Raw genomic sequence first — 257747 nt, forward strand, 5'->3', positions numbered from 1 at the left:
CGGGATGCGCCAAGTCGTGAACTGCGTGGAACACTTCCTTGCGAAATGTGGCCGGAATGTATGGCCGAGGTCCCTTTTCCGAGTCTTCGCAGCAGAGCGAGAGGTTTGAGCCGAAGATGGGCAACTCCCGAAATTTGTATTTGGGGTTGGACTTGAGGCTCTGGAGTGCTGCGTCATCCTCCTGCGCCTTGGCAATAGCCGAGAAATCGAGTGAGGCGGGGATGTTAACCTCGGAGACACGAGACAAAGCGTCAGCAACTATGTTGTCCTTGCCGGACACGTGCTGGATGTCTGACGTGAACTGGCTTATGAAGCTCAGGTGTCGAAGCTGACGAGGGGACGCTTTGTGGGGCTTTTGTTTCAAAGCAAACGTGAGAGGCTTATGGTCCGTGAACACTGTGAACGGCCTGCCTTCTAGGGAGAAACGGAAGTATTTGATGGACAGGTATGCGGCGAGCAGTTCGCGATCGTAGGTACTGTAGTTCCGTTGAGCGGGATTCAACTGTTTCGAGAAGAAGCTCAACGGCTGCCAAACTTGATCCACCTTTTGGTGAAGGGCAGCACCTACTGCGATGTCAGAGGCATCAACAAAAACGGCTAGGGGTGCATCTTGCTGAGGAAATGCCAAAAGTGAAGCATCAGCCAGTTGCTGTCGGGATTTATTGAACGCGCGGACAGCCTCTTCAGACCACACGATCTCTCGTGTGTCTTTTGTTTTGGGGCCAGACAAGTACGCGTTCAAAATGGACTGGTGATGGGCGGCCTTGGGCAGGAAACGACGGTAAAAGTTTAGCATGCCCAAGAACCTCCTCAACTCCCTCACTGTTTTTGGACGCGGGAAGCTTGTGATTGCTTGCACCTTGTCTGGGTCGGGCTGTATTCCTTCAGAGGAAATGGAGTGGCCGAGGAATCTCACCTGTTGTTGAAGGAATTTGCATTTCTCAACGTTTAGGACTAAACCGGCCTCAAGGAGACGTTGAAAAATGCACTCGAGATGGGCTAAGTGCTCAGACTCAGTGGAAGAAGCGACCAAAACATCATCCAGATAGACGAAACAGAAATCGAGGTTTCGCAGGACTGAGTGAATGAACCTTTGAAAGGTTTGCGCCGCATTGCACAATCCGAAAGTCATTCGGGTGAACTCGAAGAGTCCAAAGGGTGTGCATATTGCCGTCTTTGGAATGTCTTCAGGAGCTACTGGGATTTGGTGGTATGCCTTGGCTAAGTCCAAGGTCGAAAAGATGCGGCAATTCGCGAGGTGATGCGCAAAGTCGTGGATGAGTGGAATCGGATATCGGTCAGGAACAGTCTGTGCGTTTAGCCTTCTGTAATCCCCACAGGGACGCCATTCGCCATTTGGCTTAGGGACCATATGTAAAGGGGAAGACCAACAGCTGTTTGAGGGCCTGCAGATACCCTGTTGAACAAGTTGTTCAAATTCTTTCCGCGCGATAGCCAGTTTCTGGGGTGGTAGAGGACGCACCTTTGAGAAAATCGGGGAACCAGTAGTATTTATGTGGTGCTGCACATTGTGCTTCACTGGTTTCGAGAGACTACACTCGGTAGTAATCTGGCTGAACTTTTGGAGGAGTGTCCGAACACGAGAGTCGGTGATGTCTTCCAAAAGAACGGAAAGGTTATTGTCAGCGTGAGATACCATTTGGCCCGACGAATTTAGGTTGGTTGTGGGGTCTATAAGGGACTTATTTTGCAAGTCCACCAGCAACCCATAGTGACACAAGAAGTCTGCGCCTAATATGGGGAAGCTGACATCCGCCAGGATGAAACGCCACGGAAACGTCCTACGCAAGCCAAGACTCACGTCCACTTGCCTGTACCCGTAAGTATTGATGCGGGAGGAATTTGCTGCCGCCAGTTTGAGGGGTTGTGGATATAGTCGATGATGCCGGGGTACGGGAAGAACCGAAACCTCCGCACCCGTGTCGACGAGGTAGTTGCGCCTGCTGAGGGGGTCGAAAATAGTTAGGCGACGTGGCGCTGCGCTCTGGGTGGCCGTCGCCAAGACCCCCCGCGGACCTAGTTTTTTGCGGTAGGCGCGAATTTGCAAGGTAGCGTACATCTTGTCGCTTTATCTCCGAAGTTACGATGATACCAGCAAATACCTTGGTCCGCAGGCTGTCTTGACGACCTGCTACCCGAACGCCCTTTTCGTGTGGCAGACCGTGAGCGAGCTCGCGACCTGGCACTCGAACGCTGAGCGTCCAACGTCGCCCGCATCTCGGCCACGCTGGCCGTTAAAGCCGCTATCTCGCGCCGTAAGTCGCTCACCTCATCCGACTGTGGTTGAACGGCCGCTATGGTTGGGCGAACGTACACCTTCTGTACCTGGTCGGCCGTCGCTGCTAGTTCCTCCAAGGAACCGGAGACGCAGGCTAGGATCGCCTGGGTGCCCTCCGGGAGCCGACGCAGCCAGAGCGACTTGATCAGATCGTCGCCGATCTTGCTCCCACCCAATTGCCTCATTTCACGAAGCAATTGGCTGGGAGTTCGATCACCCAACGTTAAACCCGCCAGCAAGTGGTCTAATTTTGCCGACTCGCTTGCCGACAGGCGCCTGATCAACTCGCTCTTGAGCTGCGAGTACGATGCCGACTTCACTACGTCGGACACCAGAAGTATGGACTCCTCGTCCAGGCCGACCACCGCGTAGTTGAAGCGGGTCGCGTCCGATGTGATGCCGGACATTTGGAACTGCTTGCGACGATCCGTCTTCGGTCGCGGTCCTTGCCTTTCGTTCTCCTCGTCCTTCGCTCAGCAACAAGAAGATTTCATGGACTCCCCGCCGACATTGTGCTGGATATCAGAGCAGGGTTAAGTGACTCCAGCATACTGTATTTGCTCAGGGACGCAGTTTCGAAACTGCGGCCGACTCCACCTTTCCGACACACGACGCTATAGGTCGACACCCCCAGGGATCTCGATACATGTTCTCAGATCCTCATTAGGGTGGACGTTCCTCGGAGGCGTTGCACCCACTATACGAGTGCCCCTTTAAAGTTCTGGAGCGACAAAGTGCACTCCTTCAAGCTTGACGTTCGGGGCCGGCCCAAATGGGTCTCATTGCAAAGGCTGAAGGCCTTTGCCGAACCGGGCAATACTCTGCTTGACCCGAGCGGTTTTAGTTGGGAGCGGAGTAATGTGGCTGCAGCCTGGCGCAAACAGAATTCTTGAAGTTGTTCCTCCCAGAAACGTTTTTTTGGACTAACGAGAAATCCTTGACAACTGCTGTTCGCTTTGCACTTGTGCGTAAGTTATTTTTGGTTACATTCCGAAGTTATATTGCATTGCATTGACTAGACTGGAATAGAGGCTTCTAAAATATCATGCAGATTAGTCGGTGCTGTAAAGCCCAGGAGACTTCCGTCCATTTTGAAGTATGCATGTCTTTTCCGGTGTACGTGACTGAATTTTACTAACAGCAGAAAACTATTGGCTTAGATTCAAAGGCTCATTTGTCCAAATATTACTGGAGCAGCAAGTACTATGCCAAGCGCTGCATTCAAAGCTATACTAAATTAATCCTCCATTCATTTGGAGCCGAAGTAAAGAGACCTAATCATCTGGAAATCCCTTGGCAAAAGTCGGGTGGCAATGATGTTTGCCAATCATATGGTTTCCGGATTTGTCTTTGAGAAGGCATATTTTGGCTTAATCACCAAAAGAGAAGAATGATTGACAAATGGCCATGAGTCTTTTGGAACTACAGACCCATGGAAAGACGGGTCGGGTTTAGGGGTGTCCTTGGAAAATCCTGAACTTTTATGGTCTGTTGAAAAAATGACGACCATATTCCAGACAGAGATAGATGCCATTTTATTGGCATCAGAAGAATGTTTGCCATGTAAATGGTGGATATCTACCATCCGAAACTGTTCCAGTAATAAATAGGTGTTGAAAATTCGCCAACCGAAAGAGACATTCCTGATGTATAATAGATGCCAGGGCGCTTGAAAATCATTGGTAATAAGGACACACAATGGTGAGACCAGATTCAACATTTGGTATCCAGCCATTGCCATTGCCGTCAGGGTGAGGCCTGAAACTTTTTGTATGGCTACTTCCTATTACCACGTTGAAAAAATTGGGTTCATGCTTCCAATTTCTTCTAATCATGGGTTGAAAGTCCTGGGGGTTTAACGTGAGTACCTGCCGTGTAGGCATAATCCCACGGTCCTTTTCGGACACGGATTGACTTTGGGACCATAATCAGAGCCCTGCCATGCAAGCACAGCGGTCCTGGTTTATACTGAGTGCAGGCTCAGCATTCATTTATTTATTTATTTATTTAATTAACGGACAACAAACAGATAGAATTCCAATTAATTATTGTCCTCAGGAGGAGGAGGAGAAAATAAAAAACTTATCCTACGTTTAAAATTACTTAAAGTAGGGAAGTTAAAAGGACCAAGCTGTTTTGCATTATAATTACGGCAAAGCCTGGGAATCGGGGAATGAAAATAGACTTCGAGCTCCGCGAAGGGCACGTTGAAAATATCTGCGTTACGTGTGTCATAAGACGCAGAACGGCAGGTGATCTCGTCAGCGGCGGAGCAGTCCATCAGACCCGAGAAAAGTTTAAAGAATGTGCTTAGATCCAGATAGGATCTACGCTGTTGTAGGAAGGGAAGGTTTAGAAAACGGAGGCGGGAGGGATAATCCACACGAGGGAAGCTTTTCTTAAAGAAAAGGGAACTGGTGAATTTACGTTGCACATTTTCAAGGGCAAGACAATCACAGTTACGGGAGGGTGACCAGATCACGGAGCAATACTCAAGGGTATTCCTTACGAGGGAATTGAAGAGAGCTAAGGAGGGTTGGATGGAGTCAAAATCAGAGGAGGAGCGAAGAATAAAGCCTGACAATTTTGCTGCTCGATTGATGACATCGATGCAATGGGTGTCAAAGCGGAGCTTATTGTCGAAAGTGACTCCGAGGTCTTGAGTGGAATTTAAGCAGGATAAGGAATGTCCGTCAAGCGAGTAGGAGAAAGAAGTGGGTGAGGATTTTAGGGAGTAGCACATAGAGTGACACTTTCTGACGTTTAGCGCTAAACCATTGGTCGAGCACCAACGAACCAGAATGTCCAGGTTATTCTGAAGGGAAACACAGTCTATAGGCGACGATATAGCGGAAAACAGCTTAAGGCCGTCTGCATAGAGCAAACAGGGACAAGTAAGGAGGGGAGGAAGGTCGTTAATAAAGAATAAAAATAGCAAAGGACCCAGAATAAACCCCTGTGGGACGCCAGAAGAGGGGGAGAAGGAGCGGGAAGTACAGCCGTCAAAAGAGACGCGGCAGGATCGGTTGGAAAGGTAAGAGGCAAGCCATAAAACAAGTGGTATGGGAACGTTTAGGGACGAGAGTTTGGATAGAAGTATCTTGTGATCTACAGTGTCGAAGGCTTTCGCGAAGTCAGTGTAAATGGTATGCACTTCTTGCCGTGAGTTTAGACATTTGGCGACAAAGTTGGTAAAGTCAAGCAGGTTGGAGGCAGTGGACCTACGTTTAACGAAGCCGTGCTGTTCTTTCACTATGTGGCCAAAGTGGGCGAACAACCAGTCGCTGACATATCTTTCCAGGATTTTGGAACAGAAGGAGAGGAGGGAAATGGGACGGTAATTCTCGGCAAGCGAACGATCGCCACTTTTGTGAATGGGGATAATGAGAGCCTCTTTCCACAAGCTGGGAAAATGATTCTCTTCAAGGCTTTTGTTGAAAATAACAGATAGGGGAAGGGAGATGGACTTACCAGTTTTAAGCAAAAAGAGGTTTGGAAAACCATCGTGGCCAGGTCCGACCTTGGCATCAAGTTCGCCAATGAGGTATTCGACAAGGATAGGGGTAAGTAGGGGAATGGTAGGCGATGCGTGGCAGGCTACATCTACTATCGGGAGGGATTCGGAGGAAGGGGGAGGAACATAGACTGACGAAAAGTAGTGGCAGAGTAAATCACAAGATTGTTGGGGGGAGTTAGCTGAGAAGCCAGAGAATTTAATGGACGGAGGGGATAACTGGGCAGGGCAGCGGGAGTTGCGAATGTGGGACCAGAAAGGTTTCAAATTTCCGCGCTTTAATGAGTCTTCCACGCTGGACAAATATTCGTGTCTGGACTTACGTATTAAAGATTTGACAGAGGAACGAAGGGATTTGAAAAAAACTAAGTCAGCAACGTTTCTAGAAGACAGGAACTTCTTTCTCGCAGTCTGTTTTTGACGTAGTTTTTTGTGAATTTCAGTGGTGAACCAGACGGGGTAAGAGCGTAAGCACTTAGGAGAGGAGGGAACGTAACAAGGAAGAAGATCCGATAAAATGGTATAGAAAGTGTTGAGTGCTTGGTCACATGTAAATGGAGAGAGCAGGGGGTCCCAGTTGATTGACGCCAGGGCTGAGTTCAGACCTTCGAAGTTCGCCTTACGAAAGTTGAACTTGGTAGGCTTGCGAGCGACAGGAGAGTGGAGTCGGGATATCTGAACATCGAACTCGAGAGCAGGATGATGGGCGTCAGGGGCAACGTAAGACGGAGCATGAAGGGATTGGAAAAGATAACGTACAGGAAGGTTAGAGAGGACAAGGTCAAGAGTACGATCTAAGTGATTTCTAGAGAGGTTAAATTGGAGGGCCCCACAGGTGTACATGAAAGTGGATAGAGGAAGGGAAGGGTGGGTCGAGTTATTAGGGAGGGAGGGAAGGCCAGGAGTAACGGGCCAGGAGAGCATAGGAAGATTAAAGTCACCACAGAGGATGAAAGGAAGTGAGGGAAACAAAACGGTTAGGGCCTCTGATAATCTGTCGAAGAAATCCTCGTACAGAGAAGGCGGACTTAGGCAGGGAAAATGTACACACGATATGATAAAGGGACATACGTTTGGCGGAAGGACACGTATGGTAACGGAATCGTAGGAGGAGGAGGAGGAGGAAAAGATGATTTCGACACGGAGAGGGGACTTAACAGCTATTAGGGCACCTCCGCCAGTTGTCTTGCCAAGCGCAACGCAGTCTCTGTCACAACGAAAGACAGAGTAACCTTCGAGGAGCTCAGAATCTAAAATCCTGTCATCCAGCCAGGTTTCAGAAATGCAGATGACATGATGTTGGAATGCTAAGGCAGACAGTTTGAATTCCGACAGCTTGGTCCTTAGACCCCTTACATTTTGATAAAATAGCGTATAGTTATTGGAATCATTTAAGTTCGGCGAGGCAGGCGGCCGGCCGGAAATTTTCGCGAATCTTAGACCTCTGATAAGGCTTAACGAAGACCCCCTGTGGCCAAAAGCAGGATTGGACGATAGCATCGAAGTCATGGGGATATGTCACTTTGAAGGAAGCTATCACTCGGTCAGGAGAGCCATCCTTCGTCAGCTTCACACAGGAAAGAGGTGACAAAGTTGAGTTGCTTTTGCTTCTGATATAGGCCAGAATTTCGTCGGGCGTAGTGGAGTACGCTAGCCTTGACACGAACAGCTGTTTCGGTGGCGAGGCGACGTTCAATTGGGGGCCGCTCGGACGACATGAGGTCGGAAGGGCCTGCGGTTCAGCGGTGGCGGGCGTCGATGATACACAGGAGGAAGCGTGCGGTGGTGCTAATGTAGCGACTGTATTATAAACGTCAGAACTTCGCAGCGCATCCGATGTTGCGTAGGGAACTTGTCCCTCGGATGGAGGATTTTTCAGTAGGCTAGCGGACGTCATCGGGTTGATACCATCTTTTATGGACACACTGGAATAGAGCGAGGCAGATGGAGGCAGAGAATTAGAATTAGACGACCGGGGCGACTTAGGTATGGCGCCAGTTTTGTTGGCGGCAGTCGCCGGCGAGGTATGAGCAGAGCCAGTCAGCGGCATCTCAGGAACTGAGACTACGCTGGTGCTCGATAAAGCAGCAGCTTGCGGAGGCAGAATTGTCGGCGATTTTGAAACTGCAAGTTGAATCGACGACAAAGTCGCCGTGTGTTGATGCAGCAGCTGAATTGCATCCGATAGCGTGGTACCGCAGCAGGCGTTACAACGATAGGTAACGTTAGGGGAAAATTTAGCCCGAATGTCTATAACCGCAGAGGGAATACCCAAGCACTTGGCGTAGAAGGTCGCACCACAGTACCCATCGCAGTCTGCGTGAGCACCTGCCGTGAAGGTATAATCCCGCAGTCCTGTTCGGACACGGATTGATTTTGGGACCACAATCAGAGCCCCGCCATGCAAGCACAGCGGTTACACTGAGTGCAGGCTCAGCATTCATACCAGTGGATGCGAGGCCTGTCTAACACCTCTGCCGCAACTAAGGGGTACGGCACCCAAGTTGTACAGCGCAACTCCACGCTTGAGCTCTGAGGAGCTCTGCCTGCGATGTAGGCATAACCACAACCACCATGAAACTCCCACTAGGGGGCCAACCGCAAATAACCGGGTCGAGAATATATCCTCCAGGAATTCTCCTAGAGCATATGCTCTCAGAGGGCCGTCCTGGTTCCCATGGTACCAGATAACCTCTGGTAAGGTTTCGTGGCCGAAGCCACTTCAGATGAGTCCCTTGCAGACTCGGGTCTGATCGCCCTCCTCGAGTACGTGGGTCTAATCATGGGTTGGTTGGAATGAACTGAAAATTTGCTGAACACTCAAAATTAAATTTTATTTTACTTAGTTTTTCTACAGATTAAACGAACAGTGGGGCCATTTTCTGGTTGCAGAAAAAAAACTGTACTATCAGCCACAAGCTTGGCAGTTTTCGGTGATAAAGGTTCAACCGTGAACTCGGAAAATAGACTTACCATCGCTGCTTTCATTTGCATTAGAGCAAGCTTTGCACCTTAAAAACGAACAAATTATTATTTTAATTTTAGGTGGAGGAGTAGATTTACCAATGCAATTTCTCGGCCCAATACCAAAAGGCAAGAAGGTATACGGTCGAATGAAGCCCCGTTTTTCTTCACTGAATCTCTCAGGGTAGAACCTCTCGGGATCAGGAAAATAGTTTGGATCTCGATGGAAGGCAGCAATCGGTATGCATATTGTTTCGCCTGGTTCGAGGTTCACCGAATGCCCGGTGGTTTTGTCATAGAGGGTGTATGGTTTTGTACATATCCTGTCGAGAATGTGTTCTACTGACCACTTTCGAAGTGCTTCATAGATGATCATATCTAGATAGTCCATTTCCCTGAGGGTATCGTAAGATATTGACTTATCACTAACTCTCCCACTGATTGTATCGATTTCCTTAAGTAGTTTGGCTTGAACTCCAGGATTATTTGCAATTTCCAGAACAGCGCCAGTCGCTACAACGGAGGACTTTATCAGACCATCCATTAAGATGATCATGCATTGCACTACTATTTCATCATCGGTCAACGAATCACTTTGATTTGATCTTTCGCCTCCTTCCGATTTATCATTATCCTCTCCCTCCATTAGTATATGAACAATATCAAAATGCCTTATGTCATTTTTCCGCCGATAATCTATGATTTCCTTGATAAGGGATTTGAAATATGTGATGAAGTCATTGCTAATTAAAGGTACTTTCAGGAACTGCAAGTAAAAGTTAAATTAAAACTTACAGAAGGAGGCAATTTTCAAACTCACCCTCATGATTCCTGGGAAATTTCCATATAAAAAGTGAATAACGTTTTTTGTTTTTAAAAATCATTTTTTATTTTTAACAAATAGGTAACAATAGTATATGGATTGGAAAAATGAACAATAAAAAACAATCTTTTAAAATAACAAAAATAACTTAAATCTAATGGCCATTGTGGGCTCTCAAAATTTTTGAATAACGATTTACAGACAGAGAAGAGAAACAGTAAGAAATGAAAATCTAATTTTACAATAAGTTGTCGGGAAATGGTCAAAAACCCGACAGAATTCACTTGGCCTTAGTGGCAAATAAAGAAATATAAAAGTAATAATAAAAGTAATAAAAAATACTTTTAACTTAAATTATTGTTCTTAAAACTATCATAATTATATATTTTATATTACACATTTTTTCTTTTTTTTAAAATAACATCCATACAAAAAAAAAAAAAACAAACAAAAAACAAAACAAAGAATAATAACGTATGTATTTATAAGCTACAACTGGAAACAAAATCAACACCCGTTCAATGTATACATATTTACAAAGCCCCACCAAGAAACAAATGGCAGGACTGAGCACGGCCACCGCTAACCGGCATCCCGCAGCCACCAGTACCAAGATTTCTCTTTTTCATCCCGCTTAATGTCAATTGCTCTCGCTCTGGAGTATCTCCAGTCGAATCCCGGAGCCCCCACTGTCAAATTCGGGGGGTATTCTATCCTTTTGTCCGTGGCCCGCCTATGTATATGATACATAACCGGATCACCGGCAGAATCAAGAATTAGACCATTCCTGTCAAGATACACGAACGCTTCGGGAGGAATGAAGCCTGTCGTGAGAGTTTTCTCGAAATACCCATCATTTGGGTAGAACGGCTGCGAAACCCAAGGGTTTTCACCATGCGAAGCAGATCGCACTATATGATTCCGAATCAATCTGACGATAACTGTATCGATTCTTGGCACAGCAGCAGCTGCATACATCACTTCATTAGTTACATAGTGCTCATAGTTTGACGAAGCAGTCCTATTAAGCCCCGTGCAAGCACGCAGACATTTCCGTTCAAAGATCCTTATTTTCTCCATTTGGCTAGCACTCAAATTAAACCAGATAGCACACCCGTAGGTAAGCACCGGTCTAACCAAAGTAAGATAGCAAATAATCTTAACCTTCCGGCTAAGATGTGGAGCATAAAAGAGTCTTCGAAGAGACATGAATGCCTTGCGAGCGCTTTCTAGCGCGACTTTAACGTGCTCGTTAAATTGGAGACGCTCGTCAAGACGCACACCCAGGTATCTAACGCACTTCTTATGAGGAATGCGCTCTGAACTATCCTCGTTCGCGACAATGTGGAAATCTCTCCAATTCCTTTTCAAGTTCCTACTGGCATACGCCAAGGAATTTCGAAACAGAATCGTTTCACACTTTTGCGCATTGATTTTCATCCGCCAACTGTTCGTGAAGAACTTAATATCATTGAACATCTTCTGAAGTTCAACTTGCACCTCAGTTACCTTCTTGTGCGCCGTGTAGGCTATCAGATCGTCAGCAAAGGCAACCAACGACCTTTTAGGAGATTTATTAAAATCGAAAGAATTGAGCAATTCGCCGGCAAATACCGCAAAAAGTGTAGGCGCAGTCACTGTCCCTTGCTGTAATCCATTCAGAACATGAAATTCTCTGTTAGTAGTGAGATTTCCGTCCGTAATAACAAAGCACTTGCCATACAGCATACTACACATCATCGCTACGAGGTGACTGGGAAACTCATTCTTCAGGAGCCTGAAAATCAGTCCATCCAACCAGACGGTATCAAAGGCTTTCTCCATGTCTATAAGGCAAGCGCCTACGCACTCACCATTGTTAATCCGCCAGCAAATATCAGACGTTACCTTCGTTATTGCATGTATTGTCGAATGTCCAGATCGAAATCCGAATTGCGCGTTCGGCAATAATTCCTTCTTCTTGATATGCCCGTTCAAGGCTTTCAATACCAAAACCTCAAACACCTTGCTGATGTTAGGCAGCAAACTGATTGGGCGGTAGCTTTGAGGGCTGGATGAATCCTTCCCTCTCTTTAAAATCGGGAATACTCGGGCTTTCTTCCATTGTCCTGGAAAGAAGGAATTGTTCAGTAAATTATTGAACAAAATGCAATAATTACGAATGGCAATATCTGGTAAATGCCTGAGGACCACGTTGGGAATGCCATCCATACCGGATGATCTCTTATTGTTCACTCTTCTGAATATGGAAGTTAACTCAACACATGAGACAAAGTAATCAAGCAGATTATCACTCGGTATGAGATCAGCCTGCAACGCAGAGCTAAATTGGAGAACTGTGGTGCCGTTCAGGCTATATTTGAAATTGTGGACATCTCGTTCTACAATTTCCGAAAGTTGCGTTGGCTCTAAGTCCGTTCTGGGCCGATGCACCGATTCAAAGTGCTCCCCTATAAGTTCGAGTTTCAGAGCATCATCCATCACGATGTAATTGCCTTGCGCATCAGCAGTTACACTATTCGTGTCTATACCTGAGTCAATAAGGTGTTGTATCTCGCTGCCACCGACTTTAATTCTCGGCACAGTTATTCGTGACTTCTTCCGGAATAACGTATTTATCTTAGTAAACATGGAATCTGGATCGCTTGGTGAAATACCCTTTAACTTCTCCCGCCACTGGGAGTTCACTTCATTTACGTAATGTTGACGGATAAGATCCCGCGCGATCTTTAGAAGTGATTTGAACTCAACCAATATGGGATGATGATAGTCCCCATATCTCCGATAGATTTTGTTGACGCGAGTGAGCAGAAGGCTTTTCACTTTTTTCAACCGTTTTATGGCTGCAGTTTCATATCCTTCCATATTATTGCGAGGTTTAATTTTAGGGACGACTTGTTCAATTGTTTCCAGCGTTAAGTTCTCCAGCTTGAGAAGATACTGAAGTATTTCCTCGTTGCTCAAGTTCCTGTCACCTGGTGCAATTGTACTATCGTTTTCCCCATCAAGAGGTGGGCATTCCTCTCGATATCCCCGAATAAACCTCTCTTGGAATTTCTTCCAATTTGTTTGTTTAAAGTTCAGCCTGTGGACACCACTGTCCATCGGCAGAAGGCGAACTCTTCGTCCATCAAACAGAACTTCAATAAGAATAGCGTTATGATCGCTATCGTAAGGAAGAGTCTGTAGTTTCCGTTGAGGATTCCTAAAATTAAAGTTCAAGCGCGCGTCAGCAATGCACAAATCCAGATAGGAATTTGCCCTGGGCCAGGTTGGACTCTCTGACCCATATAATTCGCATTTATACTCTATCTGGTATTGCTCTATCCAAGATTTGAGGAATACCCCTCTGGGATTGTTTGTGGCGTTTAGCCACGAGGTATGCTTAGCATTCAAGTCGCCAGCTATAATATAGTAATTATGCAGCCTATTCAGTTCGAGTATCGTAAACAGAGAATGGAATTCCTCCCTGAACTTGGCTCGGTTGTTTCCCACTGCATAGACTGACAGAATGTATAAATTCCCTCCTCTAGGCAGTGAAAAAAGAATACATGAGACTTCGATACACTCAAAGGTTTCAAATTCAGGCCTATTAATATGCCTGAAACGATAATGGCGACCCACAAGTATTCCGGTACCACCTCCCCCATCACAATTTCGTCTATCGTTCCTCACGAATTCAAAATCCTTGAATGTTATCGAATGCCTCGGATTGAGGTGGGTTTCTGAAATCAAGACTATGTCAGGCTGTTGTCTGGCAGCGAAATCAAGGAGCTCCGCTCTTCGATGGATTCCTACGATGGAATTCACATTAATCGCGATGATCCGGAGACCATCCAGTGGTACCGCTGTGACTGCAGACCTAGCAGCGGGCATGCTGTTTGTGTAAATATTCTGTTATGCTATTTATTTTTGTATTGTGTACGTGTAGCGTATGCTGCATGTTTTCACACATGGTTAGTATTTTATTGAGGATAGTGTTCATCCCGCCACTTGCATCTTGTTGGGGCTTCTTAGCTCCCCCCTGTCGAACTACTTCTGCAAATGGGATCCCCGAGACGATTGGTGCCGAAGGGACGGTACCATCCAACGCCGCTGACACCTTCGTTTTTTGGGCCGATCTCGGTGCTTGCTGCCTTGTGACCTTAACATTGCGGTATGCAGGACATCCACGGTACGAAGCCGGATGCCCTCCGCTTCCGCAGTTAACACAGAAAGTTTTTTCCCTGCCATCTGCTTCAGTCAGCGAACATTCAGCTGCGGTATGGTCTTTCCCGCACTTTACACATCGTAAGGTCATTTGACAGTTCACTGCCGAGTGACCATAGCGCTGGCATCTTCGACACTGGACTATTTCGCCCCTTAGCAGGCGCTCAAAACGAATGGCCTGGTAATTAAGCGACCTGATGCCGATCAGATCGCTTCCCCGGCTCTCCGGGCTTATCTGCACGAGGAAGTGCGGCAGGATTTGTTTTTCCAAAACGGACCTCCTCGTACTAAACCGTGACACTGAGAGGAACTTAACCTCAGTTCCCGTCTCCCGGAGCATTTTGAGCACCTCGTCGGGCTCTTCCTCCGCATCCAAGCCTTTCAGAAGGAAGGTTTGCACCTTCTCTTCCTTTGGAGTGTAAGTGAAGTGAGGAGCCTTCACTCGCTCGAGGATCTCCCGTGCTTTTTTATAATCTGCAATTTTATTGCATTTGACTTGGGCTCTCTCGGCCCCCGTCTTTTTAATAACAAAATTTGAGAGCCCCGCGCTCCTATTAAGTAGAGTGGCTAAATCTCTACCACCTAATTTATAAACATTAATGGGGGGCACCCTTTCCCCCTTTTCTTTATTTCGGGTGCTAATTGTATCCCCAGTCGGACCATTTTTTAAATTTTCACTCGTACTTGCATTATTTTTTAAATTTTCACTGGTACTTGCATTATTTTTAACATTATTTAACATTTTTTCTTGAGTTTTGTTTTTTTTCTTTAATTTTTTGGAAACATAGACCAAAAACTCACCCAATTTTCCATCTTCACTATTGCAACTTGCCTGGTTAGCATCCTCTTCTGGGACATTTCCCTCGCCATCGTTGTCGCCGACTCTCGTATCGTCTGCTTTACTGCTTTCTATGTCCTCCATACGGACAGATTCGCCATCGAGAACTTGTTCGCCCTCAAGGCAGCCCGGTTCTTCCATGATTGCAAAAGTAGTCGAAGATAGCTTAACCTTTTTTCTGGCTACCTTTGGAGACGGCGGGCCCGCCTCCCCAGCCATTAGCTGCTCTGTCAACTTTTCATTTTTTTTTATCAATGTTGTCATTTGCTTTTTGAAATCTTCGAGCGTCTTCGCCAGCTCGCCATTTCTCCTTTCAAGATTGGCTATCTTCACTTTGGCTATTTTCAAGTCTGGATCCTCCTCGTTGCGGACTCCACGACCGATCCGAGTGCCCCTAGACCTTATGGTGGGGGGCCGGTCTGGTCCGCCACCCGCCGGCGGCTCACCGCTCATTCCCGCCAAGCCAAAAAAAACGAATGTTTTCTCAAAACTTTTTAAGGAAAAGTAACTTAGATAATAACTCAAATGTAAATTAGTTTCGATTAAGTTTTAAATTATGTATTATTAATTAAGTAATATAAATATCTTTTTATATTCTTGATAAAAGTTAATTTAATTTCAATTTTAAATTATTTTTATTAATAATATCAATTTGTAGACACGTCCGTTCTCTACAAATGTCAGCCTACTATTTCAAGTGAATAACGTAAAGCATAGGATTTATATCTATTGCTCCAAGAATTTGGTTGAAAAACATATTCTCCTTGAATGAAACAGAATTCGGCCTCATTCCAAACGTGGTGGCTGCTAATGCATCTATGAAGAACCGCGCAAAAAAAATTAAAGATATTGATTTCAATGATTGAGCTAGATTCAGTCTCGTTTTTCAGATTGTATATAGCTAACAGGGAGCACTCTTCGATCAGATAAAACATAAAACGTAGATTCTCTGATCGGAAGCATGGCAGCAGTTTAGTCCTTAAACTTTTCCATTTGTTATCCTTGGGCATGGCAAAAGTCAGATCCTGGATTGTAGTGCTGTTGAACATATCACCATGGTTCATGAAGTGATCAAAGTCGGTGACAGTGATTTGTCGTATGAGTGATGGGTCGCTTACTACTAGTATAGGATTTCGATGTTCGTATATCCCAAAGTAACTACACCATTAAGAAAAATTTAGTGAATATACTACAACTTTTTTAATAAACACTATCTAATATCTGATAATTAACAACAATCACCTTTTATGCTTATACTTTTCATACTGCTTCATTACAACCCCGAAATGACTGTCGGCGCGCAGATACAGATTCTTAAAAGTTCCAAAGAACGGCAATGGCTTGTCATGATCAATTCCCCGTTTGAGAAAGTGATCATGTTTCGCAACAGCCCACCTATATAGACCGTAACAAGCAACTAAAAGGACCACAAACCAGTTAGGAACGAAACATTTAAATAAATACATTTCACGTGTAACGTCGCTCCATCACTTGGCTCAAAAATCTAACTTCGACTGAAACTTATCACTCACTTATCTTAGCTATTTGATAAGGTTTGTTTTGGTAGTACTTGCCAATCATCTGGCATATCTGCGGGTTACCTTCGGCTACTAAGCTAAAGTCGGTTCACAAATGACACTATCAAGTATATTCCACTATCAATAAATTAATGGAAACAGTTCGGAGGAGGAAAGTGATGTGATGTGATGAAAGACAATAATGCTGTTCGCGAGAAGCAATGTTGAAGTTTGCGGACCCAGTATATATAAAAATTTATTCCTAAGTGCGTTGGCCTTCCACGAGAATCCAGATATATCAGGCGAATTTGTAAAGTCTCAATAAGAAACGTGCCAAGTTAGAAACGCAAGAACAAAATAAGATACGGCTTTCAAAAGATTTATCACTTTCCGCCTATCATCCCACTACCTAGACCCCCCCACCTATACATCATTCGAAAGGTCTAATTCTCCTCTACACTAGTGATCACGAATTAAACTCCTTTTCTCGAAATTCTCATTATTAAGCGAGATACGGACGTTTAAAGTTTTTCAAAAGATTCCGCCACTTTACGCCCATCTTCCCACCATCATCATCAACGGCGCAACAACCGGTATCCGGTCTAGGCCTGCCTTAATAAGGAACTCCAGACATCCCCGTTTTGCGCCGAGGTCCACCAATTCGATATCCTTAAAAGCTGTCTGGCGTCCTGACCCACGCCATCGCTCCATCTTAGGCAGGGTCTGCCTCGTCTTCTTTTTCTACCATAGATATTGCCCTTATAGACTTTCCGGGTGGGATCATCCTCATCCATACGGATTAAGTGACCCGCCCACCGTAACTTATTGAGCCGGATTTTATCCACATCCGGACGGTCATGGTATCGCTCATAGATTTTGTCATTGTGTAGGCTACGGAATCGTCCATCCTCATGTAGGGGGCCAAAAATTCTTCGGAGGATTCTTCTCTCGAACGCGGCCAAGAGTTCGCAATTTTTCTTGCTAAGAACCCAAGTTTCCGAGGAATACATGAGGACTGGCAAGATCATAGTCTTGTACAGTAAGAGCTTTGACCCTATGGTGGGACGTTTCGAGCGGAACAGTCTTTGTAAGCTGAAATAGGCTCTGTTGGCTGACAACAACCGTGCGCGGATTTCACCATCGTAGTTGTTATCGGTTGTGATTTTCGACCCTAGATAGGAGAAATTGTCAACGGTCTCAAAGTTGTATTCTCCTATCCTTATTCTTCTTTGTTTTTGTGTTTGACCAGTGCGGTTTGATGTTGTTGGTTGATTCGTCTTCGGTGCTGACGTTGCCACCATATATTTTGTCTTGCCTTCATTGATGTGCAGCCCAAGATCTCTGGCCAATTACCGCCTGCTCGATCTGGATGAAGGCAGTTTGTACATCTCGGGTGGTTCTTCCCATGATGTCGATATCGTCAGCATAGGCCAGTAGTTGGGTGGACTTGAAGAGGATCGTACCTCTTGTATTTACCTCGACATCACCGCTCACTTTCTCGAGGGCCAGGTTAAAGAGGACGCATGATAGGCCCTTGTCATAGACCGTTGTTGATGTCGAATGGTCTTGAGAGTGATCCTGCTGCTTTTATCTGGCCTCGCACATTGGTCAGGGTCAGCCTAGTCAGTCTTATTAATTTCGTCGGGATACCGAATTCTCTCATGGCCCTGTAAAGTTTTACCCTGGCTATGCTATCATAGGCGGCTTTAGAGTCGATGAACAGATGGTGCAACTGTTGTCCATATTCCAACAGTTTTTCCATCGCTTGCCGCACAGAGAAAATCTGATCTGTCGCTGATTTGCCTGAAGTGAAGCCTCTTTGGTATGGGCCAATGATGTTCTGAGCGTATGGGGCTATCCGGCCTAGCAAGATAGTGGAGAATATCTTATAGATGGTACTCAGCAACGTGATACCTCTATAATTGCTGCACTGTGTGATATCTCCCTTTTTATGTATGAGACAGATAATGCCTCGTTGCCAATCGTCAGGCATTGATTCGCTGTCCCATACCTTTAGCACAGGTTGATGAACCACTTGGTGTAACTGGTCGCCTCCATATTTAACCAATTCGGCTGTAATTCCATCGGCTCCTGGCGACTTATGGTTTTTTCGCCGATGAATTGCACGGGCTGTTTCTCCTAAACTTGGTGGTGGCAGTATTTGTCCGTCGTCTTCAGTTGGCGGAACCTCCAACTCGCCGATGTTCTGGTTGTTCAGTAGCTCATCAAAGTACTCAACCCATCGCTCTAATAATCCCATTCTGTCGGAAATCAGATTTCCTCTTTGTCTCGGCAGGATAAGCATCGAGGTGTATAAGGTTTCATCCTGCTGACTTGTTGGTAAAACTTCCGCGCCTAGTGCGGTTGCTCCCTGTACTTTTCTAGTTCACAGACTTGTTGGTTCTCCCAGGCTTCCTTTTTCCGTCTGCGAAGTCGCTTCTCCGCTCGACGAAGTTCGTGATAAGTCTCTGCGCGTGCCCGCGTTCTTTGAGAATGCAACATTACTCGGTATGCGGCATTCTTCCGTTCCGTTGCTAGCTTACATTCATCGTCAAACCAGCCATTCCGACTCCTTTTGCGGCTGGGGCCAAGTATGTTTGTGGCCGTATCCATGATAACGTTCTTCAGGTGATTGTGAAGATCATTTGTTGATGCTTCATCTCCAGGTCCTCTGTTGACTGCGGTTATTGCGGCATCCATTTCCCTCTTATAGGTGTCGCGGAGGGTTGTGTTGTGGATGGCTTCAGTGTTCACTCTCACCTGATTGTCAGAGGGGATTCTAGGTGGTATTGTTATTCGAGCTCGGAGCACCATGCCAACGAGATAGTGATCCGAGTCTATATTGGCCCCCCTATATGTTCTGACATTCATCAAGGCTGAGAGGTGGCGGCGTTCGATCAACACGTGGTTAATTTGGTTGAAAGTGGTCCCGTCTGGAGAGGCCCACGTATGTTTGTGGACCGCTTTCCGCGCAAACCAGGTACTTCCAACAACCATTTCGTGTGACCCTGCTAATTGAATAGTCCGCAGTCCGTTATCATTTGTTTTTTCGTGTAAGCTATGGGAGCCAATGTATCGCCTGAATACGTGCTCCTTCCCTACTTGGCTGTTAAAATCCCCAAGTATGATTTTGATATCATATCTGGGACAGGCTTCGAGGGTTCGTTCTACTGCCTCGTAGAAGGTATCCTTCTCCGACTCTGCAGTCTCCTCTGTAGGGGCGTGAACGTTTATGAGGCTTATATTTCTAAACTTGCCTTGCAAGCGCAGAGTGCATAGCCGTTCGCTTATGTTTTCAAAGCCGATAACAGTAGGTTTCATTTTTTGGCTGACTAAGAAACCTACTCCGAGCATGTGATTTACTGGATGACCGCTATAATATATGGTGTAGTGGCTCTTCTCCAGGAAACCGGTCCCTGTCCATCGCATCTCTTGCAACGCTGTTATATCAGTCCTATATTGGGACAGGGTATCGGCTAGCTGCTCGTCAGCTTCATCTCTGTACAGGGAGCGCACGTTCCATGAGAAAACGCGCAAATCGTTATTCCGTGTTCGTTGCCGGGTCCGTCGTTTTAAAATCCGTCCTGTCCGAGGCTCCTGTTGTGGCTTCGTAACAAGTTGTTTTCCGTGTAAGGTTGTCAGCCCTACCCAACCCCCAACCTGGAGGACCAGTTGGTACAATTTGTCCCATTTTTAGGCGCGGGAGACTCGCCTTCATCCTTCTCAGTCTGCAGCTTTTCGTCAAGAAAGAGCTCCCAGCGGTCACCACGTGGAGGTGGAGATAGGGTTTGGTAGTAGAGCTGTTGGTGTTGGTTCAGCAGGCATTTCCCAGGTTTTATGCTCCATCGTGGGTACCAATCCACGTTTCACCCTGGGACCTATACTACCCTTTGACCACCTTTGACCTTCCCACCACCTGGACCTAAAAAGGAGCTTAATTTGTGATTCACTACTGTTGGTAGAGGTTCTGAGCTTCAAAATGGTGTATAGGTTGGGGGGTCTGGGTGCCGAAAATTTTCTGAAATTTCGACGAATCTTGGGAAAAACTTTAAACGCTCATATCTCCCTTAATATTGCTAAATCCTACCTGATCTCTCTTGGTGACAGGCCCCGCGACAGGTCGACCAAGAAAATGCATACAATGCCGTTACAAACATGCCGATCGGATTGAGTCAGAAGCCTTGGAGAAATGCTAGGGCGTCCACCTCAGTTGAAGCGGCAGGACGGGCCCCGGTCCTGTCGAGAAATGGGCAAGGATTCTTGACGCATGGATGGCGTCAGGACGTAAGCAAGTTAGTCTGCACACAACGAACAAAACAAATACGTGTCTGCACGCTAAATGTTGGTACCCTAACTGGAAAGACGGAGGAACTCGCAAGAGCCCTTCGGAAAAGGCGCATTGATATATGCGCTCTGCAAGAAACCCGATGGTGCCAAAAGCTGCGACATTGAACGCGAACGCGGTAAAAATGGTTACAAACTTCTCTATTTTGGTAACGCACACACTGAATATGGTGTTGGCATTGCCATCTCAGAGGGTTTCCGTGATGCCATTAAAGAAGTCGAACGATTTGATGATCGGCTGATGAAGCTCACCATTATATCAGCTGATGGCACTATTCACTTCTTTACCGCATATGCACCACAGACAGGTCGACCTGATGCCGAGAAAGATGCCTTCTGGCAACTTCTCGATGAAAAGACTTGTCACGTGCCTACTGATCATCATTGCCGACGACCTTAGTGGTCATGTGGGTGAAAAGGCAGACGGTAACAGGTGCCATGGGTGAAAGGGGTTCGGAGCGCGCAATGAGGGTGGCGAGCGTATAATCGATTTTGCGGACACCCATGACCTTGTACTTATGAATACATGGTTCATCAAAGGATTGTCTAATCTTCCTATATTTTATAGTGGGAACAGTAAAACGCAAATCGACTATATTCTCATAAGACGCCAATATTTTACCACTGTCACTGATTGCAAAGTCGTTCCCTATGAGACCATCGTACCTCAACATTGGCCGTTGATTGCCGTCCTGCGAATCAAGCCACCGATAAAACAGCGTGAGGAACGCACTGGCCCGCGGCGCATTACATGGTGGCGATTTAGTGAGAAGAAAGAAGAAACGGTCTCACTCATACGATCGCCGACCACTGCGAATGTGGAAGAATCATGGAACCAAATGAAAGACACGATCCACAAAGCAGCCTCTGCAATCCTCCGGGTCACCAAGTCGGGTAAGCGGTACATCAACCGAGATACTTGGCTTTGGAATGATGATGTTGAAATGAAGGTCTGTGAAAAGAAACGCCTCTACCACAAATTTCTCGACGATAAAACACCTACTAATTGGCAAATTTATAAGAATGCCAACAGGGAAGCAAAGAAAGCGGTCGCTGTCACCCGAGCGAACCATTTAAAAAATCTTTACGATAAACTGGACACTCGGGATGGCGAGAGAGATCTGTATCGACTTGCTAAAAGCCGTGATGACCGCACACAGGATATCGAACACTTCTGTTGTGTTAATGACAAGAACGGTACTTTGCTTACCAACCGTCGAGCCGCAACGGATAGATGGCGAGAATACTTCGAGCAGATTTCAACTGAAGAATTTACTCATCCTCCACTTCCACAATCATTGCCGACATTTGGAGCAGTTCCACCAGTCAGCGCAACTGAAGTCGAGGAGGCAATAAAACAAATGAAATCGGGGGAAGCAACAGGACCTGACGACATCGCATCTGAGCTCTGGAAAGCGAAGAGCTGGGACCCAATACTGTGGCTCAGTGAATTTTTTAACCGGTTTATTCAGAAGGAAGAATACCATCTGACTGGCAAGAAAGTATCACTGCTCCAATATCGAAAAAGAAAGGTAGCCCAGCAGAATGTTCAAATTACCGTCCGAGCCGGTTACTTTCCCATACCATGAAGATTTTTGAACGCATTCTTGACAACCGTATTCGCGAAATCGTTGAAATAACCATGAATCAAGCCGGATTTGTCAAGAACTGCGGAACTACTGACGCAATGCACGCTGCACGGTGACTCATGGAGAAACACCGTGAGAAGCATCGCCCTCTTTACATTGCCTTTCTGGATCTAGAGAAAGCGTTTGACCGTGTACCACACGAACTCATCTGGTATGCTTTACGACAACGCCCTTTCACCACTCCTCTCTGTTGTTGTTATGGACACCGTCACACGGGATATCCAACGTCCAGCGCCCTACACACTGCTTTATGCAGATGTTGTTTTCTTAGCATCTGATAGCAAAAAAGATTCCGAGCAACATGTTCAAAAATGGAATGATCGCCTCATGCAACACGGTCTCAGATTGAATTTAAACAGTGATCTGCCCAGAACTGAGCGATTTAAATACCTCGGGTCAACGCTATCAGGCAATGGAGAACTGCGTTATGAAATTGCTTCACGCATTAACGCAACCTGGATGAAGTGGCGTTCCACAACTGGTGTTCTTTGTGATCGACGTATAAACGATATCTAAAATTTACCGCAATGTCGTCCATCCAGTCGCTCTCTATGGTTCCGAGTGTTGGCCGACTATAAAAGAGAATAAACGGCGCCTTGCGGTAATGGAGACGAAGATGCTACGTTGGACTAGTGGCGTTACATGTTTAGATCCCATCTGAAATGAGGATATCCGCGATCGTCATGGGGTTGCATCGATCGTGGAAAAGTTGCGAGAGAGGCGTCTTCGATGGTATGGTCACGCAGTTCGTGCCAACGAGAATTCACTTGCCAAGATTGGTCTGAAGTCGATGGTAAACGACCCAAAGGCAGACCTAATCAACGGTGGCTTGATACGCTAGATGGGGATTTGAAAGCCTTGTGATTGCACCCAGATCCATTGCGCCAAATGGCGAAACCGATCACGACGAGCCGACTCCGCTTGTGAACGGAACAAAGGCTGAATAAAAAGAAGAATATTGAGAATTTCGCAAAAAGGAGCTTAATTTGTGATCACTACTGTTGATAGAGGTTCTGGGTTTCAAAATGGTATATAGGTTGGGGGGTGTGGGTGCCGGAAATTTTCCGAAATTTCGACGAATCTTGGGAAAAACTTTAAACGCTTATATCTCCCTTAATATTGACAATTAAGAATAGACGACCCATCCGTGAAGCCAATGAAAAGTCGTAACTGCTTCATAAATCACAGATTTGGCAGCATACCTGTGCTTCCGAAGACATATGAAAAGCCCACTGAGCCCCCGAACGAATCACAGGGCCATAGGGAGTAGAAAATTATACAATTCTATTCCTTCTAGGGCATAGATCGGATAGCGAACTACCGGAGAATGATGCACTCTGACATTGAGGAAAACCTGCAAGCACTAATGGAGCTAAGTAAACCTTCACCATGCAAAAGCTACATCTGCAGTAATTGCAAGGGCCAGTTCGAAGGATAAAATTGGAATCCTAGGTGTATCGGGGGCACATTCGTCGTCTGCAGAGAGGAAGCACGCAGATAGTCAGGGATTCTTCTGAAAAAAAATCAAGAGCTTGCATCATTTTCAAACGGAATTTAAAATCTGTATGTTTTTCAGAGTTTCTGGTTGCAGATTTTGTAGCTGTTCAAGTCTCACTGGAAACCGGGGACTAACTCGATAGGTAGTCGTAATTAGTCGTTAGACAGGTGAACATATACTCTTCTCCTCAAACACCATGAGATCTGGAGAAGCAGCGACACCAATCGAAGAAGTACCTTCTTGAATTCATCCTTAGCAATAAGTTATAAATACATAATGTAGGGAACACGCCAACATTCGTCACCAGCACCAGAAAAGGGGTATTTTGTCTTTTTTTTGGGGGGCGGGAGAATACGTACTTTGAGTCATCTGGGACTCCATCGAAGTTTAGGCAATCGGGTGAGATATCCAGTTTAAACCTGTATAGGTACTGGCAATATCCTCCAAGCCACGTAAGAAACTGGGTAAGATTATAATAAATCTCACCGCGCTGGCTTTCCAACCACTCCTTGATGGCAGGGATGAGCCTGTGTGTCCATCGACCCTTTCCGCATCATCCATGCCAGGGCCACACTTGCCGTGGATGCTTTGTCGCAAGCATACTGCACGTGCTGCTTAAGACTGAGTTTCCCGTCAATCATCACTACCAAGTATTTGATTGAACTTTTACAAGTGATGATCCGACAGGCTTTGAAGTGATGGTATGATTCCTAATTTGAATAATAACTTACATAATTTCTTTTGCGTCGGTGATGAGGACTGCCTCCGGTTTTTTTGTTCCGCATGCGTCAGACCAGAACTCCCTAACCAAACCTGAACACCACTGATCGCTCGCATGAGTATAACTCAGCATCTTCGAGATCCTTTGCAACTACAAACAGTGCCATATCGTCACCGTAACCCACCACAGTGGCTTCATCTGGAATCGGAAGATTAAGAACATCGTTGTACATAATGTTCCACAACAGTGGGCCCTGTACGGAGCCCTGTGAGACACCTGCAGAGACAACGTACTTCTGGGGTACATCACCGATGTCATATCAGACCCTACGTTCTTGTAAATAGCTTCCCCACGGTGTCTAAAACACATATAGGTCTGTAGAAGGTTGGTTCACCTGGATATTTACCGGCCTTAGGCAGAAGTACAAACCCTCTTCTTGCTCAGTGACAGGCCAGTTCAGTAGTCCACCAGTAGTTTGGTCTTCGACTGGGGAATGAGCGCCTCCTAGGCACGGACGCATCACTCGCTTTGGCGATGCATTAGACCACATGGACAGCTCTTTCCACAGAGGCGACTGCTTTATTAGGTTGGTCTAGCCACACTTCTATGAAGCCAAAGTGAAGCAAGCCAACCAACATGAAGCAGCTTAGAAGAATCTTGTGTATCTTTTTCTTACAGGAGACTTATATCCATAGCAGCAGGTGTACATGCACTGTTCAACGCAATTCAAAGAAATTGACTAGCCAATTGGAGCTGTGAATTCGCCGCAATTTTTGAAACTTCCAAAAAGACATTGGGGGTGCCTACGCTGCTTATGGATCTGAAAGTCAACGCACTATTGGCCTTCTTCTGCGATGGATATGATTTTGCATAAGAAGCAGTTCTCTAACTATCGATCAGCTAAGAACCAGTGGGTTTCTTCTCGGTGAAACTTAGTCGGACAGAACTCAAATACGGAGTAGACTGCCGCAAACTACGGGCTAGACACATGTTATAGAACACTTTCTTCATATGGTTGAAACAAGGAAGTTAATTTTCCTTATGGATCCCAAACAGGCGCTTTTTCATAAAGAGAGAACCAAAATCACCACATCATCGCTATCTACAGAGATTATATTGGACAGCTTACCACAGATATCCAGGACCCTTCCGGTCGCTGATGCTTTATCGAGGATTAAGTGGTTTATCAATATTTCTCAAGACCATTCGACATCAACAACGGTCTACGACAAGGGGATGCGCTATCATGCGTCCTCTTTAACCTGGCCCTCGAGAAAGTGATCCGTGATGCCGAGGTAAATGCAAGAGGTACGATCCTCTTCAAGTCCACCCAACTACTGGCCTATGCTGACGATATCGACATCATGGGAAGAACCACCCGAGACGTACAAACTGCCTTCGTCCAGATCGAGCAGGCGGCGCGAGATCTTGGGCTGCACATCAATGAAGGCAAGACAAAATATATGGTGGCAACGTCAGCACCGAAGACGAATCAACCAACAACATCAAACCGTACTGGTCAAACACAAACACGAAGAAGAATAAGGATAGGAGAATACAACTTTGAGACCGTTGTCAATTTCTCCTATCTAGGGTCGAAAATCACAACCGATAACAGCTACGATGATGAAATCCGTGCACGGTTGTTGTCAGCCAACAGAGCCTATTTCAGCTTACAAAGACTGTTCCGCTCGAAACGTCTCATCATAGGGTCAAAGCTCTTACTGTATAAGACAATGATCTTGCCAGTCCTCATGTATTCCTCGGAGACTTGGGTTCTTAGCAAGAAAAATTGCGAACTCTTGGTCGCGTTCGAGAGAAGAATCCTCCGAATAATTTTTGGCCCCCTACATGAGGATGGACGATTCCGTAGCCTACACAATGACGAAATCTATGAGCGATACCATGACCGTCCGGTTGTGGATAAAATCCGGCTCAATAGGTTACGGTGGGCGGATCACTTAATCCGTATGGATGAGGATGATCCCACCCGGAAAGTCTATAAGGGCAATATCTATGGTAGAAAAAGAAGACGAGGAAGATCCTGCCTAAGATGGAGCGATGGCGATCAGGACGCCAGACAGCTTTTAGGGATATCGAATTGGTGGACCTCGGCGCAAAACCAGGATGTCTGGAGTTCCTTATTAAGGCAGGCCTAGACCGGATACCGGTTGTTGCGCCGTTGATGATGATGATGATCAATATTTCGAAAGCGATCGCTAACCTTTTTGTTTCTTTTAGGACTATGCCTCGTGATGCATGTAATTAAATGCATTTCTAACGTTAATTTCTGGCTACAGTGAAATGTTCTGCGTGCGAATGCAGCGATGTTGTGGATTCTGATGGGGTTTGTTTTTGTAATGAGGTCGATTCGGGGCGGTACGCCTCGGTACAGAACTCGAGGCAGCTTTCCAATGAAATGAAAAGATAGTTTTTCGGTTAGTTGCAACTTTATTGTTTTTATTTGCAGATATCAGATTGTAAGTACTGCCGGAGAGAGCAATTGGCTCTCGAAATGTTGATATCTGCAAATGAAAACAATGGAGTTGTCCCTAATCAAAAAACAATCTTTGAAACACGGGGCAACCAAAAAATATTCAAGTTCAGCATTTGTTGTTGTCGAAGCAAGCTAGAAATTTTGGTTTTAAGGTTTAGGCCGGCGAGACATTGAGTATTTGAGAAGGTGTATCGGCGAGTCAAGGGGCTGGAGGAGTTGGTTTAGGGTCGCTGTTGGAGAAATATCGTCTTTTTGTGAGTTAGGAATTAGAAGAGAAGGGAAAAACAACTGAAGAGGGAGAAGGATTTTGATTTTAAATTTGCTCGTAACGGTTGGGTGAGAAGTCCGGATAATGAATCTTCAACGTTGGAAAATTTGCCATTCGTGGTGTATTTGAGGTTTCTCACCTGAATTTCGAGGAAAGTTGGAAACGCGCCATTTTTGGGTGACATTGAGTTTCACGATGAACGGAAGCAGGGTCTTGATGCATCTAAGCGGTGGATCGGAAAGCGGTTTTGAAGCAGAAAGTGTGGATGTTTCCCGGCGTCTTACGGTATTGGAGACGAAGATGTTTCGTTGGACTAATGGTGTGACACCTTTTGATCACATCCGAAATGAGGATATGCGCGATCGTTATGGGCTTGCACCGATCGTGGTCATACAATTCGCGCTAACGAGAATTTACTTGCCAAGATTGGTCTGAACATCGAAGTCGATGGTAAGTGACTAAAAGGCAGGCCGAAACAACGGTGGCTTGATATGCTCGAGATTGCATCCAGAACAGGCATTTAATAGAGCCAAATGGCGAGACCGATAACGATGGGCTGACTCCGCTTGTGAACGGGACTCAGGCTGAAGAAAACAAAAATTGCCAGGAAGTTATAGACGATGAAATTAGCATATCATTTGGAGGCCTGTTCTCAATCGAACGAGGTATTGAGGTATATTCGGAGCAACGTCGATGAAAGACCCCTCTAACTTAAGGACTTCAGTTCATTGTCAAATATGTTAAAGGGGCATGCGCCAATCTTATACCAAGCCAGGTTATGAACCGCAAAGGGTATGCTTCATGGATATCTGGGACAGGAGAAGCATTGATTTAGGATGTGATCCGCCGTTGATCTTTGATTGCGGCTCTAGGGTCCGGAGTCTTACGGCATCGGGCGGGCAATCGAGCCGTTATTTTTTTTTGTTTCATCTCCTAGCTTTCGATTGCGTATTATCTTCCTGTAGGTTCGTGCGTTTGTTTGGTTTTCTGGTTCCGCTGCGGACCCATCAATTGGTTTAACGACATCTCAAGTTTTGAAAGATGAAACATGACAGGCTGGAGTTTTCAAAAGATCTCCCCTCCCCCTTCCACTTTGTCGCGCCTGAATAGCAGAGAGGCGTGCAAGCAGGTGTCGACGGAATATAACAGTGCCCTTAAAGGAGCTTAATTTGTGATCACTGCTGTTGGTAGAGGTTCTGAGCTTCAAAATGGTATATAGGTTGGGGGGTCTGGGTGCCGGAAATTTTCCGAAATATCGACGAATCTTCGGAAAAACTTTAAACGTTTATATCTCCCTTAATATTGAGAATTTCGCAAAAAGGAGTTTAATTTGTGATCACTACTGCTGGTAGAGGTTTTGAGCTTCAAAATGGTATATAGGGAGGGAGCTTAATTTGTGATCTAGTGATCACAGTTAAGGTCCTTTTCACGAAATTCTCAATATTAAGCGAGATACGGCGTTTAAAGTTTTTCAAAAGATTCTGCCACTTTACGCCCATTTTCCTGCCACCTAGACCCCCCAACCTATACATCATTCGAAAGTCCTAAGCGAAATATGGGCATTTAGGCTTTTTCAGAAGGTTCCTGGTCTTTGTGGCCGTTTTATCATCTCCATGATCACCCACTCCGTATGCCACAATGTCAATAAACACATGAACAAAACCCTATAAAATATAATATTTAAACGATTCACGTCGTTTGTAAAGGTTGTGCCTAGTGTATTCTGCTGCGCTCTGCTGTGTTTGGTGTTGCATTGCAGAATGATAGTTGGCGTGCTAGATAGCTAGTTACCGCTCTAGAACGTTCTTGAAAACTTTGAGAAGTTTTAGTGTTTCAATTTGAACCTATAAATAATTCTTGAAATTTCGGGGCTTTTTGGTGAACATGATTCAATCAATTCTATCGGTTTTGTGGTTCCAGTGGTCGCTGCTTTTTGGTGTGGGACTTTTGGCTTCTTATAGATGGTTGACCGCGACTTATGACTTCTTCAAAGAGAAGGGTGTTCCGTACGATAATCCTGTGATTTTCTTCGGTAATATGAAGTCGAGGATTTTCCGTCAGGAATCTATGTTTGATTTGTTCAAACGGTTTTATATGAAATATAAAGATTACAAGTGAGTTACATTTCTAGACTAATATTTGGTGATTATGTAGAAAAGGTTTGAAAAGTACGGACGAATCGGTCGATTTGGGTCAAGTTGGACGAATTTGAATCACGTGCACAAATTTGCGGTCAAACCAGTAACCAATTTTATGTTTATAGTGGAAAGCCTCCTCTTTTTCGGTGTCTTTCCGTTGAGCCTTCTTCATTGGTATCGTAGCCCCTCCTCCGCGGTCGAGTTGCCTCCGAACATCTCCACTCAAAAGCCATTGCTGGAGTTCCGCTGGCTCTGCATTTCTGATCCAGCGACTCTACGCAATTATTTACAGAATACCGAGACTCTGATCCTCTCTCGCTCCCGCGCGCCTTGCAGACAATATTCGCAGCCTCCTCAGCAGGTCATGAACCGGAATACAGAACCCAGACTCTCTGACAGGGTTCCTGTTGCCGAAGACGTTCCACTTCCCGTCACTGCTCTACACTCTGACAATCGACAGCAATCCCGACCGAATGTTAGCTACTTTCAAAGTCACTTTTCCTTAAAAATTTGACTTACTCATCAATTCTTCTTTCTGGCCTAAGAAGATAAGGTATCAGCATTGGGCACCAATTCACGAGAGAGTTTCAGGACAGCCCGCCTGCTTCGACAATCAATGTAACTGACACCGTGTTTTCTGTCTCACTGTTCTATCAACATGTCAATGGTTTACGAACCAAGACCCGTCTACTCCTCCGTGTCTCCGAACCCAACTCCCCACCCTGTGCTTGCTCACCAGTACGAAGTACTATTCGACAATTTGTCGGAAGTCCTTATTGTCTGTATTTACTTGTATTTTGAGAAGGTGCCTGGGGCTGACCAGTACCACCCCCTTGCAGCAGACTTTTGCTTTGGCTAGAGGGCCCCCGCTCCGTTTCAGAAGGCCCTTTTGGTGGTCAAACGACTTCTCAAATAAGATTCAGATCTCTTATGATTTGGGAGGAACCTGTGACAGGGCCCTTATGGCGGCTGCCTGTGATAGGTTGGCCGATGGCCTTAAATCTAGCGGTTTTCTGGTCCTGGCGTTGGATACTTCCTTCAGGTGTGATGGTGCGGCATGGTCCAGACGGGACCCAGGTCTCACGCTTTAGCAGCTGAACTTTGTGCTGTCCTTCAGGCCATCAAGGTTGCTTTCATGATGGGAGGGGGGATCAAACTCACTCCAAACTTGTAAATTACTCAAACGAACTTCGCGACCACACTACCTAGTGGGCTAAATACATGCCCTGGCTTCTGACCCCCCCCCCCCCCCTCCCGTTTTAAGTTACTGAAAATTCTCTGGTGCCTGGCTCATGTGGGGCACCGATTAAATGAACTTGCCCATGTAGAAGCTCGCAAGTCTCTAAGTTCGTATTCCAGCAGATTGGTCGAAAACTCCTCTGTTGATGTTCTGAAGGACAGGAACATTCATACAAAGAGTGTGAGGATGTCTTTTTGGCAACATCACGAGTGAAAGTGCAATTTTTCGCCAACATTCAAGCAACTTTACCTATAATTAAACCGAAGGCCACCGGTATACTTACAACTTGTAATGAACTATAGTGAATTAGGGTGGTCAAATTACCATCATGAGTGGTCGAAGACGACCTAGAGTGAAGAGCTTTCCCAAAATCTAAAAGAAATTGGCTAAGTGACCGTGAAGGTCTACTCGCAAATACTCATGCTCCATCAAAGTGCTCGGTTGACATGTTCTTGCATGCTTCTGTGCTAGTCAGGCTCGGGAATGTGGGGGTCCTTTGAGCGCTTCGATGGATGGATGGATCTAAAAATAATTCAACGAACAAGGGAATTTAAGCTAAACCTAGAAAATAAAAAAAACGGCTTGACCGCAGGCATGAAGCCGTTAGTCTCCGGACCCGAGTGCCGTGATCGAGGGGGAGAAATCCACGACGGATCACAGCCACAATCATTGTTTCTCCGATTTTCAATGAGACGTGACCCCTAAGGTTCCCCCCTTCCTTGACATCATCCAGCCACTATTTTGGAGGATGTCCCTGTATGTATATCAGTTTGCGGCGCCAAGGATAAGGAGAAAAGAAGGAAGTGCGACTAATGATACAGTCCAGCCATCACTCCTTCGCGAACAGCATTTCTTTGAAATTGTACATCAATACGCAAAAATCGAAAAGAAAATCAACAAAAACACTTGGGGTCGAAGTTAGCATAACGTCTCTTCTACACCGAATGCAAAGCTCCTCTCAAACTACGAGTAATTTCCACAAGTGCCTACCCTCCCCGTCACACAATCTCAAGCGAGACCGACGCTGGAAAGAAACTCAATACTGTTAATGGCCTTTTTTTGGTTGCGATTCAAATTTTCCACTCGACCCCTTTTCATCACGCTCGGTTACTAACTTCGAAAGTTTTCAGGCTACAAAATCCACCAACAATCCGAAGAAACTGCACTGACTACACTGAATCATGGAAAATTCCTCCGAGGTTCAATCTCCTCAAACAAAATTTTGCTTATTGAAAAAGGGAAAATCGTGGAAAACTAAAAGCAATCATCCCGTTGATGTGAATCCGTTGCGGAAAAACTCGCGCTTTCCTTTTCCCCATGACACCCTCAGGAATCCGAGATTCTCAACTTCACAAAGGATAATGACCCAACCGCCTCCCAGCGATCCGAAACAAAACCTCCTTTTACAGTAACTTAGCGGGTTCAATGCGTCCGGATAATTTTCACCGAATCCCCGAATCTTTCACTTCTGCGTGAAGTTATCTTACAATAAAATCTCGTGATATCGATCCACCTCGGTGCAAAATCCTTCTCCTAAGTTTGTTGCGCAAAAACAGAACTATCACTCATTTTCAAGACGATCCAAATATCAACCAAAAATAATTGCCCCTGCACACTAGCCGTCTTTCGATCAGCCGGTCCCACTAAATTTGGCCTTGAACTTCTCCAGTTCATGTTGCGAGCAACATGCGCAGCAGCGTTGATAGATGCGGCAGATGTGATACTTGTCAAGTTAGAGAAACTACTATTGGTGCAAGTAGTATACCAGCGCCGGGTAAAGTGTAGATGGTATAACAAGTTTTTTAAACTTCAGCAAATTCTGTTGAGTAGGGATCCTTAAATGATTCATCATTATCATCAACGACGCAACAACCGGTATCCTTGCCTTAATAAGAAAATCCAGACACCCTGGTTTCGCCCCGAAGTCCACCAATTCGGTTTTCCTAAAAGCTGTCTGGCGTCCTGACATATGCCATCACTCCATCTCAGGCGGGGTCTGCCTCGTCCTCTTTTTTCTACCATAGATATTGCCTTATAGACTTTTCGGGCTGGATTATTCTCATCCATACGAATTAAGTGACCTTTCCTTCAAGTGTGTTAGAGCACTTCATTAGAGATCGTAGCGGTACGGAAATCAGTTGGAAATCAGATTTTCCTCTTGGTCTCAGCAGGATGAGCATCGAGGTGTGTAAGGCTTTATCCTGCTGACTTGTTGGTAAAACTTCCGCGCCTGGTGCGGTTGCTCCCTGTACTTTTCGAGTTCACATAACTGTTGATTCTCCCAGGCTTCAGGTGATTGTGAAGATCATTTGTTGATGCTTCATCTCCAGGATCTCTGTTGACTGCGGTTATTGCGGTATCCATTTCCCTCTTATAGGTGATGCGGAGGGCTGTGTTGTGGATGGCTTTAGTGTTAACTCTCACTTGATTGTCAGAGGAGATTCTGGGTGGTGTTGTTATTCGAGCTCGGAGCACCGTGCCAATGAGATAGCGATCTGAGTCTATATTGACCTCCCTATATATTTTGACATTTATCAAGGCTGAGAGGTGGCGGCGTTCGATCAATACGTGGTCAATTTGGTTGAAAGAGGTCCCGTCTTGACAAACCCATGTTTGTTTGTGGACCGCTTTTCGCGCAAACCAGGTACTTCCAACAACCACTTCGTGTGACCCTGCTAATTGAATAATCCTTAGTCCGTTGACATTTGTATTTGGATGTAAGCTATTAGAGCAAATGTATCGCTTGAATACAGGCTTCGTCCCTACTTGGCTGTTAACATCCCCAAGTATGATTTTGATATCATATCTGGGACAGGCTTGGAGGGTTCGTTCTACTGCCTCGTGGAAGGTATCCTTCTCCAACTCTGCAGCCTGCTCTGTAGGGGCGTAAACTTATATTGCTGAATTTGCCTCGGAAGCGCAGAGTGCATAGCCGCTCGCTTATGTTTTTAGAGCCGATAACAGCAGGTTTAATTTTTTTGGCTGACTAAGAAACCCACTATTCGCTATAATATATGGTGTTGCGACTCTTCTCCAGGAAACCGGTCTCTGTCCAAAGCATCTTCTGCAATGCTGTTACGTCAGCTTTATATTTTGATAGGGTGTCAGCTAGCTGCTTGGCAGCTTCTTCTCTGTATAGAGAGCGCAAATCGTTTTTGCTTTGTCTTTGTGTTATCCGTCCAGTCCGAGGCTCCCCAATCTGGAGGACCAGTTGGTACAATTTGTCCCGTTTTTAGGCATGGGAGACTCGCTTTCATCCTTCTCCGTCTGCAGGTTTTCATTAAGAAAGAACTCCCAGCGGTCACCACGTGGAGATGGAGATAGGGTTTGGTAGTAGAGCTGCTGGTATTGGTTCAGCAGGCGTTTCTCAGGTTTTATGCTCCATCGTGAGTACCAATCCACGTTTTGCCCTGGGACCTATATTTTCCTTTGACCACCACGGATTTAGGAAAATCAAACATGACATTCTGATGGGTAGTAAAAAGAAAAATGTTTATTGTAAGTGGTTCCGTGAACGTTGTCTCTATCACGCCAATAAAACAGATGCGGCGACATGATGGTGAGTGACCCCATTGTTCAACCTAGAACTAAACTATCTTTTATTTCAGTGACCGAGTGGAGAAACTTTCTCCTAACATGAATGTATCCAATACGCTACCAATTCTGTCTCAAGAAAGGTATCGAAGCCCAGATCCTTCCTCCTGTCGTGTTGTTGATTTCTATAAGTTTATTTTGTGTTGCTTTAGGTTTGGTGAAGTGATTGCTTCCGTACCAGAAAAAGAGCACCATCACTATATTAAGAGTAACATGGGGACAGGTCACCTGTATGCTCGCGGTAACAATTTGGGTTCGCTGTTACCGAAGGAATCATATCTGCCCCCGCGAAAAGATCTTCAGAGTTCCTACAGTTTTCCCACCTACCCCTCGAGACGCTCCTCCTTTCACAATCGACCTTGGAACCAGCTATGTAGGAGTCTTTATTATTTTTTCTTCCTTGTAGCCAAACATTGGCGTAATTTCATAACAATATTCATTAATTCATGAATAAATTATGAATTGGCGAAATGTTAACATAGTTCAGCAGACGTCCATGATAGGATTTTACTAATTTCGAAAATCTACCCCCACTCCAGAAGTATATTCTGGCAAGTCGAATTTTTCTGCAAATACCAAGCATGCTTGTATGTAATAAGGCAATAAAAGTGGACAATGTTTACAAGTATTTACAAAAGATACTTGAAAGTGCACTAAACAATCATGACCGTATTTTAGTACTACCATTAAAAATCTATTTTACTATCTACATATGTATCTATTTGCATGCTAGAGACTTCTTACATTGTATTCTCAACTTTTGTTACATAATGTTATGTTACCACAATAGCATAATTATCGCACGTAGGAATCCATAGTACGTATCTTTATTAACCATAGATGTGTGGTGTAATAAGATTTAAGTATACACCAATTTGGGAAATGCCCCCATTAACTATTATTGGAAAGTTATCAGATTGGTGGTTGATTTAATTTGCAAATTGTATTTTATAAGTGCGTGGATCCTCGGATTTATTGTGCGTCATTATTTTTGTTGAAGAATGCGTACATGCTCCGATAAGATTAAGCGAATTCTATCTATGATACTTACGATATTGACTTCTAATGGAAGCAGTATTTTCCAACTGGTTCCACTTTCTCAAGACGCTCCGCAACTACCACCACCGCCAGGTCGTCTGCAAACCCAATCAACATTGTCGACATGCGAGGGCCAAAATGTTCCGCAGTGGTGGACCCAATACGAATCCTTGGAGAACACCTACTGTCACAAGATATTCGTTCGACCTGTCAGCAGTGTTGTACCAAAGAAGTCTCTCCGAGAGGTGGCTCACGACTATCTGAGGTATGTAACTAGGGATACCTTGTTTAGCTAAGGTGCCCTTAATCCAATCCCAGTTGATCAAGTAATAGGCGTTCCTGGCATCTAGCGTCACCACCATGCAGCACTTATCAACCAGAACAGGTTCTCCGGAAACCATACTGCCGCTCCGAGAGACCACCCGTTAACTCGACGAACGGAAACAGTCTACTGTATATCAACCTTTGCAACACCTTCTCCATAGTGCCTAAAAGACAGATAGGATGATATGATACCAGATCGTTTTCAGGGCGTCGATAACAGGACCAAGCTCAGCCTCTTTCACTAGATGGAAACACTCCTTTCACCATGCATGATTCAAATATGCTTATGAACCATGTAGGCCTGATTTTAGTGAAGTTTATTTTGGAATCTTTTCCAATCCCTAAACCTTACCATCCCCAGTTCTTTCACAGACAACTTGTAGTTTCTCTTTGGTCACCTCTGGATCGAGAAGACGTTCTGTTGGACCGTTGAATGAGGTCCACTTTCCTCCCTTTGTACAGAAAAAAATTCGATTGTTTTGAACAATATTCGCGGAAACATCACTTGATTTTTCTAATTCTGAATAATTTTGTTCATTACAACCTCGTAAGCAGCCCCCACGGGTTTGTTTGCTTCAAGACACAGCCGTCTGTAGCAATTCCGCTTACTTTCCATGTGGCTAAAATGCCGTATCCTTAAGGCAACTTTAAAGATCGCGGTATTCTTTCTCCACCTGCCTATGTTCTCGCTTCCTTCTTGGCCTTCAGCAAAGTCTCCTAGCTTCCAGACACGATGATCTAATCAGTGAGGTTTCCTGGTCCCACCAGTAGTTTGGTTTGCTTTTATGGTGGAACGCCGTCGCGGCTACGAAGAGTCGCACGCCTTAGTTACCCGCTTATATAGGTGACTCATCTTTTCCAGCGCCATTCCCTTCCCTTCTCCTCGAAACCTGTAATGGACCAGCTGGTATCTCGGTTTTTCCCCCTTTTTATCCTTCCTTCATTTCTGGTATCGAGAAAGATGGCCTGATGTTCATTGTGAGTGTAGTGTCCACTTGAAAGGCGGACACCAGAGCATCCCTCTCCACAATGAGATACTGAGGGAAGTCTGATCGACAATCGAACCTAACACTCTGTCTCAGAAAGTAAGCTAGTACAATGTGGAGCCCCGCAAACGTTTCAAGAAGGGTTGGTTAGTTTTGTTCATCACTTGGCTTCCCCAGTCCAATAATTTTAGTGCTGTGGGCTCCAGCGTCCAACACCAAGCTCTCTAACACAGATGAGGGGGGGGGGGGGTTAACACATGTCGACATGGACGTTGTTGACTATTGTCCCCTAACAAACTGGCTCCCGGGAATGCTACTGTTTCTTGTACGGCTTGCCTTCCCCACACCCATATCGTTGCGTTTCCAGATGAGTCAGCACTGCCGTAATTTGAATAAGATTTTCAAATTGCCGCTACGTCCATATTTAACTCTGAAGTTGGGCAGTTTTAGGCTGCTTCGCAACGGTAGAGGTTGATTTTTATCAATCTCATTTTGCCTTAGGATCCAGATCCCTGCTATATACTAGACACCTGCCACTCTCTCTTATCCTTTGTACAACATGCATTGTGGATAGTCAGTGCAATCTTCGATGAGGTAGCCCTCTTCTCCATGCTAACTGCACCTTTTTAACCTATCATGATGACTAGTGCATGCTACGGCAAAGAGTTAAAGGTACATTCTTACCACAGCGTAACAGCGCAAACATATCTAAAACTCATCGTCATCTTGACTACGTCGTGTTTGCGCAACGTCTTTGGATATTCGCGCATTATATCTGAGGGTTTGGCTGTCACTAAGTATACATCTTCTGCTGCGTTAAGCAGTGCCTCTTTAACAGTCGTTTCTTCTGGGACATCGGATCATCGAGCTTCCGGTGAAGGCTCACCTACTGACGCAGCTATTAATATCCACACACCAGATCTGCCATGACGATGGACGGATGGCCAAAGTGGCCGCAGAGGATAGCCAGCAGTTTAATGTGTTTTGTGTTTGTATTGTCTTACGTTTTGTGTTGTATGTAAAGTGGTAGCTGACTTGAGGGTTGGTTTCTTTACAGTTCTCTGCATGATGTACGACCCCTGCGGGTTGGAGTAATGTGATTAGCGAAATGGCCAACCATTTTCTTGAACCATCCTGGAAAACATAATGCTACTAAGGACCGTGTGCATGGAAACTTCTATTGGAGGAGGTAAAATCTTGAACGAAACCACATGGGGGTGAACGGAGCTAATCTGAGATTTTTCGCTCTCCATTATTCTCTCATCGCTGAAAAAAACATCAGCAATGCCTCGGAAAGGGATTGGCCTCACACCGAGGACCTTTGAATAAAACGCTTTCTGGAATGTAAACACGCTCCTCGACAACGATATCGAGGGTATCGAAGGTCCCCAGAATACTTAATTTCCCCAACTCAAGCGAGAATTCCAACGATATAAGTTGAACATTTATGGGCTTAAATGAGATGGTCAGACAGACTCTCGGGATCCAGTATTCCCCTCCTTTTTCCGGAAATCTGCTTTCGTACTCTAGAAAGCCGAATGGTCGCAAACGCGAATTCGGTGTGGGATTGTTTTTGATGACTTCCGGAAAAGGCGCTCTCTTGGACTGGGAACAGATTCACGGTTAAGGAGCATCACAATTGTACAGTGCAATGCAACAACGTAGGCTCGAATATAGAGAAAAGGACGCTTTCTAGGAGCATTTACACACAGCTCAGGAGAGACTTCCTAAAGGTGACACTGGGACCGCGACGGGTGATCTGATGCCAAGATGGGCTCTAATAACACCTTGCATGTGGTGGGAAAGTGCGGGTCTTCTCGACCATAACGACAATAAGAAGTTCGTGGATTTCTGCAACTTCGACCGCCTCGCCATTGGTACCGCATTGTCTGAGCGCAGAACTTGTCAGAAGGTCAGTTGGGTTTCGACTGACCAACACCTTATGAGCAATAAGGCTAACCACTTTGCGATCAATAGTAGATTTAGGGGTTGCTTGCGGAAATGCGTAGTCAGAGGCTTCTCCTCTCACATCGGCCCCGAAAGAGATCACCATCTGACGGCCGCTTCCCTCCGCTTGCGTATTGCGTCTGCCACTTCTCATAAAGTTGAAGAGTTGCGACCCCGCCAAATTCAACATCGACCGCTTGTATGATCCAGCTGTCGCTTGACAGTGAAAGTGCTATCTTCTCGATAGAACGGCAGACACAGCTTTTAACCCGCCTGAGAATTGGGCTGCTATCCAAAATGCTCTTTTCTCGGATCGTCGTCCACATTCCGAAGAGGCGTCAAAGATCTGGCTGACTGCGGAATCGTGGAGTTCTTACGATGACCGGAAAAAATTGAAGAGTCCATTAACCGCTGCAAGTGATGGCGGGGGAACGCACTCGAACTTCCATACCGTGCCAATTCCCGGGAAGTCCAGCGTAGTATGCGCTGTGGTAAAAGGGAATTTATTGTTGCGTCAATCAAGAAAGTGGAAAATGCGACAGAACACAACGATTTCAGAAGTGTGCACGTACATGTGGTCGCGAACCTTTCGATGAGCCTATGAAAGGCGCTAACGATCAACTCCTTATCCACAATGACGAACAGCTGAAGGGGTGGAAAGAACACTTCACCACGGTTCTTAATCGTAACACATCCGGTGGAGTCCCTCCTCTTTTGGTTGAAATAGCTAGTCACCGTTACATGCGGATACCGACTATTCCTCTTAAAAGAAGTGAAATCATGTTGACTATTGACGCACTCAAACAGAATAAAGCCGCTGGGCTTAACGGCCTCTCGGGAGAGTTATTTAGGGCTGCACCTGTAGCTTCTGCAGATCTGCTACTTCCACTCATACGGAAATCTTGGAAATCACTCAGATAGCGATGACGATCGTCGAGAATCCAAATAAGGGCACCCATTTTGAATGCGACAATTGGAGGGGTATAAGCGTGCTCCTTGCCATCGCAAAGATAATAACCAAAATAATCCTGGAACGTATCAATTGACAAGGAGCAAGCCGGTTTCTACTCCGAATCCTTCTGCATTGACCACATTAACACCCTTCAGATCACTTTGGAGCAGTGCGCAGAATTTAGATCTTCGCTTTACCTGCTCTTCATCGATTTTGAAAAGGCTTTCGGTAACGTGAATCGATGGTCTCTTTGGGGTGCTTTACGCAGTAGGGGCACTCCGAAGAAACTAATAGCTACTACCAGAGCGACATTTGATGGCGTAAAATGTCACAGTGTTGTATAGGGCAAAATAAAGTCGAAAACGGAGTCTGCAGGGTTGCATCTTTTCATCGATATTATTTCTTTATGTTATCGGTGATGTTCTTCATGCTGCCTTTTCCGAAAGAAGTCGAGTTATTTGATGGAGAATGACATCCTTCCTTAAACACCTCGACTACACTCAGGATATCTGCTTACTATTTCACCGCGTCATGGACCTTGGTCAGATGGCTCCGCATATAGAAAGAGAAGTAAATAGGGTTGGACTGAAGATAAACACCAACAAAACAAAGGTTCTCAGTCTGATCGGTTATCGCACACTGCCTATCTGCATTAAAAGGCGAAGATGGCAGCGGATAAGTCACACACTATGAAGGAGCGACAATTGCATTGATGGCTACGTTATACAGTGGAACCCACTCTCCAAAGATGGCTGACAAGTGAGTTGTCCCACGGGGCTCTTGCGGCAGAACAGTAGAGGAAAAGTGGGGAGAGCTGAAGTGCATTTGATTGGACCGGGTGCAATGACGTGTAGGTGACGTTGACGCGCTATACCCCACCAAGGGGATTCCTTCTTCCAACGAAATGGGGATTCTGCCATTCAATTTAACCTCATGCGTAGCAGTCTTAATTTAAAGCTTTTAAATTGCGTTTTGGAGAATGGCAGAGGAACATCTTACTGCAAACTCTACATACGCTCTTCGATTATCTAATTTAATTATAGATACAAACATTTGACGACTCAACTCCTCAACCGAACCGCAATGTTTTTGTTTTTTTGGTTAATACACGGTGGTGTTAAAAAATCTTACAAAGACACATCCATTTCAGCTCTGTCGTGTGAACGTCAAAGCTGGCATGGATATAGTGTGGGATTCGCACCCACTAAAAAAGCACCCCCACCTCTCTACTGCCCTTACCCCACGGGACCACCATTTAGGCATTACTTCGCGGGGCGGGCTTGCCTTCCGTAGGCCTTCATGTTCCAACTCTGTAGTCTTCCGCTTCTTTGCTTCCTTCACCAGGTCCATTCTGTCCTTAGGGTACAGTCTCTCCATTTCTTTGCGCTCTTAATATAATAATCGTTGGCGCAACAATCCATATTGGATCTAGGCCTTGAAGTGTGTTAGAGCACTTCAGTCAAGACCGTAACGGTACACTACAGTATACTGTAGGAGGCAATGTGGTCAGCATTGCGCTCGCCCGAGATTATTACCCTGATTTGACGCAGGAACTCATTCACAGCTGAGTCGACTGGTATCCGACGTCAAATCACGATGCAAATTCCACTGTCACCAGCGAGATTTGAACCGCGACCTTCCGCACGACAGCTTTGTGCTCTAACCACTCAGCTATCCGGACACTTTGCGCTCTTCTTGCGTGTAATTCTCTTCGGAGCTGGGTCTGTATCCACACAATTGTATGGATGACCTTTGCCTCCGACCTTAGCATTTCCTGGATTAAGTATTGGGGGCTCACGACGAGTCCCGGGGCCTCGCTCAGGTTCCTTCTCTCCTCCCGGAATCTCGGGAAATCAAACAACACATGCTCCGGGTCCTCTGTAACAGTTCGGGGAATCATTCACACCGATACGATGCAGGTACGTTTGGTAGCAACCACGGTGTCCAGTGAGAAACTGCGTGAGGTGATAGTTAACCCCCCCGTGTCGTTCGTCAAGCCATCCCCTAATATCAGGAATAAGCTTGTACGTCCATCGATTCTTCGACGACTCGTCCCACTGTCATTGCCAGAGTCTATGTGATTCTTCTCTTGCCGTTCACCGGTGATCCGATTCCGTTCCTGATGGACCCGCCTGCCTCCGTTCATACAGGCATCGCATCTCTCTCGGTAACAGGTCAGTAGGGACCATCCCTATGATTACGAACACCGCATCATCCGAACTAGTTCGAAATGCGCTGCATACCCTCAGTGCAATCAGACGATAGGCAGAATTTATCTTCCTCTAGTTCTGTAAGATATTCAAAGCCTCCGCCCACACAGGCGACGCGTACAACAATTTGGACCGCACGACCCTGGTTATCAGCAGCCTGCTACACTGTTTTGGCCCATCTCCGTTCGGCATCATCCTGGCAAGGGCCGTGGTGGCCTTTGCAGCTTTTTCACAGGCGTACGATATATGCCTTTTGAAACTCAGCTTGGCATCGAGAGTCATGCCAAAGTATTTGACGGTCGGCTTTGCCAACTTGCAGACTGATCGTATTTCTTTGCCGGCGATTTGTAATGCGGATTACCTCCGTCTTTTCCTCCGCCAGGCTCAGTCCGGCCCCCTCAAGCCGGGACCTTACAGTCTGACCCTGAACAATGTGCGAGACCAGATAAAAGTAGCAGGATCATTCTCGAGGCCATTCAACACCAACAACGGTCTAAGACAAGGGGATGCTTTTCCCTGGAGAAAGTGATACGAGAGGCACTAACCTTATCAAGTCCACCCAACTATTGCATAGGACTAGAATCTTGCCAGTCTTCATGTATTTCTCGAAGACCTGGGTTCTTAGCAAAAAAATTGCGAACTCTTGGTCGCGTTCGAGAGAAGAATTTTTGGCCCCCTACATGAGGATGAACGATTCCGTAGCCTACATAACGACGAAATCTATGAGCGATACCACGACCGTCTGGTTGTGGATAAAATCCCGCTCAACAGATTGCGGTGGGCGGGTCAACTAATCAGTATGGATGGGGATGATGAGAGATGAGAAAAACAAAACGAGAGAGACCCTGCCTGAGATGGAGCGATGGCGTAGGTCAGGACGACAGATAGCTTTTAGGGATTTCGAGTTGGTGGACCTCCTGGCGTATGGAGTTCCTCAGTAAGGCAGGCCTAGACCGGATACTGGGCCCTTGATGATGATTTATTAACCTCCTCTCTTCCTCCTCCATTCAGATACAAAAGTATCTCTTCCCGCTCGATAGGTCCAGCAACCTAAAGGATCACTAAAAACTACTTACAATTACTTCTCCTTTTCTTACAGCTACTACGGTTTCTTTGATGTACGTAATCCAAACATGATGATATGCAATCGGGACCTAATAAAACAAATTGCGGTCAAGGACTTCGATTACTTCGTCAATCATCGAACCATTCTCGATGCTCAGGCTGAACCATTGTTCGGGAATTCTCTGTTTTTCTTGCAAGATCAGAAGTGGAGAGATATGCGAGCTACTTTGAGTCCTGCGTTTACTGGGAGTAAGATGCGTTTGATGTTCCAAATGGTGAATGAATGCGGGCACAAAGCCAGTAAATACTTGAGGACTCAAGCAGACTCAAAAGGGCCAATAGAAATGGATTTGATGGATTTCTTCACACGTTTCACTAATGATGTGATTGCAATCTGTGCATTTGGAGTTGAAATAAATTCACTAACGGAAAAGGATAATCATTTCTACAACATGTCTAGGAAAGCAACTAACTTCACGGGACTGACCGCATTAAAATTTTTCCTGTTTTCCAATTTTCCGCGACTGATGAGGGTGAATCTTTTTGTTTATTATTGCTTCATTTACAGGAGTGACAGCTCTTTATTTTCAGTTGCTCAGAATAAGATTGTTTGACGAAAGTTATGCAAACACTTTTAGCAGTTTGGTTTTGGATACAATGGAGGAGAGAATCACGAAAGGAACCCTTCGGCCCGACATGATTAATCTTCTTCTTGAGGCTCGGAAAGGTACCGTGCAAGTGGCTGATCTGGGCACTATGGACTCAAATGAGGGATTTGCAACTGTGGAAGAAGCGAAGGTGGGTCAAAAGGCGGTCAGTCGTCATTGGACAGACGACGACTTGGTATCACAATGTTTCCTGTTCTTCATTGCTGGTTTTCTACCATCGTCCATTTTAATGTGCTTCTGCGCTCACGAGGTAATGGAAAATCCTGACGTCCAGAAGAAGTTGATTGAAGAAATCGACCACGTACGTGAGGAACTCGGTGATAATCCTTTAACGTATGATGTCCTTCAAAAGATGAAATACATGGACATGGTTATGAGTGAAACACTAAGGAAGTGGCCACCGACAATGGCGATTGATCGTGTCTGTAGCAAACCCTACGTTCTCAGAAATAAAGATGGTGATGGGGTTAAACTTAACAGGGGAGACATTGTATCTATTCCCATAGTTGGACTACATCACAATCCTGACTACTTCCCAGAACCAGATAAATTCATACCAGAAAGATTCAGCGATGAAAACAGAAATAATATAAAACCGTTGACATATCTACCGTTCGGAATTGGACCAAGGGGTTGCATTGGTAAGTAGTTACTTTTGTCGGTATATGATCCCATGAAGTTCCAGATATTATATATCGTCTTCTTGTAAACTTATTTCAGGTTCCAGGTTCGCTCTGATGGAGAGTAAGGCAATCCTCTTCCATTTGCTGTCGCAATTCACATTTGAAGCTTCACCAAAAACTCGTGTCCCCTTGGAAGCTGCTAAATCAGAGTTCCATCTTCTACCCGAAGGGGGTTCCTGGATGAATTTGAAACCTAGAAGCTAATTTATGGTATTATCTTAGGTTCTGAAGTTTCGCGGAAACTATTAATGCGGTTTTACTTTAGAAATTAAGTAACACGTCCTTTGTTAGTAGAATACTTAGAAAGACTTTGGGGATACAAGTCCTAATCCTGCTTGTTATTAAGTAAATAAAACTCTAGAGGCAAACTCAAAGATTACCTTCATTAATAATGGCTACAACTACGTTTGTCCTGTACGAAGGATGGCGATAAAGAGGGGAAGACAAACTCCTCGCGAAATACACCAAAATTCCAAAAACGCCTCAGATACACAGTTACCGACGAGCGTCTCTTGACAATCTCGGTAAACCCCAGTAGAGAAAACCTCTCGCAGCGATGCTCAGCGAACAGGTTGTCAATTATAGTCAGCTGCGTCGAGTTCTTGCCGCTCCTCCTCCGAGTTTACACACCTGGTTAGGCCATTTTTGCAATCTAGGCTGGAAACCAGCGAGCAGTGTTTGAGGGACACCCAGCAACAATACTGACAACTTTGGGACCAAATTGATAATCCAAGCTAATCAGACTACAGAATATTCTTCACCATAGAGGCGGAAGGCTCAGACCAAAATGAGCGAAATACATCATGGACTTAACAACTACAGCTTCGAGCTAAGCTTCTTTGTGAACCGTGAAACCATCGCGGTGGCCAACACTTCCAGCCTTACACTGAAGCTACCCAAGATGTCGCTGACCAAATTTGAAGACAACTATCTGCATTCCACACAGTTGTACGATATTTTCACGGAGTCGGTTTACAATCAACCCAACGCCAAAAAGTTAGTATGTCTTTTAGAGATCTCCGAAGCCGCCTACACTACTACACTATCAGTTGAACGATAATTAGGGACCGTTATAATAATTTGAAGCTGTGCCGTCATTGGCAGGCACTTATCACAAGCCACCATTGTAACCGAGACTGCAGCATCTATCAAGGAACTGCACGACAACACACTCAAAAATGAGCTCCTCATTTTACAACCGTGGAGGCAGAAAAGGATGACGCAGTTCTTCAGAGCCTCAGGATGAACTCCAAATACGCACTTAGGTAGCTTTCTATCTTCGGTTCGTCATCTAGTATATACTGCGATACTTCAGATAACGGAACAAGACCGATTTCTTCAAGGGAGTATTTCATGCCGTTCACTATCTAACACACCCAGGCAGCCGGAAAACGAATAGGATAGACATTGCAAAATATTTCCGGCTATTCATCGCATGCCAGAAATGCAAAACTCCATGTGAGGAAAAAGGTAGGCGTGTTCCGTGGTCTACCAAACATTTCTGCTCAGTCTGGTGCCGAGACCCTATGTTGAGAGTGTATTCTACTCTTTAGTATGCCGGCAATCATAATTACCGACCAGACAATGCAGTTCGACTCCTCCCTTTTTCTCGAAGTTAAGCAGACTCTTCGGCTTCAAATGCCACCGGATAAAAGCATATTACCTGCAGTCCCTTGGGATGCTGAAAACATGACGCAGGACGTTAAAATCCTGCCACTCATCCGATTTGACTTCCGGACAGCTAATCGCGACGAATTTACTGCAAGTCGTGCGGAGCTGATATACGGGGGCAACCTAAGACTCCCTAGCAACCCTATACTCGACAATAGGTCGAGCCTCAACATCTCGGGTTGTTGCGTCTGCTCAAGGACGTAAATTACTCTCGCTTATTCCCCATAGTATCCAAAAGACACATAGATCCGCGGAAGGATACCTAATCTGAACATCTACCATACTTAGCTACCAGCTACTCCCACTTGATGATGCAGGAAATATCCCCTCGGGCATGCACCCTTGGAACTACTCACAAATATATCCAGGCTGGATTTCATCAAATGTAATGTGTTCAGTACGCTGTCCATACCCAGAACTTGGTTGTCGCGTATTCTGCTGTAGATCCTCTGAATCTTGTCTGTGATTACTGCAGGAGTTATCGTCACATTCTGAGACTTCTAAGACGTGTTCGGGCCTCTTTCTTGGTGGGGGAATAGCCCCTGGATAATTTTTAATAATAGAATAAGGCGCGTAATTTCCAAAGTCGTCCGACCACAATTCTCCCGCAGCTTCCTTACATCGTTCCTTTTTGCTTCGCTGAATAACCTGCCTGCGATTTTCGTGGGCTTCCTCATATGCATGCTCTTTTTGCACCTGATCTATTCTACTTACCGCCCTCTGAGCCATTCGTTTGGCCCGGTGTCAGGCTAATCCTAGGTTGGCCAGTTCAAAATTGTCCCAGCAGTTGGCTTTTCTATTAGGGAGTGTACATCTCCTCATCTCTTTCATGCGTCACCTGTTTTGGCGATGCCTTGTGTCCCACGGAGAGCCTTTTCCGTGGGCCGCCTGAATTAATAGATTTGTCTAGTCATAATGAGAGAAACGCGACTACGACTGGTTTGTCAGTGGTACTATTACCAAATACTTTCAGAAGATGGAAGAAGATAGCTTGGCAAAAGGAGAGGAGACTGTAGGTAAAATTTTACTTGTCAGTATCTTCTTGTCCACCTCTACCATGGAAAGCGGAAGAAAGAAAGAAAAGCGGGTGATGTGAAGGAAACTGCAGGCTGGACGGCTTTAACCTGGGAAGCAACATACAATGGGAAGTACTACGAAAGAAAGCGATGTTTCTTGGAAGTGAGGATATGGGCACCACTAGTTATGGGAGTATTCACAGAAATCGAACGCATAGAAGCGGAGCTTTTTGAAGAAGGTTCAGACAATTTGGAAAACTAACGAGATCTACACTGGACCTAGCAGACTCTTCAGTTTAAGGCAGCTTTTTACCACATAGCAGGATCTTCAACGATGAGAAAATGTCAAGACCGAGAGCCTGTGTCCTGATATCAAATATATTAGAAACAACCATGCTGAAATAATTTTGTACCCAGGACCTAACTGTCGTCATCTCCTCATAGTTGCCTCTGTGTACCATTTCTATCATTCTCTGCATTCCCGGCCAACCGAAGACTTAAGGGGTTTGATAACGTAGTGTTGTCAAGTTGTCATGACCTCTTAGGAGGTTGTGGTGAAAACGGTCAACATATTTGTTGGGAAAATTGTAAGCCTACACAATGACGAAATCTATGAGCGATACCATGACCGTCCGGTTGTGGATAGAATCCGGCTCAATAGGTTACGGTGGGCGGGTCACTTAATCCGTATGGATGAGGATGATCCCACCCGGAAAGTCTATAAGGGCAATATCTATGGTAGAAAAAGAAGACGAGGCAGACCCTGCCAAAGATGGAGCTATGGCGTAGGTCAGGACGCCAGACAGCTTTGAGGGATATCGAATTGGTGGACCTCGGCGCAAAACCGGGATGTCTGGAGTTCCTTATTAAGGCAGGCCTAGACTGGATACCGGTTGTTGCGCCGTTGATGATGATGATGATGAAAGTTGTGAATGCAGGAGAGAAACGATATTGCTTCATCACTTCAGCTGTGAAAGTGCCTCAACGGCTGTACAGCTAAGGAGAAATAAAGTAACTGAATTTACACTTCTAAAATGTTAGAGGTGATTACAGACTGGCGAGTGATAGATGAAATCTCGTTGTCAGACCACAGTCACTTGAAATTTAGTCCGACTATCGAAGATGAACAGAAAAACATAGAATCCTGGAAAAATGAATTGGGTTACGTTCTAGGAGCTCCTCAGCAACAAAATGCAGCTTTTTTTCCTTTGGTGATGGAAGATCAATTGGAAACGGATAATCAAACATTTCTAGCTTGTCGTATTACCCAAGGCAAACACAGTAAAATGGTTCCCTGGTGAAACCGAGAAAATCAAAATTCAATAATCAACCAGACGACTTCAGAACCGGCTTCCAAAAGCAGTAAGAATGAACACTGATTAAATCGCAGCGTGAATATAAGATGCTCCTTAAACGCCCTTAATGATTTTCCAGTAGGACATACGGTTAAGAACTGGAAGGCGACAGAGAGATTTCAACGCTATGCAGAATCAGACGGCCAAGTTGGGCTCTCCTACTTTTTTATCCATAAACGTGGAAAAACTAGGACAAACTTTCTCATTCTTAAAAGTGGAGGGTAGAATGCGTGCTGGGATATACTGAAGCCTTTTGGATCGATGGTTCGAAAACAGAAAAGAGCCCTCGAGCAGGAGTCTGTCTTCCGAATGAAATCTTTTTTTTTACCGGCTGTGAATATGTCAAATATCAAATTTCTAGTGCTGATGAATCACAAAGGGGGAAAATTCCGTTAGACTTGCTGTCCAGTACAATGAATTACTACGATCTGAGTGCGCAGGGGTTATGCTTCTCCCAACCTGAATCGGTACAGATACTTCTACTAACCATCGTATTTTGACAGAGATCATATCAGGGAGTACCTAATTTCCCCGTGTAGTCGCTGAATCCATTGCTTAACACGATGCTGAATCTTCTCCAGTGATTCTCTCCCCCATTTCTGCCAGATTTAGGTGTCGTATATCGTTTTCATGTAGACTCCCTTTTCTTCTCTCATACAGGCATCCTCCGATTGCTCCCACAGGCAAAAGCTTCCTACAACATCAATGTTGCTTAAAATAGTGTTTCTAAGGATCGGGTAGGTGAATGCGTTTACGCTCAGAGTTTTGGACAACCGCAACAGTACACCACGAACCACCAACCGTCAAACCAGAGCATTCCTGTTACGAACAGGAGGGAAGAGGAGGAAGGGAACTGTTAGTTCAAGGAAACCGATGCCATCCGGCCCCCACCGGTCAAGTTCTATCTTCTTTGAAACAAACGGAACCCGAACGTACTGTCCAGCATGGCACTACCAGTCAGCACTCCTAAGCATCTCCCCGACAATGTTAACTAGAGAGTGCTCGTCAGTGTTTAAATAAAGTTGCTAACTAAACTCCTAACAACATCCTTAAAAGAAGGCGGCATCGACATTGTCCAAAACCCCATTGGAAACCCACAGTCAGAAGATTATTCCTTCCCAATTTTGTGCAGGTAAGACTAAAAACTTCCGTGCTCACTTAAGAGCTGCGTGAGGAAATAGACAATCTCAATATGCTTTCAATTCAGTAGCATATTGAACGGTTTATAACCGAGTCCCCGTTTTCCTCGTCGGTTAAGTCCTGTCAGCAGCGAAGTTGGCTTCTGTTTATCGCACTGCGGGGTCTCCTTCTGGTTGATTTGCACTCTGTCGTTGGGCTATATGCCACCTTAGGTCGTTTAGATGTTGCATCTGTGACACTTCTTCCGGAGCTCGGCGAATTCCACCGTCCACCAATGCATGGAAGATTTGCCACGCTTTGATGATGTTTTCATGTTCATAACTGAATGTACGACAGTGTCAGCTACAGGGTCACCACCCGCAGGAGCGTCCGCCAGCACGGCTCCACCTGCTCTAAGAGCTTCAATAAATCTTCTGACATTCGACTTCGCTACCCGACATTCTACGCGCATGACGAGCTCCAAGCTAGGGCACATCGAGAGGTTGTGTCAATTGGACGCAATATATGGTCGCTTGCCGAGAAGTCTTCCAGAATTTCCCACCCTTCCATTAACGCCACCAGTACTTCCGATGCAAAGTTACGTCGGATATTCTTCTCCTCAGCCTCCACTTTGGTGTCTAGAATGGAATCTGGAATGTTTCCAGAATTCGTTTCTCTCTCGAGTTTGTGTGAGGCGTGAACCCATTCAAGTGGTCTGGCAAACATGATCCGTCCCTCCGTGCCCCCCCCCCCCCCCGAATTTTCCGTTAACATAATAAGCAGAGCTGGCGATCTAGTCAACCTTCGTACCCCCAACTTTTCTTTAGTGCTCCATTATTCGAGTGGACTTTAACTTTAGGCAGAGGCTTTTCTGTCGGCGCTGCCTGGGTGGATTACTGGGGCTTCCGGATCGAGATTACTGGGGTTGCTGGACCGAGGTTTTTATTGTGGGTATCCCGATATCTCGTTGGGTATTTCAGCCCTTTCTGCCTCCTTTGCTGTGCGCTGCATCCGGTGCCGTATTTTCCTATTCCTCCATTCCGACCTCCTCAATTTTATAATTTTTTGTCTTCATAAAAGTTTTACCAGCGCATTGTGCGTAAGGAAGCGAAATAGTCAGTAACGGATGTATCGTCGAGAACAAAGCCCCTACCTGAGTTCCCTGAGGCTTAGCTGATCCTAGATCTCACGTGCGAATCAGCGCTCTCTCGAGGCTTCAATGTACACTTTACCCAACCAGGGACTCCTGATGTATGCCGCAACTATCACCTTGGCAGGGTTAGGCTCATACTACTCCATCGAAGTCGGCAAAGAGTTGTCAACGGCTCTGAGCTCGCACTCTGTTCCCGCGTGTATCGGTCATTAGCAGTTTGCTATACCCCGCGAAACTTTCTCGACGATACCTCCTAGCAGATATAATGACAGCTAAGGGCTCAGAACTATTTCCTCGGCATCTCGGGGATGCTACTTCCTGTATGGTAAACGACTCATTAAGGATCGCTGAAGACTCCTGAGCCTAAAATAGTGAAGAGCAAACTACTTCGACTACAAGCAATCTCTGGTTGTAGCTTGGGCCTCCAGTGTTAAGCATTATCCGTGCAATCGATAGACTGGCATTCGCTGCTTTCTCGCAAGCATAATTCAGGAATGCCTCGAAATTAGTCTCAATCATCACCTCTGGTACTTGATAACCGTCCTTAAAGTGATGGTTTGGCTATCAACTCGAATAGTAATCGTGTTTCTTCTTTTTTGGTTGATAATCAAGACGGCGCCCGCCTTTTATTCTGCTAGGTGAAGCTTAATCCATTCCAGGTACGTTTTTTATGGAAATGTTGGCTTCATTAGGGCACACTTCAATATCCTCTGGTCGTTTCTCACAGCCAAAACTTTGACGAAACCGATTATCATAGCTTCCTTGGGCATGGTGTGGAGATCACTCCACAAGAGAAAATCTGGGATACTCCTGCCGTGACAGTGAAGACGAATTTCGCTCCTTTTCGCTATATTTTTAATACTAACAATATCGGTATTCACCTGGCCATACTACCTAAAATGTTTTCCGAGCAAATACTCACTCGTCAGGAGCAGGAAATTATCGAAGACCTTGTCGTCAGGCAGATGTGCAAGGGATGGCCTTCGAAACTTGTGTTCACCGGGATACGCTTTCGATCAGGTCTTATACCAGTGGACTGTTCCTAAATTGCCAGGCTGGGAAGGGACAGAACTGTCAAAATGTGCTGGGAATGATATACCAGGAGCACACATGGTGGTAATTTTACTCCCAAAAGTAGCGACAATAGAGGCGGAAGATCTGATGGGCCTCCTAATCGCTCAGAATGAGGATCTCCATATGCGATTATGGAGAGTCTTCAGAACCAAGGTAGAGGGAAAGGGTGAATCCCTCCCGATTGGGGTAGATGACCGATCCCCGGAGGCAACCAAACGTCGTAGTTGCCATATCCCTATCCTAATCCCTAACTATCGATTGGCAACATACCCATGCATGTGCACAAAGAAACGCCGAGGAAAGAAACTTCGGAGGAGACACCGGGTAAAAAGCATACCGAGGTGCTCGAAGAAGTCTCGAAAGCCATTAAGGTGGAAAGGACTAAATCAACCAGGGAAGTAGACCCGCTGCCCAGTAAAGAGCAGAAGATGGACGACCTAGGCCTAGAATTTTTGGGCTCAAGGGGGACAGCGACGCGCAGGAAAGCGCCATGTCGGAGGAGGAGGGCGATACTCCGACAGTGGAGAAGAGCTCCAAACAATAACGGAGCCAATGGCCAGCACTAGGATAGCCCAGATAAACCTCCATCATGCGAAAGCTGCATCTGCGGTAATTGCAAGAGCAAGTTCCAAGGAGAACTTTGGGTGTACCGGGGGCAGATTCGCGGTCTGCAGGTAATTTGGGACCGCTCTTGCGAAAAACCAAGAGCTTTCAGAGTTCCTGATTGGGGACTTCGTGGCTATTCAAGTCTCATTGAAAGCCGGGAGGAACACTCGAGAGGCAGTCGTGGCATCGGGATACTTCCCAGGAGACGAAATCCGGGTTCCATCGGAACTACTCGCGAAACTGGTGAAGTACTGTGAGAAGAGGGCGTTATCACTTCTCCTCGGCTGTGATGCAAACACCCATCACGAAGTCTGGGGAAGCAGCAATACCAATCGAAGAGGTGAGTACTTCTTGAATTTTTTCTTAGCAATAAGTTAGAAATATATAACTTATGGAACACTCGAACGTCTGTGACTAGCACTAGACAGGAGGTACTAGACATAACCCTAGGAAATACTCTAATGAACGGGATGGTCAGGAATTGAAGAGTGTCGGAGGAGCCTTCTATGTCTGATCACAGAATAATCAGATTCGACATCGAGGGTAACTCCAAAATAAAAAGAATAATAAGGAATACCAGGACAACGGATTGGGAATCCTATGCAACGCACTTCAGCTACAACATTGCCCACCTTCAAGGGGGTGCTGACATCAGGAGCGAACTGGAACCAGAAACAGTGGTAGAAAACCTCAACACAGTCGTCATTGCCGTTTATGAGGCCAGCTGCCGGCTAAGACAGTTAAGTCATCAAAGGTTGTACTATTGTGGAACAGGAACCAGGCCAGATTAAGGTATAAAAATACACTGACTGCGTATAGCAACACGATCAGGGAAGCAAAACGGAATAGCTTCAGGGAATTCTGTGAAGGGATCGAACAGATCACAGAAGCAACTAGGCTTTACAAAGCTGTAGCCAAAGACGGGCAATATCCTCTGTCTGTGTTAAGAAGGAAGATGGAATATTTACCGAGAATAAGGAGGACAGGGTACACCTGCCTCTCAGAACTCATTTCCCGGGGTCCTACCCTATGGTGGCAGGCAACAACATTCTGCCTGACATCCCAACAATGAATAAAAGGAGAAGAAAGGACAACTGGAAACTAGCAAAAGAGGTATGCCCAGAAGTTAGGCTAAGGTGGGCAGTGGGAACTTTTAAACCACTAAAATCACCCGGAGTAGATGACATTTTCCCAGCACTAATCCAGAAAGGGTTACGAATCATCTTAGAGTCCCTTCTGAGGGTGGTAAGAGGGAGCATAGCACTGAGATATATACCAAGGGCATGGAGACGGGCAAAAGTGGTGTTTATTGGGAAAGCGGGTAAAAAGGATCCTTTTCACCCTAAATCTTTCAGACCAATTTGCCTAACATCGCTCCTACTCATAACGGTGGAGAAGGTCTTAGACAAATATATCAGAACTAACATTCTAAAGCGTAACTCCCTACATAAGTGTCAACATGCTTATCGGGCAGGACGGTCAAATGAAACTGCTCTGCATCAGCTTGCGGATATACTAAGGGATGCCATAGAAACAAAAGAAATAGCGCTCTCTGGGTTTTTGGATATCGAAGGAGCATTCCTCAACACATCGCACACAGAGATAATAGATTCCCTAAGCCGCAAGGGAGTGGGGAACACCCTGGCGTTCTGGATGGGGAAAATGTTAGAAAGAAGGCAAATAGAAGTACCGACAGGTACAAATTCTATTGTGATGAACACTATTCAAGGTTTTCCAAAGGGCGGGGTACTATCGCCGCTTAGGTGGAGTATGGTAGTGTACGAACTCCTGGACGTGCTAACAAATACTGGAATACAGGTCCATGGTTACCCGGACGACATTGTTTTAATCTGTAGGGGCAAATATGAAGATACCCTATGTGATAGAATCCAAATTGGATTACCAGTGTCTGATGCAGGAGGGTGGGACTGCGGATCAATCCAGCCAGAACCACAATAGTACCACTCACTAGGAGACGTAAGCTTCATCACCTGAAAGCCATAAGGTTACATGAGATGTAGGTGAAACGAGAAACAGAGATCAAATAATTGGGAATCACGCTAGACCAAAAATTACTCTGGAAGACACATGTCGGAAGCACCTGTTGGAAAGCCACGAGGGCTCTGATGACTTGTACGTCCATAACAGGAAAAAATGGGGTTGCAGCCCGAAGATACTACTTTCGATATGCACTGCAATAGTAAGGCTAATAATTACCTATGGAGCGGTAATCTAGAAAGAACCGAACTCAGCACACAAGCCAGGGAATTATACAAACTCTAAAGACTAGTTTGCGTGTATATCAATGGGGCAATGAGAACATGCCCAACGGCATCCTTGGAGGTCCTTCTGGCAGTAATCCCTCTCCATCTGCACATACAGATGCAGACAATCGGGCCATAGAAGGAACCACGAAGATCCTCGTGAATGGCTTCACTATAGCAAAAATAGGCGGAATATCTATTTACAGCTGTTATGCGGCTCCAAGCCTTACGACAGAGGAGTTCCATTCTTTGGTAGAGAGGCTAGCAACAGACGCACAAAACCATAGTCATAAGATAGTGGCTGGAGATTTCAACGCATGGGCTGAAGAATGGGGCAGCCGAGAAACGAACGCAAGAGGACAAATATTACTCGAAGCTCTTTCTCGTCTGAATCTTGTAGTGGCTAACACTGGATGCGTGAACACTTTCCGTAAGAGAGAAATGGGGTCCGTGATAGATGTCACTTTTGTAAGCAATGTTTTAGCTAAGGATCCGCAGTGGTATGTCAGTGACACCAGGCCATCATTTTTTAAATCAGACATGGTAAACGAATGAAATGGTCTCGGACGAGAGCTGAAAGGTGGGCAGCTAATAGGTTTGACGAGGAGATTTTCGGAGAGGTTCTGCAGCAAAATACAGCTTTGCAGATTGGCGAGAAGTTGCGAGGAGCATGTGACGCATCCATGCCAAGGTATGTTGTATCACAGAAGCGAGTTCCGAACTTTTGGTGGAATTCTGAAATCGGAGAATGCCGCAAGGCCTGCCTCAAGGCCAGAAGGCGTAGTCAGCGAAATAGAAACCAATCTGGACACGAGCAATTACATGAAGAATATAAAAACGCTCGGAAGGAACTACATGTGGCCATCATGAAAAGTAAAAGCGAACACTTTAAGCGACTGTGTAATGGAGCTGACACGAACCCCTGGGGTGGCGCCTATAAAACCGTAATATCGAAAGTTAAAGGCAAACGCCCCCTACCGATCTCTTCCCCTACTCTGCTTGATGAAATAGTAACGGATCTTTTCCCACAGAATGTGAGTACCGCTAAACTTCCCACTGTCGATATAGACACCGCCGAAGTTCCCATGGTAAGCGAAAAGGAGGTCCTCGAAGCTGCGATAAAATTGTGGGAAATAAAGCACCTGGCTTGGATAGCATCCCCAATAAAGCTCTGAAGGCAGCAGTCAAAATAGCTCCAAATATGTTTGCCGAGGCGTTCACCACATGCCTTAAAGAAGGAGTATTTCCTACACAATGGAAGAAGCAGAAATTAATTCTAGTCCCCAAGCCAAACAAACCTTTGGGTGAAGCTTCGTCCTACAGGCCGATATGCCTTCTAAATAATACTGGCAAACTATTCGAACGAGTAATCTATAGCAGATTAATTCGAATTGCCGAAAAGGATGGCGGTTTCTCCGAAGATCAGTTCGGTTTTCGAAAGGGGAGGTCTACAACGGATGCACTTGTCCTAGTAGCTAACACAGCTAAGACCGCACTTGACGAGGGGAAATGTTGTGCAGTGATTACATTTGATGTGAAGAATGCCTTCAATTCCGCTAGAAGGAGCAAGATACTTGAGTCCCTAATTAACTTAGGCGTGGCGAAGTACCTGTTGCGTATTGTTGCCGACTTCCTAATCGATAGGATTCTGTGCTGCGAATCAGATGAAGGAATGAAATCCTACCAAACGACATGCGGAGTTCCACAAGGGTCTGTCTTAGGGCCACTCTTGTGGATTATTATGTATAACGGGGTACTGACCCTAGACCTTCCTACTGGTGTGGCCTCCGCTGGTGTGGCGTCGATATTGGTGTAACGGTTGTTGCACGCCTTCTCGAGGAAGCCGATGAGATTAAAGCAGTCTATGAGATTAAATTCTGGTTAGAGAATGCTGGTCTACAGCTCGCAGAGCGGAGAAAGTGCGCTTCCATGAAGATCAAAGTTGGAACGCAAACAATTTATTCCAAGCCTGCACTTAAGTACTTAGGTGTAATGATTGACCAGAGGTTGAATTTTAGATTGCATGTGGAGGGTGCAGCAACCAAGGCATATAACATCGGAGCGCTGGTTGCGAGAATGCTACCAAATATAGGTGGCCCAAGGCCGAGCCATCGACTCCTTATTTCAAGGGTGGTCAGTTCGATCCTACTGTATGCAGCCCCAAATATAATAAATAAGAAAAAGATTGGAGCTGCATATCGCATAAGTGTACTCCGAACATGTTGCGCTTACAGAACAATTTCCAATGAAGCAGCTTGCGTAATAACAGGAATGATCCCGATTGAGATTCTGGCGAAAGAAATACAACGACTTTACGATCGAACGTACCTCACCGGAGAATCTCCTGCCCGTCGGCGACAGTTCGCACGAACTGAAACTGTCGCGGAATGGCAAGAGAAGTGGGACGAGTCAGAAAAAGGCCGTTGGACTCACAAAATCATATGGGATATCCGGAAATGGATCGAGCGACCTCACGCCGAAGTGGGTTTCGACCTAACTCAATTCTTGAGTGGACACGGAGGCTATCGAGCATATCTGTATCGATTTGGGCGTGATGATTCGCCATATTGCCCACAGTGTGCAAACATTCCACAGGACGTAGAATACGTCTTTTTTCACTGCCCCAGATTCGAAACCCAAAGGGCTTCATTAGAAGCTTCAATCGGGGAGCACTTTACACCCGAAAATATCATGGAGCTTATGGTGAAAGCCAAGGGGATATGGACCGAAGTTGAAAAGTGATTACAGCCATCGGAAAGAAGCTTAGGCAGGAGGAAGTCATCCGAAAGAATGAACGGGAGAGGAACACGAATGTTGACATGAGCGCAGAATAAATTCTGATCCAGCCCCGCGACGTAATACCAAATGGGAGTCCCGCGGGGAGAGTGGAAGGAGAAGGAGATGGTTTTAGTGGGTAAGAGTCCCACATAACCGTGTGGCAGGCGCCTGCGGTAGCTTTTGAAGCTTTCCACCTTCTATCGGAAAAAAAAAGATGCAGGCAAGGAGGGCAATATTCAGGATGGCCGGGAGTATCAGTGAGGCGGGGAGCTGCCAAAACCGATAAGAAGTTTGAAACACGTTGGAGTAACAAGGCAAACTGGGAGAGTCTGGCTGCGGCATACGGCTTAAACCAACAACTGATCGCTTGGTACACTGACGGATCCCTCACAGCAGAGGGAGCTAGTGCCGGTGTCATTTGTCCAAGGAAAATGTACTTAGAGCCAATGGGTAGGTACACTAGCATATTCCGGGAGGAAATATTCGCCATAGACAAATGTGCCTCCTTTAATCTGCAAAGGAACTATAGGGAGCAGAACATTGCTTTTCTTACCGATTGCCAAGCAGCGATCAAGGCGCTTAGGTCCAACCAGGTGAACTCTAAACTGGTATGGGAATGCCTTGAGAGACTAAATACACTTGGCTTGTCCAACAAGGTCTGGATACTCTGGGTTCCAGGTCATGCTAGGTTGAAAGGCAACGAGGCAGTGGACGAACTAGCCAAGAAAGGAGCAAGAATGCCTTTACATGGACCAGAGCCCTTCTATAGAATCAGAAACGGTTTCATGGCTATGACATTAAGAAATGAAAAGAAACGGTTGAAGGGGGTTTTTGGGGGGATACGAGCCCAACACCAGCACAAAGGATTGCTTAAACCTCATCAAAAAGAACCTCCGAATCATAGTGGGAATTCTTACTGGTCACTGTCGGCTAAACTATCATTCTAAGGAAGCTAGAGATATCTCTGCGGACACTATCTTCAGGTTTTGTGCAGAGTGTGAGGAAACCTCTATACACGTCCTGGGACAGTGTCCGACACTTGCGCCATACATACCAGATACAAAGTTGGAAGATCTGGAAGTAGGGAATATACTAAAGTTCCTGACGGTTATAGGCTTGCTTGAGATACTTTTTTTTTTTTGTGCGTACACGGAGGTGGAAAATCTTAGAAAGATACGTCCGCCGCAGCGCCGCCGCCCGAACGGCGGAACTACAGCGGGCGCGTGTGGAATTCACATCCACTAAAAACCACCTCCGGTCTCTCCAGCCCCAGCCCCGCGGGACCACCATTGAGGTATTACTTTGGGGGGGATAGGTTTGCTCTTAGGCACTCATCCTTCTCCTATTTGCAGCTTTCCTCCTTCTTTGTTCCTTCAGCAACTCCTCCTGCATTTGGATGATTGCGGAGCCAACCGCAAGCCACTTCTCCTCGGACTCCAGCATCTCAGTAACCAAGCTCTCCGGGGTCCCGCTCCTGCCCAGCACCTGGTTTAAGCTCCTTCTCTCCATCGCAAATCGTGGGCAGTGAAACATCACATGCTCTGGATCCTCCGGTATGCCATCGGTCTCCCCATGTTTTCGCTCAAGCCACACCCTAATGTTGGGAATGAGCCTGTGCGTCCACCGACCTTTCGCAGACTCATCCCATCTGCGTTGCCAGAGATCAAGCGCCTCTGACCTTGCCGCATTTCTACGCTGTGCATGCCCCTCCATATGGCTTGCATTGTACAGGACACTCATTTCTTTGGCCAGAATGTCAACCGGGATCATGCCTGCCACCACCAATACTGCCTCATCTGATGTGGTTCTAAAAGCACTGCAAACCCTCAAAGCCATCCGCCGGTAAACCGAGTTCACCTGCTTCCGTCTCTGAGAGTTTGCAAGTGCCTCTGCCCACACAGGCGACGAGTAGAGCAGGATGGAGCGCACCACTCCGGCTAGCACCAACCTCCGGCAATGTTTCGACCCACCAATATTTGGCAACATTTTTGCAAGTGCCATGGTGGCACTGGCTGCCTTTTGGCATGCATACTCTAGGTGCTCCCTAAAACTCAATTTGGTATCAATTATTACCCCCAGGTATTTGATAGCCGGCTTTGATACGACCGTATGTCCACCGACCTCCACTTTTACAGTATTATTTTTCCTGCGTTTCGTTATCAAGACCGCTTCCGTTTTCGCGTCCGCCAAGGTCAGCCCGGCCTTTTCTAGCCAGGACTTTACCGCTCTCACTGTTTCCGTTGCGTAAACCTCCACATCTTTTGGGTGTTTTGCTGCAACAACCACAGCTAGGTCATCAGCAAAGCCGACAATCGTAGTCCCCTCTGGGACGGGAAGAGCAAGCACCCCATTATACATGATATTCCACAACAGGGGACCAAGTACCGATCCCTGTGGTACCCCGGCTGTGACAATGTACTCTTTGGGGCCCTCATCCGTCCCGTACCAGAAAGTCCTCTCTGAGAGGTAGTTTTCCACCAAATTCGCTAAGTATCCGGGGACACCTATGTCAGCCAACGCCCGTTTAATTCTATTCCAGTTGGCCGAGTTGAATGCGTTTTTGACATCCAACGCCACCACGGCACAGCAGCCCCCAGAAATCAGTGCACCTTTTGCCAGGTTTACCACCATGCCAATTGCGTCCACCGTAGAGTGGGCGCGTCGGAAACCAAACTGGCGTTCCGACAAACCATTGCTGGCTTCGACGATGGGCAGGAGTCTGTTGTAGATGACTCTCTCCATCATCTTCCCCATTGTATCCAACAGGCAGATAGGACGATACGCCGCTGGGTTTCCAGGTTGCTTGCCAGGCTTCGGAAGCAATACCAACTTTTGCTTTTGCCACTGGGCAGGGAATATTCCTTCTTTTAGGTACGCCTCGAAGGTGTTAGCGAAAAGGTCGGGCCTAGTTTTCACTGCCAGTTTCAAAGCTCGGTTGGGGATGCCATCCAAACCTGGGGCCTTGTTATCACCGAACCTACCACATATTTCCCGCAGCTCCTCCACAGTTACAGGCGGTATTATGCCGTCATTTGGCTGGACAAAAACTTGCCTTCCCCTATTTTCGTGGTGAGGGAACAGAGTGGTAACAATCTGTTTCAGGAGGCGCGGACAGGTCACCTGGGGTGATTTCCGCAGCCTTTTCATCACCACTCTGTAAGCCTCGCCCCAAGGGTTTATGTCGGCATGGTCGCACAGCTGTTTGAAGCAGTTCTTTTTGCTCCTCCGAATGGCTTCCTTTAGGCGGCCACGCAATTGCTTGTGTGCCTCCTCTCGACCGTCGCCACCGGGTTTTCCCCTGAGCCTCTGGCAAAGCCTCTTTGCCCGAAAACATGCGGCTCGCAAACTTGCGATTTCATTGTTCCACCAGTAGTTGGGTTGCCTACTGGGGAGCAATCGCCTTCTGGGCATAGTAGCATCGCATGCTTCCGTCACCCATCGAGTGATCTGGGTGGCTTTCTCTCCAGCCGTACCATTCAGGGATATGTCGGATTTGAGCACCGCGGAAAACGTGTCCCCCTCGAACACTTTCACTGTCCAGCCAAGCATACCACCCGGCATTTCGCGAAAACTCTTTTTCGAGCTCGATCCGCCCTTGATCTCTATGCAGATTGCCTGGTGGTCGCTGTGAGTATAGTCCTCACTGACATGCCAAGCGATTCTACTGGCTAAAGTGGCACTCACGTATGTCAGGTCCACTATAGACCCCAGGCCCCTTCCCCGGAAAGTGTACGAAGACCCAACATTCGCCAGTACCACGTCCAGCTCCGCGAATGCTTCGAGGAGAACACGTCCCCTCACATTAGTTATCCGGCTGCCCCATTCAAGAGCCCATGCATTGAAATCGTCTCCTATTATGATCGGCCAACGTCCTCTTGCATCCAAAACAAGAGCAGCAAGCATCCGCTCATACTCGACGAGTGTAGCGCTGGGTGGAGCATAGCAGCTGTAGATGTGGATGCCCTTCACCTTCGCTCTGATGAAGCCCTCCTCCGGGTGCTCCATTATTTCCTGGAAGGCTTGTTCTCCACAAGTCCACAGCGCTGCTTGGCCCGTTTGGTCTTTAATCCAAACGCTACCACCGCGGTTTCGGTATGGTTCACTTAGTATGGCCACATCGACGTTTTTCTCGCGGATGGTTTGCGCGAGTAGATCCTGCGCCGCCTCGCAGTGGTTGAGGTTGATTTGTATTAACCTCATCTGCGATTTGTGCTAAGGGCTCTCCTGTATTCCGGGCATCTGCTGCTGCCTGCAATGTGCCGATGGTCCACACCCTCCTTTCCTTTGCACAGTAGACAATTTGGGTCAGCTCCGCAGTCCTTGCTGATGTGGCCTTCCACTCCGCATCTCCTGCATTGCTTTGACCTATCATTTGGGTTAGTGCATGACTTCGCAATGTGACCAAAGCCAAGGCATCTAAAGCACCGTTTTAACGCCACCTGTTCCCTAAGGCGACAGATTACCCAGCCTATTCTCACTCTGCTAACAGTTTGAGTGCGTTCTCCACTGGTAGGCTGATGATGGCAGTTTGTGTTCCCCCATAGGCTTTCCTTAGCGTTTTCACCGCTGACTCTTGTAGTCCGGCAAGATCGAACTGTTTCTCCAACGCTTCGCGAACCTCCTCCTTCGTCGTGATTTCATCTATATCTTGGCAGATTATAAGTGATCTCCGGCCTGCTAGCTCTTATGTCGGCTTCCTGTCCTAAAGTCTTCCCGATTTGGCTCAAGAATTTGTCTGCGGTTACATCCTTGGATTTCTTAAGTTCCAACATAAGATCTGCCTTCTGGGACCGTCTAATGCGGCTGACGTTGTCTCCCAAATTGGTGAGTTCGGGGTCTGCCTTCACTTTCCTGAGAATGTCGGCGTATGACCCTTCGCCCCGTTTGGAAATGAAAATCACCTCCGGTCTAATCTTCCTCCGATAACTTTTTTTCCGCGGTTCTACCTTCCTCCAAGCTTCCGCATCCGCCTTTGAAGGTTCGATCCCTTTTCTCGAGGTAGCCACTGCAGTACTTTCCCTGGTAGCTTCAGACGTACTTTTCATGAACTCCGCCTTTTTGGGAGTTGAGTCTTTTTTTCTTTTCGGGGTTTGCTGGCCTGTTGAGTCATTCAGCTTCTCGCGCAGCCTCTTCCCCGGTTTCTCCCCTTTTGTGTTTTGAACCGGCGTTACTTGAGTTGCCTGGTTCACTTTTCCAATCGGCGACTTCCCTACTCGTTCATCCTGGGCCTTGCCGTACGTCAAACGGATGCCTCTTATCATGGCCCTTATATTTTGGTGAATGTTCCTGCGCTCCTTTATAAACTCACACAGCTCCATGATCTTTTTACCGAGGGCAGTAAAGGCAGCTCCAGACTGATCATTGCCCAAAACATCGCTCGGGTGAATCGGCGTCAGCGATTCTTCCTCATCGAAGACTCCCGCTATATGCTTCCCACTGGGGGTAGCGATCGTGGGGGCTTGTGCCCGTGTGGGAGGGGATCTGCGAAAAATCGAGCTCTTTCTGAACGGATCCATCACTGGAGCCAGTTCAAGTTCCTCCCGTACGCTTGTAACATTAGATGCCACAGTAGCCAAGGTTCCCACACTGCGGTCGTTGGATATCGACGGCCGGGAGCCCACTTGCTCACTCCCAAAAACCGCCGGCACTGGGTTTCCGAAGCCCTGCACTGTAACTTCATTCTTCTTCTGCTCCTCCATGTTTGGTTTTATTTCTGGGTATCCTTCCCATAGCCAATTTTTATCCACGGGCGGGCGTTTACTTCCCACCTACCCGGCCTGCGCATAAACACGCCCATACATGCACATCTCCGGATGCGTGCATGTGCATGGCCATGACACATTCGCCGAGCATTCCCTTATCCGCACGAAGGGACGCGCCTGATGGGAGATTTGGCAACTCCACACATGCTTGAGATACTATGATTATTAGTTACACTATACCCAGCAAAAGGGGCACAATAGTTCTTTAAGGACGCGGTGCGGCTTTCCCTTAACAGAATAATAGTAATAATCGGCATTTAAAGTTTTTCAAAAGATTCCTCCACTTTTTGGCCATCTTCCCACACCCCCAACACATATAGATTTTCAAGGTCGTTTTCTCTTCTAAACAAATGATCACGAATTTCGCTCCTTTCCTCCAAATTCTCAATCTTAAGAGAAATATCGGGATTAATTTAACTGTAGTGCGGGAATGCCTACGTAGATTGATTAACTTGCTGAGCACTTTATAGAGTATCTAAGACTACTACATGAGACGCCGTTTACGGAGATAACATATGTACAATAGGCACCTCGGATTGTGAAATGGTTATTGGGGGAGGTTATCTGTTGAAGCTTCCATATCTACGCGCTAGTACTCCACGATATCAATGAAGTTATAAACAAAAAGTATGAAATGTATCATAATATTTACTCGGATCGCGTCGACTATAAAAGATTGCGCCTCTGATATTGCTCTGTAGTGTTCGATGTACCATTACAGAATGGTTGACGTGCTCCATTGCTATAATAGTTAGAGCTTTAAGTCGCACTTGAAAAAAATTGAGAAGTTTCAGTGTTTTAGTTTAATTTCATAAATAGTTCTTGAATTTACGGATCCTTTTTGGTGACAATGATTCAATCAATTCTGTCGTTTTTGTGGTCCCAGTGGTCACTGCTTGTAGGCGTAGGACTTTTCGCTATCTACAAGTGGTTGACTGCGACTTATGACTTCTTCGAGAAGAAAAACGTTCCCTATGACAAGCCTGTGATTTTCTTCGGGAATATGAGGTCGATGGTTCTGCGTCAGGAGTCTATGTTTGATATGTTCAAACGATTCTATATGAAATACAAGGATGACAAGTGAGTTGAATTTTTAAGGAAGAATTTGGTGAAAATGATAAAAAGAGTTTGAAAGTTACGCAAAAATCCATAATCATTGTGAGGAAAGGGGAGCTGAATTTCCAGGAGAATCCTATATTATTGTGTATCTACAATTCATTGTTTAATTAGATTTTAATTGGCAATCTTGTCTGAGATAAACAAGTGCTTCTGAATTAATATATGTATAATTCCCAGTGACTATGGTCATGGACTTACATAGAGCAGAAGTCAATTAAATGTTTATGATCCATGCATATTAAACTAATGGAATCTATTACTGACAGAATTTGATCTAAGTTCGTAACTTGAGTACTGCGTGTGTATTTATCTTATGTAAGTTGAGTATCTAATGTCAGAGTCAGTTTTAGCGTGGTTGGAAGTAGCTGTAGGAAATTATTGCTACCCGAGTGGCCGTCAAGCTTACGTACGTTACAGACGATAGGAGGGAAGGAATCCCTATTGCAACTGAATAAATAGTAGATGTAATTAATTTCACATCAATACATCATTTTTTACCTAAGATAATTTACTTCTGAGCTTGAGATTTGAGATTCACTCCGAACCGAGGACTAGGTTTTCGATAAAGCGCCAGGTGGATGAGTTGCATATTTTGACAAAATGGAATTACTATCGCTCTAGTATCTTCTTTTTCTTCAGCCTTTGTCCCGTTCACAAGCGGGGTCGGCTCGTCGTGATCCGCTTCGCCATTTGGCTCTATCGAATGCCTGATCTGGGTGCAATCTCGCGGCTTTCAAATCCCCATCCAGCGTATCAAGCCACCGTTGCTTAGGTCTGCCTTTTGGTCGTTTACCATCGACTTCGATGTTCAGAGCAATCTTGGCAAGTGAATTCTCGTTTGCACGAATTGCGTGACCATACCATCGAAGACGCCTCTCTCGCAACTTTTCCACGATCGGTGCAACCCCATAACGATCGCAGATATCCTCATTTCGGATGTAATCTAAACGTGTGACGCCACTAGTCCAACGTAGCATCTTCATCTCCATTACCGCAAGACGCCGTTCATTGTCTTTTATGGTCGGCCAACACTCAGAACCATAGAGAGCGACTGAACGGACGACATTGCGGTAAATTTTAGATTTGGGACGTTCGTTGATACGTCGATCACAAAGGACACCAGTTGTGGAACGCCACTTCATCCAGGTTGCGTTAATGCGTGAAGCAATTTCATAACGCAGTTGTCCATTGCCTGATAGCGTTGACCCGAGGTATTTAAATCGCTCAGTTCTGGGCAGATCACTGCCGCTGACAGTGATTGTGCCTGTGTCATGAGGATCGGTCGTCAAAAATTTTTGTTTAAATTCAATTTGAGACCGTGTTGCATGAGGCGATCATTCCATTTTTGAACAAGTTGCTCAAGATCATTTTTGCTATCAGATGCTAGGAAAATATCATCTGCATAAAGCAGTGTATAGGGTGCTGGACGTTGGATATCCCGTGTGACGGTGTCCATTACAAGGACAAAGAGGAGTGGTGAGAGGGCACTTCCTTGATGAACACCAACAGAGACACGAAGCGGTTTTGATACGCCCGCCATACTTCGAACTTTACTTTTCGGATCGTGGTAGAGCAATTGAACCCAGCGCACGAGTTCTTCTGGCACGAAGTGTTGTCGTAAAGCATACCAGATGAGTTCGTGTGGTACACGGTCAAATGCTTTCTCTAGATCCAGAAAGGCAATGTAAAGAGGGCGATGCTTCTCACGGTGTTTCTCCATGAGTAACCGCGCAGCGTGTATTGCGTCAGTAGTTCCGCAGTTCTTGACAAATCCGGCTTGATTCACGGTTATTTCAACGATTTCGCGAATACGGTTGTCAAGAATGCGTTCAAAAATCTTCATGGTATGGGAATCTTGGTTAGTTTTTCCACTAGAAGAGCCCCCTTCAGCTCCAATCGTGGTAAAGTTATTTTTGCTCTCAGAGGCTTTACACCGGTCCTGACACACTAGAGGGTATTTATTATTCTGTTAGGGGAAGGTACACTACGTCCTTAAAGAATTTTCCCTTCTACTGATTATAGTACACCTATTGACTATAATATATTAAACAAGTCTATAACCGTCAGCAATTTTACTTCCAAGTTTTCTTCCAGATTACCTGGTACTCGAACGTGTTTCAAATTTCTTATCGAAGTGAAACCTCTTTGTCACGTTATCCCTTGGTATCAATAATCTGGGGTGTTTCCTAGAAAGAATATCAATCTTTCTTCGATTTAGGTAGCTCTCCGCCTCACTGATACTCTTGGCCATCCTGAAGATCGTCCTGCTTGCATATACAGATGAAGAGGATACACATGCAAAACGGTCTTCGCAGTTTATTTAATTCGCTGGCTTGTATGCTGAGTTTACTTCTTTCTGGCCAGCTTACCGTCCGACGGGTAATCATTGGCCTTACTATTGCAGTATATATCCAAAATAGTGTCTTTGGGGTGCAAACAAAACCTTATTAAAATCGGTTTACTGTCTGTCTGTCTGTCCGTCTGTCTGTCTGTGTGTCTTTTTTTTTTTCCCGATGGAAGGTGGAAAGCTTCAAAAGCTACCGCAGGCTCCTGCCACACGGTTATGTGGGACTCTTACCCACTAAAACCACCTCCTTCTCCTTCCACTCTCCCCGCGGGACTCCCATTTGGTATTACGTCGTGTTCCTCTCGCGTTCATTCTTTCGGATAACTTCCTCCTGCCTAAGCTTCTTTCCGATGGCTGTAATCACTTTTTCAACTTCGGTCCATATCCCCTTGGCTTTCACCATAAGCTCCATGATATTTTCGGGTGTAAAGTGCTCCCCGGTTGTAGCTTCTAATGTAGCCCTTTGGGTTTCGAATCTGGGGCAGTGAAAAAAGACGTGTTCTGCGTCCTCTGGAATGTTTGCACACTGTGGGCAATATGGCGAATCATCGCGCCCAAATCGATACAGATATGCTCGATAGCCTCCGTGTCCGCTCAAGAATTGAGTTAGGTCGAAACCTACTTTGCAGTGAGGTCGCTCGATCCATTTCCGGATATCCCATATGATTTTATGAGTCCAACGGCCTTTTTCTGACTCGTCCCACTTCTCTTGCCATTCCGCGACAGTTTCAGCTCGTGCGAACTGTCGCCGACGGGCAGGAGATTCTCCGGTGAGGTATGTTCGATCGTAAAGTCGTTGTATTCCTGCTATCACGCAAGCTGCTTCATTAGAAATTGTTCTGTAAGCGCAACATGTTCGGAGTACACTTATGCGATACGCAGCTCCAATTTTTTTTTTTATTTATTATATTTGCCAGTGCATCTGCCCATACTGGGGCTGCATACAGTAGGATCGAACTGACCACCCTTGAAATAAGGAGTCGACGGCTCGGCCTTGGGCCACCTATATTTGGTAGCATTCTCGCAACCAGCGCTCCGATGTTATATGCCTTGGTTGCTGCATCCTCCACATGCAACCTGAAATTCAACCTCTGGTCAATCATTACACCTAAGTACTTAAGTGCAGGCTTGGAATAAATTGTTTGCGTTCCAACTTTGATCTTCATGGAAGTGCACTTTCTCCACTCTGCGAGCTGTAGATCAGCATTCTCTAACCAGGATTTAATCTCATATACTGCTTCATTTGCATAGAGCTCGGCTTCCTCGAGAAGGCGTGCAACAACCGTCACACCAATATCGTCCGCGAAACCAATGGAGGCCACACCAGTAGGAAGGTCTAGGGTCAGTACCCCGTTATACATAATAATCCACAAGAGTGGCCCTAGGACAGACCCTTGCGGAACTCCGCATGTCGTTTGGTAGGATTTCATTCCTTCATCTGATTCGCAGCACAGAGTCCTATCGATTAGGAAGTCGGCAACAATACGCACCAGGTACTTCGCCACGCCTAAGTTAATTAGGGACTCAAGTATCTTGCTCAATTTAGCGGAATTGAAGGCATTCTTCACATCAAGTGTAATCACTGCACAACATTTGCCCTCGTCAAGTGCGGTCTTAGCTGTGTTTGCTACTAGGACAAGTGCATCCGTTGTAGACCTCCCCTTTCGAAAACCGAACTGATTTTCGGAGAGATAGCCATCCTTTTCGGCAATTCGAATTAATCTGTTATAGATTACTCGTTCGAATAGTTTGCCAGTATTATTTAGAAGGCATATCGGCCTGTAGGACGAAGCTTCACCCAAAGGTTTGTTTGGCTTGGGGACTAGAATTAATTTCTGCTTCTTCCATTGTGTAGGAAATACTCCTTCTTTAAGGCATGTGGTGAACGCCTCGGCAAACATATTTGGAGCTATTTTTACTGCTGCCTTCAGAGCTTTATTGGGGATGCTATCCAAGCCAGGTGATTTATTTCCAACAATTTTATCCGCAGCTTCGAGGACCTCCTTTTCGCTTACCGTGGGAACTTCCGCGGTGTCTATCTCGACAGTGGGAAGGTTAGTGGTACTCACATTCTGTGGGAAAAGATCCGTTACTATTTCATCAAGCAGAGTAGGGGAAGAGATCGATGGGGAGCGTTTGCCTTTAACTTCCGATATTACGGTTTTATAAGCGCCACCCCAGGGGTTCGTGTCAGCTTCATTACACAGTCGCTTAAAGTGTTCGCATTTACTTTTCATGATGGCCACATGTAGTTTCTTCCGAGCGTTTTTATATTCTTCATGTAATTGCTCGTATCCAGATCGGTTTCTATTTCGCTGGCTGCGCCTTCTGGCCTTGAGGCAGGCCTTGCGGCATTCTCCGATTTCAGAATTCCACCAAAAGTTCGGAACTCGCTTCTGTGATACAACATACCTTGGCATGGATGCGTCACATGCTCGTCGCAACTTCTCGCCAATCTGCAGAGCTTTATTTTCTGCGCTTCCTTCTAGCGCTGTATTTTGCTGCAAAACCTCTCCGAAAATCTCCTCGTCAAACCTATTAGCTGCCCACCTTTCAGCTCTCGTCCGAGACCGTTTCATTCGTTTTCCATGTCTGATTTCAAAAATGATGGCCTGGTGGTCGCTATGTGTATATTCGTCACTGACATACCACTGCAGATCCTTAGCTAAAACATCGCTAACAAAAGTGACATCTATCACGGACCCCATTTCTCTCTTACGGAAAGTGTTCACGCATCCAGTGTTAGCCACTACAAGATTCAGACGAGAAAGAGCTTCGAGTAATATTCGTCCTCTTGCGTCTGTCTGTCTGTCTGTCTGTCCGTCACACGCATTTTTCTCGGAGACGGTTATAGCGATTGACACCAAATTTGGTAGAAAGGTGGGAACTGTGAACGCTCACGCATATAGTGAGTTACATCCTCTGACGAAGAATTTAAGCGGGGGTCACCATACATGCAAAAGGGGGGTGTAAATTTTTTTTTCATCAAATATAGTCATGTGGGGTATCAAATTAAAGGTCTCGGTTAGTACTTTTCGAAGCCGGTATTAGTTTTGACTTTTGCTGAAAAGGTGGGGAGTGCGGGGGGTTGAAAGTGGTCATTTTTTTAACGAACCCATTCTCAGGAACTACCAAACCGAAAAATCTGAAAAAAATCAGGGGGCTGCCACTATATGGTGCCTAGACTCCGAAATACCCTCCATATCGATACCTGTTCAAATAAAGTTAATAATAGTATATTATAATACTATAATTTTTAGTAATTGACAGGAAAACCCCCCTTAAGTTCACCCTAGAATCACAAAATTGCAAAATTGCAGCAATGTAGGCTACAGTATAGATCATGATCCTGCCAAATTTGGTGAAAATCGCACTATTACTAACAAAGTTATACTAGGTCAAATCTGCGCTCCTCTCCAAATTCAAGACTATGAATGTCAATATCACTTGAAAGTGGCTTTTTTTCACATAATATATGCATAAAAATATGCATCTATTATGTGAAACATGCTAATCGGACAAATGCACGCCCAAATCTCCTTATAAACGAAATACACAAAACCTTTCATACCTGAAGCGTCTAACTTCCGGTTTCCCGACTTGTTTCCTGCTATGAACCTGTCATCAGAGCCCTCGTAGCATTCCGACAAGTACTTCCGACATGCTTCTTCCAGAGTAATTTTTGGTCTAGTGAAATTCCCAAATATTTCGTTTCATCTCCGTTTCATGTAACCTTATGGCTCTCAGGCGATCAAGCTTACGTTTCCTTGCGAATGGAAATATGGTATTTTTGGCTGGATTAATACGCAGGTCCACCTTTCTGAATCAGGCACTAATAACGCTTAGTGCAGCTTGGATTCAATCACCTGGACGCGTATTCCAGTATTCGTTAGCTCTTCCAGGGGTTCTACTACCATAATCCACATAAGCGGTGATAGTACCCCGCTCTGTGGACAACCTTGAGTGGTATTCGTGATAATGGAATTGGTTCCTGTCGGTACTTCTATTTGTGTACTTTCCAGCATTCTGCCCATCCAGAAAGCCAGGATAGTTCCCTCTGCCTTGCGGATCGAGGCATCTTGTATCTCTGTATGCCATGTGTTATCAAATGCTTTCTGGATACCCAAAAATGTTGTTGCCTTTCGTCGTAGATTAGGATCCCGAGAAATGAGTTCTGAGAAGGAGATGTATCCGGTCCTTCTCATTCTCGGTAAATGTACAGCCTTGTTGCTTCTGTGGATTGTTCGATCCCTTTACAGAATTTCCTGAATGTGTTCCGTTTTGCTTCCTTAATCGCGATGCAATACGCAGTCAGTGCATTTTTGTATCTGGACCAGTTTCAGTTTTGTTTTGCCCAGTTGAAGCGTTTTTGTACCTCTGTTCTTATTCTGACTTGGTCCTATTCCACCATAGTGCATCCCTTGATGACTTAGTATAGCCGGCCAACTGGCTTCATTCTTTTTATTTCGTCGAATCTGATTATTCCGTGATCCGACAGAGAGTGCTCATCTTAGACCCTCCACTTCCTAACCAACCCGTTCAACAGAGTATTCCTTCGAGTTATGTCTAGTACTCCTTTAGTGCAGGTCACGAATGTTGAAATGTTCCCTATGTTATGAATTTCTAAATTATTGCTGAGAATAACCTCAAGAAGATAATTACCTTTTTGATTGGCGTCGCTGCTTCCCCAGATTTCGTGATAGACGTTGGCATCGCAGCTGAGGCGAATTGGTAGCGCCGTCCTCTCATAGTACTTCATCAGTCTAACGACTAGCTCCGGTATGATCATCTCCTGTGAAGTAGTTCGTTGCCACGACTGCCTCTCGACTGCTCCCCCGGCTTTCAGTGAGACTTGGATAGTCATAAAGTCTTCGGTCGGGAACTCTGAAGGATATATATATTTTAAATTATGTTTAAGAATGATGCAAGTTTTTGGTTTTTCACAAAAGGAGTCCCAAATGACCTGCATGCTTCTTCCTCGCAGACCGCGAATCTGTCTCGGTACAGTTACGAATGTTATCCTTGCAACTTGCCCTTGCAATTACTACAGATGAATCTTTTGCATGGTGGTGGTTTACCTGGGCTATCTTTGTGCTGGCCATTGGCTCCCTAATTGTTGGACCTCTTCTTCACTGTCGTAGTATAACCCTCTTCGATATGGCGCTTTCCTTCACGTCCTCTGTCCACCCTAAGCCTTGGAAGATCTATGTCTAGGTCGTTCAGCTTCTCCTCTTCACTGGGCAGCAGTTCTACTTCCCTGCTTGATCCAGTCCTTTCCGCCTCTATAGCCACCGAGATTCCTTCCTATGTTTCCTCCAAAATATCTTTCCTCTACTTTTTCCTTTAGTTCATATGGCAACCTCGCCTTTTGATGGCCTTCTGGGATCGGTCATCCACCCCGATCGTGAGGATTTTACCTTTCTCCTCCACTTTGCTTCTGAAGACTCTCTATAATCGCATATGGAGATCCTCATTCTAAGGAATTAGGAGACCCATGCGATCCTCCGCATCAAGTCCTGCAGCTTTACGAAGAAGCAATGTCACTGTGAGTGTTCCTGATATATCATCGGCAGCACATGTCGACAGTTCTACTCCTTCCCAGCTTAACAATTTAGAGACTATTGTCCAAAGCTACATTGCAGTGTTTTCCGTCGTGCAGTCTATCAGAATGTCACCTGTTCGAAAGCGTATTCCGATGAAGACAAGCTTCGCAGTCAATGGCTTGCACATCTGCCTGTAAGTGAAACGTTTTTGACAGTATAGCCAATTGAATGCCCTTCACCGCACTAGCATATCTAACGACGGGCTTCCCGACTCCTGCCTTCACCCCTGATTTAGCCGCGATTTCTCCCCTCCTGAGTTCAGGTTTGCAGTTTTGGGAGCATTCCCTCCCGCTTTCTCGGATTCGATAAAGATGGTTTAGGTTTGCCCACAGTCTTCTTAATAGCCTCTTCTGGTATCAGGCTTTCCTTCGATAACGCAGGTACTTCTAATGTCTGATATATTGTTTGTCCCTGCTTTTTGAGCAATGATCTTTGTCCTCGTGGTATGACAATGTGGACCTTGACGCCACTGCTTGACGCCGCAACTTCTCCCTTGTCATAGTTCCTCGTACCACGGTAAGATCAAACTTACTCACTGAGGCCACGAGGTACCAATGGAAGTCCCTTCGAATAGAGTTAATTACCCACGGCTGCAAACTGTCTAACGAGCGCGGCTCGCGTGACACCCTGAATCGGGGAGATATTTTTCGACTCCCCAGTCTAGATCCGTAGCGTTTTGTTAATAGTAGGGTCACCTAGTTCAGAGTATGGCTATCACCACTCACTAATGGTCCTGGTAGACAAGAGGCTTGGCTCCTAGGGAAGCACATATAAACCTCACAGCGACTCAAATCCCCTCAGAGACGGACAGGTTGGTCCCAGGGAGTTATATTCTATCTGGAGTAAATGTTACCCCGTTGCGAGGGGTCAATAAGTGTACTGCTGGTAACATTTACTCCTCCTTGTATGTCCACTGTTTTAAGGCGGACGACAAGTCTGATGCGCGAGAGTATCCATGTAGCTTTTTTCTTTGGTTCTTTGAGTATTAAACCCCTCGCGGGAGCCGAATAGACTTCAAAATTGATAGTTCGGCTGCCAAGCGGATCTCGTTCAATAACTCGCGATCGTTGTCGCCCACTTACGGAGGATCTCATCTCATATACCAAATTACGATCTCCAATGATCCTGCTGCATTTTAGAATTGCAGAGTCCTTCAAAACTAAATCCCTCAATCCCAGCCCTCTACAAGTCTTGTATTTTGTTGTTAGTTCATTGAACTGCTTAGCCAAATTTGCTGCAGTTACTCGTATCTAATCTTTGTTAATATTCACAATACTTTTCCGACTATCCATTTATTTTATGCTTTCCATTCATTTACGGCTATAAATTTGTGCGCAATTAGATATTCCATCCTGAAGTGGTTTCAAGTGTGGCAGTACGAATGGAGCTTTACGCTGAAATTGTTTGAAAGTATCTGATTAAGCACCTAGTCGTTATCTTTTTGATTAAACGTTGCTTTTATCTTTGTCAGTGGAATTTCTGTATGTTTAGCCCCTTATCTTACACATTACAAACAATAATATTTTTCCCAAAATTTTTGCATTAGAAAAACAAAGGAAAAACGTAACATACTCAGTGACCCATTGGTAGATCTACGAATAGTACCTTTGTTTGGGTAATGTCTGAATTTCTTCATTCAGTACATCCGTTGCTGCCAATACTTATTTACTTTTAGTTCTTTTCAAAGAACTCCCGAGAAATTCACGGTCTCACTTAACTGCTAAGCTTAGGTTTGGCATTTACGGTGACCTTAAGGGCTCTGTTCGGTACGTCGTCCAGGCCCGGAGTTTTGTTGTCATCTATTCCGCTACAGATGCCCAACAGCTGCAGTGGTTACTGCGAGAATTGCCGTCATATTCACAGATCTCTGAAATGTGTCAGTCCCCCCTTTCGCTGGAGGAATAACCCCTGGATGATTTTTAACAAAAGAGTAAGGTACATGATCTGTCGGAATAATCGGCCTCTCAAACGTCCCATCAAAATTCGATTAGCTCCCTCACGGATTTACGTCCGCTTCATCCCCTCTTGCTTCGCTGGATGGCAAACATGTCCCTTTTGCCCCTGATCACTCCTACGTACTGCACTCTGAGCCGTTCGTCTGGCTCAGTGGCAATCGAAGACTGGCCAATTCACAATTTCACCAGTAGATGGGCCATTTACTGGAGAATGATCACCTCCTAGGCATGGAGGCGTCACATGCCTTGGCAATGAATTGTGTGTCATGGAGAGCCCTCTCACAGAGTAGGGCTGACAAAGGTCAAGTCTAGGATTGAGGAAGATCCCGCTTTGCGAAATGTGCCTATATCACCTTGATTGGCCAAAATTTAATCCAACTGGGTAAAAGCCTCTAGTAGACTTCGGCTTTTGCCCAACTCTCCCTGCCTCCCCACTCGAGGGCCCAAGCGTTAAAGTCACCGGCAATCTACTTTGTACTTCGTCCCATTGCATCGAGAATAAGATTGTCTAACATGTTTTCAAATTCAGATTATGTGAAACTGGGTGGGACGCAGCAGCGGTACATGTACGCACCGTTTATTTTCGCCCGCACGAAACCACTGGCCGACCTACTCATGGAACATTATATAGCTTGATGACCGCACGTCCATATCGCCGCTCCACCAGACAATCCATACGCCACCGTCACGGTTTGTGTAGGGTTCACTTATGATGGCAATTTCCATCTCAGAAGTCATAAATGGTCTGCTCAAGTAAGCCCTCAGATACCTTGCAATGAGAGAGATTTATTTCAATAAACCTCATTTTTTCATTGTAGTCAGTGCCAAAACCAAAACCGAAAGAACGAACAACATCGAATCGCACTGGTCAAACGGGAAGAATAAAGATAGGAGACTACAACTTTGAGATCGTTGAAAATTTCTCCAGTCTAGGGTCGAAAATCACAACCGATAGCAGATATGACGATGCATTCTGCGCACGGTTGTTGGCAGCCAACAGAGCCTATTTCAGCTTACAAAATTGTTTCGCTCGAAACGCTTTACCATAGGATCAAAGCTCTTACTGTACAAGACAATGATCTTGCCATGCATTAGGAAATGCATTCCTTGGAGACTTGGAGAAGACTCCCCTGAAGAATTTTTGGCATTCTACATGAAGATGGACGATTCCCTAGCCTACATAACGAGGAAATCTACGAGCATTATCACTGCCGTCTGGTTGTGTATAAAATTCGGCTCAACAGGTTGCGGTGGGTGGGTCACTTAATTCGTATGGATGAGGATGGTCCCACTCAAAAAGTCTATAAGGCCAATATCTATGGTAGAAAAATAAGACTAAGCAGACCCTTTCTGAGGTGGAGCAATGGCGTAGGTCAGGACAACAGACAGCATCTAAGGATATTGAATTGGTGGACCTAGGCACAAAACCGGAGTGTCTGGAGTTCCTTATTAAGGCAGGCCTAAACCGGATACCGGTTGTTGCGCCGTTGGTGATGATAATCAATTTGCTTGTGCAATACTTTCCCCAATTTTCAGATGCTCTTACTTACGTCGTTTCCGATGCTCATCACTCTGTGTAACATGTAAGCAAGCTCTCAACTTCTTGTACACCAATCTATCTAACCTTTTTCCCTCCGCCTCAGGAGCCTGCTCTCTTACCCATTCTGGTTCTCCACTGCGATCCATAAGAAGCTTCATCTGAAGCATGGTACATGGGAAAAATAAATAGTAAAAATCTTTCGGAAGTCATCTCTCTGATCTGACAGTCCAGGCAAAAGTATCTCGCTGTATCAAGACCGCATTAGTATACAGATACTTCAAACCCTTATAATGTCACATCCGCAGCATTCAAAATTTCCCAGCCTTCTCACTTTTTTATCAAGTTTCCAGTTTCCTCTGCTGACTCGCCTCAATCATCGTGCGACTTACTTTGTAACTCTCTCTCCTCTCCTCTATGTATGACTCCTTTCCTCCTTCTTCCTGCCTCCCCGGCTAAGTGCAGTATACCCAGCATCTTCCTTATCCGAGTACCTCATTGGCAATCTTATCATTTTATCGACCTGTAGGAAGAGGCTCTGATTATTCTTATGCACAAAAATGACAATAACCCTTATCGTTCTACTTTCTTCCCTCATTGCTAGTAACCAACTAGACCTAATTAATTTAGTCATTTACACGGATTTTTCTAAGGCTTTTGACTCTTTTAATCACATGGGACTTTTGTTCAACCTTGCCTTCCTTAACATTTCCCTGCCATTCATTGCCATGGCTCACCCATTACCTATTTAGCCGTTGCTGCAGCGTTCCTTCTGATAGCTGCTATCCCATCCCTTCCTTTCTCCTCTGATGTTCCAGAAGGTTCTATTTGGCGTCCATTTTTATTTCTAGTCCTCATTAACTATCTTCCCTTTCTTGGGCGAATCTTGTATTTGAGCACCATCCAAGACCCCGGCGTAGCCTGCGACGATAAGCTGCGCTGCCACAGACACTGCTACAGACTATTCCGTTCCTCCTCTGACTTTGACTCTGTCCAACCCTGTTTAACGCTTTCAAACTTGATACCTATCCGCTTTTACCAACTCATGTCTACATCATTTCAAAGCACTACTCTGGCTTCAAACAATATCAAATGAAAACAAGTCGGGAAACCGGAAGCTCTGCGCTTCAGGTATGAAAGGTTTTGTGTATTTCCTTTATAAAGAGATTTGAGTGTGCATTTGTCTCATTAGCATGTAGCACGTAAAATATGCATATATTATGTGAAAATTTCCACTTTCAAGTAATATTTACATTCATAGTCTTGAATTTGCAGAGAAGCGACAGTTTTGACCTAGTATAACTTTGTCAGTAATAGTGTGATTTTCACCAAATTTGGCAGGATCATGCTCTATACTGTAGCCTACATCGCTGCAAAATTTTGTGATTCTAGATTGAACTTAAGGGGGGTTTCCCTGTCAATTACAAAAAATTCTAGTAATGTAGTATTATTAACTTTATTTTAGCAGGTATCGGTATGGAGGGTATTTCGGAGCCTAGGCACCATATAGTGGCAGCCTCCTGATTTTTTTCAGATTTTTCGGTTGGGTAGTTTCTGAGAATGGGTTCGTTAAAAAATGACCACTTTCAACCCGCCGCACTCCCCACCTTTTCAACAAATGTCAAAACTAAGACCGGCTTCGAAAAGTACTAACCGAGACCCCACATGACTATATTTGATGAAAAAAAAATTTGCACCCCCCTTTTGCATGTATGGGGTCCCCCCCTTAAATTCGACGTGAAAGGATGTAACTCACTATATGCGTGAGCATTCACAGTTCCCACCTTTCTACCAAATTTGGTGCCAATCGCTATAACGGCCTCCGAGAAAAATGCATGTGACGGACAGACAGACAGACAGACAGACAGACAGACAGACGTTATGTTGTTATGCGGCTCCAAGCCTTACGACAGAGGAGTTCCATTCTTTGGTGGAGAGGCTAGCAACAGACGCACAAAACCATAGTCCTAAGATAGTGGCTGGAGATTTCAACGCATGGGCTGACGAATGGGGCAGCTGAGAAACGAACGCAAGAGGACGAATATTACTCGAAGCTCTTTCTCGTCTGAATCTTGTAGTGGCTAACACTGGATGCGTGAACATTTTTCGTAAGAGAGAAATGGGGTCCGTGATAGATGTCACTTTTGTTAGCGATGTTTCAGCTAAGGATCTGCAGTGGCATGTCAGTGACGAATATACACATAGCGACCACCAGGCCATCATTTTTGAAATCAGACATGGAAAACGAATGAAACGGTCTCGGACGAGAGCTGAAAGGTAGGCAGCTAATAGGTTTGACGAGGAGATTTTCGGAGAGGTTCTGCAGCAAAATACAGCGCTAGAAGGAAGCGCAGAAAATAAAGCTCTGCATATTGGCGAGAAGTTGCGACGAGCATGTGACACATCCATGCCAAGGTATGTTGTATCACAGAAGCGAGTTCCAAACTTTAGTGGAATTCTGAAATCGGAGAATGCCGCAAGGCCTGCCTCAAGGCCAGAAGGCGTAGTCAGCGAAATAGAAACCGATCTGGATACGAGCAATTACACGAAGAATATAAAAACGCTCGGAAGGAACTACATGTGGCCATCATGAAAAGTAAATCCGAACACTTTAAGCGACTGTGTAATGAAGCTGACACGAACCCCTGGGGTGGCGCTTATAAAACCGTAATATCGAAAGTTAAAGGCAAACGCTCCCCACCGATCTCTTCCCCTACTCTGCTTGATGAAATAGTAACGGATCTTTTCCCACAGAATGTGAGTACCGCTAACCTTCCCACTGTCGAGATAGACACCGCGGAAGTTCTCATGGTAAGCGAAAAGGAGGTCCTCGAAGCTGCGGATAAAATTGTTGGAAATAAATCACCTGGCTTGGATAGCAACCCCAACAAAGCTCTGAAGGCAGCAGTAAAAATAGCTCCAAATATGTTTGCCGAGGCGTTCACCAAATGCCTTAAAGAAGGAGTATTTTGCTACACAATGGAAGAAGCAGAAATTAATTCTAGTCCCGAAGCCAAACAAACCTTTGGCTGAAGCTTCGTCCTACAGGCCGATATGCCTTCTAAATAATACTGGCAAACTATTCGAACGAGTAATCTATAACAGATTAATTCGAATTGCCGAAAAGGATGGCTATCTCTCCGAAAATCAGTTCGGTTTTCGAAAGGGGAGATCTACAACGGATGCACTTGCCCTAGTAGCTTACACAGCTAAGACCGCAATTGACGAGGGCAAATGTTGTGCAGTGATTACACTTGATGTGAAGAATGCCTTCAATTCCGCTAGATGGAGTAAGATACTTGAGCCTGTAGCGACATGGTAATGACATGACAACATCAACATGGCAACGCCTTTCAACAGCTGATATGCTCAACAAAGTAACGTCACTATATGGATCGGCAAGGATATAAATTCGACGCCAGCCGACTCTTTTACGCATTCTTTCTCTCGACCTTCTCGGTGTTTGTAACTTAATTGTTTTTTCTCGAATTTGAATAAATGGGTAGAACCTAAAAACGTACTTTTTCATGTTTCTACAAGTCCCTAACTAACTTACGCGTGGCGAAGTACCTGGTGCGTATTGTTGCCGACTTCCTAATCGATAGGACTCTGTGCTGCGAATCAGATGAAGGAATGAAATCCTACCAAACGACATGCGGAGTTCCACAAGGGTCTGTTCTAGGGCCACTCTTGTGGATTATTATGTATAACGGGGTACTGACCCTAGACCTTCCTATTGGTGTGGCCTCCATTAGTTTCGCGGACGATATTGGTGTGACGGTTGTTGCACGCCTTCTCGAGGAAGCCGAGCTCCTGGTTAGAGAATGCTGGTCTACAGCTCGCAGAGCATAAGACGGAAGTAGTACTTATCACCAAGCGGAGAAAGTGCACTTCCATGAAGATCAAAGTTGGAACGCAAACAATTTATTCTAAGCCTGCACTTAAGTACTTAGGTGTAATGATTGACCAGAGGTTGAATTTCAGATTGCATGTGGAGGGTGCAGCAACCAAGGCATATAACATCGGAGCGCTGGTTGCGAGAATGCTACCAAATATAGGTGGCCCAAGGCCGAGCCGTCGACTCCTTATTTCAAGGGTGGTCAGTTCGATCCTACTGTATGCAGCCCCAGTATGGGCAGATGCACTGGAAAATATAATAAATAAGAAAAACATAGGAGCTGCGTATCGCATAAGTGTATTCCGAACATGTTGCGCTTACAGAACAATTTCTAATGAAGCAGCTTGCGTGATAGCAGGAATGATCCCGATTGAGATTCTGGCGAAAGAAATACAACGACTTTACGATCGAACGTACCTCACCGGAGAATCTCCTGCCCGTCGGCGACAGTTCGCACGAGCTGAAACTGTCGCGGAATGGCAAGAGAAGTGGGATGAGTCAGAAAAAGGCCGTTGGACTCACAAAATCATATGGGATATCCGGAAATGGATTGAGCGACCTCACGGCGAAGTAGGTTTCGACCTAACTCAATTCTTGAGCGGACACGGAGGCTATCGAGCATATCTGTATCGATTTGGGCGTGATGATTCGCCATATTGCCCACAGTGTGCAAACATTCCAGAGGACGCAGAACACGTCTTTTTTCACTGCCCCAGATTCGAAACCCAAAGGGCTACATTAGAAGCTACAACCGGGGAGCACTTTACACCCGAAAATATCATGGAGCTTATGGTGAAAGCCAAGGGGATATGGACCGAAGTTGAACAAGTGATTACAGCCATCGGAAAGAAGCTTAGGCAGGAGGAAGTCATCCGAAAGAATGAACGCGAGAGGAACACGAATGTTGACATGAGCGCAGAATAAATTCTGATCCAGCCCCGCGACGTAATACCAAATGGGAGTCCCGCGGGGAGAGTGGAAGGAGAAGCAGGTGGTTTTAGTGGGTAAGAGTCCCACATAACCGTGTGGCAGGAGCCTGCGGTAGCTTTTGAAGCTTTCCACCTTCCATCGGGGGGAAAAAAAGAAGACAGACAGACGGACAGACAGACAGTAAACCGATTTTAATAAGGTTTTGTGTTTACATAAAACCTTAAAAATGGTCGGTGTACGGGCCAAATACTAGTGGACATATTGATGAAAAGGCGAACGTAGCAGTGGATAGGTCACACATTGAGAAAAGGTGACAACTTCATTAGGATATCATGCAATGAGACTGCGATTAGGTCGCCCTGGAGCTATCTGGCGCAGAATAGTGGAAGAGAAGTGCAAATACCAAGGTGAACAGAAAAAATCCATGAGCAACTGGGATTCAAACCAGGTGAACCGAGATCAAGAGGCGGACGCTTAACTATCTTGAATGGAAAGGAGACTGCGGTTTTGGCATTGTAGAATCTCTCAATTCAAAAGTTGACGTTGTTTGTTTAAAATACGAAAAGCTTACATTGAACTAAAAAAGTAACGTACTTTATTGCTGGGTCTAATCTAAACATCAAACAAACCTATCACAGCCATCTTATCTGAGTTAATATTAATGGTTTTATTGTCTCCATGGTGATTCATTTTCTTTTGGTAGCGATACGTATCAAATTTATGGCTTCAAATACGATAAATTACTTTATCTTTAAGTAGTATGAAAGGTTGAATGAAACTTTTTTTTTGTAAGAATATTTTGAAAAATATCTGAAAACTGCTTTTGATACGTAAATTATAAGTCGTTATCAACTAGATTAAATATTGTTGTTAGGCTGAATCGTATATATGAATAAAATTAGCAGGAGACGATTAAAGGTAGTCTGTATTTGGTATCTTATCACATTTTTTTTTAATTTAGGGAATTGTAGACAATGGGGGTCTATCTCTCTATTAAAAAAAAACCAGACAAATATAACAATAAAGTTGTAGGTGGCTGAAATCTATCATGCAAAAATTGGAAAAATATTGGTGAATCACCATGGGTTTTTGGAGGTAATTTAGGAAAGTTAAGGAACGATAACCCTACATAACGACGAAATCTATGGGCGATACCACGATCGTCTGATTGTGGATAAAATCCGGCTCAACAGGTTGCAGTGGACGGGTCGCCTAATTCGTATGGATGAGGATGATGCAGCCCGGAAAGTCTAAGAGGGCAATATCTATAGTAGGAAAAGTAGACGAGGCAGACCCTGCCTGAGATGGAGCGATGGCATACGTCAAGAAGCCAGACAGCTTTTAGGGATGTCAAATTGGTGGACCTCGGTGCACAACCGAGGTGTCTTGAGCTCCTTACTAAGGCAGGCCTAGATCGGGTACCGGTTGTTGCGCCGTTGATGATAATGATGATGAAGGAAAGATAAGAAGAAGAAATATCTTTACAGAAAACACAAGTCAGAGTAATGCTCCTCAAATACGTTGTCTTCCCATCTTGACTGTATGTTGAATCTTTCACTAAAATTTCTGGAAAAGGGTTTTTTCAAGCCCTTTTAGGCAACTTTTGCTATAGATAAGGAATACCCTAAGAAGATTCAAAAGCTCTGGATCCGAAGGAGGTGTTGCTATACCAGGTTCAGGTTTATTTGGTACGTTAAAGTTGGCAGGATATATCTTAATCAAGTATTCGTTGACAGCCAAGCCAGTGAATATAAATCTTTGGCAGTGAGATGTAAAATTTTTGGTTCGGAAGAATGATCCGTTTGATTTCATCTATTTCGTTATTATTGTTTCCGGGAATTGTGTCTAAGTACACAAAACAGTCAGTTTGTTCGAAATTCGCTACCTACCTTATTTCCTGGCGCTATCTCTCTTTATTTCCCGGCACATCCCCGTAAAAACCGACGCTCACTATCCCGCGGTTGAATTTCAAGCGGAGTCCCTCGTTCAAAACCCAAAACCAAGCGTAAACCCGCTAAGTTCAACTTCCGCAAAGCCAATTTTGACGGTCTGAACTCAGCTTTAGCGTCTTTCAACTGGGTACATATATTAAGTAATTCATCGTGTGATCAAGCTCTTAACACCTTCTACAATATCCTCTCTGATCTCCTTTCCTGTTATGTCCCTTTTTCCCCTCCCTGCCTACGTTCGTACCCAACTTGGTTCACAACGGAACTTCATATTAACATTCGCTTGAAACATACACTGTGGAAGAAGTTTCGGGCTTCTAAAAATGACGCCGACCTTGCTCACTTTAAGGCTATACGATCTACTGTGAAGTCAATGGTGAGAAAGGCGCGTAAAAGGTACCTATTGAGCGTCGAAGCCGCCCTTGCCCGCGGTAACTTAAAACCCTTTTGGTCTCACGCTCGCAACTCTCGTAATCCAACTCAATCTGTCCCTTCTTCTATCAGCTTCGCTGACTCCACTGCCAACTCCCCACAACAATCCTGCGACCTTCTCTGCACCTACTTCTCTTCAGTGTTTTCTCCCTCGAGCCCTTCACCCTCTACACCTTTCATAACCACAGATTTCTCCGAATCATTAGCCATTCCTCTCCTTACGCCTTCCTTGGTTGAGCTTGACCCCAATGTCGGACCTGGCTCCGATGGGCTTCCTAATCCCTTCTTCTTTAACTGTAGAAAACACATTTCCCTCACCCTGTGTATAATCTACATCAAAAGTCTAGACGAATGCTACTTTCCCCGCCTCTGGAAAGAGGCCCTTATCATTCCTATCTTCAAGAGCGGAGACCCTTCCCTTGCTGTAAACTACCGCCCCATTTCTCTTCTCTCCTTTTGCTCCAAAATCCTAGAAAGATACTTCAACGACTGGTTGACCGCGCACTTCGGTCACCTCATTGTCAAAGAGCAGCATGGTTTCGTGAAACATAGATCAACGACTTCAAATCTTCTGGTCTTTACCAACTTTGTTGCTAAACGCTTGAATTCACGACAGGAGGTACATGCTGTTTATACTGATTTCTCCAAAGCCTTTGACACCGTTGACCATAACATTCTCCTCTCTAAACCTTCTTCGCTAGACTTCCCTCCTTCAGTCATCTCCTGGCTTTCCTCCTGTCTCTCATACCATTCCTGCAAAGTTTCTTTTCATGGTCACTCATCTGGTTCCTTCTCTCCTTCCTCTGGTGTTCCCCAAGGCTCTATGCTTGGCCCTCTAATCTTCCTGTTTTTTATCAATGACCTCGCCTCCATCCCCACCTGTCCGTATTTGCTTTACGCAGACGACCTTAAATTGTTTGCCTCTGTTTCGTCTCCATTGGACTGTGCTCTCTTACAATCCAACCTTGATAATTTAGCCCATTGGTGTTCGGTCAACTAGCTAACACTGAATGTCAACAAATGCCACTGGATGCGCTATTCCCTTAAACCCTCCCCATCATCCTTTTCCTATTCTCTCAGTGGTCAACCCCTTTCACTACTGACCTCCTTCAAAGACCTGGGTGTAATATTCGACGATAAATTTCGTTTCAATTCCCACTTCGTTGACATCATCAATAGAGCTTCCAAAATGTCTGGTTTTATCCTACGTTCCTCGTCCGACTTTACCTCAATCCAGCCCTCCTTAACACTCTTCAATTCCCTTGTCAAAAACATCCTTGAATATTGCTGTGTAGTCTGGTCCCCATACCGCATCCGTGACGGCCGCGTTCTTGAAGCTGTACAACGCAAATTCACCAGGTCCCTCTTTTATAAAAAGAACCTTCCACGGGTTGATTATCCGTCACGACTCCGCACCCTCGATCGAAACATGAGGTCGTGCATTGTCGTGAAGGAGTATGACACCATCTCTGTTGACTAATCTCGGCCGGTGAATACTCAATTTTTGGTGCATTTCCTCGAGTTGGGCACAGTATTTCTGTGCATTTATCGTTTCTCCAGGTGCCAGAAAGAATAGTGGATAACTCGAGCTGTAGTCACCATTGCCTTCTTCAAATGGAGGTTCGGTTTCGGCATATGCTTCGGTGGCTTATTAGCATTTAGTCATTGTGCCGATTGGCGACGATTCTCGTATAATATCCACTTTTCATCACATATCACTATTCTGTGCAAAAAGGGATCGCCTCTGTTGCGGGAGAGTAAAGAACTGCAAATTTTCATTCGAAGCGCCATGTTTTGCTCTGTAAGGGCTTACGGAACCAATTTGTCGAGCTTTTTCACCTTTCCAAGTTGTTGCAAGTGCCAGGACACTGTCGACCAGTGTACGCCCAGTTTCTCTGCAATGTCTCTTACAGACTGACGTGTGTCGGATTCGACTATTATCATTATTATTCTGTTAAGGGAAAGTCGTACCGCGTCCTTGAAGAACTATTGTGCCCCTTTTACTGGTTATAGTGTACCTGTTGATCATAGTATCTCAAGCAGGCCTGTAACCGTTAGGAACTTTAGTATGTTCCCCACTTCCAGAAGTTTCAGCTTTGCATCTGGTATTAAGTGTTCTCCCAGATGTATCGACCTACTTTGCAGAAGTGTCGGACACTGTCCCAGGATGTGCATAGAGGTCTCGTCCTCCTCCTCACAGAACCTGCAGGCAGTGTCCGTAGATATCCCTAGCTTCCCTAGGTGGTAGTTCAGCCGACAATGACCAGTGAGAATTCCCACTATGATTCGAAGGTTCTTTTTGGTGAGGTTTAAGCAATCCTTTGTACGCATGGGTTCGTATCCCCCAATAAGCACCCTGGACTGCTCGATCCCTGGTAGGTCCGCCCAATATAGTTCCTTCAACCGTTTCTCTTCGTTTCTTAGATTTATAGCCATGAAACCCTTCCCGATTCCACAGAAGGGTTCTGGCCCGTGTAAAGGCATTCCTGCTCCCTTCGTGGATAGTTCATCCGCAGCCTCATTGCCTTCCAACCCAGCATGGCCTGGAACCCAAAGTATCCAGACCTTGTTGGACGAGCCGAGTGTATTCAGTCTCTCAAGGCATTCCCATACCAGTTTAGAGTTCACCTGGTTGGACCTAAGTGCCTTGATCGCTGCTTGGCTATCGGTGAGAATAGCTATGTTCTGCCCTCTGTAGTTCCTTTGCATATTAAAGGAGGCACATTTTTCTATGGCGTATATTTCCGCCTGGAATATGCTAGTGTACCTGCCCATTGGCTCAAAGTAGCTCAAAGTATCCTTGGACCAATGATACCGGCACCCGCTCCCTCTGCTGTGAGGGATCCGTCAGTGTACCAAGAAATCAGTTGCTGGTTTAAGCCGTATGTCGCAGCCACGCTCTCCCAGTTTGTCTTGTTACTCCAACGTGTTTCAAACTTCTTATCGAAGTGAAACCTCGTTGTCATGTTGTCCCTCGGTATCAGTAATTCGGGATACCGCCTAGAAAGGATATCAATCTTCCTTCGATTTAGGCAGCTCCCCGCCTCACTCATACCTTGCCTGCATCTGTATGTGCAGATGGAGAGGGGTCAATCCCAGAAGGACCTCCAGGGATGCCGTTGGGCATGTCCTCATTGTCCCACTGATACACACGCAAGCCAGCCTTTGGAGCTTATGTGATTCCCTGGCTTGTGTGCTGAGTTGGGTTCTTTCTGCCCAGATTACCGCTCCATAGGTAGTCATTGGCCTTACTATTGCAGTATATATCCAAAGTAGTATCTTCGGGCTGCAACCCCATTTTTTCCTGCTATGGATCTGCAAGTCATCAGAGCCCTCGTGGCTTTCCGACAAGTGTTTCCGACATGTGTCTTCCAGAGTAATTTTTGGTCTAGCGTGATTTCCAAATATTTGACCTCTGTTTCTCGTTTCACCTCCATATCATGTAATGTTATGGCTTTCAGGTGATCCAGCTTACGCCTCCTAGTGAATGGTACTATGGTGGTTTTGGTTGGGTTGATCCGCAGTCCCACCTTCCTGCACCAGGCACTAGTAACCCTTAATCCAGTTTGGATTCTATCATATAGGGTATCTTCATATTTGCCCCTACAGATTAGAACAATGTCGTCCGCGTAGCCCTGGACTTGTATTCCAGTATTAGTTAGCACGTCCAGGAGTTCATCCACTACCATACTCCACATCAGCGGCGATGGTACTCCACCCTGTGGACAGCCTTGAGTGGTGTTAATGATAATAGAATTTGTACCTGTTTGTACCTCTATTTGTCTGCTTTCTAGCATTTTGCCCATCCAGAGTGCCAGGGTGTTTCCCACTCCTTTGCGGCTCAGGGCATCCTGTATCTCTGTGTGCGATGTGTTGTCGAATGCTCCTTCGATATCCAAAAACGCGCACAGTGCAATTTCTTTTGTTTCTATGGCGTCCCGTAGTACCTCTGTCAGCTGATACAGAGCAGTTTCAGTTGACCGTCCTGCCCGGTAAGCGTGTTGACAGTGATGTAGGGGATTACGCTTTAGAACATTAGTTCTAATATAGTTGTCTATGACCTTCTCCACCGTTTTGAGTACGAACGGTGTTAGGCAGATTGGTCTGAAAGATTTAGGGTGAAAAGGATCCTTTTTACCCGCTTTCGGAATAAAGACCACTTTTGCCCGTCTCCATGCCCTTGGTATGTAACCTAGTGCTATGCTCCCCCTTGCCACCCTCAGAAAAGACTCTAAGATAATTCCTAGGCCTCTCTGGATAAGTGCTGGGAAAATGTCATCTACTCCGGGAGATTTCATTGGTTTAAAAGTTCCCACTGCCCATCTTAGCCTAGCTTTTGAGCATACCTCTTTTGCTAGTTTCCAGCTCTCTTTCCTTGCCCTTTTATTCGTTGTTGGGGTGTCAGGCAGATTGTTGTCGCCTGCCGCCGAGGGGTAGGACCCCGGGAAATGAGTTCTGAGAAGCAGGTGTCCCATCTTCCTTTTTCAAGCAGACAGAGGATATTCCCTCGTCTTTGGTTACAGCCTTGTACAGCCTGGTTGTTTCTGTGATCTGTTCAACCCCTTCACAGAATTCCCTAAAGCTGTTCCGTTTCGCTTCCCTGATCGCGTTGCTATACGCAGCCAGTGCATTTTTATACCTCTGCCAGTCCCCGGTTTGTTTTGCCCAGTTAAAGAGTTTTCGTACCTCTGTTCTCATTCTGGCTAAGTTCTTGTTCCACCGTGGTACATCCCTTGATGACTTTACTGTCTTAGCCGAACAGCTGGCCTCATATGCGTCAATGACGATTGTGTTGAGATTTTCCACCACCGTTTCTAATTCCAGTTCGCACCTGATGTCACCGCCCCCTTGAAGGTGGGCAATGTTGTTGCTCAGGTGCGTTGTGTAGGATTCCCAATCCGTTCTCTTGGGATTCCTTATTATTCTTTTTATTTCGGAGTTACCCTCAATGTCGAATCTGAGTATCCTGTGATCAGACATTGAGGGTTCATCCGACACCCTCCAATTCCTGACCATCCTGTTCATTAGGGTATTTCCTAGAGTTATATCTAGTACCTCTTGTCTGGTGCTGGTCACAAATGTTGGAGTGTTTATATATTATTGTTAAGGATAAATTCGAGAAGGTACTCACCTCTACGATTAGTGTCGCTACTTCCCCACACTTCGTGGTGGGCGTTGGTATCGCAGCCGAGAAGAAGTGGTAACGCCCTCTCCTCGCAATACTCCGTCAGCTGCCTCTCGAGTGCTCCTCCCGGCTTCCAATGAGACTTGGATAGCCACAAGGTCCCCGGTTAAGAACTCTGAAAGACATATGTATTTTAAATTACGTTTGAAAATTATGCAAGATCTTGGTTTTTCACAAGAGGAGTCCCAAATTACCTGCATGTCTCCTCCTTGCAGACCGCGAATCTGCCCCCGGTACACCCAGGGCTCCTGAGCCAGCACTATTCCAATGTTCTCCTTGGAATTTTGCCTTGCAATCACTGCAGATGCAGCTCTCGCATGGTGGAGGTTTATCTGGGCTATCCTAATGCTGGCCATTGGCTTCGTTATTGTTTGGAGCTCTTCTCCACTGTCGGAGTGTCACCCTCCTCTTCCGACATGGCGCTTTCCTGCGCGTCGCTGTCCACCCCGAGCTCTAGGAGTCCTAGGTCTAGGTCGTCCAGCTTCTGCTCTTCACTGGGCAGTAGGTCTATTTCCCTGGTTGATCCAGTTCTTTCCGCCTCTATGGCTTCCGCGACTTCTTCAGGGACCTCGGTAAATTTTTCACCCGATGCCTCCTCCGAGGTCTCTTTCCTTGGCTTTTCCTTGTGCACATGCACGGGTATATTGCCAAATCGGTAGTTGATATGACAACTCCGACGTTTAATTGCCTCTAGGGATCGGTCATCTACCCCAATCGTGAGGAGTTTACCCTTTCCCTCCACCTTGCTTCTGAAGACTCTCCATAGTCGAGTATGGAGATCTTCATTCTGAGCAATTAGGAGTCTCATAAGGTCTTCCGTTTCTACTGCCGCGGCCTTTGGCAGAAAAACTGTCACCATGTGGGCTCCTGGTATATCATCCCCAGCACATGTTGACAGTTCTACCCCTTCCCAGCCTGGCAATCTAGGAATTATGGTTCTAACCCATTCTGCGGTGCCTTCCGTCGCGTAGTCCACCAGTATAAGGCCTGGTCGAAAGCGTATCCTGGTGAACACCAATTTCGACGTCCAACCCTTGATCATCTGCTTGACGACCAGTTCCTCAATGATTTCCTGTTCCTCTCGAGTGAGTATTTGCTCGGGAAACCTTTTTGGCAGTATGGCCAGTCGAATGCCCTTGACCGCACTAGCATAGCTAATGACGGGCTTCCTGGGTCCTGCCTTCACTCCTGACCTGCCTGGGTTTTCTCCTAGTAGTACTAGTAGTACTTTGGTTTCAAGCCATGATATCAATTTTACATATTTTCGAAATCAACCCCTATTTCATTTCTCTGCCGATATAGAGCATAGGAAACAACACTGAAAAGTGTGGGGTATATACATAAGTATAAATGGAGAAGTTCTTCCTAATTTAAATATGCTTAGTAAGCCTTAGTAAGCAATTTTCCCACCTCTTACTGGAGTACGTATTTATAAAACCACTCAAGAGTGAAGTAAACAATGATGGGCAAATTTTAAGTACCATCATAAAAAATCTACCCCGCTATCTATTTGTTTGCATGCTACTCTTAGAGACCTCTCTGTAATCACGATAACATATATCTGGCACGTGAGAATCCGTACTATGTATTTACGTATGTTCATTAACTACAGATTTAGATTTGATAAGAGACCGGCATGAAACATGGCTCCATCAACTATTATTCGAAAGCTTCCGAGTTCAAGGTTAATTTCATTTCCAAATTGTATTTTGAATACATATTCTGCCAATTGACAACCCGGGGTTCTCGGATTTGAAGTGCTTTTTTTTTGCAGAGAAATAGATGCGTACATACCCAGATAAGAATTGCGAATTCTATCTATGGTACTTGCGACGCTGACCTCTAATAGGAACAACATCTTTCAATTTGTTCGTAGCAAATTAACGCTATTTTTAGAGTGCTCAATGTTGGGCATGCGAACTAGATTCAAATATTGTCTTTAGGAGAGATTATGTGACCCCTGGTGAATATGGCAGAGGGTGCCTAAATTGTTTGATTAGGGGCATGTTATATTCGACCTCGACCTTCGATAACCATCTTCTGCTTTTCTGCTTAGTGCTACTAGGATAATTTCTGGTTTGATGATGGTCTGCCCTTGCGAAAGTATCCTGTGAATCTATTGCTTAAGTGAAGGCTCCCATATAAATGCATTTGAGCACAGACCAACCGCACACAACCCGGCAGAAAACACATCCCTTAGGAATTTTCCTGAGACGTCAGTTCAAAATCTTATCCTGGTTCCCAAGGTACCAGACACCGGATGAGCCCCCGTGCAGACTCGGATCTGATCGCCCTAACTAGACCTTAGAGATTTCGTCTACTGCATCACGGCCTGCAAGTCAATGTCAAAACACGTTTTCCGGTGGCTCATTTTTTTTGCAAAAATTCTTCAATGCTCACTAGCTTCGGAGTCATATTTTCCGGAAAGTGTACATCTTTTATTCTGCAAAGTTTTTATTTATAAAACATTCGTAAAAAATCAATATACCTTCCTACATACTTGGACGCTTTCAGATGGACAAATTTGAATATAATTTCATCTCATTTTTTTTCTAATAAATTCTGAAAAACTACCCTTAGTTAGTTAGTTTAGTTAAATGGGGGGAGCCGCAGCTCCGAGCACTCAGGCCATTATTAGGTCCATTGTACTATCCCCGTAAGTTGCCTATTCAATGGCTTCCCGCCTACGGTGTTCGCAGGCTTTAGCGAATCTGAGAACATTCTCAAGAGGCAGAGAGTGTGCAGATTCTTCATTGAAGAAAACCTTGCCAAGGTGTCTTCGTCTGAGATCTGAGGATGCCGGGCAGCTGCATAAAAAGTGCAGGGCAGTCTCTTCCTCCTCCTCACATTGGCTGCACAGAGCCGAAACCACTACCCCAATCTTTTCCATATGGTAGTTTAAGGGGCAGTGTCCCGTCAAAAGCCCTACTAGGGTTTTCATGTCCCCCTTCTTAAGGGACAACAAAAATGCCGCTCTAGTGGCCCTAGGCTCCTTCACAAGGATTTTCGCTTGCCGGTAAGAGTCCAAATTTCTCCACTCGGTTGCGTGAATCCTTGCAATTTCACCTTTCAGAGTAGACTTGACAGTAGATGGTCGGATTCCAAGAGCTGGTTCTGGGCCCACCATTGTGGATCCAGACCCTCGGCGAGCCAGTCTATCAGCCCCCTCATTACCGGCGATGTTAGAGTGCCCCGGCACCCACATCAGGAATGTTTCGTTCAGTCGGCCAAGTTTCAGCAGCACTTGATGACAACTCCACACCAACTGGCTTGATATGTTGTTGCCATCTAGTGCCGATAATGCCGCCCGACTGTCGGAACAGATTCGAATGGTGCGACCCCTTCATTTTTGTCGCAGACATTCTTCTGCTGCCAATGAAATGGCATATATCTCCGCCTGGAATATGGTCGTCATTTTTCCGAGGGGTCTGGCCAGTTCTATAATCGGATTCTCCGAGAACACACCTGCACCCGATCCATCCTCCGTGACTGACCCGTCGGTGAAGATTATTAGGTCTGTAATCTAAAAAGACTCATGGCCACTTGCCGACCATTCTTCTCTTTCGGTGATTACGACAGTGTATGTCTTTTCAAAGACGAATCTGGAAACCATATGATCGGTCGGCATCAGGGTTACTGGATGCGCCTTTCCACGCCCCAATGGTATCGAGCCTATATGCGTCGTTGGCTGCTTTCCGTTTCACCTCCAAGTGGATGGGGGGTAAATTTAGGATAGCTTCAAGTGCCGCAGTCGGCGTAGTACTCATTGCTCCAGTAAAACTAAGGCAACCAAGTCTCTGAATCTGCGTTAGCAGCTTCCTGCTGTTAGCAAAGTTCAGTCTTCGCCACCAGACGATGCATGCATACATCAAAATGGGTTTTATTATGGATGTATACATCCAATATATCCGTTTAAGTGAAAGTCCCCAGGTCTTACCTATCGCATTCCTACAGCACCAGAGCAATCTGCAGGATTTCTGGTATTGTTCCTGGATATGATGCTTCCACGTTAACTTGGAGTCGAAATGTACTCCTAAGTACTTGACTGTTTGTGCCAGCTGGATTTCCACCCCTGCTAAGGTGGGTAGCGTATAGCTGCTCCACCTGACGTTCCTAGTGAACATAACTAGTCCAGTCTTTCTAGCGTTCACCGTGAGGCACCAGCTGTGGATTACATGCAGAGTTGCATTCAAGCGGTCACATACTGTGTCCGCAAATTTGCCGGTAATTATTACGGCTAGGTCGTCCGCAAATGCTTGCGCGAAGACTTTTTTGTCCTCCAGGAGCCACAGCAGGGTATCCATCACCAAGAGCCATAACAGTGGAGAGAGAACCCCTCCCTGTGGGCAGCCCCTGAGACATCCTGCTTCAATAGACTTCTGGTCGACCGATATGTGGATTTTTCTCCACTGTAGCATGTGAAGGACCAACTGATTAGCAGCGGTTCGATTCCATGCTGTCTTGCCGCATCACAAATTGCCGCAAATGAGGCATAATTGAAGCACCTTCGATGTCCATGAATGCGCCTAAGGCGTATTCTTTATCGGACATCGCCTTTTCAATTTTTGCCGTAAGTTCCGTGGATTTGCCTTTCTGGTAGGCGTGTTGCCTATGGTGAAGTGGCCATTTAGGAATGTGTGTATCCCTTATGAACCGATCTACTAATCTTTCTAGTCCTTTTAGCAGAAAGGACGTTAGGCTGATCGGTCGAAAGCTTTTTGCGTCTGTGTAGGTGGGTTTTCCTGGTTTGGGAATGAACAACATCTTCACATCCCGCCATATAATTGGAATATAAGTGTGTGCTAGGCATGCCCGATATATATTCCGAATGTGTCGACCCAGGGCATCCATTCCTTCTATTACTAGCGCAGGAATGATGCCATCCGGACCTGTAGACTTATATCTGTGGAACGAGTTAAATGCCCATTTCACCTGTTGGCCCCGAGATTAGATTTTGGATGCTGCCTGGGAAGTGTACTTCAAGCAAATGATTGGCCGTTTCTTCATCGCTTTCTGTGTACTTCCCATTCTGTAAACGTAAGTAACCCAGTTTCTGGCTACGTTTTTTGACCAGAATCCGCTTCAGCTTTGAGGTTGCCTCAAGAGAGTTAGTCTCTTCGCAAAAGCGTCTCCAAGATGATCGTTTAGCCGATCTTATGCTCTTCTTTAGAGCCTTCTGTGCCTCTTTATAGCGATTCCAGCTAGTGCTTGATTCGCCCTTCAGAGCACGATTAAAGAGCATCCTTGTCGTTCTCCTCTGTTTTGCCAAATCCGAGTTCCACCATGGTGTTTTACCCTTCTTTGGCATCTTGAGTGGACAGCTTTCTTCGAAAGCTTCTCTCATTCTAGTTGTGATCATCTGGGTTGTCTTCTCAATTCCAGCAATGGATTTGATGCGCCTCCCAGGGATCGTGACTCGGGCGTTCAATTCTGTTTGATACATTACCCAATCTGTCTTCCTCGGATTCCGAAATGGAGTGGGTGGAGGTAGATCCATGCCCATAACGAAATCAATGCGTCTGTGATCCGAGAGTGTGATATCGTTTGATACTCTCCGATCAGAGCCGCGATGTCAGGAGATGCCACCGTGATGTCGATGACCTCTCGCCTGACCACGTTGAAGAAAGTGGGTTCATTACCCACATTTAGGATCTGCAAATCGGTTCCTACTACATACTCCAGTAGTCTCGATCCTCTTGCATTGATGTTCGAACTTCCCCAGCATATGTGGTGAGCGTTGACATCACATCCTGCTATTACCCCCATGCCTCTACTTTTGGCATATTGGATAGCTCTGATGAATGTTCCACTGGGAACGTCTTCTGCGTCGTAGGGGGAAGTATGCAGAGACCATAGTATCTCTTTATCTCCCTGTTGACTTTTTATGGTTAGCTTAGCCGATGTGGTGTCGCCATCACATAGATCGTTAACCAGGTTAGCCTGGAAGTCTTTGGAGACTACCATGCAGGTGCTGGGTCGATCGCTTCCATTGGCATACAATAGGTCACCATGTTGGAAGTTTAGGCCCCTGATTGCCCCACCAACAACCCACAGTTCTTGTATGAGGTATATAAATGTCTTGCAGCTATTGATCCGACGACTGATAAGTGCAGTCGCCGCTTTACAATGCTGCAAATTTAATTGGGAAATGTGGCACCTCATTTATGTTTCAGATGTAGATGCCGGGGGCTGCATGTCCCCTTCAATGGTTTTAGGAGCCGACACTTGTAACGTGACGGTCCCCAGCCCATAGTAGAGCCGGCAACCCGATTTTTCCCGAACTGTCTTAACATCAGGTTCGGGAACGCCGATAGTGAGAAAAGTTCCCGGCCTATCGGTTCTCTCTCCTGTTTTGCTGCCTAGCAGCAACCAGGTGGAAGTGTTAAGGTTGTTCTGTACACCAAGTTGTTCCAGAACCCCGACACCATTTCGCTCTTCTTCTGGAAGCCAGAGAAAGCACTTTTTGATCGATGGCAGCTCAGAGACCCTTTTCAAGGTTAGTCGCGCACCCTCCCACACATCGTTAAGGGAGGAGCAGTACTGCCTGAGCCACTCGTTTGTGTCTTCGTCGGCAAAGTTCAGCCGTTAGTGCCGATAGTGCCGATAGTGTATCTCTCTAAAATAAATAGTAATAAGTGTAGCCCAGGTAAGTTATCTATGGTTACGTGTATCGATCATCGCCAACTTCCTCCTTATTAAGCGCCAATTGGCCGACTTAAATGCATTTCACACATCCAGTATAATTAGGGTACATTACTTGCCGGACCTACCCTAGTACGAAGTACTGCATTTTCGACGAAGACGGTAACCGATTTGACGGTATTAGTGGTTGACAATTTTGAACCACGGGGCGCAATCTTTTATAGATTATTCCTTCTAATATTATATCCTGTACTGTGCAATAGACTAGTTTATGGCGTTCCCATGATGATGGGAATATCCGATTTGCTAAACATCACCATCATAATCTACGGCGTAACAACTGATATCCGGTATAGGCCTGCCCTAATAAGGAACCCCAGACATCCCGGTTTTGCGCCGAGGTCCACCAATTCGATATCCCTAAAAGCTGTCTGGTGTCCTGACCTACGCCATCGCTCGATCTCAGACAGAGTCTGTCTCGTCTTCTTTTTCTACCATAGATATTGCCCTAATAGACTTTCCGGGCTGGATCTGTCAGTTCAAGGAACCCCCTGCCATTCGGCTTCTCCACCGGTCGAGTTCTATCTTCTTAGCAACGAGAAGGGCCCGAACGTAATCGGCAGTCCTCAGCATCTCCTCGACAATGTTGTCTGGAGAGAGATCCCCTGTGTTTAAATAGAGCTACTGACGAACTCCATCCCATTTTCCACAAGAAAAAAAGTGTGGTGAGCGTCGTCCACAACTCGATTGCAAAACACACAATTCGGAGATCACGCCTTTCCAATCTTGTGCAGGTAAGACTGAAAACTTCCATGCCCACTTCAAAATTGGGTAAGGAAATAGTCAGTCTTACCATGCTTCCGATTCAGCCACGCACCTAAGTTGCCGATGAACCGCGCAGTCCATCTGTCTCTAGTTTCATTTTGCCACGAGAGCTGCCACTCGTCTAGAGTGCGTTGCCGTTCTTCACGAGCAACCACCTCCCTTGGCTCATCTCCCTTGTGCTTGTATATGGCTTGACGCTCCTTAGCAAGAAGGGCAATGGGGATCACTCCCGCGATCACCATCACGGCCGGTTCAGAGAGAGTGCGGTATGCAGACGCCACCCGCAAAGCTCCCCGTCTCTGTACTTGCGGGAGACGTTTACGATATACCTCCTTGTTAAGAGCGCCAGTCCATACCTCTGCGCCGTAGAGCAGGACAGACTGCGTTGAACTCATCTGGAGACGTCGCCTGCTAGACGTAGGACCCCCAATGTTTGCCATTAGCCTACTTAACGCCGAAACTCCAGCCGCAGCCTTTTTCGCTGCTGCTTTGATTTGTTCAAAAAAGCTCATCTTTGAGTCAAGAGTCAACCCGAGGTATTTTACCGCTGATTTTGACTCGATTATCGACTCGCCAAACGATATAGGACGCATAGGAGCCAATGATTTCTGGGCGTGTGAGGCTATCCGGCCTAGCAAGATAGCGGAGAATATCTTATAGATTGTACTCAGCAACGTGATACCTCTATAATTGCTGCACTGCGTGGTATCCCTCTTTTTATGTATGAGACAGATAATGTCTCTTTGCCAGTCGTCAGGCACTGATTCGCTGTCCCACACCTTTGAGCACAAGTTGATGAACCACTTGGTGCAACTGGTCGCCTCCATATTTAATTAATTCGGCTGTAATTCCATCAGCTCCTGGTGACTTATGATTTTTAAGTCGATGAATTGCACGGACTGTTTCTCCTATACTTGGTGGTGGCAGTATTTGTCCGTCGTCTTCAGTTGGCAGGTCTTGATAATTTGTTGATGGTTCATCTCCAATATCTCTGTGGACTGCGGTTATTGGGGCATCCATTTCCCTCTTATAGGTGTTGCGGAGGGCTGTGTTCTGAAAGGCTTTAGTGTTAACTCTCACCTGATTGTCGGATAGGGTTCTGGATAGTGTTGTTATTCAAGCTCGGAGCACCATGCTGACAAGATAGTGATCCGAGTCTATATTGGGACCTCTATATGTTCTGACATTCATCAAGACTGAGAGGTGGCAACGTTCGATCATCACGTGGCCAATTTTCGTGGTCCAGTCTGGAGAGACCCACGTTTGTTTGTGGACCACTCCGGAAAGTCTATAAGGGCAATATCTATGGTAGAAGAAGAGAACGACGAAGATCCTGCCTGAGATGGAGCGATGGCGTAGTTCAGGACGCCGGACAGCTTTTAGGGATATCGAATTGGTGGACCTCGGCGCACACAGTGTTAGGACGATTCAACCATAGTATGAGACATTGCCTCTTTTTGCTATTATTTTTTCCTGTTCCATAGTTGGGAAATTTTATGATCCATGAAAACCTCTTCTTTCCTTTTAGCTACTACGGTATGTTTGAAATACGCAATCCAAACATGATGGTCTGCAACCCGGACCTAATAAAACAAATTGCTATCAAGGACTTCGATTACTTTGTAAATCATCGAATCATTCTGGATGGTGAGGATGAACCATTGTTCGGAAATTCTCTATTCTCCTTGCAAGATCAGAAATGGAGAGATATGAGAGCCACTTTGAGTCCTGCGTTTACTGGGAGTAAGATGCGTTTGATGTTCCAACTGGTGGATGAATGCGGGCAAAAAGCCAGTAAATACTTAAGGACTCAAGCAGACTCAAAAGGGCCATTGGAAATGGATTTAAAAGATTTCTTCACACGTTTCACTAACGATGTCATTGCAACTTGTGCATTTGGACTTCAAATCAATTCATTAACGGAAAAGGATAATCATTTTTACCACATGTCCAGGAAGGCGACCAACTTTTCGGGGCTTGCATCATTGAAATTTTTCCTCTTTGCTAATATCCCGAAAGTGATGAAGGTGATTTTTTTGATTATTAATAACTGAATTTCAGAGGTGACCCTCATGTATTTTTCCAGTTTCTCCAAATAAGGCTGTTTGATGAAAAGTATGCGAAGTACTTCAACAGTTTGGTTTTGGATACGATGCAACAAAGAGTTTCGAAGGGAATCATCCGACCTGACATGATCAATCTGCTTCTCGAGGCTCGAAAGGGTACCTTGCAGTCGGCTGATCTGGGAAAAGTGGACTCAAACGAGGGATTTGCAACTGTGGAAGAATCGACGGTGGGCCAGAAGACAGTCAGTCGTCATTGGACAGATGACGACTTGGTCTCCCAATGTTTCCTGTTCTTCGTTGCTGGTTTTGAAACATCTTCCGTTCTAATGTGCTTCTGTGCTCATGAGCTGATGGAAAACCCTGACGTCCAAAAGAAATTGATTGAAGAAATCGACCAAGTACGCGAGGAACTAGGTGATAATCCTTTAACATATGAAGTCCTTCAAAAAATGAAATACATGGACATGGTTATGTGTGAAACACTAAGAAAGTGGCCACCAGCAATAGCGACTGACCGTGTTTGTAGTAAACCCTACGTGCTTGGCAATAAGGATGGAGATGGGGTTAAACTTAACAAAGGAGACGTGATTTCTATTCCAATAGTTGGACTACATCATAATCCTGACTACTTCCCAGAACCAGACAAGTTCATACCAGAAAGGTTCAGTGATGAAAACAAAAATGATATAAAACCATTTACATACCTACCGTTCGGACTAGGACCAAGAAATTGCATTGGTAAGTGGTTGTCCATATTGTCCTTCATGTGTCCTCATCAAGTTCCGAGTTTCATCATTTTTTTTTGTCTACCAATTTCAGGTTCTAGGTTTGCTCTGATGGAGAGTAAGGCAATAATTTTCCATTTGCTGTCGCAATTCACAATTGAAGCTTCACCAAAAACTTGTACTCCTTTGAAATTGGCTAAATCAGGGTTCCAGCTTCAACCAGAAGGTGGTTTCTGGTTGAATTTCAAACCTAGAAGCTAATCTTCTAGCTGAGGTCCTGAAATTTGGCAGAAGCTATTGACATAGCTTCACATGGGAGATTATGTTGTATTTGTTTTGTTATATCCTTTTCAATTTTAATATGCGCAATAAAATTGGCATTTTGTATCAGCTGTGAATAAAGTGTAATGTTTATAAATAAATATGTTTATTTTTATAATTCGGGGCCATCTCATCGATCTGTGAGTAGGGAGCTGAGGGCTGAACGGTAAGTAATTGACGCACTCGTAAAAAGATCTCTGTTTGGGGTCCTATGATTTCCAGATGCCATGGAACGACAATCAATTTAACACCGTAAGATAATAGTGACTGACAAGTACAGCCAAGGTTATTTCACCTCTGCCCTGGAAGTAGGATAACCGAAAGTTACTCCCTTATATATATACATCCGCAAACGCGACATGAGTGCCTCTACCTTAGTGGTCTATTGTACTCGATTCCCCCGTCTAACGGAATATCCCGGATTCGGTTATGTATCGCAGGATTTCCGTTTGAGGATGTAATGCTACTCGCTGCAGTTGGAGCACATCAGCACCAAAAATCTGGTGTCTGATGCGTCCATAGGCGGGGCACTCACAAAGAAAATGTTCCATGGATTCCGCTTCCTCGTTACAGGATCAGGACACGTATCATCTTGGATAATTAATATTCTGAAAATATGCCCAGCTAATGGGTTATGGCCAATCAGAACGCCCACAATACTTCTGCAAGTCTTCTTGGTTTTCGACAGGATAAACTTTGCAGTCTGTTTGTTTGGTTCTGACAGGAAAAGTTTGGTGTGTCTAGCAGCAACAAGGCCACCTGTCATTATTGGAAGCTTGTTCCCAGTTTTTGATGGCAGTATCAGCCAATGCAACCGACACCCCAATTTCTGGTTCCTGTCTGGGCACGGGGAAAATTGAAGCCCCTTTTGCTAAGGCATCCGAGATTTCATTTCCCTCTACAACACAATGACCAAGTATTCAATCGGTTTCTACATTCCTGAACAATTTTTGAAGTGATCAAAGGACTACTCAACGCTTTCAATGTAGCTTGGCTATCACTGCAGATTGCGATGCGCCTGCCCTTCAACCGCTCGTCAATCATCCAGGTTGCCGCCCTTAGGATCGGATATACTTCAGCCTGAAAGACCGTTGTGTATTGTCCCAAAAAAAGCCCAGTTCTCGTTTTTATTCGAGAGGTAGATTCCTGTCTTTGAGCCATCGGTGTAAAAGACGTCAGTATATTCTGACACGCATTCTTCTGGTTCGTCCCAGTTTTCTCTCCGTTTCAAGATAAAATCATATCTTCTACCAAACAGATGTATGGGGATCTGAGATTCCGTTCTCCCAATGACTCTTCCAATACTTTATGCCCCCCCCCCTCTCCATTGTTTTCCCATATATCTAATCAAATTAGTCTATGAGCTGCTCTCATTGCAGTGCTCTGAATAAACAAATGCAAGGGCTTGAGTAATGCATTTAGAACTGCGCCGGATGTGGTACTCATGGCACCGGTGGTACCCAGACACACATTTCTTTGCAGTATGGCAAGTTTACAACGGAAACTCTTTTGTCTCACCTTAACCCACCACACTACGGATGCATAAGCGAACATCGGCCTAATGATAGCAAGATACATCCACATTACCACCTGAGTCCTAAGTCCCCATGTCGAGGCAAAGGTCCGCCTACACAACCCATAAGCTGTGAGAGCTCGTTTCATCTTTACCTCTACATGTTTGTTCCAAAGAAGCTTCTTGTCTTGAATAAATCCCAGATATTTCACTTCTTCGGAGAATTGAAGGGACGTACTCCTCATCTCTAGAAGACAAAGGCCATTCAGGTTCCTCCTTTTTGTAAATACTACCATTGTGGTTTTATTTGGATTTACTAAAAGTCTATGCCTGAGACACCAACTGTCAATCAAATCGACGGCGCGTTGCATATTTCTACACACCATTGCGAGATCTCGACCAACAGCCAGCACAGCCACCTCATCCGCATAAGCTTGGACGTGTATTGGCAGATTTTGCAGTTCGCATAGTAGTAAGTTGATCGGAATACTCCACAGAAGTGGCGATTGTACACCTCCTTGAGGGCAGCCTTTCGTCGCTTCTGTTGTAAGGTAGCGATAAACACCCACTTCAGCACACAACAATCTCTGTGTAGCGTAGATCCACTTTATTAGAGTTTCGTCAACACCATGTTCTTTGGCAGCATCACAGAGCTTTTCAAAGGTGCATAGTCAAAAGCTCCTTCAGTATCCACGAATACCCCCATCGCGTACTCACCCTTCAGAGTTGCATCCTCTATCTTTGAAACCATAGAATGAAAAGCCGACTTACAGGACTTTCCATGTTGGTAACGATGTTGGTTTTCATTAAGTGGGTGCGGCCTAAGTACCTTTCCACGAATGTGATGCTCCACCAGTCTCTCCAAAGCTTTCAGCAAGAATGAAGTCCAGCTGATCTGTCTGAAGTTCTTTGGATTAGAATAGTCATCTTTCCCAGGTTTCAGTATGAAGACTACCTTAACCTTTTGCCAAGAGGAAGGTACGTAGCCCAGAGCAAGACATCCTCGGAAAATATTTCTTAAAGGTTGCTCTCAGTGCTTCATACCCTCCTTTAGCATTGCCGAATAGGTGCCATCCATGCCAGGTGCTTTGAAATGTTCAGGGGACAATGTGGCACCCCTCACCTTTTCATGGGTAACAATCGCTTTCGCAGTGTTCCAGTTCCCTTACAGCACTTGCGTGTTGAAGGGGTGACAAGAACCGTCAACTCTCCCCTTGCCACTTCTCTCACCCGTTCTCCCGGGTGGTGCACTTCCAGGAGAGTCTGTACTGAATCCAGTCTGGAGCTCGTAAAAAGTCTGTCGGGTTTTCTAAGAGAGTTCAACTTGGCCTACTCATCCCTTTTAAGGACTCTGCACAGCCTTGAAGTCACTCTTTCGCCTTCCAGTTCCTCGCAGTATGCTCTAAAAGAGTCTCGTTTCGAACACCTAACGAGCCTCTTATATTCACGTTGTGAGTTCTTGAAATTTAACCAGTCTTCGTTCTTATTGCTTTTGCAAGCACGGTTTAGAACTCGCCTGATTGATTTCCTGCGTGTTTACAGTTCCCGGTTCCACCAAGGAACCGTTTTACCGCTTTGGCCTCGGGAAATAAGACAAGCCTCTACATAGCACTCTGAAAGTGTGCAGTTTAGAGTTTTCAATTCATCTTCCCGCGCCAAATGAGTCCTTAGTCGCCTAGGGGACTATACTTTATTGACAAGAAGTTCATTGAATTTTGTCCAATATGTTTTCGTATGGTTCCGTCTTTGTATTGCAAACTATTCGCCCGCAATAGTCAGATTGAATTCTAGGTATCGGTGATCTGACAGTGAGACCTGGTCTAGCACTCGCCAGTGTGTAATAGGTTACGGTGGGCGGGTCACTTAATCCGTATGGATGAGGATGATCTCGCCCGGAAAGTCTATAAGGGCAATATCTATGGTAAAAAAAGAAAACGAGGCAGACCCTGCCAGAGATGGAACGATGTCGTTGGCCAGGACACCGGACAGCTTTTAGGGGTATCGATTTGGTGGACCTCGGCGCAAAACCGGGGTGTCTGGAGTTCCTTGTTAAGGCAGGCCTAGATCGGATACCGGTTGTTGCGCCGTTGATGGTGATGATTTACATTCATGCCTCTACAGATGGATGGATGGATATGCTAGTGACATTAGATGACCCATTCCACCTGCCAAGCTATTTCTTGTGGACATTGAGGAATTATCTGAAAGACCGCTCCCTTCTCTATGAGACGCTAGAGGGCCAGAGGAAATCACGATGGGAGTAGCACAGAGATCCATTCGGATGCACTGTTGAACAGGCACAAAGCAGACAGGCAGGTGGATGGAAGATACACCGTGACTCTACCCTTCAAGGACGACCAAAGCGTAGCTCCACTAGGAAACTCTAGGAACAGGGTGGTTGCGCGTTTCAGGCAACTGGAAAGACGCCTGGACAAGGATCTGGAGTTACGCATTGAACATCATAAGGCCATAAATGAAATTGTCGAGTTAAGACATATGGAACAAGTGGCACCTTTCATTGAGGAGGATAAAGATGTTTATTACCTTCCACATCATCTAGTGATCAAGCCAGAGAGCTCCACAACGAAAGTACGCCTAGTTTTTAATGCTTCGGCCAAGACTACGATCGGAGTAAGCCTAAATGATAAACTGCATAATGGACCAAAATGACAGGACGATTTAGCTGAGATCTTGCTGAAGTGGAGAAAATGGAAGTTCTGCGTCTTCTTGTGAGAGCAACGCAGTCCGTTCTGCTCTAAGGCGCGTTGGTATTCCCTCGACAAGGAGGTGCATCGTAAGCGCCTTGCTCAAGTGCAGAGACGGGGAGCTTTGCAAGTGGTGTCTGCTAATCGGACTGTCTCCGAACCGACCAAGATCACCCTTGCCCTCCTTGCCAAGGAGCGTAAAGCTATCTACAGCCTCAAGGGGCGGCGGCTGGCAGATGGAGTCGTGTTGCCTATTATGTTCGGTCTCTTCTTATTGCGAAGAAGATTAAACTCGATCGGCGGAGGGACTAAATGACAAGGAGTTTGCTGAACTCCCTTCCTTCCTTCCCTTGGGGTCAAGCAATGATGAAAGGAATTCCCTGTCTTGAAGGCTCCCAAAGCCGGGAGAGCGGGAGAGCTAGCCCGGAGTAATGTGTTAAACGATTCCATGCTAGTTCTCTGATGACAGGATGGTGTTAAGTTGGTAGTCCGGCTCCGTACTGTTGCGGGAGTCCAATACTCTGTGCGTAAACGCTTTTACCTACCTTCAAGGGCAGGGACTTTCTGGGCAAATCTCATTGTGGCTACAGTTGTGGAACCCGTCGATGCAATATCTCTTGATGAATTTCTCATCCCATCGATCATCGTGTAATCAACTCTAATATAATGTATTTAATATATTTTCTCTTTCCCACATTTAGGTATACAATTTACGACGTTAGGCCGATACGGTAAATAAGCGAAGGCATCAATGACGTTTTTCCTCTCGCCATTTATCTGATATTATACAATGACAGTAACTAAGTCCTGGAATCAGAACTGTCTCAGCAGGGTTGCCTCTAACCATCTTGACATCAGGACGCAAGCTCTCGATCTTATCGATCTTTCATCGTAGCTTGAAATCGTCTTCCGCTGCTCCCTACCTTCGGCTGTAGAAGGAGATGCGGTCCAGTAGTTCGTCCAGTTCCATCAGTCCGTTTTTGACACCTTTGCTGACGTTCCTCTGGAGGAACGTTGCCGTCCGCATACGCTTCACCACTGCCGTGCATTTCCTGATGGGTGCCTACTGTTCGGCTTTAACTAGGACGGTCGGCTGCACTTCATCTACTCGGGACTAGCGATTCTGGGCTTTTTTTCTGAACAGGGGCACTACAGATTTTTTATTTGTTCAGATTTATTCTCCATGGAAAATTTACCAGCGCATTCTGTGCAAGGGAGCGGGCCGCAATAGTCAGGAACGAGCGTACCCTCAGGGACACAGCTCCTACATCAGGCCTGACCTACGCCTTGCTGATCCCGGAATTCACCCACGGTTCAATGCACAATACCCGACCAGTGTCCCGAAAGGGCTCGCTCTTGACACACGTCACAACTACCACCTTGGCAGAGCAAGGTTTGGGAGACCCCCAGTGTGCCCCGACGTGTACCGGTCATTCGCGCTTCGCTCTTCACCAAGAGGCTTTCTCAAGCCTAGTAGCTAGGACGCAGGTATACTGTCAACTAGGAGGTCAGAACTACTTATTCGGGCAACTAGGGGACGTCACACACAGTATCGTAAGCGATCCGTTAAAGGTCACGGAAGACCCCTGAGACCATGGCCAATGAGGTAGTGTGGGTTCAGTCGCACATTCTTAAATTATCATCTAGCCTGTCAAGCCATTCCTATTTTGGTCGACCTTTGGATCATCCCTGGGAGTAACGTGATGGCAAGTCGTAAGAAGTGGCAGTCACTCCTTTCTACATAATCACAGATTAAATTACATTCAACGAGAAACGGGCATAGTTCAAGCCTAAGCTATGTCAAAACTCAATTTTTTATTTGGAAAGTGGGAGATCATAAGGTTAAATGTTGTACCTTTCTTCATTGACAAAAACAAACAAAAATCTACCTAGTTTTTGTTTTATGCTTTCTCTCTACATTTTTTTACATTTAATTAGACGTTAATTGGCAGTGGTCGAATGAGTATGGCTCAACGGAACAATTCAATCAACTTATCCCTAGCCCCAAGACAAGCAACTGGGCCCCAGAAGCAACAAACTTCAACAGCAATCACCACAGGTACCTCGGGGAAACAGGTAAGTACCAGAATTCTTCCTTCCTTCCTCCTTCCTCCTCCTCCTTGTTATGGTTGAGACCGTAGAGAATTTCAGGGTTACGCAGACTTCAATATCCAATCCCAGCACCAAAAACTTCCTGTAAAGAAATCAGGAAGCTCCTACCATTAAATACTCCTTAAATCTAAAGAGGACTACACTGCTACGAAGGATCTTCTCACGGAAAACAAGGTGATGTTTTCATATATACTCTCATTATTCGTGGTCTGAATCGCCAGCTATTCTACACAGAAGATTACTGATGATCTGAAAACCCAAGGCTTCTCCAGCATGCTGTCCGATACCTTGAAGATGAAGCAAGAGGGCCGCAAAAGTAAGCCTGTGGCTAGTCACCTTGGACGCCTCCTTCGAAATTGACCCTCTAGCTAAGCTCTTGGGGCCCATATTGCACCATCTAACCAAACCATTTCCAATCTCCATCAGTTCACAGTACAATATTGGCGGACGAGCAGAAGGCGAAGCCCACCGCCTTCAAATGCAATCGATCTCAGGACAACAAAAATACAAGCGGAGTAGATTGAGCAAGAGCTCGGATGCTAAGCAACCTCTGGAGAAAGGTAAGCAACAACAGCCTGTCAATGAGCCACGAACTACGAAACCCGTCAGTGACTTGCCCAGGAGTCATTTAAGTGTGGCACTGGTGGATGGCAATTTCAATAGCTGCAAACTAGCGCCGCAGGCTGTGTGGATCCGTATTGAGGCCAGCCTTTCGGAGATGGCTATTGAGGATCTCATGTATACCAACAGCAAAAGCACGGAATACATCCCCTGCTTGGATTGCTTCATGGTGGTCCGTGGGTTCCATGTTATAGCTAGCAACTTTCTCAGTTCGTGTGTCGCTAAGATCAGCGACGCCTGGGGGGTCTGAAACTCAAAGTTATCCATTACGACGAGTGTGGTCCCAGGAGACCAGTCGCTTACATCTGGTTACCATGCGGAGCTCGTTCAATCCCTACGACTTTAAAACCACCATCCCATGGACGACTGGGTAGTTATCAAGGAGGAGGAACCCCACACAAACAGCCAACCTTTCCTTTTCTGTATAAACAGAGCGTGCCTGGAGGCACTGGAAAAGGAATATTGTAAAGTGGAATTAGGATCCAGGAATGTAAAAGTGAAAAGCTTCCGCTCTGCAAAACTGGACGATGACCTGGATCCAATCGTCGCTACCATCGACTTGTTTGAGGAGTTGACGATCGAGGGGTACTGACGAACCCACCACGCGAGCCAACGCCGAGAGGGTAACGCAGATACATCTGCAGCATACGAAGTGCGCCTCGGCTAATCTACTTGTCTTCCCTCTAGAGAAAGATATCGACTTCGCATTGGTACTGGAGCCTTGGATCGGCAGCGACCAAACCATCAATGGACTCCAAAGCGAATATTATAATTTATTCCACAACACAGTAGACGCTCATCAGGGCAAACCTGAAGTATCTATCCTTACGAGGAAGAGTTTGCACTTTTTTCTGTGTCCGGACCTGAGTATCCGCAACCTAGTTGTGGTCAAACTGGAGCAGGTGGGGTATAGAACTTGTACATTTAAGCGGCTTACATGGTTTACGACCGAACAGCTCCGCCATTTGTCGACCACCACAGCAACAGAGAAGACAAATATGTTGACAGACTGTGACGCCAATGGAAGGCATACGCTTTAAGGTAGTTCGAAAATCAACGAAAATGGTGAGCCAAAACCAAAGAATGGTTTTATTATTCACACAAATCTATCGGTGTGCAACAGCAGCAGTACACCAACCTTTCATTTTCCTAGTACAGAGAATTGTGACGATTGGGAGGAGGTCGTTGATATTACCCGGTTAACCGGCAATTGGATTCATAGGGTGGTGAACCGGAGGGTGATTGACCAGAGACCCTTCTCAGATCATAGTTGGTTACTTTTCAGTCCAGAGTAAGTCAGAGATCTCCAAACCCTTCAGAAACCCTACGAGGATCAACTAGAGGAAGTTTGGTCAAGTTATCAAGAACATACTCTCCGGTGCGTAAATTGGTAAGATTGGCACGACAGACGAACTGGAGTCAAAGGCCGGGGCTCTGGACAAGGAATCAACAACTTCTCCGCATATAAATCCCCTTGTCCTGATCGTATAATGCCAGTCATGTAGAGACGTACGCGAGTGGTTTTCATACCGAAGTCGTGGCTGTGAGTCCACGAAGGACTTTAGACCACTCAGTCGAACCTCTTTCGCGTTCAAGACCTTAGAGCGCGTCCTGGACATACACTTAAGTGCAATAATGGAATGCTTTTCTCTAAGTTTCCGGCTAGGATGCTTCTCTGGATGTACAAAGCTGTGGTGCGTCCCATTCTAATGTACGGCTCTATTGCATGGTGACAGGCTTTGAGTAAAAAGTACAATAGAATGAAGCTTAATCGGGTTCAAAGAACTGCGCGTGCAGTTGTTACCGGGGTTCTGGCAGATGCTCTCAATGTGCTCCTGCATCTCCTCCCCCTAGAGCTCCACATAAAATACGCTGTTGCGTGCAGTGTCGTCAGACTACATGAGTCTGTATGCTGGACAGCGAAGCCCTATGGCCTAGTAACATCCTAGATGAAGCACCTTTGAAACCCTAGGCATTCCTCACGGATTACACCACACACAAGGCGAACTACACGAGAAGTTTTGCTCTATTGAAAGGCTATGATACAGTATTCACCACCGACGGATCAAAGATGGTCTGTGGAGTCAATGCGGGGGTTCCTTCCAGGCATGTGGGACAGTGCAGAAACGCGCTGAACAGTCTGAGTCGCACGTTCCTGAGTTTCCCGTCATAGAAACATAAAAGGGAATGAATGGGCTAACGGTGTGGTCTGGTCAGTCCTTCGGCGGATACAGTCTGTGTAACGCTGGCAGCTGTCATGGGTGGAATCTACTCGCACTACTTAGCAGCCGCGGATCTCATATGACGGACGCTCATCACTTGTGCCGAAGTCATGGAGGATTTGATCCGCTTGGTCCCGATGACGAGAGCTCTTGTGCCAGACGCGTGCAAATGTATACTAGAATCCGGTCGTCTGCATGAGGGACTTGTCCATAGGGGATATTGCCGCCAGGCTTGGCATACCCTAGAATTAAGGGAACACCTTCCATCGCGATTGCCCACCGCTAACTAGAGTTAGCCTACGGACATTGGGAAACCATTCTTAAGGGACCTCAGAGAGGTTTCCAGCTGCAGGATGGGAAAGCTTCTTTCCTTGGTGGGTACTACTGGCTGGCTCTGAGGATATAAGCTGGCAGGCCGATGCAGCTATCATAGCAACAGACATGGTCTTAGGAGTTTGTGACATTAAAACAGCGCGGTCAGGTGAGATTCCTTTTTGCCTTTTGGGGTTCGGCAGGTTTCCGAGAGCTTTGTTTGTTCGCTATCCATCAGGAATGGCAGCTAATGGAGGATCTAACGACACTTCTCCTGTTACAACCATTTGAGCGGTATGTGCCAGGTGAAATCAATTATATACAGCGAGTGGTACGATCTTGTGCTGAGTTTAAGCCTTTGTCCCCTCCTCCTTTTATTTCTGTGGTAGATTAAAGTGTTCAGCAATCAAAATAATTAAATCGTTTGTAATCCTTTGCGTGTTCAGGGACTAAATATGGAACATAATAAAATGAACAATTTTCAATATATTTCCTTTGACTTGATAAAAACAAAGTGCTACCTTGCTATTAAATTATCTGTCCCGAGGTTTGAACGTCAGCCAAAACCCACCTTTTGGTTTGAGTTCGAAACCTGATGTTGCCAATCTTAATGGGATGCAAGACTGCGGTGAAGCCTCCAAAGTGAACTCTGATAATAAATGGAAAATGATTGCTTTGGCTTCCATCAAAGTAAACCTGGAGCCTAAAATGAGTTAATTAGATAAAATTCAACCAACCAATCCCATGTGTTAAGTTACCAATGCAATTTCTTGGGCCAACCCCGAAAGGAAGGTATGTAAACGGTCTTATATGACTTCTGTTTCCCTCGCCGAACCTCTCAGGATCAAACTTATCCGGGTTAGGAAAATTGTCAGGGTCGTAGTGTAGTCCAACAATGGGGATTGCAATTTTATCTCCTGGTTCCAATTTGTATCTTCCTCCATCTTTCCCCCTAATGACATAGGGTTTGTTACAGATTCGATCAGTTGCTACTGCCGGTGGCCATTTTCGCAAGGTCTCAGATACGACCATGTCCATATACTTCATTTTCTGAATCGCATCATATGTCAAAGGCTCATTGCCGAGCTCCTTTCGAACTCCATCTATTTCTTCAATAAGTTTTTCCTGAACAAGACGATTCTCCATCAGTTCGTGAGCGCAGAAACACATTAGAATAGAAGATGTCTCGAACCCAGCAAGGAAGAATCCAAAGCATTGAGCCACCAGTTCTTCCTCCGTCCATATTCGATTCACAGGCTTATGGTTTATTATCGATTCTTGAGCCGTAGCAAATCCTTCATTTGCATCAGCTTTACCAGTATTGGAAGCCTGTAAAACTCCCTTACGAGCTTCCATAAGAAGATTTACCATATCTGGCCGAATAATTCCTTTTTCAGCTCTTTGTTGCATTGTATCTGTAACTAGTTTGTGGAAATATTTCGAGAACTTCTCATCAAAAAGTCTGACCTTGAGCCACTTGGATGATACAAAAAATTAGATTTGATATAATAATTGTCAAAAATATGAGAATATTCATGATACCTTCATAATTTTGTGGAAACAGACAAATAAGATTAACTTAAAAACTGCAACCCCCATGAAATTTGTAGCTTTCATCGCCATACGGTAGAACTCATTATCCTTTTCCAGGAACGAATTTATCTGAATTCCAAAAGCGCATGTCGCAACCACATCATTAGTGTAGCGTGTGAAATAGTCCTTTAAATCCATTTCAATATGTCCTTTATTCTGGGACTCCCCCTTTAAATACTTGCAGGCATTTCGAGCACATTCGTCAATCAAACGGAACATCATGCGCATCTTGCTTCCAGTAAAAGCAGGACTCACCGTAGCTCTCATTTCCTTCCACTTTTGATCCTTTAGTGAGAACAGAGTATTACCGAAGAGTGGTTCATCTTCAGCATCTAAGATAACTCGGTGATTAAGAAAGTGGTCGAAGTCTTTGATGGTAATTTGCTTGATCATTTCTGGGCTGGCTATTATTAGGCCGGGGGTGCGAATCTCAAATGTGCCATAGTATCTGTAATAGGAAATATCCATTTATAATTTGTTTTGAGGATTGCAAAATGTATGACTGAATTATGAAAAGATAACACGTATAATATGTAGTCGACCTTCTTTATCAAAGAGTTAAAGAACCACTAAAATACATCCTCGTTCCCATCCTTTCTTTCCCGAACTAAATTAATAGTTTCATCTACATCGAACTATCCCCCTTGCTAGCGTGGAGCTAGGCAAACGCGTGGAGCTAGGCAAACACGTGTCGCAGACACTTCACTTGAACTGTGCGCACTAATCTCGTCACTTTTCAGATACTTGGGAAAGCTTTGATCTTGTTATTGACAATAGTCGCTCCGGATGGCCTCTCTCCTTTGTCCATTGTTCGTTATGCTTTAAAAAATGACTGTGGCTCCTTCTTCCCTCAGCTGTCAGTTAGACACAATGTCAGTGTCTCAACTTGGTTGTACATGTACTTGCCTTATTAAGGTTTGTAGGAATCTTATTCACTAAAACCACCCCCGACTCTCCCCGAGCCCCGTGGAACCACCATAAGATATTACATTACGGGGCGGAGTCAGCTCACTTTGCCTTGATCACCTTGCGCCTCTCGCGTAGAAAATGTGCTTTTCTAATCTCCTCTGCCTTTCGTAGTTTGCTCTGGATAGACGCGACCATGAATTTGATCACTTCCCAATCTTCCTGACATGCTAGCATTCTTCGCGCCAGATTTTCTGGTACGAGCACCTCTCTTAGAGTGTCCTCAAACTTCCTCCTTTCTTCCACAAATCTTGGACAGTGGAAGAATACGTGTAAGGTATCTGATTTAAACCTGAATAGGTACTGGCGATATCCTTCATGCTCCATCGTGTCGTCTCTCCAACCACTCTTTGATGGCATGGATGAGGCTGTGCGTCCACCTACCCTTTCCCGAGCATTCCCAATGCTCTTACCATCTATTTAGAAATTCCTCCCTTCGGCATTCTTCGTCTGCGATAAGGGAGAGACAGACTTCACATTGTATACGGTAGGTAGGTAGGTAGGCCTGTGTGGAGTTGCCAAATCTCCCATCAGGCGCGTCCCTTGATGCGGATAAGGGAATGCTCGGCGAATGTGTCATGGCCATGCATATGCACGCATCCGGAGATGGGCGTGTATGGGCATGTTTATGCGCAGGCCGGGTAGGTGGGAAGTAAACGCCCACCCGTGGATAAAAATTGGCTATGGGAAGGATACCCAGAAATAAAACCAAACATGGAGGAGCAGAAGAAGAATGAAGTTACGGTGCAGGGCTTCGGAAACCCAGTGCCGGCGGTTTTTGGGAGTGAGCAAGCGGGCTCCCGGCCGTCGATATCCAACGACCGCAGTGCTTCAGTAGTGGGAACCTTGGCTACTGTGGCATCTAATGTTACAAGCGTACGGGAGGAACTTGAACTGGCTCCAGTGATGGATCCGTTCAGAAGGAGCTCGATTTTTCGCAGATCCCCTCCCATACGGGCACAAGCCCCCACAATCGCTACCCCCAGTGGGAAGCGTATAGCGGGAGTCTTTGATGAGGAAGAATCGCTGACGCCGATTCACCCGAGTGATGTTTTGGTCAATGATCAGTCTGGAGCTGCCTTTACTGCCCTCGGCAAAAAGATCATGGAGCTGTGTGAGTTTATCAAGGAGCGCAGGAACATTCACCAAAATATAAGGGCCATGATAAGAGGCATCCGTTTGACGTACGGCAAGGCCCAGGATGAACGAGTAGGGAAGTCGCCGATTGGAAAAGTGAACCAGGCAACTCAAGTAACGCCCGTTCAAAACACAAAAGAGGAGAAACCGGGAAAGAGGCTGCGCGAGAAGCTGAATGACTCAACAGGCCAGCAAACCCCGAAAAGAAAAAAGGACTCAACTCCCAAAAAGGCGGAGTTCATGAAAAGTACGTCTGAAGCTACCAGTGAAAATATTGCAGTGGCTACCTCGAGAAAAGGGATCGAACCTTCAAAGGCGGATGCGGAAGCTTGGAGGAAGGTAGAACCACGGAAAAGAAATTATCGGAGGAAGATTAGACCGGAGGTGATTTTCATTTCCAAACGAGGCGAAGGGTCATACGCCGACATTCTCAGGAAAGTGAAGGCAGACCCCAAACTCACCAATTTGGGAGACAACGTCAGCCGTATTAGACGGTCGCAAAAGGGAGATCTTATGTTGGAACTTAAGAAATCCAAGGATGTAACCGCCGACAAATTCTTAAGCCAAATCGGGAAGACTTTAGGGCAGGAAGCCGACATAAGAGCTAGCAGGCCGGAGATCACTATAATCTGCAAAGATATAGATGAAAGCACGACGAAGGAGGAGGTTCGCGAAGCGTTGGAGAAACAGTTCGATCTTGCCGGACTACAAGAGTCAGTGGTGAAAACGCTAAGGAAAGCCTATGGGGGAACACAAACCGCCATCATCAGCTTACCAGTGGAGAACGCACTCAAACTGTTAGCAGCAGGGAGAGTGAGAATAGGCTGGGTTATGTGTCGCCTTAGGGAACAGGTGGCGTTAAAACGGTGCTTTAGATGTCTTGGCTTTGGTCACATTGCGAAGTCATGCACTAACCCAAATGACAGGTCAAAGCAATGCAGGAGATGCGGAGTGGAAGGCCACATCAGCAAGGACTGCGGAGCTGACCCAAATTGTCTACTGTGCAAAGGAAAGGAGGGTGTGGACCATCGGCACATTGCGGGCAGCAGCAGGTGCCCGGAATACAGGAGAGCCCTTAGCACAAATCGCAGATGAGGTTGATACAAATCAATCTCAACCACTGCGAGGCGGCGCAGGATCTACTCGCGCAAACCATCCGCGAGAAAAACATCGATGTGGCCATCCTAAGTGAACCATACCGAAACCGCGGTGGTAGCGTTTGGGTCAAAGACCAAACGGGCCAAGCAGCGCTGTGGACTTGTGGAGAACAAGCCTTCCAGGAAATAATGGAGCACCCGGAGGAGGGCTTCATCAGAGCGAAGGTGAAGGGCATCCACATCTACAGCTGCTATGCTCCACCCAGTGCTACACTCGTCGAGTATGAGCGGATGCTTGCTGCTCTTGTTTTGGATGCAAGAGGACGTTGGCCGATCATAATAGGAGGCGATTTCAATGCGTGGGCTCTTGAATGGGGCAGCCGGGTAACTAATGTCAGGGGACGTGTTCTCCTCGAAGCATTCGCGGAGCTGGACGTGGTACTGGCGAATGTTGGGTCTTCGTACACTTTCCGGGGAAGGGGCCTGGGGTCTATAGTGGACCTGACATACGTGAGTGCCACTTTAGCCAGTAGAATCGCTTGGCATGTCAGTGAGGACTATACTCACAGCGACCACCAGGCAATCTGCATAGAGATCAAGGGCGGATCGAGCTCGAAAAAGAGTTTTCGCAGAATGCCGGTGGTATGCTTGGCTGGACAGTGAAAGCTTTCGAGGGGGACACGTTTTCCGCGGTGCTCAAATCCGACATATCCCTGAATGGTACGGCTGGAGAGAAAGCCACCCAGATCACTCGATGGGTGACGGAATAATGCGATGCTACTATGCCCAGAAGGCGATTGCTCCCCAGTAGGCAACCCAACTACTGGTGGAACAACGAAAACGCAAGTTTGCGAGCCGCATGTTTTCGGGCAAGGAGGCTTTGCCAGAGGCTCAGGGGAAAACCCGGTGGCGACGGTCGAGAGGAGGCACACAAGCAATTGCGTGGCCGCCTAAAGGAAGCCATTCGGAGGAGCAAAAAGAACTGCTTCAAACAGCTGTGCGACCATGCCGACATAAACCCTTGGGGCGAGGCTTACAGAGTGGTGATGAAAAGGCTGCGGAAATCACCCCAGGTGACCTGTCCGCGCCTCCTGAAACAGATTGTTACCACTCTGTTCCCTCACCACGAAAAGGGGAAGGCAAATTTTTGTCCAGCTAAATGACGGCATAATACCGCCTGTAACTGTGGAGGAGCTGCTGGAAATATGTGGTAGGTTCGGTGACAACAAGGCCCCAGGGTTGGATGGCATCCCCAACCGAGCTTTGAAACTGGCAGTGAAGACTAGGCCTGACCTTTTCGCCAACACCTTCGAGGCGTGCCTAAAAGAAGGAATATTCCATGCCCAGTGGAAAAAGCAAAAGTTGGTGTTGCTTCCGAAGCCTGGCAAGCCACCTGGAATCCCAGCGTCGTACCGTCCTATCTGCCTCTCAGAGAGGACTCTCTGGTACGGGACGGATGAGGGCCCCAAAGAGTACATTATCACAGCCGGGGTACCACAGGGATCGGTACTTGGTCCCCTGTTGTGGAATATCATGTATAATGGGGTGCTTGCTTTTCCCGTCCCAAAGGGGACTACGATTGTCGGCTTTGCTGATGACCTAGCTGTGGTTGTTGCAGCAAGACACCCAGCAGATGTGGAGGTTTACGCAACAGAAACAGTGAGAGCGGTAAAGTCCTGGCTAGAAAAGGCCGGGCTGACCTTGGCGGGCGCGAAAACGGAAGCGGTCTTAATAACGAAACGCAGGAAAAATAACACTGTGAAAGTGGAGGTCGGTGGACATACGATCGTATCAAAGCCGGCTATCAAATACCTGGGGGTAATAATTGACACCAAATTGAGTTTTAGAGAACACCTAGAGTATGCATGCCAAAAGGCAGCCAGTGCCACCACGGCACTTGCAAAAATGTTGCCAAATATTGGTGGGCCGAAACATTGCCGGAGGTTGGTGCTAGCCGGAGTGGTGTGCTCCATCCTGCTCTACTCGTCGCCTGTGTGGGCAGAGGCGCTTGCAAACTCTCAAAGACGGAAGCAGGTGAACTCGGTTTACCGGCGGATGGCTTTGAGGGTTTGCAGTGCTTTTAGAACCACATCAGATGAGGCAGTATTGGTGGTGGCAGGCATGATCCCGGTTGACATTCTGGCCAAAGAAATGAGTGTCCTGTACAATGCAAGACATATGGAGGGGCATGCACAGCGTAGAAGTGCGGCAAGGTCAGAGTCGCTTGATCTCTGGCAACGCAGATGGGACGAGTTTGCGAAAGGTCGGTGGACGCACAGGCTCATTCCCAACATTAGGGTGTGGCTTGAGCGAAAACATGGGGAGACCGATGGCATACCGGAGGATCCAGAGCATGTGATGTTTCACTGCCCACGATTTGCGATGGAGAGAAGGAGCTTAAACCAGGTGCTGGGCAGGAGCGGGACCCCGGAGAGCTTGGTTACTGAGATGCTGGAGTCCGAGGAGAAGTGGCTTGCGGTTGGTTCCGCAATCATCCAAATGCAGGAGGAGTTGCTGAAGGAACAAAGAAGGAGGAAAGCTGCAAATAGGAGAAGGATGAGTGCCTAAGAGCAAACCTACCTCGCGAAGTAATACCTCAATGGTGATCCCGCGGGGCTGGGGCTGGAGAGACGGGGGGTGGTTTTTAGTGGGTGTGAATCCCACACGCGCCCGCTGTAGTTCCGCCGTTCGGGCGGCGGAGCTGCGGTGGACGTGTCTTTCTAAGATTTTCCACCTCCGTGTACGCACAAAAAAAAAAAAAAAAGGTAGGTAGGTATCATTGGCCGCTCCGAGGAGCCCAATTAGGGCTTTGGTGCGCCGTTTTGATGTCACAAACTCCTAAGACCGTGACTGTTATTATGGGAGCAGGGAGGCAGAGTCCAGCCGGCTCGCATCTTCAGAGCCAACACCACCCACCTTGCAGCTAGAAATCTTTCTGAGGTCCCCAAAGAATGGTTTACCCAGTGTTCGCAGCCTGACTCTAGCCAGAGCTGGGCAATCGCAGAGAAAGTGCATGAGGGTTTCCCTTCCTTCTCCGCAGCTTAGGCAATGCGAGTTGTAGCGTATGCCGAGTCTAGCGCCATGGTCCCCTATAGGCCAGTGCCCCGTGCAAACCGCCGTAATCTTGAATGCATTTGCACTCGTCTGGCACTCGTGATCGGGCTATGTATATTTTCGTCATCTCATCTGCCAAGATGTCAATTGGCATCATTCTCGAGATGACGAATGCTGCATCATCTGAGACAGTACTGAATGCCGAGCACATCCCATGAGCTGTTCTTCTGTATATTGCACTCAATTTGTTACCGTTAAATGTGCCCTGCAATGCCTTTCCCCAAACTGCAACTGCATAGAGAGGGATCGAAGTCACTACCCCAGCTATGAGCAACCTAGAAGCATGCCGTGGCCTCCAAAGTTCGGCATCATCCTTGCCAGGGCCACGCTTGCAGTGGATGCTTTGTCATAAGCATACTGCACGTGTCGCTTATAGCTAAGCTTCCCGTCTATCATCACTCCCAAGTATTTGATTACAGGCTTAGAACGGCCTTTTACGGCGCTTGATGATGAGAACCCCTTCTGCTTTTTTCTCCGGAAGTGTCAGACCAGAACTCTCCAACCAACCCGATACTTCGTTATCTCCTATTCTAGCGCAGATCTTCTGCAGTTCGTCACTGGTAAGTGGCGGTATTGCCGTCACATTCACAGGTCGCCAGAAGCTATCAGCGCCCTCCTCTTGCTGGGAGAATAACCCCTGGATGATTTTTAACAAGAGAGAAAGCACGTGATCTGCGGAGATGAAAGCTCTCTGAATCGCCCCCATCACGATTCTGTAGGCGCTCTTGGTATAGTCTTTACAGACGCACTAGGACGTACTACTGACAAAAGTGAGGTCTACGATTGAGCCAGACCCTCTTTCTGAAAGGTGTTTACATAACCTTCGTTGGCCAGAATTATGTACATCCAGCTGTGCAAAAGTGTCTATTAGACAGCGGCCCTTTGCATTTGTCTCTCTACTACCCCACTCACGGGCCTAAGCATTGAAGTCACTAGCAATCACCTTTGGACTACTACCCCTTGCGTCGAGAACAAGACTGCCAAAAATTTCCTTAAATTCGGATAGCGCCAGACTTGGTGGGGCGTAACACGTGTACACATATACCCCATTTATTTTCACCCACACAAAGCCGGTGGTTATCTGACTCCCAGTACATTGTTGGGCTTGTCGACCGCATGCCCATATCGCCGCTAGACCAGTGAAATCTATAGCCCGTAGGTGATGGCTTCTATAGGGTTCGTTAATGATGGCAATTTCCACATCGAATTCGTAGGTTATCTGCTCGAGTAAATCCTCAGCGACCCTGTAATGATTGAAGTTCATTTGAATAAACCTCATTTTTTCATTGAAGTTAGCACCTTCCTAATTTCCGGGCATTTAGCACTTCCGGAAATATTCCAGTAATCCCGACCCTCCCTTCCTTCGGACAATAGACATTTTAGGTCTCTATTGCACTCTTTGGCAATATGGCCTTTCTCCTCAAACCTTCTTCATCAATGTCGCTAGTGCATGCTTTCGCGAAATGACCAAACGCGAGACACTTGAAGCACCTCTTTAGAGATGGCTTTCTCAGACGGCAAACAATCCATCCGATTCGACCCTTCCCGGCTGCCAATAACCTTTGCGTTGCGTAAGTATTCCCATAGACTTTTCGTAAACTCACAATGGAGCAAGTTCCTTGAACTGCTCCATCAAGTGCAAATTTCTCCTTTGGATGCGACCATATCAAGATCCTTGCACTGTATGTAGGCCTCATGTTCTGGATCCGTACTGTGACATTCTCAACAAGTGAGTTCTTAACCTGAGTTCGGAAGCCATCAGTTTTTCCTAAGCTGGATTGTTTCAGCTTAAACGTGAGGTCACCCTTCTAGGTCCTTCGAATCTTGCTGACATTTCCGCTAAGATCTTTTAGGTCGGGGTTAGCTTTAACTTTTTTCAGTATCTCCACGTAGGACAAATTTCCCTTACTGTAAATAACAATTGCTCTGGGCGAATTCGCGCTTTCGCCTTTTTCTTCGCCTTTTTACTAACTACCTTGGTCCATCCACCGTTTTCATTCCCCTTGGATTTTGTCGATTCGATTGTCGGTGCTCGTATTTGGGGGACCTGGTTTCTCTCTTCGGTGCTTTCAGTCCCTCTTTTGGAACTATCTGTATGGCCTTTTTCCTCTTAGGTACCTGTTGATTTTCCAGAGGATCCACATCTTTTTTCCTCAGTCTCTTGTTTGGTGGCAGATTGATTGCAATACGATTAGACGTCACTTGGGTCGCCTGTGACCGTTGGGGCAGCAGATTTCGACTTGTCCTTGGAAAATCGTGCCTCCTGTTGCGATTTGTTGTAGACCACTCTAATAGCTCTCACCATATTTTGTATGGCTTGGTGCACGTTGTACTTATCCTTGATGAGCTCGGATAGCTCAACTATCTTTGCACCAAGTTGTGTGAAGAGTAATTTCTCTGGATCAGGGCTCTGCTCTCCATGAGTCCTAACCAGATTAGCGATAATAATAATCGGTGGTTGAACAATCCATATTGGATCAGGGCCTTGAAGTGTGTTAGAGCACTACATTCAAGACCGTCACGGTACACTACAGGATTGCAGTACCCTGTAGAAGGCAATGTGGTCAGCATTGCGCTCGCCTGAGATTATTACCCTGATTTGACTCAGGTACGACAGCCTTGTGCTCTAACCACTCAGCTATCCGGACACCGGATTACTACTTTTAAATAGTCCTTCTCATTTGGCATTCATTCACCTTCCCTCCGTTTTATCTTTTTCGATGTATGGCATTGGCGGAGATATCAAAGTTGACGAACTTTCTCTGAATGGGTTATTATTCTGGTCCTGGAGTAGGTCCTGCTGTCGCTTCTTTTGAATATGTGCGGTTGGTGTTGTTGTCGTTTTGTCGTCCAGCGATCTGCTTTCAATTCATTTTTCTTCGATTTTGTTGCTGGTGTTTACGGTAGAGTGGTGCTTCGCTTGAATACTTCTTTTCCCAAGTCTAAAACATTTGTGGCACTGCGGTCAAGGGATTTCGACGACCGCTTGCTGACTCCCAAGAACCGCCGGTACTGGGGTTCCGAGTCCCTGCATCGTAAGTTTCATCTTTCTCACGTCTTCAATAGTGGTTTTATGTTCTCGATATCGTTCCCATAGCCGTTTTGGTCCGCGCACCAGAGATAAACAAACACTGGCCCATGCACAGTCAGAAAAGAAAAGTGCATGAACACAATCTGCCAGCTGGGGCCGCGCCTGATGGGAGATCTGGTGACACCTCACTGTCTGTCTGTCCGTCTGTCTGTCACACGCATTTTTCTCGGAGACGGTTGTAGCGATTGACACCAAATTTGGTGGAAAGGTGGAATTACATCATTCTAGGTCGAACTTAAGGGGAAGGGGGAGTCTCCATATACGCAAAAGGGGAGGCCGATTTTTTTTTCACCAAATATAGTCATGTGGGGTATTAAGTGAAAGGCCTCGATCAGTATTTTACGATTTCGGTGTTAGTTTTGACTTCTGTTGAAAAGGTGGGAGTGCAGAGCCGAAAGTGATCATTTGGTTCACGGACCCATTCTCACAAACTATCCAACCGAAAAAATCAGAAGACTGCCACTATATGGTGCCTAGGCTCCGAAATATCCTTCATACCGATATCTGTCCAAATAAAGTTAATAATAGTATATTACTATAATTTTTAGTAATTGGCTTCAAAGCCCCCCTTAAGTTCATCCTAGAATCACTAAATTTTGCAGGAATGTACGCTATGAAATAGAACACAACCCTAGTCTGGCGGAAATCGGATTATTACTAGCAAAGTTAAATTAAGTCAAAGTTGGCGCTTCTGTGCAACTCCAAGACTTTCACGCGAAAGTGGGTATTCTCATATAATACAGGGTGCGGCAGCATAACTTCCCTTTTTAAAATGCGCGCCACTCAGTTAGTTGATGTCATAGCGGAGCGCTAGTGGTCTCGTTCAAGAGGGGATACTGTAAAGTTTTGTCCCGACACGGTTCAGTCGCCATCATGCGTTGGAATAGTGAGGAGTGTGCCTTTGCCGTTGAGGTTTACTTTTCAAGCGGATGTTCGGTTATTGCAACACATCGTGCATTTCGGAATCGCTTTAATTTAGCACCGTTGGCTCCCGTCCCAGACCGCGAATCAATTGTTACATGGGTCACTACATTCAGACAAACTGGAAGTGCGACAAAAGGAAGAACTGGAGTCCCTCGGCCCGTTAGAGCACATGAGAACATTGAAGCAGTGAGAGCGTCAATGTTGCGATCGCCACGGCGTTCTGCGCGCAAACACGCATCTGCCCTTGGACTATCCGATCGTTCTGTGAGAAGAATTCTTCGTGATGATCTTCATTTTCATCCCTATAAGATGGTGATAGTGCAGGAACTTTCAGAACGTGACTTGAATTCTCGGATGAACGCGTGTCAGCTTGTTCTTGATGTCGTTCCCGAGGGTGCTATTGTTTTTTTTAGCGATGAAGCCCATTTTTATTTGTGTGGGTCGGTTAACAAACAAAACATGCGCTACTGGGCTGACACCAACCCTCGAGAATTGCATCAAAAGCCTTTGCATTCACCCAATGTCACAGTGTGGTATGCAATTTCCTCAGCTGGAAATTGGTCTGGAATTATTGGTCCCTGGTTTTTTGAGGAAAATGAGGTTACAGTGACAGTGAATTCGGACCGGTATGTAAACATGCTACAGAATTTTTTTTTCCTACGGCTAGAAAATTTGGATTTGGGGGACACTTGGTTCCAACAAGACGGTGCAACAGCACACACTTCAAGAGCATCGATGGCTGTTTTGAGGGAACATTTTCCAGAGCGCCTTATCTCAATTAGAGGCCATTTGGAATGGCCGGCATGCTCTCCCGATCTGTCCCCTTGTGATTTTTTTCTATGGGGTTTTTTGAAATCCCGTGTTTATGTGAACCGTCCAAGAAGCCTACAAGATTTGAAGACCAACATCCAAGAAGAAATTGCCAACATAACACCTGCTATGCTAACAAGAGTCATGACAAACGCCAGAAATCGGTTTACGCAATGTATGGAGAATGGGGGACGTCACCTAACAGATTTGATATTCAAAACAATGTAAATAAAAACTTTAGACATGTACCTACATTATAAAAAATAAATAAATATTTTCCGATGCATACAATAGTTTTTATTGAGTTTTGAATAAAGAAGTTATGCTGCCGCACCCTGTAGTTCTATATCCCCATCTAATGTGGGGCCGATGTTCGTTATGCTTTAAAAAAGTTAATTGTGGCTCCTCCTTCCCTCAGCTACCAGAGATAGAGATAATATCAGTGTCTCAACTTGTTTCCCAGGTAGGCTGCACGCGTACATGCTTTTTCTTTTAGTTTTGGGTTACATACTCTTTCGCCTGGAGAAAGTATTCCTGTCCTTCATTGCTTTACTCTTGGACCATTTACCTGGTGCTCAGATGTGGCGGTGAGGAAGACGGGGCGGAAACCCTGTCGGCCAAACCAAAACCAAGTGTCCGAGGAGACCCTCCATAGTGTTGGCACCGGGAGATGCTGTATCCCATTGGCTTGCCGGCCGTGATGCAGTAGGCGAATGCTCCAAAGGCCTAATTAGGGCGATCAAACCCGAATCTGCACGGGGACTCATCTGAAGTGGAAATTAGTCACGAAACCTTACCAGGGCTATACTGGCACCATGGGAACCGGGATAGCCCCTGAACTCACATACTTCAGGAGAACTGCTGTTGTATGTGGGTACAGCTCGGCTGTTTGTGGTTGGCCCCTTAGTGGGAGCTTCATAGGGATTGTTGTTACGTTCAAGCAAAAAGAGTCCTTCGGGTCTCAGCGTGGTGTTGCGTTTCAACACGGGTGCCGTACTCCTTAGTTCGGTAGAGATTTAGGTAGGTCTTGCATCCACCAGTATGAATGCTAAGCCATGCACTTGGTATAGGCAGTTACCGGCATAGCTTGCTTCGGCGGGGCTCTGATTGTGGTCACAAAATCAATCCATGTCTTAAGAAGGCCATGGGATTTAGTCTCCATGACAGGTACTCACGTAAAACCCCTAGGACTGACGGTACGATTTACCTTTCCGATAAATGTCGTAAGAGGCGATTAAAAGGGATATCTCTTGGTGGTTTACCGTGAGTACTCGCCCTTTAGACCTAACCTCATGGTCTTCTTAAGACACGGATTGATTTTGTGACCACAATTCGAGACCCATTGTGACAAGTTCTGCATTCATACTGCAAGACATACCTACATCGCTATCGAACAAAAGTGTATCATACGCGAGTTGTAAGCGCAACTACACACTTGAGGACCGAAAATCTTTTTCCGACGTATGGACATATTCACAACCTTCATGAAACTGCCACTAGTGGACCAACTGCAAATAGCCAGGCTGAGAGTACACGGCACCATAAAATTTTCCGAAGACAAATGAACTCAGAAGGCGAGCCCGGTTCCGATGGTACCAGATCATCTAGGACTTCGTCCTGGCTGATGCAACTTCAGATGAGTCCGTATGCAGGAACGGACCTAATCGCCCAAGACCTTGAAGCGGACGACACAGTTGCTGTTCTGTTTCTAAGGTTGCAAGGAACCTTAGAGCTTAGTCGGTGGGATGGAAATTCGTGGATTAGAAACTCGCAAATTTTTAAACTTTATTTCCATCGGAACGACAACATTTCCACGAATGGGGACTTACCTTGCGAATACGACCATTGGGTATCGAAAGTGGACTATGATTGATTTCCGGAATGCGCGCACCCACCTTAAAAACAGTAACGAGGATCCCCAGAATGTTCGTTTTTTCCAACGCGAGCGGGATTGTAACGATATAAGCTGGACATTCTTTAAGCCTAAGCGAAGTACGATGGTGGAGGCTGATTACAATGAACCAACACGGCCTGAGTGCTCAGAAGCTGTAACTTTCCCCCACCATACACACACAATGGTGGGACTTTTGAGAGTACTTCTCTCCCTCTTGCGGCAATATGGAGATTTGCGGATTTCTGAAGCTTCCACCGCCTTGTCATTGGTGGCACATTGTTATAGCACAGAGGCTGCCATACGGTCAGTTGGGTTTCAATTGAGAGATACCGTGCGAGCAATGAGATTGACTTTGCAATCAACAGTAGTTTTGGGAGTTGTTTCCTTGATGTGCGCAAAAAAAGTGGAGCTGACATCGGCCTCGGAAAGGAATTGAAGTTAGGAATGGTTCGGTCTCATAGAAAATTACATCATTAGTAAACCATTTGTTGGAGGCTTCGGTGACAATGCCTGACAACAACAAATTTTTAATATGACCTCCGGGAATGGGTTTCTCTTTCCACATGTCGACCTTCTGTTGGACTGAAGTAACATTCGACATGGGATTCCATTCTCTGCTTCTCAAGTTGAAAAGAGATAATTTATTATCTACCATGACGGTAGCTTGATGTATTTGGCTGGAGGATTGTTTCTTATAGAAAAACTCAGTTTTTCTGTAACAACCACAGCTAGGTCATCAGCAAAGCCGACAATCGTAGCCCCTTCTGGGACGGGAAGAGCAAGCACCCCATTATACATGATATTTCACAACAGGGGACCAAGTACCGGTCCCTGCGGTACCCTGGCTGTGCACGTGTATTCTTTGGGGCCTTCATACGTCCCGTACCAGAGAATCCTCTCTGAGAGGTAATTTTCCGCCGAGGACACCTATGTCGGCCAACGCCCTTTAATTCTATTCCAGTTGGCCGAGTTTAAAGCGTTTTTGACATCCAGCGCCAGCATAGCACAGCAACCGCCAGAAATCAGTGCATCTTTTGCCTGGTTTACCACCATGCTGATTGCGTCCACTGTAGAGCGGACACGTCGGACGATGGGTAGGAATCTGATGTAGATGACTCTCTCCATCATCTTCCCCCACTGCATCCAGCAGGCAGATAGGACGATATGATGCTGGGTTTCCAGATGCTTGCCAGGTTTTGGAAGCAACACTAACTTTTGCTTTTTCCAGTGGGCAAGGAATATTCCTTCTTTTAGACACGCTTCGAAAGTGTGTCAGTTTCAAAGCTCGATTGGGGATGACCATCCAAACCAGAGTCCTGTTGTCACCGATCCTATCACATATTTCCCGCAGCTCCTCCACAGTTAGTGGAGATATTACGCCCTCATTAAGATTGACAACCATTTGTCTTCCCCTATTTTTGTGGTGAGGGAACAGAGTGGTAACAATTTGTTTCAAGAGGCGCGGACAGGTCACCTGGTGTGATCTTCGCAGCCTTTTCATTACCACTCTGTAGGTCTTGCCCCAAGGGTTTATGTCGGTATGGTCACACAGTTGTTTGAAGCAGTTCTTTTTTCTCCTCTGAATGCCTTCTTTTAGGCGGCCACGTAATTGCCTGTGTGCCTCCTCTTAACTGTCGCCACCGCGTTTTCCCGTGAGCCTTTGGCAAAGTCCCCTTGCCTGGAAACATGCGGCCCGCAAGTTTTCGATTTCATTTTTCCACCAGTAGTTGGGTTACCTACTGGGGAGCAATCGCCTTCTGGGCATAGTAGCATCGCATGCTTCCGTCACCCATCGGGTGATTTGGGTGTTTTTTTCTTTAGCTGTTCCATTCAGGGATATGCCGGGTTTGAGCGCTACGGAAAACGTGCCCCCTCGACAGCTTTCGCCGTCCAATTGAGCATACCACCCGCTATTCTGCGAGAACGCTTTTCCGAGCTCAATCCGCCCTTGATTTTTATGCAAATTGCCTGGTGGTCGCTATGAGTACAGTCCTCACTGACATGTAAGCATCTGCTCATACTCCTCCAGTGTAGCGCTGGGTGGAGCATAGCAGGTGTAGATGAGGACGCCATTTACCATCGTTCTGGTGAAGCCCTTCTCCGAATGCTCCATTATTTCCTCGAAGGCTTGTTCTCTACAGGCCCATAATGCTGCTTGGTTCGTTTAGTCTTTGGCCCAAACGCTACCATCGTGGTTTGGATATGGCTCACTTATTATGGCCACAACGATGTTTTTCTCGCGGATGGTTTGCAAGAGTAGATCCTGCGCCGCCTTGCAGTGGTTGAGGTTGATTTGTATCAATTTCAATATATTTCGGAAGCGACATAATCCCTTCTTTAGCACAAAGCTATCGACTTACTTGCCCAAAAATTGAACGATCACTACTTGCAGCACTGTGTCCCACTGCCGCCCTCTATTGCTTTGAGTGCTAGCTGACTGTCAAAGACAATAAACGACGTGGGCGGCAAAATGACTAAAAATTTAATTGTTTTACTCACTCGTGATCTTTAAATTTCAAGTGCATCCGCTTAACCATTTCAAACATGGACTCCTTTCGTAGAATCATTTTTATTGTGCTTATAAACAAAACTGTTAGTTTTTCGTGTGGCACGTTCCTTTTTTCGAAAAAGTCCTGATTGGCCGTTAACCATTTATAGGCCAGGACTGTTGACACTCCAACAAGCCATGTCCATTGGGACCACAAAATTGATAGCACCATTTCAATCATTGCGAATGATACGGGCGGAAAACGCTAGTAAATACCAACTGCTTAATTTACAATTTATAATTTACTTCAGAACTGCAATACTATTTTACGTTTTCATTGTCGATCGTATTGTCTATTACGTTACCCGCGTAGTACTACTCATCTCGTTTATCAGATACATATTGTGGATGAGAGCTTGAGCTTTTATACATATGTACATGAATCCAAACTGACCATCCCAATTCAGAGAGCGCAGATTCTTTTGTTTATAGTTTCGATGAAAGCTCAAAAGAGCTCGGTAGCTATCAACAAAAACAAGGCGAGAATCAGAAGCTCGATGCTTCACTCAAGAAAGGTTTTGTGGTTTTCTTTTGTGAGAAAATTCAATTCAAATTCAATTTAATTATTACAATTACAAATTTCTGTTTCCGAGTCCCCCATCTAACTAATCTTTTCCAAGAACGCTTAACTTCGCTGATGGGATCATTGCCGATTTCATGTTTCAGCAGCTATAGCATATTAAATGTCAATTTTTTGCAATTCGTCTCGCACCCAAACGCGCAAGCCATTCAATTAGACGCGATGTGTCCATCATCCAGCAGATGCGCAATGCGCTTCATATGGTTTTCACAAGCAAGGCACACTGGCAACCGTGGGGTATTATCGAACGTTCAACGCGGACACTATTTCCTATACAACGCATAGCTAATTCCAGGTAACCTGTTTGGAAGTGCCGTCCCCTCGTACTAGAAGAGGGCGATCAGACCCGAGTCTGCAAGGGACTCATCTGAGGTGGCTCTTACTACGAAGCTATAAGTTATAAGGTACCATGAGAACCGGGATGGCCCTCTGAGAATATTTTCTCCAAGAAAATTCCTGGAGTATAGGCTCTCGGTTTTGTTTTTCGCGGTTAGCCCCCTTGCGGGAGTTTCATGGTGGTTGTGGTTATGTCTGCATCGCGGCGCATGAACTCAAGCGGAGTTGCGCTGTACAACTCGCGCACCGCATCCCTTAGTTGTGGCAAAGGTGTTAGATAGGCCTCGCATCCTTTGGTATGAATGATGAGCCTGCACCGAGTATAAACCAGTAGCGCTGTGGTAGTCATAGCGGGGCATTGATTGTGGTCTTCAAATCAATTTGTGTCCGATGAGGACCGCGGGTTTATGCCTACACGACAGATACTCACGTTATACTCCAGGATCTTAATGTACAACAAATAGGTAACTTCACGGAAATGCTTCGTGGCAGGAAAATATCCTCTATAATGGACTTGGTGCAAGCGTTCATCCAAATACCTGTGGAAGAGGAAGGCATTAAGAAGACAGCCATCACGACATCATTTGAGTCACGAGTCACCGTGCATGACTTTCGGATTGCACAATGCAACGCAGACATGCCAGCGCCTAGTCGACGTGGTTACCCAAGGATACGATTTCTGCCATCCGTATATAGACGATATCCTTCTCCCATCCATAGATGAAAAGGAGCACCTGAAACGCATGATGTTCGTGCACCAGCTGAGAAAGTCGAATCTGTCCGCTTCTATCCGAAGCCGAACACCGCCAATTTCATGGCGCGATGAACTTTTTCAGGAGTTGCATGCTGTGCAACACAAGCACCACTCAACGGAAAAGGAAAGGCCGAACTTCGCTGAACTGCTGAGGCTGAGGTCACTTCAAACAGCAAAAGGTGATCCTTCACAAGCCAATTTGCTAGCCCATCCTCAGACGTTACTCATGAATGCCTCTTATTGCCCCGCTGGCGTAGCCCTTCAATAGCAAGTTAATGGAGTCTTGCCTTCTTTTCAAAGAAATGTAGCCATGTATAGACTCGTTATAGAGACCGAGAGCTGCTGCTAAACGTTCACACCCCTATAGAGGAGACTGCAGAGTCGAAGAAAGATATCTTCCACGAGGCAGTTGAGCGGACCCTCGAAACCTGTCCCAAGTGTGATATCGAAATCATACTTTGAGATTTCAACAGTCAAGTAGGGATGGAGCCCGTATTCAGGCGATACGTCGGCTTCCATTGCTTCTGTAAAAATACAAATGGTGACGGACTGGGGATTATTCAATTAGCAGTGTCGCACGAAATGGTTGTTGGATCTACCTGGTTTGCGCGGAAAGCGTTGCACAAACATACGTGGGCCTCTCTAGACGCAACCACTTTCAACCAAATTGACCACGTTCTGATTGAACGCCGCCACCTCTCAGCCTTGATGAATATCAGAACATATAGGGGGGGGGGGGGGGGGGGGGGGGGGGGCAATATAGATTCGGACCACTATCTCGTTGGCATGGTGCTCCGAGCTCGAATTACGACACCATCTACAATCCCTTCTGACAATCAGGTGAGAGTGAATACTGAAGCCATTCACAACAAATCCCTCCGCAACACCTATAAGAGGGAAATGGATGCCGCAATAACCGCAGTCAACAGAGGTCCTGGAGATGAAGCATCAAAAAATGATCTTCACAACAACCTGAAGAACGTTATCACTGATACAGCCACAAAGGTACTTGGCCCCAGCCGCAAGAAAAGTCGGAACGGCTGGTTCGACGATGAATTTAAGGTAGCTACGAAACGGAAGAATGCTGTATACCGAGTAATGTTGCATTCTCAAAGAACGCGCAGATACCTACCAAGAACTCCGTCGAACGGAGAAGCGACTTCACAAACTGAAAAAGGAAGCCTGGAAGAACCAACACGTCTGTGAACTCGAAAAGTACAGGGAGCAACCGCACCAGGCGCGGAATTTTTACCAAGATGTCGGCAGGATGAAGCTTAATACACCTCGATGCTGATCCTGAAATGGTCTGACGGGTGAGTGAACACTACATCCACCGTGACGACCAGACCATTTTTCTCGACATCAGGAGCGGGGGTCGAGTCAGCAGCAAAAATGGAAACCCAGGATAGCTGTATAGTCTACTTGAGCTTTCGTGGAAGAAACTTTCTTGGCGATTTTATAAGAAGGAAGGAAGGGAAAAGTGAGTCGGCTATGTCAGCGGGTAACTGAGGCATGCGACTCTACAATGCCGCGTCGGAAGTTCCACCACATTAGGAAACCAAACTACCGGTGGAACCAAAAAATCGTGTTGTTGAGAGAATCCTCTCTGCGAGAGAGAAGGATTTGCCGAAGGACAAAAGGGAAGCCAGAACATCGCCGGTCGCAAAAAGAATGCCGCAATCTTGGAAGTAGCCTTAAGAAGGCTATATGGGAAAGTAAGCGGAATTACAACAAGCAGTTATGCCTTGAGGCAAATACAAACCCGTGGGGCGCCGCGTACAAGATTCATGGGCACAAAAACGATCCCAAGTGGCGTGCTTGCGACTCTTGTTCAAAATAATCGCAATCCTTTTCCCCTATCAAGAAGAAAGTTGACCTGATGGTTTAGCAGGACGTGTTCACAATCCCCGGGGCCACGGAAGAAGAACTACAAGTGATTTGTGGAAGAATTGGGGATAATAAGGCTTCGGGATTGAATGAGATTCCGAACAAAAAAGTTGACTTACGGTTTCGTCCAGGGCAGAGACAACTCATCAAATGCCTCACCGAACAAACCCCTGAAGCTGACTGCTAAAGTCAAGCCCGCACGGCTCTTAAGCACATTTGTATCATACTTGACGGAAAAATTATCTCCTGCCCAGTGGAAAAGGCAGAGGTTGGTTTTGGTACCGAAACGCCAAAACCCACCAGGCGGACCCTCTTCATACCGGCCTATCTGTCTTTTAGACACTATGAAAAAGATTTTGGAGAGGGGGATATACAACAGAGTGCTTCCCTGCGCCCGGAGCATCAGTATGGGTTTCGCAGAATACGATCCACTGTCGATGCAATAGCAACGGTAGTCGAGCTGACCCGGGAGGCATTGGCTGCCGGTAAGCGCTGCGCGGTAGTGACGCTGGATGTCAGGAATGCCTTTAACTGCCAACTGGGTGGGATTAAGGGCACCCTGGCTAAACTCGATGTCCTGGGTTACTTAGCTCGGACAACCGACGGTTGCCTCGCGGAGAGACTTCTTTGGTACGAGACAGACGACGGCTGAAGGAATTTGTTGTGACAGCAGGTGTTCCCCAAGGCTCCATACTAGGGCCGCTGCTGTGGAACATAATGTATGACGGAGTTATCGGCCTTCACGTGCCAACTAGGCAACATTGATTGATTTTGCAGACGACCTGATAATGAGTAGTTGCGAAACATCCCCAGCAAGTGGAACTGTGTGGAAGTGAAACCACTCATGCCATACCATGCCAACATGGCTCCAAATGGTGAAATTGAACCAAGCAAATGGTGAAATTGAACCAAGCAGAAAACAATACTGTCAAAATTCGGGTGGGTAATCACGAGGTCGTTTCAATAGGCAATGATCGGGTGGGCAATGATCGACGCCAAGTTGAACTTCGAAGGACACCTGGATTATCCGCACGAAAAGGCAGTAAAGGCTAGCTCATTTCCAGTAAAGGTGATGCCTAATATTGGAGGGCCAAAATCTAGTCGCTGGTTGCTTAACGCAGGAGATGGCAGCAACGGAGGGATAATTCCGAAAAAAACCGCTGGACCTATATGTTGATCCCATGTATTGGGAGATGGATCGAGCGGAAGCATGGAGAGCTGAATTAACACCTACCGCAGTCTCTTATGGAGCACGGTAGTTAAAAGAATTACTTACATTACTTCGCCTCCCCAGACCGTCCCGAATACGCCGCTACACCCGAGGATCCGAAGCATGTTATCTTCCATTTTGCAAGATTCGCGAATGAAATAGGAAGGTTAAACGATGTCCTCAACGCAGTTACCGGACTCCACAACTTTGTGAAGGAGATGCTGAAATCGGAAGGAAATTGGAGTGCGATATACGCAACAGTAACTGCGATACGAGAAACGCTGCAGGAACTAGATCGAGCGCGGAAAACGCGACGGACGCGTGACTTAGTTATGCTGGTGTAAACCAGAGCGCCCTCCGCGCCAAATAATACTTTACAGTTTTCCCGTGGGGATATGGGCGACAACAACCACGGCTAGATCATCTGCGAAACCGATGATCGTGGCCTCCTTTGGCATGGGAAGGATAAGGACCCCATTCTACATGTACATTATGTTCCACAGGAGAGGACCCACTAAGCCCTGTGGTACTTCTGTGGTGACGGTGTACTGTTTGGATCACTCATCCGTATCGTACCAAAGTCGTCTCTTCTACGAGAGGTGACTTTCGAGGAGCTTAGTCAAATAACTAAGGACACTCGTTTTAGCCGCTAAGCTTTTTACCGGAGCTTTTCACGGGATCGTTGAGATTCTCCTAAATGGATCAAACACTAGTCATCCACTATGGGCTAAGGAATGACCAGTTTGTGAAGCATCTTTTCATATTTTTGGAATAGGCGATCTCGTTCTTTTAACTCCCTCATTCTCTAGGCTACTTGTAGTATTCGATGCAACGGGGGCTAAGTATTCCACCATCGAGGCACTGCAGTCGAGGGATATCAACGGCCGGTAGCCTACTTTCCCAGGCTCAAAGCCAATTGTACTGGTGTTCCAAGTCCTTGCACTGTAATTTTTTCTCTCCTTTCTTCTTCCATATTGGTTTTCTGTTCTGGGTGTCCTTCCCATAGCTATTTTTGTCTATGGGTGAGTGTTTTTCTCCTAACCATCTGACATGCCCATGCCTGCACACTTCCAAATGCATACAAGTGCATATTCTTACGCATCCGCTGAACATTCCCTAATCCGCACGAAGGGACGCGTCTGATGGGAGATCTGGCAACTTCGTACAGGTCTGTCTGTTGTCCGCCCGTCTGTCTGTTTGTCTTTTTATCTGTCATACCTTGTATCTCAGAAACGGCTTATCTGATTGATACAAAATTTGGTGCAAAGATGGGACCAGTGAATCCTCTTGCATACAGGTACTTATATAGTCTCGTTGAGCGTAAGAGGGGACGGGGGTGGATCCACATACATGCAAAAGGGGGGAGTAAAATTTGTTTTTCACCGAGTATAGTCAGTATAGTCGTAAGGGGTATCAAATGAAAGGTATCAATTAGTACTTTCCGAACCCGATGCTAGTTTTGACATTGATTGCAAACGGGAGTAGTGCGGGGTTTCGGCAAGGGTCAGATACTTCAAATACCCGCTCTCACAAACTACCAAATCCAAATATCTGAAAATAAATTTGGTAGTCCTTACACATGGTATCTAGGCTTCAAAATACTTTTTATACCCATATCTGTTTAAATAAGGTCAATAATGGTATATTAACATATTTATTATAAGGATTTTTTTTTTAGATATTCTCTGGGAACACCACTTAATATTTTTTCGAGAATTGCCGGGTCCTAAGTCCGCATCAACTTGATGCCGGACTGAGGATCCCGGATGCGGAATTAGGACCACGTAATTCTCGATAAAAATATTTTCAGCTCTGGCCACGCTCTGGTCAGTAAGGCGAATTTACGGTCAATCTAATTCGTAGTCATGTTGTGTTCTGCGGATTACATAAAGAAGCACTTAACATCTGCGAGTTGCTTCGGTCACGCTGCTCCCAAGGCAGAGATGAGGCAGTGTCTAACGATTTGCCTCTGCCCTGGTAAGAAACCGTAAAGCCGTCGTCGCCTAATACACCTCTTAAGTTTATGCTAGAATCATCAAGTTCTGCAGTAATGAAGGCGATACTTTGGACCATGATACTACCAAGTTTGGTGGATATCACACTAGTACTAACAGAGTTATAATAGATCAAAATTGTCATTTTTGTCAAAATCTATTACATTCTAAGTCTTTGAATGTCAGCAGTATGACACTAAAGTGAATGGTTTGACAAGCTAAATGCGTAAACATTACGAGCTAGATACAAATGAAACAAATGCTCATTGAAATGTGCTTATATAAGCAATAAACCTTTGATACCTGACGCGCTTAGCCTCCGGTTTCCCACTATGCAATCTCGTTCATTTTTACGTAGCGGATCAACGCCGGCAATGAAGGAGTATTCGTGTACGAAATGTCAAGAAGCTACGAATGCAAGTAAAGAGCAAGTGAAATGGGAATCTAAACTACGTGCACTACACCACAATGATCCGTAGGAGCCTCAACAATCATCGTCCTTTTCCATTTTCTGGGAAAGAATTCGGATTACCAGGATTTCCCTGCAAGTGGAAATAGTAGCTCTGCAGAAAATGCAGGCGTAGCGATGAACAATTCCCTGGGGAGACTGTCAAACCTAGCGGCTCGATTCCGCTTGAGCGCATTGATAATAGAAATGATTTTGTTTCTATCTAGAGTAGCAGCACGTACCCGAATGTTACGATAACTAGCCATTTCATCCTCGGGAGGTGATATTCCACTGGATGTCATACAGTTGATGATCGTGGCAAATTGTTCCTTCCACCTGCGGTATCATCATCATCAACGGCGCAACAACCGGTATCCGGTCTAGGACTGCCTTAATAAGGAACTCCAGACATCCCGGTTTTGCGCCGAGGTCCACCAATTCGATATCCCTAAAAGCTGTCTGGCGTCCTGACCTACGCCATGGCTCCATCTTAGGCAGGGTCTGCCTCGTCTTCTTTTTCTACCACAGATATTGCCCTTATAGACTTTCCGGGTGGGATCATCCTCATCCATATGGATTAAGTGACCCGCCCACCGTAACCTATTGAGCCGGATTTTATCCACAATCGGACGGTCATGGTATCGCTCATAGATTTCGTCATTGTGTAGGCTACGGAATCGTCCATCCTCATGTAGGGGGCCAAAAATTCTTCGGAGGATTCTTCTCTCGAACGCGGCCAAGAGTTCGCAATTTTTCTTGCTAAGAACCCAAGTTTCCGAGGAATACATGAGGACTGGCAAGATCATAGTCTTGTACAGTAAGAGCTTTGACCCTATGGTGAGACGTTTCGAGCGGAACAGTCTTTGTAAGCTGAAATAGGCTCTGTTGGCTGACAACAACCGTGCGCGTATTTCATCATCGTAACTGTTATCGGTTATATTTTGTCTTGCCTTCATTGATGTGCAGCCCAAGATCTCGCGCCGCCTGCTCGATCTGGATGAAGGCAGTTTGTACATCTCGGGTCGTTCTTCCCATGATGTCGATATCGTCAGCATAGGTAGTAGTTGGCTGGACTTGAAGAGGATCGTACCTCTTGCATTTACCTCAGCATCACGGATTACTTTCTCGAGGGCCAGGTTACAGAGGGCACATGATAGGGCATCTCCTTGTCGTAGATCGTTGTTGATGTCGAAAGGTCTTGCGAGTGATCCTGCTGCTTTTATCTGGCCTCGCATATTGGTCAGGGTCAACCTAGTCAGCCTTATTAATTTCGTCGGGATACCGAATTCTCTCATGGCCGTGTGTAGTTTTACCCTGGCTATGCTATCATAGGCGGCTTTAAAGTCGATGAACAAATGGTGCAACTGTTGTCCATATTTCAACAGTTTTCCATCGATTGCCGCAGAGAGAAAATCTGTTCTGTTACTGATTTGCCTGGAGTGAAGCCTCTTTGGTATGGGCCAATGATGTTCTGGGCGTATGGGGCTATCCGGCCTAGCAAGATAGAGGAGAATATCTTATAGATGGTACTCAGCAACGTGATACCTATATAATTGCTGCACTGTGTGATATCTCCCTTTTTATGTATGAGACAGATAATGCCTCGTTGCCAATCGTTAGGCATTGATTCGCTGTCCCATACTTTGAGCACAAGTTGATGAACCACTTGGTGTAACTGGTCGCCTCCATATTTTTTACCAATTCGGCTGTAATTCCATCGGTTCCTGGCGATTTATGATTTTTTAGCCGATAAATTGCACGGACTGTTTCTCCTAAACTTGGTGGTGGCAGTATTTATCCGTCGTCTTCAGTTGGCGGGGCCTCCAACTCGCCGATATTCTGGTTGTTCAGTAGCTCATCAAAGTACTCAACCCATCGCTCTAATATGCCCATTCTGTCGGAAATCAGATTTCCCTCTTTGTCTCGGCAGGATGAGCATCGCGGTGTATAAGGCTTCATCTTGCTGACTTGTTGGTAAAACTTCCCCGCCTGATGCGGTTGCTCCCTGTACTTTTCTAGTTCACAGACTTGTTGGTTCTCCCAGGCTTCATTTTTTCGTCTGTGAAGTCATTACTCTGTCAAACATTACTCGGTATGCGGCATTCTTTCGTTCCGTTGCTAGCTTACATTCATCGTCAAACCAGCCGTTCCGACTCCTTTTGTGGCTGGGGCCAAGTATGTTTGTAGCCGTATCAATGTTAACGTTCTTCAGGTGATTGTGAAGATCATTTGTTGATGCTTCATCTCCAGGTCCTCTGTTGATTGCAGTTATTGCGGCATCCATTTCCCTCTTATAGGTGTCGCGGAGGGTTGTGTTGTGGATGGCTTCAGTGTCCACTCTCACCTGATTGTCGGAGGGGATTCTAGGTGGTATTGTTATTCGAGCTCGGAGCACCATGCCAACGAGATAGTGATCCGAGTCTATATTGGCCCCTCTATATGTTCTGATATTCATGAAGGCTGAGAGGTGGCGGCGTTCGATCAACACGTGGTCAATTTGGTTGAAAGTGGTCCCGTCTGGAGAGGCCCACGTATGTTTGTGGACCGCTTTCCGCGCAAACCAGGTACTTCCAACAACCATTTCGTGTGACCCTGCTAATTGGATAATCCGCAGTCCGTTATCATTTGGTTTTTCGTGTAAGCTATGGGAGCCCACTAAGCCTAAGAAACCTTCTCCGAGCACATGGTTTACTGGATGACCGCTATAATATATGATGTAGCGGCTCTTCTCCAAAAAATCGGTCCCTGTCCATCGTATCTCTTGTAACGCTGTTATATCAGCCCTATATTGGGACAGGGTATCGGCTAGCTGCTCATCAGCTTTATCTCTGTGCAGGGAGCGCACGTTCCGAGGCTCCTTTCGTGGCTCCGTAACATCGGTTTTCCGTGTAGGGTTGTCAGCCCTACCCAACCCCCAACCTGGAGGACCAGTTGGTACAGTTTGTCCCGTTTTTAGGCGCGGGAGACTCGCTTTCATCCTTCTCCGTCTGCAGCTTTTCGTTACGAAAGAGCTCCCAGCGGTCACCACGTGGAGGTGGAGATAGCGTTTGGTAGAAGAGCTGTTGGTGTTGGTTCAGCATGCGTTTTCCAGGTTTTATGGTCCATCGTGGTACCAATTCACGTTTCGCCCTGGGACCTATACTACCCTTTGACCCTTTGACCACTTGCGGTATCCGTTTCTAAAATCGTTATCATTTAAGGGAGTGCATTTCTAACAAGCGTAAAAATAATATGTTTAACTTCCCCAGATTTTTGAAGGTATCGGAGCTCCAACGCGTCATGCATACTCGTCTCCAATTCCTTAAGTTCTTCGATCTGCTTCTGCAGTCAACCAAATTTTGTGACACCTATTTTGAAAGTAACTGACGACGTTAGTAGCGTCCAAGAAGAGGGTATTTTTTATGTTGGCGCAATGCTTAATGCTGTTATTCAGGCCCCCCCCCTCTCCTTTTTAAGAAAAATGTATATAGTGAAAGCACATAGCCATTAATTACGAAACCAAACAATTGGAATGCCGAAGTAGAGTGATTCGTTTATAGTAGTAAATCAACTGCTCAATGTTCTCTCATCTCGATTTAAACTTTCTAAAAGTTTTCTGAAGATAGTACGTTTATAGATAAGCAAACTCGCTAATTTCGTTCTTATCGCCTTTCTAAGAAATTTTGTCTGGTATGAATACCATAAAAGGTTTTTTGAAATTAGCAAGTAAAAGTATCTGCACACTAATAGGCATGACGCCTTTACTTTAACATAAAGTAATTATCTGGATAAGTAAAGATACTCTAGAGAGTGTGACAAAACTCTTTGAAAAGGTCTAGCAGATACTTGTGAATATACTTGGGTAACTTTGAGCTTCATAAGAAGCTTCAAATATATGATGTTGTTACATGGATTTCTTGCCTGTCTGGCACTCCACGATAAGAACAAAGAAATATAAACAAGACAGTCCGCAATCTTTGTTGGCAGATAACAAAATCAGATTGATCGCCGGTATAAAAGCTCAAGCTCACTACTAGGCTTTGCACAGTTCTTAAAGATAGTTCTTCCAGCTATTTGTCTGTAGAAAATTAATCGCAATTAGCAATTGTGTAACGACAGTGGCAAAGTTACTTTAGATAAATATCTAGTGATTCACTTGAATCAGTCGCGATGATCGGGACGGTGTTATCAGTTCTGTGGTCCCAGTGGACATTGTTTTTGGGTGTTTCACTATTCATTGCCTATAAATGGCTAACGTCCACCTACGACTTTTTCGAGAAGAGAAATGTGCAACATGAAAAGCCAATAGTTTTCTTCGGGAATTTCAAAAGATTGATACTCCGCCAAGAGTCGATGTTTGATATGTTCAAGCGGTTTTACTTGAAATTCAAAGATTACAAGTGAGTTAAGATACTTTAGGGGATTTTTATCTGGTTGGGTTGTCTTTGTATCTAAACGCAATTCGTAACTAAATTATTGCGAAAACCGGTTTCAATATTCAAAGTCTAGAGTATGAAAAAGTACCGATTTGGAGGACAAGTCTGGATTCTAGTGTGTATCATTTACATGATTAATATCTTACGTGTAATACTCGTTCGTATCTTGTTACATAGAATTTACATCTATACTCCCGTGCTCAGAGAAGATATTGAATGAGATGAATGAGTAGCAAATTCGCTCAATACGCTCAATGTTTTGAATTATTATTATCTCAACTACACAATTTTATCACACATTTTATTATGAAAATTATAGATTCAAACTATGTATATCTGCACACCAAACTGTTTTTGAAACAATATTTTTAAGGTTTTGTGTAAAACAAGGGGCTACATACGAATTCACAGAATATAGCCATGTAGGGTACCAAATAAAAGGGCTCTTCTTTTTCTTCAACCTTTGTCCCGTTCAATAGCGGGGTCGGCTCGTCGTGATTGGCTTCGCCATTTGGCTCTATCGAATGCCTGATCTGGGTGCAATCTCGAGGCTTTCAAATCCCCATCCAGCGTATCAAGCCACCGTTGCTTAGGTCTGTCTTTTGGTCGTTTTCCATCGACTTTGATGTTCAGACCAATCTTGGCAAGTGAATTCTCGTTTGCACGAATTGCGTGACCATACCATCGAAGACGCCTCTCTCGCAACTTTTCCACGATCGGTGCAACCCCATAACGATCGCGGATATCCTCATTTCAGATGTGATCTAAATGTGTAACGCCACTAGTCCAACGTAGCATCTTCGTCTCCATTACCGCAAGACGCCGGTCATTGTCTTTTATGGTCGGCCAACACTCAGAACCATAGAGTGCGACTGGACGGACGACAATGCGGTAAATTTTAGATTTGAGACGTTCGTTGATACGTCGATCACAAAGGACACCAGTTGTGGAACGCCACTTCATCCAGGTTGCGTTAATGCGTGAAACAATTTCATAACGCAGTTCTCCATTGGCTGATAGCGTTGATCCGAGGTATTTAAATCGCTCAGTTCTGGGCAGATCACTGCCGCTGACAGTGATTGTGCCTGTTTCATGGGGACCGGTCGTCAAAAATTCAGTTTTGTTTAAATTCAATCTCAGACCGTGTTGCATGAGGCGATCATTCCATTTTTGAACAAGTTGCTCGAGATCATTTTTGCTACCAGATGCTAGGAAAACATCATCTGCATAAAGCAGTGTGTAGGGCGCTCGACGTTGGATATCCCGTGTGACGGTGTCCATAACAAGGACAAAGAGGAGTAGTGAGAGGGCACTTCCTTGATGAACACCAACAGAGACACGAAGCGGTTTTGATACACCCGCCATACTTCGAACTTTACTTTTCGGATCGTGGTAGAGCAATTGAACCCAGCGCACCAGTTCTTCTGGCACTAAGTGTTGTCGTAAAGCATACCAGATGAGTTCGTATGGTACACGGTCAAACGCTTTCTCTAGATCCAGAAAGGCAATGTAAAGAGGGCGATGCTTCTCACGGTGTTTCTCCATGAGTAACCGCGCAGCGTGTATTGCGTCAGTAGTTCCGCAGTTCTTGACAAATCCGGCTTGATTCACGGTTATTTCAACGATTTCGCGAATACGGTTGTCAAGAATGCGTTCAAAAATCTTCATGGTATGGGAAAGTAACCGGATCGGACGGTAGTTTGAACATTCTGCTGGGCTACCTTTCTTTTTCTATATTGGAACAGTGGTACTTTCTTGCCAGTCAGATGGTGTTCTTCCTTCCTGAATAACCCGGTTAAAGAATTCACTGAGCCACAGTGTTGGGTCCCAGCTCTTCGCTTTCCAGAGCTCAGATGCGATGTCGTCAGGTCCTGTTGTTTCCCCGATTTCATTTGATTTATTGCCTCCTCGACTTCAGTTGCGCTGACTGGTGGAACTGCACCAAATGTCGGCAATGATTGTGGAAGTGGAGGATGAGCAAATTCTTCAGTTGAAATCTATCTATCCGTTGTGGCTCGACGGTTGGTAAGCAAAGTACCGTTCTTGTCATTAACACAACAGAAGTGTTCGATATCCTGTGTGCGTTCTTCACGGCTTTTAGCAAGTCGATACAGATCTCTCTCGCCATCCCGAGTGTCCAGTTTATCGTAAAGATTTTTGAAATGGTTCGCTCGGGTAACAGCGACCGCTTTCTTTGCTTCCCGGTTGACATTCTTATAAAGTTGCCAATTAGCATTATCGTCGAGAAATTTGTGGTAGAGGCGTTTCTTTTCACAGACCTTCATTTCAACATCATCATTCTAAAGCCAAGTATCTCGGTTGATGTACCGCTTACCCGGCTTGGTGACCCCGAGGGTTGCAGAGGCCACTTTGTGGATCGCGTCTTATGAGAATCAATCAGTCAATTTGCGTTTTATTGTTCCCACTATAAAATGTGGGAAGATGAGACAATCGTTTGATGAACCATATATTCATAAGTACAAGGTCATGTGTGTCCGCAAAATCGATTATACGCGCGCCACCTTCATTGCGCGCTCCGAACCCCTTTCACCCATGGCATCTGTTACCGTCTGCCTTTTCACCCACATGACCATTAAGGTCGCCGGCAATGATTATGTAATCGTCAGCAGGCACGTGACAAGTCTTTTCATCGAGAAGTTGCCAGAAGGCATCTTTCTCGGCATCAGATCGACCTGTCTGTGGTGCATACGCGGTGAAGAAGTGAATAGTGCGATCGGGCTGATATAATGGTGAGCTTCATCAGCCGATCATCAAATCGTTCGACTTCTTTAATGGCATCACGGGAACCCTCTGAGATGGCAATGCCAACACCATATTGAGTGTGTGGGTTACCAAAATAAGGAAGTTTATAGCCATTTTTACCGCGTTCGCGTTCAATGTCGCAGCTTTTGGCACCAGACCATCGGGTTTCTTGCAGAGCGCAGATATCAATGCGCCTTTTCCGAAAGGCTCTTGCGAGTTCCTCGATATTTCCAGTTAGGGTACCAACATTTAGCGTGCAGACACGTATTTGTTTTGTTCGTTGTGTGCGGACTAACTTGCTTACGTCCTGACGCCGTCCATGCGTCAAGAACCCTTGCCCATTTCTCGATAGGACTGAGGCCCGTCCTGCCGCGTCGACTGAGGTGGACGCCCTAGCATTTCTCCGAGGCTTGTGACTCAATCCGATCATCATGTTTGTAACGACATTCTATGCATTTTCTTGGTCGACCTGTCGCGGGGCCTGTCACCAAGAGAGATCAGGTAGGATTTAGCATAGTAGAATAACTCCAACTATACTCTATTTATCTCTTTCCCTGATCTCAGCATTTTATTTTTGTTTTACTGAGGATAGTACAGAGTACGTTGCCTCAAACCCTCCTCCTTTACCTGGGCTTGGGACCAGCATACTATGTTAATAGCATGGCGGAGTTTATCAAATAAAAGGGCTCAATTAGTAATTTTCGAAACTGATGATATTTTTGATACCAAGTGAAATGTAGGGGTGTGAGGGCTCAAAATATGACCCCCCAAAGGTATAACAGGTCTCGTTCTCAGAACCAATCCAACTGAAAGATCTGAAAAAAATCACAGCAGTATATCTAAGCGAAATCTATGCTTCAAAGTAAATCCCGTTCCGATATTCGCACAAATACAGTTAATAATAGTATATTAGTATATTTTAGAAATTCACCCAAAAACCCCCTTTAAGTTGTGTCTTCTGTGCGCGATGTTAGTAGCCGCACCTTCCTCATCTTCTCCGCTTTTCGTAGTTAGCCCAGGATTGATACGATCATTGAGTTGATCGCATCCCAATCCTCCTGCGATATTAGCATTCTCCTCACCACATTTTCCGGTGTCAGTGCTTTACCTAAAATTTCCTCTAGGTTTCTCCTCTCGTCCCTGAATCTCCGACAGTGGAAGAGTATGTGCTCTGGGTCCTCAGGGACTCCGTTGCAGTTTGAACAATTGGGCGAACTATCTAATTTGAACTTGTAGAGGTACTGGCGATATACTCCATGGCTCCTCAGAAATTGGGTGAGGTTATAATAAATCTCCCTATGTTGTCTTCCTAGCCACTCCTTGATGATAGGGATCACCCTGTGCGTCCACCGGCGCTTTCCCGAGTACTCCTATCGCCCGAGTCACGATCCCTGGGTAGCGCATCAAATCCATTGCTCGAATAAAGAAACCAACCCAGACGATCACAAGTTGGCAAAACAGAGGAGAACCACAATGGTGTTTCTCAATCGTGCTATAAAGGGTGATTTAGGCGCTAGCAGGAATCGCTATAAACAGGCACAGAAGGCTCTAAAAAAGAGGATAAGATCGGCTAAACGATCATCATGGAGACGCTTTTGCGAAGAGGCTAACTCTCTCGAGGCAACCTCAAAGCTGAAGCGGATTCTGGTCAAACGTAGCCAGAAACTGGGTTATTTACCTTTACAGAACGGGAGGTACACAGAAAGCGATGAAGAAACGACAAACCATTTCCTTGAAGTGCACTTCCCAGGCAGCATTCAAAATCTAATCTCGGGGCCAACAGGTGCATACAGCCCTCAGAAATACCAGAAAGGAGACAGCACTCCATGAACTTACGGAAAAAACTGAAAGATGTCTTACGGGCTGCCCACAGGGAGGGGTTCTCTCTCCACTATTATGGCTCTTGGTAATGGATACCCTGCTATGGCTCCTGGAGGACAAAAAAGTCTTTGCGCAAGCATTTGCGAACGACCTAGCCGTAATAATTACCGGCAAGTTTGCGGACACAATATGTGACTGCTTGAATGCAACTCTGCATGAAATCCACAGCTGGTGCCTCCGCAATGGACTCACGGTGAACGTCAGCAAGACTGGACTGGTTATGTTCAGCTATACGCTACCCACCTTAGCAGGGCCGGAAATCCAGCTGGCACAGTCAAGTACTCAGGAGTACATTTCGACTCCAAGTTAACGTGGAAGAATCATATGCAGATTGCTCTGGTGCTGTATGCGATAGGTAAGACCTGGGGACTCTCACCAAAATGGATATACTGGATGTATACATCCATAATGAAACCCATTTTGATGAATGCATGCATCGTCTGGTGGCCAAGACTGAACTTTGCTACAGTAGGAAGCTGCTAACGCAGATTCAGAGACTTGGTTGCTCCTTACTGAAGCAATGAGTACTACGCCGACTGCGGCACTTGAAGTTATCCTAAATTTTCCACACATTCATTTGGAGGTGAAACGGAAAGCAGCCAATGACGCATATAGGCTCGATACCATTGGGGCGTGGAAAGGCGGCCAATCACACGTTTATGCGTCTATCTGGAAATTCCTTGAAAAACATCCAGTAGCCCTGATGCCGACCGATCATATGGTTTCCAGATTCGTGTTTGAAAAGACATGCACTGCCGTAATTACCGAAAGAGAAGAATGGTCCACAAATGGTTATGAGTCTTTTCAGATTATAGACCTAATTACCTTCACCGACGGGTCAGTGATGGAGGATGGATCGAGCGCAGGGGTATTATCGAAGAATCCGATTATAGAACTGGCCCGACCCCTCGGAAAAATGACGAACATTTTCCAGGCGGAGGTATATGCCATTTCATTGGTAGCAGAAGAATGTCTGCGACAAAAGTGAAGGGGTCGCACCATTCGAATCTGTTCCGACAGTCGGGCGGCATTATCAGCACTAAATGGCAACGACATATCAAGCCAGTTGGTATGGAGTTGTCATCAGATGCTGTTGAAACTTGACCGACTGAACAAAACATTCCTGATATGGGTACCGGGGCACTCTAACATCGCTGGTAATGAGAAGGCTGACAGACTGGCTCACCGAGGGCCCGCATGCACAATGGTGGAGCCAGAACCAGCTCTTGGAATCCGACCATCTACTGTCAAGTTTACTCTGAAGGGTGAAATTGCAAGGATTCACGCAACCGAGTGGAGAAATTTGAACTCTTGCCGGCAAGCGAAAATCCTTATGAAAGAACCTAAGGCCACTAGAGCGGCATTTTTGTTGTCCCTTAAGAAGTGGAACATGAGGAGGAGGAGACGGCCCTGCACTTTTTATGCAGCTACCCGGCATCCTCAGATCTCAGACGAAGACACATTGGCAAGGTTTTCTTCAATGAAGAATCTGCACACTCTCTGCCTCTGGAGAATGTTCTCAGATTCGCTAAAGCCTGTGAACACCGTAGGCGGGAAGCCATTGAATAGGCAATTTACGGGGCTAGTACAATAGGCTTAACAATGGCTTGAGTGCTCGGAGCTGCGGCTCCCCCCAGTAAACTAAACTAAGAACTTCTATCGCTCCTGTCATCTATTACAGATCTCTCCCTTTCGGGGGTCTTCGTCTGCGATAAAGAGGAGACTAACAGCAGATGGTATATCCTCGACATTCCATCTTCCAAGATTTAATCGGCACCAATACCGAGATGACGAAGTCTCATCTGAGACGGTTCTGTAGGTAGACCGGACTCAGTTTATGACTATTACATGATATGCGAAAAGTCTTTCTCAAAATAAAGGTGGCATAAAGCAAGATCTAGCTCACGGCCCCGGATTAAGTGACCCGTCTATCCTCATGTAGGAGGCCAAAAATTCTTTGGAGGATTCTTCTCTCGAACGCGGCCAAGAGTTCGCAATTCTTCTTGCTAAGAACCCAAGTCTCCGAAGAGTACATGAGGACTGGCAAGATCATTGTCTTGTACAGTAATGGCTTTGATCCTACGGTGAGACGTTTCGAGCGGAACAGTTTTTGTAAGCTGAAATAGGCTCTGTTGGCAGCCAACAACCGTGCGCCGATTTCATCGTCGTAGCTGTTATCGGTTGTGATTTTCGACCTTAGGTAGGGGGAAATTTTCAACGGTCTCAAAGTTATAGTCTCCTATCTTTATTCTTCCCATTTGACCAGTGCCGTTTGATGTTATTGGTTGGTTGGTTTTTTGGTGTTGACTTTGCCACCATATATTTTGTCTTGCCTTGATTGATGTGCAGCCCAACATCTCGCGCCAATTGCCGCAGTTTGTACGTCTCGGGTCGTTCCTCCCATGATATCGATATCGTCAGTATAGGCCAGTAGTTGGGTGGACTTAAAGAGGATCATACCTCAGCATCACGGACACATGATACGGCATCCACTTGTCTTAATGTTCTCGAGAATGATCCTGCTGCTTTTACGTGGCCTCACACATTGGTCAGGGTCAGCCTAGTCAGTCTTATCAATTTCGTCGGGATACCGAATTCTCTATGCTGTCATAGGTGGCTTTAACGTCGATGAATAGATAGATGGTGCAACTGACAGCCATATTCCAACAGTTTTTCAGTGGTGGCAGTGTTTGTCCGTTGTCTTCAATTGGTGGGACCTCCAACTCGCCGATGTTCTGGTTGTTCAGTAGTTCATAAAAGTACTCAACCCGTCGCTCCAATATGGCCATTCTGTCGGAAATCAGATTTCCATCTTTGTCGCGGCAGGATGAACATCGAGGTGTATAAGGGTTCATCTTGACTTGTTGCTAAAACTTCGGTACTTCGGCCCTCTGGGTTTAATTAGGTCCTCTAGTATTTTGTTCTATTTGGCGGAATTGAAGGAACGTCAAGTATTATCACTGCATAGCATTTGCCCTCTTCAAGGCCGGCTTTAGCTATGTTAGTCAGTAGGTTAACTGCATTGAAATCCAAAGTGGCTCTTAGAGAGACCACCTGTCTTTTCGGCAGTCGGAAGTAGTCCATTGTAGATTATTCATTCAAATAATTTGCCAGTATTATTTAGAAGTCATATCGGTCTTTATGATGAAGGTTCACTCAGAGTTTTGTCTGGCTTGGGTATGAGAATCAGTCTCTGCATTTTCCTTTCGGTGGGAAATTCCTCCTCCTCATGACATGCAGTAAATGCGTCAGCAAACATATTTGGGGCTATATTTACTGCAGCCTTAAGGGCTTTGTTGGGGATACTATCCAAGCCAGGAGCCTTATTTTCTGCTATTTATGTTGCAGCTTTCAGTACCTCTTCATTACTTACTATGGGCATTTCGACGGGATCCCCTTGGACAATGGAAAAGCTTTTTTTCGCGTCTCTTCGTATTGTTCATGTACCTGCTCGTATCCAGATCGGTTCCTGTTTCGTTGACTGCGTCTTCTGGCTTTCAGGCAGATCTTGCGGTATTTTCAATTTCAGGGTACCGCCAGAAGTACGGTGCTCATTTCTGGGGGACCAGTACACCTTGGCATGGATGTGTCATATGCTCGTCGTAACTTTTCGCCAATCTGGGAAACCTTTACAGTAAGACTTCTTTGAAAATTTCTTCGTCAAATCTGTTGACTGCCCGTTTCATAGCTTTCTTCTGGATTGGATAAACTTGGTTTTCTAAGTTGCTACATTTCGAAAATTTTGATGGCCTGATGGTCGCTGTGTATGTAACTTTCACTAACGTACCAAATCCTTCACTAAAATGTGTGATGACCCCGTTTCCCTTGTTCGGAAAGTTTTGGCGCATCCAGTGTTTGCTAAAATAAGATTGAGAGCAAAAAGAGCTTCATGTAGTACACGCCTTCTTGCGTTCGTTGCGCGGTTGCCCCATCTATCAGCTCATGCGTTAAAGTCGAGCAATGATTTTAGGGTTATGGTCTCTTAAATTCTTCGCTAGTCTCCATTCATGCAAAACGGGAGGTGTAAATTTCTTTCACCGAATATAGGCATGTGGGGAATCAAATGAAAGGTCTCGGTTAGTAGTTTCCGAAGCCGGCCTTAGTTTTGACATTTGTTGGGTGTATTAAGGTGGGGAGTGGTGGGGGTTGAAAATGATCATTTCTTTCGCAGACCCATTCTCAGAATTCTCAGAAACGATCAAAGAATTTTATTTTTGTTTTACTATAAAATATGTTGCCAGGACACTTCTTCATTTAGCCTTGGGACCAGCATGCTTTGAAAATAACATATATATATATATATACATATTCTCTTTCAGAGCGGCAATATGGGTTTCGGCGAGCCCGTTCTACGGTCGATGCAGTAGCAAAGGTCGTGGAATTGGCTCGAAATGCAATAGCCATGGGCAAATGCTGTGCTCTGGTGACGCTGGACGTCAAAAATGCTTTTAATTCAGCCAACTGGGGCTGGATTAAGGGCGCTTTGGCCAAACTCGGTGTTCCTAGCTACTTGGCTCGGCTCATGGAGAGTTACTTTTCGGACAGACTTCTCTGGTACGAGACGGACGACGGGCCGAAGGAGTACATTGTGACAGCAGGTGTGCCTCAAGGTTCTGTATTGGGACCGCTGCTGTGGAACATAATGTACGACGGAGTGCTTGGCCTTCGCGTGCCGGAGGAGACAACGCTGATTGGTTTTGCGGACGACTTGCAATTGCAAAGCATCCCGAGGACGTGGAGCTTTATGCAAATGAAGCCATTCATACCATCAAGTTATGGTTACGAATGGCCAAGCTGGACCTGGCGGACGAAAAGACGGAGGCGGTCCTCATTACCAACCGTAGGAAGAACAACACGGTTACCATCCAGGTTGGTAATCGTGAGGTCGTCGCAAAATCGGTTGTCAAATACCTGGGGGTGATGATCGATGCCAAGCTGAGTTTCAAGGGACACTTGGATTATGCGTGAGAGAAGGCAGCAAATGCCAGCTCATCCCTTGCAAGGATGATGCCTAACGTGGGAGGGCCGAAGTATAGTCGCAGGTTACTCATCGCGGGAGTGGTGAGGTCGATCCTGCTATATGCGGCCCCTGTCTGGGCGGGAGCGTTGAACCACGCTGTCAACCGGAGGAAGATATGTTCGGCATACTGGCCAATTGCGCTGAGGGTGTGCAGCGCATTTAGGACGGCGTCGACGGAGGCAGTGTGTGTTATCGCAGGAATGATCCCTATAGATCTTCTAGCGAGCGAGGCACACTGGCTCTACGAAAAACGGAAGGCAAATCCAGCCGAGGTGAATGCGGATTTTCGAAAAGCCATCAGGAGAGAGTTGTGTGGCAAGTGGCAACAACGATGGGATAACTCCGACAAGGGCAGGTGGACCCATACATTGATCCCGTGCATCGAGAAATGGGTCAACCGAAAGCACGGAGAATTGAATTACCACCTGACACAGTTCCTTACGGGACACGGTGGCTATAGGGAGTACTTGCATCGCTTCGAGTTGGACGAGTCTCCCAACTGTTCTGAATGCGGTGCTACACTCGAGGACCCGGAGCACGTTATATTCCATTGTCCCAGATTTCTGCAGCAGAAAAGGAGGTTGAACAGCGTCTTAGGGGCGGACATCGAGCCCTCCAACCTGGTGGAAGAGATGTTGAAGTCGGAGGAAAACTGCATGGCGGTAAATGAGGCAGTAGCAGTGGTGCAGACAAAACTCCTGGAGTTGGATCGAGCTCGGAAGGCGGCGCGAAGGAGACATGACATGGACGAGCTGGTATAGCGAACCAGAGCCTCCTCCGCGAAGTAACACTTCACGGTGGTCCCGCGGGGAGGGGCGGAAGAGTGGGGGTGGTTTTAGTGGGTGTGAATCCCACACATTGCTGCAACCTGGCGCAGCAGCGTCTTTCTAAGATTTCCACCTCCATCCATAAAAAAAAAATATATATATATACATTACGAAGGAATGCACTAGTCCAAATGACAGGTCAACGCAATGCAGGAGATGCGGAGTGGAAGACCATATCAGCAAGGACTGCAGAGCTGACCCAAATTGTCTATTGTGCAAAGGAAAGGAGGGTGTGGATCATTGCAGGTGCCCGGAATACAGGAGAGCCCTTAGCACAAATCGCAGATGAGGTTGATACAAATCAACTTCAACCACTGCGGCGCAAGATCTACTCTCGCAAACCATCCGCGAGAAAAACATCGATGTGGCCATAATAAGTGAACCATATTGAAACCACGGAGGTAGTGTTTGTGTCAAAGACCAAACGGGCCAAGCAGCGCTATGGACTTGTGGAGGGCAAGCCTTCGAGGAAATAATGGAGCACTCGGAGCAGGCCTTCATCAGAGCGAAGGTGAAGGGCGTCTACATCTATAACTGCTATGCCCCACCCAGCGCTACACTACGGTGGACGCAATTAACATGGTGGTAAACCTGGCAAAAGGTGCACTGATTTCTGGCGGCTGCTGTGCCGTGGTGGCGTTGGATGTGAAAAACGCATTCAACTCGGCCAACTGGAATAGAATTAAAGGGGCGTTGGCTGACATAGGTGTCCCCGGATACTTAGCGAATTTGGTGGAAAACTACCTCTCAGAGAGGACTCTCTGATACAGGACGGATGAAGGCCCCAAAGAGTGTATTGTCGGCTTTGTTGATGAACTAGCTGTGGCTGTTGCAGCAAAACACCCAGAAGATGTCGAGGTTGACGCGACGGAAACAGTGAAAGCGGTAAAGTCCTGGCTAGAAAAGTCCGGGCTGACCTTGGCGGACGCGAAAACGGAAGCAGTCTTGATAACGAAACGCAGGAAAAATAATACTGTAAAAGTGGAGGTCGGTGGACATACGGTCGTATCAAAGCCGGCTATCAAATACCTGGGGGTAATAATTGACACCAAATTGAGTTTTAGGGAACACCTCGAGTATGCATGCCAAAAGGCAGCCAGTGCCATCAGAGGACTTGCAAAAATGTTGCCAAATATTGGTGGGCCGAAACATTGCCGGAGGTTGGTGCTTGCCGGAGTGGTGCGGTCCATCCTGCTCTACTCGTCGCCTGTGTGGGCAGAGGCGCTTGCAAACTCTCAGAGACGGAAGCAAGTGAATCCGGTTTATCGGCTGATGGCTTTGATGGTTTGCAGTGCTTTTAGAACCACATTAGATGAGGCAGTATTGGTGGTGCACAGGCATGATCCCTGTTGACATTCTCGCTAAAAAAATGAGTGTCCTGCACCATGCAAGACGTATGGAGGGGCATGCGCAGCGTAGAAATGCAGCAAGGTCAGAGTCGCACGATCTCTGGCAACGTAGATGGAACGAGTCTACGAAAGGTCGGTGGACGCATAGGCTCATTCCCAACATTAGGGTGTGGCTTGAGCGAAAACATGGGGAGACCAACTACCACATTACCCAGTTTCTCACAGGACACGTTGTTTGCTACAGGCAGTATCTGTACCGCTTTGGGTTGAATAATTCTCCAAATTGTCCCAGATGCGATGGCATACCGGAAGATCCAGAACATGTGATGTTTCACTACCCACGATTTGCGATGGAGAGAAGGAGCTTAAAACAGGTGCTGGGCAGGAGCGTGACCCCGGAGAGCTTGGTTGCGGAGATGCTGGAGTCCGATGGGAAGTGGCTTACGGTTGGCTCCGCAATCATCCAAATGCAGGAGGAATTGCTGAAGGAACAAAGAAGGAGGAAAGCCGCAAATAGGAGCAGGACGAGTGCCTAAGGGCAAACCTACCGCTCGAAGTAATGCCTCAATGGCAGTCCCGCGGGGCTGGGACTGGAAAGACCGGGGGTGGTTTTTAGTGGGTGCGAATCTCACACGCGCCCGCTGTAGCTCCCGCGTTCACGTGGCGGAACTGGGGCGAACGTGCCTTTCTAAGATTTTTCACCTGTGTGTAGACACAAAATATATATATATATATATACTATAAACTTAAAGTTTTCTCCATCGTTTTTATTTCAGATATTATGGAATGTTCGAAATGCGCAACCCATCCCTCATGATTGCCAGTCCGGAAATGATCAAACAAATTACCATCAAGGACTTCGATTACTTCCTCAATCATCGAGTTGTGCTAGATGTGGAAGATGAGCCTCTTTTCGGCAATTCTTTGTTTGCTTTGAAGGATCAAAAGTGGAAAGATATGCGAGCTACCCTCAGTCCTGCTTTCACAGGCAGCAAGATGCGTCTAATGTTCCAATTGGTGGACGAATGTGGTCATAACGCCAGCAAGTTTTTGAAATCCGAAGCAAAAGGAAAAGGACCGATAGAAATGGAGTTGAAAGATTTTTTCACCCGTTTCACCAACGATGTGGTAGCAACATGCGCCTTTGGGATTCAAATAAATTCGTTACTGGAAAAGGATAATCAATTCTATCATATGTCGAGGAAGGCCACAAATTTCTCTGGCATTGCAGCTATCAAGTTTTTCATGTTTTCCAACTTCCACAAGATAATGAAGGTATGCTTTTCTGTTTACCCAATGAGCAAGGAGTAGAAATAAAGTAATATTTCTTTATCTTAGCTATTCAAACTGAAGTTTTTTGATGAAAAATTCTCAAAATACTTCTACAGTCTCGTGTTAGATACAATGCAAGAAAGAACCTCAAAAGGAATCATTCGCCCAGACATGATCAATCTTCTCATGGAAGCTCGTAAAGGAATTCTGGAAGCATCTGATATCGGCAAATCGGGAAAGGACGATGGTTTTGCTGTTGTTCAAGAATCAACTGTAGGTCAAAAGGTAGTCAACCATATTTGGACGGATGATGACTTGGTCGCCCAATGCTTCGTGTTCTTTGTCGCAGGTTTTGAGACTTCGTCAGTTCTAATGTGCTTCTGTGCCCATGAACTAATGGAGAATCCCGACGTTCAGCAAAAATTAATTGAAGAAATCGATCAAGTTCGTGAAGAATTGGGAGATAAACCTCTAACATATGAAGTCCTTCAACGAATGCAATACATGGATATGGTTATATCAGAGACACTGAGGAAATGGCCACCGGCAATAGCTACGGATCGTGTTTGCAATAAGCCTTATGTGGTTGGTAATAAGGATGGCGAGGGTGTCAAATTGTATCCAGGAGATATCGTTTCAATACCCATCGTTGGCCTCCACCATGACCCAGAGTATTTCCCGAACCCAGATAAATTCGATCCCGAGCGGTTCAGTCCGGAAAATAAAAACCAAATACAACCGTTTACATATCTTCCATTCGGGGTTGGTCCAAGGAACTGTATCGGTAAGTTGTGGAAGGGTTTCGCCTTCCAGATTTAACGAATAAAAGTTTCACTTCTAATCCAATTTCCAGGTTCCAGGTTTGCCTTAATGGAAACGAAAGCAATTATTTTCTATTTGTTATCAGAATTTACCTTTGAGGCTTCCCCGCGGTCTTGTATTCCGATATCCTTGGACAAAACTGGATTTCAACTTAAACCGGAAGGTGGATTTTGGATGAGTTTTAAACCCAGAGAATGATGAATGATGACTGTGGCTTACTATGCTCATAGAAATAAAGTGATATAATGAAAAGATTAGATTTGAATTCTGGTGAATTGTAGATAAGGATTGTAAAAGATTAAGTGAATGTCCCTGAAACCTTGTGTTGCTGATGGTCATGTTTCAGATGCCTTGAATTTGCCCAGATACCGGCAGCATGCACCAATAACTGCGACAGGTCAGATAGGTACAGAAAATGAGGTTCACCTGTGGCTCTATTGCCTGGTAACCTGTACTAACTAAGGTATACAATAGCATCAAGCTTAACAGGATCAAGAGAGTCACCTGTCTCGGCCCTACTGGAGCCGTGCCTGCCATTCGGTCTCTATTTCAAATATATTAAACGCAACCGTACGGTGATGCCTGGCTCCGTGATACAGGATGCTAAATAGAAGGGCCTTACTTCTAAAGCAATATCCTCCATCTGGTATCAACGGGGCATTGCGTACTTCCAATGCAGGATTGAGCACAAGGATCGGGGCTTGAACTTGTAACAACTTGTGCTACAGGATTCCCAAACATCATGGAGTAGAAGGCCTATAATATGCTTGGAGGTTACGATACCGTATTTCTCACGGGGGTGCAGGATTGAAGCAAGAACTAAACTACCAAGCGAAAGAAAACTTGTTTGCCTAATAGTGAAGCGGCTCCCTCTCGAACGCCACCCTGCCGCGGTGGAAAGCCTGTGGTAGTTTACTACTGCACTAAGGGTGTCTAAAAACAAGTGAAGAAACGATGTATTATAATTCCCCAAGTGGTAAGAAGTCACAGACTTTGAAAAATTAACTCGAGGCCGAGACACGGATTTGGGAGACTTCAGCTAATTCATGCTCCCCACGGAGAAACCTGTTGAAAACAGGCTCTTTAATTCAATGGAAAACCTGCCCCCGGCGGCTACGGCGTGGCGAAGCAGAAAAGATAGTAGAGCAACTCTCTTAACGAGAGGAACTGGAAACCTGACTACGCCCAACCTGTCGGTGACGCTGTTACCTAACTCTTCCAAAAAAACGGGTGGGGGGGGCGAAGGCTCGGCAGAAGGAAACTTCAGCCGAAAAGGCGAAGGGACTACAGATTTGCCTGTGAGAACCTTCTCTCCCGGCTCTAGTAGAAAAAGCGTAATAAACGAAAGCTCGTGATGTAGACGCAACTGGTCTAATTCCGGTATGTGGAAACATATCCATGCAGCACAAGCACCGTGAACATGGGAGGGCTCCCAGTCGGCGACAACGACTAAGGACATAGGAAATCGGATGCAAAAGAGCGGAACTTTCGACGAAAGTTGAGGACAAGCTGTTAACCTCGGTGAAATTCCCACTGAACGCTGCTGGCTCTTCAGCGTCTTCCTATTTATTGACAGCATGGCTGGCAAAGTTGCAGGACTGTTCTTATATATTTTGGGAAAAAAGTTTTAACAAAATCTGTGGTAATGGATCAGTCGAGGGGGCTAGGATCTTCTTCGGTGAGAGATCCTCGAGACCAAAGGCCTGCGTTCTGATGACAAAATTGTTAGAGGCAGCGATGCTGAGACAATTCTGTTCCCAGGACTTTGTTGCCGTTTCAATACGAGGTTAATGGTTTGAGGAGAAACCATTGTTGGGAAAACAATGTGCATGGCGGGTACAGAGCATTGGAAAAGTTCTGATTCTCGGATCCCCATACACCTGTTTGATAGAAGATATGAATCGTGAAACCCAAAAAAAAATTACGGAGAACCAAAAGAAAACTGACGTCTCCTGCACCGATGGCTCAAAAACAGAACTGAGTTCTGGAGCTGGAGTCTACATTTCGAAAAAAAAACGAAAAGTGGGACTATTTACCAAGCTCTCTCAGGCTGAAGTCTAGGCAATCTTAAGGGCGGCAACCTGGATGATTGACGATCGGTTGAAGGGCAGACGCATCGCAATTTGTAGCGATAGTCAAGCTGCATTGAGGGTGTTGATTAGCCCTTTGCTCGCTTCAAAAGTCGTTCAGGAATGTTGAAATGGATTGAACTCTGTTACTATATTCAATACTACCGTATCATTGTAGTGTGATCCATGCCCAAACCAGCAAATCGTGTGTCAGTAGCATCACATGACTAATGCTGCTACCAAAAACTGGGAACGAGCTTGTCATAATGACAGGTGGCTGAGCTTTGATGTTGATAAACACACCAAACTTTTCCTGTCACAACCAAACAAACGTACTGCAAAGTTTATCCTGTTGAAAAGCGGGAAGACTTGTCAAAGTATTTGAGGCATTCTGACTGACTATAATTCAATAGCTGGGCATATGTTCAGAATAGTAACTCCCCAAGATGATACGTGTCCATCTTGCAATGAGGAAGTGGAATCCACGAAAGATTTTCTTTGTGAATGCCCCGCCTATGGACAGATAAGACATCGGATTTTTGGTGCTGATGTACTCCAACCACAGCGGGTAGCATTACATCCACTAACGGATATCCTGCGATAGGAATCCGAGATATTCCGTTAGACGGGAGAATCGAGTATAATGGACCACTAGTGTCTGAGTGCTAAGAGGCTGTGCCTCCCCCCCACCTCAAATACACACACACACAATAGTCAAGCGGCCATCAAAACCGGCGACAAGTTCCTGAATCAGTTCAGGGAGAAAGTGAACAGTTTAGACGCTTCGTGCGTGTGAGATACAGGAAGGTAGAGGAGAACTAGTGAGTCAACGAAGAAACCTAGCGTGGTTCGACTCTTGACAGCGTATTAGCGGGCGCCGCCTATGTCTAGTTGGCTACTGTAAGGAGTATAAATTAATTATATAACTTGCTAGGCACTAACTCCATAGACAGAGACTTACCCCCTCCTCCCCCTCCCTTCGTTAAATTGAGGAAAATTCGGCCTTCCCACAATAAGGCTTGGAGGTACTTGTATACGTATACAGAATCATAGCAACCCTCGTGGAACACTGGTCAATAACGCTAGATTCGGCTTCATTTTACGGTTTACTAATGAGAGTGTTTATTTCACACCGACGAGCTAGTTTCAAAGGCCAAAGGGTAGTATAGGTCCCAGAGCGAAATATGGGTTGATACTCACGATGGTGCATAAAACCTGAGAAACGAGGAATACCAATAGCTCTACTACCAAACTCTATCTCCGTCTCCACGTGGTGATCATTGGAAGTTCCTTCTTGCAAAAATGGGACAAATGGTACCAACTGATCCTCCAGGTTGGTGGTTGGATAAGGTGAAGCACAATAACCTTATACGGTTAACCGAAGTTTCAGAGCCGTGAAAGCAGCCTCGGACTGGACGATTTGTGCATTTTCTTATGGAATCTCCCCTCCCTATACAAATCGAATGCTGGCCAGCAGCTAGCGGATACCCTGTCCGAATATAAAGCTGCTGTAACAGCGCTACAGGAGATGCGCTGGACAAGGACTGGAGAAGAAACACTGCACTATATACTATAATAGCCATCCAGCAAACCATGGGCTCCGAGTAGGTTTCCTAATCAGCCAAAAAATAAAACCTGCTGTTATCGGTTTTGAAAACGTAACAGTAAGGTTATGTACTCAGCATTTGCAAGACTAATTTTGAAAGATATTCATGCCCCTACAGAGGAGACTGCAGAGTCGGAATAGGTTATTTTCTACGAGGCAATAGAACGACCCTCGAAGCCTGTCCCAACCCTTATACACCGCGATGCTCATCCCGTGGAGACAAAGAGGGAAATCTGATTTCCGACCCTATGGGCATACTGGGGCATTGGGTTGAGTACTTTAATGAACTGCCCACCTACCAAAATATCGGTGAGTTGCAGGTCCCGCCAACTTAAGACGACGGACAAATACTGCCACCAAGTCAGCATAGGTTTTAGAAGACAGGAACTTCTTCCTCGCAGTGTATTTTTGACAAAGTTTTTTTATGAGCTTCAGTGGTGAACCAGACAGGGTAAGAACGTAAGCTCTTAGGTGATGAAGGGACGTAACAGGGAAGAAGACCAGATAAAATGGTACTGAAGGTGTTGAGTGCTTAGTCACACGTTAATGGAGAGAGGAGGGGAACCCTGTTGATTGTCGCCAGGACTGAGTTCAGACCTTCGAAGTTCGCCTTACGAAAGTTAAACTTGGTAGGCTGGCGCGAGTTACAAACTCCAACCAACTAATAAACTCGTTCAAAAATATTTCTTTCTTTTTTTTAGTATCGCAAAGAATAGACTAGTTAACTACCGCGACAGGAGGGTGGAGTTGGGATATCTGAGCATCGAAGTCGAGAGCAGGGTGATGGACGTCAGGGCCAACTTAAGAGGGGGCATGAGGGGATTGGGAAAGACAACGCACAGAAAGGTTAGAGAGGATCATGTCAAGAGTGCGATCCAAGTGGTTTCTAAAAAGGTTAAACTGGAGGGCGGACACAGGTCTACATGAAAGTAGATAAAAGAAGGGAAGGGTGGGTATAGTTAATGGGGGAGGGAAGGAAGGCTAAGAGTAATAGGCCAGGAGAGCATGGGAATATTGAAGTCTCCACAGAGGATGTAAGCAAGTGAGGGGAACAAAAGGATTAGGAACTCTGATAATCTGTCGAAGAAATCCTCATACAGAGAAGGCGGGTTGAGGCAGGGAAAATAAACACATAATATGATAAAGAGGCATACGTTTGGCGGGGTGACTCGTAAGGTAGCAGAATCGTAGGTGGAGGATGAGGAGGGAAAGATGAGTTCGGCATGGAGAGGGGACTTAACAGCTATTAGCGCACCTCCGCTGGTTATCTTGGCAAGTGCAGCACAGTCCCTGTCACAACGAAAGACAGAGTAACCTTTGAGGAGCTCGGAATCTAAAATCCTGTCATTCAACCAGGTTTCAGAAATCCAGATGACGTGATGTTGGAATGCTAAGGCAGACAGTTTGAAATCCGACAGCTTGGTCGTTAGACAGTGTAATGTTGTCAGAATCATTTAAGTTCAGCGGGCAGGGCAGGTCGAAAATTTTCACGAAACTTAGTCCTCTGATAAGGCTTGACGAAGACCCCCTGTGACCAAAAGGAAGATTGGACGGAAGCATGGAAGTCGTGCGAATACATCACTTTGAAGGAAGCAATCACACGGTCAGGAGAGCCATCCTTCGTCAGCTTCACACATGAGAGAGGTGACAAAGTTGAGTTGGCTTTGCTTCTGATATAGGTCAAAATTTCGTCGGACGTTGAGTACGTTAGCCTCGACACGAACAGTTGTTTCGGCGGCGAGACGACGTTCAGTTTGGGCCCGCTCGGGCGGCATGAGATCGGAAAGGCCTACGGTTCAGTGGTGGTGGGAGTCGATGCTGCACAGGGGGAAGCGTGTGGTGACGCTAATGCAGCAACAGTAGGACAATCGTCAGAAGTGCGTAGCGTAGCCGATGCTGAGTAGGGAACATGCCCCCCGGTTGGAGGGGGATTTTTAAGTTGGCTAGCGGACGTCGTCAGGTTGATTTGATCTTTTATAGACGCAGTGGAACAGTGCGTGGAAGATAGAGTCAGAGAATTAGTCGACCGGGGCGACTTAGGTATGGTTGGCTGCAGTCGCCGGAAGGGTATAAGCAGAGCCAGTCGGCGTCTTAGTAGCTGAGGCTACGCTGGTTCTCGATGAAGCAGTAGCTTGAGGGAGCAGAATTGATGGTGATTTTGAAACTGCATGTCGAATCGACGCTATAGTCGCCATTTGTTGATGCAGCAGTTGAACTGCATCACGTTACAACGATAGGTAACGTTCGGGCAGAATTTTGCGCGAATGTCTATGAATGCAGAGGGAATCCCCAAACATTTGGCGTGGATGGTCGTACCACAGTACCCATCGCAGTCTAAAAATTTGGAGGGAATAGATTCCTTTCGCCCAGGTCCTTTTCCACCGTCGATATTGGAGGAAATCTCATAATCGGTGAGTTTCTTCTAAATGGATCCGACGCTCTTTTCTGAGGAGCCCCCCCGAACCCTTTACACTTGGATGCGGTTGGTATCACTGCGGTTTCTCGCGTCCACATTCTCCCTTGGACACATTCTCCTGCGCTTTTGCTATGGATGTTCTCGGGAACGATGTGCTCGGTTTAAACACCTCCTGGTATAAGCTGCGTGTAGTATTAGATGCCACGGTGGCCAAGCCGCCAAAGAGGCACTGCAGTCGAGGGATAACGATGACCGAGAGCCTGCTTACCCATGCCCAAAACTCGCCGGTACTGGGGTTCCAAGCCCATGTATTGTAAGTTTATACACCTTCTATTCGTCCATATTGGCTTATTATTCTGGGTGACTTTCCCATAGCATTTTTATCCACGGGTGGGCGTTTTGTCCCACCTACCCGACCTGCGAATAAACATGCCCATGAACGTGTTATGTTGAAATACTGCCACCATGCAACTTGAGACCTCTTTCCCAAAGTGCAGCGGTACCTTTAAAGTTCTCGTACGAGTAACCCCTAGTCTCATCTGGGTTTTACCCCGTGCTGTCACTGCTCCTAGACCAAATTATATAGTTTAAAATTAATTTCTATTATGGACAATCGTAACTTTTGATTTCATATAGATTTGTACAATCTGCAGTAGGCCAAAATCTAACTACGAAATGGCCTAGAATCCCCGGCTGATAAGCACACGAGGTTCATTGGACGAAAACGCAGCAACTACCCTCGGCTCAGGGCCAACTGGAGTTGCTACAGCTTTCCCAAAATAGAGTCTCCGGCATGAAGCCAGCAGAACTCTACCCTAAAGAAGGTCAGAATCGGCTTGGAGCCAACTAATGACCAACCTGTCCAGTGTGGGAACTAAGACAGGCCACTTTTCCTCTTCTTCTGCAGTTGAGTAAAGTCATCAATATTCCGTAGCAATAAAACAAGTCGGGAAACCGGAAGCTGGACGCTTCAGGTATGAAAGGTTTTGTGTATTTCTTATATAAAGACATTTGAGTGTGCATTTGCCCTATTAGTACGTAGCGTATGACAGTATCCACCCCCCCCCCCCCTCTTCGACGTAGAATGATATAACTCACTGTGTGCATGAGCATTCACATTTCCCACCTTTACACCAAATTTGGTGTCAATCGCTATTACCATCTTCGAGAAAAATGCGTGTGACGGACAGACAGACTGGCAAACAGTCATGGTGGTGTATGGGTTACAAATTCGACTGGTGGAGTAGCGATATGGGCATGCGGTCGACAAGCCATATAATGTACTGAGAGTCAGACATACAGCGACTTTGTGTGGGCGAAAATAAACGGGGTATATATGTACAGCTGTTACGCCCCACCAAGTCTGACACTGTCCTAATTCGAGGTAATGCTTGATAGTCTTGTTCTCGACGCGAAGGGTCGTAATCCCTGGGTGATTGCTGCTGACTCCAATGCCTGGCCCCGTTAGTGGGTTAGCAGAGAGACAAATGTAGGGGGCCGCAGCCTACTAGACGCTTTTGCACAGTTGGGTATAAGCCTGGCCATTGAAGGTTATGTAAACACCTTTCAGAAAGGGAGGTCTGCCTCAATCGTAGACCTAACTTTTGTCAGCCTTGCACTGGTACGTGGTATGTCTTGGTGCGTTAGCAAGGACTACACCCACAGCGATTACCAGACAATCTTCTTTGGGCTATGGGTAGAGTCACCGAGCAGAAGACCATCATGCCCGAAACCGAGAAAGATGTCAGGCTGGTCTGCTAAACCTCTGGATTCACAGGTCGGTTACCTCCGCAGATCTCGTGCTCTTCACTCTTGTTAAAAATTATCCAGAGGTTATTCTCCTAGCAAGAGACCTCTGAATGTGACGGCAATACCGCCAGTCACCAGTGATGAGCTGCTGGAGATCTGCGTTAAAATAGGAGATAACAAAGCTCCGGGTCCCTTAAGCTTGCCGTGAAGTGCAGATCGGACATGTTCACTGAGTTGTTCGAAGCGTGCATGTCCGAAGGGATATTTCCTGCATCATGAAAGCGACAAAAGTTAGTGCTACTGCCTAAAGCTGGCAGACTCCAGGTGAGCCAACCTCTTACACGCCTATTTGTCTTTTGGACACTGTGGGGAAAATGCTAGAGCGAGTCATCTATAATAGATAATTCCCGGTTGTTGATATTCAGGGAGGCCTCTCAGATCGACAGTATGGGTTCTGCAACGACAGCTCAACCATTGATGCCATCAAAATGGTTACTGGCTTGGCCGAAGATGCAATCCACGGAAGGGGAAGTACAGCAAATATTGCGTGGTAGTAACGCTGGATGTGAGAAATGCATTCAATTCGGCCAATTGGAACCTAATACGGGAATCTCTGGCGAAGATTGGTATTCCCGCTTATCTTGCAGCTATTGCCAACAGCTATTTACAAGAATGGTGGCTTTGGTATGACACTGATGACGGACCCCAGGATTACGTTGTCTTTGGTGGTATCCCACAGGGATCCGTACTGGGCCCACTGCTGCGAAACATCATGTGCAACGATGTACTTAATCTCCTCCATCCGGAGGAAGCCACAGTGGTGGGTTACGTCGACAATATAACGCTGGTTGTGGTCGCAAAGCATCTCGAAGATGCTGAGTTATACTCATGCGAAACGATCGGTGCTGTTACGGGTTGGCTAGAGAGTTCTGGTCTGACACTTGCGGAGCAAAAAACGGAAACGGCCCTCATCACGAAGTGCTGTAAAAGAAATTATGCCATACCTGGGAGTGATGACAGATGGGAAGATCAGCTATAAGCAACACGTGTAGTATGCTTATGACAAGGCATGCACTGCATGCATGCATGGCCACAGAATGCTTCCAGGTTGTTTATAACTAGGGTAGTGAGTTTGATCCTAATCTATGCAGCTCCAGTTTCGGGGAAGGCATTGCAAGTTACATTTAACATTAACAAACTGAGTTCAGTCTACAGAAGAACAGCCCTAAGGGTGTGCTCGGCATTCAGGGCTGTCTCAGACAATGCAGCATCCGTCATCTCTCGAATGGCAAATGAGATGACGAATATATGCAATGCGAAGTCTATCTCTCCTTGATCGCAGACGAAGAACGCCGAAAGGAAGATATCTCTAAATAGATGGCAAGAACTATGGAAACGCTCGGGAAAGGGTCGGTGGACACACAGGCTCATCTCTGCCATCAAGGAGTGGTTAGAGAGACCGCACGGTGAGATTAATTATAATCTCTCCCAGTTTCTCACGGAGCATGGAGGATATCGCCAATACCTGTTCAGATTTAAACTAGATATCTCACCTGATTATCCAAACTGCAATGGAGTCTCAGAGGACTCAGAGCGCGTATTCTTCCACTGACCAAGGATTGTGGAGTAAAGGAAGAATCTAGGGGAGACTCTAGGAGAAGTACTCGTACCAGAAAATCTGGTGCGAAGAATGTTAGCATGTCAGAAAGACTGGGATGCGATCAACTTCATGGTCGCATCTATTCAGAGCAAACTGCTAAAGACAGAGGAGATGAGAAAAGCGGGGTTAGAGACGGGTAGAGACGAAAGGTGACTAAGCTAGAGTGAGCTGACTCTGCCTCGTGATGTAATACCTTATGGTAGTTCCACGGGGCTTGGGGGGAGTCGGGGGTGGCTTTAGTGGGTAAGAATCCCACACGTTGGCGTGTCCAGGCCAGTGTCTTTTGAGGATTTCCACCTCCTTCCAAAAAAGACAGACAGACCGACAGGCAGATAGTAAACCGATTTTAATATGGTTTTGTTTTACACAAAACCTTAAAAAAGTCAGACAGTAGCTTTCTGACGATAGTGCGATAAGATAAGAAGAAGTCGCTATTTTTTTTCTTATCGGCTTCTAAATAAATGTCGTTCAGTGCCAATAACATAAAAGGTATTTTGAAATTAGCATGAAAAATTAGATACCAAGATGGAAGACGACAAAGCTATTATGCTACTCCAAAGTCACTATACGAGTAGAATTCAAAACGGGTTGGGAGATGCGAACCTCCGCTGTTTGAAAGGTCCTCCTCCTCGAGGCTATCTCTTTGGCTCCACTAGACTTTTTTGAAGCTTCAGAGCTTTAAATTTAATTTAAATTTACTATGAAATCATTGCATGGGTCTCTTACTGCCTTGCGATAATACTCCACCATAGCAGCCCCAAATATATAACCAAAACAATCTATAATCTCTGCTATGAGATAATAAAACCTAATTGACGCCCGGTATAAAAGCTCAAGTTCGGGTCTACAATTTGTTCAGTTCTTTAAGATAGTTCTTTATACTCTCTGTGCCTACGCCTAAGGAAATTAATTAATCGCAGTTGGCAATCGAGTGTTGAGGGTGTCGGGGTTACTTTACTTTAGATCAATATCTAGTGATTCACTTCAATCAGTCGCAATGATCGGGACGGTGTTATCAGTTTTGTGGTCTCAGTGGACATTGCTTTTGGGAATTTTACTTTTCCTTGCTTATAAATGGCTAACGTCCACCTACGATTTCTTCGAAAAGAAAAATGTGCAATATGAAAAGCCAACAATTTTCTTCGGGAATTTCGGAAGGATACTACTGCGACAAGAGTCCATGTTTGATATGGTCATACGGTTTTACTTGAAATTCAAAGATTACAAGTGAGTTGAGATACTTGAGGGGATTTTTATCTGGTTGGGTTATTTTTACATTCAACCGCAATGCGTAACTAAATTATTGTGAAAACCGGTTCCAGTGCTTAAAGTCTAAAGCATGAAAAAGCACCACTTTAAAATCCAAATCGAGACTCGGGCCTGTATCATTTGCATGATTTAGATGTAAGGTCTACTGGGTATTCAATGTAGATTTGTAATTAATCTTTTTACTTAGAATCTAAAAACACATACATATGTATTAGCCCGGCTTACCATATTCAAAAGTACTTCGATTTTCAGACTATTCTTGACAAGTGAATTCTCGTTAGCACGAATTGCGTGACCATACCATCGAAGACGCCGCTCTCGCAAGTTTTCCACGATCGGTGCAACCCCATAACGATCGCGTATATCCTCATTATGGATGTGATCAAAACCTGTCACGCCACTAGTCCAACGCAACATTTTTGTCTCCATTACCGCAAGACGCCGTTCATTGTCTTTTATAGTCGGCCAACACTCAGAACCATAGAGAGCGACAACAGGGATGACATTGCGGTAAATTTTAGATCTGAGATGTTCGTTGGTACGTCGATCACAAGGAACACCAGTTGCGGAACGCCACTTCATCCAGGTTGTGTTAATGCGTGCAGCAATTTTGTAGCGCAGTTCTCCATTGGCTGATAGCATTAACCCGAGGTATTTAAATTGTGAGGCGCAGATTCTCCCCGTACGCTATCTCCGAGGGGCTGGCCGTGCATTCCTCTCGGTGGGCTGTGCGAAGCCCAAGGAGGACGAAAGGCAGGGTCCCCGACCGAGACGGGTCGTCGCGAGCCATTAAAGCGGCTCTACAATTGGCGACTCCGTAATGAAAAAGTTTGACAAACGGACCTAAACCTTTTAAAAACCATCGCCCGGAATTCGAGCTTTGAAGTGTTTTGTGACTGGTGACTGGTTGGATCGTGATCACATCCTCTGGATTGATCGAAAATTTTCAGTTTGTCCATGAAGGAAAACAAAATTATCAGATCCCATTACTTGTGTGACCGAGAGCCGTTCATTTTCAGTGACCGAGTTCGCTCAACAGGTAGTGCACGCGAAAATTGAAAGTGTCGGCTATTCGCAATGTCAGAAGACTCCACCACCGTTCTTGCAATTCTCACTCACGGCAGCAAACCCGTCAATTACTACGTATCTAGGCGCACTGGGGGGGACGGCACCTCCAGGAAATCCAACGAGCCCGACCACTTATCTACATTTGCAGCAGAATATGCCAAAGGACAACGAATAACAGTAGCGATGCTCCGCAGCAGCAGGCGAGAAATCGAGTCCCCTTCATAAGCTAGTCGCTTCCCAACTGAATCATCAACCACAAGTCACGTGGAGGCAGTTGAGCTTGTCTCCGATGTCATCGAGGACTGTTCTAATAGGCAATTAAAGGAGCAGCTTGTAAAACGTCTATCCGTAAGTGAAGCGGTTAAATTTTACCACCTGCTGACAAAGGTAAGGCTAGGGGACCGTACGCCAACTGCTGCGTAAAATGAAGCAGTGGGGTGGTGACAGAGTCGGCACCGAGCTGTTACAGTCTTTATGGCTGCAGAAGCTAGCCTGGCATGTGTGGATTCGGGGTCTGTGGGCACGTTATCCGTCATCGCGGGTAAAATTTATGAGGTCCACGTGCTGGTGAGATATCCCGCGGCAACTTAGGTCAGGTGGCTCAGATACAGCAGTTGGTAGCAGCATTAACAGCCACCGTCTTCGAGTTGGCCGAGGCCGTCGGTGCTATGCGTTCGGGGAGTAGGGTTAGATCAAGGTCTAGATCCGCCTCCCGAAATGGGCGCTCGGTTAGTAAGTCATCGGGACCTTCGGCAAGTGCTGGACCATGCAGGTACTATTGTAAAGTCGTGGAAAAATTTGCAATTTCTCACCAAACAAATCAGACTTGCCGACTACTACCCAAAATCCAACACCACGTCGCCTTACGATCTACGGCCCCTTGAGCCGGCGGAACTACCTGGTCGATACAGGCGCTGAAGTGTCGGTTCTTTCCGTATCCCGGCATAACAATTTAGTACCGCAATCGATAAAACTCGCGGCATCAAATTCTTCGTCGATCCGTACGTGTGGCTACAAGCAGGTAGACTTGATTTTAGAACTTCGATGAACGTTTTCTTGGCGCTTCATAATCGCGGACATCAGTATACCCATCTTAGGCGCGGATTTCCTGTGCCACTATGGTTTGCTAGTAGATATACTTAATAGGTCCCTCATTGACCCCACAACTTCCCTTAGGTCGTCAGGAAAAATCTCATTCTGCTCACCCACCACTCTTTCCATTGTTTTTGAAGATGTTGTTGACAGACTTATTCGCGCACTTCTTCCAAAAAAGCCGCTATATCATTACCGAGGGTAGTCTCTCTAAGCCCGTTAAGCATGACGTTCAGCATTACATCAACACTACTGGCTCCCCATTTTTCTCTTAGGTGCGCCCATTACTACAGCAGTTGCTCGCAGTTGCGCGGAAAGAATTCGAAGAACTTCTTAGCCAGAGTATTTGCGGACCTTCAGACAATTGTTGGTCTTTGTCAATTCACGTGGTCCCTAAATCCAACGGCGAATGGAGACCTTGTAGCGACTGCAGACATCTGAATGCTCAGACGATTGCAGACCATTACTCCATCCCACTCATCGATGACTTTGCGCACAACCTCGCTAACTGCCGTGTTTTATCAACCTTGGACTTAGTCAAGGCATACCATCCGATCCTTGTAGCTCCCGAAGACATTCCGAAAACTATAACATGTGCTTTTCAGACCCTTCGAGTTCATTAGGATGACTTTTGGATTGTGTAATGTAGAGCAAACCTTTCAAAGATTCATCCATTCTATGCTACGAAACCCCCACTTCTATTTCATATATTTGAATGATGTCCCGGTCGCGTCTTTCTCTGATTCCGAGCATTTGGAACACCTCGAGTGCATTTTTCAATGTCTCCTTGAGACCGGTCTACTTCTTAACCTTAAAAAATGCAAATTCTTGCAATTGCCGGTGAGATTCCCCGGCCACCTGATTACCTCCGAAGGCATCCAACCAGACCCAGTCAGGGTGCAAGCGATTTCGAGCTTCCCGCTTCCAAAAACGATTAAGGATCTGAAAAGGTTCTTGGGCATGTTAAACTTCTATCGTCATTTTTTTGTCCAAGGCCGGCCACCATCAATCGATCCTTAACGCCTTCTTGTCTGGGCCGAAAACCAAAGACTCCCGCCTGAATGTATGGTTCCCAGAGGCTGTCCAGGCGTTTAAGACCACCAAGCAACATCTGGTGGATGCTACACTTCTGGCATTCCCTCAGGGAGATGCACTCCTAACCGTATTCGTCGGTGCCTCAGACATTTCCGTAGGCGCTGCTCTTCACCAAAAAATGAATCAAATCTGGCAGCCGTTGAGCTTCTTCTCCAGCTCGATTCCGCTCATCGGAACTAAAGTACTTACGATCATGAGTTATTAACCGCGTACCTCGCAATTAAATACTTCCGGTATTCCCTTCAAGGCAGGCTGTTCACAGTGTTCGCGAACCAAAACCACTCACTTTTGCTTTAAAACAAAAGCCCGACAAAGCGTCCCCTCGCCAACTTCGGCACTTAAGCTTTATCAGCCAGTTCACTTCCGATATTCGGCCTGGAAAAGGTAACGTCGGTGCTAATGTTTTGTCACGTGTTACCGGGGTCAAGATCCTCGCCACCGTCGATTTTCCGGCAATCGCCAAGAGGCAGAAGCACGAAGTAGTTCTTCAGAGCTTGAGACCCAACTCCAAATACTTATTTAGGGATTTTCCTATTTTCGAAACAATATCCAGTATACACTGCGAAACCTCAGACAAGGGACCAAGGTCATATATTTGGGCCGATTCCTGAAAGGAAGTATTTCACAACGTTCACAATCTGGCGCACTCAGGCATTTGGACAACGAAACGGTTAGTCACCGTAAAGTAGTTCTGGCCGTCCATGAACAAGAACATTAATTCATGGGCCAGACAGTGCATCGCTTGCCAAAAGTGCAAAACTACAAAACATGTGAGGAAAGAGGTAGGAGTGTTCCCTCGGTCCACCAAGCGTTTCCACACAGTCTACCTTAACATCATTGGCTATTTGCGAAATTCGCGCGACTTCAGGTATCGCCTCATAATCATCGATATGTTCACGCGGTGACCTAAGGTAATACCTCTGAAAGACATTACCGCACAATCTTGTGCAGAGCCCCTCTGTCGAGAATGGATTCCACGCTTTGGGGTGTCGGCGTTATAATCACTGACCAGGGAATGCAGTCTGAGTCCTCACTTTTCTCAGAATTGGGCAAACCACTCGGCCTTAAACGCCACTGGACAACCGCTTACCACCCGCAGTCCAATGGAATGCTCGAAACGTAGCACAGGACGCTGAAGGCCGCTATAATGGTTCAAGACAGCCCTTCCTGGTCGCAGGTACTGCCACTCGTTTTTCTCGGCCTTCGAATGGCTAATCGCGAAAAATTTGCTGCAAGTCTCGCGAAGCTGGTATACAGGGAGAATCTGAGACTCCCCAGCGACCCTGTTTTCGACATCAGATCGGGATTCAACGCTCCCGATCTGCTGCCTCTGCTTAAAGACGTAATGCCAAAGCTAAAGCCCCCACCATCCACCAACCACGCTAAAACCGTGGCTGACTTGCCCAAGTATCTCGAATCCTGTACGCATGTCCTAATTAAGACGGACGCTCATCGGAAGCCCCTTCGAAGTCCTCGAGCGAAGCCGACATCATTATAGCCTCAACGTCGGGGGCACGTTCAAAAGGGTCTCCTTGACTCGACAAAAATCCTTCGTCCAACCAGAAAACGCCACCAGGGCGAGGGGCGTCCGTTTTGATTTGCGGCTGCCGGGTTGAGAGGGCCGTGCGTTTGGTTCCTCGCTGAAGCCCAACTTGGTTTCAACTGGGGGTGGAGTGTTGTGGCATAGCGGGCAACTTCCGTGTCGAACGCACACAAGTGTACATTGTGGCGGCCATGACACCGAAAAACAATTTTTGACAGCAAAAATTGTTTTTCTGTCAGTTGGAGTTCAAGCTCACGAGCAAGAGAAGATCTCCTCGCAAATTATTAATTTTAAAATACTTTATGATAACGATGATAAAGTGAACTTGTATAAACAGCGGAGTTGGATATATCAAGGAATATTTTGAATCGTTAGCTTTGCACGACTGAAAAAACGTGCATAGGTAATTTCTCACACAAGATGAACACAAAACCTTTATCCCCGGGGCGTCCAGCTCCCGGTATTCCGACTTGTTTATTACTGTACTGTTGTGGAATCAAGTTTATTTGACAGTTGAATGTATATTAAATACAGTTGTAGTAAACTTAATTGTTAATTCACACTATGTATTACATTTAATGGTTAGTTCACACTGTTACATTTCTCCTTCCTTCAGTAATTTTACATCTCTTCGACTAGTCTCTTGGGTCGATTTCTTAGCCGTTGGCTTCGCCGTACTGGCTGTTCAATTTGTTGTGCTTCGGTGTGTTGTCCTTGTTCACTCATGTTTCCGTTTTCATGCGACGGTATAGCGGGCTGCATAGACTGCTGATGTTCCTGTTCATCATCTGCTGTCGGGCTTGCAGATTGGTAATGGAAACTGTTTCGCCTAAAATCTGAGACATCCCGGAAGTTGATTGATGGTGGTATTACCCTCCGTTCTCGGATATGATCTGCATGTCGTCTTCTTTCTACACCGTCCTTTGTTCGAACACGGTAGGAATATCGATTTGTTCTTTCGACTATGTTGGCTGGTTCCCACATTTTCTCGATGTCTGTCTTTACGAATACTGGTTGTGCTGGTTGGAGCTTTCTGTTAGACTGCTCTGCTTGAAGATTTTGTTTTACATGTTTAAAATGCATCTCTCGCCGTACATTAGGCTTCAGATTGTCAAATAAAGTTCGCAGGCGTCGACCTAGCAAAAATTCAGATGGTGCCTTCCCTGTAAAGGAGTGTGGTGTGTTTCGATATGTAAATAGAAATGTGCGCAAGCGCTGACGTTGTGATAAACCATCATATTCACTGGCTTTCATGCGCTCCTTGAATGTTCGTACGAATCGTTCGGCTAGTCCGTTGGTTTTCGGATGGTACGGTGAAGACGTTACATGTTTTATTCCATGACTTTGACAATAATTTCGAAACTCTTCTGACGTAAATTGACTACCATTATCCGACACGATAATTTCCGGATAACCAAATGTTATAAACTTCTCCTCTAGGAATTCGCACAAAGTTCTTGTGGTGGCAGCATAAAGTACATCTGCTTCTACCCACTTTGATAAAGCATCAACAAGCACAATCCACATTTTTCCGTCGAAGGGACCTGCAAAGTCCACATGCAGTCGTTGCCAACAATGCTCTGGCAGGGACCAAAAGTAGATTGGCAGTTCAGAATGTTTTGGGCGTTGACGTTGACATGCCATGCATGATTTCACTGTATGTTCTACGTCCTTGTCGATGTTCGGCCACCATACATAGTACCTCGCTGACGCACGCATAGAGCCAATGCCTGGATGCCCTCTATGAAGATGCCTCAATGTTACTTCTTGAAGATTATCGGGCACGATAATTCGTCCTTGCCACATCAAAATACCGTTTTCGTATGATAGTTCCTCCCGTTTGTCGTAGTATGGTTTCAGCTCGTTGTTGACACACTTCGTGTCTGGCCAGTGACGCTCAATTAACTTAAGTTCCTTTATTGACCATCGCCATTGCGACTTTGTACCAGTTAATGCGTGTAGTTCGGAACATGCTCCATGTAAGTTGGGTATGAATTTCTCGTAAAAATTGACCAATCCCAGAAAGGATCGTAACTCCTTCTTGTTAGTGGGTATTGCAGCATTTTTTATTGCTATCAGCTTGTGTTCCACTGGATAGATCCCTTTTCGGTTGAATTGATGGCCCAAATAGTCGATACTGTCTTGAAAAAAACTACATTTGTTCTTTTCGATACGAAAACCAGCTTCACGCAGACGTTTAAAAACTTCTCTTAATGATCTTAGATGGCTATCTTCATCTGGACCTGTAATGCCTATGTCGTCGAAATAGATTGCAACGTTGGGTATGCCAGCAAGTAGATTTTCTATATAATTTTGAAATGTTCCGGGTGCACTCGATATACCAGGAGTCATACGGTTATACTGAAAATACCCTTTGTGTGGGGATATGATTAGGTATTTCCTTGACTCTGGACTAATCTCGAATTGTAGATAGGCATCGCGTAGATCTAATTTCGTGTACTTCTCACCCTTGGCAAGCTGCTGACGAATGTTTTCGAATGTTGGTACTGGATGTCGTATTGTTACTAGTGCTGGATTCAGTGTAACACGAAAATCACCACAAATACGTATATTTCCGTTCCGTTTAACCACGTTGACAGTGGGTGTTGCCCATTCGATCGGTGTTTCGTTGGGGTCAACAGGTGATATTATTCCAAGCTGCTGTAACCTTTCAAGTTCGAATTCCACGCTTTTTTGAATTCCGAATCGGACTGGCCTGGCTGGAATATGTATTGGTGTTGCTGTTTCCTTTACGTGAATTTTAACTTGGTAGTTATTTATTTTTCCCAGTCCTTCTTCGAATAGCTGCTTGTTCTCTTCCAATATGTCATTTAACTTCTGATGCAGTGGTTTCGTTGTCGGCTGCACGTGGTTGTTGACACGATCTACGTTGTACACTGGTTCGGGCAGTGGCAAATTGAAGGCTTCATTCCACTCTAAGCCCAATAACATTGTATTCGCGTTGTCCACCACGACTACTTTCAAAGATCGCGTTCGCTTGTTCAGCGTCACTGTCACTGTAGCTTCCCCTTGGCAAGGTAAATCGAAATTGCTATAAGCCCGTAGTTTTGGCTTCCCTTTAAGCGTTGGTGATCCGATCTGTTTCCAAAAATCTGTACTTATAATAGAAACTGACGCGCCCGGATCCCAGTCCATCGTACACGTGACACCGTTTATCTTAACGTTAATGTTTCTTTTCTTAGCAATGGCACTCATTACCTTAAAAACTTGCTCACAACTCGAAATAGATGTATCACTATTTTTTTACGTTGTAAATACGCTGTTGTTTCTTTTTGTCTCTCGCGATCAATTTAGCTCTGCCTTTTCTTATACAGCACGACCCGTAATGTCCACGTTTGCCACACGCTTCACAATTGTAATTCGCCGCCTTGCAGTTGTCTTTTGAATGTCTTTCACGCGCACCACATCTTAAACATTGTTCTTCCGACAAAATTCGGATCCGCTTACCGATTTTCGCACGACATTTTACTATCTTTTCCACTTCCGCGCATTCACTTTCTAGAATGTCTTTTTCCGCCAACTCTCTTGATAGCGCTATTTTGAAAACTTCCGCGAACGACACTTCGTTTTCTATGCCTTCAATATCATCGAATGTTTTTAGCTCTGGCCACCTTTGTTTCAATTCCACTTCAAGTCGGGGATGGTTGAGATCCGTTGCAAACCGATCACGTAATTGACGTTCTAGCATGTCGTCGTCGTAGCCACAATCGCGACTTATGTCTTTTAGCCTGTTCGCGTAAGATTCGAATGACTCATCTTTTTTCCTCACACAATTCCAAAAGTTCGTTAGAGCTTTGAAGCGCGTGGTTTTTCGTTCAAAAAGCTTCACGAATTTTTCCGCAATTTCCGTGTAAGTCAGGTTTTCAAATTTTTTCTTTGCGTCCGCAAATGCAATTTTTATTTCACGATAGGTTTCCGGCTTTAGACATGATACGAATAATTCTCTTTTCGAACTTATATCATCCGCGATTCCCTACATGTGGCACTGGGCTTCAAAATAATCTACGAAAACACTAGCCGTTGTAACGCCATCATATTTCTCACATTTAAAGTTTTTTAGGATGTTTTGTTTTTTTACCTCTGTAGAGATGTTTTCTCTACCAACCGTCACGGTAGCGAAATTTTCAAGAATTTTTAGGATGGCGGTTTGTTGCTCCGCCTGCACACGTAAAAATTCGGCAAACTGTGTGGCGTCCATATTTAACTCGCGCTTGGAAAAACGAAAAACACGACCATCCTCGTCGCCAGTATGTTGTGGAATCAAGTTTATTTGACAGTTGAATGTATATTAAATACAGTTGTAGTAAACTTAATTGTTAATTCACACTATGTATTACATTTAATGGTTAGTTCACACTGTTACATGTACTCATTTGAATTCCACAAGAATGGGAGTTAGGAGGTCCGCCGTGCTATAGCCCCCGTAGCACGAAAACGTCAGGCTTACTCATTGAGGCGATCAGGTATCAGATAGGCTCCGTTCGAATACAGTCAGTTACCCCCGACTGCAATGGGGCCGTTTCGCATAACACCCTGGATTGGGGGAGACGTTTTTCGACTCCTCGGTCTAGATCCGTAGCGTTTTGTTAATAGTAGGGTCACTTCGTATAGGGTGTGGCTGTCACCACCCACTGCCTTGGTAGATGAGAGGCGAGAGGAGATATAAGTTGGCTCCCTGAAGACTGTATTCCGCATCAGTCTATTCTGCAGTCCACTGTCCACAGTGACGTGTTGAGAATTCTTACCCCACTGACTTTATTAGTTAGGATTAGGCCATCCCATAAACCAGCTGTAGAAAGTCCTCACTACGTGTTAACTGAAACCATTGCGTTTTCGTACACCATACGGTAGAACATCCTTAAATATATTTTTCATCTTACATTTATTTCAGATACTATGGTTTGTTCGAAATGCGCAATCCAGCCCTCGTGATTGCTAGCCCGGAAATTATCAAACAAATTACTATTAAGGACTTCGATTACTTCCTCAATCATAGAGTTGTCTTAGATGCTGAAGTTGAGCCACTTTTCGGCAACTCTCTGTTCGCTTTGAAGGATCAAAAGTGGAAGAATATGCGAGCCACTCTGAGTCCCGCTTTCACAGGCAGCAAGATGCGTCTAATGTTCCAATTGGTGGACGAGTGTGGTCGTAATGCCAGCAAGTTCTTAAAGTCCGAAGCAAAAGGAAAAGGACCATTAGAAATGGATTTGAAAGACTTCTTCACACGCTTCACCAACGACGTCGTAGCAACATGTGCTTTCGGGATCCAAGTAAACTCGGTACTGGAAAAGGATAATCAATTTTATCATATGTCGAGGAAAGCAACGAACTTCTCAGGGCTCGCAGCTATTAAATTTTTCATGTTTTCGAATTGTCATAAGATAATGAAGGTAGGGTTTCGTTTTTATTAGAATGACCAAAATGTGGGATTACAACTATTTTCGATCTTGCAGCTCCTGAAAGTCAAACTTTTCGATGAGAAATTCTCGAAATACTTTTACAGTCTCGTGTTAAATACGATGCAAGAAAGGGCCACAAAAGGAATCATTCGTCCAGACATGATTAATCTTCTCATGGAAGCTCGTAAGGGAATTCTTCAAGCATCTGACGTTGGCAAATCCGGGACTGATGACGGTTTTGCAGTTGTTCAAGAATCTAGTGTAGATGGAAAAGTGGTGAACCATATTTGGACGGATGACGACTTGGTCGCACAATGTTTCGTATTCTTCCTCGCAGGTTTCGAGACATCATCCGTTTTAATGTGCTTCTGTGCCCACGAGTTAATGGAGAACCCTGAGGTTCAACAAAAGCTGATTGAAGAAATTGATCGAGTTCGTGAGGATCTGGGGGATAAACCTTTAACATATGAAGTCCTGCAACGAATGCAGTACATGGATATGGTTATATCAGAAACACTGAGAAAATGGCCCCCGGCAATAGCCACCGATCGTGTCTGCAACAAGTCTTATCTGATTGGCGATAAGGAAGGCGAAGGAGTCAAATTGTATCCAGGAGATGTCATTTCAATACCCATTGTTGGTCTCCACCGAGACCCGGACTACTTCCCCAATTCAGATAAATTCGATCCCGAGCGATTTAGTTCGGAAAATAAAGACCAAATACAACCATTCACATATCTACCATTTGGAGTAGGTCCAAGAAATTGTATTGGTAAATAGTTAGAGATTAGGTTTTAGACTAGGATCAACGAAGAAGAATCTAAAATTGAAACCACTTTTCAGGTTCCAGATTTGCTTTGATGGAAACGAAGGCCATTATCTTCCATTTGCTATCAGAGTTCACTTTCGAGGCTTCCCCACGATCTTGCGTTCCGATATCCTTGGACAAAACTGGTTTTACACTTAAACCGGAAGGTGGATTTTGGATGAATTTCAAACCTAGAAAATGATTTTACTCATTTACTGTAACTTACTGTGTCCTAAGAAATAAACGCTTGATAAAAGAGAAAATTGAATTGATATCTTTTACGATGAAATATCCATAAGACCGAGACCTTGATGTCAAGACAGTTAGTATCTAGTTACGGTCATTTAGAGAGCAGGTACTCATTCACAGTTGTGAGTCAAGCAGTGCACTGCAGGATACCCCCTGGGGCCAACCAATCTCTCTCTCTGAGAGTGAGCTGCCTCTCTTCTAAGGTGATGTGTGGTTTTCCAGGGACCAACATTTCGTCTTAGTGACTGGTGATAGCCACACCCTGCACGAGGTTACCTTACTATTAAGAAAACGCTACGGATCTAGACTTGGGAGTCGAAAAACACCTGCCCCGATCCAGGGTGTCATGCTATCTGTGCTCTTCGGAAAGTGTGCTGTCGAAAGTAACTGATTGTGTTTGAACGGAGCCTCACTGACACCTGGTCGTCTCAATACATAAGTTCGATCTTACCGCGCGTGGAAGGTATGGCACGGCGAATGTCCTAACCCCCATACTCGTGGGAATCAAATGAGTACAAGTATCAAAACAAAGAAAACTACAACCAAACAAGCGGGACCCCGTACCGCACACAAACTGACCAACCAGGCGGGGTATACCTCCGAAATACTGAAAGGTAGGTGATTACATCCAAAAAGGGAGAAGTTGGGACGTCAATCAGTAGATCCAGGGTTAGCATTGGTATACTGCGAAGACAACAACCAACAAAGACCACTGCTCGAAAGGTAAGTAAACGCAGATAGGCCTCAGTGACGCAGGTGCTAAATGGCACCTGCATTATCTTAAATAAAACCTGAAACCAGCAAAAACCCTTAAGTAGGCTCTGGACAGACCTAAGTAATCTTTATCGGAGCCAAAAAAGCGGGGGGTGGCGGAGATTAACCCACATGAGGGGAATGCTCCCAAAAAAAATCCAAATCTGAACCCAAGAGGGGCGAAAATTGGGTACATCAGGAATCAGGAAACCCGACATTAGCCATGCTGGTGCGGTCAAAAGCATTCGACTGGCCAGACTGCCAGAAACGTTTCCCGAGCAATTACTAACTCGTGAGGAACAGAAAACTAACGAAGACCTTGTCGTCAGGCAGATGAGCAAGGAATGGGCTATGAAGCTTGTGTTCACCGGGATATGCTTTCGACCAGGTCACATACTAGTGTACTGCGCGATGGAGGACGTTGCAGAGTGGCTTAGGAGCATAGTTCCTAAATTGTCAAGCTGTAAAGGAGCAGAATTGTCGACAGGTGCTGGGAATGTTATACCAGGAGCACACATGGTGACAGTGTTTCTTTAGAAAACCGCAACAATAGAGACGCAATGGATCGCTCAAAATGAGGATCTCCAGACGGGATTATGAAGAGTCTTCAGAAGCAAGTTGGAGAGCAAGGGTAGACTCCTCACGATCGGGATAGATGACCGATCCCTAGGGGCAATCAAACGTCGGAGTTGCTATCGATTTGGCAATATACTTGTACACGTGCAGCGGGAAAAGCCAAGGAAAGACACTTTGGAGGAGACAACGGGTGGAAAACTTGCCGAAGTCCCCGAACGAATCTCGGAGGCCTTAGAGGCGTAAAGGGATGAATAAATCAGGGACGTAGACCTGCTGCCCAGTGAAGAGCAGAAACTAGACGATCTAGACCTAGAACTTCTAGGGCTTAGGGTAGACAGTGACATGCAGTAAAGCGTCATGTCAGAGGAGGAGAGTGATACTCCGACAGTGGAGAAGAGATCTAAATAATAACGGGGCCAATGGCCAGCACTAAGATAGCCCAGTTAACCCTCTACCATGCGAAAACTGCATTTGTAATAATTCCAAAGGCAAGTTCCAAGGAGAACATTGGAATAGTGCTGGCTCAGCAGTCCTCAGTGTACCGGGGGTGGATTTACGATCTGCAAGGTGAAAGCATGCAGGTAATCTGGGACCCCTCTTGCGAAAAACTAAGAGTTTGCATCATTCTTCAACGTTATTTAAAATATATATGTTTTTCAGAGTCCCTGAGAGAGAGCCTTGTGGCTATACAAGTCTCATTGGAATTCGGAGGAGCACTCAAGAAACAGTCGCAGCATCGGGCTACTTCCCAGGAGACGACATCTGGATTGCACCGGAGCTAGTCTTTAGACTGGCAAACTATTGTGAGAGGAAGGCTTTGCCAGTTCTCCTCGGCTGCGATGCCAACGCCCATCACGAAGTCTGGGGAAGCGGTGACACCAATTGCAACAAGTTCGAGACATACAACATAGGAAACACTCCAACGTTCATGACCAACACTAGCCTTATAAATTTCCAGCTGACAGAGTTGAACACATTTTGTACGTCAAGAGTAATCACAGCACAATACTTGCTACTGCCGCCCCTTCCGTGCATCTCATTTTCAGCTAAACCAGTTACCAGTTTGATAGCGTTGACCGTTGATCTGGCCGTACGGAAGCCGAATTTATCGGTCTGATAAGCGTCCCAGACTTTCTACAGCCAGGAGCAATCTGTTGTAGATTATTTTCTCCAACATTTTCCCCATAGGCATATAGGTCTGCTGGAAGATGGTTTACCAGGAGGCTTGCCAGGTTTAGGCAACAACACGTCTCGGGAAAGTTCCTCCCCCCAGGCATGCATCAGACTACTCAACGAATATGTCTGGCCTCGACTTAACGGCCAGCTCAAGGGCTTTGTTTAGTATGACGTCGAAGCCCGGCGCTTTGTTGTTTCTCAGCCTACCGCAAATTTCCAGTACTACTTTTGTCGTTACTGGGAGTATTACAGCCACACTTAAACTAGTCTATAGACTGTAATCGCTCATGTTCTCCTGGGGGAACAATCCCTGAACGATTTTCAATAGCAGATAGGGACATGTAATTTGCGGAGCTGCCTGACCTCTAAATCTCCCCATGACAACCCTGTAGGTGCTTCAAGCAGTCCCTCTTGCTCCGTTGTATAGCCAGTTTCAGGTCTCTTTGACCTTCCTTGTAAGCTCGCTGTGTTACCTCCTGATCAATCCTACCCATTGCTCTCTGAACGACTAGTCTGGCCAAATCAGCAGTTGAGCCTTTTCGAAGTCGATGGTAAACGACCAAAAGGCAGACCTAAGCAACGGTGGTTTGATACGCTGGATGGGGATTTGAAAGCCTCGAGATTGCACCCAGATCAGGCATTCGATAGAGCCAAAGGGCGAAGTCGATCACGACGAGCCGACCCCGCTTGTGAACGGGACAAAGGCTGAAGAAAAAGAAGAAAATCAGCAGTTGAGCCTTTTACTAGGGAAAGTATAGCGTCTCGGCATCGATGAATCGCATGCCTTCGCGATACACTCCGTGATATGGAGAGCTCTTTCCGATGGTGAACCTTGTATAATGTCCTCGTCCAACCACGCATTTATGAATATTTGCTCGTCAATTGTTTTCGCAATCCAGCTCTCCTCATTTTTGGACGGGCAAATTTTCAACCAGCTTGCTCTGTAAATGAAAAACTATTACCTGGACTGTATTCCGAGCTAGTGAAGGACTAGCAATAATCAGATTCACAATCGAACCGGACCCCGCTTTCCGGTAAGTATTAACCTCACCATCGTTAGCCAATTTGATGTCTAATTGCCCGGATGCCTCCAATACACAACGCCCTCTTGCATTGGTCAGTGAACTTGCCCATTCTGTGGCCCATGCATTGAAGCCAACGTCGATGACTTTTGGTTTCCGCCCTTTTGCATCCAAGACCAATCTGTCTAACATGTCCTCGAATTCAGCTAACGTCAGGTTTAAGGAAGCATAGCAGCTGTAGACGTATACGGATCTATTCTTGCACATACGAACCCACTTGTAAACTGTCTCATACATTCCTGTAGGGCTTGGTCCCCGCGTGTCCAGAAGGCTGCCCCACCTGTAGGATCGGCTACCCATACCTTATTGTTAGGGTTTCTAGAAGGTTCGCTTATTATAGCCATTTGGACCTATGATTCTTCAGGTCTCCAGTGACCCTACAGCAATTGAGGTTAATTGGGATCAACCTCATTTTTTCACTGCAATTAGCGCCTTTTTGAATTTGGGACACTTGCCGCTTCTGGCAATATGCCTGCTGTCCAGGCTCTTCTTTTCATCACACAACATGCATTTGGGATTCTTGTTACAATTCCGAACAATGTGACCTGTTTCTCAACAACGTCTGCATCGGTTAGACCGATCAACCACACTTGTGCACACTCTCGCTAGATGCCCGTACAAGAAATACTTGAAGCATCTTTTCAAGGAGATTTGCTCTCTAAAGTGACAGACTACCCATCCCAGAATAGATCCCTCTGGGACGCAAGAGAGAAAGGGGAGAAGGAGCGGGAAGTGCAGCCATCAAAAGAAGCGCGACAGGATCGGTTGGAAAGGTAAGAGGCAAGCCATAAAACAAGTGGTATGGGAACGTTTAAAGACGACAGTTTGGAGAAGTATCTTGTGATTTACAGTGTGTAGAAAGAAGGGAAATGGTGGGCGATGCGGGGCAGGAAGGGGAACATTGACTGAGGAAAAGTAGCAGCAGAGTAAATGACAAGATAGTTGGGAGGAGTTAGCTGAAGAGCCAGAGAATTTAATGGACCGAGGGGATAGCTAGGCAGGACAGCTGGAATTGCGAATGTGGGACCAGAAAGGTGAGAGGTTTCCGCCCTTAAGTGAATCTTCAACACTGGTCAAATATTCGTTTCTGGACTTACGTATTAACGATTTGACCAAGGAACGCAGAGCTTTGAAAAAACTAAGTCAGCATAGGTTCTACAAGACAGGAACTTCTTCCTTGCAGGACTTCAGTGGTGAACCATACAGAGTAAGAACGTAAGCACCTAGGATAGGAGGGGACGTAATGGGGAAGAAGTTCGGATAAAATGTATAGAAGGTGTTGAGTGATTGGTCACACGTGCGCGACATGAGAGTGGAGTCGGGATATTTGAGCATCGAAATCGAGAGCAGGATGATGGGCGTCAGGGGCAACGTAAGACGGGGCATAAGGGGATTCGGAAAAGCAACGCACAGGAAGGTTAGAAAGGACCAGGTTAAGAGTGCGGCCTAGGTGGTTTCTCGAAAAGTTAAACTGGAGGGCGGCACAGGTGTATATGAAAGTGGATAAAGGAAGGAAAGGGTGGGTGGCATTTTTAAGGTGGGAGGGACGGCCAGGACTAATGAGCCAGGGGACCAGGGGAAGATGAAAGTCTTCACAGAAGATGAAAGGAAGTGAGATAAACAAAACGATTAGGACCTCTGCTAATCTGTGGAAGAAATACTCGTTCAAAGAAGGCGGCCTGAGTCAGGGAAAATATACACACGATATGATGACTTTTGACGCAGTGGCTCGTATGGTGATAGAATCGAAGGTAGAGGAGGAGGAAAAGATGATTTCGGCACGGAAAGGGGTCTTAATAGCTATTATGGCACCTTCCCCGGTTGTCTTGCCAAGCGCAGCCCAGTCTCTGTCACAACAAAAGACAGAGGAACCTCCGAGGAGCTCGGAAATGCAGTTAAAAAGTTAAAATCCGACAGCTTGGTCCTTAGACCGATTACATTTTGATAAAACAGTGAAAAGTTGTCATAATCATTTAACTTCGGCGGCGCAGGCGGGCCGAAGCCTAGTCCTCTGATCAGGCTTGATGAAGACCTCTGGGGCTAGAAGGAAGATTGGGCGTTCAGGAGAGCCATCCTTCGTCAGCTTCACACATGAGAGAGGTGACAAAGTTGAGTCAGTGCGCTAATGCTGCCACAGTAGGACAATAGTCAGAAGTGCGTAGCGCAGCCGATACTGACTAGGAAACATGTCCTTCGATTTTTAAGTTGGCTAGCAGACGTCGTCGGACTGTTACAATATTTTAGATAGACGCAGTGGGACAGTGCGTGGCAGATAGAGGAAGAGAATTAGTCGCCGGCAGAGTATGAGCAGACCCAGTCAGCCGCTTCTCTGGAGCTGAGGCTACGCTAGTGCTCGATGAATCAGCTGCATGAGGGAGCAGAATTGATGGTGATTCTGAAACTGCATGTTGAATCGACGCTAAAGTCACCAAGTATTGATGCAGCCGTTGAATTGTATCAGATAGCATGATACCGCAACAGGCGTGAAAATAATAGGTAACGTACGGTGAGAATTTTGTGCGCATGCCTATGAACCCAGAGGGAATCCCCAAAACATTTGGCGTGCACGGTCGTACCACAATATCCATGACAGTCTAAAAATGTGGAGCGAATAGATTCTTTCAGCCCAGGTGCTTTTCCGCGTTGGATATTTGAGGAGATCTCAAAATCGTTGAGTTTCTCCTAAACGGATCCGACTCTCGTTTCTGAGAAGCCTCCCTGAACCCTTTACCCTCGGATGCGGTTGGTGTCACTACGCCTTCTCACGACCACCATTCTCTCTTGGGCACATCGTCCTGTACTTTTGCTATGGGTGTTCTAGGGAACGATGTGCGCGATTTAAACACCTCCTGCTATAAGCTACGTGTAACATTACATGACACGGTGTCCAAGCTGTCCAACGACGAGACGCAGCAGTCGAAGGATATCGATGACTAAGAACTTACTTGTCCACTACCAAAACCTGACGGTACTGGGGTTCCAAGCCCATGTGTCGTAAGTTTATACACCTTCTATTCGACTATATTGGCTTATTATTCTGGGTGACCTTCCCATAGCCATTTTTATCCACGGGTGGTGTTTTTCTCCCACCTACCCGACCTGCGAATAAACAAGCCCATAGCCGTGTTATGTTGAAGTACTGCCACCATGCACCTTGGGACCTCTTTCCCAAAGTGCATCAGTACATTTTTTTGTTATGGATGGAGGTGGAAACCTTACAAAGACGCCGCAGCAGAGTCTGGGATTCGCATCCACTAAAACCACCTCCATACTTCCGCCCCTCCCTGCGGGACCACCGTGCAGTATTACTTCGCGGGGGAGGTTCTGGTTCGCTACACCAGCACGTCCATGTCGCATCTCTGTCGCGCCGCCTTCCGAGTTCGATCCAACTCCAGGAGTTTTGTCTGCACCACGGCTACTCCCTGATTTACCGCCATCCAGCTTTCCTCCGACTTCAGCATCTCTTCCACCAGGTTGAAGGGCTCGATGTCCGCCCCGAAGATGTTATTCAACCTCCTTTTCCGCTGCAGAAATCTGGGACAATGGAACATAACGTACACCGGGTCTTCGGGTGTAGCACCGCATCCGGGACAGTTGGGAGACTCGTTCAACTCGAAGCGATGCATGTACTTCCTATAGCCACCGTGTCCCGTAAGGAACTGTGTCAGGTAGTAATCTGTCTCGTACCAGAGAAGTCTGTCCGAGAGATAACTCTCGATTAACCGAGCCAAGTAACTAGGAACACCCAGTTTGGCCAAAGCGCTTTTAATCCAGTCCCAGTTGGTTGAGTTGAAAATATTTTTGACGTCCAGCGTCACCAGAGCACAGCCCATGACCATTGCATTTCGACCCAATTCCACGACCTTTGCTACTGCATCGACCGTAGAACGGGCTCGCCGAAACTCATATTGCCGCTCTGAAAGACCACCCGCAAGCTCGATGAATGGGAGCATACTCCATAATACACAATTCGAATGTGCCTGCGAACCACCTTGGTCTGGCCTTGATCGATACCTTCAGAGCCTTGTTCAGAATTCCATCTAATCCTGAAGCCTTGCTATCCCCAATACATCCGCAGGTTTCCCGAAGTTCCACTTCGGTAACACCAGGGATCGAGAAGACGTCCTGCTGAGCTGCCAGTTGGGGTTCACCTTCATCCTGCTTCTGCTGCAGGAAAAGAGTTGTAAGTATTTGCAATAAGAGCCGTGGGAATATCACTTGAGGTGATTTTTGCCCGCGAATCTTGTTCATTACAACTTGGTAGACTGTACCCCACGGATTCATATTAGCCTCCATGCAGAGCTTCTGGTAGCATTCCCGCTTACTTTTCCGTATGGCCTTCTTAAGGATGCTTCGCAGATCCCTGTATTCCTCCTCACGCTCCTGGTGTTCCGGCCTTTCCTTTGTCCTGTGGGAAAATCTCCTCGCTCGGAGGCAAGAGGATCTCAACGCAGCGATCTCTTTGTTCCACCAGTAGTTTGGCCTCTTGCCGTGGTGCAAACGTCGTCGTGGCTGTGTGACCCTTTCCACCGCTGTTCCACCCGGATCATGGGGTCCCTCCATTGCCGCCAAGATCGTCTCCTCCTCGAAAGCTCCGATAGACCAGCCCACCGCTTTAGCCTTTATATCTTCAGAGCGTCGTTGATTGCTTCCTCGGTTTTTAATGCTGAGGAAGATGGCCTGGTGGTCACTGTGGGTGTGGTACTCACTCACCAATGAAGTGCTAACAAATGTCAGGTCAACGATCGACCCCGACTCATTGCCTCGAAAGGTGGCCACGCATCGAACGTTGGCCAGCACGATGTCCAACTCCGCAAAAGACTCCAGCAGAATTTGACCTCTGGTGTTCGTCGATCGGCTTCCCCACTCCAGGGCCCACGCGTTGAAATCGCCTGCAATGATTTTAGTGCTGCGATCTCTAGCGTCCAACACCAGACTGTCTAACATCTCCGCACATTATCCTAAGGTTGCACTAGGAGGAGCGTAGCAGCTGTAAATATGGACACCGTTGACCTTCGCCCTTATAAAACTGGCTGCTCCACATTCGACTCTCAAATGGTTTGCGAGAGCAGGTCTTGAGCTGCCTCACAGTGATTGAGATTAATTTGTATCAGTCTCATTTGCCTGTGCAATTCAGCTCCCTCCTATATGCCGGACATCTGCTGGTTCCCGCAACATGCCGGTCGTCCACGCCCTCTTTTCCACTACACAGCATACGCCGTGGATCTCCGATGCAATCTTTGATGAGGTGGCCCTCTTCCCTCGTCCACATAAGTACATTTAAAGTTCTTGCTAGATTCTCTACCTTATATGCTCGTACGGATAACCCCCAGTCTCATCTGAGTTTTACCCCGTGCTTTCACTGCTCCTAAACCAAATTAGATAGTTCTTTATGAACTTTTGCTATTTTATACAACCATAACCTTTGGCTACATATAGATTTGCACAATCTGCAGTAGCCCAAAATCTAACTATGAAATGTCCTAGAACCCCCGGCTGATAAGCACACGAGGTCCATTGGACGAAAATCCCACTGGAGTTGCTACGCCTTTCCTAAAATAGAGTCTCCGGCATGAAGCCAGCAGAACTCTATCCTAAAGAAGGTCAGAATCGAACATGCTGCGCTTGTCGAAGGACATCCCACGACGCAGCATGCGTAATAGCTGGGATGATACCTATCGATATCTTGGCGACTGAAGCCCTACGGATTCGCGGAGCTCGTGAACATAAGGCTGCACGACGATAGTCGGCAAGGGATCTATCACTGGTAGAATGGCAAAAACGATGGGACGAGAGCAAGAAAGGACGCTTGACACATAAATTGATACCGAATGTTGAAGACTGGACTAAACGGAGGCGTGGTAACGTGGGCTATGATTTGACACAGTTCCTAGGTGGACATGGTGGTTATCGAGGATACCTCCAGCGATTTAGCCATAATGATTCTCCGAACTGCCCGGAGTACGATGCGAAGCATGGACTCTTCTATTGCCCAAGGTTCGCATCATACAGAACGGAAATGGAAGCAGTAGCCAATATCCAGATATCAGCGGAAAACATGCGGTGGAACGATCAGTAAAGAATATTCACGAAGTGCTACGCCAGGAGGAGTTTAGACGGAAGACAGGAAGGGAGAGGATCATCATCTCGAATCCAGCCCCGCAATGTAATACCCTAGGGCAGTTCCGGTTTTAATGGGTAAAAGTCTGACATAATCGTATGGCAGAAGCCAACGATAGCTTTGGAGGCTTTCCACCTGTCATTAAAAAAAAAGACAGACAGACAGTGAATTGATTTTAATAAGGTTTTTGTTACACAAAGCCTTAGAAATGCAATTCATCAATATGCAAGAAGTACATAAAAAATGTATACATAGCTATTATTCGAAGCACATGGTGAGAAATGGTGGGCGTGGTTTAGGTGGGCGTACGAATACTCGGAGCGAAGCAGCATGAAAGATTCATTCGCTCTCTATGCGGGCTCGCTTCGGGATTGTACTACTGCTACGTACCAAAAGTGTCTGAAGTTTTTAGCGTGGATTTTTCATATCATAACGCACACTACCTTCGAATGCGTACAAGCACAAATCCATTCTTATCCGCGAGCTTTCCACTATCCTCGCGAAGGTGATGGGGCTCGATGCAAGATTTGGCAACCCCTCACAAGGTCAGTCTATCTGTCTGTTACACCTTAAATCTCAAAAACGGTTACTCCTATTATTACGAGATTTGGTAGAAAGGCGGGACCTGTGAATCCCACTGCATGTAGGGAGTAACATAGTTCCACGTTGAGTTTAAGGGGGCACGTATAAAGGGGGGGTGCACAACTTTTTTTTTCAGGGAGTATAGTCGTGTGGGGTATCAAATGACAGGTCTCGACTAGTACTTTACGAAGCCGATATTAGTTTTGACATTGGTTGCAAATTGGAGGAGAACGAGGGCCCGAAAAGGGTCAGGTATATGTCATATATGTTTGTCAGTTATGTTTGCCTATACTTCCTCATTGTGTCTGAACAGCTCAGTGGTTGGAGCACTAGGCTGTTTGGTAGTATGATCCTTGTTGCGAAGGAATGCCTCGCATTAGTTCCGCAGAGTGGGTATGATTTTAATGAACCCCAGATACCGCTTTCCATTTCAGCCGTAAAAGTCAGTCAGACAGGGACCGTTTTAAACAAAACACTAAAGAACGCTGGCCGTTCAAACAAATCGTCAAATATAACTCCAATTCGCTTCGTCATGTCTCACAATGCCACTTCATGATGACAACGCAAAATTTATTAAGAAAACTATCCACAATCTTCATCAAGAGATAACAATATCAAATTGAGCCTCGTTATAAAAGCTCAAGCGCACGCCTAGCATTTGAAGATTTCTTAAAGACACTTGCTCGTGGTCCCTCTATGTACACCCCAGACAAAATTAGTCAATCTTTTCTTAACAGATAAAGCTACAAAACAGTTTTTTTCTTTCTCAGTTGAGTTAGTTGCGATGATCGGAACGGTGCTATCAATTTTTTGGTCCCATTGGACATTGTTTTTAGGTGTTTCACTTTTCATTGCCTATAAATGGCTAACGTCCCCCTACGACTTCTTCGAGAAGAAAAATGTGATATGTGAAAAGCCAGTAATTTTCTTCGAGAATTTCAAAAGTTTGATATTTAGACAGGAATCGATGTTTGATATGTTCAAGCGGTTCTACATGAAATTTAAGAAGTACAAGTGAGTAAAGATATTTTAGGAGATTTTTATCTGATTATTTGGGTATATTTCCAAATTCAATTCGTATCTTAATTATTGAGAAAAATGATTTGAGTGTCTAAATTATAGACCGCATGAGTTTTTTTCCTAAGGTGTGAAATCTTCAAAAGATAGTGGCTTTTCTATGTAAACAGTGGCCCGGACTTCTATCCATTAAAAGTACCCTGCTACTTCATCGTGGAACTACCGCAAAGTGTTACATTGCGGGATGAACTTGACTCTAATAACCTCTCCACTCACTCATCGAACCTTCCGCGTTTGCAAAAGCAAACTTCGGGTTCCCCCATACCTTCCTGTACAGATTTAAGAAAAGTTCGAGAGACGATGCATGAATGTATAAAGACCTTTGCATCCTATTTTTTTTATGGGAGAAGGTGGAAATCTTAAAAAGACACTGCTGCGCCAGGTTGCAAGAGTGTGTGAGATTCTCACCCACTAAAATCACCCCCACTTCCCCGCTTAGGGCTCTGGCTTACACTAACACAACTAAGCCATGCGTCCATCACGCTTTCCGGGCTCGGTCCAGCTCCTGCAGCTTTTCCTGTATCGCAGCTATTCTTGCGTTTATCGCACACCAATTTCGTTCCCACGTCAGCATCTCCTCCACGAAATTGTAGGGTCCGATAATTGCATTGAGGACATCGTTCAACCTCCCTCTTTCAATCACGAATCTTGGACAATGGAACATAACATGCTTCGGGTCTTCATAAGGAACTGTTTAAGGTGGTAATTCAACCCTCCATGCTTTCACTCGACTCATCTTCCAATACATAGGATCAGTGTATGAGTCCAGAAACCTCTTCGGAATTATCCCACCGTTGCTGCCATCTCCTGTACAGATCCTTCCTAGTGGCTTTCCGGAAGTCCGCAGTCATTTCGGTCGGATTCGCCCTAATTCTCCGGTAAAGACAGTGTACCTCATTCACTAGAAGATCCAAGGGAATCACCCCCGCAATGGCATACACTGCCTTGTCGGATACTGTCCTATATGCACTACACGATCTCAGCGCGATTGGCCGGTATGCCGCACTTACCCTTCCCTGATTCACTGTGTTATCCATTGCACACGCGTAGACAGGATCTGCGTATATCAGAATAGATTTCATCACCCCCGCGATAAGCAACCGGCGACTAGATTTTAGCTCTCCAACATTAGGCATCATCCTTGCTAGAGATGGGCTAGCCTCTGCTGCCTTTTCGCGCGCATAATCCAGGTGCCCTTTGAAGCTCAACTTGGCATCGATCATTACCTCCCATCTTTTGGGGATAGGTTTTTCCACTTAAAAATAAAAAATCTGCTTTTATTTTTTTTACTTTATTTTACTTTTAAATGTTACACGTCTCTGTATCTGACTCACAGCACGCCCACCGTCACTAGAGAGTTTTCTTGTCATTTTGACATCTCCCGCCTCGGTCTCGGCAGAGGTGAATTCGCGTTGGAGTTCAGGTTTGCGCCTCCGAGGTGCCACTCAGGTTTGCGCCTCCGAGGTGCCACTCAGGTTTGCGCCTCCGATGTGCCGCCACATCACTCCGCCCCCAGATGAAACCACGCGAGTTCAGTGAAATAAACCGTCCTCGCGATCCCGCCGATGGGGGATCTCCGGGCGAATCAAACGCTTCGCGGGGGTTTTTTCGAAGCGGCAACGGAAGGATACCCACTTGGACCCGCCCCGGACGTCGAGCTTGAACGAGTGCTCGCCTCGTTCCAACACTCTTGAAAGGCCCCCGAATGGTGGTTGCAGCTGCCTCCGAGGAGCGTCCCCCCGAATGAGGGCTTGTAAACACGTCTTGAGGTCCCCGAGGGTTTTGACCTCCACTGTCGCGTGTCGGGACGCAGCATTCCAGAGTCGCCTAACCTTACTCTAATGTCCAGCACAGATTCTCTCCGTACATCATCTCCGCGGGGCTGGCTGTGAATTCCTCACGTTAGGCTGTATGGAAGCCAACGACCGCGACCACGACGGATTTTCGCGAGCCATGAAGACGACCCTCAGCGTCCCGTGCCAACGTTCCAGCATGCCAATGGATTGTGGATGGTATGCAGCAGTCCTATGCCGTTGGAAGCCCAGGAGCTTTCCCAACTCCACGAAAAGAATAGATTTGATTTGCGTTCCCCGTCCGTGATGATAACGACTCGAACACCAAAGCATGGAATCCACTCTCGACAGTGGGCCTCGGAACATGATTGGACCGTAATGTCAGACAGAGGTAACATATTGCTTCAGGCAACCGAGTAAACCTGTCGATAATTATGAGGCAATTATTCAATCCGTGCGAGTGTCGCATAGGGCCGATGATGTCGAGATGAATGGTGTGGAAGCACCTGGTTGACCTAGGGAATACATCTACTTCCTTTCGAACGTGCTTGTTGACCTTGCACTTCTGCCACGCGATGCACTGTCTGGCCCAAGAGTTTACGTCCTTGTTCATGGAAGGCCAGAAGTATTTATCAGTGACTAACTGGTTCGTCGTCCCTGCGTCGTCTTTTTGTGCCTCGGCGATTGCCGTATAATCGACCGCAGCCGGGACTGTGACCTCCGAAATTCGAGACAAAGCGTCTGCTGATATAACTCGGTGTAAGCCGAAGTTGGCGAGGGGATGTTTTGGCGGGCTTTTGTCTAAGCGTGAAAGTAAGGGGCTTGTGAACACGGTGAACGGTGTGGGCACAAGGGAAAAACGGAAGTATTTTATAGCGAGGTTCGCCGCGAGTAGCTCACAATCGTAGGCGAAATAGTAGCGTTGAGCTGAGTTTAGCTATTTCGAAAGGAAGCTCGACGGTCGCCAGATTTGATTCACCCGTTGGTGAAGAGCGGCGCCAGCAATGTTGTATCAACAAGCTGTTGTTTGATCGACACAAACAATTTCGCGGGCGTCTTTAGTTTTGGGCCCAGACAAGTAGGTATTTAGGATCGCTTGGTAATGAGAGGCCTTGAGCAAGGAAGGACGATAGAAATTTCACATGCTCAAGAACCTTCGCAGATCCCTTACCCTGCTTGATAGGGGAAAGCTCTTTATCGCCTTAACCTTGTCTGGATCAAGTTGGATACCGCCAGGGGTTATCAAGCGGCCGAGAAACTTTACCTGCCTCTGGAGGAATCTGCATTTCTCAATGTTTAGGACAAGTCCGGCCTCAAGGAGATGTTGAAAAATGCATTTGAGATGTTCCAAGTGTTGAGATTCAGAGGAAGCAACCATCACATTGTCCATGTGGACGAAAGAGAAGTTCAAGTTTCGTAAGACTGAGTGAATGAACTTCTGGAAAGTCTGCGCAGCGTTGCACAAGCCGAAAGTCATCCTATTGAACGCAAAGAGTCCGAAAGGTGTGCAGGTAGCCATTTTCGGATTATCTTCGGGAGCGACAGCGTTTTTGTGGTACGTCTTGGCTAGATCCAAGGTCGTAAAAACACGGATGGATGAGTGGAATGGAATATCGGTCTGAAACTGTCTGAGCATTCAAACGTCTATAATCCCCACATGGTCGCCATTTGGCTTAGGGACCAAATGAAGCAAATGAAGGTCTGCAGATTCCCTTTTTCATCAAGTCTTTAAACTCTTTCTTCTCAACAGCAAGCTGAATGAAAGTAGACGCACTTTTGAGAAGTTTGGTGAGCGGGTACTGTTGATATGGTGCTACACATCATGCTTCACCGGCTGGGAGAAACTACTTTCCGCAGTGATGTTCTCTTGTTGTTTTGACATCTCTCGCCTCAGTCTCCACGGCTGTTCAATGCGGCGGCAAAGGTAAATTCACGGTGGTGTTCAGATTCACGCCTCCAATGTGCCGCCACAATCTAATGATCGATTTTGAAACGACCTCATGATTACCAACCCAGATTTTGACAGTACTGTTTTTCCTGCGATTGGTAATAAGGACTGCCTCCGTGTTATCTTCCGCCAGGTCCAGTTTCACCATTTAGAGCCATGCTTTGATGGCAACAATGGTTTCATTTGCCTACAGTTCCACGTCCTAGTGCCCCAATACGGAGTCCCGGGGAATAATTCCTGGAGTATAACATCTGTATATATGGACACCGTTGACGTTGACGAAATTACCGGCACGTCTACATTCGACTATCGAATGGTTTGCGATAGCAAGCCGTGCCGGTCATTCACTCCCTTTTTCTCTTTGTACAACATGCACCCCGGATCTCCAGTCCAGTCTTTGATAAGATGGCCCTCACCTCCCTGCATCTTCTCGACCTATCGTGCTCACTAATATATGCTGCTGCAAAGTGACCGAAATCGAAACGTCTGAAGCATTTCTTGTGAGATACTTGCTCCCTAAGTTGGCACACGACCTAACCTATTTTTACCCAGATACAACCAGAAAGCTAATGATAGCGGCTAGTGTACCTCCATATGCCTTGTTCATTCTTTTTATCGCGCTTTCTTGGTTGTAGTTTCCAATGCAGCCCTTCGGGCTGCAAATCTCGGGCAATACAAAAAAAACGTGTTCTGCGTCCTCTGCAATACTTGGGCACTTTGAGCAATATAGCTAATCATCATGTCCAAATCGATACAGATATGCTCGACAGCCTCCATGTCCATCCAAGAATTGAGTTAGATCGAAACCTGCTTCGCCGTGGGATCGCTTGATCCATTTCCAGCGGCTTTTTTCTGACCCATTCCACTCCTCCTGCCATTCCGCGTTAGTTTCAGTTCGTGTGAACTGTCGCCAACGGGCAGGATATTCTCCGGTGATATACGCTCGATCGTAAAGTCGTTACCTTTCTTTCGCCAGAATCTCATTGGGGATCATTCCTGCTATCACGCAAACTGCTTCATTGGATATTGTTCTGTAAACGCGGTATGCTCGGAGTACACTTATGCGATACGTAGCTCCAATCTTTCTCCTATTTGCTGTATTTTCCAGTGCATCTGCCCATACTGGGGCTGCATACAGTAGGGTCGAAGTAATTACCTTCGAAATAAGGAGTCGACGGCTCGGCCTTGGACGACTTATATTTGCTAGCATTCTCGCAATCAGCGCTCCGATGTTATATGCCTTGGTTGCCGGACCTTCCACATGGAATCTGAAGTCAAGCTTCTGGTCAACCATTACGCCTAAGTCCTTAAGCGCAGACTTGGAATGAATTATTTGTGTTCCAACTCTGATCTCCATGGACGTGCATTTTCTCCTCTTGATAATAAGTACCTCTTCCGTATTATGTTCTGGGAGCTGTAGACTATCATTCTCTCACCAGCATTTAATCTCATAGCCTGCTTCATTTGCATAAACTCCGACCTCTTCGAGGAGGCGTGCAACATCCGTCACACCAATATCGTCCGCAAAACCAATGGAGGCCTTATCAGTAGGAAGTTAGTACTCCGTTATACATAATAATCCTCAAGAGTGGCCCTAGGACGGACCCTTGTGGAACTCCACAAGTCGTTTGGTATACTCTCATTCCTTCATGTGATTCGTAGCACAGAAGCCTATCGACTAGAAAGTCGCCAACGGTACGCATCAGGTACTTTGGCACGTCTAAGTTGATTAGGGTCTCAAGTATCTTGTTCCATCTAGCGAAATTGAAGATATTCTTCACATCGAGTGTGATCACTGCACAACATTTGTCCCCGGCAAGTGCGGTTTTAGCTGTGTTAGCCAGCAGGACAACTGCATCCGTTGTAGACCTGTCCTTTCGAAACCCTGAACTGACTCTCAAAGAGACCACCGTCCTTTTCGGAAATTGGAAGTAATATGTTATAGATTACTCGTTCGAATAGTTTGCAGTATTATTTGGAAGGCATATCGGCCTGTAGGACGAAACTTCATCCGAAGGTTTGTTTGGCTTGGGAACTAGTATTAATTTCTGCTTCTACCATTGTGTAGGAAATGCTCCTTCTTTAAGGTATGTGGTGAGCGCCTCGGCAAATATATTTAGAACTATTTTCACTACTGCCTTGAGAGCTTTGTTGGGGATGCTATCCAACCCAGGTGCTCCTTTTCACTTGTCATGGGAACTTCGGTGGTGTCTATCTCGACAGTGGGAAGGTTAGGGGTACTCGTATTCTGTGGGAAAGGATTCCATTAAGCAAAATAGGGCAAGAAATTGGTGAGGAACGTTTGCCTTTGACTTTCGATATTATTGTCTTATAGGCCCAACCCCAGTGGTCCGTATCAGCTTCCTTACACAGTCGCTTGAAATGTTCACTCTTACTTTTTGTTATGACCACATCTAATTTCTTCCCAGCGTTTTTGTATACTTCATGTAGCTGCTCGTACCCAGCGCCTTCTGGCCTTGGGGAATTCTCCGATTTTCAGAGTTCCACCAAAAGTTTGGAACTTTGTTCTGGGATACAGTACACCTTGGCATGGAAGTGTCACATGCTCGCCGTAACTTTTCGCCGATCTGTAAAGTTTTATCTTCTCCGTTTCCTTCAAACGCTGTATTTTGCTGCCCAACTTCGTTGAAAATCTCTTCGTCAAACTTATTAGCTTCTCACTTTGTAGCTCTCGTCCGGGACCACGTCATTCGTGTGCCATGTATAATTTCAAAAATGATGGCCTAGTGATTGCTATGGGTATATTCTTCACTGACGTACCACTGGAGATTAGCTAAAACATCGCTAACAAATGTGACATCTATCACGGACCCCATTTGTCTCTTTCGGAAAGTGTTCAGACGAGAAAGAGCTTCCAGCGTCTTCTTGCTTTCGTTTCTCGGCTGTCCTATTCTTCAGCGCATTAGTTAAAATCGCCAGCCGCTACCTTAGGACTATGGTCGTTTGCATCCATTGCTAGCCTCTCCACTAAAGAATGGAACCCCTCTCTCCTAAGACTTGGTACCGTATAGCAACTGTAAGCAAATATTCCGCCTATTTTTGCTCTAGTGAAGCCACTCTCGAGAATCTTCGTGGTACCTTCTATGGCCTGATTTCCGCATGTCCATATCATTGCTTTTCCGCTCTTATCCGCGACCCAAACTCCACTGTCTAGATTTTTGTCCTACTCGCAGACAATACCAAAGTCGATTTTGTTTTCCAATACTGTCTGGGAGAGCAGGTCCTGAGCCACTTCGCAACGGTTCAGGTTTAGCCGTAGGAACCTCATTTGTACATAGCGTCGATCACCTTCCTAAACACCAGACATGTGCTGCTGCCTGTGATATGGGTGCTGTCAATGTCGTTTGTTTGGCTGCAGAACAGACAATTGAGTTTTTCCTCACAGACTTTTGGAATGTGGCCTTTCTCTCCGCATTTACGGCAACAGCACAGGTCGGACCTATCGTGTACGCTAGTACATTTTTCGCCACGTGCTCAAATTCTAAACACTTGAAGCATCTTTTCAGAGTTATCTACTCTCGGGAGACGATCCAACCAACCCACACTTCACTGGCAATGATAGTTGTTTGGCCGCTGCGAGTGTTAGACTTATGGACGCAGTTTGTATACCGCAGCATGCCTTCCTTCATCATCATCAACAGCGCAACAACCGGTATCCGGGCTAGGCCTGCCTTAATAAGGAACTCCAGACATCCCGGTTTTGCGCCGAGGTCCACCAATTTGATATCCGCAAAGGCTGTCTGGCGTCCTGACCTACGCTATCGCTCCATCTTAGGCAGGGTCTGCCTCGTCTTCTTTTCCTACCATAGATATTGCCCTTATAGACTTTCCGGGTGGGATCATCCTCATCCATACGGATTAAGTGACCCGCCCACCGTAACCTATTGAGCCGGATTTTATCCACAACCGGACGGTCATGGTATCGCTCATAGATTTCGTCATTGTGTAGGCTACGGAATCGTCCATCCTCATTTTGGGGGGCCAAAAATTCTTCGGAGGATTCTTCTCTCGAACGCGGCCAAGAGTTCGCAATTTTTCTTGCTAAGGACCCAAGTTTCCGAGGAATACATGAGGACTGGCAAGATCATAGTCTTGTACAGTAAGAGCTTTGACCCTATGGTGAGACGTTTCGAGCGGAACAGTCTTTCTAAGCTGAAATAGGCTCTCTTGGCTGACAACAACTGCGTGCGGATTTCATCATCGTAGCTGCTATCGGTTGTGATTTTCGACCCTAGATATGAAAAATTGTCAACGGTCTCAAAGTTGTATTCTCCTATCCTTATTCTTCCTGGTTGACCAGTGCGGTTTGATGTTGTTGGTTGGTTCGTCTTCGGTGCTGACGTTGCCACCATATATTTTGTCTTGTCTTCATTGATGTGCAGCCCAAGATCTCGCGCCAATCACCGCCTGCTCGATCTGGATAAAGGCAGTTTGTACGTCTCGGGTGGTTCTTCCCATGATGTCGATATTGTATTGCATTTACCTCAGTATCACGAATCACTTTCTCCAGGGCCAGGTTAAAGAGGACGCATGATAGCGCATCCCCTTGTCGTAGACCGTTGTTGATGTCGAAAGGTCGTGAGAGTGATCCTGCTGCTTTTATCTGACCTCGCACATTGGTCAGGGTCAGCCTTGTCAGTCTTATTAATTTCGTCGGGATACCGAATTCTCTCATGGCCGTGTACACTCTTACCCTGGCTATGCTATCATAGGCGGCTTTAAAGTCGATGAATAGGTGGTGCAACTGTTGTCCATATTTCAACAATTTTTCCATCGCTTGCCGCAGAGAGAAAATCTGATCTGTTGCTGATTTGCCTGGAGTGAAGCCTCTTTGGTATGGGCCAATGATGTTCTGGGCGTATGGGGCTATCCGACCTAGCAAGATAGAGGAGAATATCTTATAGATGGTACTCAGCAACGTGATACCTCCATAATTGCTGCACTGTGTGATATCTCCCTTTCTATGTATGAGACAGATAATGCCTCGTTGCCAATCGTCAGGTATTGATTGGCTGTCCCATACCTTGAGCACAAGTTGATGAACCACTTGGTGTAACTGTTCGCCTCCATATTAACCAATTCGGCTGTAATTCCATCGGCTCCTGGCGACTTATGATTTTTTAGCCGATGAATTGCACGGACTGTTTCTCCTAAACTTGGTGATGGCAGTATTTGTACGTCGTCTTCAGTTGGCGGGACCTCTAACTCGCCGATGTTCTGGTTGTTCAGTAGCTCACCAAAGTACTCAACCCATCGCTCTAATATGCCCATTCTGTCGGAAATCAGATTTCCCTCTTTGTCTCGGCAGGATGAGCATCGAGGTGTATAAGGCTTCATCCTGCTGACTTGTTGGTAAAACTTCCGCGCCTGGTGCGGTTGCTCCCTGTACTTTTCTAGTTCGCAGACTTGTTGGTTCTCCCAGGCTTCCTTTTTCCGTCTGTGAAGTTGCTTCTCCGCTCGACGGAGTTCATGATAAGTCTCTGCGCGTGCCCGCGTTCTTTGAGAAAACAACATTACTCGGTATGCGGCATTCTTCCGTTCTGTAGCTAGCTTACATTCATCGTCAAACCAACCCTTCCAACTTTGTTTGGGGGTGGGGCCAAGTATGCTTGTGGCCGTATTTATGATAACGTTCTTCAGGTGATTGTGAAGGTAATTTGTTGATACTTCATCTCCAGGACCTCTGTTGACTGCGGTTATTGCGGCAACCATTTCCCTCTTATAGGTGTCGCGGAGGGTTGTGTTGTGGATGGCTTCAGTGTTCACTCTCACCTGATTGTCAGAGGGGATTCTAGGTGGTATTGTTTTTCGAGCTCGGAGCACCATGCCAACGAGATAGTGATCCGAGTCTATATTGGCCCCCCCCTATATGTTCTGACATTCATCAAGGCTGATAGGTGGCGGCATTCGATCAACACGTGGTCAGTTTGGTTGAAAGTGGTCCCGTCTGGAGAGGCCCACGTATGTTTGTGAACCGCTTTCCGCGCAAACCAGGTACTTCCAGCAACCATTTCGTGTGACCCTGCTAATTGAATAATCCGCAGTCCGTTATCTACTGCCTCGTAGAAGATATCCTTCTCCGACTCTGCAGTCTCCTCTGTAGGGGCGTGAACGTTAATGAGGCTTATATTTTTAAACTTGCCTCGGAAGCGCAGAGTGCATAGCCGCTCGCTTATGTTTTCAAAGCCGACATCAGTAGGTTTCATTTTTGGCTGACTAAGAAACCTACTCCGAGCACATGGTTTACTGTATGACCGCTATAATATATGGTGTAGCGGCTCTTCTCCAGGAAACCGGTCCCTGTCCATCCTATCTCTTGTAACGCTGTTATATCAGCCCTATATTGGGACAGGGTATCGGCTAGCTGCTCATCCGCTTTATCTTTGTACAGGGAGCGCACGTTCTCTAAGAGAATGCGCAAATCGTTAGTCCGTTGTCGTTGCCGGGTTCGTTGTTGTAAAGTCCATCCTGTCCGAGGTTCCTTTCGTGGCTCCGTAACATCGGTTTTCCGTGTAGGGTTGTCAGCCCTACCCAACCCCCAACCTGGAGACCAGTTGATGGAGTTTGTCCGGTATTTAGTCGCGGGAGACTCACCTTCATCCTTCTCCGTCGGCAGCTTTTCGTTACGAAAGAGCTCCCAGCGGTCACCACGTGGAGGTGGAGATAGGGTTTGGTGGTAGAGCTGTTGGTGTTGGTTCAGCAGGCATTTCTCAGGTTTTATGCTCCATCGTGGGTACCAATCCACGTTTCGCCCTGGGACCTATAGTGCCCTTTGACCTTCCTTAGCCGGAGAATATCTCGCTCCTGGACCGACTGTATTCCCAGTTGGGATCGTAGGACTTGGCAAATTTCTTCCTTCGTTGTAATCTCGTCCAAATCCTTACACTCAATAACCACGCGATTTTTACATAGCTTCACTTCAGCTGCCTCACCCAGTGACGAATATTATTAGCGCATTGGGCCGGCTTTTTTTCTGTAGCTTTTTTTTTCTACCTTAATCCAAGTGGAACCTTGAATGCAATTACGGTCTGTCACCGTACGGGCTGGTAGTCTTTCGTGTGGTTGCTTACTTATTTGCCGTAGAGGAGTTTTCTCCATTTTCCGTTTTTGGCTGCGTAGAACAGATTTCGCTTTCCCATTAGACTCTTTCAGTCTTTTACGGAGCTCCAGAGTTTCCTTTGCATCCAGTATACGCTGTGCTGCTGCATCCATAATTCAGCAGCAGTGAAGGGGCTGCTCCTAGAAGGGAACGCTCTTGGCGTTGACAGCAGTGCTGCAGTTTCTCTTTGTTGTTTACCTTCACTACTTTCTTCTAATCCCTCTCGTACTTCAAGCTACCCAGTTCTAATGGCACACACCTGTCTATCTGCCTGTCTGTCTGTCTGTCACACGCATTTTTCTCGGAGACGGTTATAGCGATTGACACCAAATTTGGTGGAAAGGTGGGAACTGAGAACGCCCACGCATACAGGGAGTTTTTTCATCAAATATATTGATGTGGGGTATCAAATGAAAGATCTTGGTTAGTAATTTTCGATGCCGGTGTTAGTTTTGACTTTTTTTCGGAAAGGTGTGGAGTGCGGGGAGTTGAAAGTGCTTTAACCGGCCTAGAGTGACTTTGACTGCCAATATATTCTTTGCAAGTGGAAATTCTTCTGCTGGTGATGTTCGGTTTTGTTGTCTCCTATTGTTTGTCAAGATCGTCCTGTTTAACGTGCCGATCGGTTCCTTTTGTTGACAGCTGAGGGCAAGAAGCATTTCTTCTTGCTTCTCAGTGTTTCAATATCTTCGATTTCGCTTGGTTCGGGTACTGTAGGGCGGGGAGAGCTTAAGCCCCCATCTTCCGACTCGTCTTCGTTGTCGGATGATATAGGTAGCTCCTCCTCTATGTCATACTCGAAGGCGTCGTTTGGCTGGAGCATATAAACGAAGCTCGTTTTGCAGCGTTCCTGGCCGTTCCTTTAAAAAAATCCCAGGTTCCCAGGATTTCCGAACAAATGCAACAACTCAGCAGATACTTTGTGGTAACCAGTTCCGCGTGGAGACCGTCGATCCCTGCGGTTTACTATGCTGGAAATAATTATGGATTCTTATAGCAAATTATTTGCTATATATTTATTTTTTCATTGTATATTTCCATATTTCAGATACTATGGGATGTTCGAAATACGCAGCCCAGCCCTCAATATCGCCAGTCCAGAAATTATTAAACAAATTACTGTCAAGGACTTCGATTCCTTTCTTAATCACCGACCTGTCTTCGACCCTGAAGATGAACCCCTTTTCGGAAATACTCTATTCGCTTTGAAGGATCAAAAATGGAAAGATATGAGAGCCACCCTCAGTCCTGCTTTCACAGGCAGCAAGATGCGTCTAATGTTTCAATTGATGGATGAATGTGGTCACAACGCTATGAAATTTTTAAAGTCAGAAGCAAAAGGAAAAGGACAGATAGAAATGGAGTTGAAGGACCTTTTCACAAGATTCACAAACGACGTAATAGCAACATGCGCCTTCGGGCTTCAAATAAATTCCTTACTTGAAAAGGACAATCGATTTTATCATATGTCGAGAAAGGCTACGAATGTATCAGGGTTTGCAGCCCTCAGATTTTTCTTGCTTACAAATTTTCATCAGATAACGAAGGTATGCTTTCCAGTTTTTCTAATACATTAAGGAACTACAAGCTATCTTTCTAACTGCCATAGCTTTTCAAAATTAAGTTTTTCGATGAGAAATTCTCGAATTACTTCTACAGTCTCGTTTTGGATACGATGCAAGAAAGAGCCGCGAAAGGAATCTTCCGCCCAGATATGATCCAGCTTCTCATGGAAGCTCGTAAGGGAACTCTGCAAGCATCCGATGTCGACAAACCAGACATTGACGAAGGTTTTGCCACTGCTCAAGAATTTAGTACCGGTCAGAAGCCGGTGAACCGCTTCTGGACAAACGACGAAGTAGTCGCCCAATGCTTTGTATTCTTCGGTGCAGGCTTCGAGACCTCATCCGCCCTAATGGGCTTCTGTGCTCACGAGCTAATGCAGAATCCCGACGTTCAGCAAAAACTCATTGAAGAAATCGATCAAGTTCGTAAAGAATTAGGAGATGAACCTCTAACATATGAAGTTCTTCAACGGATGCAGTACATGGATATGGTTATATCAGAAACACTGAGGAAATGGCCTCCCGCAATAGCCACGGATCGGGTTTGCAATAAGCCTTATGTGATAGATAGGGAAAGTGGCGACGGTGTCAAATTGAATCCAGGAGATGTCATTTCAATACCCATTGTTGGTCTCCACTATGACCCAGAGTATTTCCCCAACCCTGATAAATTCGACCCTGAGCGATTTAGTCCGGAAAATAAAACCCAAATACAGCCATTCACTTATATGCCATTTGGAGTTGGTCCAAGAAACTGCATCGGTAAGCAATTGAAAACTAAGGGTTGGTCTATCCAATAAAAGTTTCAATCTCAAACTATATTTCAGGTTCTAGATTTGCTTTAATGGAAACCAAAGTTGTTATCTTCCATTTGCTGTCTGAGTTTACTTTTGAAGCTTCCCCGCGGACCTGCATTCCAATAACCATGGATAAAACTAGTTTTCAGCTCAAGCCAGCAGGTGGATTTTGGATAAACTTCAAACCTAGAAGAGAAGAAAGTTTACTGTAATTTACTATGCTCTTAGAAATAAAGATTTTTGAGATCTGATTTTTGGTAATATGCATTTATAAACTGGAGTTTCACGTATGAATTGTAATAAACTAAAGGAATTTGAAGTTCGTGCGAAAGAAAGGGAAGGCCGAGACAAAATCTGACGCTATACCAACTTAAAATATATCAGCCTAGCATGGATTAATCTGATAACACCAACGAGATAACAAAATTTTGTGCCCATCTTTATGTTGAAAAACCCTTGGAAGTATGAAATCCTCCGTAGAGACTGTGTAATGACTTAATGAATGGCCAAGAGACCACCCCGGTTTACTGGGATGGACCTAGAGGTGAGAGCTACCCCAAAAATCTAAAAAAAAGACCAAATTGACAGCCGGACCTCAAATACTGAAGCATCCCTGAAGTCTTCCGCCAACACGCGTTAGCACGCTTCTATGCTAGCGAAGCTCGTGAGGAGAGTCCTTTTGGGCACTTGAGCCCCTCACGAGTCGTTCTACAAAATTTCTTGCGCCCGCACCGGAACTTGGAAAACTAAAAAAAGACACTCGTGCCGCGATCGAGAGGGAGGACCCACGATTCCTATTGATGCTTTTCCTGCCTCTGATTTTCATGAGGGGCGTCCTTTGGGTTCTCCCCATTCCATGGCACCCTCAACCAGTAAAAAAGGCGGACAACTCTTTGTAATCCTTCACTCCAATGTTCCAAATTCGGCTCCCTTTTAAGAACCAAGGATATCCGTCAGATTCCCACGAACGAACAACGAAGCACCCAAGCATTAGTTGTACATCCCAAAAGTTCTCGCAGTATGAACTGTTTTGGCAGCAATAAACTCATTAGACCAAGCCAAACGCAAAAAGATCCGCTTGCTAATGCCCAGCATAGCATGTACATGGCCGAGCCATGCAATGGGTCAGCCTCACCCATACGGATTAAGTGACCCGCCCACCGCAACCTATTAGGCCAGATCTTGTCCATAACCAGACGGGTTTGGTGTCGTTCATAAATTTCGTCGTTATAGATGTGACGGAATCGTCCAAAACGGCGCGCGTCATGGCGGACCCCAGCAGGTTCAACCAGGCACTGATCGGCATCGACGAAGACGAGCTGCTAAAATCTGCCTGGCTGCAACGGCTCCCGAAGAGCACCAGCACCATCTTAGCCTGCGTGGACTCAGGATCGCTTGAAGTGTTGTCTGCCACGACCGATAGTAAACGAGGTATACGCGCGCCCCGTGGTCGCGTAAGTTTCCCAAGATACAGCTCGGTCTCGACAATTTGTTGGTACCATCGTAAATACGGAGATTCGGCGACTAAATGTACCACCGGATACAAAAATTAGACTCGCTGGGTGCCTCGGCGACGGCTACCCGAAGCGCAGTACCACATCGTTTAACAATCTTCGACCCCCTCAGCAAACGTTGCTTCCTGAACGACATGGGCGTTGAGGTGTCGGTTCTCCCTGTACCCCGTCCGAACACGCTTATTCCGTAAAACTTGCATTTAGCGGCCGCGAATTCGTCTCCCATCAGCACCTATGACTCTAGACAGGTGGACATGAGCCTCGCATTCGCATCTTCCTCAGAAAGTATCGCAAAATTACCACGGAAAGCAGTTTCTCCCAGCCAGATAAGCACGATGTGCAGCACCACATCAACACTACCGGCTCTCCAATCTTCTCAAAAGTGCGTTCACTTTCACCTCAGAAGCTTGCTGTTGCGAAGAAAGCATTTGAAGACTTGATGTAGCAGGGTATTTACAGGCCAACCAATAGCTGTTGGTCCCCTCAACTTTATTTGGTCCCTAAGCAAAATGGCGAATGGCGGCCATGTGGAGGTTATAGGCGTCTGAATGCTCAGACAGTTCCAGATCGATTTCCCATACCATGATTTTGCGCACTCGCTAATGAACTGTCGTGTTTTTACGACCTTGAATCTAACCCTGTCGCTCCCGATGATATTCGGAAAACGGCTATCTGCGCTCTTTGAATTCACTAGGATGACTCTCGGCTTGTGCAACGCTTCGCAGACTTTCCAGAGATTCATCCACTCTGTCTTACGAAACTTGAACTTTTGTTTCGTTAACATAGATCATGTTTTGCTTGCTCCCTCTTCAAAATCTGAACACTTGAAACATCTCGACATTTTTCAACGTCTCCTTCAGGCCGAACCTGTGCTAAACGTTGAGTAATGCAGATTCCACTTGATAATCTCGGACGGTAAGCAACTTGATCCAGACAAGGTTGAAAACAATAAAGAGCCTTCCCCCACCAACTAGGGTAAAAGGTCTGTGAAGGTTATTGGGTATGTTAAACTTCCATTGTCGTTTCCTGCCCAAGGCCACTTATCACCGAGGTCCTTAACAACCACTTGTGTCGACCCAAAACTAAAGACTCCCGCGAGGTTGCATGGTATGCTGAAGCCATCCATGCGTTTGAAATGCATCGCGTGCCAGAAGTGCATGGTCAACAAGCATGTTCGAAAGGAAGTAGGTGTATTCCTTAGATCAACTAAGCCACACCATCCACCTCATCGTCCTTTTGCGAGACTCGCACGGATTCAAGTATTGCCTCTCAATCATTGACAAGTTTGCGTGGTAATCTGAAGCAATACTTCTGTCTGAAATTACGACACAATCATGTGCTAGGGGGTTCCGACGGGAGTGGATTCCGCCAGGGACCAGGGAATGCAATTGGAATATACTCTTTTCGCGGAGTTAGGAAAGCTCCTGCACTTCAAACAGCCGAGGAATACTGCAAACCCTCCACAGTCCAATGGTATGCTGGAACGTTTGCACCGAACGCTGAAGGTCGCCTTAATAGCCCGTGAAGATTCGTCGTGGTCGCGGTCCTTGCCTTTCATTCTGCTCGTCCTCCATACAGTCTAACGAGAGAAGTTCACGGCCAGCCCCGCGGAGGTGGTGTATAGAAAAAATTTGCGCCTCCTCGCCGACTTTGTGCTGGACATCAGAGCAGGCTTAGGCGACTCTGGAATGCTGTGTCTACTCAAGGATGTAATTTCGAAGCTGACACCGACTCCATCTTCCCGATCCGCGACAACGTAGGTCAACATCCTCAGGGACCTTGAGACATCTTCACATTCGGGTAGAGGCTTCTCGGAGGCCGCGGCAACCACCATACGAGGGTCCCTTTAGAATTCTGGAACGAAGCGAGCACTCGACACCCGATCGACATTTTGGCCGATGAGATGGCACGCACCTATGATGGACCTGATTCTTCCTCTGATGGGTAAATAAAAACGCCGAAAGAGAGGAATCCTTAAGGAGGTGGCAGCAACGTTGGGAACGGGCAAAAAACCCTCGATGGGCGCAGAGAAAAAATGCATGCCAGAAGAGCTGGAGTGCAGGTAGGGCGGGTTCAGTGCAGAGGTAGAGGAGGCGAGAAAGGGGCGGTTGCGAATGCAATCCATTGGCGAAGGAAGAGGGTCCACCGGCGACGAATTACTTTCTGGTGGTTCCCTGGGGAAGAGGACAGGAGTTAGGGGGTGGTTTTAGTGGGAAAAAATATCAAACGCTGGAACATGTGTACCAGTGTCTTTGGAAGATTTCCACCTCCGGAAAGAAAAAGCAGACAGACATTGAATCGATTTTAATAAGGATTTGCTTCACAAAATTTGGTTCACTCGTAATGAGGATCTGCATAGGGACCTGAGAATACAGATGGTTAGAGAAGTAATCAAGGAGCATGCGATTAAGACAAATGTCGATATCATATTGAAATGAATAGTTCGATATGCACAAGGAGCTAAATCTTCTTCTTCTTCTTTTTCTTCAGCCTTTGTCCAGCTCACAAGCGGGGTCGGCTCGTCGTGATCGTTTTCGCCATTTGGCTCTATCGAATGCCTGATTTGGGTGCAATCTTGGGGCTTTTAAATCCCCATCCAGCGTATCAAGCCACCGTTGTTTCGGCCTGCCTTTTGGTCGTTTACCATCGACTTCGACGTTCAGACCAATCTTGGCAAGTGAATTCTCGTTAGAGCAGATCACTGCCGCTAACAGTGATTGTGCAAGTTTCATGGGGATCGGTCGTCAAAAATTCAGTTTTATTTAGATTCAATCTGAGACCGTGTTGCATGAGGCGATCATTTCACTTTTGGACAAGTTGCTCGAAATCATTTTTCCTATTAGGTGCTAGGAAAACATCATCTGCATAAAGCAGTGCGTAGCGCGCTGGACGTCGGATATCCCGTGTGACGGTGTCCATAACAAGAACAAAGAGGAGTGATGAGTGCTTGATGAACACCAACAGAGATACGAAGCGGTTTTGATACACCCGCCATACTTCGAACTTTTCTTTTCGGATCGTGGTAGAGCAATTGAACCCAGCGCACGAGTGCTTCTGGCACGAAGTGTTGTCGTAAAGCATACCAGATGAGTTCGTGTGGTACACGGTCAAACGCTTTCTCTAGATCCAGAAAGGCAATGTAAAGAGGGCGGTGCTTCTCACGGTGTTTCTCCATGAGTAACCGCGCAGCGTGTATTGCGTCAGTAGTTCTGCAGTTCTTGACAAATGCGGCTTGATTCACGGTTATCTCAACGATTTCGCGAATTTTTATGGTATGGGAAAGTAATCGGATCGGACGGTAACTTGAACATTCTGCTGGACTACCTTTCTTCTTCCACTTTGGATCAGTGACACTTTCTTGCCAGTCAGAGGGTGTTCTTCCTTCCTGAACAACCTGTTTAAAGAGTTCACTGAACCACAGTGTTGGATTCCAGCTCTTCGCTTTCCAGAGCTCAGATGCGAAGTCGTCAGGTTCTGTGGCTTTCCCCGATTTCATTCGTTTTATTGCCTACTCGACTTCAGTTGCACTGACAGTTAAGCCCTTGGAAGTTTAATGTGGGTACCTGTCATGGTGACTTATTCCTACGGTCCTCTTCAGACACGGATTGATTTTGTGACCACAATCAGAGCCCCGCTGAGATAAGCAACAACGGTACCAGTCTATACCAAGCGCATGGCTTAGCCTTCATACTGGTGGATGCAAGAATTACCTAAATCTCTACCGAACTAAGGCACCCGTGTTGAAGCGCAACACCACGCCGAGGCCGAAAGTCTCTTCTCGCTTGAGCATAACCACAACCCCCATGGAACTCCCACTAGGGGGCCTACCGCAAACAACCAAGCTGTACTCACATACAACGGAAGTTCACCCGAAGTATGAGAGTCCAAGAGCTATCCCGGTTCCCATGGTGCCAGTATACCCCTGGTAAGCTTTCGTGACTAATTTGCCACTACAGATGAGTCCCCGTGCAGACTCGGGTCTGATCGTCCTAATTAGACCTTTGGAGCATTCGCCTACTGCATCACGGCCGACAAATCAAAGTGACTACAGCGTCTCCCGGTGCCACCACTATGGAGGTTCTCCTCGGCCACTTGGTTTTGGTTTGACCGACAGGGTTGCCGCCCCGTCTTCCTCACCGCCGCCGCTGAGCACCAGTTGCATTGACACGTGGAACTGGTCCAAATGTCGGCAATGATTGTGGAAGTGGAGAATGAGCAAATTCTTCAGTTGAAATCTGTTCGAAGTATTGTTGCCATCCGTTGCGGCTTAACGGTTGGCAAACAATATCCTGTGTACGTTCGTTACGGCTTTTAGCAAGTCGAAACAGATCTCTTTCGCCATCCCGGATGTCCAGTTTATAGTAAGGTCCGCTTGAGTGATAGCAGTCGCTTTCGTTGCTTCCCGGTTGGCATTCTTGTAAATTTGCCAATAGGCGAGCGTTTTATCGTCGAGAAATTTGTGGCAGAGGCGTTTCTTTTCACGGACCTTCATTTCAACATCATCATTCCAAAGCCAAGTATCTTGATTGATATACCGCTTACCCGGCTTGGTGACCCCAAGGGCAGAGGCCCTTTCTGGATCGTATCATTCATTTAGTTCCATGATTCTTCCACATGCGTAATGGCCGGTAATCGTGTGAGTTAGATCGTTTCTTCTTTCTTCTCATCAAGTCGCGACCATTTAATGCGTCGCGAGCCAGTGCGTTCCTCACGCTGTTTTATCGGTGGCTTAATTCGCAGGACGGCAATCAACGGCCGATGTTGAGGTGCGATGGTCTCATAGGGAACGGCTTTGCAATCAGTGACAGTGGTAAAATGTTGGCGTCTTATGAGAATATAGTCGATTTGCGTTTTACTGCTTCCAGTATAAAATGTAGGAAAATGAGACAATCGTTTGATGAACCATGTATTCATAAGTACAAGGTCATGAGTGTTCGCAAAATCGATTATACGCGCGCTCTAAACCCCTTTCCGACATGGCACCTGTTACCGTCTGCCTTTTCAACCACATGACCATTAAGGTTGCCGGCAATAATGATATAGTTGTCAGCAAGTACGTGACAAGTGTTTTCATTGAGAAGTTACCAGAAGGCATCTTTCTCGGCATTAGCTCAACCTGTCTGTGGTGAAGAATTGAATAGTGCGATCAGCTGATGTAATGGTGAGCTTCATCAGCTGATCATCAGATCGGTTGAATTCTTTAATGGCATCACGGACCCCCCTGTGATGGCAATGCCAACACCGTATTGAGTGTCGCAGCTTTGGGTACCAGACCATCGGGTTTGTTGCAGAGCGCAGATATCAATGCGCCTTTTCCGAATTTTACTTTATTTATCTTTTTCCCTTATCTCAGCATTTTATTTTCGTTTTACTGAGGATAGTACCCTCCTCCTTTACCTGGGCTTGGGACCAGCATACTATGCTAATAGTGACAAATCCCAGTAAATCTTTTCAAAATTCGCAATCAATATTTTTAAACTTATTAAAACACAGACCCCACCCCCTCAATTTTCATTTGAATCTCTTACTGTCTGGCGCTAACACTCCCCTAAAGCAAAACCAAATTAATGAGCAAAACGACTGCAATCTCTGGTGGAAGATAATGAAGCCGAATTGAACCTCGTTATGAGATAAAAGCTCAAGCTAACGCCTAGCATTTGTACAGTTCTTTATGGTAGTTCTTCTTCGTCCTCCCTCCTCCTGTCCATGCCAGAAAGTATTAGTAAATTATTTTTTAATTGAATAAGAATTTGACGGACTTATTTTCCCAATAGATAAAGCTCCAAGATAGATTTTTCAGTTGAATCAGTCGCGATGATCTGGACGGTGGTATCAATTCTGTTGTCTCCGTGGACTCTGTTTTCGGCTATTTCGCTTTTTATTTCCTATAAATGGCTAACATCCACCTATGATTTCTTCGAAAAGAAAAATGTTCATTATGAAAAGCCAAACATTTTCTTCGGGAATTTCACGGGAATGATACTGCGACTGGAGACGAATTTTGATATGGTCAAGCGGTTTTACATGAAATTCAAGGATTACAAGTGAGTTGAGATATCTCCAGTGATTTTAATATGGTTGGATTCTTTTATATCAGAATCCAATTCGTGAAAGGCGTTTGAGTACCTAAACTACAGATTAAAGAGAGTTACCAATTTAGAAGGCAGGTCTGCACTCGGGTGTATACCGCCTACCTAATCGAAGCAAACATACATGGTTGCCATAAACTAGTGTATGGGACATAGCGCGTGAACCACACCCATGTGCCACCGTTGTCGCATTTCCGAGAAGTTTGCACTCTTTGTCGACTGTTCTGTGCCACATAGTTTTAGGACGAGTAGGGGATGGCGGTAGGAGAGGCTCGTGCTGTCGCTATGTAGGTGGGAATAGAACTGGATGAGGTCATTGTTGTGGGATTGGCATTTGGTAAGGAATTGGGTTAGGAAGTTAAGAAGGAACCGGTCAATGCGTGTGTAGTTTATCTCGTCTTGGTTGCAGTGGGGATTGGACTGAGGAAGGGAAAGGCGGAAGAATCTCCTTTCACTTACCCTTAGACTTTCCGGTTGGGCTGAGGAGACGTCACATGATGCGAAGAAGCCATACGTGAACAGAGGACGGATAAGCTTCTTATAGCAGAAGAGTTTGACTTTGAGGAAGGATGGCGAAATCATTCTTCAGGATGGGCCATAGGGTTTTCAGCCCAGCTATGGTATTGGAAAGGGGGGAAAAATGGCTCTACCGCGGAAGACGATGGCTTCACATTTGTTGGGGTTGAGGAATAGTTTCCAGGAATCGAGGAACTTGTTGAGGGTTAGGATCGTAGCATTGATGCGGTTTGTATGCTTCGGTAGGAGGTATATAGGATCAAGCTGACGACTTGATTCTATATACCTCTTCCCGAAGCATACGAATAGGTAATCCAGAATAAGTCTGCATGGTTGTGGGTGAAATGTGAGTGTGTGGGACAGCTTGAAGATGAGGTCTTCATGACATACCACTGTTTGAAGGATTTCTGGATGTCAAGGAGGCAAGTGGTGGTGGGGATGTTTTTGTTTAATTGGGAGAGAATGTCAGTTTTGAGAACTAGGAGGGTGTTTAAGTTGCCGTGGCCGCGCCTGTTGGGAAACTGGAATGGGGAATCATGGCATGATCGGAGATGTGTTGGTTCATGACGTCGTGGATATTCACATCCACCTGAAGAGCGTTATCATTGATACAGCCACAAACACACTTGGCCCCAGCCGCAAGAAAAATCGAAAAGGCTGGTTCGGCGATGAATGTAAGTTAGCAACGGAACGGACGAATCCTACATACCGAGTAATGTTGCATTCTCAAACAACGCGGGTGCACACAGAGACCTACAAAGAACTTAGTCGAGCGGAAAAGCGACTTCACAGACGAAAGAAGGAAGCCTGGGAGAACCAACAGGTCTGTGAACTAAAAAAGTACAAGGAGCAACTGCACCAGGCGCACAAGTTTTACCAACAAGTCAGCAGGATGAAATCTTATACACCTCAATGCTCATCCTGCCGAGACAACGAGGGAAATCTGATTTCCAACAGAATGTGCTTATTGGACCGATGAGTTGAGTAGTTTGATGAACTCCTCAACAACCAAAATATCGGCGAGTTGGAGGTCTCTTTAGATGACGAACAAATGTTGGCACCACCAAGTATAGAAGAAACAATCCTTGCAATCAACCGGCTTAAAAACCATAAGTCGCCAGGAGCCGATGGATTTACAGCCGAATTGGTTAAATATGGAGGCGACCAATTACACTAAGTGGTTTATCAACTAATGCTGAAGGTGTGGGACAGCGAATCAGTGCCTGACGATTGGCAACGCGGCATAATCTGTCTCATACATAAAGGGGGGGGGATATCACGCAGTGCAGCAATTATAGAGATATCACGTTGCTGAATGCCATTTATAAGATATTCTCTTCTATCTTGCTAGGCCGGATAGCCCCAGCCCCATACGCCCAAAACATCATTGGTCCACACCAAAGAGGCTTCAGATTTTCTCTCTGCGGAAAGCGATGGAAAAACTGTTGGAATATGGACATCAATTGAATCATCCTTTCATCGACTGTAAAGCCGCCTATGACAGCACAACCAGGGTAAAACTGTACACGGCCATGAGAGAATTCGGTATCCCAACGAAATTGGTAAGACTGACTAGGCTGACCCCGACCAATGTACGAGGCCAGCAGGATCACTCTCGAGACAATTCAACAGTAAAAACGGTCTACGACAAGGCCCTTTCATGCTCCTCTTCAATCTGGCCCTAGAGAAGTGACTTGCGATGCAGACGTAAATACAAGAGGCACCATCCTCTTCAAGTCCACCCAACTACTGGCCTATACTGACGATATTGATATTATTGGAAGAACAACCCAAAATGTACACTCTACCTTCATCCAGATCGAGCAGGCAGCGTCCCACCATAGGGTCAAAGCTCTTACTGTACAAGACTATGATCTTCCCAGTCCTTATGCATTCCTCGGGGACTTGGGTTCTTTGCAAAAAAAACTGCGAACACTTGGCCATGTTCGATAAAAGAATCCTCTGAAGAATTTTTGGCCCCCAACATGAGGATGGACGATTCCATAACCTACATAACGACGAAATCTATGAGCGATACCACGACCATCTGGTTATGAATAAAATCCGGCTCAACCGGTAGCGGTGGGCGGGTCATTTAATCCGTATGGATGAGGATGATCCAGCCAGGAAAGTCTATAAGGGCAATATCTATGGTAGAAAGAGAATACGAGGCAGACCCTGCCTGAGATGGAGCGATGGCGTGGGTCAGGACTCCAGACAGCTTTTAGGGATATCGAATTGGTGGACCTCGGCGCAAAACCGGGGTGTCTGGAGTTCCTTATTAAGGCAGGCCTAGACCGGAACTTTCAGTTTTGCATCTGGAATGAACTATTCTCCCAGATGCCGCGACCTACTTTGCACAAGTGCCGGACACTGTCCCAGGACATGCATAGAGGTGTTGTCACACTCCTCATAAAACCTGCAGGTAGTGTCCGTAGATATCCCTAGCTTCCCTAGGTGATAGTTTAGCCGACAGTGACAAGTGAGAATTCCCATTTTGATTTGGAGGTTCTTTTTGGTGAGGTTTAAGCAATCCTTTGTACGCATGGGTTCTGAAAGATTTAGGGTGAAAAGCATCCTTTTTACCCGCTTTCGGAATAAAGACCACTTTTGCCCGTCTCCATGCCCTTGGTATGTATGCTATGTTCCTTCTTATCACCCTCAGAAGAGACTCTAAGATAATTCCTAGGCCTCTCTGGATTAGTGCTCGGAAAATGCCATCTACTCCGGGTAATTTTAGTGGTATAAAAGTTCCCACTGCCTACCTTCGCCTAGCTTCTGAGGATACCTCTTTTGCTAGTTTCCAGTTCTCCTTTCTTTTCCTTTTATTCATTGTTGGGGTGTCAGGCAGAATGTTGTCGCCTGCCGCCCGTGGGGTAGGACCCCGGGAAATGAGTTCTGAAAACCAGGTGTACCCTGTCCTCTTCATTCTCGGTAAATGTCCCACCTACCTTCTTCAAACAGACAGAGGATATTCCCCCGCCTTTGGCTACAGCCTTGTAAAGCCTGGTTGCTTCTGTGATCCCAGGCGGTGCGGAAAGTAATATCCGAGTTGGCGGAGCAGTCCATCAGACAATTGCAGAGTTTGAAAATGGTGCACATACCAAGGAAGATATGGCGTCGCTGCAGGGAGGAGAGATGGAAAGTGCGGAGACGTGACGGATAATTAACCTGTGGAAGATTCTTTTTGCAAAAGAGGGTCCGGGTGAATTTGGGTTATCCAACTTGAAGAGCGTGACAGTCATGAATGTGGGGGGGGGGGCAGACTACACAGCAATATTCAAGGATGTTTCTGACAAGGGAGTTGAAGAGTGTTAAGGAGGACTGAATTGAGGTAAAGTCAGAGGAGGAACGTAGGAAAAAACCAGACATTTTTAAACCTCTATTAATGATGCCAACGAAGTGGGAATTGAAACGAAGTTTTTCGTCGAATATTACACCCAGGTCCTGGAAGGCGATCAGTAGTGAAAGTGGTTGTCTATAGAGAGAACAGGGAAAGGATGTTGGGGAAGGTTTAAGCGAATAACACATCCAGTGGCATCTGTTGACATTCAATGTTAGCTTGTTGACCGGACACTAACGGACTAAATTATCGAGGTTGGACTGTAAGAGAGCACAATCCGGCCGAGACGAAATAGAGGCAAATCATTTAAGGTCGTCTGCGTAAAACAAATACGGGTAGGGGAACAGGAAGAGCACGGGGCCAAGTATAGAGCCTTGGCGAATACCAGAGGAAGGAGAGAAGCAACGAGATGAGTAACAATGAAAAGAGACTTTGCAGGAATGGTATGAGAGATAGGAGGAAAGCCAGGAGATGACTGAGGGAAGGAAGTCTAGTAATCAAAGTTTAGAGAGGAGAATGTTATGGTCAACGGTATCAAAGGCTTTGGAGAAATCGGTATAAATAGCATGTACCTCCTGTCGTAAATTAAAGTATTTAGCGACAAAGTTGGTAAAGACTAGAAGGTTTGAAGCCGTAGATCTATGTTTCACGAAACCATGCTGCTCTTTGACAAAGAGGTGGCCGAAGTGGCTGGTCAACCAGTCGTTGAACAATCTTTCCTGGCTTTTGGAGCAAGAGGAAAGAAGAGAAATGGGGCGGTAGTTCACAGCAAGAGAAGGGTCCCCGCTCTCGAGGATAGGTATGATAAGGGCCTCTTTCCAGAGATGGGGAAAGTAGCATTCCTATAGACTTTTGTTGTAGAGGGAGGGAAAGGGAAATGTGTTTTCTACAGTTCAGGAGGAAGAGGTGGCCCATCGGGGCCAGGTCCGACAGGTACTCCAAGACAACGATAGAATGCCAGTGTTCCATTAAACTCTCACCTGCTGACTAGGTATAAATATTACCTATTGTTATCAACGTAATTTTTCTTTCAGATGGTATGGTATGTTCGCAATGCGCAACCCATCCCTGATGATCGCTAGTCCAGAAATTATCAAACAAGTTACTGTCAAGGACTTCGACTCCTTCCTCAATCATCGATTTATCTTCAACCCTGAAGATGAGCCGATATTAGGCAATTCTCTGTTCGTTTTGAAGGACCAAAAGTGGAGAGATATGCGAACTACCCTAAGCCCAGCTTTCACCGGCAGCAAGATGCGTCTAATGTTTCAATTGATGGATGAGTGTGGCCACAATGCTAGGAAGTTTTTGAAATCCGAAGCCAAAGGGAAGGGACCAATAGAAATGGAACTGAAAGACTTTTTCACACGTTTTACCAACGACGTGGTAGCAACATGTGCCTTCGGGATTCAAGTAAATTCGTTACTGGAAAAGGACAACCAATTTTATCAGATGTCGAGAAAGGCTACGAATATATCAGGGCTTACAGCTATTAAGTTCATGTTGGTTTTAAATTTTCATCAGATTAAGAAGGTATACTTTCTTTCTATTAGAATTAATGGAGTTTGGAGCTAAAACTTATACTTCTGTCACAGCTTTTCAAAATAAAGATTTTCGATGAGGAATTCACGAATTATTTCTACAGGCTGGTGGTGGATACAAAGCAAGAAAGAGCCTTGAAGGGAATCATTCGTCCAGACATGATTAACCTACTCATGGAAGCTCGTAGGTGAACTCTGCAAACAGCTGATGTCGACAAACCCGCCATTGACGAAAGTTTCGCCACTGCCCAAGAATTTAGTGCAGGTCAAAAGCCAGTAAACCGCTTTTGGACGAATGACGATCTGGTCGCCCAATGCATCGGCTTCTTTGGTGCAGGTTTCGAGACCTCAGCCGCTTTAATGAGTTTCTGTGCTCATGAGCTAATGGAGAACACCGACATTCAGCGAAAACTAATCAAAGAAATCGATCAAGTTCGTGAAGAATTGGGAGACAAACCTCTAACATATGAAGTTCTTCAACGGATGCAGTACATAGATATGGTTGTATCAGAAACACTTAGAAAATGGCCACCGCTAATAGCTACAGATCGAGCTTGCAATAAGCCTTATGTGATTGCTGATGAAAATGGCGGGGAAGTGAAATTAAACCCAGGAGACGTCATTTCAATACCCATTGTTGGCCTCCATCATGACCCAGAGTATTTTCCTAACCCAGATAAATTCGAACCTGAACGATTTAGTCCGGAAAATAGAACCCAAATACAGCCATTCACTTATATGCCATTTGGAGTTGGTCCAAGGAACTGTATTGGTAAGTGGTTGAAAACTGAGCTTTAATCTAGGATCAGCGAATACAAGTTTCAATCTCAAACTCTCTTTCAGGTTCCAGATTTGTTTTAATGGAAACTAAGGTAGCTATCTTCCATTTGCTATCAGAGTTTACTTTTGAGGCTTCCCCGCGTTCCTGTTTGGCAATATTGTTGGATAAAACTAGTTTTCAACCCAAGCCAAAAGGTGGATTTTGGATAAACATGAATACACTAATCTACTGTAATTTGCATGGACCCAGTAAAGGAAGTAAAGTTTTTGTTAGCATGTATCTATAAACTGTAGTTTCACGCAAGAATCGTGCCGAGATCTGTCGTTACACCAGGAATCCGCGATATTACAACAATTTGTGACCATCCCCTTGGGAAGTATATTTGAAACCTCCGAAAAAACTAGGTGAGACTTATGTTCTATGTTTGAATATTTAATGCAGGCACTTCGAGAATGGGGGTTGACATCGGGTTGTCGGGGAAAAACTGTCAATTATAGAAATAAGATCTATGATATTTAATTTGCTATTACTTTTCTGAAAGTAGCTTCATCAATGGCGCATCAATCGGCGTCCAGTCAAGAACTGCCTTCATAAGGAACTCTAAACATACTGGTTTTCCACCGACAGCAACCAAATCGATGCCACTAGCAGCTGTCTGACATCTAGACCTACAGATGATCTGCTACGTCCTTTTTTATTGCTTCGAAAACTTTCTGAAGTGGGCCCTCTTCATCCATATGGACTGTATGGCTTTTATTCACAAACAGACAGTCGTGGTATTGCTTGTAAGGGTCGTCGTTAGATTGACTACCGAATCGTCCCTCATCTTGCAGGCATTCAAAATTCTTCATAAAATTCGCCCCTCCAACGCTGATTTTTCTTGCTAAGAACACCAATCTCATAATGATTGGCAATTGACTTGTAAAGCAAGATCTAGTCTGGGTCAGCCTAACTAGCTCTAATAATTTAACGTCCAAAGAGACTGTCAGAATAACCAGTTGACAGCTGAATTATGGAGGTTAATCGTTGAATGTAAGGCAATAAAAGTTCTATCGATCGCGGTGAGTGGAAACCAGCGCGACGCCGTATAAAAGTATGGGAAGCGTATAATTGAGCACACCTTGACCAGGTACAGGAATAGGCCTCACTAATTTTGATGCTCCTACAGAGGAGACTTTGCTCTGAAAGTTGGGGCTTAAGAATATACTTTAAAGTCTTCCCTGCGTGTCGGAAGAGGCGGCTAAAAGGGAATTCCAATGATATAAGCTCTTCAAGCTTCTGAGCCTAAGCGAAGTAAAATGATGGGACTCAGGAGAGTATTCCTCGCCCTCTCCACCAATGGAGAGCGAAGTATAGCCAATGCGAATTCTCACTTCTACCGCAAAGCGCGCTCTCTTCCGCAAGGTGGGCTATGAAAGTCGGTTACTGACAGACTTCTAACTGCAAGATTCCGGTTCAGGTTAAGGAGCATCACAATTGTACAATTCCACAACGGAGACTTCCGATATAGTGGAGAAGGCTGCTTTTTGCAAGCAATTAAACGCAGTTCAGGGAAGACTTCCTAAACCATAAACTTCCATTGTGATTGTCATGAGCAATTTGAATGTCAAGGTGGGATCTGACAACCCCTTGTTTGGACATGTAATGGGGCAATACGGTTTTGATGATCTCAACGGTAATGGTAGGAGGTTCGTGGATTCCTGCAACTTCCACCACCTCGTGATTGGCGCCACATTGTTCAAGCGCAAAGCCTGCCATAACGTCAACTGGGTTTCAACTGACCGACGCCATGCGAGCAATCAGATGGACCACTTCGTGTTCAGCTGTAGATTTACGAACTGCTTTTTGGATGAACATAATCAGAGCCGCACTGACATCGGCGTCGAAAGGGATCACCATCTGATGGTCGGTTACGCTCGCTTTTGTGTTTTAGGTCCGCCACTTCCTGCAGTGTTGGAGAGCTACGACCTCCCGAATTTAACATCGACCGCTTGTATGACGCAGCTGTTACTCGACAGTGGGAGAGCTATCTTGCTGATCGAACGGTGGATATACCGAGTAACCCGTGTGAGAATATCAATAATCATTGGGCCACTAGCAAAAGTGCCCTTTTCTCGGGTGCTACACTGGTCGTCGGCCACATCCCGAAGGGATGTCATGAGATCTGGCTGACTGCGGAATCATGGAAGCGGTCCTATGAACGCAGCTGACCGCTGCGAGTGATGGCGGAAGTCACACGCGAATTTGAGCGCGATACCGAGCGAAATGCCGAGAAGTTTAGCGTAGTAGGAAACCCGTTTGAGTGTGACAATTGGGGTATTTGTGTGCTCCCTGCTGTTGTAAAAATAATAGCTAAAATAATCCTAGAACGCATCAAAGAACATCTCGAAACCTTGATCGACAAAGAGTAGCCTGGTTTCCACTCGCGACCCTCCTGCATTGGTCACATCAACACCCTAGGGATTATTTTGAAGCATTGCGCAGAGTTTAGATCTTCGCTGCATCTACTTTCCATCGATTTCGAGAAAGCTTTCGATAGCGTGAACAGGGAATGTATCTGGAGTGTTCTACGCAGGAGAGACATTCCGGAGAAACTAATAACTATTATCAGAACGACATATAAGACTATGATCTTGCCAGTCCTCATGTATTCCTCGGAAACTTGGGTTCTTAGCAAGAAAAATTGCGAACTCTTGGCCGCGTTCGAGAGAAGAATCCTCCGAAGAATATTTGGGCCCCTACATGAGGATGGACGATTCCGTAGTCTACACAATGACGAAATCTATGAGCGATACCAATAGGTTACGGTGGGCGGGTCACTTAATCCGTATGGATGAGGATGATCCCACCCGGAAAGTCTATAAGGGCAATATCTATGGTAGAAAAAGAAGACGAGGCAGACCCTGCCTAAGATGGAGCGATGGCGTGGGTCAGGACGCCAGACAGCTTTTAGGGATATCGAATTGGTGGACCTCGGTGCAAAACCGGGATGTCTGGAGTTCCTTATTAAGGCAGGCCTAGATGATGATGACATAAAATGGTGCTGCACCGAGATCAAATCTCGAAGGATTTTGAGATCCAAAGCGGAGTGCCAGGATTGCATCCTGTCACCAATATTATTTCTTCTTGTGATCTTTGACGTTCTTCATGCTGCCTTGCCCGGTAGACGTGGAGGAATTCAATGGGTTACGACATCTTTCCTCAAACACCTCGACTACACTGATCTGATTTGGGAAGAAAGGCAAGTAGAGTTGAACTGAAGATAAACATCAACAAAAACAAGGTTCTCAGTCTGATGGACCATCGCACTCTCCCTATCTGCATTAATGGGTAACGCATCGAAGGCGTTGATCAATTTGTATATCTAGGAAGCATGGTTTCCACCGACGGTGGTACCGAACTGAATGTTGCCCGAAGCATTAACAGCGCTAGATCCACTTTCGCTGCCTTATCTTGAATTTGAAAATGCAGTTATCTCAACACCAAAATCAAGTTGAGACTGCTCAGACAGAAAGGACACTAGCCTCTCTGTGCTGCTACATGGAAAGTGAACTCCCCTGTTACCTAAAAGCTCCAAGCTTCTGAAATATGCGATCGAGTAGTCGTGCGTCGTGGTCTTCAACGACTCCTGCGCGTGCACGTTCACGGCTTCAAAAAACTGAACTCGTTGGGAGCTCCGGCGGCGCCTACCCTGAACGCAGCTCCACCCTGCTTAACAATGTTCGCTCCCTTCAGTATGCGTCATTACCTGATCGACACAGGCGCCGACGTCTCAACCCTCCCGAAGGTTCGGTTCTGACAGGAACAGTTTGGTGTGAATAGAAGTATTTAGGCTCAGCCACCTGTCATTATAGGAACCTTGTTCCCTGGTTCCGGCCTGGGTATGGAGAAAATTGAACCCTCTTTTGCTAAAGCATATTTCATTTTCCTTTACACCACAATGATCGGGTACCCAGAGTAATTCCACCGTATTGAATCTAGAAACAGAGTTCAATCGGTTTCTACATTCCTGAACGATTTTTGGAGTGATCAAAGTACTACCCAAAGCCCTCAATGCAGCTTGACTATCGCTACAGATTGCGATGCGCCTGCCCTTCAACTGCTCGTCAATAATCGGCTTGTCACTAATAAATATTTCTAGCCATCAATTCATAAGGATTTTAACTCCTGGGCCAGAAAGTACATCGCGTGCCAGAAGTGTAAAGTCACCATGCACCTATAGAAAGAGGTAGGCTCATTCCCTCGGTCTACAGATTCACACGACCCACATCAACATTATTGGTCCCTTGCGTCCCTTCGCGTGGTTTCAAGTATTGCCTCGCAATCAACGATAGGTTCACGTGATGCCCTGAAGCAATACCTCTGGCCGACATTTGCGCACAATCGTGCGTCGAGGCCTTTTGTCGTGAACGGTCCCCAGGCTTTGGAGTTCCGACCGAAGTCATTACTGACCAGCGAATGTAATTCGAGTCTACCCTGATCTCGGGGTTGGGCAAACTCTTGGGCTTCAAATACCACTGGGCAACTGCGTACCACCCGCAATCCAATGGTATGCAGGAACGCTGGTATAGGACGACCGACACGAGGAAGGCCGCTATAATGACACACGATGACTTTTCATGGTCGCAAGTCCTGCCTTTCGTTTTACTTGGCCTACGTACAGTAGTCCATCGTGAAGAGTTTGCCGCCGGCCCCACCGAGGTGGTATGTGGGGAGAATTTTTGAACTTTTTTACTGAATTTTTACTGAAGGGCATTTGAGGTAACCACGAACGATGACGTGTAGGTGTGGTTGACGCGTTGTCCCCTACCAAGGGGCGTATGGCACCCATGTGTATATGTATATATACGGTGGATACCGTCAATTCCTGTATAGGTTTAAATTAGACACTTCACATGTCATGCGATGCGGTCCCAGAGGACCCAGCATATTCTTTCAATGCCCGAAGTTCATGGAAGAAATGAGAAACTTAAAGGAAAGTCTACGTGAAATGCTATCACCGGAAAATTTTGCCCGGAGAATTTTGCGCCTTGCTAGGAAGATTGTGAAGCGAACAACTCCACAATTGCAATGGTCCCGGGTAAACTTGGAAAAGTGGAAGAGATTAGGAAGGGGCAGTTACGATCGCCGCGGTTAAAAGGAAGGTGACCTAGCTAAAGTAAGTTAAGTTGGCCCCACTAGGTAATATTTTAAGGTGGTTCCATGGGGTAGAGAAAATCGGGGGCAGTTTTAGTGAGCAGAAATCCCACACACTTTCATGTCTTTTGAATATGTCCACCTCCTTATCAAAGACAGACAGACAGACATTACCTGAGGAGTTGCCAGATTTACCATTAGGTGCGTCCCTTCGTGCGGATAAGGAATGCTCGACGGATGCGTATGAATATGTTAATATGTCTCGGACGAAGCGGCCTATGCAGTAGCCGGAATGATGCCGATCGACATTTTGGCCGATGCGGCGGCACGTATCTATGATGGACCCGGAAGGAATCCCTTAACAGGTGGCAGCTACGGTAGGAACGGGCAACAAACGGTCGATGGACCCACAGATTGATTCCCAGCCTGAAGGTGTGGACGCATAGAGCGCATGGTGAGATAAACTATGATCTCACGCAGTTTCTCACACGACATGGCGGTTACCGTAAATACCTCTATGGGTTTAAAGTAGGGAGCTCACCCAACTGTACCAGTTGCGACGAGATTCCGGAGGATCCGGGGCATGTTTTCTTCCATTGTTCTAGATTCGCTAAGGAAATTAACAGTCTAACGGAGACATAAAGACGAACACTAGCACCGGAAAATATCATTGGAAAAATGCTTGTCTGCCAGGAGAGCTGGAATGCAGTGAATGAGGAAGAGGACAGGAGTTAGGGGGTGGTTTTAGTGGGTAAAAATCCTACACGCTGGAATATGTGTACCAGTGTCTTTGGAAGATTTCCACCTCCGGGAAAAAACAGATAGACATTGAATCGATTTTACTAAGGATTAGCTCCACAAAAAAAATCGTTATTCCAGATGAATTCCTAGCTCATCGTCGACGATAAGTTGTTAATTTACAAAACAGACCCTAAAGTCAATATAGACGTAAGGCACACAGCTCTGAGGGTGTGTCAAAGGAACAAAGTTGAAAGTTAAACAAACGCTTCAAAACAAAGTACTACGAAGTATTGTGGACGCTCGATGGTTCACTCGTAATGAGGATCTGCATAGGTACCTGAGAATACAGATGGTTAGAGAAGTCATCGAGGAGCATACAATTAAGACAAATGTCGGTATCACATTGAAATGAATAGTTCGATATGCACAAGGAGCTAAATCTTCTTCTTTTTCTTCAGCCTTTGTCCCGTTCACAAGCGGGGTCGACGCGTCGTGATCGAATGCCTGACCTCGAGGCTTTTAAGTCCCCATTCAGCGTATCAAGCCACTATTTTGTTTCGGTCTCCGTTTTGGTCGTTTGCCATCGACTTCGGTGTTCAGACCAATCTTGGCAAGTGAATTCTCGTTAGCACGAATTGCGTGATCATACCATCGAAGACGCCTCTCTCGCAATTTTTCCACGATCGGTGCAACCCCATAACGATCGCGGATATAATCATTTCGGATGTGATCAAAACGTGTCACGCCACTTGTCCAACGCAACATCTTCGTCTCCATTACCGCGAGACGACGTTCATTGTCTTTTATAGTTGGCCAGCACTCAGAACCATAGAGAGCGGCAGGACGCACGATATTGGGGTAAATTTTAGATTTGAGACGTTTGTTGATACATCGATCACAAAGAACACAAGTTGTAGAACACCACTTTATCGAGGTTGCGTTAGTGCGTGAAGCAATTTCATAATGCAGTTCTCCATTGTCTGATAGGGTTGATCCGAGGTATTTAAATCGCTCAGTTCTGGGCAAATCACTGCCATTGACAGTGATTGTGCCGGTTTCATGGGGCTCGGTCGTCAAAAATTCAGTTTTGTTTAGATTCAATCTGAGACGTGTCGTATGAGGCGATCATTCCATTTTTGGACAAGTTGCTCGAGATCATTTTTGCTATCAGATGCTAGGAAAACATCATCTGCTAAAGCAGTGTGTAGGGCTCCGCACGTTGGATGTCCCATGTGACGGTGTCCATAACAAGAACAAAGAGGAGTGGTGTTTCCTTGATGAACACCGACAGAGACACGAAGCGGTTTTGATACACCCGCCATACTTCGAACTTTACTTTTCGGATCGTGGTAGAGCAATTGAACCCAGCGCACGAGTTCTTCTGGCACTAAGTGTTGTCGTAAAGTATACCAGATGAGTTCGTGTGGTACACGATCCAGAAAGGCAATATAAAGAGAGCGCAGCGTGTATTGCGTCAGTAGTTCCGCAAAATTTGACAAATCAGGCTTGATTCACGGTTATTGCAACGATTTCGCGAATACGGTTGTGAAGGATGCGTTCAAAAATCTTCATGGTATGGGAAAGTAACCGAATCGGACGGTAATTTGAACATTCTGCTGGGCTACCTTTCTTTTCTCATATTGGAACAATGGCACTTTCTTGCCAGTCAGACGGTGTTCTTCCTTCCTGAATAATCCGATTAAAGAATTCACTGACCGCAGTGTTGGGTCCCAGCTCTTCTCTTTCCAGAGCTCAGATGCGATGTCGTCAGGTCCTGTGGTTTTCTTAGATTTCATTCGTTTTATTGCCTCCTCAACTTCAGTTGCAGTGACAGTTAAGCCCTTGGGTGTTTAACGTAGGTACCTGTCGTGGAGATTTAATCCTACGGTCCTCTTCAGACACGGATTGATTTTGTGACCACAATCAGAGCCCCGCTAAGACAAGCAGCAACGGTACCAGTCTATACCAAGTGCATGGCTTAGCATTCATACTGGTGGATGCAAGACCTACCTAAATCTTTACCGAATTAAGGAGTACGGCACCCGTGTTGAAACGCAACACCACGCCGAGGCCCGAAGGTCTCTTCTCGTATGAGCATCACCAACAACCCCCATGAAACTCCCACTAGGGGGGCAACCGCAAACAACCGAGCTGTCCTCACATACAACAGGAGTTCACCCGAAGTATGTGAGTCCAGGGATTTTCCCGCTTCCCATGGTACCAGTAAGGTTTCGTGACCAATTTGCCACTTCAGATGAGTCCCTGTGCAGACTCGGGTCTGATTGCCCTGATTAGGCCTTTGGAGCATTCGCCTACTGAATCACGGCCGGTAAACCAAAGTGAGTACAGCGTCTCCCGGTGCCACCACTATGGAGGTTCTCCTCGGCCACTTGGTTTTGGTTTGGCCGATAGGGTTGCCGCCCCATCTTCCTCGCCGCCACCTCTGAGCACCTAGTTGCGCTGACAGGTGGAACTACTCCAAATGTCGGCAATGATTGTGGAAGTGGAGGATGAGCAAATTCTTCAGTTGAAATCTGCTCGAAGTATTCTCGCCATCTATCCGGTGCGGCTCGACGGTTGGTAAGCAAAGTACCGTTCTTGTCATTAACGCAACAAAAGTGTTCGATATCCTGTGTACGTTCGTTACGGCTTTTAGCAAGTCGATACAGATCTCTCTCGCTATACCGAGTGTCCAATTTATCGTAAAGATCTTTGTAATGGTACGCTCGAGTGACAGCGACTGATTTCTTTGCTTCCCGGTTGTTATTATTAAATAATTTGCCAATTAGCGAGCGTTTTATCGTCGAGAAGTTTTTGGTAGAGGTGTTTCTTTTCACGGACCTTTATTGCAACATCGTCATTTCAAAGCCAGGTATATCGGTTGATGTAGCACTTACCCGGCTTGGTGACTCCGAGGGTTGCAGAGGTCACTTTGTGGATCGTATCTTTAATTTAGTTCCACGACTTTTCCACATTCGTAATCGTTGATAAGCGCGATCATTTCTTCTTTCTTCTCACGTAATCGGTACCATTTCATGCACGGCGGGCCAGTGCGTTCCTCACGCTGTTTTATCGGTGGCTTATTTCGCAGGGCGCCAATCAATGTCCGATGTTGAGGCGCGATGGTCTCATAGGGAACGGCTTTGCAATCAGTGATAATGGTAAAATGTTGGCGTCTTATGAAAATATAGCCGATTTGCGTTTTACTGTCCCCACTATAAAATGTAGGAAGATGAGACAATCGTTTGATGAACCATGTTTTTATAAGTACAAGGTCATGGGTGTCTGCAAAATCGATTAAACGCTCGCCACCCTCACTGCGCACTCCGAACCCCTTTCCCCCATGGCACCTGTTACCGTCTGCCTTTTCACCCACATGACGATTAAGGTCGCCGGCAATGATGATATAGTTGCCAGCAAGCTCCTGACAAGTCTTTTCATCGAGAAGTTGCCAGAAGGCATCTTTCTCGGCTTCAAGTCAACCTGGCTGTGGTTCGTACGCGGTGAAGAAGTGAATAGTGCAATCAGCTGATATAATGGTGAGCTTTATCAGCCGATCATCAAATCCTTCGACTTTTTTAATAGTTTTTTGAAATAATAAAAACTTGTTGTTTCTTTTTCGTTGGTATGAATATTTATTCTTAAAAAACCGATATTTCGGGAACCACTTGTTCCTTTCATCAGTACTAACAAGTTCTTCTTGAAGGGAACAAGTGGTTCCCGAAATATCGGTATTTGCAAGAAGTTTTTATTATTTCAAATAATTAATCGTTGGAAACACCGCATAATTTCACTCTGATTCTTTAATAGCATCACGGAAACCCTCTGAGATGGCAATGCCAACACCATATTGAGTGTGTGGGCTGCCAAAATAGAGAAGTTTATAGCCATTTTTACCACATTCGCGTTCAATGTCACAGATTTTGGCACCAGACCATTAGGTTTCTTGCAGAGCGCAGATATCAATGTGGCTTTTCCAAAGGGCTCTTCCGACTTCGTCGGTCTTTCCAGTTAAGGTACCAACTTCTAACGTGCAAACGTGTATTTGTTTTGTTCGGTCTAATTTGCTTACGTCCTGACGCCATCCATGCCTCAAGGACCCTTGCCCATTTTGCGACAGGACCGAGCCCCGTCCTGCCGCGTCGACTGTAGTGGACACCCTAGCATTTGTCCAAGGCTTGCGACTCAATCCGATCATCTTGTTTGTAACGACATTGTATGCATTTTCTTGGTCGGTCTGTCGCGGAACCTGTCAACAAGAGCGATCAGGTAGGATTTAGCATAGTGGAATAGCTCCAACTATACTCTATTTATCTCTTTCCCTAATCTCAGCATTCTATTTTTATTTTACTGAGGATTGTGCAGAGTACGTTGCCTCAAATCCTCCTCCTTTACATGGGCTTGAGACCAGCAAACTATGTCAATAGCATGGCGGAGTTTACCAGTAGAATATACTCTCTCAAAATGACCGACGAATGGGTCGCCCAAAGCACACTTGCCGCAGAACAGTAGAGGACGATTGCGAGCGTCTCGGAAAGTAGTAGGTGGGGGGTACTGAAGGGTATTTCAGGTAACGGCGAACGGTGGCGTGTATGTCTGGTTGACGCGCTGTACCCTACCAAGGGGCGAATGGCAACCATATATATATGGATACTTTCAACTCCTGTATAGGTTTAGATTGGACACTTCACATATCATGCGACATTTTTCCAATGCCCGAGGTTCATGGAAGAAATGAGAAACTTAAAGGAAAGTCTAGGTGAAATGTTATCACCGGAAAATTTTGCCCGGAGAATGGTAGCTTGCATTGCGATGATCCAGGGTAGAATCTGAAAGGTTGAAGAGGTTAAGAAGGGGCGGTTGCGGTCGGCGCGGCTAGAAGGAAGGATACCTAACTAAAGTAAGCTAAGCTTAGTTTTTTTTTAGTGAGCAAAAATCCGTCACACTGGCGTGTCCTTTGAAGACATCCACCACCTTAACAACAAGATGGAGAGACAGACAGACATATATTGAATCGATTTTAAGGATTTTTTTCGATTTGTTGCCAGATGCAGCCAGATCTCCTTGTTATTGGGAATGAGGCTCACCGTCGACGACAAGTTGCTAATTTACAAACAGAGCCTAAAGTCCATATGGATGTAGGGAATGCAGCCTTCGGGGTGTGCCAAAGGAACAAAGTTGAAAGTCAAAAAACAAAGTGCTGTCAAGCATAGTAGACGCCCCCTGGATCACTCGTAATGAGGCTCTGGATAGGTACCTGAGAATACAGATGGCTAGTGAAGTCAGCAAAGAACATGCAATTAAGACAAAATGTCGGTATCACATTGCAATGAATAGTTCGATATGCACAGAGAGCTGCATAGAGATGGAAAATATTTCTCAGAAGAAAGTCTACAAAACCTTTCATACCTGAAGCGTCGAGCTTCGGTTTCCGATTTGTTTCAGCTTAATTTCTTTTCTACAGCGCCACGGGAAGCGGCTGTTCTCAAATGACTAACTAAGAGACGCCACAGTCGTACCAGCTTCTCAAAAAGCTCCAGCCGCCAGTGCTTGCCAGAACCATATTTTGACGGGAAAATGCTTTGATTAATACAATCTTACCCTTCAGTCTAAAGATTGAAATCGTTGTTGAAACTTAGTAGTATCTTGGTTTCCAATTTATCTAGGGTGAGGCTTGGTACTGTTTAGCAGTTTCATATGTGATTGACGGTGATCTTAGATCACACGTATCCGACGTCTGGGTCTCCCTTCGATAGCTCGGTTTCCGCGGGTCCATATCGGTGCTTTGCAGCTTCCAATCGATATAAATAAGCTACGGAGATCTGCTGTTCGTAGATAATTAAAATGACAATTTGATTTTCGAGTAGCACACCCTGGATTACCTAGAAGTGTGACAGGTTCATTTCATCCCTTCATGCTATCTGTGATGCTAAACTATACAAACATGGATGTTCTTGGAAAAACTGAAGAGTGACGACAAGCTTGCAACCACTTGTGCAGTCTACGTACGCCGTCTATAGTTAGCACCGGATGATGTAACCAATCGAATTTTCATTGAAATAAGTCAATTTTCTCACTAGGACTGACTGTGGTAGTTAAGCCGCGAAAGTCCACCGTCGGTCAGCCAAGCCCTTGTAGATATCTATAAACTTTATCGCTCCAAAGCTTCAAATCTAATTTCAATTTGTTTAGATACTATTGCATGAATGAACCGTTTCCTACTCTTTGGAACCAGCATATCAAAATAGCACCTCAAAGTCATTCTCTCCTCAAAGATAACAAACTAAATTCGACCCTGATATAAAAGCTCAAGCTTGCGCCTAGTATCTGGACAGTTCTTAAAAATATGTAGTGCGTCGTGTTACCTGTGTGTGCCCCCTGAGGAAGTTAATTAATTGCAATTAGTAATTGAGTACCGGTAGTGACGGAGCTGTTTTCCATAGTGATTCACTTTAATCAGCCGCGATGATCGGCACAGTGTTATCAGTTTTGTGGTTGCCGTGGATAGTGCTTTTTGGTATTTCGTCGGTTTTTGCCTACAAATGGCTAACATCCACCTACGATTTCTTCGAGAAGAAAAACGTGAAACATGAAAAGCCAAAACTCTTCTTCGGGAATTACAGAAGATTGATATTGCGGCAAGAGTCGCTGTTTGATATGGTCAAACGATTTTACTTGAAGTACAAAGATTACAAGTGAGTTGAGATTCTTCAAGTGATGTATCTATCTGAATGGGTTATTTTCGTATCCAAATCTAAATTCGTAAATAGATTGTTAAGAATACCGGTTCCAGCGTCTAAAGTCCAGTGCATGCCAAGGTGCCAGATTAGGGGGAGAATCTACACTCTGGTGTGAATCATTTACTTGATTGATTGGGGCCACACGGGCAGTTCCCTATTCTCGTCAGTGCGCCGCATTCAAAGAAGATAAACAATCAAATAAATGTGGATAAACAATTCGGGGGGAATCACGGTTTTGATTACTTATTATACCATATTGCGTGTAATAGCAAAAGATACTCTATCTGAAAATTATAGGTTGGAATTCATCTGCGTGCATATGTTCATTCAACCTCGTTTTCGTAGTGACATTGCTCTAGATAAGATTACACCCCAATTGTATGGACGCATATATACATAGCGCCACAGAAATAAATAAAATGATTCGCGTTCAATGAATTTGAAGGATTAATTTTCAGTGATACCCCGAAATTCCACCGATTCGACTTCCCATATTTGACAGCGTAGTCGGCAATGAATTGGTAAATGAAGGGGTCGGAAAATCTAACTCACCTGTATACACACATGATCAGCTTCTAAAGCTTCAAAACACAAACATTTTTCCACAAGTGCTTGTGAGCCTCCCGCTTTTGGGGCATCTTTCATTTTCCTTAGTTTCTGTGAGATGTATCTTATGATGGAGTCGACAGCTTTCCAGTTTTCGTACAAGAACACTGCAAATATCTGCTATGTATCTATCATCACCCCCAGATATGTATTTGATTCTTAGCTTAGAAGTGATGATATACATAATGAAACGATTCCCAGAAGATTTGTATTTATCTGAGATAATTAGACCGGATTGCATTCTCTTGAGCACTTAACTGGAGTATTTATTATTATTCTGTTAAGGGAAAGTCGCACCGCGTCCTTGAAGAACTATTGTGCCCCTTTTACTGGTTATAGTGTACCTTTTGATCATAGTATCTGAAGCATGGCCTATAACCGTTAGGAACTTTAGTATGTTCCCTACTTCCAGATCTTTCAGCTTTGCATCTGGTATTAGGTGCTCTCCCAGATGCCTCGACCTACTTTGCACAAGTGCCGGACACTGTCCCAGGACGTGTATAGAGGTTTCGTCATTCTCCTCACAAAACCTGCAGGCAGCGTCCGTAGATATCTCTAGCTTCCCTAGGTGATAGTCCAGCCGACAATGAACAGTGAGAATTCCCACTATGATTCGGAGTTTCTTTTTGGTGAGGTTTAAGCAATCCTTTGTGCATATGGGTTCGTATCCCCCAATACGCATACTGGACTGCTCCATCCCTGGTAGGTCCACCCAGTATAGTTCCCTCAACCGTTCCTCTTCATTTCTTAGATTCATAGCCATGAAACCGTTTCCGATTCCACAGAAGGGTTCTGGCCTGTGTAAAGGCATCCCTGCTCCCTTCTTGGTTAGTTCGTCCGCTGCCTCGTTGCCTTCCAACCCAGCATGGCCTGGAACCCAAAGTATCCAGACCTTTTTGGACGAGCCGAGTGTATTCAATCTCTCAAGGCATTCCCATACCAGTTTAGAGTTCACCTGATTGGACCTAAGTGCCTTGATCGCTGCTTGACTGTCGGTGAAAATAGAAATATTCCGCCCCCTGTAGTTCCTTGGGAGATTAAAGGAGGCACATCTGTCTATGGCGTGTATTTCCGCCTGGAATATGCTAGTGTACCTACCCCCTCTGCTGTGAGGTATCCGTTAGTGTACCAAGTAATCAGTTACTGGTTTAAGCCGTATGTCCCAACCACTCTCCCCCAGTTTGCCTTGTTACTGCAAGTTATTTAAAACTTCTTATCGAAGTGAGACCTCGTTGTCATGTTGTCCCTTGGTATCAGTAATTCGGGATACCGCCTCGAAAGAATATCAATCTTCCTTCGGTTTAGGCAATTCCTCGCCTCACTGATACTCCCGGCCATCCTGCATACTGCCCTCCTTGCCTGCATACTGCCCTCCTTGCCTGCATTTGTATGTGCAGATGGAGAGCGGTTAATCCCAGAAGTTGGACATGTCCGGATTATCCCACACACGCAAGCCAATCTTTGGAGTTCGTGTAACTCCCTGGCTTGTGTGCTGAGTTCGGTTTGGCCTCTCTGGATTAGTCCTGGGAAAATGTTATCTACTCCGGGTGATTTCAATGGTTTCAAAGTTCCCACTGCGCACCTTACCCTATCGTCTAAGCATACCTCCTTTGCTAGTTTCCAGTTCTCCTTTCTTCCCCTTTTATTCATTGTTCGGGTATCAGGCAACATGTTGCCGCCTGCTGTCATGGGGTAGGACCCCGGGAAATGAGTTCTAAGAAGCAGGTGTACCCTGTCCTCCTCATTCCCAGTTAATGTCCCATCTTCCCATCTTCAAACAGACAAAAGACATTGCCCCGTCTTGGGCTACAGCCTTGTAAAACCTGGTTGCTTCTGTGGTCTGTTCGATCCCTTCACAGAATTCCCTGAAGCTGTTCCGTTTTGCTTCCCTGATCGCGTTGCTATACGCAGTCAGTGCATTTTTGTACCTCTGCCAGTCTCCAGTTTATTTTGCCCGGTTGAAGGGTTTTCGTACCTCTGTTCCCATTTTGGCCAGGTTCCTGTTCCATCATGGTATATCCCTTGATCACTTAACTCACTTAGCCGGACAGCTAGCTTCATATGCCTCAATGACGACTGTGTTGAGGTTTTCCACCACTGTTTCTAGTTTCAGTTTGCTCGTGTTATCACCGCCGCCTTGAAGTTGGACCGTGTTGCTGCTCAAGTCCGTTGCATAGGATTCCCAATCCGTTCTCCAGGGATTCCTTATTATTCTTTTTATTTCGGAGTTACTCTCAATATCGAATTTGATTATTCAGAAATAGAGGGCTCATCCGACACCCGTCAATTCCTGACCAGCCCATTCATTAGAGTATTTCCTAGAGTTATGTCTAATACTTCCTGTCTAGTGCTGGTCACAAATGTTGGAGTGTTCCTTAAGTTATATATTTCTAACTTATTCATCATCATCATCAACGGCACAACAACCGGAATCCAGTCTAGGCCTGCCTTAATAAGAAACTCCAGACATCCAGGTTTTGTGCCGAGGTCCACCAATTCGATATCCCTAAGAGCTGTCTGGCGTCCTGACCTACGCCATCGCTCCATCTCAGGTAGGGTCTGCCTCGTCTTCTTCTTCTACCATAGATATTGCCCTTATAAACTGGGCTGGACCATCCTCATCTATACGGATAAAGTGACCCGCCCACCGTAACCTGTTAAGCCGGATTTCATCCACAACCTGACGGTCATGGTATCGCTCATAGATTTTTTCGTTATATAGACTACGGAGTCGTCCATCCTCATGTAGGATGCCAAAAATTCCTCGGAGGTTTCTTCTCTCGAACGCGGCCAAGAGTTCGCAATTCTTCTTGCTAAGAACCCAAGCTTCCGAGGAATACATGAGGACTGGCAAAATCATTGTCTTGTACAGTAAGAACTTTGACCCTATGGTGAGACGTTTCGAGCGAAACAGTTTTTGTAAGCTGAAATAGGCTCTGTTGGCTGACAACAACCGTGCGCGGATTTCCTCATCGTAACTGTTATCGGTTGTGATTTTCGACCCTAGATAGGAGAAATTATCAACGATCTCAAAGTTGTATTCTCCTACCTTTACTCTTCCCGTTTGACCGGTGCGGTTTGAGGTTGTTGGTTGGCTGGTTTTTGATGCTGACGTTGTCACCATATACTTTGTCTTGCCTTCATTGATGTGCAACCCAAGATCTTGCGCCGCCTGCTCGATCTGGATGAAGGCAGTTTGCACATCTCGGGTCGTTCTTCCCATGATGTCGATATCATCAGCATAGGCCAGTAGGTGGACTTAAAGAGGATCGTACCTCTTGCATTTACCTTAGCATCACAAATCACTTTCTCGAGGGTCAGGTTAAAGAGGACGCATGATAGGGCGCCCTTGTCTTAAACCGTTGTTGATGTCGAATGGTCTTGAGAGTGATCCTGCTGCTTTTATTTGGCATCGCACATTAGTCTTACCACTTTCATCGGGATACCGAATTCTTTCATGGCCGTGTATAGTTTTACCCTGGCTTTACTATCATAAGCGGCTTTAAAGTCGATGAATAAATGGTGCAACTGTTGTCCATATTCCAACAGTTTTTCCATCGCTTGCCGCAGAGAGAAAATCTGATCGGTTTCTGATTTGCTTGGAGTGAAGCCTCTTTGGCATGGGCCAGTGATATTCTGAGCGTATGGGGTTATCCAGCCTAGCAAAATAGCGGAGGATATCTTATAGATGGTACCTCTATAATTGTTGCACTGCGTGATATCTTCCTTTTTATGTATGAGACAGATAATGCCTATTTGCCAGTTATCATACCTTGAGCACAAGTTGATGAACCTAATGGAGGTGCGTAAGGCTTCATCCTGCTGACTTGTTGGTAAAACTTCCGCGCCTGGTGCGGTTGCTCCCTGTACTTTTCGAGTTCATAGACCTCTTGGTACTCCCAGGCTTCCTTTTTCCGTCTGTGGAATCCCTTCTCCGCTCGACGGAGTTCGTGATAAGTCTCCGCGCGTGCCCGCGTTCTTTGAGAATTCAACATTACTCGGTATGCGGCATTCTTCCATTCCGTAGCTGGCTTATATTCATCGTCAAACCAGCCGTTCTGACTTTGTTTGGGGGTGGGGCCAAGTTTGTTTGTGCCCGTATCAATGGTAACGTTCTTCAGGTGGTTGTGAAGATCGTTTGTTGATGCTTCATCTCTAGGACCTTTGTTGACTGCGGTTATTGCGGCATCCATTTCCCTCTTATAGGTGTCGCGAAGGGCTGTGTTGTGGGTGGCTTCAGTGTTAATTCTCATCTGATTGTCAGAGGGCCACCCATTTATGCGGCTCTGCTAGGATACCATCAAGTCGTGCACCTTCTTACTTTTCATAAAAGGCACTACCCCTTCGAGTTCTCTTATAGCAAAAAGTGAGCAATTTAGGAGCCTTCCACCCAATTGACATCAACCCGAGTGAGATATGTAGAGAGTAACGTCTATTTAACGGTGCCCATCTTTTAAATTAATTAGGCTCCAATTTATCTGGTGCCCAGTTCATAACCGAGTCCCCAGGGGTCCACATCCTTGTCGACTGTCTCTCGTCCGAAGCAAAATCTACTTTTCTTTATCGCGCCGCTGCTTCATCCAGCGTTTCTGGTGCAAGCTTCCTCCCGTTTGTTGAAACTTTCCGTCCCCCAATACAAACATGAAAGGGTCGCCACGGCTGGGTGCCCTCTGGGACATAAAAGTATCTCAGGTTGATGTTATCAGGTTTATAACTGAGACTAAGGATCTAATTCAACCAGAACGTCGATAGTCTTCATATAGAAGCCATCTCAGCTTCACCTAGGATTAATCTAATAGGGGTTCTCATTCAGCATTTCTAGGTGTTCTTCGTGTCCTCACCTCTCCTTTACTGTTACACTATTCGTATCCCCTTTGGCTCTAAGTGAACGGTTTTCTATCGGCGCGGAAGGTCGCTTCTCCTTATACTTCTTCACCTTCTTTTTTATTTGTTCTCTGGAGACTAGCTAGAGGAAATCTACTTCAAATGAATGTTCCTCTTTTCGCTTTATGCTTAGTTCCCAGTGCAATGGACTATCTACGATCTTTTTCGTGACTCTGTGTCCTCAGCGGAAAGCAAGGTCGCTTTTGCATTTCGCGCAACATTTGTTTCTGTCCATGCCCACCTTTAAAAGGAAACGCTTTTCCAGTTCCATTAGGCCTTTGCTCACATTTTTTTTAAGAAGGCTGCAGACTGCATGCGCGGTCTCACTCGGTCTATGTTCAAAGCCATCTACCCAGCTTCAGCGACGTTTCTCTAGGCTTCCTAACGGAATATGCTCCCATTCCGGAATACTGGAGTTGCGATCCTCAGTTTGCCAGAATTCCTCTGTGATATCCACGTCAACCCTGAAATCAGATTTATCAATCCTTGATATCTCCTTCGATGGGCCTTGAAAAGAGCGACGCATTTTCTTTAGCTCTTTCTCCTCGCCTGCTATCTTCCCAGTTTTAGTGGTTTTGTTCGCCAAGGAGCTTATAGTAGTCAGTGTGCAAAGGAGTGGGTCTAATAGACAGGATTGGTTGTACCTTCTAGGACACATTTTTTACCTCAATTTCCTGAGGTTTGATGGACGCTCAGCTGATCCCGGAACTCATGGATGTATCAGCGATCACTCAGGATAAAGCGGTATATTAATACCGGTTAAATGTTCATACCCGAGCAGGATCCCGAAGGGGTGGATACACGTCTTGGTAAAGCCATGTTCACATCACCCCTTCGACGTCAGCATAGAGCTGCCAAAAGTTTCCGGAACTCCAAGTGTGCTCTGACGTGAACCGTTCACTTAGGGTTCGCTCTTCTCCACAAATAACGCAGGTATAATACCAGCTAGGGGGCCATAACTAATTCCTCAGGCACCACGGGGACGCTACTCCCAGTGTCGTAAAAAATCCATTAAGGATCACAGACGACTCCTGAAGGGAAAAGAAGCTCCCCATGCTGAGGACTGCTGACCATAACACATACCGATACTATCCTTTCCAAATACGACTTTCTTGATGAATTCTTCTAAGCTAGTAATAGTTGTTGTAAGGAGCAAATATAAAATCATTTATCAAATAATTGAAGACATATTCCTAATTGTTTTGTAGATCACATTTTCATATTTCAGATATTATGGAATATTTGAAGTACGCAATCCAGTCCTCGTGCTTGCGAGTCCGGAAATTATCAAGCAAGTTGCCGTCAAGGACTTCGATTACTTCCTCAATCATCGAATCTTCTTGGACGCCGAAGATGAGCCGCTCATCGGCAGGTCTCTGATCGCTTTGAAGGATCAATTGTGGAAAGAAATGCGCGGCACCCTCAGTCACGCTTTCACTGGCAGTAAGATGCGTCAAATGTATCAATTGGTGGAGGAGTGTAGTCACAACGCTAGCAAGTTTTTAAAATCCGAAGCCAACGGGAAAACACCGATAGAAATGGAGTTGAAAGACCTTTTCACACGTTTCACGAACGACGTGATTGCAACATGTGCTTTCGGGATCCAAGTGAACTCATTACTGGACAAGGATAATAAATTTTACCATATGTCCAGGAAGGCTACGACCTTCTCAGGACTTGCAGCTATCAAGTTTTTCATGTTTACGAATTTTCATAAAGTAATCAAGGTATGCTTGCCTTTTTATTCTAATGAGCGCAAAGCGAGGTTATAAGTAAGTCTTCTCTGCTATAGTTTTTCAAGGTGAAATTGTTCGATCAGAACTTCTCAAGATACTTCTACAGCCTCGTGTTGGATACGATGCAAGAAAGAGCCAAAAAAGGAATCATTCGCCCAGATATGATCCACCTTCTCATGGAAGCTCGCAGGGGAGCTCTACAAGCATATGACATCGGCAAATCGGACATTGAAGAAGGTTTCGCTATTGTTCAAGAGTCAAGCGTAGGTCAAAACATAGTGAACCATATTTGGACCGAGGACGAGTTGGTCGCCCAGTGCTTTGGATTCTTCGTCGCAGGTTTCGAAATGTCATCCGTTTTAATGTGCTTTTGTGCTCAAGAGCTTATGACGAACCCAGAAATTCAGCAAAAACTGATTGAGGAAATCGATCAAGTTCGGAAAAGTTTGGGGCATAGACCTTTGACATATGAAGTACTTCAACGAATGCAGTACATGGATATGGTTATATCAGAAACATTGAGGAAATGGCCACCAGTAGTAGCCACGGATCGTGTTTGCAACAAGTCTTGTGTAATTGACGATCAGGATGGCAGAGGTGTGAGAATATATCCAGGAGATCTCGTTTCGATACCCATCGTTGGTCTGCACCATGACCCAGACTATTACCCCAACCCAGATAAATTCGACCCCGAGCGATTTAGTCCGGAAAATAAAGACCAAATACAGCCATTTACATATTTACCATTTGGGGTGGGTCCAAGGAACTGCATCGGTAAGTAATTCATAATTATGTTGCAGTCTGGGATCGAGGAATAAACATTTAAAATTGACTCTATTTTCAGGTTCCAGATTTGCTTTAATGGAAGCCAAAGCAATTATTTTCCATTTGCTATCAGAGTTCACCTTTGAAGCTTCCCCACGATCTCGCATTCCAATATCGTTGAAATGGAACAGTTTTCATTTCAAACCGGAAGGTGGATTCTGGATGAATTTCAAACCTAGAAAGTAAATTTACTCATTTAGTTTGTCCTCCTGTGCCTGTCGAAATAAAGTAATGAAATAAGACATAAAATGAAATGTAAAAAGCAATTTTATATAAGGATCGAAATAAGCTATGTGAGTTCCAAGTTTGCGTTGAAAGGAAAGAAAAGGGAGCAGCAGTTTCTCATAGTTCCCCGAATGCATAGGAATACAAAATCCTGGTAAATTGGCATCTAACAGATAATAAGCTCCGCAGACTAGCGTAAAGCGTTAACAATCTATGCCAAACAAGGTCCTAGCAAAGCATGCGCTGATCTAATAGCAATCGCATGGTTGGGGGACGCATGGGAAACCATGAGGTGGATGCAGACCTGCGAAGAGAGTGACTGAGGCGAGGGTTTTACATTTAAAAATCTCGTACCGGTCAGGAATGTGGAGTGGTCGCTCCATAAAAAAGGGAGTCTACTCCGACTTCTCGCACTGTGAATATCAGGATATAAAGCAAATTCGATGTTACTATGTATATATAATAAATAGACATTAAATTTACCCTGAAGATGTTTATAAAATTTTTGACAACTTATCCTTTACTCCTAGTCTAGTCCTTAAAAGTGCTCAGTTTGCATCTGGTTGCCATGGACAGCAGATGTTTTTTTTCAGGCTCAAGGAAACCTGTACCTGCGCCTACCTTGGGAAAGTTGTCATCACCGCTATTAACTGCCAGCTTTTAGAAGCAGGGAGTTTTATCGCCGCCAAACTGTCACGACCCGTCAAAAAATTTTAGACACACTGTACCAACCAAACTCAACAACTCCAGGCAATGAGCGCGGCGAAAAACGGCCCTAAGCCCCGCAACGATCTCACCGAAGATAACGTTGGGTCGGAGTCACCCATACCACCAAATGACGAAATTATCAATGACTCCGAATCACAGCAATAAATACCTGGGAAGACCACCGAGCTTGCCGAGGTGCGAGCTAAATATGATGACATGCTGAGGCAAAATAAGAATAAGCGTATTCAAATCGAGCTACTGAAAAAAAATGATCAGCAAACTTAGACATACCGTGAAGCCCTTCAAATCTATGCTGACAACAAGGAACATCGCACTGTGGCCTTGACAAAGTCTTAGCTCGCTTCCTTTCACTGCGCGAACCACGTAAAGTAGAGACTTCACCATCCCGTCCAACGCAAGAGGAGCCCGCAAGTGAGCCAAAGCAAGCACCGGAAGCAAAAAAAATGTGTGTGGGGCCAACGAGGAGAAGCAACGAAAAGACCCCCCCCCCCCCTTACAACTCAGTTTATAATCATTCGCAGACTCCACATGGAAACTGACCCCCGTAGCAATAAAGGTCGAACTGACTTCACCCACTTCTGCAACTTCGTTCGGTTGCAAATTTTGTGACCAGGAAAGAGGCCCTGTTCAGGGAGAATCCCTCGCACCCTATCAAATTTCAATCTCTTCTTTTTGTAGCAATGTTGAGTCCTCCCACGAACTAAGTGAAGTTGTCAAGGTGAAGTTCATGCACCATTAAAAGATTACCTTCGAAAAAAGTGAAACCACGGGGAGAAGTGCGGTGTTACAACTGCCTAAACTTCGAACACATTGCCCAAAATTGCTTAATAGTGCACTGATGCGGGGGTCCTTACAACGAAATGGTAGCCGGAGGGGGAGCTGCCAGAACTCGGAAGGCACCTGTCACCTGTCACCTGTCAAGCATAATTCCTCGGCTTTCGAAGAGTTCAACCAGCACAGGCATGTCATACGCGCAAGCTGCTTGAAAATCTCTTCTCGAAGGAGCGAATCAAGGGAACGCAAAGCCACCAATCAGTGATTTCCGCGAGTTGGTTAAAGCTCTCACTTCTGCCCCCAACATCGTGCCACTGCCCAATCGTTAACCGACCCTCTTAAGGGAAACTTCTACTGCAACTGGTCCATGGTTTGCAAAGTCAAAATATCTTCTTCTTAATTTAACTCGAGTTACCCCTCAGTCAATATAAACGGGGAAACGCAGCTAATATGGATCCACGACCTTCTTTCCTTATCAATATTGAATTGGTTTTGCCTGAAACCCCGACAAGATCGAGTAATCAATATATCCTCGATTATTTCCTACTGTTTGACGAAGCCAAGCAAAATTTTCAGGTCAAATCCTGTAAAATATGACCAGGTATGTCCGATTATTTTGCAGTTGAATTCGCTAACACAGACTGGGAGAAATTCAACAAAACTTAGCTCTTAATCTGAAATTTGTGGCTACCGACGCCATCAACGCTGCTACACGCAAACATGGAAAATCAACAAGAACATCCATGAAAGAAAAGACGACATCCATCCATCCATCCATCTATGGTGGAAAAATCAACATCAACTGCGAAAAGGGCGGAAAAACGGAGCATCCTAAAAAATAAACTAAAGGTGCTCATCCAAACACACGGTGCAGTCAATAGAGAAACCCAAGGAAGAATTCATTCCCAGCAATATGACCAATAAATGCAAGGAACACTTTACCCAGGAACAGCAGTCACAGCCTTTTACGCAACAGATGCTTGAACTTCGCCGTAAGAGACCCCACCTTTTCCAAGGAAAGATATAACAATGGACATCGAAGCGGGAATTAAATTTGCACCACAAGACGTAAAGGCCGGTATTTAGGAAGAAATTCGGCGACTACTAGCCCCCAAAAAGCGGATGACCCCGAGGAAAAGAGTGTCGTCTAACTACCATAAAATCATTAAGGAGTTGAAGGATAAACCCGTCTTTTACTTAGCAGCAAACAAAGGAAACGCACGTACGAAGGTAAGTTTTACATTATTGGGAAGGAACATCTGTTATACTCCATTAAAAGAGACGAAAAGGCTCTGGTACAATGCAAAATTTGTCACTAAGAAAGTCGCCGAACTGAGAATGTCTAACCCATCATCATCATCATCATCATCAACGGCGCAACAACCGGTATCCGGTCTAGGCCAGCCTTAATAAGGAACTCCAGACATCCCGGTTTTGTGCCGAGGTCCACCAATTCGATATCCCTAAAAGCTGTCTGGCGTCCTGACCCACGCCATCGCTCCATCTTAGGCAGGGTCTGCCTCGTCTTCTTTTTCTACCATAGATATTGCCCTTATAGACTTTCCGGGTGGGATCATCCTCATCCATACGGATTAAGTGACCCGCCCACAGTAACCTATTGAGCCGGATTTTATCCACAAACGGACGGTCATGGTATCGCTCATAGATTTCGTCATTGTGTAGGCTACGGAATCGTCCATCCTCATGTAGGGGGCTAAAAATTCTTCCAAGAGTTCGCAATTTTTCTTGCTAAGAACCCAAGTTTCCGAGGAATACATGAGGACTGGCAAGATCATTGTCTTGCACAGTAAGAGCTTTGACCCTATGGTGAGACGTTTCGAGCGGAACAGTCTTTGTAAGCTGAAATAGGCTCTGTTGGCTGACAACAACCGTGCGCGGATTTCATCATCGTAGCTGTGATCGGTTGTGATTTTCGACCCTAGATAGGAGAAATTGTCAACGGTCTCAAAGTTGTATTCTCCTATCCTTATTCTTCTTCGTGTTTGACCAGTGCGGTTTGATGTTGTTGGTTGATTCGCCTTCGTCTTCGGTGCTGACGTTGCCACCATATATTTTGTCTTGCCTTCATCGATGTGCAGCCCAAGATCTCGCGCCGCCTGCTCGATCTGGATGAAGGCAGTTTGCACATCTCGGGTCGTTCTTCCCATGATGACGATATCGTCAGCATAGGCCAGTAGTTGGGTGGACTTGAAGAGGATCGTACCTCTTGCATTTACCTCGGCATCACGCATCACTTTCTCGAGGGCCAGGTTAAAGAGGACGCATGATAGCGCATCCCCTTGTCGTAGACCGTTATTGATGTCGAATGGTCTTAAGGGTGATCCTGCTGCTTTTATCTGGCCTCGCACATTGGTCAGGGTCAGCGTAGTCAGTCTTATTAATTTCGTCGGGATACCAAATTCTCTCATGGCCGTGTACAGTTTTATCCTGGCTATGCAATCATAGGCGGCTTTAAAGTCGATGAACAGATGGTGCAACTGTTGTCCATATTCCAACAGTTTTTCCATCGCTTGCTGCACAGAGAAAATCTGATCTGTTGCTGATTTGCCTGGAGTGAAGCCTCTTTGGTATGGGCCAATGATGTTCTGTGCGTATGGGGCTATCCGGCCTAGCAAGATAGTGGAGAATATCTTATAGATGGTACTCAGCAACGTGATACCTCTATAATTGCTGCACTGTGTGATATCTCCCTTTTTATGTATGAGACAGAAAATGCCTCGTTGCCAATCGTCAGGCATTGATTCGCTGTCCCATACCTTGAGCACAAGTTGATGAACCAGTTGGTGTAACTGGTCGCCTCCATATTTAACCAATTCGGCTATAATTCCATCGGCTCCTGGCGACTTATGAATTGCACGGACTGTTTCTCCTAAACTTGGTGGTGGCAGTATTTGTCCGTCGTCTTCAGTTGGCAGGACCTCCAACTCGCCGATGTTCTGGTTGTTCAGTAACTCATCAAAGTACTCAACCCATCGCTCCAATATGCCCATTCTGTCGGAAATCAGATTTCCCTCTTTGTCTCGGCAGGATGAGCATCGAGGTGTATAAGGCTTCATCCTGCTGACTTGTTGGTAAAACTTGCGCGCCTGGTGCGGTTGCTCCCTGTACTTTTCTAGTTCATAGACTTGTTGGTTCTCCCAGGCTTCCTTTTTCCGTCTGTGAAGTCGCTTCTCCGCTCGTCGGAGTTCGTGATAAGTCTTTGCGCGTGCCCGCGTTCTTTGAAAATGCAACATTACTCGGTATGCGTTGCTAGCTTACATTCATCGTCAAACCAGCCGTTCCGACTCCTTTTGCGGCAGGGGTATGTTTGTATGTATGTTTGTGGCCGTATCCATGATAACGTTCTTCAGGTGGTTGTGAAGATCATTTGTTGATGCTTCATCTCTATGTCCTCTGTTGACTGTGGTTATTGCGGCATTCATTTCCCTCTTATAGGTGTCGCGGAGGGTTGTGTTGTGGATGGCTTCAGTGTTCACTCTCACCTGACTGTCAGAGGGGATTCTAGGTGGTATTGTTATTCGAGCTCGGAGCACCATGCCAACGAGATAGTGATCCGAGTCTGTAATGGCCCCCCTATATGTTCTGACATTCATCAAGGCTGAGAGGTGGCGGCGTTCGATCAACACGTGGTCAATTTGGTTGAAAGTGGTCCCGTCTGGAGAGGCCCACGTATGTTTGTGGACCGCTTTCCGCGCAAACCAGGTACTTCCAACAACCATTTCGTGTGACCCTGCTAATTGAATAGTCAGCAGTCCGTTATCATTTGTTTTTTCGTGTAAGCTATGGGAGCCAACGTATCGCCTGAATTCGGGCTCCTTCCCTACTTAGCTGTTAAGATGATAAGATGATTTTGATATCATATCTGGGACAGGCTTCGAGGGTTCGTTCTACTGCCTCGTAGAAGGTATCCTTCTCCGACTCTGCAGTCTCCTCTGTAGGGGCGTGAACGTTTATGAGGCTTATATTTCTAAACTTGCCTCGCAAGCGCAGAGTGCATAGCCGTTCGCTTATGTTTTCAAAGCCGATAACAGCAGGTTTCATTTTTTGGCTGACTAAGAAACCTACTCCGAGCACATGGTTTACTGGATGACCGCTATAATATATGGTGTAGTGGCTCTTCTCCAGGAAACCGGTCCCTGTCCAGCGCATCTTTTGCAACGCTATTATATCAGCCCTACATTGGAACTGGGTATCGGCTAGCTGCTGGTCAGCTTCATCTCTGTACAGGGAGCGCACGTTCCATGAGAAAATGCACAAATCTTTATTCCGTGTTCGTTGCCTGGTCCGTCGTTTTAAAATCCGTCCTGTCCGAGGCTCCTGTTGTGGCTTCGTAACGAGTTGTTTTCCGTGTAGGGTTGTCAGCCCTACCCAACCCCCAACCTGGAGGACCAGTTGATACAATTTGTCCCGTTTTTAGGCGCGGGAGACTCGCCTTCATCCTTCTCCGTCTGCAGCTTTTCGTTAAGAAAGAGCTCCCAGCGGTCACTACGTGGAGGTGGAGATAGGGTTTGGTAGTAGAGCTGTTGGTGTTGGTTCAGCAGGCATTTCCCAGGTTTTATGCTCCATCGTGGGTACCAATCCACGTTTCGCCCTGGGACCTATACTACCCTTTGACCACCAGAAGAATGGAATGCCTCCTCAAAATACATAAAGAAGACAACGAGGCCAGAGAGATGGTAGCAACAACCAGTTCACCAACGCAATATATTGCAAAGTGGAAGAAGTCATGAGGTTAGGCCTAAAAAGGAAACAACGAGCAGTGAGAAACAGCAAGGAAGTTATCGCCAGAGTCGACGAGGATGGAGGAATACAAAACGACGAAAGCCTGTTATCCTTTACCGTAAAACTGCTGTTCCCAGGCGTGCCGATGAACGAAGCCCTATACTTGTTGGATGAATGGATCACGACGACAGACGAAAACTCAACCAAAGGGAGGATCCCAGCTAAACTGTATAGAAAACTGGCTTTTACATGCATGAATGAATCGAATTTCACATTCAGAAATGCTTTTTACAAAGCAATAATAGGCAACCCCTCTTCCCCGCTGCTATGCGAGGTATTTATGGAGATTCTGGAGAATGAACGAACTCGAGGAGGCCACATCCTTGTCCAGAAAATTCACCTTCCCCAGTAGAAAACCTAACTACTGGTGGAAAAATGAACTGGCCCGCTTTCCTTAAACCTGCTAACGAACCAGACAAATGCCTAAGGGGCTACAGGTAGGCTTGATCAGGTGCAAAAAGAGCGTACATATGACGAAGCCCGCAAAAATCTCAACCTGGCCATCCAGCGCACAAAAGAGGAATGCTTTAAAGAGCTCTGCTCTGAGGGGGATGTAAGCCCGTGGAGGGAGCATCAATAGATTTGTGATGAGAAAATTCAGTGACTGGTCATCTCCGCAGATCATGTGTCCTACTCTCTTGGTGAATCGTCCACGGGTTATCTCCTCAGCAAGAGAGGGGGGCTGACAACATGCAGAGAACTGAGGATGTGACAATAATTCCGGCAATAATTACAGACGAGCTGTAAAGTGTCTGTAGCAGAATAGGTGATAAAAACACTTCAGGGCTGGACGAAATGCCGAATAGAGACCTTAAGCTCGCCGTGAAATACAGATCGAACATCTTCGTACGTTCGAAGCGCGTATGCCCGAGGGGACATTCCCTACAGCATGGAAACGACAGAAGTTTGTACTGTTGCCTAAGGCTAGTAAACCTCCATGTGAGCCATCCTCCTGTAGACCTATGTGGTCTCCTAGACACTATGGGAAGAGTGCTGGAATGGGTAATCTATAATAGATTGCTTCCGGTCGTTGAAAGGCAATGAGGCCTTCCTGTTCAACAGTAAGGGTGCCGTAAAGCCAAATCAACCATTGATGCTATTTTGCCAATTCGCTGCTGACTTGGCCGAGAAAGCGATTTGCGAAAAGGATAATACTAGCAAATATTGTGTGGTGGTGACCATAGACGTGAAAAATGCATTCAGCCTAACAAACAGGAGCCATATACGGAAATGGCTGGCGAGTATTGGAATTCTCACCTGTCTCACTGCTATTGTGAATGCGAGTACGAACGCTTTGGAGTACTTTGTCTGCGCGGGTATGCCACATCATGAACAACGATGTACTGATCTAATTTTTTACTCCTGCAAAGCAATCAGTGCTGATAAGTCTGGGTTGGCTAGCGATGGGCTGGAACTGGAGGAAAAACGGAAAGGATTATAATCACCAAACGCCGTAAAAGAGATTTCGCTGGATGCCATATGATCCCTTCTAAGCTAGCCATCGAATACTTGGTAGTGGTGATAGATATCAAATTCAATTTTAAGCAACACGTGGAGTATACTTGCGAAAAGGCTTTCACCGCCATTATGGCTCTGCAAAAATCATTCCGGATGTAGGAGGTCTGCGAGATATTTGCAGGCTGATGAACAGCGTCGCATGTTTTGTGTAACGCACATAAACTGTGTGCCGTCTACAAAAGAAGAGCCCTAAGGGTGTGTTCTGTCTTCAGAACTGTCACAGATGATGGGTGTTCGTTATATCGGAAAAGGGGCCGTTTGACGTGTTGGCAGATGAGATAACGGACATAAATATAGCAAGTCCATTTCTCCTTTATCGGCAATGGAAAAATCTGAAAGGGAGAAATCAATACTTAGATGGCAACAGGTTGATCCTAACATGAGGAGGTGACTGGAGAGACAGATTAGTTATAATTTCGTCGATACCTGTACATATTTAAATTGGATATATCTCCTGATCCTCCAAACTGCGATGGGGAACCCGAAAAGTCAGCGCACGTATTGCTCTAATGCCCGAGGTTCGTGGAAGAAAGGATCTCGAGGTGAAATGTTATAATTTCAATTTGTCCGGGGAATGGATGGAGGTAGTAATTTGACACGAAATGGGCAAGTTTGATCCATTATAACTTTGTTAATAACGGTAAGATTTCTACTAAACTTTCCAGGATAATGCTTCTTACTAGAAAATTTGACGGATCTAGCATGAACTAATGGGAGGGGGGGGGGGGGGGGGGGTGGGTGTTCCACAGTAAATTTTTAAAAACATGCACGAATCATTAGATTTGTCGAATGAGTAGTTTCTAAGCGACGAAGATTCTGCATTTGAGGAAAACTTAAAAGATACGGAAGATGAAATTGTTAGTTTTAATTTTATTACTTTGTCATAAATAAAGTAGTTATTTTGTAGCGTACAGTACCGTCAGACTACGTCCAGACAGTTAAACTCTATGGCCATTGTAGCATCCAAACGGAACTTCATGAGAAACTTTGTTGTGGCCGTTGCAGTCAGAGCAAAATAGAAGTGGTGACCTTTTGCCAAGCTATGACATAGTATTCTTTACCGACGGATCAAAAAACGTCGGAATGCGAAGTTTTCTCGGACACACACATTGTATCCAAGTAGTATGATCTCCCAGAGTTCGCCGGGGTATTCCAAGCGGAAATACTGGATAATGCAGCGACGTGCTGAACAATCTGGTCGGCACGCTCAAGATCACATTTTCTTTGGCTTCCCGGTCATAGGAACATAGAGGAGAATAAGTGGGCTGGTGGATTTGCAAGGCACGGCTCTGTTCTTGGCAGTCCTTTGGTAGGTACAGTCTGCATCCCCCTGGCGACGGTCAAACGTGGAATCTATTTGCACTATTTAGCAGCCCCGGACTTCTGTGGGCAAAGGTTCACCACGGTACCAATTCAAGAGGATTTGGCCCGCCCATAAGAAAACTTAATCGTGAAAGCTCTTGTGCGAGACGCGTCCAAATGCATACAAGATTACGACGACCTTCACGGGGCATAGGCCTATAGAGAACCACGCTACCAGACTCAGCAAACCCTACAATTCGCATCGCCGAGGCTGCGAAGAAGAGAGGGAAACCTTCAGCCAGTTCATTTGCGGTTGTCATTCTTTGAAGACCTCAGAGAGATCTTTAGTTGCACGGTGGGAGAGCTGCTTTCCTGCGTGAATGCTACGAGCTGGTTCTGAGGATCTTAGCCGCTTTTGACAGTAGTCATAGTTTTAGAAGTTTGCGGCATCAAAACGGCGTACAACAGGCCTAATTGGGCTCCTGGGAGCGGTCACTGATACCTACCCCCAGAATTCTTGTGATGCTTTCACTTTGTCTTTCGAGCCTACTAAGAGTCCTTTATCTTCCACATAACCTGCTGAATATTTATCCTTTATTTATGAGTCTTTGCTGAAACCGTGCTAGAAGTCAGTTTTTGTATCCGAAAATTTGGCAGATTTGACAGGCTATCCACGCGTTGCTCTTAAAGTAGACCTTCTGACTGTCCGACTGTTGCTTCACCACTTCAATCCAATCACTTCCGGATAAAATTTTTGGTACAACGAGTCATGTAGATTTTGGATTTATGATGTCCAATGGAGGTTTTCGGAAAAGTGGATATCCGCATTAGATAAGGTAATAAATATTCACATTAGATCTAATAATGGTGATTTAGCAGTTAACGTCGACCGTGGGCCTGCTAAGCCGTTGTATCTATAAACATTACGGCGCCGAAGCTTTAAATCTAATTTCAATTTGTTTGGATATTATTGCATGAGTACATCGTCTCCTACTCTTTGGAACTAGCATATCAAAATAGCAACTAAAAGTCATTCTCTCTTTCAAGATAACAAAATCAAAATCCAACCCCGATATAAAAGCTCAACCTTGCGCCTAGCATTTGGGCAGTTTTTTAAAATATGTAGTGCGTAGTGGTACCTGTCTGTGCGCTTTAGGAAATTAGGTTATCGTAATTAGTAATCCAGTACCGGTAGTGACGGGGCTATTTTACCTAGTGATTCACCTCAATCGGTTGCGATGATCAGGACAGTGTTATCTGTTTTGTGGCCCAAGTGGACACTGTTTTTGTGTATCTTACTTTTTGTTGCCTATAAATGGCTAACATCCACCTACGACTCCTTCAAAAAGAAAAATGTGAAACATGAAAAGCCAAAGCTCTTCTTTGGGAATTACGGTGGATTAATACTGCGACAGGAGTCGCTCTATGATTTGGTCAAAAGATTTTACTTGAAATTCAAAGATTACAAGTGAGTTTAGATTCTTTGCCAAAAAATACTTAATATGAAAATTCATCTACAAATGTTCATTGAACCTCGATTTCGTAGTGACATTAGAGTAGATAAGATTACAACCTAATTGTAGTGTATGTGCGTACCGCCATTGAGATAGATAAAGCGGTTTGTGTTCGATGGATTTGAAAAAAATACTCCCCATCTCCCAACTTCATCGATACTACTTCCCCATCTTCCTTAATCTAGATGGTGTTCATCAGGAGGATTTGACTGTAAGAAGGAGTTGGTAAATGATGAGGCTAGTAAGTAGTAGCGGGTGCTAATATTTTGCTACAATCGAGTGTGAGCCTAACGCTTTTCTTGTCCCTCCGTATTCCTCACGGCCTGGCCTTCAGAATGTCCTTCCTCCCTATTGGGATCCATCAATTGCATCGTCCAATTTCCGAGCAGTGATGCGCTATCTTCGTCAACAGAATCTGCCCAGCGCTTTCCGCATTTTCCTACCAGTCTTCGTCCTTCTGCTCTCCCTTCCAATACCCTTTTAGATATCAAAGTGACGCCCATACGTTGAACATAGGCGTCCATTGCAACTTTCGAAGTTTTATTAATTTGGACCACCTCAGGGTCGTCAAATATTTGATACAACTCATGGTGGCATCTGATTCGCGATTGATCATCCTGTTGCTTAGCTTTTATCATTCTCCTCAGGTCTCTCCTGACAAAGGTATTGACCAAGTTTTTGTGGTTCGTGTTAGGATCCATGTTTCACACCGGTAGCATAGCACAGATTGCCGACCACGTTCCGAAGAGACTTCATAAGATCGAATTCCGGAAACAAAGGACGGAGAGTAAGGAGCTAAAGAAAGGAGGAAGTGCAACGCAACGTGCGCCTTAGTAAAAGAGCGAGGAGGATGTGCAGAGTAGTTGACAAAGAGCTATGATCAGTGATACCACATCACGAAAAAAACTTCAGGGGGTCATACATTTTTTGACTGTTCTATGACAAAATTAAGACTGGACTGCAAGCGTCGAGCTCAAAGTTGACCGCCGGGAACCCACTTTAGTCGTAACGTATGGCGCTCTTTGTGGTGCCTATACATTCCCGGACCTTTTTAGCACATAGGCTTGCAAGCACGTGTTGACAGCACACTTTAGTGGGGCTTCAGTAATTTCGGTTCAACCTTTACAGTCAATTTCACCAACTTTTAAGGTTTTTGAGATAGTTTTCCTTGCTAGGTCCGGTTACTCAGGATGGTATTTTTGGTCATTGTGCAACCCAATTAAATCATTACAAATGGCGCCCGACGTGTGCCCTAAATTCGTCTGGTTGTATTACCATATTTTGGCCCCCCATTTCGGTTTGGTGTGTTCGACTGAGAGCTGATAGTTTGTCAACTTTTTCCACACTTTCGTTCTAGTTGTTGCTAGACGCTTTTCCTCAGAAGCAGTTGTTCCTTGGCCCCTCCTTTATGTCCCATCTTGTACAGAAGAGTGTCCCATCCTTTCCTGATTTAGTACCTCGAAAAGTTGAGACTTTCTGTTTGTGTTCAGTTTTGCTAGAGGTTATTATTATTATTCTGTTAATCCGTCCTTGAAGAACTATTGTGCCCCTTTTACTGGTTATAGTGTACCTGTTGATCATAGTATCTCAAGCAGGCCTGTAACCGTTAGGAACTTTAGTATGTTCCCCACTTCCAGAAGTTTCAGCTTTGCATCTGGTATTAAGTGTTCTCCCCGATGTATCGACCTACTTTGCACAAGTGCCGGACACTGTCCCAGGACGTGCATAGAGGTTTCGTCCTCCTCCTCACAGAACCTGCAGCCAGTGTCCGTAGATATCCCTAGCTTCCCTAGGTGATAATTCAGCCGACAATGACCAGTGAGAATTCCCACTATTATTCGGAGGTGCTTTTTGGTGAGGTTTAAGCAATCTTTGGACGCATGGGTTCGTATCCCCCAATAAGCACCGTGGACTGCTCCATCCCTGTTAGGCCCGCCCAATATAGTTCCCTCAACCGTTTTTCTTCGTTTCTTAGATTCATAGCCATGAAACCGTTTCCGCTTCCACAGAAGGGTTTTGGGCCGTTTAAATGCATCCCTGCTCCCTTCTTGGCTAGTTCATCCGCTGCCTCATTGCCTTCCAACCCAGCATGGCCTGGATGGAACCCAAAGTATCCAGGTCTTGTTGGACGAGGCGAGTGTATTCAGTCTCTCAAGGCATTCCCATATCAGTTTAGAGTTCACCTGGTTGGACCTAAGTGCCTTGATCGCTGCTTGGCTATCGGTGAGAATAGCTATGTTCTGCCCCCTGTAGTTACTTTGCAGATTAAAGGAGGCACATTTGTCTTTGCTAGAGGCTAAAATGTGGATTTCCTACGGGAAACCTCTCAGGTATCGTTTGAGATGTCCTGACCACGTCGCTCAAGTCTCTGGAATACTGGCCTTGTCGACTGGAAGCTGAAAGGTTGTGTCGTCCAAGCGCGGTTTCTGATCATTTTAATCTTGTGGCTATGATGAGGCTGGTAGTCTACTTGTATTTGGTTGGCCTGGCCTGGCCATCCGGAATACTTTGTACCTTTTGAATCCAAGTAAAGAAGAAAGGTGAAAAGTAAAACGTTTTCACTTCGTGCCGGAAGCGGCGAGAATGTCATTAGTTTGGAAACGGGAGATTGGAACGAGGTGCTAGACGTGGTCATCCCCAAGACTTAGCTCTTCCTGGCACCATTGATGCTATTTATGAAAATGGATGTGTTCAGGTTCTTCGACGTTTCTGATGATAATGAAAAAGATGAATTTTCCTCTTTGTAGGAAGTAGGATGATGGTATGCCGCGACACTTTCGATGTTTCTGTTACTAGATTACATTTTGTATATTGTGTATTGTAAGGTTGTGGTGACACCCCCCAGAAACATCTGAGACAGAAGAAGTATCCATTGAGCATGTTATCCATCATGGATCTCCCATTTCGACAGCGGCATCCAGGTCTCCGGCTGCTTAAAATACCACAAAAGTCTGGTTGGTAGAGAGTAGGCTGGCTTCGGTTGCCTTCTTGATGATATTAATGCTCTTTGTATAATTGTTCATTGATTTGAAGTCAGCTTTCGTCTGTGTCTACAGGGAATGTATTTCAGGAGCTCTACGAAGAAGGGACATTTTACAGAATTCAATATCGTTTATCAGAGCACCATATGATAATACTGGTAAAGTTTTGAAAACTTTCCCTTATCCTTGTTGGTGATGTCCTTTTTGCCAGTTTTGGTAGAGAATCCTTCAATGGATCATGACTTTCTATAACACCTCAACTACTGATGACAGCTGCTTCTTTTCACATTTTTTTTGTATAATATAAAGCTGCTGATAAAAACCATCCCACTTTTCACAAGAGAAAAGTGTGTTCGGCGTCATGCGCCACTTCATTGCAGAACACAATCAGGATATCATGCCTTTCCAATATTGTGCAGCTAAGGCTGAAAACCTCCATTCCTACTTAGAAGTTGGGGAAAGAAATAATCGATCCTACCATGCGTTCGGTTCAGCCATGTACCTAAACTACCCAGCCCTAAAATGAAGCTCCATCCTCCTCTAGCCCTCTGGCGTCTCATAGAGCAGCCCTCAATATCCGCAAAAGGAGGCTCGGCACGTGAAATGAATTTTCTAATATGCGTAACATATCTGTCTATCTTACGGAATCGAAGGCATTTCTGATATTTAGCATTACGAGCAGCACTATCCGTCGGGATCGGCGGCTGTGTGCCTCGCTCGATGAACCGCACCTACGACCTCTATGGCAGCATCCACCGTGGATCTCCCTGCCATGAAGCCGAAATGCTTTGGGTATAGGTCCCCGGCAGCACGTCGCTACAGCGAGTCTACTCCTGACGAGCACTTTCACAGCCATGTCAAGCAGGTTCTCCTTTCCCTTTCCTGATTAGCGCAAGTCTCGCTACCTTCCAGCAGGACAAGGAAGAATGCCCTCTTTCAGGGAAACGTTGAACGGCGGAACACCACTTTGTAAACTTCCGCAGGGACGCCATCAGAACCAGGCGCTTTCTTGTTTTCAATTGTGAGAAGTGTTTTTTTATTATGAAAAGCGGAGCAGTCCTCAACGCTAGCATTAAAGTCACCTCGTACAAAGATTCACCCCTCCGTGCCCGAAAAGATGTCCTCCGGAGCATCAAGCCGGCGCCGTTGGTCAGGCATCGACTCATCCGGCTTCAGGTAGACACTAAAATACTTGATCCCTAAATATCGAATCGAGACAGAGCCATTCCCTCTGCTTCGGGCAAAAACAGGGAGTCGAATGCCGTCCCTGAACCCAGAGGGTAGCGGTACCCGATAAACTGAAATGCCATGAAACCGGGTCCCATCTTTTACCTCCGAAGCGAACTGCGTTAGCAACTGGTGAGCGATTGAACTTCGATGCATGTTAATTTGTAAAATGCGGATCATGCCAATCGCGCTTTAATGCTTTCCAGTGCTGCCCTAAAGATTAGACACAGTCGCGAGCCCGCAGTGCGTTCGTTGTTCTCTTCAAATGAGCTACGATCCCAGCAAAAACGCAACTATCCTGTCCTCTTGCCGGGTCCGTTACAACTTGGGGTTGGTTCACTAGCTGAAATTAATAAGACTGACTAGGCTGACCTTGACCAATGTGCGAGGCCAGATAAAAGCAGCAGGATCACTCTCAAGACCATTTGACATCAACAACGGTCTACGACAAGGGGATGCCCTATCATGCGTCCTCTTTAACCTGGCCCTCGAGAAAGTGATCCGTGATGCTGAGGTAAATGCAAGAGGTACGATCCTCTTCAAGTCCACCCAACTACTGGCCTATGCTGACGATATCCACATCATGGGAAGAACCACCCGAGACGTACAAACTGCTTTCATCCAGATCGAGCAGGCGGCGCGAGATCTTGGGCTGCACATCAATGAAGGCAAGACAAAATATATGGTGGCAACGTCAGCACCGAAGACGAGGAAGAATAAGGATAGCAGAATACAACTTTGAGACCGTTGACAATTTCTCCTATCTAGGGTCGAAAATCACAACCGATAACAACTACGATGATGAAATCCGCACACGGTTGTTGTCAGCCAACAGAGCCTATTTGAGCTTACCAAAAATCTTCCGCTCGAAACGTTTCACCATAGGGTCAAAGCTCTTACTGTACAAGACTATGATCTTGCCAGTCCTCATGTATTCCTCGGAATCTTGGGTTCTTAGCAAGAAAAATTGCGAACTCTTGGCCGCGTTCGAGAGAAGAATCCTCCGAAGAATTTTTGGCCCCCTGCATGAGGATGGACGAGTCCATAGCCTACACAATGACGAAATCTATGAGCGATACCATGACCGTCCGGTTATGGATAAAATCCGGCTCAACAGGCCACGGTGGGCGGGTCACTTAATCCGTATGGATGAGGATGATCCAGCCCGGAAAGTCTATAAGGGTAGTATCTATGGTAGAAAAAGAAGACGAGGCAGACCCTGCCTAAGATGGAGCGATGGCGTAGGTCAGGACGCCAGACAGCTTTTAGGGATATCGAATTGGTGGACCTCGGCACAAAACCGGGATGTCTGCAGTTCCTTATTAAGGCAGGCCTAGACCGGATACCGGTTGTTGCGCCGTTGATGATGATGAAAACCGAAAGAAGCAACAACATCAAATGGGGCATATGAGAACCGTAGGGATAGGAAACTACAATCTTGAGACCGTTGATAATAATATCTAGGGTCGATGAAATCCTCGCACTATTGCAGCAAACAGAGCATATTTCAACCTACAAAAACTGTCTCGCTCGGAACGGCTCATTATAGGATCAAAGCTTTTACTGTACAAGACAATGATCTTTCCAGTCATCATGTGTTCCTCAAAGACTTAAGTGTTACTTAATCCCTATGGACGAGGATGATCCAGCCCGGAAAGTGTATAAGGGCAATATCTATGGTAGAAATAGAAGACATGGAAGGTCCTGTCTTATATGGAGCGATGGCGTAGGCCAGAACACCAGACAGCTTTTAGGGATATCCTACTGCTGGAGCTCGGCGCAAAACTGGGTTGTCTGGAGTTCCACACTTAAGCAGGCGTGAACGGGATACCGTTTGTTGCGTCGTTGGTAATGATGAAAGAAATTTATTTTGGGCGCGCATTGACGTCTCGATGCACCACTTTTTTCATTCCGTCCCCTTTTCAAGGAAACCACTTATCATGAAGCCATGGTCCACATCCAGATCGAAGTGTAGCATCTGGGTTATCCTCGACTAAACTTTCATCGCACTTATTGGGGACATTTTCAATTAGAATTTAAATCCGATTACTGCACCGCTTAAGATTAAATTTTTAATTTAGCTGACCACAACTCTTCAGTAACTGCTCTTGCTCCACCTTATCAGCAGATCCAGCCCCCCCCCCCCCTCCCGACTTTGAACTTCCAATTTCAACGGAGGAAAAAAATTAGATAGCGATTTTCTGGTGTATTGTTAAATCTATGTACATTCAGCCAAACTGGGTGTGGCCTGAAGTTGGGTTTGCACTAAAAAACAGCAACAACATTTCCTTTCCCTTCCAGATGTGATATTTTATCTCGTGTGGGGTAGCAATTTGACGTGAATGGGGCAACTTTAACACACTATAACTTTGTTAATATTAGTAGGGTTTCCACCAAATTTTTCAGTATGATGCTTCCTGTTAAAGTCTATCTTATTGGATTTAGGCGTTCGTCATCTCAAGAATGGTTGACATCTAGGCAGATAAGATGACCAACATATATAACATGAAGTCCATATCTCCTTTATCGTAAGTGCAAAAAACCGAAAGGGAGAAATCTATGATTAGATGTCAACAGCGATGGGATCACTTAAACGAGGATAATTTCAAATGCTCTGCGTATGCACTTCGGCAAATGGCACAACATTAGATTCGGCAGAATTTCAGATAAATCACCAGCAAGTATACTGAAAGGTGTTCCAATTGCCTTACCAACGCTTGGCCACCCCTCTGAGTAGGCTACGCTGACGCTGATGAGGCAAGTTGACCCCTGATAAAATTTTCAGTGGTGAAAAAATACGTGGGCGGAATATTATCTAAAGAAAGGATTACAATCCTTGTAGCGAAAGATATGACTGAAACAGATGAAACAAAGCTAAATAAAAAACTCGGCAATATTTTGAAGTAGTGGCTGCATCACTTTCTGTTTTATACGAAAATAATGCCAAATGATGACTTCATTCAACCGATGAAGCAGAGTGTTATCAGGAACCTGAAAGCTCATTTACAGAAAACAGTTGGTTCTCAAAGTGAATGAAGAAAACGTGAAGATAAAAACAACAGTTTTGAATACCACCATTATGCTATATACAGCTTAGCGAAGTGTAACGCCAATTGCAATTTCCAATTACTTTCGTCATGCAGTTTCTTTTTTTAAAAAAAAAACCCATTGTTATATATATGTGGTTGTCCTTCACCCCTTGGTGAGGTATAGCACGATAACTACAACCACGCACCATCGCTCGCGGTTGCCTGAAATGCCCTTAATTCCCCCTACGACTTTCCAAGACATTCGCACTCGTTCTCTACTGTTCTGCCCCAAGTGCCCTTGGAGCGACCCACTCGTCCATCGGCCATCTTGAGAGAAAGGATTCCACTACATGGCGTAGCCCGGAATGCAATTGTTGCCCCTCCTTAATGTGTGATGTATCCACTGTCACTTCCGTCTCCCTATCACAGCTTGTACGAGTGCCAAGTCAGTACGCCGACCAAGTTCTTTGTTTAAGATAGTGTTAGACCACCAAACTCCGATGATACAACACAGACAGGTATTAGCGAAAGCTTGGAGCTTTTGGGTAACAGTCGAGTTTAATTTCCATGTGCTACTCCCATATAGCTACACAGAAAGATCACTGGCACAGAACATTCTCAATTTGATCTTAGTGTTGGGATAAGCGCATTTTTAGATTTTAGACAAGGCAGCGAAAGCGGATCTAGCGCTGTTAATGCGTCGGGCAACATCTAGTTCGGTGCCGCTATCGACAATTGATCAACGCCTTAGATGCTCTGCCCATTAATGCAGATAGGGAGAGTGCAATGACCTGTCAGACTGAGGACCTTGGTTTTGTTGGTGATTATCTTCAGTTCAAATCTACTTGCCTCTCTTTCCAAATCAGAGCCATTTGGGTCTACGATACGGTCAGAGACCAAACAGATGTCATCAGGGTAATGGAAGTGTTTGAGGAAGGATATCATTGTCCATTGAATTACTCCATATTCTCCGGAAGAGGCATAATATCGGTGATCGGATTCCACTTTGGACCTAATCCTCTGAGGTGTTACGTCGGTGCAGCAAATGCCATTTCGCGCCATCATATGTCGCTTTGAAAATAACTATTAACTTCACCGGAATGCCCTTCCACGTAGAGCACCCCAGACACACTCCCTCCGCTGTCGAACGCTTTCTCAAAATCGATGAAGAGCAGGTGAAGCGAAGATCTAAACTCCGCGCACTGTTCCCAAATCATCCGTAGGGTGTTGATGTGGTCAATTTAGGAGGATCCTGAGCGGAAATGAGTCTGCTTCCTATCGATCAAGCTGTCAAGATGTTCTTTGATGCGTTCCAGGATTATTTTAATTATTATTTTTGCGACGGAAGGGGCCAGGAACCCAGATATATTTCCAATTGTCACACTCAAAAAAACATGTCTCCTTTTTTGGAATCTTAACGATTATCCCCTTCTTCCACTTTTTGGGCCTTCCGTACGAGTGGAAAGAGCAGATCTGCAATAACTGCGGGTGCAGCTGAGAATAACTCTGCCGGAAGACTGCCAATCCCAGCAGCTTTACTCCATTTGATTGCAGTGATAATTCCCTTTCTCATCTCCTTGGAGGAGCAGTCCATATCCAAATGTTATGTGTGCATTTCATCTACAATATGAGGAATCTCACCGGATGTAATACGGTTAAGAACCATGTTCTTTTCACCTCTTCAGTTGTTCATCGTCGTGGATGAGAAGTCGACCGTTAACGTCCTTCACAGGATCAACCAAAGATTTGCGGCCACATGCAAGGTCTTTCGTCATGCAGTATACAGTTCTGAAATCATTCATCCGATCTGTGGCATCTTCCGCTTCCTTAACCATCACAATAGTAAATTCTTTCTTGTCACGGCGTCCACTACTTTCAACTTCTCGGGATTTCCCTTAGTATCGAAGTTTGGGGGCATCACACCTGTCATCATTCTTAACGGTCAGTGCAGCCTTCAACTCCTTCCCTTCATCAATGCGCTTCCACGAAAAAAGAACATTTTCGATGGCTCATTGGGCGGGTTATTTAGTATATCCACTGTCTGATTAGCAAGATAGCTTTCCCTAGCTGGGTCATACAGCCGGTCGATGTTGAACTCTCCAACCTTGCAAGAAGTGGCGAACGCAACACGCCAGAGAACGTAACCGATCATCAGGTGGTGATCCCTTTCGAGGCCGATTTCAGCGCCTTCTCTTGTTGCGCACATCAAGGAAATAACTCTTACATCTACTATAATAATAATAATCGTTGACGCAACGATCCATATTGGATCAAGGCCTTGAAGTGTATTGGAATACATCATTCAAGACCGTAAGGTACACCATAGTACACTGAAGGATGCAATGTGGTCAGTATTGCTCTTACTCGAGGTTATAACCCTGATTTGACCCAGGTATTCATTCACAGCAGTGAGATTTGAACAGCGACCTCCGCTAAGACAGCCCAGCGCTCTAACCACTGGTCGATGTAATTGCTGGTACGTCGGTTAGTTGAAACCCAGCTGACCTTATGGCAGGCTCTATACTCGAACAATGTGCCACCAATGATGGGATAGTAAAAGTTACAGAAATCCATGAACCTCCCACTATTACCGTTGCGATCGCTTAGACACTGTTACCCCATCACATTTCCGAGCAAGGTGTTGGCAGATTCTACCTTGACATTCTGATCGCCCATCACGATCACAATGTCACCTTTAGGAAACCTCCCCTGAACTGTGTTTAATTGCTTCTCCACTATATCGGAAGTCCCCGTTGTTGAGTGGCATTGTACAATTGTGATGCTCCTTAACCTGGACCGCAATCTTGCAGTTAGAAGTCTGTCAGACACCGGTTCCTAGATAAAATAGTGCAGAAGTACTCTCTCTACTCGCAATAGTGAGAGAAGTACTTTCCAGAGTCCCACCACTTACTTCACGTAGGAATTGTCAGAAATATCCTCCGACGATGACGTAGCGAATGAGGTCATGACACCCAATGAAGTGAAGCCAGAACATGCTACCTGTAAAGATTAAGAAAACGATTTTAGAGCACCACCGTCAATATGCCACGAGAACCTTAGAAAAATGTTTCGACACTTGAATTGACACAGCTGCTGGAATAAAATTTTCTTTTACTCAATACGGTCATGTGGGTATCAGATAAAAGGGTTTGGTTAGTACTTTTCAAAACTGATCCTTCTCTGTTATTGGGTAAATCCTAGGAAAGGGAAGGGCATATCAAAATGTATGCCCCAAAAAGTGAAACAAGTCTCGTTTCCAAAACCTAAGACCCCGCTTAAGTTCATTCCAGGACTAAAAAAATTAGAATCATGTAGTAAGTGATACCAATTTTGGAAAGTTTGAAGGAAGTCTAACTACTATTAACAAAGTTACCATATAAAGTAATGTGGAGTTGGATATATCTGGATAGATCTCGTTATAAGGAATAAACATGCATCCATATACCAAATATTTGGTGATATATTCCTAATTATTTTCTCGATACTTTTATATATTATGTTTCAGATATTACGGGCTGTACGAAATGTGCAATCCAGTCCTCATTATAGCCAGCCCCGCAATTATCAAACAAGTTGCTGTCAAGGACTTCGAATACTTCCTCAATCATCGGGTTATCTTGGACGCTGAAGATGAACCGCTCATCGGTAACTCTCTGGTCGCTTTAAAGGATCAACTGTGGAAAGACATGCGAGGCACCCTCAGTCATGCTTTCACTGGCAGTAAGATGCGTCAAATGTTTCAATTGGTGGACGAATGCAGTCATAATGCCAGCACGTTTTTGAAATCCGAAGCAAAAGGGAAAGGACCGATAGAAATGGAACTGAAAGACCTTTTCACACGCTTCACCTACGATGTGATAGCAACATGTGCTTTCGGGATTCAAGTAAACTCTTTACTGGAAAAGGATAATCAATTTTATCACATGGCAAGGAAAGCTACGACCTTCTCAGGGACTGCAGCTATCAAGTTTTTCTTGATTACGAATTTTCGTAAAATGATGAAGGTAAGCTTTTCCATCCTCATTGTAATGAGCCCAGATTGGTTATAGGTAATCCTTCTTTATTGCAGTTTTTCAAAGTCAAGTTGTTCGATAAAAAATTCTCAAAATACTTCTACAGTCTCGTGTTGGATACGATGCAAGAAAGAGCCACGAAAGGGATCATTCGTCCAGACATGATCCACCTTCTCATGGAAGCTCGTAGGGGAGCTCTGCAAGCATATGACATTGGTAAATCCGACATTGATGAAGGTTTTGCCATTGTTCAAGAATCAAGTGTAGGTCAAAACATGGTGAATCATATTTGGACCGAGGACGAGTTGGTCGCCCAGTGCTTTGGATTCTTCGCCGCAGGTTTCGAAATGTCATCCGTTTTAATGTGTTTCTGCGCTCACGAGCTAATGGAGAACCCAGATGTTCAGCAAAAACTGATTGAAGAAATCGATCAAGTTCGGGAAAGATTGGAAAATAGATCTTTGACATACGAAATACTTCAAGGAATGCAATACATGGACATGGTTATATCAGAAACACTGAGAAAATGGCCACCAACGGCAGCGACAAATCGGGTTTGCAACAAGCCCTATGTGATAGGCAATGAAGAAGGCGAGGGTGTGAAATTATATCCGGGAGACCTCATTTCAATACCCATCGCAGGCCTTCACCATGACCCAGCCTACTTCCCTAACCCGGATAAATTCGACCCCGAGCGATTTAGTCCGGAGAATAAAAACCAAATAGATCCATTCACTTATCTGCCATTTGGGATTGGTCCAAGAAACTGCATTGGTAAGTCATAAATTCAGACATTTGGTTTGAATCTGGAACCATTAATTAAAAAGTTTAAATTCAACCCATCCTTCATTTCAGGTTCCAGACTTGCATTGATGGAAACCAAAGCAATTATTTTCCATCTGCTATCAGAGTTCACTTTCGAAGCTTCCCCACGATCTCGTATTCCAGTAGTGTCGAAAAAAGGTAGCTTTCAACTGAGAGCGAAGGGTGGATTCTGGATAAATTTCAAACCTAGAAAATAGATTCACTCTTTGACTGTGAGGTATGCTCGTAGAAATAAAGTGATAAAGTAAGCCAAAAAAAAAAAACAAAATTTTGTCAGTTCCTAGTTTGCGTTAAAATGAGAGAAAAGGTAAGAGCAGTTCCTCATCCCACAATACGTACCCAAACGTAGAGAAAATTAGTGAAAGTTTGACACCCCACACATACTGAAGTGAATGGCCCACAATTTATGCAAAAGGGCCTAGCGTTCCATACTTTCCCGGTCAATTTCAGTCATTTGGCTTGAAGTCTTGTTCAAAGGATCGCCGACGTGGCATGTCATTCAAGGTTGATGTAGTCCGAAGGAGACCATTCTGAGTGGGCGAAGACGACCAAGAGCGGATAGCTATCCCAAAAACATAAAAAGATGGTGAAATTAACCGTGATGCTCCGCCCGTTGGTTGCTGAGGAATACAGCAACACAAGCCTGGAAAATTAGCATAAGCAAAACCTTCAAGCGCAATCAATCTCAGTCAAATAATAAAACAAGAGAAGCAGAGTGTAGAAGTGCTCGCAGACTGCAAAAAGCAGTAAGAGCCAACCGGCGAGGTATACATGACAAAAACTTTCACTAAAATGACCAGGAGGCACTTGCGGGAGGCGCTGGCGGCCAATTGGCGCCGGAGGTAGGGACTAGCGATGAGACCATACTGTCGGAGATGGTCATCGAGAATCTCATGGACGACAATCGGGCTTTAATTTCTTCCAGGAGGTTCGTGGGTTCTACTTCATTGGATGCGAGGACCAATTTTCTACGGACTTTCTCTATTCTCTGTCCGTCTACTGCTAAGATCAACGCCCGGTAAGACGTAACATTCAAGATAATCCCATACAATGAAATTTTCAAAAAACCGACGCTTCGCACATGCTTGCCTAAAATCAGCATGGCTGAGAGTCTGCGTCTTTGAAACCCTAGGATCTTCTCGGGCAACTGACCGTCGATCATAGAGCAGCAATCCTCGGCGAACAGCGAAACTTTTTTGCAGTGAAAATGAAGAGTAAAGGGAGTCACTGGTTATGCCAAACTACAAAGTACGATTCGGGGTCAGGAATGTAGGTGAAAGTGGTCCGTTCCGCGAAACCCGACGAGGACCTGGACTCAATCGACGCCTCCAACAAGCTGTTGGAAAAAATGAAGATCAACAATCCGAAGGGGATTATCTTATCAGTTTTCGTGGTGACCTCAAGTCGAACACGCTCCCTGATGATGGCCGGGACTGTGTCGCTGCGAGTTATAAAGCGGTACTGGTCTGCGACTCGCTGCACAGTCACGTGCGCGAATAGTGGGAAATGCTCGATGAATCCCTGGTGTAACAAGGAGCGGAAAGATGTTGTAGCCGCCCCCGCCGTTATTTCGCAGTAAGATCGGATGATGAAAAGGTTTAGTCTACTTCATCCGCTGCCTACCGAACCTGCTGACGTAGTCGCCATAAATTGTGTCGAAACAGCTGCAGCAGGCGGAGCAATGCTCCTGGTCGTCGTGGCAGGTTCGACGTCTAGGCGCCACGCTAGACGTCGAACCGCCCCAAGACTAGCAGTTTCGACGCCGTACTGTCCATTACGGGAGCCCGACCCAGTCACCAAGTCAGACGGCTCCCGCCGGTTATCCGTACCGGACCTCAAATTCCTTCTTCTTCTCATTTTTGGTGGTGCATTTTATCTCTAGCTGCGAGGTGTGGGGATAGCTTCATCAGTGAGTAATCTGCAAGACTGCAAAGTTCCTGAACTTTCCTCACCTACCCCCTGAGACGCTGCGGTGCCATACAGCCATTCAGACTGAAGCTATCCATCCTTCAACCTTTAACAATCGGGCTTGCGACCGGCTACGGCAATTATTTAGTTTCAATTTTATTATTTTGTCATAAATAAAGTAGTTATTTTACAATACCTTTTAAAAGTCTATATCTTCTGAATTGCCTTTTGACACCGAGCCTGCAGTCCTAACCTGGCAGATGCTCTCAACGTGCTCCTACATCTCCTCCTCTAGACTTCCGCCCGGACAGTAAAGCCCTATAGCTATAGTAACATCCTAGACGAATAACTTCGCGAACTCTGGGCATTCCCCACATACTATGCCTCACCCAAGCCGAACTTCACGAGAAACTTTGCTGTGGCCTTTCCAACCAAGGCAGAGTGAAAAACTGGCGAGCATGACACAGTATTCTTCCTCGACGGATCAAAGATCGTCTGTGGGGTTTTACGGTCTCCCAGGGTTCACCAAGGTACTTCAAGAGGAAGTACTGGCCAGTGTAAAAACACGCTGAACGGTCCAGGCAGCACACTCAAGTCAGCATTCTCTGGTTTCCCGGTCATAGGAACATAGGGGAGAATGAATGGACCGACGAACTGGCTAGACGGGACTCTACTCTTGGCAGTCCTTTGGTGGGTACGGTTTGTGTCCCGCTGGCGACTGTCAAGCGTAGAATCTATTCGCACTCCTCAGCACCCGCGAACCTCAAATGGCGAAGGCTCACTACCTGCCACAGTGCAAATACATATAATATTACGGCGGTTTGCACGGCGCACTGGTCTATAAGACTGCCAGACTCGGCATACTCTTCAATTCGCATTACCGAGGCTGCCGAGAAGAGGGAGAAGCTAGAGCTAACCTATGGACAGAGAGAAATTGTGGTAAATTTCCAACAATTTACAGATTAAATTACATTTATTATTTACTTATTTTAAATATTTCATTGATTATTAGAGTTTAAATTTTATTGAGAAGAGTCATTCTCCTCCTTGTGCTCATCTGGCTTCAAATGAAAATGGAAAATAATTTTCGCAGTCTTGTTGCTTGTGACGGACACGCAAGGTTCCCGTCCCGCCACGATACACAGACAGTGGGAGCTGCTTTCCTTCGTGAATGTATATTTTCCCTGCCTAAGCCCACCTTCTCTGTACGAGGATATCTTTGACAGATTATCAGAGACCCTAATCGTTTTGTTTCCCTCACTTCCTTTCATCCTCTGT

At 45.7% G+C, this 257747-nt stretch overlaps 7 protein-coding genes and 1 pseudogene across 12 annotated transcripts; 5 read left to right on the plus strand and 3 right to left on the minus strand.

The window, feature by feature from the left end:
- Positions 1 to 8633: 8633 nt before the first annotated feature.
- On the minus strand, positions 8634 to 9538 carry LOC119651736 (cytochrome P450 9b2-like). Its single transcript, XM_038055463.1, has 2 exons — positions 8877 to 9538; positions 8634 to 8824 (listed from the first exon to the last, which is right to left on the minus strand). Exons 1-2 carry the CDS (start codon positions 9421 to 9423, stop codon positions 8652 to 8654), a joined length of 720 nt encoding a protein of 239 aa, XP_037911391.1. The 5' UTR covers positions 9424 to 9538; the 3' UTR covers positions 8634 to 8651.
- Positions 9539 to 9568: 30 nt separating this feature from the next.
- LOC119650874 (probable cytochrome P450 9f2) lies at positions 9569 to 16227 on the minus strand. Its single transcript, XM_038054040.1, has 3 exons — positions 15890 to 16227; positions 15356 to 15805; positions 9569 to 9641 (listed from the first exon to the last, which is right to left on the minus strand). The coding sequence occupies exons 1-3, from the start codon at positions 16111 to 16113 to the stop codon at positions 9569 to 9571; spliced, it is 747 nt and encodes a 248-aa protein (XP_037909968.1). The 5' UTR covers positions 16114 to 16227.
- A 26442-nt stretch (positions 16228 to 42669) lies between these two features.
- On the plus strand, positions 42670 to 44190 carry LOC119650875 (probable cytochrome P450 9f2). Its single transcript, XM_038054041.1, has 3 exons — positions 42670 to 43168; positions 43227 to 43944; positions 44024 to 44190. The coding sequence occupies exons 1-3, from the start codon at positions 42704 to 42706 to the stop codon at positions 44188 to 44190; spliced, it is 1350 nt and encodes a 449-aa protein (XP_037909969.1). The 5' UTR covers positions 42670 to 42703.
- A 19234-nt stretch (positions 44191 to 63424) lies between these two features.
- Positions 63425 to 172593, plus strand: LOC119651360 (probable cytochrome P450 9f2). 5 transcript variants are annotated; one of them, XM_038054929.1, is made up of 4 exons: positions 63425 to 63864; positions 149218 to 149716; positions 149780 to 150497; positions 150567 to 150792. In XM_038054929.1, the coding sequence occupies exons 1-4, from the start codon at positions 63635 to 63637 to the stop codon at positions 150731 to 150733; spliced, it is 1614 nt and encodes a 537-aa protein (XP_037910857.1). In that variant the 5' UTR covers positions 63425 to 63634; the 3' UTR covers positions 150734 to 150792. The 5 variants fall into 5 exon arrangements, with proteins under 5 accessions (XP_037910857.1, XP_037910853.1, XP_037910856.1 ...); XM_038054925.1 differs by lacking the exons at positions 149218 to 149716; positions 149780 to 150497; positions 150567 to 150792 and adding exons at positions 96735 to 97233; positions 97293 to 98010; positions 98092 to 98397 and having other exon boundaries at positions 63467 to 63864; XM_038054928.1 differs by lacking the exon at positions 63425 to 63864 and adding an exon at positions 136175 to 136565.
- On the minus strand, positions 108149 to 125286 carry LOC119651359 (probable cytochrome P450 9f2). Of its 2 annotated transcripts, XM_038054924.1 has the most exons (5): positions 124929 to 125286; positions 109346 to 109844; positions 108562 to 109279; positions 108325 to 108506; positions 108149 to 108252 (listed from the first exon to the last, which is right to left on the minus strand). In XM_038054924.1, the coding sequence occupies exons 1-4, from the start codon at positions 125156 to 125158 to the stop codon at positions 108337 to 108339; spliced, it is 1617 nt and encodes a 538-aa protein (XP_037910852.1). In that variant the 5' UTR covers positions 125159 to 125286; the 3' UTR covers positions 108149 to 108252; positions 108325 to 108336. The 2 variants fall into 2 exon arrangements, with proteins under 2 accessions (XP_037910852.1, XP_037910851.1); XM_038054923.1 differs by lacking the exon at positions 108149 to 108252 and having other exon boundaries at positions 108270 to 108506.
- A 10954-nt stretch (positions 172594 to 183547) lies between the features above and the next one.
- Positions 183548 to 197388, plus strand: LOC119652804 (probable cytochrome P450 9f2). The gene is made up of 4 exons (XM_038057128.1): positions 183548 to 183883; positions 195856 to 196354; positions 196417 to 197134; positions 197200 to 197388. The coding sequence occupies exons 1-4, from the start codon at positions 183654 to 183656 to the stop codon at positions 197379 to 197381; spliced, it is 1629 nt and encodes a 542-aa protein (XP_037913056.1). The 5' UTR covers positions 183548 to 183653; the 3' UTR covers positions 197382 to 197388.
- Positions 197389 to 204497: 7109 nt separating this feature from the next.
- On the plus strand, positions 204498 to 211239 carry LOC119650876 (annotated as a pseudogene).
- An 11274-nt stretch (positions 211240 to 222513) lies between these two features.
- LOC119650881 lies at positions 222514 to 254842 on the plus strand. The gene is made up of 8 exons (XM_038054047.1): positions 222514 to 223525; positions 230289 to 230787; positions 230853 to 231570; positions 231641 to 231803; positions 242156 to 242440; positions 253229 to 253727; positions 253793 to 254510; positions 254592 to 254842. The coding sequence occupies exons 1-8, from the start codon at positions 223296 to 223298 to the stop codon at positions 254756 to 254758; spliced, it is 3279 nt and encodes a 1092-aa protein (XP_037909975.1). The 5' UTR covers positions 222514 to 223295; the 3' UTR covers positions 254759 to 254842.
- Positions 254843 to 257747: the final 2905 nt, after the last annotated feature.

The sequence above is a fragment of the Hermetia illucens genome, chromosome 3, assembly GCF_905115235.1.
Source record: "Hermetia illucens chromosome 3, iHerIll2.2.curated.20191125, whole genome shotgun sequence".
NCBI classification, from domain to species: Eukaryota; Metazoa; Arthropoda; class Insecta; order Diptera; family Stratiomyidae; genus Hermetia; species Hermetia illucens.

What these genes read in the sequence shown, in the direction of transcription:
- LOC119650874 (XM_038054040.1), bottom strand. Translation starts at nt 16,113, where the DNA reads ATGTATTTATTTAAATGTTTCGTTCCTAACTGGTTTGTGGTCCTTTTA. An exon ending in GAAAAGTATAAGCATAAAAG is followed by an intron (nt 15,806 to 15,889) that starts GTGATTGTTGTT and finishes TTAATGGTGTAG; the next exon opens with TTACTTTGGGATATACGAAC. An exon ending in AGATATAAATCCTATGCTTT is followed by an intron (nt 9,642 to 15,355) that starts ACGTTATTCACT and finishes TAAAAACAAAAA; the next exon opens with ACGTTATTCACTTTTTATAT.
- LOC119652804 (XM_038057128.1), top strand. Translation starts at nt 183,654, where the DNA reads ATGATCGGAACGGTGCTATCAATTTTTTGGTCCCATTGGACATTGTTT. An exon ending in ATTTTCATCAGATAACGAAG is followed by an intron (nt 196,355 to 196,416) that starts GTATGCTTTCCA and finishes TAACTGCCATAG; the next exon opens with CTTTTCAAAATTAAGTTTTT. An exon ending in TGGTCCAAGAAACTGCATCG is followed by an intron (nt 197,135 to 197,199) that starts GTAAGCAATTGA and finishes ACTATATTTCAG; the next exon opens with GTTCTAGATTTGCTTTAATG.
- LOC119651359 (XM_038054924.1), bottom strand. Translation starts at nt 125,158, where the DNA reads ATGATTGAAATGGTGCTATCAATTTTGTGGTCCCAATGGACATGGCTT. An exon ending in GTTTCCACAAAATTATGAAG is followed by an intron (nt 109,280 to 109,345) that starts GTATCATGAATA and finishes GTATCATCCAAG; the next exon opens with TGGCTCAAGGTCAGACTTTT. An exon ending in TGGCCCAAGAAATTGCATTG is followed by an intron (nt 108,507 to 108,561) that starts GTAACTTAACAC and finishes AACTCATTTTAG; the next exon opens with GCTCCAGGTTTACTTTGATG.
- LOC119650881 (XM_038054047.1), top strand. Translation starts at nt 223,296, where the DNA reads ATGATCGGCACAGTGTTATCAGTTTTGTGGTTGCCGTGGATAGTGCTT. An exon ending in ATTTTCATAAAGTAATCAAG is followed by an intron (nt 230,788 to 230,852) that starts GTATGCTTGCCT and finishes TCTCTGCTATAG; the next exon opens with TTTTTCAAGGTGAAATTGTT. An exon ending in GGGTCCAAGGAACTGCATCG is followed by an intron (nt 231,571 to 231,640) that starts GTAAGTAATTCA and finishes CTCTATTTTCAG; the next exon opens with GTTCCAGATTTGCTTTAATG.
- LOC119651360 (XM_038054929.1), top strand. Translation starts at nt 63,635, where the DNA reads ATGATTCAATCAATTCTGTCGTTTTTGTGGTCCCAGTGGTCACTGCTT. An exon ending in ACTTCCACAAGATAATGAAG is followed by an intron (nt 149,717 to 149,779) that starts GTATGCTTTTCT and finishes TCTTTATCTTAG; the next exon opens with CTATTCAAACTGAAGTTTTT. An exon ending in TGGTCCAAGGAACTGTATCG is followed by an intron (nt 150,498 to 150,566) that starts GTAAGTTGTGGA and finishes TCCAATTTCCAG; the next exon opens with GTTCCAGGTTTGCCTTAATG.
- LOC119651736 (XM_038055463.1), bottom strand. Translation starts at nt 9,423, where the DNA reads ATGGAGGGAGAGGATAATGATAAATCGGAAGGAGGCGAAAGATCAAAT. An exon ending in TGGGCCGAGAAATTGCATTG is followed by an intron (nt 8,825 to 8,876) that starts GTAAATCTACTC and finishes TTCGTTTTTAAG; the next exon opens with GTGCAAAGCTTGCTCTAATG.
- LOC119650875 (XM_038054041.1), top strand. Translation starts at nt 42,704, where the DNA reads ATGATGATATGCAATCGGGACCTAATAAAACAAATTGCGGTCAAGGAC. An exon ending in ATTTTCCGCGACTGATGAGG is followed by an intron (nt 43,169 to 43,226) that starts GTGAATCTTTTT and finishes CTTTATTTTCAG; the next exon opens with TTGCTCAGAATAAGATTGTT. An exon ending in TGGACCAAGGGGTTGCATTG is followed by an intron (nt 43,945 to 44,023) that starts GTAAGTAGTTAC and finishes AACTTATTTCAG; the next exon opens with GTTCCAGGTTCGCTCTGATG.